This window comes from Heterodontus francisci, chromosome 1, assembly GCF_036365525.1.
Source record: "Heterodontus francisci isolate sHetFra1 chromosome 1, sHetFra1.hap1, whole genome shotgun sequence".
Classification (NCBI taxonomy): domain Eukaryota; kingdom Metazoa; phylum Chordata; class Chondrichthyes; order Heterodontiformes; family Heterodontidae; genus Heterodontus; species Heterodontus francisci.
The window spans coordinates 203,499,918-203,733,188 of record NC_090371.1 but is presented as its reverse complement, the minus strand read 5'-3'; the positions used below and the strand labels follow the sequence as shown (position 1 = coordinate 203,733,188).

The 233,271-nt window shown below is 45.0% G+C and overlaps 2 protein-coding genes across 3 annotated transcripts; both read left to right on the top strand.

The window, feature by feature from the left end:
• Positions 1-32,448: 32,448 nt before the first annotated feature.
• Positions 32,449-51,697, top strand: LOC137353886 (lecithin retinol acyltransferase-like). The gene is made up of 2 exons (XM_068020113.1): positions 32,449-32,972; positions 51,321-51,697. The coding sequence occupies exons 1-2, from the start codon at positions 32,517-32,519 to the stop codon at positions 51,471-51,473; spliced, it is 609 nt and encodes a 202-aa protein (XP_067876214.1). The 5' UTR covers positions 32,449-32,516; the 3' UTR covers positions 51,474-51,697.
• Positions 51,698-98,505: 46,808 nt separating this feature from the next.
• Positions 98,506-232,076, top strand: cfi (complement factor I). Of its 2 annotated transcripts, XM_068040486.1 has the most exons (13): positions 98,506-98,626; positions 101,028-101,108; positions 167,711-167,984; positions 170,259-170,415; positions 170,530-170,732; positions 172,682-172,798; positions 172,975-173,082; positions 192,674-192,703; positions 194,797-194,921; positions 197,233-197,336; positions 208,112-208,395; positions 218,212-218,313; positions 231,611-232,076. In XM_068040486.1, the coding sequence occupies exons 1-13, from the start codon at positions 98,564-98,566 to the stop codon at positions 231,826-231,828; spliced, it is 1,866 nt and encodes a 621-aa protein (XP_067896587.1). In that variant the 5' UTR covers positions 98,506-98,563; the 3' UTR covers positions 231,829-232,076. The 2 variants fall into 2 exon arrangements, with proteins under 2 accessions (XP_067896587.1, XP_067896597.1); XM_068040496.1 differs by lacking the exon at positions 101,028-101,108.
• The last annotated feature ends 1,195 nt before the right edge of the window (positions 232,077-233,271 follow it).

Below are 233,271 nucleotides of genomic sequence, written 5' to 3'. Positions count from 1 at the left end.
CACCCACTCTGTTTCAGTGTAAGTAGACTCTCTTTTTCTGTCTCAGTGTGAGTGGACGCTCCCTCTCTCTCTCTCTCTCTCTCTCTCTCTCTCAGAATGAGTGCACTCTGTCGATCTCTGTCTCTCTCCCTGTCTCAGTGTGAGTGGACTCTCTCTCTCTCTCTCTCTCTCTCTGTCTCAGTGTACTCTCACTCTCTCTCTGCCTGTCTTTCTGTGTGTGTCTCAGTGTACTCTCACTCTCTCTCTGCCTGTCTTTCTGTGTGTGTCTCAGTGTGAGTGGACTCTCTCACTCACTCTCTGTCTGTCTGTGTGAATGGACTCTCTCTGTCTCTGTGTTAGTGTAAGTGGACTCCCTTTCTCTGTGTGAGTGAAATCTTTCTCCGTCTCTGTGTCTCAGTGTGAATGGATTCTCTCTCTCTCAGTGTCAGTGTGAGTGGACTGACTCTTGCTTTCTCTGTCTCAGTGTGAATAAACTATCTCTCACTTTCTCTGTCTCAGTGTGAGTGGACTCTGTCTGTCTCTCTGTCTCTGTGAGTGAAATCATTCTCCCTCGGTCTCAGTGTGAGTGAATTCTCTCTTTCTCTGTCTGTGTGAGTGTACTCTCTCTCACTCTCTCTGCCTGTGTTTCTGTGTGTGTTTCAGCGTGAGTGGACTCCTTCTCTCCCTGACAGTGTGAGTGGACCATGACTCTGTCTCTCTCTCACTGTGAGCGGACTCTCTCTCTCTCTCTCTCCCAGTGTGAATGTACTCTCCTTCTCTCTCTCACTGGATCAGTGTGAGTGGCCTCTCCCTCTCTGTCTCAGTGTGAGTGTCCTCCCTCTCTTTCTCTCTCTCTCTCTCTCTCTCTCGGTGTGAGTGGGCTCTCCCTCTTCGTCCCTGTGCCTCAGAGTGAGTGGACTCTCTCCCTGTCTCAGTTGAGTGGACTCTTTCTCTCTCTCTGTGTGAGTGGACTCTCCCTCTTCGTCCCTGTGTCTCAGAGTGAGTGGACTCTCTCCCTGTCTCAGTGTGAGTGGACTCTCTCTCTCTCTCTCTCTCTGGCTCAGTGTGAGCGGACTTTCTCTATCTCTGTTTCAGTGTGAGTGGAATCTCTCTCCCTCTTGTCTGTGTGAGTGGACTGCCTCTCTGTCTCAGTGTGAGTGGACTCTCCCTCTGTCTCTATCTCTGTTTCAGTGTGAGCGGACTCTCTTTCTCGTTCTCTCTGTGTCTCTGTGAGTGGACTCTCTCTCTCTGTCTCTCTCTCTCTGTTTCAGTGTGAGTGGACTCTCTGTCTCGCTCTCTGTGGCTCTGTGAGAGTGGACTCTCTCTCTCACTCACTGTATCAGTGTGTGGATGCTCTATCTCTCTGTTTCAGTGTGGGTGGACTATCTGTCTCCCTCTCTCCCAGTGTGAATGTACTCTCCTTCTCTCTCTCTCTCTGTCTCAGTGTGAGTGGAACCTCTCTCTCTCTCTCTCTCTATCTCAATGTGAGTGCACTCTCCCCCTCTCTCTCTCTCTGTTTCAGTGTGAGCGGACTCTCTTTCTCGTTCTCTCTGTGTCTCAGTGTGAGTGGACTCTCTCTTTCTCATTTTCTCTGTGTCTCTGTGAGTGGACTCTCTCTCACTCTCTGTCTCAGTGTGAGTGGACTGTGTCTCTCTCTCTCTGTCTCAGTGTGAGTGCACTCTGTCTATCTCTCTCTCTCTCTCTTTCTCTCAGTGTGAGTGGACTCTCTCTCAATGTCTGTGTCAGTGAACTTTCTCTTTCTCACTCTCTCCCTCTCAGTGTGAGTGCGCACTGTCTATCTCTGTCTCTCTCTCTGTCTCAGTGTGAGTGGGCTCTCTCTTTTACTGTCCGTGTAAGTGGACTCTCTCCTTCGCTGTCTCAGTGTGAGTGAACTCTCTCTCTCTGTCTCAGTGTGAGTGGAATCTTTCTTTCACTGTCGCAGTGTGAGTGGACTCTCTCACTCTGTCGCAGTGTGAGTGGACTCTCTCTCCCTGTCTCAGTGTGAGTGGACTCTCTCACTCTGTCGCAGTGTGAGTGGACTCTCTCTCCCTGTCTCAGTGTGAGTGGACTCTCTCTCTCTCTCTCTCTCTGTCTCAGTGTACTCTCACTCTCTCTCTGCCTGTCTTTCTGTGTGTGTCTCAGTGTACTCTCACTCTCTCTCTGCCTGTCTTTCTGTGTGTGTCTCAGTGTGAGTGGACTCTCTCACTCACTCTCTGTCTGTGTGAATGGACTCTCTCTGTCTCTCTGTGTTAGTGTAAGTGGACTCCCTTTCTCTGTGTGAGTGAAATCTTTCTCCGTCTCTGTGTCTCAGTGTGAATGGATTCTCTCTCTCTCAGTGTCAGTGTGAGTGGACTGACTCTTGCTTTCTCTGTCTCAGTGTGAATAAACTATCTCTCACTTTCTCTGTCTCAGTGTGAGTGGACTCTGTCTGTCTCTCTGTCTCTGTGAGTGAAATCATTCTCCCTCTCGGTCTCAGTGTGAGTGAATTCTCTCTTTCTCTCTCTGCCTGTGTTTCTGTGTGTGTTTCAGCGTGAGTGGACTCCTTCTCTCCCTGACAGTGTGAGTGGACCATGACTCTGTCTCTCTCTCTCTCACTGTGAGCGGACTCTCTCTCTCTCTCTCTCTCTCCCAGTGTGAATGTACTCTCCTTCTCTCTCTCACTGTATCAGTGTGAGTGGCCTCTCCCTCTCTGTCTCAGTGTGAGTGTCCTCCCTCTCTTTCTCTCTCTCTCTCTCTCTCTCTCTCTCAGTGTGAGTGGACTCTCCCTCTTCGTCCCTGTGCCTCAGAGTGAGTGGACTCTCTCCCTGTCTCAGTTGAGTGGACTCTCTCTCTCTCTCTCTCTCTCTCTGTGTGAGTGGACTCTCCCTCTTCGTCCCTGTGTCTCAGAGTGAGTGGACTCTCTCCCTGTCTCAGTGTGAGTGGACTCTCTCTCTCTCTCTCTCTGGCTCAGTGTGAGCGGACTTTCTCTATCTCTGTTTCAGTGTGAGTGGAATCTCTCTCTCACCCACTCTGTTTCAGTGTAATTAGACTCTCTCTCCCTCTTGTCTGTGTGAGTGGACTGACTCTCTGTCTCAGTGTGAGTGGACTCTCCCTCTGTCTCTATCTCTGTTTCAGTGTGAGCGGACTCTCTTTCTCGTTCTCTCTGTGTCTCTGTGTGAGTGGACTCTCTCTCTCTCTCTCTCTCTCTCTCTCTCTGTGTCTCAGTGCGAGTGGACTCTTTCTTTCTTTCTCATTTTCTCTGTGTCTCTGAGTGGACTCTCTCTCACTCACTGTCTCAGTGTGTGGACGCTCTATCTCTCTGTTTCAGTGTGGGTGGACTCTCTGTCTCCCTCTCTCACTCTGTCTCACTGTGAGTGGACTCTCTCTCCCTCTCTCTCCCCCAATGTGAATGTACTCTCCTTCTCTCGCTCTCTCTCTGTGTGAGAGGTATCTCTCTCTCTCTCCCTGTCTCAGTGTGAGTGGACTCTCCCTTTCTCTCTGTTTCAGTGTGAGCGAACTCTCCTTCTCGTTCTCTCTGTGTCTCAGTGTGAGTGGACTCTCTCTTTCTCATTTTCTCTGTGTCTCTGTGAGTGGACTCTCTCTCACTCTCTGTCTCAGTGTGAGTGGACTGTCTCCCTCTCTCTCTGTCTCAGTGTGAGTGGACTGTGTCTCTCTCTCTCTGTCTCAGTGTGAGTGCACTCTGTCTATCTCTCTCTCTCTCTCTCTTTCTCTCAGTGTGAGTGGACTCTCTCTCTCTCAATGTCTGTGTCAGTGAACTTTCTCTTTCTCACTCTCTCCCTCTCAGTGTGAGTGCGCACTGTCTATCTCTGTCTCTCTCTCTGTCTCAGTGTGAGTGGGCTCTCTCTTTTACTGTCCGTGTAAGTGGACTCTCTCCTTCGCTGTCTCAGTGTGAGTGAACTCTCTCTCTCTGTCTCAGTGTGAGTGGAATCTTTCTTTCACTGTCGCAGTGTGAGTGGACTCTCTCACTCTGTCGCAGTGTGAATGGACTCTCTCACTCTGTCGCAGTGTGAGTGGACTCTCTCACTCTGTCGTAGTGTGAGTGGACTCTCTCACTCTGTCGCAGTGTGAGTGGACTCTCTCACTCTGTCGCAGTGTGAGTGGACTCTCTCACTCTGTCGCAGTGTGAGTGGACTCTCTCTCTGTCTCTGTTTCTGTGTCTGCCTCAGTGTGAGGACTCCCTCTCTCTCTCTCTCTCTGTCTCTGTGTGCATCTCAGTGTGAGTGAATTCTCTCTCTCTCTCTGTTTCAGTGTGAGTTGACTCTCTCTCTCTCTCAGTCTCAGTGTGAGAGGATTCTCTCTCTGTCTCAGTGTGAGGACGCCCTCTCCCTCTCACTGTCTCAGTGTGAGGGGACTCCCTATCTCACTCTCTGTCTCAGTATGAGTGGACCCTCTCTCTCTCTCTTTCTCAGTGTGAGTGGCCTCTCTCTCCCTTTCTCTCTCTCTCTCAGTGTGAGTGCACTCTGTCTGTCTGTGTGTCTCTCTCTCTCTCTCTGTCTGTCTTTCTGTGTGTGTCTCAGTGTACTCACTCTCTCTCTGCCTGTCTTTCTGTGTGTGTCTCAGTGTGAGTGGACTCTCTCACTCACTCTCTGTCTGTCTGTGTGAATGGACTCTCTCTGTCTCTCTGTGTTAGTGTAAGTGGACTCCCTTTCTCTGTGTGAGTGAAATCTTTCTCCGTCTCTGTGTCTGTGTGAATGGATTCTCTCTCTCTCTCAGTGTCAGTGTGAGTGGACTGACTCTTGCTTTCTCTGTCTCAGTGTGAATAAACTATCTCTCACTTTCTCTGTCTCCGTGTGAGTGGACTCTGTCTGTCTCTCTGTCTCTGTGAGTGAAATCTTTCTCCCTCTCGGTCTCAGTGTGAGTGAATTCTCTCTTTCTCTGTCTCAGTGTGAGTGTACTCTCTCTCACTCTCTCTGCCTGTGTTTCTGTGTGTGTTTCAGCGTGAGAGGACTCCTTCTCTCTCTCTCTCTCTCTCTCCCAGTGTGAATGTACTCTCCTTCTCTCTCTCACTGTCTCAGTGTGAGTGGCCTCTCCCTCTCTGTCTCTGTGTGAGTGGAATCTCTCTCTCTGAGTCTCAGTGTGAGTCTACTCTCTCTCTCTCTCTCTCAGTGTGAGTGGACTCTCCCTCTTCGGCCCTGTGTCTCAGAGTGAGTGGACTCTCTCCCTGTCTCAGTGTGAGTGGACTTTCTCTCTCTCTCTCTGGCTCTGTGTGAGTGGACTTTCTCTATCTCTGTTTCAGTGTGAGTGGAATCTCTCTCTCACCCACTCTGTTTCAGTGTAAGTAGACTCTCTCTTTTTCTGTCTCAGTGTGAGTGAATTCTCTCTCTCTCTCTCTCTCTCTCTCTCTCTCTCTCTCTCTCTCTCTCTCTCTCTCTCTCAGTGTGAGTGGACTTTCTCTATCTCTGTTTCAGTGTGAGTGGAATCTCTCTCTCACCCACGCGGTTTCAGTGTAAGTAGACTCTCTCTCCCTCTTGTCTCTGTGTGAGTGGACTGCCTCTCTCTCTCTCTCTCAGAATACGTGCACTCTGTCTATCTCTGTCTCTCTCTCTGTCTCAGTGTGAGTGGACTCTTTCTCTGTCTCAGTGTGAGTGGACTCTCCCTCTGTCTCTATCTCTGTTTCAGTGTGCGCGGACTCTCTTTCTCGTTCTCTCTGTGTCTCTGTGAGTGGACTCTCTCTCTCTCTGTTTCAGTGTGAGTGGACTCTCTGTCTCGCTCTCTGTGGCTCTGTGAGAGTGGACTCACTCTCTCTCTATCTCACTGTGAGTGGACTCTCTCTCTCTGTCTCAATGTGAGTGCACTCTCCCTCTCTCTCTCTCTCTCTCTCTCTCTCTCTGTTTCAGTGTGAGCGGACACTCTTTCTCGTTCTCTCTGTGTCTCTGTGTGAGTGGACTTTCTCTCTCTCTCTCTGTGTCTCAGTGTGAGTGGACTCTTTCTTTCTTTCTCATTTTCTCTGTGTCTCTGAGTGGACTCTCTCTCACTCACTGTCTCAGTGAGTGGACACTCTATCTCTCTGTTTCAGTGTAGGTGGACTCTCTGTCTCCCTCTCTCGCAGTGTGAATGTACTCACCTTCTCTCGCTCTCTGTATCAGTGTGAGTGGACTCTCCCTTTCTCTCTGTTTCAGTGTGAGTGGAATCTCTTTCTCGTTCTCTCTGTGTCTCAGTGTGAGTGGACTCTCTCTCACTCACTGTCTCAGTGTGAGTGGACTGTGTCTCTCTCTCTCTGTCTCAGTGTGAGTGGACTGTGTCTCTCTCTCTCTGTCTCAGTGTGAGTGCACTCTGTCTATCTATCTCTCTCTGTTTCTCTCTGAGTGGACTCTCTCTCTCTCAATGTCTGTGTCAGTGAACTTTCTCTTTCTCACTCTCCCTCTCAGTGTGAGTGTACACTGTCTATCTCTGTCTCTCTCTCTGTCTCAGTGTGAGTGGGCTCTCTCTTTTACTGTCTGTGCAAGTGGACTCTCTCCTTCGCTGTCTCAGTGTGAGTGAACTCTCCCACTCTGTCTCAGTGTGAGTGGAATCTTTCTTTCACTGTCGCAGTGTGAGTGGACTCTCTCACTCTGTCGCAGTGTGAGTGGACTCTCTCACTCTGTCGCAGTGTGAGTGGACTCTCTCACTCTGTCGCAGTGTGAGTGGACTCTCTCACTCTGTCGCAGTGTGAGTGGACTCTCTCTCTCTTTCTCTCTCTCTCTCTCTCTCTCTCTCTTTCTCTCTCTCTCTTTCTCTCTCTCTCTTTCTCTCTCTCTCTCTCTCTTTCTCTCTCTCTCTCTCTCTCAGTCTCAGTGTGAGTGGACTCTCCCTTTCTCTCTGTTTCAGTGTGAGCGGACTCTCTTTCTCGTTCTCTCTGTGTCTCAATGTGAGTGGACTCTCTCTCTCTCTCTCTCTCTCTCTGGCTCAGTGTGAGTGGACTTTCTCTATCTCTGTTTCAGTGTGAGTGGAATCTCTCTCTCACCCACTCTGTTTTAGTGTAAGTAGACTCTCTCTTTTTCTGTCTCAGTGTGAGTGGACGCTCCCTCTCTCTCTCTCTCTCTCTCAGAATGAGTGCACTCTGTCTATCTCTGTCTCTCTCCCTGTCTCAGTGTGAGTGGACTCTCTCTCTCTCTGGCTCAGTGTGAGTGGACTTTCTCTATCTCTGTTTCAGTGTGAGTGGAATCTCTCTCTCACCCACTCTGTTTCAGTGTAAGTAGACTCTCTCTCCCTCTTGTCTCTGTGTGAGTGGACTGCCTCTCTGTCTCAGTGTGAGTGGACTCTCCCTCTGTCTGTATCTCTGTTTCAGTGTGAGCGGACTCTCTCTCTCGTTCTCTCTGTGTCTCTGTGAGTGGACTCTCTTTCTCGTTCTCTCTGTGTCTCTGTGAGTGGACTCTCTCTGTCTCTCTCTCTCTGTTTCAGTGTGAGTGGACTCTCTGTCTCGCTCTCTGTGGCTCTGTGAGGGTGGACTCTCTCTCTCACTCACTGTATCAGTGTGTGGATGCTCTATCTCTCTGTTTCAGTGTGGGTGGACTATCTGTCTCCCTCTCTCCCAGTGTGAATGTACTCTCCTTCTCTCTCTCTCTCTGTCTCAGTGTGAGTGGAACCTCTCTCTGTGTCTCAATGTGAGTGCACTCTCCCTCTCTCTCTCTCTTTCAGTACGAGCGGACTCTCTTTCTCGTTCTCTGTGTCTCAGTGTGAGTGGAATCTCTCTCTCTCTCCCTGTCTCAGTGTGAGTGGACTCTCTCTCTCTCTCTTTCTCTCTCTCTCTCTCTCTCTCTCTCTCTCAGTCTCAGTGTGAGTGGACTCTCCCTTTCTCTCTGTTTGTGTGAGCGGACTCTCTTTCTCGTTCTCTGTTTCTCAGTGTGAGTGGACTCTCTCTTTCTCATTTTCTCTGTGTCTCTGTGAGTGGACTCTCTCTCACTCACTCTCAGTGTGAGTGGACTGTCTCCCTTTCTCTCTGTCTCAGTGTGAGTGGACTGTGTGTCTCTCTCTCTGTCTCAATGTGAGTGCACTCTGTCTATCTCTCTCTCTCTCTTTCTCTCAATGTGAGTGGACTCTCTCTCTCTCAATGTCTGTGTCAGTGAACTTTCTCCTTCTCACTCTCTCCCTCTCAGTGTGAGTGTGCACTGTCTATCTCTGTCTCTCTCTCTGTCTCAGTGTGAGTGGGCTCTCTCTTTTACTGTCTGTGGAAGTGGACTCTCTCCTTCGCTGTCTCAGTGTGAGTGAACTCTCTCTCTCTGTCTCAGTGTGAGTGGAATCTTTCTTTCACTGTCTCAGTGTGAGTGGACTCTCTCACTCTGTCGCAGTGTGAGTGGACTCTCTCACTCTGTCGTAGTGTGAGTGGACTCTCTCACTCTGTCGCAGTGTGAGTGGAATCTCTCACTTTGTCGCAGTGTGAGTGGACTCTCTCACTCTGTCGCAGTGTGAGTGGACTCTCTCACTCTGTCGCAGTGTGAGTGGACTCTCTCACTCTGTCGCAGTGTGAGTGGACTCTCTCACTCTGTCGCAGTGTGAGTGGACTCTCTCACTCTGTCGCAGTGTGAGTGGACTCTCTCACTCTGTCGCAGTGTGAGTGGACTCTCTCACTCTGTCGCAGTGTGAGTGGACTCTCTCACTCTGTCGCAGTGTGAGTGGACTCTCTCACTCTGTCGCAGTGTGAGTGGACTCTCTCACTCTGTCGCAGTGTGAGTGGACTCTCTCACTCTGTCGCAGTGTGAGTGGACTCTCTCACTCTGTCGCAGTGTGAGTGGACTCTCTCACTCTGTCGCAGTGTGAGTGGACTCTCTCTCTCTTTCTCTCTCTCTCTCTCTCTTTCTCTCTCTCTCTTTCTCTCTCTCTCTTTCTCTCTCTCTCTCTCTTTCTCTCTCTCTCTCTCTCTCTCAGTCTCAGTGTGAGTGGACTCTCCCTTTCTCTCTGTTTCAGTGTGAGCGGACTCTCTTTCTCGTTCTCTCTGTGTCTCAATGTGAGTGGACTCTCTCTCTCTCTCTCTCTCTCTCTGGCTCAGTGTGAGTGGACTTTCTCTATCTCTGTTTCAGTGTGAGTGGAATCTCTCTCTCACCCACTCTGTTTTAGTGTAAGTAGACTCTCTCTTTTTCTGTCTCAGTGTGAGTGGACGCTCCCTCTCTCTCTCTCTCTCTCTCAGAATGAGTGCACTCTGTCTATCTCTGTCTCTCTCCCTGTCTCAGTGTGAGTGGACTCTCCCTCTCACTGTCTCAGTGTGAGCGGACTTTCTCTATCTCTGTTTCAGTGTGAGTGGAATCTCTCTCTCACCCACTCTGTTTCAGTGTAAGTAGACTCTCTCTCCCTCTTGTCTCTGTGTGAGTGGACTGCCTCTCTGTCTCAGTGTGAGTGGACTCTCTCTCTCGTTCTCTCTGTGTCTCTGTGAGTGGACTCTCTCTCTCTCTCTCTCTCTCTCTGGCTCAGTGTGAGTGGACTTTCTCTATCTCTGTTTCAGTGTGAGTGGAATCTCTCTCTCACCCACTCTGTTTCAGTGTAAGTAGACTCTCTCTCCCTCTTGTCTCTGTGTGAGTGGACTGCCTCTCTGTCTCAGTGTGAGTGGACTCTCTCTCTCGTTCTCTCTGTGTCTCTGTGAGTGGACTCTCTTTCTCGTTCTCTCTGTGTCTCTGTGAGTGGACTCTCTCTCACTCACTGTCTCAGTGTGAGTGGACTGTCTCCCTCTCTCTCTGTCTCAGTGTGAGTGGACTGTGTCTCTCTCTCTCTGTCTCAGTGTGAGTGCACTCTGTCTATCTCTCTCTCTCTCTTTCTCTCAGTGTGAGTGGACTCTCTCTCTCTCAATGTCTGTGTCAGTGAACTTTCTCCTTCTCACTCTCTCCCTCTCAGTGTGAGTGTGCACTGTCTATCTCTGTCTCTCTCTCTGTCTCAGTGTGAGTGGGCTCTCTCTTTTACTGTCTGTGTAAGTGGACTCTCTCCTTCGCTGTCTCAGTGTGTGAACTCTCCCACTCTGTCGCAGTGTGAGTGGACTCTCTCTTTCACTGTCGCAGTGTGAGTGGACTCTCTCACTCTGTCGCAGTGTGAGTGGACTCTCTCACTCTGTCGCAGTGTGAGTGGACTCTCTCACTCTGTCGCAGTGTGAGTGGACTCTCTCACTCTGTCGCAGTGTGAGTGGACTCTCTCACTCTGTCGCAGTGTGAGTGGACTCTCTCACTCTGTCGCAGTGTGAGTGGACTCTCTCACTCTGTCGCAGTGTGAGTGGACTCTCTCACTCTGTCGCAGTGTGAGTGGACTCTCTCACTCTGTCGCAGTGTGAGTGGACTCTCTCACTCTGTCGCAGTGTGAGTGGACTCTCTCACTCTGTCGCAGTGTGAGTGGACTCTCTCACTCTGTCGCAGTGTGAGTGGACTCTCTCACTCTGTCGCAGTGTGAGTGGACTCTCTCACTCTGTCGCAGTGTGAGTGGACTCTCTCACTCTGTCGCAGTGTGAGTGGACTCTCACTCTGTCGCAGTGTGAGTGGATTCTCTCTCTGTCAGTGTGAGTGGACTGACTCTTGCTTTCTCTGTCTCAGTGTGAATAAACTATCTCTCACTTTCCCTGTCTCAGTGTTCGTGGACTCTGTCTGTCTCTCTGTCTCTCTGTGAGTGAAATCTTTCTCCCTCTCGGTCTCAGTGTGAGTGAATTCTCTCTTTCTCTGTCTCGGTGTGAGTGTACTCTCTCTCACTCTCTCTGCCTGTGTTTCTGTGTGTGTTTCAGCGTGAGCGGACTCCTTCTCTCTCTCCCTGACAGTGTGAGTGGACCATGACTCTGTCTCTCTCTCTCTCACTGTGAGTGGACTCTCTCTCTCTCTCTCTCTCCCCCAGTGTGAATGTACTCTCCTTCTCTCTCTCACTGTCTCAGTGTGAGTGGCCTCTCCCTCTCTGTCTCTGTGTGAGTGGAATCTCTCTCTCTCTCTCTCTCTCTGTGTCTCAGTGTGAGTGGACTCTTTCTTTCTTTCTCATTTTCTCTGTGTCTCTGAGTGGACTCTCTCTCACTCACTGTCTCAGTGTGTGGACGCTCTATCTCTCTGTTTCAGTGTGGGTGGACTCTGTCTCCCTCTCTCACTCTGTCTCACTGTGAGTGGACACTCTCTCTCTCTCTCTGCCAGTGCGAATGTACTCACCTTCTCTCGCTCTCTGTCTCAGTGTGAGTGGAATCTCTCTCTCTCCCTGTCTCAGTGTGAGTGGACTCTCTCTCTCTCTCTCCCTCTCCCTCTCCCTCTCCCTCTCCCTCTCCCTCTCCCTCTCCCTCTCTCTCAGTCTCAGTGTGAGTGGACTCTCCCTTTCTCTCTGTTTCAGTGTGAGCGGACTCTCTTTCTCGTTCTCTCTGTGTCTCAGTGTGAGTGGACTCTCTTTCTCACTCACTGTCTCAGTGTGAGTGGTCTGTCTCCCTCTCTCTCTGTCTCAGTGTGAGTGGACTGTGTGTCTCTCTGTCTCAGTGTGAGTGCACTCTGTCTATCTCTCTCTCTCTCTTTCTCTCAGTGTGAGTGGACTCTTCCTTTCTCTCTGTTTCAGTGTGAGCGGACTCTCTTTCTCGTTCTCTGTGTCTCAGTGTGAGTGGACTCTCTTTCTCACTCACTGTCTCAGTGTGAGTGGACTGTGTGTCTCTCTCTCTGTCTCAGTGTGAGTGGACTGTGTCTCTCTCTCTCTGTCTCAGTGTGAGTGCACTCTGTCTATCTCTCTCTCTCTCTTTCTCTCAGTGTGAGTGGACTCTCTCTCTCTCAATGTCTGTGTCAGTGAACTTTCTCTTTCTCACTCTCTCTCTCAGTGTGAGTGGACACTGTCTATCTCTGTCTCTCTCTCTGTCTCAGTGTGAGTGGGCTCTCTCTTTTACTGTCTGTGCAAGTGGACTCTCTCCTTCGCTGTCTCAGTGTGAGTGAACTCTCCCACTCTGTCTCAGTGTGAGTGGAATCTTTCTTTCACTGTCGCAGTGTGAGTGGACTCTCTCACTCTGTCGCAGTGTGAGTGGACTCTCTCACTCTGTCGCAGTGTGAGTGGACTCTCTCTCTCTTTCTCTCTCTCTCTTTCTCTCTCTCTCTTTCTCTCTCTCTCTTTCTCTCTCTCTCTCTTTCTCTCTCTCTCTTTCTCTCTCTCTCTTTCTCTCTCTCTCTCTCTCTCTCTCTCTCTCAGTCTCAGTGTGAGTGGACTCTCCCTTTCTCTCTGTTTCAGTGTGAGCGGACTCTCTTTCTCGTTCTCTCTGTGTCTCAATGTGAGTGGACTCTCTCTCTCTCTCTCTCTCTCTGGCTCAGTGTGAGTGGACTTTCTCTATCTCTGTTTCAGTGTGAGTGGAATCTCTCTCTCACCCACTCTGTTTTTGTGTAAGTAGACTCTCTCTTTTTCTGTCTCAGTGTGAGTGGACGCTCCCTCTCTCTCTCTCTCTCTCTCTCAGAATGAGTGCACTCTGTCTATCTCTGTCTCTCTCCCTGTCTCAGTGTGAGTGCACTCTGTCTATCTCTCTCTCTCTCTTTCTCTCAGTGTGAGTGGACTCTCTCTCCCTCAATGTCTGTGTCAGTGAACTTTCTCTTTCTCACTCTCTCTCCCTCTCAGTGTGAGTGTACACTGTCTATCTCTGTCTCTCTCTCTGTCTCAGTGTGAGTGGGCTCTCTTTTACTGTCTGTGTAAGTGGACTCTCTCCTTCGCTGTCTCAGTGTGAGTGAACTCTCTCACTCTGTCGCAGTGTGAGTGGACTCTCTCACTCTGTCGCAGTGTGAGTGGACTCTCTCACTCTGTCGCAGTGTGAGTGGACTCTCTCACTCTGTCGCAGTGTGAGTGGACTCTCTCACTCTGTCGCAGTGTGAGTGGACTCTCTCACTCTGTCGCAGTGTGAGTGGACTCTCTCACTCTGTCGCAGTGTGAGTGGACTCTCTCACTCTGTCGCAGTGTGAGTGGACTCTCTCACTCTGCCGCAGTGTGAGTGGACTCTCTCACTCTGCCGCAGTGTGAGTGGACTCTTTGTGTCTCTGTGTTAGGGTAAGTGGACTCCCTTTCTCTGTGTGAGTGAAATCTTTCTCCGTCTCTGTGTCTCAGTGTGAATGTATTCTCTCTCTGTCAGTGTGAGTGGACTGACTCTTGCTTTCTCTGTCTCAGTGTGAATAAACTATCTCTCACTTTCTCTGTCTCAGTGTGAGTGGACGCTCCCTCTCTCTCTCAGAATGAGTGCACTCTGTCTATCTCTGTCTCTCTCTCTGTCTCAGTGTGAGTGGACTCTCTGTCGCTCTCTCTCTCTGTCTCGGTGTGAGTAGACTCTCTATCTCTCCGTCTCTGTGAATGGACTCTATGTCTCTCTCTGTCTCAGTGTGAGTGGACCCTCTCTCTCTCTCTCTCTCTCTGTCTCGGTGTGAGTAGACTCTCTATCTCTCCGTCTCTGTGAATGGACTCTATGTCTCTCTCTGTCTCAGTGTGAGTGGACCCTCTCTCTCTCTCTGTCTCAGTGTGAGTGGACTCTCTATCTCTCTCTCTCTCTCTCTCTGTCTCGGTGTGAGTAGACTCTCTATCTCTCTGTCTCTGTGAATGGACTCTATGTCTCTCTCTGTCTCAGTGTGAGTGGACTTTCTCTCTCTCTCTGGCTCAGTGTGAGTGGAATCTCTCTCTCACCCACTCTGTTTCAGTGTAATTAGACTCTCTCTCCCTCTTGTCTCTGTGTGAGTGGACTGCCTCTCTCTCAGAATGAGTGCACTCTGTCTATCTCTGTCTCTCTCTCTGTCTCAGTGCGAGTGGACTCTCTCTCTGTCTCTATCTCTGTTTCAGTGTGAGCGGACTCTCTTTCTCGTTCTCTCTGTGGCTCTGTAAGTGGACTCTCTCTGTCTCTCTCTCTCTGTTTCAGTGTGAGTGGACTCTCTGTCTCGCTCTCTGTGGCTCTGTGAGAGTGGACTCTCTCTCTCACTCACTGTATCAGTGTGTGGATGCTCTATCTCTCTGTTTCAGTGTGGGTGGACTATCTGTCTCCCTCTCTCCCAGTGTGAATGTACTCTCCTTCTCTCTCTCTCTCTGTCTCAGTGTGAGTGGAATCTCTCTCTCTCTCTCTCTCTCTCTCTGTCTCAGTAAGTGGACTCACTCTCTCTCTATCTCACTGTGAGTGGACTCTCTCTCTCTGTCTCGATGTGAGTGCACTCTACCTCTCTCTCTCTCTCTGTTTCAGTGTGAGCGGACACTCTTTCTCCTTCTCTCTGTGTCTCTGTGTGAGTGGACTCTCTCTCTCTCTCTCTCTGTGTCTCATTGTGAGTGGACTCTTTCTTTCTTTCTCATTTTCTCTGTGTCTCTGAGTGGACTCTCTCTCACTCACTGTCTCAGTGTGTGGACGCTCTATCTTTCTGTTTCAGTGTGGGTGGACTCTCTGTCTCCCTCTCTCACTCTGTCTCACTGTGAGTGGACACTCTCTCTCTCTCTCTCTCTCCCAGTGTGAATGTACTCTCCTTCTCTCGCTCTCTGTCTCAGTGTGAGTGGAATCTCTCTCTCTCTCCCTGTCTCAGTGTGAGTGGACTCTCTCTCTCTCTCTCTCCCAGTGTGAATGTACTCTCCTTCTCTCGCTCTCTGTCTCATTGTGAGTGGACTCTCTCTCTCTGTCTCGATGTGAGTGCACTCTACCTCTCTCTCTCTCTGTTTCAGTGTGAGCGGACTCTCTTTCTCCTTCTCTCTGTGTCTCTGTGTGAGTGGACTCTTTCTTTCGTTCTCATTTTCTCTGTGTCTCTGAGTGGACTCTCACTCACTGTCTCAGTGTGTGGACGCTCTATCTCTCTGTTTCAGTGTGGGTGGACTCTCTGTCTCCCTCTCTCACTCTGTCTCACTGTGAGTGGACACTCTCTCTTTCTCTCTCTCTCTCTCCCAGTGTGAATGTACTCTCCTTCTCTCGCTCTCTGTCTCAGTGTGAGTGGAATCTCTCTCTTTCTCTCTCTCTCTCTCTCTCTCCCAGTGTGAATGTACTCTCCTTCTCTCGCACTGTTTCAGTGTGAGCGGACTCTCTTTCTCATTTTCTCTGTGTCTCTGTGAGTGGACTCTCTCTCACTCACTGTCTCAGTGTGAGTGGATTGTCTCCCTCTCTCTCACTCACTGTCTCAGTGTGAGTGGACTGTGTCTCTCTCTCTCTGTCTCAGTGTGAGTGGACTGTGTGTGTCTCTCTCTGTCTCAGTGTGAGTGCACTCTGTCTATCTCTCTCTCTCTCTCTTTCTCTCAGTGTGAGTGGACTCTCTCTCTCTCAATGTCTGTGTCAGTGAACTTTCTCTGTCTATCACTCTCTCTATCTCTGTCTCAGTGTGAGTGGACTCTCTATCTCTCTCTCTCTGTCTCAGTGTGAGTGGACTTTCTGTCTCAGTGTGAGTGGACTCTCGCTGTCTCAGTGTGAGTGGACTCTCTCATTCTGTCGGACTGTCTGTCTCAGTGTGAGTGGACTGTCTGTCTCAGAGTGAGTGGACTCTCTCTCTCTCCATGTCTCAGTGTGAGTGTATTCTCTCTCTGTCTGTCTCAGTGTGAGTGTATTCTCTCTGTCTCAGAGTGTATTCTCTATCTCTCTCTGTGTGAGTGGACTCTCTCTCTCTCTCTGTGTGAGTGCACTCTCTCTCTCTCCCTGTGTGAGTGCACTCTCTCTCTCTCCCTGTGTCTCAGAGTGAGTGCACTCTCTCTCTCTCCCTGTGTCTCAGAGTGAGTGGACTCTCTCTCTCTCTCTCTGTCTCAGTGAGTGGACTCTCTCTCTCTCCCTGTGTCTCAGTGTGAGTAACTTCTCTCTCTCTGCCTGTGTCTCAGTGTGAGTGTATTCTCTCTCTCTGCCTGTGTCTCAGTGTGAGTGTATTCTCTCTCTCTGCCTGTGTCTCAGTGTGAGTGGACTCTCTGTCTCAGTGTGAGTGGACTCTCTGTCTCAGTGTGAGTGGACTCTGTCTCAGTGTGAGTGGACTCTGTCTCAGTGTGAGTGGACTCTCTGTCTCAAATTGAGTGGACTCTCTGTCTCAGTGTGAGTGGACTCTCTGTCTCAGTGTGAGTAGACTCTCTCTTTCTGCCTCTGTCACAGTGTGAGTAGACTCTCTCTCTCTGCCTGTGTCTCAGTGTGAGTAGACTCTCTCTCTCTGCCTGTGTCTCAGTGTGAGTAGACTCTCTCTCTCTGCCTGTGTCTCAGTGTGAGTAGACTCTCTCTCTCTCCCTGTGTCTCAGTGTGAGTGTATTCTCTCTCTCTGCCTGTGTCTCAGTGTGAGTGTATTCTCTCTCCCTGCCTGTGTCTCAGTGTGAGTAGACTCTCTGTCTCAGTGAGTGGACTCCCTGTCTCAGTGTGAGTGGACTCCCTGTCTCAGTGTGAGTGGACTCTCTGTCTCAGAGTGAGTGGACTCTCTCTCTCTCTCTGTCTCAGAGTGAGTGGACTCTCTCTCTCTCTCTGTCTCAGTGTGAGTGGACTCTCTCTCTCTCCCTGTGTCTCAGTGTGAGTGGACTCTCTCTCTCTCCCTGTGTCTCAGTGTGAGTGGACTCTCTCTCTCTCCCTGTGTCTCAGTGTGAGTAGACTCTCTCTCTCTCCCTGTGTCTCAGTGTGAGTGCATTCTCTCTCTCTGCCTGTGTCTCAGTGTGAGTGTATTCTCTCTCTCTGCCTGTGTCTCAGTGTGAGTAGACTCTCTGTCTCAGTGAGTGGACTCCCTGTCTCAGTGTGAGTGGACTCTCTGTCTCAGAGTGAGTGGACTCTCTCTCTCTCTCTGTCTCAGTGTGTGTGGACTCTCTCTCTCTCCCTGTGTCTCAGTGTGAGTGTATTCTCTCTCTCTCCCTGTGTCTCAGTGTGAGTGGACTCTCTCTCTCTCCCTGTGTCTCAGTGTGAGTGTATTCTCTCTCTCTGCCTGTATCTCAGTGTGAGTGGACTCTCTCTCTCTCCCTGTGTCTCAGTGTGAGTGTATTCTCTCTCTCTCCCTGTGTCTCAGTGTGAGTGGACTCTCTGTCTCAGTGTGAGTGGACTCTCTCTCTCTGCCTGTGTCTCAGTGTGAGTGTATTCTCTCTCTCTGCCTGTGTCTCAGTGTGAGTGTATTCTCTCTCTCTGCCTCTGTCTCAGTGTGAGTGGACTCTCTGTCTCAGTGTGAGTGGACTCTCTCTCTCTCCGTGTCTCAGTGTGAGTGTATTCTCTCTCTCTGCCTGTGTCTCAGTGTGAGTGGACTCTCTGTCTCTGCCTGTGTCTCAGTGTGAGTGGACTCTCTGTCTTTCTCTCTCTCTCTCTCTCCCAGTGTGAATGTACTCTCCTTCTCTCGCACTCTGTTTCAGTGTGAGCGGACTCTCTTTCTCATTTTCTCTGTGTCTCTGTGAGTGGACTCTCTCTCACTCACTGTCTCAGTGTGAGTGGATTGTCTCCCTCTCTCTCACTCACTGTCTCAGTGTGAATGGACTGTGTGTCTCTCTCTCTGTCTCAGTGTGAGTGGACCGTGTGTCTCTCTCTCTGTCTCAGTGTGAGTGCACTCTGTCTATCTCTCTCTCTCTCTCTTTCTCTCAGTGTGAGTGGACTCTCTCTCTCTCAATGTCTGTGTCAGTGAACTTTCTCTGTCTATCACTCTCTCTATCTCTGTCTCAGTGTGAGTGGACTCTCTATCTCTCTCTCTCTGTCTCGGTGAGTAGACTCTCTATCTCTGTCTCTGTGAATGGACTCTATGTCTCTCTCTGTCTTAGTGTGAGTGGACCCTCTCTCTCTCTCTGTCTCAGTGTGAGTGGACTTTCTGTCTCAGTGTGAGTGGACTCTCTCATTCTGTCTGTCTCTCTGTATCAGTGTGAGTGGACTGTCTATCTCAGTGTGAGTGGACTGTCTGTCTCAGAGTGAGTGGACTCTCTCTCTCTCCATGTCTCAGTGTGAGTGTATTCTCTCTGTCTCAGTGTGAGTGGACTCTCTCTCTCTCCGTGTCTCAGTGTGAGTGTATTCTCTCTCTCTGCCTGTGTCTCAGTGTGAGTGTATTCTCTCTCTCTGCCTGTGTCTCAGTGTGAGTGGACTCTCTGTCTCTGCCTGTGTCTCAGTGTGAGTGGACTCTCTGTCTCAGTGTGAGTGGACTCTCTCTCTCTCCCTGTGTCTCAGTGTGAGTGTATTCTCTCTCTCTGCCTGTGTCTCAGTGTGAGTGGACTCTCTGTCTCAGTGTGAGTGGACTCTCTGTCTCAGTGTGAGTGGACTCTCTGTCTCAGTGTGAGTGGACTCCCTGTCTCAGTGTGAGTGGACTCCCTGTCTCAGTGTGAGTGGACTCCCTGTCTCAGTGTGAGTGGACTCCCTGTCTCAGTGTGAGTGGACTCCCTGTCTCAGTGTGAGTGGACTCTCTCTCTCTGCCTGTGTCTCAGTGTGAGTGTATTATCTCTCTCTCCCTGTGTCTCAGTGTGAGTGGACTCTCTCTCTCTCCCTGTGTCTCAGTGTGAGTGTATTCTCTCTCTCTGCCTGTATCTCAGTGTGAGTGGACTCTCTCTCTCTCCCTGTGTCTCAGTGTGAGTGTATTCTCTCTCTCTGCCTGTGTCTGTGTGAGTGGACTCTCTCTCTCTGCCTGTGTCTCAGTGTGAGTGTATTCTCTCTCTCTGCCTGTGTCTCAGTGTGAGTGTATTCTCTCTCTCTGCCTGTGTCTCAGTGTGAGTGGACTCTCTGTCTCAGTGTGAGTGGACTCTCTGTCTCAGTGTGAGTGGACTCTCTCTCTCTCCGTGTCTCAGTGTGAGTGTATTCTCTCTCTCTGCCTGTGTCTCAGTGTGAGTGTATTCTCTCTCTCTGCCTGTGTCTCAGTGTGAGTGTATTCTCTCTCTCTGCCTGTGTCTCAGTGTGAGTGGACTCTCTGTCTCAGTGTGAGTGGACTCTCTCTCCCTGTGTCTCAGTGTGAGTGGACTCTCTCATTCTGTCTGTCTCTCTGTCTCAGTGTGAGTGGACTGTCTATCTCAGTGTGAGTGGACTGTCTATCTCAGTGTGAGTGGACTGTCTGTCTCAGTGTGAGTGGACTGTCTGTCTCAGAGTGAGTGGACTCTCTCTCTCTCCATGTCTCAGTGTGAGTGTATTCTCTCTGTCTCAGTGTGAGTGGACTCTCTCTCTGTCTGTCTCAGTGTGAGTGTATTCTCTCTGTCTCAGAGTGTATTCTCTCTGTCTCAGAGTGTATTCTCTCTGTCTCAGAGTGTATTCTCTATCTCTCTCTCTGTGAGTGGACTCTCTCTCTCTCTCTGTGTGAGTGCACTCTCTCTCTCTCCCTGTGTGAGTGCACTCTCTCTCTCTCCCTGTGTCTCAGTGTGAGTAGACTCTCTCTCTCTCCCTGTGTCTCAGTGTGAGTGCATTCTCTCTCTCTGCCTGTGTCTCAGTGTGAGTGTATTCTCTCTCTCTGCCTGTGTCTCAGTGTGAGTGGACTCTCTGTCTCAGAGTGAGTGGACTCTCTCTCTCTCTCTGTCTCAGTGTGAGTGGACTCTCTCTCTCTCCCTGTGTCTCAGTGTGAGTGTATTCTCTCTCTCTCCCTGTGTCTCAGTGTGAGTGGACTCTCTCTCTCTCCCTGTGTCTCAGTGTGAGTGCATTCTCTCTCTCTGCCTGTGTCTCAGTGTGAGTGTATTCTCTCTCTCTGCCTGTGTCTCAGTGTGAGTAGACTCTCTGTCTCAGTGAGTGGACTCCCTGTCTCAGTGTGAGTGGACTCTGTCTCAGAGTGAGTGGACTCTCTCTCTCTCTCTGTCTCAGTGTGAGTGGACTCTCTCTCTCTCCCTGTGTCTCAGTGTGAGTGTATTCTCTCTCTCTCCCTGTGTCTCAGTGTGAGTGGACTCTCTCTCTCTCCCTGTGTCTCAGTGTGAGTGTATTCTCTCTCTCTGCCTGTATCTCAGTGTGAGTGGACTCTCTCTCTCTCCCTGTGTCTCAGTGTGTGTATTCTCTCTCTCTGCCTGTGTCTCAGTGTGAGTGGACTCTCTCTCTCTGCCTGTGTCTCAGTGTGAGTGTATTCTCTCTCTCTCCCTGTGTCTCAGTGTGAGTGGACTCTCTGTCTCAGTGTGAGTGGACTCTCTCTCTCTCCCTGTGTCTCAGTGTGAGTGTATTCTCTCTCTCTGCCTGTGTCTCAGTGTGAGTGGACTCTCTGTCTCAGTGTGAGTGGACTCTCTGTCTCAGTGTGAGTGGACTCCCTGTCTCAGTGTGAGTGGACTCCCTGTCTCAGTGTGAGTGGACTCCCTGTCTCAGTGTGAGTGGACTCCCTGTCTCAGTGTGAGTGGACTCCCTGTCTCAGTGTGAGTGGACTCCCTGTCTCAGTGTGAGTGGACTCTCTCTCTCTGCCTGTGTCTCAGTGTGAGTGTATTCTCTCTCTCTCCCTGTGTCTCAGTGTGAGTGGACTCTCTCTCTCTCCCTGTGTCTCAGTGTGAGTGTATTCTCTCTCTCTGCCTGTATCAGTGTGAGTGGACTCTCTCTCTCTCCCTGTGTCTCAGTGTGAGTGTATTCTCTCTCTCTGCCTGTGTCTCAGTGTGAGTGGACTCTCTCTCTCTGCCTGTGTCTCAGTGTGAGTGTATTCTCTCTCTCTGCCTGTGTCTCAGTGTGAGTGTATTCTCTCTCTCTGCCTGTGTCTCAGTGTGAGTGGACTCTCTGTCTCAGTGTGAGTGGACTCTCTCTCTCTCCGTGTCTCAGTGTGAGTGTATTCTCTCTCTCTGCCTGTGTCTCAGTGTGAGTGTATTCTCTCTCTCTGCCTGTGTCTCAGTGTGAGTGGACTCTCTGTCTCTGCCTGTGTCTCAGTGTGAGTGGACTCTCTGTCTCAGTGTGAGTGGACTCTCTCTCTCTCCCTGTGTCTCAGTGTGAGTGTATTCTCTCTCTCTGCCTGTGTCTCAGTGTGAGTGGACTCTCTGTCTCAGTGTGAGTGGACTCCCTGTCTCAGTGTGAGTGGACTCCCTGTCTCAGTGTGAGTGGACTCCCTGTCTCAGTGTGAGTGGACTCCCTGTCTCAGTGTGAGTGGACTCCCTGTCTCAGTGTGAGTGGACTCCCTGTCTCAGTGTGAGTGGACTCCCTGTCTCAGTGTGAGTGGACTCCCTGTCTCAGTGTGAGTGGACTCCCTGTCTCAGTGTGAGTGGACTCCCTGTCTCAGTGTGAGTGGACTCCCTGTCTCAGTGTGAGTGGACTCCCTGTCTCAGTGTGAGTGGACTCCCTGTCTCAGTGTGAGTGGACTCCCTGTCTCAGTGTGAGTGGACTCCCTGTCTCCGTGTGAGTGGACTCCCTGTCTCAGTGTGAGTGGACTCCCTGTCTCAGTGTGAGTGGACTCTCTCTCTCTGCCTGTGTCTCAGTGTGAGTGTATTCTCTGTCTCAGTGTGAGTGGACTCTCTCTCTCTCCCTGTGTCTCAGTGTGAGTGGACTCTCTCTCTCTCCCTGTGTCTCAGTGTGAGTGGACTCTCTCTCTCTCTCTGTCTCAGTGTGAGTGGACTCTCTGTCTCAGTGTGAGTGGACTCTCTGTCTCAGTGTGAGTGGACTCTCTGTCTCAGTGTGAGTGGACGCTCTCTCTCTCCCTGTGTCTCAGTGTGAGTGTATTCTCTCTCTCTGCCTGTGTCTCAGTGTGAGTGGACTCTCTGTCTCAGAGTGAGTGGACTCTCTCTCTGTCTCAGTGTGAGTGGACTCTCTCTCTCTCCCTGTGTCTCAGTGTGAGTGGACTCTCTCTCTCTCTGCCTGTGTCTCAGTGTGAGTGGACTCTCTCTCTCTCCCTGTGTCTCAGTGTGAGTGGACTCTCTCTGTCGCAGTGTGAGTGGACTCTCTCTCTCTCTCCCTGTGTCTCAGTGTGAGTGGACTCTCTCTGTCGCATTGTGAGTGGACTCTCTCTCTCTCCGTGTCTCAGTGTGAGTGGACTCTCTCTCTCTCCCTGTGTCTCAGTGTGAGTGGACTCTCTCTCTCTCCCTATGTCTCAGTGTGAGTGGACTCTCTCTCTCTCCCTGTGTCTCAGTGTGAGTGTATTCTCTCTCTCTGCCTGTGTCTCAGTGTGAGTGTATTCTCTCTCTCTGCCTGTGTCTCAGTGTGAGTGGACTCCCTGTCTCAGTGTGAGTGGACTCCCTGTCTCAGTGTGAGTGGACTCCCTGTCTCAGTGTGAGTGGACTCCCTGTCTCAGTGTGAGTGGACTCCCTGTCTCAGTGTGAGTGGACTCCCTGTCTCAGTGTGAGTGGACTCTCTCTCTCTGCCTGTGTCTCAGTGTGAGTGTATTCTCTCTCTCTCCCTGTGTCTCAGTGTGAGTGGACTCTCTCTCTCTCCCTGTGTCTCAGTGTGAGTGTATTCTCTCTCTCTGCCTGTATCAGTGTGAGTGGACTCTCTCTCTCTCCCTGTGTCTCAGTGTGAGTGTATTCTCTCTCTCTGCCTGTGTCTCAGTGTGAGTGGACTCTCTCTCTCTGCCTGTGTCTCAGTGTGAGTGTATTCTCTCTCTCTGCCTGTGTCTCAGTGTGAGTGTATTCTCTCTCTCTGCCTGTGTCTCAGTGTGAGTGGACTCTCTGTCTCAGTGTGAGTGGACTCTCTCTCTCTCCGTGTCTCAGTGTGAGTGTATTCTCTCTCTCTGCCTGTGTCTCAGTGTGAGTGTATTCTCTCTCTCTGCCTGTGTCTCAGTGTGAGTGGACTCTCTGTCTCTGCCTGTGTCTCAGTGTGAGTGGACTCTCTGTCTCAGTGTGAGTGGACTCTCTCTCTCTCCCTGTGTCTCAGTGTGAGTGTATTCTCTCTCTCTGCCTGTGTCTCAGTGTGAGTGGACTCTCTGTCTCAGTGTGAGTGGACTCCCTGTCTCAGTGTGAGTGGACTCCCTGTCTCAGTGTGAGTGGACTCCCTGTCTCAGTGTGAGTGGACTCCCTGTCTCAGTGTGAGTGGACTCCCTGTCTCAGTGTGAGTGGACTCCCTGTCTCAGTGTGAGTGGACTCCCTGTCTCAGTGTGAGTGGACTCCCTGTCTCAGTGTGAGTGGACTCCCTGTCTCAGTGTGAGTGGACTCCCTGTCTCAGTGTGAGTGGACTCCCTGTCTCAGTGTGAGTGGACTCCCTGTCTCAGTGTGAGTGGACTCCCTGTCTCCGTGTGAGTGGACTCCCTGTCTCAGTGTGAGTGGACTCCCTGTCTCAGTGTGAGTGGACTCTCTCTCTCTGCCTGTGTCTCAGTGTGAGTGTATTCTCTGTCTCAGTGTGAGTGGACTCTCTCTCTCTCCCTGTGTCTCAGTGTGAGTGGACTCTCTCTCTCTCCCTGTGTCTCAGTGTGAGTGGACTCTCTCTCTCTCTCTGTCTCAGTGTGAGTGGACTCTCTGTCTCAGTGTGAGTGGACTCTCTGTCTCAGTGTGAGTGGACTCTCTGTCTCAGTGTGAGTGGACGCTCTCTCTCTCCCTGTGTCTCAGTGTGAGTGTATTCTCTCTCTCTGCCTGTGTCTCAGTGTGAGTGGACTCTCTGTCTCAGAGTGAGTGGACTCTCTCTCTGTCTCAGTGTGAGTGGACTCTCTCTCTCTCCCTGTGTCTCAGTGTGAGTGGACTCTCTCTCTCTCTGCCTGTGTCTCAGTGTGAGTGGACTCTCTCTCTCTCCCTGTGTCTCAGTGTGAGTGGACTCTCTCTGTCGCAGTGTGAGTGGACTCTCTCTCTCTCTCCCTGTGTCTCAGTGTGAGTGGACTCTCTCTGTCGCATTGTGAGTGGACTCTCTCTCTCTCCGTGTCTCAGTGTGAGTGGACTCTCTCTCTCTCCCTGTGTCTCAGTGTGAGTGGACTCTCTCTCTCTCCCTATGTCTCAGTGTGAGTGGACTCTCTCTCTCTCCCTGTGTCTCAGTGTGAGTGTATTCTCTCTCTCTGCCTGTGTCTCAGTGTGAGTGTATTCTCTCTCTCTGCCTGTGTCTCAGTGTGAGTGGACTCTCTCTCTCTCTCCCTGTGTCTCAGTGTGAGTGGACTCTCTCTCTCTCCCTGTGTCTCAGTGTGTGGACTCTCTCTCTCTCTCCCTGTGTCTCAGTGTGAGTGTATTCTCTCTCTCTGCCTGTGTCTCAGTGTGAGTGGACTCTCTCTCTCTCTCCCTGTGTCTCAGTGTGAGTGGACTCTCTCTCTCTCCCTGTGTCTCAGTGTGAGTGGACTCTCTCTCTCTCTCCCTGTGTCTCAGTGTGAGTGGACTCTCTCTCTCTGCCTGTGTCTCAGTGTGAGTGGACTCTCTCCGTCGCAATGTGAGTGGACTCTCTCTCTCTCCGTGTCTCAGTGTGAGTGGACTCTCTCTCTCTCCCTGTGTCTCAGTGTGAGTGGACTCTCTCTCTCTCCCTGTGTCTCAGTGTGAGTGGACTCTCTCTCTCTCCCTGTGTCTCAGTGTGTGGACTCTCTCTCTCTCTCCCTGTGTCTCAGTGTGAGTTTATTCTCTCTCTCTGCCTGTGTCTCAGTGTGAGTGGACTCTCTCTCTCTCTCCCTGTGTCTCAGTGTGTGGACTCTCTCTCTCTCTCCCTGTGTCTCAGTGTGAGTGTATTCTCTCTCTCTGCCTGTGTCTCAGTGTGAGTGGACTCTCTCTCTCTCTCCCTGTGTCTCAGTGTGAGTGTATTCTCTCTCTCTGCCTGTGTCTCAGTGTGAGTGTATTCTCTCTCTCTGCCTGTGTCTCAGTGTGAGTGGACTCTCTCTCTCTCCCTGTGTCTCAGTGTGAGTGGACTCTCTCTCTCTCCCTGTGTCTCAGTGTGAGTGTATTCTCTCTCTCTGCCTGTGTCTCAGTGTGAGTGGACTCTCTCTCTCTCTCCCTGTGTCTCAGTGTGAGTGTATTCTCTCTCTCTGCCTGTGTCTCAGTGTGAGTGGACTCTCTCTCTCTCTCCCTGTGTCTCAGTGTGAGTGGACTCTCTCTCTCTCCCTGTGTCTCAGTGTGAGTGTATTCTCTCTCTCTGCCTGTGTCTCAGTGTGAGTGGACTCTCTCTCTCTCTCAACTGTGTCTCAGTGTGAGTGGACTCTCTCTCTCTCCCTGTGTCTCAGTGTGTGGACTCTCTCTCTCTCCCTGTGTCTCAGTGTGAGTGTATTCTCTCTCTCTGCCTGTGTCTCAGTGTGAGTGGACTCTCTCTCTCTCTCCCTGTGTCTCAGTGTGAGTGGACTCTCTCTCTCTCCCTGTGTCTCAGTGTGAGTGGACTCTCTCTCTCTGCCTGTGTCAGTGTGAGTGGACTCTCTCTCTCTCCCTGTGTCTCAGTGTGAGTGGACTCTCTCTCTCTCCCTGTGTCTCAGTGTGAGTGTATTCTCTCTCTCTGCCTGTGTCTCAGTGTGAGTGGACTCTCTCTCTCTCTCCCTGTGTCTCAGTGTGAGTGTATTCTCTCTCTCTGCCTGTGTCTCAGTGTGAGTGTATTCTCTCTCTCTGCCTGTGTCTCAGTGTGAGTGGACTCTCTGTCTCAGTGTGAGTGGACTCTCTCTCTCTCCGTGTCTCAGTGTGAGTGTATTCTCTCTCTCTGCCTGTGTCTCAGTGTGAGTGTATTCTCTCTCTCTGCCTGTGTCTCAGTGTGAGTGGACTCTCTGTCTCTGCCTGTGTCTCAGTGTGAGTGGACTCTCTGTCTCAGTGTGAGTGGACTCTCTCTCTCTCCCTGTGTCTCAGTGTGAGTGTATTCTCTCTCTCTGCCTGTGTCTCAGTGTGAGTGGACTCTCTGTCTCAGTGTGAGTGGACTCTCTGTCTCAGTGTGAGTGGACTCCCTGTCTCAGTGTGAGTGGACTCCCTGTCTCAGTGTGAGTGGACTCCCTGTCTCAGTGTGAGTGGACTCTCTCTCTCTGCCTGTGTCTCAGTGTGAGTGTATTCTCTCTCTCTCCCTGTGTCTCAGTGTGAGTGGACTCTCTCTCTCTCCCTGTGTCTCAGTGTGAGTGTATTCTCTCTCTCTGCCTGTATCTCAGTGTGAGTGGACTCTCTCTCTCTCCCTGTGTCTCAGTGTGAGTGTATTCTCTCTCTCTGCCTGTGTCTCAGTGTGAGTGGACTCTCTCTCTCTGCCTGTGTCTCAGTGTGAGTGTATTCTCTCTCTCTGCCTGTGTCTCAGTGTGAGTGTATTCTCTCTCTCTGCCTGTGTCTCAGTGTGAGTGGACTCTCTGTCTCAGTGTGAGTGGACTCTCTGTCTCAGTGTGAGTGGACTCTCTCTCTCTCCGTGTCTCAGTGTGAGTGTATTCTCTCTCTCTGCCTGTGTCTCAGTGTGAGTGTATTCTCTCTCTCTGCCTGTGTCTCAGTGTGAGTGGACTCTCTGTCTCTGCCTGTGTCTCAGTGTGAGTGGACTCTCTGTCTCAGTGTGAGTGGACTCTCTCTCCCTGTGTCTCAGTGTGAGTGTATTCTCTCTCTCTGCCTGTGTCTCAGTGTGAGTGGACTCTCTGTCTCAGTGTGAGTGGACTCTCTGTCTCAGTGTGAGTGGACTCTCTGTCTCAGTGTGAGTGGACTCCCTGTCTCAGTGTGAGTGGACTCCCTGTCTCAGTGTGAGTGGACTCTCTCTCTCTGCCTGTGTCTCAGTGTGAGTGTATTCTCTGTCTCAGTGTGAGTGGACTCACTCTCTCTCCCTGTGTCTCAGTGTGAGTGGACTCTCTCTCTCTCCCTGTGTCTCAGTGTGAGTGGACTCTCTCTCTCTGTCTCAGTGTGAGAAGACTCTCTGTCTCAGTGTGAGTGGACTCTCTGTCTCAGTGTGAGTGGACTCTCTCTCTCTCCCTGTGTCTCAGTGTGAGTGTATTCTCTCTCTCTGCCTGTGTCTCAGTGTGAGTGGACTCTCTGTCTCAGAGTGAGTGGACTCTCTCTCTGTCTCAGTGTGAGTGGACTCTCTCTCTCTCCCTGTGTCTCAGTGTGAGTGGACTCTCTCTCTCTCTCTGCCTGTGTCTCAGTGTGAGTGGACTCTCTCTCTCTCCCTGTGTCTCAGTGTGAGTGGACTCTCTCTGTCGCAGTGTGAGTGGACTCTCTCTCTCTCCCTGTGTCTCAGTGTGAGTGGACTCTCTCTCTCTCTCCCTGTGTCTCAGTGTGAGTGGACTCTCTCTGTCGCAGTGTGAGTGGACTCTCTCTCTCTCCGTGTCTCAGTGTGAGTGGACTCTCTCTCTCTCCCTGTGTCTCAGTGTGAGTGGACTCTCTCTCTCTCCCTATGTCTCAGTGTGAGTGGACTCTCTCTCTCTCCCTGTGTCTCAGTGTGAGTGTATTCTCTCTCTCTGCCTGTGTCTCAGTGTGAGTGTATTCTCTCTCTCTGCCTGTGTCTCAGTGTGAGTGGACTCTCTCTCTCTCCCTGTGTCTCAGTGTGAGTGGACTCTCTCTCTCTCCCTGTGTCTCAGTGTGAGTGGACTCTCTCTCTCTCCCTATGTCTCAGTGTGAGTGGACTCTCTCTCTCTCCCTGTGTCTCAGTGTGAGTGTATTCTCTCTCTCTGCCTGTGTCTCAGTGTGAGTGTATTCTCTCTCTCTGCCTGTGTCTCAGTGTGAGTGGACTCTCTCTCTCTCTCCCTGTGTCTCAGTGTGAGTGGACTCTCTCTCTCTCCCTGTGTCTCAGTGTGTGGACTCTCTCTCTCTCTCCCTGTGTCTCAGTGTGAGTGTATTCTCTCTCTCTGCCTGTGTCTCAGTGTGAGTGGACTCTCTCTCTCTCTCCCTGTGTCTCAGTGTGAGTGGACTCTCTCTCTCTCCCTGTGTCTCAGTGTGAGTGGACTCTCTCTCTCTCTCCCTGTGTCTCAGTGTGAGTGGACTCTCTCTCTCTGCCTGTGTCTCAGTGTGAGTGGACTCTCTCCGTCGCAATGTGAGTGGACTCTCTCTCTCTCCGTGTCTCAGTGTGAGTGGACTCTCTCTCTCTCCCTGTGTCTCAGTGTGAGTGGACTCTCTCTCTCTCCCTGTGTCTCAGTGTGAGTGGACTCTCTCTCTCTCCCTGTGTCTCAGTGTGTGGACTCTCTCTCTCTCTCCCTGTGTCTCAGTGTGAGTTTATTCTCTCTCTCTGCCTGTGTCTCAGTGTGAGTGGACTCTCTCTCTCTCTCCCTGTGTCTCAGTGTGTGGACTCTCTCTCTCTCTCCCTGTGTCTCAGTGTGAGTGTATTCTCTCTCTCTGCCTGTGTCTCAGTGTGAGTGGACTCTCTCTCTCTCTCCCTGTGTCTCAGTGTGAGTGTATTCTCTCTCTCTGCCTGTGTCTCAGTGTGAGTGTATTCTCTCTCTCTGCCTGTGTCTCAGTGTGAGTGTATTCTCTCTCTCTGCCTGTGTCTCAGTGTGAGTGGACTCTCTCTCTCTCTCCCTGTGTCTCAGTGTGAGTGTATTCTCTCTCTCTGCCTGTGTCTCAGTGTGAGTGTATTCTCTCTCTCTGCCTGTGTCTCAGTGTGAGTGGACTCTCTCTCTCTCCCTGTGTCTCAGTGTGAGTGGACTCTCTCTCTCTCCCTGTGTCTCAGTGTGAGTGTATTCTCTCTCTCTGCCTGTGTCTCAGTGTGAGTGGACTCTCTCTCTCTCTCCCTGTGTCTCAGTGTGAGTGTATTCTCTCTCTCTGCCTGTGTCTCAGTGTGAGTGGACTCTCTCTCTCTCTCCCTGTGTCTCAGTGTGAGTGGACTCTCTCTCTCTCCCTGTGTCTCAGTGTGAGTGTATTCTCTCTCTCTGCCTGTGTCTCAGTGTGAGTGGACTCTCTCTCTCTCTCCCTGTGTCTCAGTGTGAGTGCACTCTCTCTCTCTCCCTGTGTCTCAGTGTGTGGACTCTCTCTCTCTCCCTGTGTCTCAGTGTGAGTGTATTCTCTCTCTCTGCCTGTGTCTCAGTGTGAGTGGACTCTCTCTCTCTCTCCCTGTGTCTCAGTGTGAGTGGACTCTCTCTCTCTCCCTGTGTCTCAGTGTGAGTGGACTCTCTCTCTCTGCCTGTGTCAGTGTGAGTGGACTCTCTCTCTCTCCCTGTGTCTCAGTGTGAGTGGACTCTCTCTCTCTCCCTGTGTCTCAGTGTGAGTGTATTCTCTCTCTCTGCCTGTGTCTCAGTGTGAGTGGACTCTCTCTCTCTCTCCCTGTGTCTCAGTGTGAGTGTATTCTCTCTCTCTGCCTGTGTCTCAGTGTGAGTGTATTCTCTCTCTCTGCCTGTGTCTCAGTGTGAGTGGACTCTCTGTCTCAGTGTGAGTGGACTCTCTCTCTCTCCGTGTCTCAGTGTGAGTGTATTCTCTCTCTCTGCCTGTGTCTCAGTGTGAGTGTATTCTCTCTCTCTGCCTGTGTCTCAGTGTGAGTGGACTCTCTGTCTCTGCCTGTGTCTCAGTGTGAGTGGACTCTCTGTCTCAGTGTGAGTGGACTCTCTCTCTCTCCCTGTGTCTCAGTGTGAGTGTATTCTCTCTCTCTGCCTGTGTCTCAGTGTGAGTGGACTCTCTGTCTCAGTGTGAGTGGACTCTCTGTCTCAGTGTGAGTGGACTCCCTGTCTCAGTGTGAGTGGACTCCCTGTCTCAGTGTGAGTGGACTCCCTGTCTCAGTGTGAGTGGACTCTCTCTCTCTGCCTGTGTCTCAGTGTGAGTGTATTCTCTCTCTCTCCCTGTGTCTCAGTGTGAGTGGACTCTCTCTCTCTCCCTGTGTCTCAGTGTGAGTGTATTCTCTCTCTCTGCCTGTATCTCAGTGTGAGTGGACTCTCTCTCTCTCCCTGTGTCTCAGTGTGAGTGTATTCTCTCTCTCTGCCTGTGTCTCAGTGTGAGTGTATTCTCTCTCTCTGCCTGTGTCTCAGTGTGAGTGTATTCTCTCTCTCTGCCTGTGTCTCAGTGTGAGTGGACTCTCTGTCTCAGTGTGAGTGGACTCTCTGTCTCAGTGTGAGTGGACTCTCTCTCTCTCCGTGTCTCAGTGTGAGTGTATTCTCTCTCTCTGCCTGTGTCTCAGTGTGAGTGTATTCTCTCTCTCTGCCTGTGTCTCAGTGTGAGTGGACTCTCTGTCTCTGCCTGTGTCTCAGTGTGAGTGGACTCTCTGTCTCAGTGTGAGTGGACTCTCTCTCCCTGTGTCTCAGTGTGAGTGTATTCTCTCTCTCTGCCTGTGTCTCAGTGTGAGTGGACTCTCTGTCTCAGTGTGAGTGGACTCTCTGTCTCAGTGTGAGTGGACTCTCTGTCTCAGTGTGAGTGGACTCCCTGTCTCAGTGTGAGTGGACTCCCTGTCTCAGTGTGAGTGGACTCTCTCTCTCTGCCTGTGTCTCAGTGTGAGTGTATTCTCTGTCTCAGTGTGAGTGGACTCACTCTCTCTCCCTGTGTCTCAGTGTGAGTGGACTCTCTCTCTCTCCCTGTGTCTCAGTGTGAGTGGACTCTCTCTCTCTGTCTCAGTGTGAGAAGACTCTCTGTCTCAGTGTGAGTGGACTCTCTGTCTCAGTGTGAGTGGACTCTCTCTCTCTCCCTGTGTCTCAGTGTGAGTGTATTCTCTCTCTCTGCCTGTGTCTCAGTGTGAGTGGACTCTCTGTCTCAGAGTGAGTGGACTCTCTCTCTGTCTCAGTGTGAGTGGACTCTCTCTCTCTCCCTGTGTCTCAGTGTGAGTGGACTCTCTCTCTCTCTGCCTGTGTCTCAGTGTGAGTGGACTCTCTCTCTCTCCCTGTGTCTCAGTGTGAGTGGACTCTCTCTGTCGCAGTGTGAGTGGACTCTCTCTCTCTCCCTGTGTCTCAGTGTGAGTGGACTCTCTCTCTCTCTCCCTGTGTCTCAGTGTGAGTGGACTCTCTCTGTCGCAGTGTGAGTGGACTCTCTCTCTCTCCGTGTCTCAGTGTGAGTGGACTCTCTCTCTCTCCCTGTGTCTCAGTGTGAGTGGACTCTCTCTCTCTCCCTATGTCTCAGTGTGAGTGGACTCTCTCTCTCTCCCTGTGTCTCAGTGTGAGTGTATTCTCTCTCTCTGCCTGTGTCTCAGTGTGAGTGTATTCTCTCTCTCTGCCTGTGTCTCAGTGTGAGTGGACTCTCTCTCTCTCCCTGTGTCTCAGTGTGAGTGGACTCTCTCTCTCTCCCTGTGTCTCAGTGTGAGTGGACTCTCTCTCTCTGCCTGTGTCTCAGTGTGAGTGGACTCTCTCCGTCGCAATGTGAGTGGACTCTCTCTCTCTCCGTGTCTCAGTGTGAGTGGACTCTCTCTCTCTCCCTGTGTCTCAGTGTGAGTGGACTCTCTCTCTCTCCCTGTGTCTCAGTGTGAGTGGACTCTCTCTCTCTCCCTGTGTCTCAGTGTGAGTGTATTCTCTCTCTCTGCCTGTGTCTCAGTGTGAGTGTATTCTCTCTCTCTGCCTGTGTCTCAGTGTGAGTGGACTCTCTCTCTCTCCCTGTGTCTCAGTGTGAGTGGACTCTCTCTCTCTCCCTGTGTCTCAGTGTGAGTGTATTCTCTCTCTCTGCCTGTGTCTCAGTGTGAGTGGACTCTCTCTCTCTCTCCCTGTGTCTCAGTGTGAGTGTATTCTCTCTCTCTGCCTGTGTCTCAGTGTGAGTGGACTCTCTCTCTCTCTCCCTGTGTCTCAGTGTGAGTGGACTCGCTCTCTCTGCCTGTGTCTCAGTGTGAGTGTATTCTCTCTCTCTGCCTGTGTCTCAGTGTGAGTGGACTCTCTCTCTCTCTCCCTGTGTCTCAGTGTGAGTGGACTCTCTCTCTCTCCCTGTGTCTCAGTGTGAGTGGACTCTCTCTCTCTCCCTGTGTCTCAGTGTGAGTGGACTCTCTCTCTCTCTCCCTGTGTCTCAGTGTGAGTGTATTCTCTCTCTCTGCCTGTGTCTCAGTGTGAGTGGACTCTCTCTCTCTCTCCCTGTGTCTCAGTGTGAGTGGACTCTCTCTCTCTCCCTGTGTCTCAGTGTGAGTGGACTCTCTCTCTCTGCCTGTGTCTCAGTGTGAGTGGACTCTCTCTCTCTCCCTGTGTCTCAGTGTGAGTGGACTCTCTCTCTCTCTCCCTGTGTCTCAGTGTGAGTGTATTCTCTCTCTCTGCCTGTGTCTCAGTGTGAGTGGACTCTCTCTCTCTCTCCCTGTGTCTCAGTGTGAGTGTATTCTCTCTCTCTGCCTGTGTCTCAGTGTGAGTGGACTCTCTCTCTCTCTCCCTGTGTCTCAGTGTGAGTGGACTCTCTCTCTCTCCCTGTGTCTCAGTGTGAGTGGACTCTCTCTCTCTGCCTGTGTCTCAGTGTGAGTGGACTCTCTCTCTCTCCCTGTGTCTCAGTGTGAGTGGACTCTCTCTCTCTCCCTGTGTCTCAGTGTGAGTGTATTCTCTCTCTCTGCCTGTGTCTCAGTGTGAGTGGACTCTCTCTCTCTCTCCCTGTGTCTCAGTGTGAGTGTATTCTCTCTCTCTGCCTGTGTCTCAGTGTGAGTGTATTCTCTGTCTCAGTGTGAGTGGACTCTCTCTCTCTCCCTGTGTCTCAGTGTGAGTGGACTCTCTCTCTCTCCCTGTGTCTCAGTGTGAGTGGACTCTCTCTCTCTGCCTGTGTCTCAGTGTGAGTGGACTCTCTCTCTCTCTCCCTGTGTCTCAGTGTGAGTGTATTCTCTCTCTCTCCCTGTGTCTCAGTGTGAGTGTATTCTCTCTCTCTGCCTGTGTCTCAGTGTGAGTGGACTCTCTCTGTCGCAGTGAGTGGACTCTCTCTGTGAATGAAGTTTCCTGTCGCTCCGGGCACGCGCTCGGCTTTGCTCCTCCTGCAGTCGCCGAATGGAACTCTCGTCGCCACCAATGGCAGGGGCTGAAATCCCAGCAGCAGCCAATCAGACTTTGTGTTTTGGTGTGGCCACATGCGGGGTTGCGGGTATAAATAACGGGGCGCGGGGAGTTTGCAGATGGAGCTCAGACAGCGGGTGTGTGAAGAGTGGGTTTGAGGGACAATCAGCAATCAATAATAATAAATAATAACTATTTACTGCCAGAATGGCCTCTGAGTCAGACAGCAACGCAAATTACTGGCAGATAGCCTCGCTTAAAAGAGGCGATCTGCTGGAAGTGCCACGGACGCTTTTCACGCACTATGGTATTTATCTGGGAGATGCGAAGGTTGCTCACCTGATGCCCGACATCCTGCCCGTGTTTACCGATGACATGAAGCTCATTCGCGATGTGGTGACCAACCAGCGGCTCATTTTAGGCGTCATTTCCCGGAACGCGAGAATCAGAGTGGACTCGGTGGAAGATTTTGCCTACGGAGCCTGTATTATAGTGAACCACATGGACACAGTGTGCAAGAAGCCGGCACTTCCCAATGAAGAGGTTGCAAGGCGAGCAGAGAAGCTGGTGGGAAGCACAGAGTACAGCCTGTTGTGGAACAACTGTGAGCATTTTGTTACTTATTGTAGATATGGTACCGCAGTGAGCGTCCAGACTGACAAGGTAAAGTTCTCGTACATGCTTGTGATCTGACCTGTATCTTTAAGTTTCTAATATATAAAACGCATTTTCATTATATTGCGTACTCATTCTTGCAAAACTCTTTTTAGGTTCTATTCTAGGCTACTTATTTGGATCTGGATTCGTAGTTGGGTTTTAATTCAATTAAGATAATTTGCCTATCCATATAGGCTGTGGTTTGGGGGAAACCAATGCATTCTCAGCACAATAAATACAACTTTTCTCTTGTAAATATAATTCGTGTTTGGCAGATGCTTTAATTTGAATTGAACGAAACATGTACTCTTAAAATGGCTTCTGTAAATATCCTTGGCTGCTCCTAATGCCTCCGACACCCCGCTTTGGAGTCAGCGGAAACTTCAATATTGACCCCAAATGTCCATCATCAGACTGAGTGCCAGGACAGCACATTCTGCAAACTCCTTGTTTTCAACACGCTGAGACACGTTTCCTTTCAATAGGAAATTCTAAAGCTATTGGGGTCGAAATGGTAAGACAACTATGAAAATCAGCAGTATTTTTTAGGTAGGTCTGCAACACCGTGTTCCGTCCTTGTATCAATACACTATTCCAGGCCGTGCTAGAGCATAGATTTGTTTTTGTCCAGGTTCGTATTTCCAAAAGAGTAAGGGTAAATAATCGATTTCTAAAAGTAGGTTTACCACATGCACAATATTTTCTTTACGGGCCAGCATTGGTGATGGGAATTGACCATTTAAATGTCAAGAAAGTAATCGGTAATAGACTATTGATAGTTTGGCGAAAAGCATTTGATCTGCTTTGGTGCTTTTAATAAAAAAAAAAGCTGTCCCTGTCCGAAACTTGTAATGCGCCAGAAGGTCCCAAGCGCAAATTTGTTTTCTTCCCCCAAACTGCAACATTTTAAAAGAATTAAATAACATTTATTTTTCATATGACTTGTGTTTAATTTTCTCAGTACAGTGCAAATGCAAGGTATAGTAATGTATTGGATTTCGCTGTCTCTTGGTCTTTTTTAATTTCTCTTTTTGTAAGGTCTTTTTTTTTGTCTTTTTGAATAAAGCCTCAGTTCGTCTGCATCCTTTTGTGATATTCTTAAAGGAATAATGAGTATAAATTGGCTACATGACTATCGAGCTGGGAATGGTCCGAACAGGATGTTGCTATTGGTATCCATGTACCTTTTTTTTTTCTGGTCTCAGACCAAGCAATATTCTGGAGCACACGTTACTGGCATTTGGGCTCAAGTAGCAGAATCACAGGCTCTGAATTCAAGGACCACATCAAAATAATTGTAAGGGAGGCCTTCCGAAAAATCTGAGCCGCAATAGTCTATCAAACGCAAATTGTTTCCACACGGAAGCGAGCCATTTTTTAAAACCTGGTAATTTTATATTGTTACCTGGATAGTGCAGTATTGGAATTTAGTGACTTGTTGGATTTTACTACTGTTTAAGGTGTTTGATTATCACGGTCATTTTTTTAAACTTTTGGATTGTATTTGGCACTTCCATTTTACATTGCAATACTGTTTCGGCACCATCTCTTCCCGCAACAAGTCTGTTCACAGCTGCTTGGGCGTTCCCTTTGAACATTCCTATTTGGGAGAAAGACTTGTACTATTGCATGTGACATTTGCTCATCCCGGAGTCATGTCGGAGGAGATTTGCTTCTTTCCATCCATGAATCATGCGTCAGTGTGTGCCATTTCCTTAAACAGGACCTCCTTACAAGTTACACTACAGGGATGCCTTTGGATCTGGCACTAACCACAACACTACATCTCTAGTCGGGTCCTTCCAGGCCAAAATTGGATACAATTTTGGATCCGTCTTTGGACTAACTTATCAAACAAGTGACCAGAACTTTGTTTGCTGGATTAAAAACTCAGTGGAAAGGCAGCAACAGCACTTTATTAAAAAAAAAATCGGGTTGCAGTTACTAAACACACACAGCCTCATTGGTGCACATATGCCCACCCAGGCCCCTAACAATCTTATGGTTTAGGTTACAGGAAATGATACTATGTGGTGTTCCACAAGAACTGAGTCATGCAAGTTGATGCACAATATCCGAGAAACTGCTATAATTAATTCACTTTGTGGAATCCATTGTTTTTTTTCCCCATTATTTGAAAGAACAGATGGGATTGAGGATAGTTACTGGGTTGCTGGCCATTGACACCTTTTGAGGAAATCAATAGATTGATATGGAACACATCCTTTTCCTCTACCCAAATTCCAGTGGACCATGGTATTTGCATGCTGAAGCAGATGTACTGAGGGGTCTCCAAAGTTATTTGTCTGTCGCTTATTGCACAGTCATCACCTAAAAAGTAACAGCCCTGGGCCAAGAGAATAGTGTCCCTCCTGGGAGGAGGAAGACATCATCAAAGGTGATGTGTAGCTAGGGCAGCTCATGTCAAACATTGGGATGTTAACTTAAAGATGTAACTTAGCCATGTATTTTTAAATTCATTCGTGGGATGTGGGTGTTGCTGGCTAGGCCTGCAATTATTGCCTGTCCCCAATTGCCCTGAGAAGGTGGTGGTGAGCTGCCTTCTTGAACCACTGCAATCTTTGAGGTGTAGTTACACCAACAGTGCTGTTAGGAAGGGAATACCAGGATTTTGACCCAGTGACTGAAGGAACAGTGATATAGTTCCAAGTCAAGATGGTGTGTGCTGGTGGTTTTCCCATGCATTTGCTGCCCTTGTCCTTCTAGGCGGTAGAGGTCGCAGGTTTGGAAGGTGCTGTCGGAAGGAGCCTTGGTGAGTACACACTATGCCACTGTGCGTTGGTGGTGAAGAAAGTGAATGTTGAAGCAGGTGGATGAGGTACTAATCAAGTGGGCTGCTTTGTCCTGGATGGTGTCGAGCTTCTTGAGTGTTGGAGTTGCACCATTTCAGGCAAATGGAGAGTATTCCATCACACTCCTGACTTGTGCCTTGTAGATGGTAGACTGGTATTGGGGAGTCAGGAGGTGAATTACTTGCCACAGCATTAATAGTCTGACCTGCTCTTGTTGCCACAGCATTTATGTGGCTGGCCCAGTTCAGTTTTGGGTCAATGGTAACCCCCAGGATGTTAGTGGAGGATTCAGCAATGATCATGCCATTGAACATCAAGGGGAGATGGTTAGATTCCCTCTTGCTTGAGATGGTCATTGCCTGGCACTTGTGTGGCATGAATATTACTTGCCATTTATTAGCTGAAACCTGGATGTTGTCTAAGTCTTGCTGCATTTGAACACAGGCTACTTCAGTATCTGAGGAGTCGTGAACAGTGCTGAACGTTGTGTAATCATCAGCAAACATCCCCACTTCTGACCACCTGATGGAGGGAAGGTCATTGATAAAGCAGCTGAAGATGGTTGGGCCTAGGACACTACCCTGAGGAACTTCTGCAGTGAGTGATGTCCTGGGACTGAGATGATTGACCTCCAACAACCACAACCATCTTCCTTTGTGCTAGCTTTGACTCCAACCAGCAGAGGGTTTTCCTCCTGATTCCGATTGATTCCAGTTTTGCTAGGGCTCCTTGGTGCCAAACTTGGTCAAATACTGCCTTGATGTCAAGGGCAGTCGCTTTCACCTCACCTCTGGAGTTCAGTTCTTTTGTCCATGTTTGGACCAAGGCTGTAATGAAGTCAGGAGCTGAGTGATCACATCAGTGAGCAGGTTATTGCTGAGTAAGTGCCATTTGATAGCACTGTCGACAACACCTTCCATCACTTTGCTGATGATCGAGAGTAGACTGATGGGACGGTAATTGGCCGGGTTGGATTTGTCTTGCTTTTTGTGCACAGGACATACCTGTGCAATTTTCCACATTGCTGGGGAGATGCCAGTGTTGTAGCTCTACCGGAACACCTTGGGTAGGGGCACGGCCAGTTCTGGAGCACAAGTCTTCAGTACTATGGCCGGGATGTTGTTGGGGCCCGTAGCCTTTTCAGTATCCAGTGTCTTCAGCTGCTCTTGAGTGAATCGAATTGGCTGAAGACTGGCATCTGGGGACCTCGGGGAGGCCAAGATAGATAATCCACTCGGCACTTCTGCCTGAAGATGGATGCAAACGCTTCGGCCTTGTCTTTTGCACTAGTATACTGGGCTCCTCCATCGTTGAGGATGGGGATATTTGTGGAGCCTCCTCCTGTTTGTTCACACCACTGCCATTCATGAATGGATGTGGCAGGACTGCAGAGCTTTGATCTGATCCGTTGGTTGTGGGATCACTTAGCCTTGTCTATCGCATACTGTTTCTGCTGTTTGGCATGTAAGTAGTCCTGTGTTGTAGCTTCACCAGGCTGACCCCTCATTTTTAGCTATGCCTGGTGCTGCTCCTGGCATGCCCTTCCACACTGTTTGAACCAGGGTTGGTCCCCTCACTTGATGGTAAGTTTAGAGTGGGAGCTATGCCAGGTCATGAGGCTACAGATTGTGTTGGAATACAATTCTGCTGCTGCTGATGGCCCACAGATGCCCAGTTTTGAGTTGCTAGATCTGTTCATAATCTATCCCATTGAGCACAGTGGTAGTGCCACACAACACAATGGTGGGTATCCTTAATGTGAAGACCGGATTTTGTCCCCGCAAGTAGTGGTCATTCCTATCAATACTGTCATGGACAGATGCATCTGCAACAGGATTCTGAGGACTAAGTCAGGTAAGTGTTTTTTTCCCCTCTTTGTTCCCTCGCCACCTGCCGCAGACTCAGTCTAGCAGCTATGTCCTTTAGGACTCGGTCAGCAGTGGTGCTACCGAGCCAAGCTTGGTGATGGGCAGTGAAGTCTCCCACCCAGAGTACATTCTACACCCTTGCTACCCTCTGTTTCCTGCAATTGGTGTTCAACATGGAGAAGCACTGATTCATCGGTTGAGGGGGGGGGGGTGGGGAGGTGGTTTTGGTGGCTGTAGGTGGTATTCATCAGACCAAGTAAGGATGGCAGATTTTTTTCCCTAAAGGACTTTAGTAAACCAGATGGGTTTTTACAACGATTGACAATGGTATAATCATCACCATTAGATTAGCTTTTAGTTCCAGATTTATTAATTCAATTCAATATACCACGGTGGGATTTGAACCCATGTCCCCAGAGCATTAGCCTGGGCCTCTGATTACCACCACGCCACGGCCTCCCCTGTGCATGAAGAGTGATATCCTTCTGAGCAAGACTATGCAGACCTATGAATGCTGCCATCTACTGTAACCAACTGTATTTTACTACTATACAGAACCATCAACTCCTTCTGCTCCCGCCTTCTGTCTGAGGAAGTCTCCATTTAATTTTGGGTTAAATTTGGTCAATTTGGCAACCATAAAGTAATGGCTGCAAACTCTGATTTTAGCACGTGTGGCTAACTTTTTTTTTCTAATGGACCTGTTTCAGGGCTGTAATGCAGTAAGTACAGGAGGGATAACCTATTTATGTGGTGAAGCAGGAGACAATGCTATGCTTTGCATGTGACCTGACAATTGTGTAAGCCAGTCTAACATTGACTTGGTGTACACCTCAAACTTGACTACCCGTGCAATATTTTTGTTAAAATTGTTACTATATTGGCAAAAAATTTACTCTGAAATTCAGTAAAACTCCTGAAAATATTAGTTGTTTCTTGCTTGGAGGCAATTCACTTTTGTTCAGGAGTTTTCAGTGCGGGGTACTAAAAAAAAAAAAAAAAACCATTCTAGAAAGCCCTAAACAAATTGGCGAATGTACACTAATGAAGGCTAGGTATTACTCTACCTTTTACTAGTAACCGAAATGCATAGACCTAAACTAAAATTTTTGATGGTGTAATGAAGTGGCAATGCGATTTTTACAAACCTATTCACATTGCATCGTTACATTTTTTTTCTTCTCTAAGTGCTGCCCCTTGGCGACATCTGGAAAACACTGCATCAGTTTCCTTCAGTTGTTGGCTGACAACACCCAGCTCTACCTCACCACTGCCTGCCTCAAATCCTCCACAGGTCTCTTGAATCAGACTGCTTGTCCAACATCTAGCAAATATTCGGAAGACCAAAGCCACTGCCTTTGGTCCCACTACAAACTCAGTTTCCCAGCCACCAACTCCATCTCTCTCCCTGGCACCTGTCTGAGGCTGAACCAGACTGTTCATAACCTTGGTGTCATTTGACTCTTAGGTGAGCTTCCAACCATATTTGTGCCATCACTGTGACCACCTATTTACACCTCTAACATCACCTGCCTCCACCTGTGACTTTCCTCATTGGTTCCTGAAACCCTCATCCATTCCTTTTATTATCTCCAGACTTGAGTATTCCAGTACACTTCTGGCCAGCCTGCCATGTTCCACTGTTTGTAAACTTGAGTCCATCCAAAACTCTGCTGCCCATGCCCTTACTCATCACCCCATTGCTCACTAACCTACATTGGCTCTCGATTAAGCAATGCCTCTTTTAAAAAAAATTCTCATCTTTGTTTTCAAATTCATGGCTGTGCCTCTCCCTATCTCTACCCTCCTCCAGACTAAGATGCCCTGATATCTGCGCTGTGCTAATTCTGACCTGTTGAGCAGCCCTGATCCACGATTGGTGGCTATGCCTTCAGCTGCCTGGACGCTAAGCTCTGGAATTCCCTCCCTACACCTCTCTGATTCTCTACCTTTTCCTCCTTTAATGTGCTGCTTAAAACATAGATCTTTGACCAAACCTTTAGTCATCTGTCTAATGTCTCCTTACGTGGCTTGGTGTCAAATTTTGTTAACATTCCTGTGACGCACCCTGGGATGTTTTACTACGTTAAAGGCACTATGTTAATACAAGTTGTTTATTTACAATTCTTTCAACAGTAATATGACAGTAGAAACAAAACTCATTGGTAGATGGATATTTCCTTCAAATAATAGCTAAATAATCAACATGTTTTCAGTTGGTACTTATAACTAAAGAGTTTGCTTAATTGAATGTGAACAGGTTAATGACAATATTTAAATTAATGCAATGTAGCATGTCATCAGCAGCATATATTCCTTTTTTAATTGGACACTAATACTCAAAATGGTGGTTACGTTGTCCTAAATTGATGTGAAAACATTTTAAACTGAATTTCTGCAAAACCCAAAAGGGTGAATTCAAAATATGTACTTTTTTTATATTTAAGAAAAAATTCATTAATTTTTTTTTTAAATCCTTTTTTATGTCAGAAGGTTACATATTCTCAAGAGTTCATTTTAGGACTGCATTCAATAATACTTACTTTCACAATACCTACACGTAAAATAAATGATGGTCATAAATAGTTATACATTCGGATATGGGGTTCTTGATGGCCAGGCTAGGGTCATGCTTGGTCTGGGGTTTCTGTAATTAGTTTGATGTTTGGGGATATTGATAGGAGGAGAGGGGTGCATGGCACAGCCATGAATTTGAAAACTAGGATGAGTTGCTGCAAAGGTTACATGTCTCTGTTGTCATTGCGCATATTTGCATTTGTCTACTCAGCAGGTAGCCCTGGGGCTGGAGATATTATGGAAGTTTTCTTCAGATTTATAAAGTTTACAGTTACATTTTTGAGGGTGCTGATGACATCAAAGGAACTGATTTGGATTCCATTAGTATGAGGCGGTTGACCTAACAAAGCAAATCCGATTACAGAAGCATTCTGGCTTCGCACATTTGCTTTGACCCCCATTCTGTTGCTCAGTATCTTCAAGCTAGGTGCCCTGGTGACATAGTTGCTGAAACACTTGTAAGGTTCTTTAACTAGTCTTAGATTATAGAATCATAATGGCACAGAAGGAGGCCATTTGGCCCATCAAGTCCATGCAGGCTCTTTCTAGAGCAATCCCATTTTGCTGCTCTATCTCTGCAGCCCTGTAAGTTTATTTACCTCAAGTGCCCATTTGATTTCAAAAGGAAATTGTTCATTGGCTTCACTTCCACCACCCTTATAGGCAGTGAGCTCCAGGTCATTACCACACACTGCAGAAAACGTTCTTCTTCACATCTTCTGTACCTGTTTCTTTTTAAGGCAGTGATTCATGTGGAGGTATGACTTCACATCAACTGGAAACCCTTCAAAATTTCACCGAACTAATTACTTTTCAACTGTGACCTGATATAGTGACTGTCTGAATATCTTTCAACCACCTACTGCATCATAGCAGAGTTTGATGCTGTCGTGCATTTACACTTCTGGCAGAGGTGATGAGTGGGGAATGAAAGACGTTGCTGAGGGTCATCAAAACAACCTCGGTGTAATCAAACAAAACTGATGCTGGGAAAAGGAGACATTAAGAAGGGTGACCAGAAGCTTTATCAGAGAGAGGTGGGTTCTCAAGGTGAGTTTTGAAGGAAGAGAGGGAGGTGGGAGAGGTACAGCGGTTTAGAGAGGGACTTCGAGTGTGGGGCCTGGACAACTTAAGTTTCTGTAAGTAATATTTGAACTGAGCAATGGTGAAACGAGTCAGAATTCCCACAATTTCAGTATTAGTAATGGCAATCTTAGTCATGCTGCAGTAATTAAAAAGAGCATGTGATGTGGCAAGATGCTGCAAGTTAACTATTTCCCTTTCCATCCCAGTCGAGCCAGCATAAGTATGATTCATGGATCAGAATGTCATCTAGTGTTATAGCACAAATCTGACTGCAGAGAGATAAAGCAAACTCTCCTACAATAACCAGTTACAATATACAGGCTTTCTCTCTGGACCCAAACTCAGCTGCCTCCTGGATATAGCTTAATTTCCTTTTGGCTTATGTTTATACCCCACCTGTATCCTATTTGTTGAATTGGGCCCTCCTCCGCTCCATACCCGACTTGATACTCTGCTGATGACCTGCTCCCCAGCAGCAATCCCAAGCTCTAGTTCCTGGAGATGCCCATTGCTTCCCTTTACTCTACACGAGGCATCCTCCAGCACACCCATTTTAATTGTTGAGATGGGGAGTGATTTTTTTTTTCAAATCCACTCTGTCCAGGGGTACGGGGCAGGGGAGCTGTTTAAAATAGAGCGTATTTGACGATCTCCCGCTCCTTCTGTTATTGAACTGGTCACCATTTTAAACACTCACTGCATTTAGTTGGCCGAGGGGCATGTCGGAAGCAGGCATACGCAAAGATCCCTCTAATTTCTTTTTGCTGCGTGTGGCCTGCTTGTTGCACTGTGTTTAAGGTTTTAAAGGTCTTTAAGGTTTCCATGCAGCGTGCACCTTTATAGGCAATATCGGTTATGCACAGCTTTTTTTGGTCCCTTGCACTATAAATTCCAGATTGCTGCATGGCCACACTGTGCAGCTTGGAGGGAACATTGTGCAGGAGCCTCATAAATTTATGTTAATAGGGGTTCTCTTATGTCCAAAGCCTTGATTGCATTTAGCTGAGGCCTGAACAGGGAAACGATTCCAAACCCCACATCTATATCCCCTTGCTCTAGACCCTTCAATCACTGAAGACTGTGTCCATCCTGTTTTAATTTTAAAGACCCATAGGGATGGGTAATAAATACTGGCCTGGCCGGAGACGCCCATATCACCATAAACAAATAAAAAAAAACACTCCATGATCTCAGTTGCTCTTCCTTATTTTAACTTGTACTTCCTCACCAGGCAGCATCCTGGTGAATCCATGTTGTGCCCATTTTTTTCAATCTCAATATACTTTCAGTAGATTGTAGCCCAAAACTGTGAACAGTACTCCAACTGTGGTCTTGCTACGGTGTTCTTATGTATTTGTCACCATTGCATCTTAACTTTTCTAATTTATACCTCTCGCTGTAAAATCTGTAATTCATAATTTTTTTTCAAAACATAGCCTTGTACATCTTGGATACTATTAATTCCTTGTAAACACAAACCTCCCAATCCCTCTTCTTCCACAGCAGTGTTTTTCCCCATTCAAAGTATAATTAAAATTCTTGTCATTTATCACTCTCCCAAATCTCATGACTATTTTATTTCTTCTTGCTGAGATTTTCTCGTATTCGCATCTTTTTTTTTAGTATTCTGCGTCATTACTAGGCCTTTATGCTCTTTTATAAAGGTGGATGTATTATGAACCCTTTGTCACTTCTGGCAGTAAATGGTAGAAGTGGTAGGGACAAATCTGGAGCCGGCAGAAGAACGCCTGAAATTTGTATCATATTCTGCGTGAGTTATGTCGACTGCTTAGCATCATCTTTAGCTGAAAATCTAGACTACTGTTTAGTCAAGCCACTCACTGAAGGTTGTTACTTTGACATGACATGGCTTGGTTTCAGAGAACACTGGACTGTTTTGTATACAGAGCAGTGGCAAAGCTCAAACCATTCTTTGACCAGTGGAATAACTTGTATTAAATGCTTCAATATGGAACATTTAATTTCTATTAACATGTTTCTTTGAACTGTGGGTTTCTGTGTTTCACTGCTAGACTGAGAACTGAGTGTGTATCCCTCAGGGTAGAATTACCTGGCTGACATCCCAGTCATTATGCAAATGAGTTCATGGAATTTTACTTGCTTTTAGTGCTATATACATAAATATCATGCTACCTCATGGAAGCTTTCAGTCTATAGTATTTGTTTCTAATATGACAACAAACTTTGTTTGCATTTTTGACTTCGGCTCATAAAGAACCTTTTGATGAACAGTCTTGGTTTTCTGTTCCCATATCTCTGAAGGAAACCACATCTGTTTTTCTTTTTAAAAGAAAGACTTTCAGAACATTTTCTGTAATGTCAAAGGTTCAGGAAATCAATGAGTCAAATGGTAGATATTTTATCATAGAACCATAGAAAATTGCAGTTCAGAAGGAGGTTATTCGGCCCGTCATGCATGTGTTGGTTCTTTGAAAGAGCCACTTGTTGTCTATAAACCATGCAAGTTCCTTATCCTCCAGTATGTGTCCAACTCCCTTTTTAAAACTACTTATGGAATCCGCTTCAACCACTTTTTTGGGTACAGCATTCCAGATCCTGATAACTGACTAAAAACATTTATTTTCATCTCCCCTGTTTGAACCCATGACTTCTAGTTATTAATGCACTCTTGAAGAGGGATTTTTTTTCTCCTATATGCTCTATTAAAACCTCCTCTTGTAAACCTCTCTTAGGTCACCTCTTAACCTTCTCTGTCCTAACTTTACTAACCTAGCCTTGTCAGATCCTCATAAACTTCCTCTCTATCCTTTTATATCTTTCCTGAAATACAATGCCTAGAATTGTCCATAATACTCCAGCTGAAGCTTGGCCATTAATTTATAAAGTTCTAGCCTGATCTTTTTGCTTTTATGTTCTGTTCTTCTATTTATAAACTTGGTAATACAAATGCTTTTTAACCACTCTATCAACTTGGCATGCCACCTTTTTTTGTAGGATTTGTGTATGTGGACACACAGGTTTCTCTGCTCGTCTACACTTTTCAAAATCGTGCCATTTATGGTACACCGTCTTCTATTTGTCCCCTCAAAGTGCATCACTTCTCATATCTCAGCACTGAATTCCACTTGCCATGCACTGCCCATTTCATCATCCAAACTGTCTTCCTGAAGCTTATAACCTCATCATGATCTACTTTGCCAAGTTTAACCATTCAAAACCACATCGTGGCGAAAGTTAATACTATATTTGGAATGAAATGAAGCATGGTCAACAATTTTAAGTCTCAAACTGATTGCAACAGAATTTGTTTTGCATTTTATAATCATTTTTTTCTTTTTGCTACTGATGAGCATCTTTAACTGTACAGGTTTGAGCATTTCTCAGGACTTTCCTCTATATTCTGAAATGGGCAATTTCAGAATGTTAATATATTCTGAATGATGAGACCAGAATCAGAGAGGTTCTCCTGGTGAAGATTTATTCTAGTGCTGGTTTCAAAAGCAGCTCTGACCACAGAGCTTCAATGTAATCAAGGTAGCCCTAGTGCCTCCAGAGGTATAAGAGGCTCATTGTAGTCTGGTGGATTCTCCTTGTACTGCATATAGCACTTTTAGTTCTTGTTGGCTATGAATGAAATGATCTCTTGACCTAACTATACAGCCCCCAAAAAAGGAATTGTATAGAGATCTCTCAATATTGTAAAGTCCACAGTTGGAAACAGACTGACTGACTTTTCTGCCTAGTTGCTGGTGTAAAGATTTCTGTGGTTTGTTAATCGAATAATTATTCATAGCAGCTTATGTAAGTGCCAGCCTACTGGGGGATGGGGAAAATCTGGCCAGTGGATCAAACTTAAAGGGATGTGTGCACTTAAAGTGAAGTGTCTACATATGGGAACAAATATTATTTCAGCCTTTTATCAAATTTCAAGTATGTCCGGTGTTACCAAGGGGAAGAGAAAGAAGTGCCAAGAAAAAATGAAAACCCAATGTGAAGGCACAAAGCTGATTCTGTGGGCGAGTGAGGACGTGATGGAAAAATGGTCTTGTAATTGCATGTGGTGTATACATGGAGGGTTTCCCTACTTGGAACCCCAGAAGACCTTCCCAAGAAGACAGCAATGCAGGATGCTCAGCAGGAGGTGGCAGCTACGGTCAATACTGTACATTACCCAGGCGATTTGGGAATAGGCTTGGAAGAAGATTGCGCACTTGTGGAAGCTGCCAAATTGAGGCTCCCCAACAGTACCATTTACCAGTAGATGACCTAAATACACCATACCTCAATATTTTGTCTCAACCTGTTCCACATATGCTGTTTGCTTATGCCAAGCCTTCATTGCAAACATTTAGTCTTTCATTGCATCTCATACAATACCCATTCTTCAGTAGACCTGCAAGATGCAGTGTAAACCTGAATCTGGTTATGCATCTGTTTGTCACTAAACATGTACGCTACCATTTAGCATCTCAAGACTATTTCGTACTTCTGTACAAATGTACACACCCTGTCATTTCTAGCTTTTTTTTTTGTTTAAACTTATTTTCACCTCTTGCATCCTGCTCTCCTGAAGGCATAACTCCTTGCTGCAGTGCAGTGTTACCCACCTTTTTGGTTTTCTTGAAGTGGCTGTTGATTATATATGAGCCTTGATGGAGTGCCAACTGGCTACTCAACTGCAGGGCATCACTGCCAAGCTTAATCCTCTCCTCACCTCCTCACCTGATCCCATGGGCATCAGGAACACTTTCTCTCATTCACCCCAGCCCTCTACTATGGTCAATTGTAGCAGTCTCGTTGTGTAGATAATTTCATATACTGGGGATCAAACCTGGGATCTCTGGTCCACATAGTTCTCTTACTCACTGGATAAGCTTGCAGAGTTTTTGGGGGAGCCCATGTGCACCATTGGTTCAGCATCATCACTGGTGCTTAGAGCCACCAGAAATGACCTGTTGTGTGGTGTGTTGTAAAGTTACACGTGATTCATTATACTTCAGCTGTTTTTTTTTAAACTGCACCCTACCAGGAAAGGATTAGTTGCTATTGAATCCATTCGTTGAGATGTGTGTATAATTGGCTGATCTCGTACAACTGATGGAGATGGTCCTGCCCCACGGACATGGTAGTTTGTTGCCCAGGAGACACTAGCAGATAATTGCATGCAATTGGCTGCCATGGAGCTCCTGAATTTCTAGTGAATGGACTCTTCTATACCGTTCTATGGCTTCCACAACAGCTAGTTGCATTTACACAATTGTTCTGCTGATAAATGAAATGAACTCTTCCTGTGCTGGACCCTTTTGTCCCATTTTCATTAGTTGCCTTGATGCCAGTTTTCAGTAGTGTGTTTGGAATATTGAACAAGTTGATTCCTTTCCTGATTGTTTCAGACCTTCAGTGTTTGTTTAAAAAAAGTTAATTAATTTAGGATTACTTTTGGCTTTGTAGTTTGGTCTCGAGGGTAGTCTTTTTTGTGTGTGTCTGTGTGTGTCTGTGTACTAATAAACAGAGCTAAAAGTTGTCTTTAGGTTTTCATACTTTAAATGTTTGAGTGCTGAAATTAGGATGGGTGAGTTCTCTCTTTAACCACATCCTTGAGTAGCATTCAACTCTACAAACACTACATCTGCAAACTGTAAAATCGAGCAGGAGATACAAAGTTGCAACTCCATCAAATGATTTTATTTGGAAGATTTAAAGGAGATTCTTGAGTTTTAAAATAGCTGCATGCATAAAATATTAAGAATTAAATCTAAAACACACTCAAATCAAAATATTCCCAAATACTATCATTCAAACCCACTCCTGTGATGTGATGTCCAGAACATCACTGAAAATGTGCCAATTGCAAATGGGGAGTATGGTCATGAAAAGACCATAAACTATTGATAAATATTTGTCAATAGTTGTGTCCTCATATAGCAATGCTCCAATGTATGGCGCCACACTGTGGCTAAGGTGAGAGATTGCACAAGTGACTTCCTAAGGTCCCAATCTTGTCTAGGCCTTTGGGGGAAAAAAATTAGTTGCCAAATAATTTCAACCTGTTCTTGTGGATTTCTTGGACGAAAGAGTTTTTCTCCAGGTGGTCATGGCCTAACATATTTATACAATATCTTTTCAAAAGTAGATAGCATCATATTTATATTACTTGGTACATTTTTAAATATTAATCAGCCACTCAATATTTCACATTTGGGTTCCAAGTAGAGTGAAATGATTTTATAGCTGACATTGAGTTTCTTCTAAAGGTTTTGTCATAAAATGAGGTGAAACTGCACTGATATTTACATACGCATGCAGTAACTTGTCTATTTTTAATCTTTTTAATCCTGGTATTGTGTAATCTGACAGGATTAATTAATGACCTCAGTAAAGGCACTTCTAGGTAGCAGCGACCACAATATGATTGAATGTTACATCCAGTTTGAAAGAGAGAAGAGTGAATCTAAGACTAGTATTTTAAACTTAAATAAGGGCAACTATTTGGGCATGAAAGCTGAGCTAGCTGAAGTGAACAGGATTACTAGGCTAGGAGACAGATCAATAGAGAAGCAGTGGCAGACATTCAAGGGGATATTTCAGAATACTCAGAATTTATCTTTATATTCCTCCTATACTTATTCTAAGGCGAGGACCCACCATCCGTGATTAACTAAAGTTTAAAGAAAGGATCAAACTTGAGGAAAAGGCATATAATTGCGCAAAGGTCAGGATGATTGGTCAGAATATAAAGAACGGTAGAGAATGACTAAAAGCAGGAGAAAGAAATTGGAGTATGAGAGGAAGCTAGCTAGAAATGTAAAAACAGATAGCAAGAGTTTCCATGGGTATTTAAAAAGGAAAGGAGTAAGTAGTGAGTGTTGGTCCTCCAGCGTGAGAATGGGGAGTTGATAGTAAATAATAAGGAAATGGTGGATGAAATGAAAAAATATTTTGCTTCTGTCTGCACTATAACGGATACAAAAGCAGTCCAGTAATCGCTGTAAATCAGGAGGTGGAAGAAAGAGAGGAACTTGGTGAAATTACAATCACCAGGGAAGCGGTACTGACCAAACTGATGGAGCTGCAGGCTGACAAGACCCCAGATCCTGATGGGCTTCATCCTAGGTTCTTAAAAGAGGTGTCTAATGAGGTAGTAGATGTGTTGGTGGTAATTTTTCAAAATTCGTTAGACTTGGGAAAAGTTCCGGCAGACTGGAAAATAGCAAATATAACCTCTCTATTCAAGAAGTGGGGGGGAGGCAGGAAACAGCTAACTGTAGGCTAGTTAGCTTGACGTCTGTCGTGGGGAAGGTGTTGGAATCAGGGGCTATAGCTGGGCACTTAGGAAAAACTCAAGGTAATAGGAAATAGTCAACATGGTTTTGTGAAAGGGAGATCGTGTTTAACCATTTTATTTTGGAGTTCTTTGAAGGAATAACATGAGCCTTGGATAAAGGGGAGCATGTTGATGTACTGTAACTGGATTTCCAGAGGGCATTTGACAAGGTGACACATAAAAGGTTATTGTGCAAAGTAGGAGCTCATGGTGAAGGGGGTAACATATTAGCATAGATAGAAGATTGGCTGGCAGAAAACAGAGTATGCATAAATGGGCCCTTTTCTGATTGGCAGGATGTGACGAGTGGAGTCCTGCAGGGGTCTGTGCTGGGGCTTCAACCTTTTACAATTTATATCCATGACTTAGATGAGGGGAGCGATGGCATGGTATCTAAATTTGCAGATGACAAAGATAGGTAGGAAAGTATGTTGTGAAGAGAACATAAGGCGGTTGCAGACCAGTATAGATAGGTTGAGTGAGTGGGCAAAATTCTGGCAGATGAAGTATAATGTGGGAAAATGTGAAGTTGTTCACTTTGGCAGGAAGAATAAAAAAGCAGAGTATTATTTAAACGGAGAAGGACTGCAGAACTCTGAGGTGCAGAGGGATCTGGGTGTTTTAGTGCATGAGTCACAAAAAGTTTGTATACAGGTACAGCAGGTAATAAAGAAGGCTAATGGGATGAGGGTTGTGTGACTTTGGAACTCTGCCTCAGAAGGTGGTGGAAGCAGGGTCATTGAATAAATTAAGGCGGGGTAGATAGATTCTTTTAAGGCAAGGGAATCAAAGGTTATCTGGGTAGATGAGAGTGAAATTTGAGACACACAATGGGATGCTATCCTTTATTATGAGAGGAATTGAAAATAAAAGTAAGGATGTTATGCTTCAGCTATACAGGGCATTGGTGAGACCACATCTTGAAAACTGGGTGCAGTTTTGGTCTCCTTATTTAAAGGAGGATGTGAATGCTTTGGAGGCGGTTCAGAGGAGGTTTGTTAGATTGATACCTGGAATGAGCGAGTTGTCTTATGAGGAAAGGTTGAACAGACTGGGCTTGTTTTCACTGGAGTTTAGAAGAGTGAGGGGAGACTTGATTGAACTATACAAGATCTTGACCAGGTGAATGTGGAAAGAATGTTTCCTCTTGTGGGTGAGTCCAAAACTAGGGGGCACTGTTTTTAAAAATAGGGGTTGCCCTTTTAGGACAGAAATGAGAAATTTTTTGAGGGTTGTGTGACTTTGGAACTCTGCCTCAGAAGGTGGTGGAAGCAGGGTCATTGAATAAATTAAGGCGGGGTAGATAGATTCTTTTAAGGCAAGGGAATCAAAGGTTATCTGGGTAGATGAGAGTGAAATTTGAGACACACAAATCAGCCATGAGATGCTTGAGGGGCTGAATGGCCTACTTCTGCTCCTAATTCATATGTTCGTATATCCCATTGTTTCTTTGCAATGCTGCATGCCAATTTCACTTAACATCTTACCGCAGCTTACTCTTACTCCTCCTCATCTTTGTAAAATCAGCTCTATTCCAAACTGATGCCCTTGTTTTTATACCAATTTTTCCCTTTTCTATTTGAACTTTAAAATTGGTCACTATTTGAGATGTTCACCGCCTATATTTAATGTCTCTCCCCTTGTAAGCACACAAATGTGCTGCTTGAGGAAGGAGTCCTGCACACACACTTTAGAATTTTCATTCCTTTTGGGACAATCAATGAACTGCATCTAGAACTTTATTTCCTCTGTTTTGCTGTGGTAACTAAGTAATATGGTAGAGAGGATCTTCTCACAACAAACAGTGGCTAAATTTGTATGCAATTGTGTCTTTAGGCCTAGTCAAAGATATAAAATCAATGTTGCTTTGCCGTTTAATTAAAATGCAAGAAATTACTTTTGGACTGTATTCAGAGCTTCCTTGTCTTTCCTCTCGTTTGCTATAGCAACTTGAGGAGCCTAATCCAGGGCAGGCAGACTCTGTTCATGTCAGTGACTAAATTTGTAAGGGGTTTAGATACAACCACAGCATCAAACAACGGGTTTATAGAAAATGGTTGGGTTCGGTTTACCAAGTTTTAAAAGCAAAGAAAAATACAATTGTCAACAATGAAAAATATTCCAGTTATCACAGGAAAAAGGAGATTGTGCTAGTTAGTTTTTTATTTTGCTATTTTCAATTCTGAGGATTAGTGTTACTGGACATTCCATAAGGTCTCGTATAACTTGGCAGTGTCATATATAAAGACGATATGGTTAACGCAGATTAACTATTTTACAACAGAAGTGTATTTGAAAAAAATTTTTTTTTACAAGACTTCCTTGGCTGCTCCTAGATTCAAGCATGCAACCTATCTTTTAAATTGTAGGTTTTCAAACTAGGATCCCGAGACTGGAGTACTCCAAGGGGATCCCATTGGAAGGCTGGCGGTGTTAGTGACTTATTTTGCTGTATATTGAAAATAACAATAACACTTGCTCAACAGTAACACTTTATTCCCCATTTGGGTAGCTGCCATTATCCTGTGGAATTTAGTAGGGGAGGAGTCATATTCAAAAATGTTCTTGACCTTTTATTTTGTGCATGATTGCGTTTTTAAAAATTAATTTTGGTTGACCACCAAATTTTGTAAATCTGAGCCTAAACTGATACTGTCGTGCCACAATTGAATCTTGTAGTAACGTTACAATTTTTGTTTTACAGTTCTGTGAAGCAGTGAAGACTATAATCCGGGACCAGAGGAGTATTTTTGTCACTGCTGCGTTAGGGCTAGCTGGGATTTTTTGTCTTGGTTTTGGGCCCTCCACCACTCTCCCCACTGTCCTCATACCATTCTTCCTATGGATGGCTGGCTAATTTGCGCAGTGACCTCAAAATGCAATGTAAATATGTGTTATAGCTTATCAATTATGTACAAAGAGGAGGGATGCAATTTATTAATGTTTGTTTCAGTAAAATAGTTGGGCTTTTTGTGAGATGTAGCTCCATCAATACACAAAATAAAATTGTATTAGCTTATCATGTAAGCCTCTCTGACTTTTTTAAAATGGAAATGTTTGTACTGAATAGACTCCTAAAATCAAACTTTTTAATGTAACTTTCTTGATTCATAACACTATAGATGTGCTATGTTTGAAATCTTGAAAATTAAAAATTACATTGTTTTTTGCTAATTCACCTATAGTATTTTTACTTGCTTATGTTAACTGTTCAGTTTTGGCCAAACACACACTGCATATGTCCAAATGTATATTTTCTCACAGAACTTTGATAGTTGGGATTTTTTTTAATTGCCAACCATAGATATTGTGGTGTGGGTCCTAAACATGTACAGGTTAAGAAATAAAATGCTTCTTATTTTTAACTATGAGTAGATTTATTTTGTCTGCATGTTTTCACAAGCAAGTCCTCACTAAACATAATATCTTTCCAATTTCATCTCTTCTATATAGTTTTAAATTACATATATGAAGTAGTCTTCAATTCATAATTAAAATTCACATGTTTTGAACAGAGTAACTATTTTACTGGAAGAAGCAATGATGGTGAGCTAATCCTTGTGGGAAATGAGATGACTATCTGGTTTCTTTAGAACCTCTCTTTACTGAGCCTACACAACATACTGTACAGCAAAATGTGTAGGAGAACATGCCCCTTGGGTATGTTAAATTGGTCTGTGTTCAGCTACATTTTACACAAAGTGGCCAGTGTAGCATTTTTTTTTTAGACTCACCAGACTTTTCTTGCAAGTATCTTGGAAACTGTTGGCAATTGCTGGAAATAGTGTTACCAAATCAGTTAGGACTCTAATACATGTGTCTTAAATTAACTGCAAGTTGTGCATTGGAACTAGCTAATCTAATTGTTAGAAACATATGGCTTGTCTGGTTTGACTTATCGGAAGTACAATTCATTTGATTTTTAAGGGTGATTTCTCCAGGGCCAGTAGGAGAAAGATTGTTTCTAGTTAGCTTAATGCCCTGTAGAATAATGTCTAGGGAAATAGTTAAATAGAGTTGAAGTGCAATGTCACTCCACCTTTGGAGGCCTAGAAAGTGAACAATTGAAATTGTAGACTCTCGTTCCTACAGCTAGTAAATTGCTCCTGGAGCTTTTCTTTAATTTAAAAAAGCAAATTCTTTTTGTTTCCTTTCTGACTTTGTTTCCCTTCTTAATCCGATCTTTCTTTCTATCCAGTTTTATCTCCTAACTCATCCTATTTCTTCTGTCAATACGGTTTCTTTCTCTATTCTTAAATGTAATTGGTTAAGGGGATAGACTACTGGTTCTAACATTCACTAAGGTTCCAAACACACTTTTGAACTCTGTCAGCTTGTACTGCCAGCATTTTGCAGTGCAAAACTTGATCTGAAAGGTAAGTGGGTTTGGGGGGGGGGGGGGGGGGGGTGGGTGGTGGTGTTGGGGGGCTGGTGAGGAGAAGATCAATTCATAAGAAACTCTGCAAGATGCCTTCCTCCAGTAAATTCTGGATGAAGTGGTGCTGAACTTGAACTTATTTTGCTTTCATCTAGGAGATAACGTGACACACACCTACGCTCCCACACTGACTGTGGATAAGATTGCTTCAAGTAGTTATCCTTATTTAAAATGGGCCAAATGCCTTGAAGGATAAAGGATGACCTTCCTGAGACTGGGGCACTGTGGAAATACAACAGACATTTTAAGTCTGAACTACAGCCTTGGAACAGGTTGAGGGAATAAATAAATATTTGCCACTGTGCTGTTATGAGGAAGCATCCTGCCAAAGGAATGTTAAGACTGTCTTCACCTGGTAGTGAATTTTTATTAGAGGTGATAGTACTCTTACCATGAATGTAGAACTGTCAAGTGATGAGCAATCTAAACCAAGATGGACAAATTTTGACCTTTTTGATCATTCCAGGACATTGCAAGTTGTAAAAGTGCAATTAAATGGTTTATAGTTTAAATACAATATTTGTCCTTTCACCATCCGGTATTATGCCAGCTGGTGTAAATGTCTGTCTGAGTGATTATAAATGATGCTTATGCCAAACTGGAAGAGGTAGAATCAGGAAAGTTAAAGGGGTGGGGTGGTGACCTTGATTACATAAGCAATGCCATCCTTGTAGTCTAGGTTAGAGTTGCAAACTAGATATATTCCTGAAGATTTGAGGAAGTGACATTTGATCATGTGATGTCAGAAGCTGGTGCACACTATTAGAGAGAGCACCAACCCCTTTTGCAAACAGTCAAATTTAGGTAAACTGAAAATGTTATTTTGGAGATGTTAGACAAAGACAGTGGACGTAGGAAATGCAGGAGTTACTATACTTGTATTTCAGAAAGCTTTAGATAAGATTCAGTAATCAAAGTCGGGGACGAGGGATTAAAATGTGCAACATGGCTACTTGGTAGGAAACAGCAGATGTAAATGGGATCTCCCAGAAATAATTTTCAGGATCCAACTTTTAATATAAACCAGTGGCATAGGGCATTGGTATTCTAAGCAAATCTCAAGTGCACTGTTTATATTAAAACAGGAAGCAGAGCATAGCTTACTTCACAAAGTATCTGATCAGCCAGTCAGTGCCACTGCAGTAATCTTGACTTTTGTGACTGTGGGCATATGCACCAGTCTGTAAAGTGGACAGTTCTACATGCTGGGGTGTGAGGGGAAGAAAAGATGTGTTTGAGTCTGTGAACTTTAAGATTTCTTACTAAAATTAATATTTATTGAATCCAACAGAGATGCAAAACTCATCATGATGGAGACCTGTAATGCGCCACTACAATAGTTACTCAAACATTAATAATGTGATTGCTCAGTTGGCCATACTGTTGGTGGTGAAATGTAGAATGCTGGTAGTTCCTGGGGATCATCCCCATGTTGCAACTTTATTATTTCTGCCATGCTGTTCAGACTTGACGAAGAGTACAAGCCATGCAATTCACCCAGCTACTTTTGTACAACTTCAGTGCACAACTCTAAAAAGACACTGCCAGAATCTTGGGAACATTGTATTGCCCAATCTTCTTGGCCAAGGAAAGGTGCACTGCAAAAGAGGGAATTTAAGTTACTATTTTCCTGGAATAAGAATTCAAATTATATAATTCTTCATGATTGTTTGAGAAGAGCAGATTGGTCTTTGCTAAGACTTCCATTGTTTTCTCTTGGGTGGCTTTAGAACTTCAACAGTGTAAGTAGTGGAGCGGAGAGACCCAGTGAGACCAGGTGTAGAGATTAATTCATCCTGTATTTGCATAAACTAGCCACTGGGTGGTGCAACATTATCATTCCAGCTTAAAATGCTATATGAAGTTTTAGATCTACCACTTTTTTCCCAGTAACCAAAAAAATGCTAATGTCCAAAGTAAAGGTTTAAACAAAATAAAACATTGGAAGGATTGTTTTTCACTATAACCTGATTAAATTTATCCATTGAATTGTCTAGTATCTTTTCATTTCTTCATTGAAGTTTTAAAGGTGTCAGCCTTGGCTCTGAGTCGGAAGATCATGGGTTCAAACTCCATGGGCTGACCTTTACGAGCCCTCTGACGTGGGGGGTCATGGTGGCAGGCCCAGAAAATTTTTCTGGGAGAGGCCCACCTCGACCCCCAATGCTGAGAAGGCCCTGCCCCATTTTAAAATTAAAATTAATTTTAAAACCTGCAAATAGACTTACCTGGTCCCAATGGCCATCCCACACTGGTATTCCGGCCACTGGCCGGAACTCCCGTGCCTTCGGATGTGCAGGTGAACATCTGAGGCGTGGCACTGGTGAGGAGGGGGGAGCAGTGAAATTCTCAGGGCGGGGCGCGACTGGTGAAAAGTGATTCAAGTGGCTGAGGGGATGGTGGGAAGGGGTTGAAGGGCAAAGAATGCAAAGTTTGGGGTTGAAAGATCAAGACTGACAAAAATGTTTTTCTGGATGAGAGGGAAATAACTATATTGTTTCATCATCGCAAGGGGGAAGGGGGCTTTGATGTGTAATGAACTGATTTTATTCAAATAAAAGGTAATGGTGGCTTTAAAAATTCAAATGATCTGTTATGGCTTGAAGCCCTTTAAAAATAGCACCGGCGCCTATGCGATTGGACCGGGTGCCCTTGCCTGTGACGGCGTGGCGGCCCCGTCTATGTCATCAGGGGTGGCTGCACTGCCCCCGCCATTTAAATGAGGCCCTGTGTGAAATATCACGGGGGCTCAGCAGCAGTTGCTCCACATGGGCAGACCGCTGGCTTCAATGTGGCGGGACAGTAAAATCCAGCTCCATGACTCAAGCACCTAATTTTGGCTGACACTCCATTGCAATAGTGAGGGCGTGCTGCATTGGTGGAAATGTGGTCCTTCAGTTGAGATGCTAAAGTCCTGTCTGTCCTCATCAGTTATATGTAAAATATCCCAAAGCACAATTCAAACTGCTGGGGAGTTCCCTTGTTGTCCTGGTCAACATTTATCCCTCAACCAACATCACCAGGCATGAATGGCAGTGGCCAATTAAACAACTAATCAGAGGAGGAGCCTCCACAAACATCCCCATCCTCAATGATGGTGGAGCCTGGCAGTGCAAAAGACAAGGCTGAAGCATTTGTAACCAGCTTCAGCCAGAAGTGTTGAGTGGATGATCCATCTCCGCCTCCTCCTGAGGTCTCCAACATCATAGTTGCCAGTCTTCAGCCAATTCAATTTACACCATGTGATATCAAGAAATGGTTAAAGGCACTGGTTACATCAAAGGCTATGGGTCCTGACAAAATCCCACTTGTCATACTGAAGGCTTATGCTCCAGAACTAGCTGCACCCTTAGCCAAGTTGTTCCAGTATAGCTACAACACTGGCATCTACCTGACAATGTGGAAAATTGCTCAGGTACATCCTGTTCAAAAAAAGCAGGACAAATCCAATCTGCCCAATTAAAGCCCCAGCAGTTTACTGTCAATCATCAGCAAAGTATGGAAGGTGCGACAGTGCTATCAAGCAGCACCTAATCAGCAAGACTCTGCTCACCAATTCTCAGTTTGAGTTCCTCCAGGCCACTCAGCTCCAGTCTGAACATGGACTAAAGAACTGAATTCCAGAGGTGAGGTGAGAGTAATTGCCCTTGACATCAAAGCAGCATTTGATTGAGTGTGGTATCAAGGAACCTTAGCACAATTAAAGTCAATGGGAATCTAAGAAAAATCACCACTGGTTGGAGTCATACCGAGCACAAAGGGAGATAGTTGTGGTTGTTGGAGGTCAATCATCTCAGTCTCAGGACATCACTTCAGGAGTTCCTCAGGGTAGTGTCCTAGGCCCAACCATCTTCAGCTGCTTCATCAATGACCTTCCCTCCATCATAAGGTTAGAAGTGGGAATGTTCGCTGATGATTGCACAGTGTGAACCAGCCATATAAATACTGCGGCTACAAGTGCAGGTCAGAGGCTGGGAATTCTGTGACAAGTAACTCACCTCCTGACTCCCCAAAACCTGTCCACTATCAAGGCACAAGTCAGGAGTGTGATGGAATACTTTCCAATTGCCTGGATGAGTGCAGCTCCAACAACACTCAAGGAGCTTGACACCATCCAAAACAAAGCAGCCCACTTGATTGGCACCCCTCCACCACCTTCAACATTCATTCCCTCCACCACTGACAGACAGTGGCAGCAGTGTGTACCATCTACAAGATGCACTGCAGCTACTCTCCAAGGCTCCTTCAAAAGCATCTTCCAAACCCACGACCTCTATCAACTAGCAGACACATGGGAACACCACTACCTGCAAGTTCCCTCCAAGTCTCTCACCATCCTGACTTGAAACTATATCACCATTCCTTCACTGTCGCTGGGTCAAAATCCTGGGACTCCCTCTCTAACAGCACTGTGGGTGTACTTACACCAGGCGAACCAAAGTAGTTCAAGAACTGCTCACCACCACCTGCTCAATGGCAATTAGGGATGGGCAACAAACGCTGGCCTTGCCAGCGATGTTCATATCTCAAGAATGAATTAAAAAAACTAAAACAGTTCAGTTGGCCGTTCAAAATAAAAACAAAATTTTGAAAACATTCAGCATGGCGAGCACCTGTAGGGAGAGGGAGCTTGGGTTAACATTTCAGGTTGAGGACATACTGTCAAACCCCCATTGCTCAATTATCTTCTTGTGGTTTGTGAGAGAATGCTGGGTGCAAATTGGCTATTGTGTTTTCCTAAATTACGACAGTACCCACACTTTAAAAGTACTTCATTGGCCATAAATCACTTTTTTTTAACACGAAGGCCTTAGCCTCTCTTAGAAACCCATTTGAATATTTTTTTCCCACAGCTGTGGCTTTTAGATGGTTTATTTAGAGTAAATGCAATGCACCAAATTTAACTGACGGTACGGATGCATTCTGGAACATTTACTCATGGAATATTTTGTTTTAGTATCTAATAGTTTTTACTCAGCAGTTTTTCAAAATTATTTGAAGAACTAGAGGACAAACTTCAAAAGCTTTGTTCAGATAAAGCTTATATTGAATGCTTTCTTTAAGCAGAGACTTTTTTGTGTGTGAGAGTATGAAAACAGTGATGGTGTTCTGATAACACATCTGTTGTAGCTTTTGTTTTCTGTTCTGTAAATTTCAAATGGCATGTTAAGCTGCTGGGCGAGTTTTTACACAAGTTAAATTTTTGTAAAAGTTGCATTTTGAAGCCAATTAGTTATCTCACCAGTAGTTTGTTCACCGTTAGAAAAGATAAATGTTCTGAGATAGTTGCAAACACTTATGAGACTGAGAGACATGCAAATGAAGGGAGTGCCTTTTCTCATCCTAATTTGATTTTCTAAAAAAGAAAAGTTGAAACCAAACAAAGCCTGTCTGACAGAAACATATAGAAAGGAGAGCAGGAAGAAGTGAATCAATGGCCTCTTACCACCAAATATTGGGTGGCACAAATGAGATTGGGGAGAATGCAGGGACTGCTGAGGGTGAAGTGAATGATAGCAAATCTAGTGGAAGGAATGGATATAGGGGTTGAGTTGGCTTTTCAGAGCATTGAATATTAGAAATTTACAGCACAAAAGGCTACCATTCAACCCATTGTGATGGCTGTTTGAAAGAGATATCCAACTGCCCTGTAGCTGGAATGTGGAGATCAAAGGAAAGGGATGGAAATGTAATATAAGTGATGGGGAAGGGAATGGAACTGGAGCTTCAGAGGGCTACATTTTCTCCCCAACTCACCCTAAAAGCAACCTGCAGCTGTTGATGGCCCTTTACCTTGCCATACTATGCAATAAGAACTTACAAAATAAGCACAGGAGTAGGCCATATGGCCCCTTGAGTCTACTTCACCATTCAATAAGGTCATGCTGAACTTCTACATCAGCTACACTTTCCCACCCTATTCCCATATCCTTGGATTTCCTTAGTGCCCAAAAGTCTATCGATCTCAGTCCTGAATATACTCATCTGAGCATCCACACACCTCTGAGGTAGGCATGCTGGGGATGTGAAAGGCTGCCCAGCGATAGCTGCTGGCCTTTCTGTGTGGCGGGGAGTAGGGGCCATGGCAGTCAGGCACAAGAGTGCCCGATTGAGGGCCGCCCCCACCTCCCAACCCACCCCCGGGACCCAAGACGCCCGTCCCTCTCCCCCAAACGACCACTCTAGCCTCACCAGGGCCCACCTGACCACCATAAAGTTGACCAGAGGCAGGAGCAGGCGGGTAGGCTCCAGGAGCCTCCCGCTCAATTTTACACCGCCCCTATCCTCCCCCATGCCACCATCCGACCCGGCATAAAATTCAGCCCAATGTAAAATAAAGGGTACAATTCTAAAGGGTATGCAAGAACAGAGGGATCTGGGTAGATATGTTGTTATGATCCTGTATTTTTTTTTATTCCGGGAAGTATGCGGTGTGCCTTTAAGGCTGGAAAAGGATCAGTACTGCTTTAAGGCAGCAAGCTCCAGGGACTGAGTCAAAGAATGCATTCTCATTGCCGTAGGATACAGCCATTCGGAGAACAAGAACAAAGATACAATGTTGCCGATTGACGTTTGAAACTAGCTGAAAAGACTGGCTTTTGAGACACAGACAGACAACTGGACCAGCATGAATGAAACAGAGATCTCTGATAATTTAAACTGAAGGCAGGGAAGTTAGACTGTGGCAATCTTTTATCCCTCAAAAATTCTAAAGCCAAATTGATTCATTGAAAAGTATCTGCAAGTTGTTGATTGCTGAATTCATCGCTGGAGAAGAGCATCACTTTAACTTCTAAAAATAAACTACTGACTGTCCTACTGTTGAAGAACCTTTTTTTCCCCCATCGGGCGGCTGTGAGGACTTCAAGCAACCTTGGACTGTTCCATATTGGAAGATTCCACTTTGGCAGCAGCGTAAATCTGCAAGGACACTAATTTTTTCTATTTTAAATGTTGTTTATATCTTAGTAGCATTTAAGAATTTAGTTTTTCTAATTAAACTTAATTTGTTGATCAAAAGACACCTGGTTTGGTTAGCCTCATTCGAGGGTTGGTGGATGGTCAATTTGGCTGTGGTTTTCTTTAATTTGGAAAGGTTAAATTGATATGTTCGGTAATCTGTGGAGGGGTGGGACTGAATCAACAGTGCGTTTCTCCCACCACAATCGGAATCATATATTTTGATTGGGGCTTTGTCTTGAATGGTCAGTCGTAACAATGTGCATAAGTCATTGAATGTGGCAGGACAGGTTGAGAGAGCGGTTAATAAAGAATGCAGTATCCTCGGCTTTATTAATAGGGGCATAGAGTACAAGTGCAAGGAAGTTATGTTGAACTTTGTATAATACAGTAGTTCAGCCTCAGCCGGAGTATTGCATTCAGTTCTGGGCGCCGCACTTTAGGAAAGACATGAGGGTATTGGAAAGAGTACAGAAAAGATTAACAAGAATGGTTCCAGGGATGAAGAACTTCAGTTATGAAGATAGATTGAAGAAGTTAGGACCTTTTTCCTTGGAGAAGAGAAGGCTGAGAGGTGATTTGATAGAGGTATTCAAAATCATGTGGGGTCTGGACAGAGTGGATAGAGAGAAACTGTTCCCACTCATGAAAGGATCATTAAGGAGAGGGCACAGATTTAAAGTATTTGTTAAGAGAAGTAAAAGTGACATGAGGAAAAACTTTTTTACGGAGTGAGTGGTTAATTCTGGAAGATCAAAACCAATACATCCACTATCTCTGCAGCCACCGTTTTTAAAATGCTAGTGTAGGCCATCAGGTCCAGGGGATTTGTTGGCTTTTAGTCCCATTAATTTTGCCCATATTTTTTCTTTACTAATATTAATTACTTTAAATTCCTCACTCTTATTAGACCCTTGGTTCCCCACAATTTCCAGTATGTTCTTTGAAGACAGATGCAAGATATTTGTTTAACAATGCCATGCCACTTCCCACCTGAAAGGGAAGAAAACAAAAAAAAAGAAGTGAATCATAAGAGGATAGAAAAGCAAAAAGCAGAGATAAGGGGAGAGAAGCAACAGAAAGAGGGACAGAAGTTAACTAGGGGATAGAAAGTGTAAAACAGCAGCAGAAAAATAATAGACAGATAAGAAGGTTATTCTCTGACTTACTTGAGGTTAGTTTGATTAGTGAATTGGTAACTTGTTTTACACCATTCAAAATGTTCATTTGTATTGCCAATTCATTATCGACCATTTTATACTATTGCACAGTTGCTACCCACCACCCCCTACCACCAACCCCCCCCCCCCCCCCCTCATACCACATGTAAACTACAGCAGTTTGGCTAGTATATTTCTATTTTTTAATTCATTCACAGGATGTGGGCATCACTGGCAAGACCAGCGTTTATTGCCCATCTACAATTACCCTTGAGAAGGTGGTGGTGAGCTGCCTTCTTGAAAGCTGCAGTCCATGTGGGGTAGGTACAGTCACAGTTCTGTTCGGAAGCGAGTTCCAGGATTTTGACCCAGCGACAGTGAAGGAACGGCGATATAGTTCCAAGTCAGGATGGTGTGTGACTTTGAGAGGAACTTGCAGGTGGTGGTGTTCCCATGCATCTGCTGCCATTATCTTTCTAGGCAGTAGAGGTCACAGGTTTGGAGGGTGCTGTTCAAGAAGCTTTGGTGAGTTCCTGCAGTGCATCTTGTGGATGATACACAATGTTACTAAGAAGATCTTGCAAGAGATCATGGCCCTACTTTCCAACCTTCAAATTCCGTTTGGTGGCACTGATCCCTCAAAAATGAGCTCTAATATGAAAGTGTCACTGTCGCTCAAAGGATTTTACCTGACACCTTCTCAACGTATATACCTAACCAACTTTGGTGCTGATTTCTACTTTAAGCTGAATTACACTCATTACATCCTCTCATCACAGTTAAAATTTTCTGCATTTAAATAGCTCTTTAGCTGCTCAAAAAGCATTAAAGCCTCCCTACCTGTCTATTTTTCCCCATCTACTCTACCCAAATCACACTGATGGCAGCATAGCCTTCATCTCCGAGTCACACCTTGGCCTCTCCTACTCCTTCAGCATCTTCTCCTTTGAGAATCTCACCCTCTTCCTTTCACCTTCCATTCATATCCTTGGCACTTACTGTTCTCTCAAACCCCATGTCAATTTTTGGCCTAACGTTCTCCACTTTGATGCTTGATGACATTGCAAATGGTTTCTTTTCCTTTAGCATTTCCTTTCAAAAATGCCATTATCCTCAAAAACCTACCCTTGACCTTACCAAATTTGTCAAATACTGCCCATTCTCAACCTCTCTTTTTTCTCCAAGTTCCTCGAATGTGCAATCACCTCCCTGTTCCATGCACACCTTTCCTAAAATGGTCTATTTGAATCCCTCCAGTCCAGCTTCCAGTGATTTCCCAATCTTTACCTCAATTCCTCTAATCCCTCACTTTTGAATTCATGCCTATGCTTTGTTATTCTCACTCTCCATATAAATCCTTGCATTCATATTCTTCACCACCCTGTCGATCGCAACACCTCATGTTGTCTCCCTGTACTTATGGTCTTGATCTCCGATAAGACTACATCTGAGTACTTCCTTTTCTCCCTTACTATCCACAACCCCCTACCTTCCATCAGTTCCACTACATTCATCTTCATCCCTTGGATAATCTCTTCCTCAGATCCCCTACGACTTCATTTTCAAATACCCTGCCAGTTACTTTGACAGGTCTATTGCTATCCAGCTTAGCCAATGCCTTACCTTTACAATGCTTTTGTTCCCAGAAAAATAATCACTGTCGCGCATTCCTATTGCTACCTTTGGAACAGCCTCCATCTTCACTCCCTCAAGTCAGAGAGATACAAACTCAAGTGCACTTTTTGCATAACTGTCCTAGCTATCCATTGTTGGATCTGGGTTGATCACATCAAACATTACTGTATTGCATCCCCTTCCACTAAAACTGCCCACTATTCCAGGATCAACCCCAAGGACAAGAATAGACCCAGGCTTGTTTTCTACGTGACTACCCAACTCCTTAAATCATTCTTCCCCACACCTTCCATCTTCACTTCAAGCATCAAATGTGAGGAGCTCATGGATCTTTTTGTCACCAAGATCAAGACCATTTGTGCAGCTGGCTTCATTGCATCCTGGCCTTCCTTTCATCCCCAGGACCTACTTCTCCTGACTCCCACCTACTCTAGTCCTGAATGCTTTTTTCCCTATAGATTCTCCCCACCTTTTCCCTGACCTCTCGAAGCTAATCTTAACTATGAGTCCCACCACTCACCCTCTCAATCACTTTTCCATTCAACCTCTGATCACTGAGCTCCCCTTCCTGACCTCTGTTCTAGCTGACATAGTAAATGGTTCCCTTTCCTTAGGCACTGTCCTTCTTCCTCCGATCCTCAAAAGATCCATTCATGACCTCGCCATCCTTGCCAACTACAATCCATCCCCATCCTTATTTTTCTCTCCAATTACTTGATATGTAACATTCTTGTTTCTTGCAGGGCTCTCCTATTTAAGACACTCCAGTCGAGCTTCCACACTTCACATTAGCACCAAAAATGTCTTAACCGAAGTCACAAGCAATAATTTCTGTGAGCATGAATTTGCATTATTTTTCCTTGTCTTTTTTGGCCTCTCTGCAGCCTTAAGCATGATTAACCACCTGTATGTGTATAACGAAAATCATTATTGGACAAAAAATAATGAAAAGAACAAGTTCTTTCCTGGAATAACACTTCCACATGTATATATATCTTGAATTTTGTGTACAATTTGCATACACACAGTATCAAACTACACTACTTCAAGTATTTCAACATACTATTTAATGACCTTTTATTCAACAAAACAAAATAATAAAACAAAGTACTTAACCTCTCTTGGAATGGAAAGTAGGCTTATTCTTCCAATTTCCCAATTCCTCTTTAACTTCTTCTTTCCTCCTTCCTGCATATTCTCAATTAACCTGGTTTCTTTCTCTTTCCATCTGGGTATTTTCTCCCATTTCCATTTCCATCAGCTTGAGTCTGCTCTCTCAACATCTCAGACTGTGTCAAAGCTGAACTTTGACTTTAACTACCAATTCCACTTACTGGTTGGGACTGTGGCATTGACTGATTAGTCTTAATCAAAGCCCCTGTCTCAATTTGCTCTAATGGTGGATTCTGTGATACCAGCAAACTTTCAGTTTCTTTGTGAATTTCCCTTTCTTCCTGGCTACCACTTTGGACTGAATAGGAATTTGGAATATAGGAGGGTTATCATGCTCTCCTTTCATCGGATTCCCTCATTCAAGAAAATGATCTACATGACACCTATGGAGCCTCTCTCTAGATATGTGAATGCACCTAGTCTCCTTGCAACAACTCCAAACACATACTTCTCCTTATCAGCTCAGGCGGTTTTACAACATGACCTTCTGACCAGCACTGAACTCTCTAGGTTTCATGCCTGGTCTATCATGACTCATCTTCACATTGTCTTGCTTTTCTCTTACTTTACTATTGATGTCAGGCTTAAGCAAACTAAACGTTGTCCTAGGAACGTGTTTAAACACTAACTCATAAGGTGAACAACCTGTTGTAGACTGTAGGGTTATTCTGTAAGAAAACAGAATATTGTCTAGCCTGTGCCAAAGAGAAACATGGAAATTACTGCCTAGCTTGTCACCTAGCAAATACTTCTCCAATTTGGACACTTCTTTCTGCAGCACCATTTGATGCTGGATGATATGGTGGTGTTTGACTCCATTCTTACTCAGAAATATTTCAAACTCTTCTGACGTAAACTATGGACCATTATTTGACATCAACACTTCTGGCAACCCATAAATTGGAAAGCAATTTCTCAAAGCCTCAACAGTTTTGGTACTTGTGGTATTGGGCATAGACTCAACAATTATCCACTTGCTATAGGTATCGACCAAAACTAAATACTCTTTCCCTTCCACTTCAAAGAAATCAACATGTACTTGTTCCCCATGGTTTCCTTGTGTTTAACCATAGAATAAAAAGAACTTTGGGTGGATCATTTCTCATTCGAAGACACACTTCACAACTTTTCACCAACTCGGCAATATCTCTACTTGTGGATACCAAAAATAGTTTCTCGTTACTGTTTTCATATGGACTATCCCTGTGTGCTCTTGATGTAGTTCCTCTAACAATCTCTCTCTAAATTTTGGAGGAATGATGACTCTTAAACCCCAAAGGAGATAGCCTTGATCTGCAGTCAGTTCACTTCTACACGTGCAATACTCCTGTAGTTTCTCATCATCAAACTGTTTAGGCCAGCCATTCATGACATAATTTAGCACTTTACTGAGCATCACATCCCTTTGACTTTCTTCATTAACTTCTGTGGCAGTCACTGGCATGTCATTTATGTAGATTAAGTAACTCACAAGTAACTCAGTGGCTAAGAATGAATCAGTCCTCACAAGCATTCTTGAAAGAACGTCTGTTTGCATAAGTATGATCTGCTGCCGTTAAAGTTAAAACATGAGATATGAACTCCCCAGACCAATTTAAAGAATTACATGACAAGATTTCACATTTTGGGACATTTACTATAACAACTGAAGTAACAATCAATGTTTGTAAGTAGCTAATACACTAAGGGCTGAATTTTAAGAGCCCACCACCTCTCCCGGCAGCAGGTGAACAAATGGCCCGCCGTTGAGCCTCTGCGATCTACCATGCGGCGGCTCATTTAAATACCTGGGTTGACCAGCTCTCCCCAGTCACATGGAGGGGGCAGGCTGACCAATGCTGGCAGTGGTGTCAACTGCCTGTGCGCAGGCGCTAGTGCTATTTTTAAAGGGCAGCCAGCTCTGCCGGTAAATTTAAATTTTTAAAGTCATACCCCCACCCTACTATTGCAATAAAAATTCGATTGCCCCTTTCCCACCCCCCAATACCAATAACATTAAATATTTGCCCTTCCCCCCAAACACTTACCTTTGAAATATGACCTTCCCCCCCCCATACTGTACAAAGTTTAAAGTTCACCCCTTCCCACCATCCCATACACTCATCACGATTATTTGACCCCATCCCCCACCCCGACACTAAAAATCTTAACTCCCGCTCCCTCCCCACCAGTGTCACGCCTGCTTTCCCCAGATGGGGAATTGAAGATGCAGGAATGCCAGCCACCGCTCTGAAGATCGCGGTGGGCCTGGAAGATTCAAGGTAAGTGCATGTTAATGTATTCATTTTATTCATTTACATATTTAGATGCAGGTCCCATCGCCCACTGGCAGGGGTGCTGCTACGGAGCCTTGCCACTGCAAGGAGGATGGGGCCTGGCCCTCCCAGCGTCAGGCTCTGCAGCGGGCCTCTGCCAGAACAATCTTCCAGCACCCCCTGCCACGGAGCCCAACATCGGGAGCTCGGTAAAATCCAGCCCTAAATTACAGAGAAAGGTATTTCCCTTTAACTTATTAAAACACTTGAAAACCTCACACTACATTTATACATTGCAACAGTCTCCTCATTGACATGATATCTTTGCAGTTAAAAGTCCCAAACTTTTCCCAGTTGCAATGGATTGCATCTCACAGTCCTTCTCAAAGTTAATCTCCTCTTCGCACACTTCTTCTGAGAACCTTTGACCTGGACTTCCGTGAATAAGGCAATCTCTAGTGAACCTGTTGGCCTTTTTTTCCCTCTGCCAACCTCCACTTTCAAATTAGGTTCAAGTCTTAGCAGCCTTTCACTGTATCAGTGTTCTGAGAGCAGATGTTTTCTCTCTCTCTCTTCTGAGGCTGCCATTACTGGTATTTGTGTCTTCTGGTTTTCCTTACAGCCTCGAGACATGTCATGCTTGACAAATCTACTGGAATTTTTTGAGGATGTAACTAGTAGAATAGATAAGGGTGAACCAGTGGATGTGGTGTATTTGGACTTTCAGAAAACTTTCGATAAGGTCCCACATAAGAGATTAGCGTGCAAATTTAAAGCACACGGGTTTGGCGGTAAGGTGGATAGAGAACTGGTTGGCAGACAGGAACCAAAGAGTAGGAATAAACGGGTCTTTTTCCAAGTGGCAGGCTGTGACTAGTGGGGTACTGCAGGGATCAGTGCTAGAACCCCAGCTATTCACAATATATATTAATGATATAGATGAGGGAATTAAATGTAATATATCCAAGTTTGCACACGACACAAAGCTGGTTGGGCGTGTGAGCTGTGAGGAGGATGCAGAGAAGCTCCAGTGTGATTTGGACAGGTTGAGTGAGTGGGCAAATACATGGCAGATGCAGTATAATGTGGAAAAAAGTGAGGTTATCCACTTTGGTGGCAAAAACAGAAAGGCAGATTATTATCTGAATGGTAATAGATTGGGAAAGGGGAGGTGCAGCGAGATCTGGGTGTCCTTTTGCACCAGTCGCTGAAAGTAAGCATGCAGGTGCAGCAGGCAGTTAAGAAGGCAAATGGTATGTTGGCCTTCATAGCGAGAGGATTCGAATACAGGAGCAAGGATGTCTTGCTGCAATTATACAAGGCTTTGGTGAGACCACATCTGGAGTATTGTGTGCAGTTTTGGTCTCCTTATCTGAGGAAGGATGTTCTTGCTATGGAGGGAGTGCAGCAAAGGTTCACCAGACTGATTCCTAGGATGGCAGGACTGACGTATGAAGAGTGATTGGGTCGATTAGGCTTGTATTCGCTAGAGTTTAGAAGAATGAGAGGGGATCTCATAGAAACCTACAAAATCCTAACGGGACTGGACAAACTAGATACAGGTAAAATGTTCCCAATGGTGGGGGAGTCCAGGACAAGAGGTCACAGTCTAAGGATAAGGGGTAAGCCATTCAGGACTGAGATGAGGAGGGATTTCTTCACCCAGAGAATGGTGAACCAGTGGAATTCTCTACCACGGAAAGCAGTTGAGGCCAATCATTAAATATCTTCAAGAAAGAGTAAGATATAGTTCTTAGGGCTAAAGGAATCAAGGGATATGGGGAGAAAGCGGGGACAGGGTACTGAGTTTGGACGATCAGCCATGATCGTATTGAATGGCGGTGCAGGCTCGAAGGGCCGAATGGCCTACTCCTGCTCCTATTTTCGATGTTTCTATGTTTCTATGAAAGCCTGTTGAATTTATCCAGGATGAAAAGTCAATAGTCAGTTGTCTTTTCCAATTATGCAGAGCCCCATGTCTGGCCACAGCAGAACCACCCGGGCCTTCCTTTGTTTCCAGGTGTTAAAAAATTCAACTCGAGTTTGTACCTTCAGAGCCCCTGCCTCCCTGTTTACGATCTGAGAGTCAAATTCATTGTTCTTCAAGTGTTACAACCTTGCAATCTGCTTTCAAAAGGGGCTTTGATCTGGGTTCCTTGTTTGTATGGTAACCAGGATCCCTGTATTGTCTCTAGGTAGAGTTGGTGTGAGGTCACATGTGTCTTCCGAATACTTCTTACACTACATTAAAAATCGCAGTTTTAAAAAACATAATCATACTACAAAGTCCAACGTTCATAAAAATAGGTTATCAAAATCAACACCTACCTCTGAAGCTGTGCTGCTGCTAGGGTTGGTACCCCCTTCTCTTAACTAAGTATGATCATAAGGGCTTGGTGGTCAGTTAACAAAGTGAATTTTCTACCCTTCAGGTACTTGTGAAACTTTGTAATACCAGATATGATGGCTAACACCTCTTTCTCAACTTGTGAGTAATTTTGCTCTGATTTTATTAATGTACATGAAACATATGCTACAGGTCTCTCCACACCATCTTCCATTATGTGAGATAACACCGCACCTAAAGCTTGTGGTGAGGCATCACACGCTAAAACCAGTTGTTTCTTGAAATCATAGTGAGCCAAAACAGTATCACTAGTCAGTACTTTATTCACTTCTTCAAATGCTTTCTAGCACTCCACAGACCACTCCCAAGTGATTCAATTTTTGAGCAGTTCATACAGTGGGGCAACTGTGTTAGCTAAGTCAGGAATGAACTTAGAATAATAGACAACAATCCCAATGAATGTTCTAAGTTATTCTTTGTTCTCTGGTCTCTTTGCTTTCAAAATCCCCTCAACCTTCTCCTGCTTTGGGTGGATACCTTCGCCATTTATTTGGTGACCCAAGTATGTTACACTTGACACTATGAAGCAACACTTGTGCTTTTTTGCTATGATACCATACTCTTGAAGTCGAACTAGGACTTTGTTCAACTTTACAATGTGCTCTTCCTCTGTCTTACTGCTAATTAAATGTCCTCTAAGAAGCAACACTCTTCCTTCATTCCACTTAGTACCTGTTCCATGATTCTGTGGAAAACTGCGGGAGCAGCAGATGCCCCAAATGGTAACCTTTCATATTGTACAACGTTGTGTATGTATGAATGGATGAATGGTAAGCAATTCCTTGCTCTTGTCAGTTAATTCTAATTGCATGTAGAAATTTGACAGATCCATCTTACTGAACACCTTCCTGTTGGCTAAATTAGAAAACAAATCTTTACTAGTAGGCTGTAAGTATCGTTTTCAGTCACCTTATTTACTATTTACTTGTAATCTCCGCAAATCCGGACAGACCCATCTGCTTTTTTAACAACCACAATGGGTGCAACTAATTCACTGCTCTTGACCTTCTTAATTGCCCCTGTTCTTTCTAATCTATCCAACTCTTCACTTACTGCTTCCAACTGGGTATAAGGGACTGGCCTTGCCTTGCAAAATGTTGGCTGTACATTGTCATTTATCTTGACTTCAGCCTTGTGACGCCTAATTTTATCATTTGGTCCTCCTTGCTCAAAAACAACTTTGTGCTCTCTTAGCACTTTGTCAATGTCAGCTGTACTTTTACCAATCCCTACCGTAAATAACTCAGCCCAGTTTAACCGCATCTTCTTGAGCCAATTCCTTCCCACCAGGGAGACTATGTTCCCTGAAACTACTACCATTAGCAAGTAATAGGATGCATCATCATATGCCACCCTAACACTAACTTGACCTACCACTGGGTTACTGTTATTGGGATAACTAGTCAGTTTCACACCAATTTTGTGTAAGGGAATGTGACTTAGGGGTTTCTTATACTCTCCTTCCAGGATAACAGATGCTGCTGCAGTTGTATCAATGATGAAAATAAGTTGTGAATCTTCTACTTTCTTTTCTACTGTGACACTGGAATTATATCTTCAGTTCTATTACTCTCATCTTCCCTGTGTTGTTTTTGTTGCTCTCAGACAGAATACAACTCTTGATCTCCCTGCTTAATGACATCAACTTCTGTTTCCATAGCTATCATATAAGCATTTGAGGACTTCCAGGTTCCCAAACTAGTTTTTGATCTACCCCAACTTCGACCTGGTGCTTGACTGTGACCTGGATCATTACTGTTTCCTCGATTCCTGCATGCTGTCTGGATATGACTGACTTTCCCACAGTCATAGCACTTTGACTGGAAATGGAAACATTGAGGTGGTTTGTGGCTACCATGGCAAACATAACATCAGAACTTCTGAATCTGAGACTGTGGACTTTGCTGCTGTGGCCCGTGGACCTTGCCTGCCAGCTTGGAAAAGAACTATCTTGCAACTATCTCTTTCTGCTGTTTCCAATGCTGTGGCCTCATTGCAGGCCTCCCTTCATGTCAGCTTATTTCCGTTACTCAGCTGCTTGGCATGTATTTTATTGTTCAAGTTTCCTATAAAACTGTCTCTAAGGTTTATCTCTAATTTCGTGCCATACCTCAGTGGTGGGAGAGTGTCTTTAGCTCAAGAATCTTGTGTCTTTAGCTCAAGAGTCTTTAGCTACAGACTCACTTGACAACTGTTTCCTTTGATGGAATGCGACTCTCAGTGTCATTTCATTCTTAGCCGTGCCATAATAGGAGTCCAGAATCTCAGTTATTGCGGTGTATCTCATAGGACTGGGGTCCATCAACCCAACACTGGTTAGACACAGCATCAAAGGTACCTGGTCCCATCATGTTGAGGAAAACATTACCTTAATTTTTTTATTTGCTTTTATCCAAGTGTTAAGCCTTTGTTCATAATTACTCCAGTGCTCTTTGTCAGAGTTGAATTTCCCCATTGACCCCAAATAAGCTTTTTATACTATTGTTCCATTCAACTACAAACACCACACAGTCTAAATTTGCATCTGCTCACAGTTCATATCCCCTGTGGTACAAAAATTCTCGATAGCCTCCACACTATGTACTGTATGCTGACTCACTGAGCTGTGCAGGAATGTGATGGGCACATGAAGCAATCTTTCTAAACTGCTCAAACATCCTCAAATTTAACATCAGGAGCTCCACAAAGTGTCACAATGTTCTCCAGTCCTTGATTATTCCAATGGAACATTAAAAAAGATCCATCCCTTTCTCATTGCCATCTTTCTGTAGTGTTTGGACTGGGAATAATTCAAGCGGAGACTCTACTTAATCAGCCATGTCGTCTCCCCTTCCTTTTTATATCACTTCTCCTGACAGAGAGAGCAGCATTACAATATGATCATCTCTTACCATTTATTACATCTAGCTCTGTGGGACTGCATGCACATGGTTCCAGTCCAACCTATCTGAACATAGGCAAGGCAAGTTCAGCAATGGCTTTCTTTCCTCATCCAACATTTTACTCAACCCCAAATTGTCTCTGTGCTGTCTGGCCCCTTGTCTAATATCCAGATTGAATGGGCTGGATCTTTCGCAGACTGGGTTTGCTGCAGCAGGACTTAAAGATGCGATATAAATACAAGGTACTGTTGTCTTTATTGCACTGTGTTATTGGCTACTACTGTTTTTCTGTCACTGACAATATGCAATTCATGTGAACCTCACATTTAAAAGATACAAGCTCACCAGAGTTCCAGGGCAGTTCATAATTTATAAAAGAATGGGCTGGATTTTGTGTAGGAGGCAGGGCTCCTGGCACCAGGCCAAAAAGGTGGGAGAAACCCCACTTTGGCCTTTTCATGCCCCCCCCCCCCCCAGAGCGATCTTCCATTGTTCTTTTGTCTAAGTGTCCCGCGCCGGGATCCCCGTCCCTTTAAAGACGGGAATCCCGCCTTCTCTGATTGGCCTGCAGTTGAGCAGTATCGGCCGTGCCACTGGGAGCAGTGGCCACTGCTGGCACTGCAGAGGCCTCGGAACCAGGCCTAGCACTAGAACCTCGGACCTCAGGTCATGCAGTGCAGGGGAAGGGAGGTCCAAGGGGGTAAAGTGGTTCCCAGTAGGGTTCCTCCATGGGCACAAATTGCCCATATAGGAGGAACTCCCCCACTCCAACAGGCCCACAGGGAGTGCACCTCGCGTTAAAAGGCACGCTCCCCACATGTTGGAGGCACCCTGCTTCCGCCACTGGTACGATCCCAGCGGTGGCGGGAAGATGCCTTTAATTGGCCATTAATAGGCAACTTAAGGGCCTCAATTGGCCTGTGGGCTGGAAGGCCATCATCGACCTATCCCGCCTCTGGTAAGATCGCTGGGCGACAGGGAGGCAACAGGTCCTCCGCCCCCCACTACCTGTTGCGAATCTCTGGGTCCACCCGCCTCCGACCCCACCTCGGGGGGGGGGCATAAAATCCAGCCCAATGGTTCTAAAAATCTGTGGGAAGTGGGTGCCTGCCTTCATAATGAAACGCAATGCACCTGCATATACCCTCCACCACCAGCCTTGCCAACATTAACATGGTGACAGGGAGCTCCATGATTTAAATATCTTCAGTGTGCTAAAAGCATATGTGGAAAGTCCCTTTTCCAAATCCACCTGCATCCCACCCACCCCCAACCCACAACCCCACTACCATCATTGAAGAGTTTTGAGAGTCTTCTAAAGGCTGTGGGAATCTGTGTCCCCCTCTCAGATTAAACACTGGGGGTAACTTTCACCAGCAGTAGCAGGTTGCTGCCTCTTGAAGTCAATGGAATGGGATATCAGGTGGGTTGGATAATGGGCGGGCGATTCGTTACCGCCAGCTAACCACCCTGCAGTTAAAGTTAAATCTACCCTTAGGCGTCCTTGCAGTGCTCCTACAAAGGGGGCCATTTAAAATATTGAAAAAAAACCTGGTTGCTCAAATCTTCAGTCCCCACGTGCACTAGTGGGGCATCCCTATACCGGATCCCTCTGGGCTGCAGGAATTCCCCAAATAGGCAGCCCCCATTGTTCCCCTTTTGACAATGGTCTTATAAGAGGCAGGTAGAGCTTCATCTCCCTCACTGCCATCCCAGGAAGTCCACTGCTATCTGGAGGCCCAGTATTACAGGTTCCTGGCCTGGTTTCCAGTTGATCTGGCACACTCCTGTCAGTTTTATCAGAAAAACTATGGATTTTTGAGTCTAACATGCTTTTCTCCTTTTTGAACAATAAGAGGAATGCCAGAGTCCTAGTGACAGAAATAAATGTTGCACTATAACAGACTTTATTATATTAAAAAAAAACAAGAAGTGCTGAAAAATACTCAGCAGGTCTGGCAGCATCTGTGGAGAGAGAAGCAAAGTTATCGTTTCAGGTCAGTGACCTTTCATCAGAACTGGCAAAGGTTAGAAATGTAATAGGTTTTAAGCACATAAAGTGGGGCTGGGGCAAAAGAGAACAAAAGGGAAGGTGTTGATAGGACGTAAGGTCACAGAATAACTAACAAGGAGGTCTTGGGGCAAAAAGACAAAGCGTTAGTGCAGTGAGGGTGTTAAATGACAGAATAATGAAAGCACTAGCCAAAAGCACAAACATGAAAAAAAAAACAATGGGCAGGCACATGGTAAAAAAAAAAAATGAATGATGAAACAAACTAAAATAAAATGAAATAAAATTTTAAAATGAAAAGTAAAACTAAAAATAAAAAAAATGGCGGGGGACAGTCATGCTCTGAAATTATTGAACTCAATGTTCAGGTTGTTCCTCGAGCTTGCGTTGATGTTCACTGGTACACTGCAGCAATCCCAAGACAGGAATGTGGGCATGAGAGCTGCTTAACACCACACCCACCCACCCCCCATTCTCATAAAAGTGAGAACTTTGGATATTTCTGTGTAGGCCTATCTTAGTGACCACTTTTTGCGAAAAAGGGGAAGGAAATGATACTTACACAGTGGAATCTGGAATAATAACTATGTTAGCAGTGAGCAAACCGGAATTCCGGGGTTCCAAAGAAGGGTCACTGACCCGAAACGTTAACTCTGCTTCTCTTTCCACAGATGCTGCCAGACCTCCTGAGTGGTTCCAGCATTTCTTGTTTTTATTTCAGATTTCCAGCATCCGCAGTATTTTGCTTTTACTCTGATATTGTAAGTTGGTTTTGATTAACTCAGACTGAGAGCAAGCCTAAGCACTTGGAGACAGGAATGGAGGCAGGGTGTGGCAAATAAAATGACAAGGGACATCGTATCCAATGTTGTCCTGACCTCATCATTTTGTCCGGGGTGGGGAAGGCAGAGGACAGCCTTTCCACCCCAGGCTAACTAATGGCCACTTAAGGGCCTCTTCCCGCCTTCACTCCAATTTTTGGAAGATAGTGGGGCCCACTGCCACGTGGAGATGCTGCCAAGTGAGACCTGGCAGCCTCCTGCTGGGGAAATCAATGGCCCCCAGAGAGCCCCCCGGGTCAATGGCCGTGCCCCCTCGAAGACACCCCTACCTTCACTAACACCACAACCCTGAGCCCCGTTGCTGGGGCTTGCCTGACTGGCCACAAAAAACACAACTCCACTCACCTTACTCCTGGGGTCTCCTCCATCTTCTCCACCACAGGCCTCCTGCAGTATTGGCAGTGGCCACTGTTCCCAATGGTGATGCTGATACTGCAGAGCTGCTGACCCTCTGATTAGCTGGCAGCTCTGGAGACGGAAGCTCATCCCTTAAAGGGGCAGCGTCCCCAACGGTGGGTAGTTAATTGGCTGCCTGCCATTAAATTGCAATGGGGGTTGATGGAGGGCCAGCGTGGGTTCTCCCCACCTACCAGCCCACTGCCGAGACCCCTGTCACCGGAATAAAATTCGGCCCATATAGTCAGAAAAAATAATCAGTATACTAGTGGAGTGAAAATATGATTTTCCTTGCTGGCAATTGGACCCCAGATTTTCCCCATCTCAGTCAAAAGAGCAAGAATAGATCATCAGTCACTGCCTTTTTGACATAGTATTAATTGGATATATGAACCAATGGTCACATTTGAGACAGGCTGAAGTAATACATAACCCAATAAAAAACAGGGTTCCAAAAGTCACACCTAATTCCTAATCTTATTTAGCAAAAATGACAGACATGTTTATGTTTTCAACCTTCTACTGAGAAATATGTAGCTATGATCCAAGTCCTCCAAAATTAGAATACATTTACACTGCGGTTACTAATCTAAGGTCAGTAGCTACAGTTCATGTTCCAGCCATTGCTTAGACTCTACCTGTCTGAAACTTAATTTTCCTGTTTAGGATAGAATTATAAGGCCTGAATAATTGGCATGCACAGAGCTCTCTCCCAACAGTTAGAAATTTAAGGCCTAGAAATTTGTTCACTCTGACCTGCCAGCATACATAGGCTGCAGGGAATAATCCTGTGCCGGAATGGGTAAGCTCCTGGCACATTCAATATTGACCCTTGAGCATCAATATCATCAAAGTTGCAAGCTGTGGACACCAAATGGACATCCCCAGGCAGGCCACCTGGGAAAAGGCTTTGCAGATTGTGCTGCTGCATTATTGGGCACTCAGGTAAGTCTTTAAAGGCAGCTGGGAGAGGGGCAGCTGGAAAGAGTTGGGGAGTGGAAAGGGGGCCGATGGGCAATGGGGAACAACAAGAAGGATGTTTATAGGGAAGGACGGTGGCAGTGATTGGAAGGGAGGATGATAGTGGCAATTGGAGTGAGGGCAAGTATTGGCTGGTAGCAGCCCAAGGTTTCAATGTGAGGTTGGTAGGATCACCCCTGCTCCTCCTGCTACATATTCAGGTAAATATTAACAAACTTACCTTTTAGGTTGCGGCCTGCAACAGTCCCTTTAATGCCAGCTACTTTATGGCAAACCAATTTTGCAGAATGGTATTCAAATAGGCATGTGGCCCCTAATTTTATATGCATGAGGTTACCATGTTAATGGCATTACCAATATAGCAGGCAGAACCTTTCTGGCTCAGAATGAGTGTGCACTTCCTGCCTATCATATTGGAGGCTTAGACATCTTGTTAGGGCCCAAAAGTGAGCGTGGCATCATTCACTTTCTAGGCCTAAATGTTTAGAAAACAGCAAAAGAAAAATCTTTGCTCTGTAAACATTTTAATTGAGATAAGGTAGGTTTAAAAAATGAACTCTGTGGAGCGAATTCTACTGGCTTCCCCCTGCCCTGGTACCTGAAATGTGCTAAGGTTGTCCAGGCCCATGAGCACCGGAATTTCCTTTCCTAGGCCGGGGCACCAGCCGTGCAGGCCTAGCAAGATCTAGCCAGAGGGGAAGGAAATTAGGGCTCCAGCTATAGTCGTGGCCACCAGCATGAAGCCGGCATGACTGCTGTTGGCAGTCTACTACACCCTGGGTGAAAAGTCAGAATATTTACCACTTTAGTTTATTTCTCATCCTTCAGTTACTTTATATCATTTCACCTTTGAGATCTTTCAAAGGCCCCAGCCCCTGCATTGCTTACTTTTTACCTGCATGTTGCAAATATATTTATATCAATGAGTACCATTTGTTTTTATTTTTCTAGCCATCTTAACCTCATTTTCTATTTGAACTCTGCTGACCAATTTCTTAATCTACTTTGCCTTGGTTTTATATTTGTCTTGGTTCACCATGTCTTCTGTAATTTTGCACTTACCAAACTTTCAGTTGGAACCTGCAAACAATGGTGTAAATTTCTTATACATTATGGGAAGCCCCATTATACAAAATGAAAACTCAGATTAAAGTTTTTGAAAATATTTTTTACAAGCTGAATAATAATGGTGGACTTTAAAATCCCAAAGTTCACTTCTGGTAAATACTGATAATTGCATGTCCAACATTTGTAAAGGTTTTCATTTATTTAATATTGCATGCAGGAAGCATTTTGTTTATACAGTGTCCATAAGCCATCACCAATATAAACTAGAATAGGAAATGGAGTACATTGTCACATCAATGACCTTTCCTCCATCATAAGGTCAGAACTGGGGATGTTTGCTGATGATTGCACAATGTTCAGCACCACTTGTGACTCCTCAGATAATGAAGCAGCCCGTGTCCTGATGCAGCAAGACCTGGACAACATCCAGGTTTGGGCTGATACATGGCAACTAACTTTTGTGCCACACAAGTGCCAGGCAATGACCATCTCAAGCAAGAGAGAATCTAACCATCTCCCCTTGACAGTCAATGGCATTACCATCGCTGAATCCCCCACTATCAGTATCCTGGGATGTTACCATTGACCAGAAACTGAACTGGAGCAGCCACATAAATATTGTGGCTACAAGAGCAGGTCAGAAGCTGGAAATTCTGCGGCAAGTAACTCACCTCCTGTCTCCCCACTGCCTGTCCACCATCTGCAAGGCACAAGTCAGGAGTGTGATGGAATACTCTCCACTTGCCTGGATGGGTGCAGCTCCAACAACACTCAAGAAGCTCAACACCATCCAGGATAAAGCAGCCCGCTTGATTGGCACCCCATCCACCACCTTCAACATTCACTCCCTTTACCACCGATGCACAGTGGCAGCAGTGTGTAACATATACAAGATGCACTGCAGCACCTCACCAAGGCTCCTTCAACAGCACCTTCCAAAACCACAACATCTACCACCTAGAAGGACAAGGACAGCAGATGCATGGGAACACCACCAGCTGCAAGTTCCCCTCCAAGCCATACACCATCCTGACTGGGAACTATATCGCCGTTCCTTCACTGTAACTGGGTCAAAATCCTGGAACACCCACCCTAACAGCACTATGGGTGTACCTGCATCCTCAGGATTGCAGCAGCTCAAGAAGGCAGCTCACCACCACCTTCTCAAGGGCAATTAGGGATGGGCAACAAACGTTGGCCAAGCCAGCGATGCCCACAAGCCATGAACAAATAAAAAAAAAACAAGTGTGGCATTTATGTTCTCTTGTTTATCCAGTGTTCACATGCCCTTGACAAATGTGGACAAAACTAGCAAAGCAAATACTGAAATAGAGATGAGTTAATCATTAGTAATATTTCTTTGCAATACCTGATGATATCCTGGGTACATAATGCACACAATAAAAAGGGTTGAATCCATCAGTAAAACTAAATTAATCAATTTCAAACAATTTCATGAAAGAAACATTCATTTTTCATATTTCTACATTTAACAAATTATCAGTTAATTCTTTTGAGATGCCCTTATGGAGGTGGTTAATGGGATTCTACTTGAGGTACACTTATCCTCTGTGTTCTACAGCACTCCTTTAGTGAGCCATTTTCAACTGCTGGCTGCCTGGTCCTTGTCTGAAAATGGGCAATTGACAGTTGCAAATTGTGCAAGGGGTGGGGAGGAGGTGGGGAGGGGGCTTTCCACTTTGCCGTCCCATTGCTGCCCAAGGTCCACTTGATGCAATATTCAGGCAGGTGTATGAATGGACAAGCAGCCGCCCACCAGTTTCTTGCAGGAAAAATAAAGAACTTGCATTTATATAGCGCTTTTCACAACCTCAGGGCGTCTCAAAGCACTTTACAGCCAATGAAATACTTTGTGTAGGTGGTGTAGTGTTGTAATGTTGGAAACATGGCAGTCAAATGGTGCACAGCAGGATCCCATAAACAGAAATGAGATAAATGACCAGCTGCTTCAATATGCAAACTCAGGGAAATTAGGACTCTAGGCCAGTTGTAGGACTCTGATTTCAATTTTCAAGTGTAATTGGGTGGAGCAGATGCCATGCACACTCCATCCATTTGTACTAGGCATTAAGCGGCCTAACCAACAATCCTTAAAGGGACCACCTGTGGTTACTCAAGAAAATGCCCAAATGTGTTTGGGAGAGGTTCTGAGAGTCAGGAGGAATAAGAATGCTCCTCCTGCTGTGCACCATGTAAGCCCACCTTTGAGATCACCTTCTCTCCAGTCCTGATCTGCTGGCCAGTTCAAGGTGGGGGCTGGCTGATTTCATGCTTTCCCATAACCAGCGATATCAAATGGCTGGCAAGTTGCAAGTTGCCCCATGTAGGTCCTTCCACCATGTTAAACATTTTGTTTCTCAAAATGGAGACGTGTGACCCGTGGTGTTCCACAGGGATCCGTGCTGGGACCATTGTTGTTTGTGATATACATAAATGATTTAGAGGAAAGTATAGGTGGTCTGATTAGCAAGTTTGCAGACGACACTAAGATTGGTGGAGTAGCAGATAGTGAAGGGGACTGTCAGAGAATACAGCAGAATATAGATAGACTGGAGAGTTGGGTAGAGAAATGGCAGATGGAGTTCAATCAGGGCAAATGCGAGGTGATGCATTTTGGAAGATCCAATTCAAGAGTGAACTATACAATAAATGGAAAGGTCCTGGGGAAAATTGATGTACAGAGAGATTTGGGTGTTCAGGTCCATTGTTCCCTGAAGGTGGCAACGCAGGTCAATAGAGTGGTCAAGAAGGCATACGGCATGCTTTCCTTCATCGGACGGGGTATTGAGTACAAGAATTGGCAGGTCATGTTACAGTTGTATAGGACTTTGGTTCAGCCACATTTGGAATACTGCGTGCACTTCTGGTCGCCACATTACCAAAAGGATGTGGATGCTTTGGAGAGGGTGCAGAGGAGGTTCACCAGGATGTTGCCTGGTATGGAGGGCGCTAGCTATGAAGAGAGGTTGAGTAGATTAGGATTATTTTCATTAGAAAGACAGAGGTTGAGGGGGGACCTGATTGAGGTGTACAAAATCATGAGAGGTATAGACAGGGTGGATAGCAAGAAGCTTTTTCCCAGAGTGGGGGATTCAATTACAAGGCGAGACGAGTTCAAAGTGAAAGGGGGAAAGTTTAGGGGGGATATGCGTGGAAAGTTCTTTACGCAGAGGGTGGTGGGTGCCTGGAACGCGTTGCCAGCGGAGGTGGTAGATGCGGGCACGATAGCGTCTTTTAAGATGTATCTAGACAGATACATGAATGGGCAGGAAGTAAAGAGATACAGACCCTTAGAAAATAGGCGACAGGTTTAGATAGAGGATTTGGATCGGCGTAGGCTTGGAGGGCCGAAGGGCCTGTTCCTGTGCTGTAATTTTCTTTGTTCTTTGTTCTCTTTGTTCTTTGTTAAAGGCAGATATATATTCTAATATACAATCACACGAAGATGGGGGACAGAAAAAGACCAGTCTGCCCCACACAGTCGTAAACATCATGATTCACAACAAACCCACCCAGCTGAGGCCATGTAATCTCCACACAGAGGCAAAAAAAACGAGGGAAAAATTTAGAAAAGTCCTCTGCCTCCCTTAGATCCTCAAAACTAGTCAAAGAGACCCCATTGAACATACAGCTCTGACCATGTAGAAGTATGAGGAAGAGAATGCGGAAGCAATCTTAGTTGCACAATAGGCTTCACTTGGGTACATTCATTAATATCAGTGCCATGATGAATAACTTTATTACAATGAAGCCGTTTGTCTTGGCCACCTGCTTAGTTTCATGTAGTTTTTAATGCCCCATTGCACATTGAGCATCAAGAGCTGAATGGATGAGAAGTCAAAGAATGTGATGGGTTTGCAGTGTTAGAGTGGGAGAGGTAGCAGCTTGGGTTTTCTGGAGGTCAGAAGATCTGTATATTGGGATGTGGTTCTGATTGCAGCCACAGGGGTCCAGGTGTCAATAGTGCAGTGCTGAGTGCCCTTCAATCAGGTGAATCTTGCCTGGATGAGGGCATTGTGGGCTTCCCTGGCATGTAGGTCAATGGGCACTGTCATCAGCGGGACATTTGGATGGGCATGCTCCACTGGCTGAGTGTCATCTTCCTCCTCCTCCTCTGAGGAAGCTGAGTGGTCAGCACCATCCCCTGTCACCAGTTCCACTCCTCTATGTACTGCCAAGTTGTGCAGAGTGCAACATACTGAGACTATTACTGAGACCCTTGAAGGGCCATATTGGGGCACTCCCAGACTGGTCAAGGCATTGGAACCAAATTTTCAGCAAACCAATGGCCTGCTCAGTTGTCGCCCTGGTCGTCAAATGGTTACGGTTGTGTCTCTTGTGTGCCTCTGTGGTGCAGTTCCTCACTGGTGTCATTCACCATGTCTTCAGCGGATACACCTTACCACCCAGGAGTCATCCACGGAAGCTGTCTGGTGGCCTGAAGAACTGAGGCATCTGAGACTGCCTCAGTGTGAATGCATGATGGCAGCTACCTGGAAACGTACGCACACTTGCAGGATCCTCTTGTGGTGGTCGCATACCAGTTGCATGCTGAAGGAGTGGAATTCCTTCCTGTTGACAAATGCACCTAACTGGTTTGATGGAGCCTTGATGGCCACGCCCGGTACCTGAGGGAATCCTGCCAGGGTGGCAAAGCCGACAGCCCTCTGAGCCTGACTGGCAGCATCTGTTTTGAACCTGATTCCCTTACATACAAGGCATCTATCACCTATGTGATGCATTATGGGCAGCAGAATATGAAATCCTGCTGCAACAGACCCTTGGAATGATCCAGATGCAAAGAAATTCAGTGCCACTACGGTCAAGGGGTGTTCACCCACTCCTTCTGCCCTTAGATCCTCCTACAAAGGCCACAGAGGTCAGCAACCACTAGCTGTGAGAGCCGCAGCCTTCAGAGGCACTGCTGCTCTGAGAGTTCCAGGAAGCCTGTCGACCCCATGATGAGGGTAGTGCCTTCTTTTTTCCCCTGGCCTTCAGCCAACACCTCTGCTGCATTCAGCTGTATGTGTGTGCATTGTAACAACAGTTGCTGCTCCTCCTCCCATTGCTGGCTCTCCCCCTGTGGCTGCTGAGATGAATAATGTTTAATCTCCCTCTCAGTTATGCATCTCAGAATAGGTGGACCCTATGTCCCTGCGCAAGCTCAAACACAAAAGGGTCTGTAGCCCCATTGAGTTATCAAGAAGCTTCAGCAATTTCTTCACCCCGAACACTATCAGTAACAGCAGTCTCAATGAACTCCTCCTGTAACGGCAAACCTCTGCCTACAGCTTACCTCAGGCTTTTTCTCCCTTTATAGTACTGAATGCATGTATATAGATGTTCTGGAAAGTGCTCACTCAATCAGCGTTTGGTCTCCCCAGTATAAAGCAGACCACATTGTGAGGAGCGAATACAGTACACCAAATTGAAAGAAGTACACGTAAATCGCTGTTTCACCTGGAAGGAGTGTTTGGGACCCTGGACAGTGGGAAAGAGATAAAAGGGCAGGTGTTGCATCTCCTGCACTTTCACGGGGAAGGTGCAGTGGGAAGGGGAGTGAGTGTTGGGGGTGATTGAGAAGTGGACCAGGGTGTTGAGGCGGGAACAGTCCATTTGGAATGCTGAAAGTGAGGAAGAGGAAGATATATTTCGTGGTGGCATCACGCTGGAGGTGACAGAAAGGGTGCAGGATGATCCATTGAATGTGGAGGCTGGTGGGGTGGAAGATGAGGACAAGGGAAGCCCTAACATGGTTCTGGGAGGGAGGAGACGAGATTAGATTAGATTAGAGATACAGCACTGAAACAGGCCCTTCGGCCCACCGAGTCTGTGCCGACCATCAACCACCCATTTATACTAATCCTACACTAATCCCATATTCCTACCAAACATCCCCACCTGTCCCTATATTTCCCTACCACCTACCTATACTAGTGACAATTTATAATGGCCAATTTACCTATCAACCTGCAAGTCTTTTTGGCTTGTGGGAGGAAACCGGAGCACCCGGAGGAAACCCACGCAGACACAGGGAGAACTTGCAAACTCCACACAGGCAGTACCCACAATCGAACCCGGGTCCCTGGAGCTGTGAGGCTGCAGTGCTAACCACTGCGCCACTGTGCCGCCCAAAGTGAGGGAAGAAGTGCAGGAAATGCGATAGTCATTTTAACTGGGAGGAGGGGTAGGCGGAGTGCATACCATTACAAAAATTAGGTGGAATACCAAGTATCATGTGATCTCCATCCCAGCCAGAACTGATCCAACTCTCTTCTGAAGATATGCAGTGAATCAGCAGTCATTGCACGAGCCAGCAACTTGTTCCATAGGTCTACCATCCTCCAGCAAAAGGTGAATCACCTGACATCTAACAGAGTTCTGCAGTAAATTAGATGCACAACCCTGGTGCTCCCTAACTTATCGGATTGAAATAATCTTTCAACATGAATCGTTATTTTAAATACCTCCATTGGATTGGCCTGGAGTCCGCACATCTCTGCAGTAAATAGACCCTGTCAACCATGGTGAAGGGAACTCCTCGGGTGAGGAAAAAGGAAGCATATTGGAAGCTCTGGTATGGAAGGTGGCACCACCAGAACAGATGCAACAGAAGCGGAGAAATTTGGAGAATGCCATATTTGCTTTTGTTGTCACTTCAAGACATTTGTTGTGAACCTCAAGAGAATTATATATGATAACACTAAGATCTTTTACCTTCTGTGAAGCTTCAGAGGTTGAGGCTTGTGAACGAGATGTTCATTTTGAGGGGCTGTCATAAACAGCACAGTGGCGCAGTGGTGAGCACCGCAGCCTCACAGCTCCAGCGACCCGGGTTCAATTCTGGGTACTGCCTGTGTGGAGTTTACAAGTTCTCCCTGTGTCTGCGTGGGTTTCCTCCGGGTGCTCCGGTTTCCTCCCACAAGCCAAAAGACTTGCAGGTTGATAGGTAAATTGGCCATTATAAATTGCCCCTAGTACAGGTAGGTGGTAGGGAAATATAGGGACAGGTGGGGATGTGGTAGGAATATGGAATTAGTGTAGGATCAGTATAAATGGGTGGTTGATGGTCGGCATGGACTCGGTGGGCCAAAGGGCCTGTTTCAGTGCTGTATATCTAAACTAAACTAAACTAAACTAAACTTCTCAGTACACTTCAGCTCTGTATCTTGTAGCATATCAACATACCTGATGTTAGTCCTGCACATGTGGATAATGCCACATTTATCGACGTTAAATACCATTTGCTAAATGCGTGGACATTCACTGTTGCATCATGATCGGCTTGCAGCAGTTTATTTTCATCCACGGTCCTAATGCACACAAAGAGAGGCTGCTGAGGCCAGGCGGGGCCGATGGTAGGTGAAGCTGATGAGGCAGGGTAAGGCAGGTGTGAGCAAGGATGCTGGGCTGCTGCGTCAGGTGGGTTCGGAGGAAACGAGATTGCCAAGGCTGGGCAAGGCCGGGGGTGAGCATAGCTGTTGAGGCCGAGTGGGGCTGGAAGAAGCAAAGCTGCTGAGGCCGGGTGAGACCGGGGTGAGTGAGATCACTGAAGATGGATGAGACTGGGGAGGCTGGGGTTATGTGAAGCTGCTGAGGTCAGGCAAGGTCGGGATGAGCAAAGCCGCCTACCATTACATCATGTACAATTGCCATGTGTTGTTTGAACTCACATGTAGCATTGCGACTTACATCCCAAACTTGCCCGTTTGGATACCAACAAGAAATGACCTGCATTTGGGGCTGAAGCAGTCTCAATTTGGGTGGAGAGGGAAACGAGAAGGTATGAAAGAGCGGGTGAAAAGGAAAGGACAACATTTATCAACAAGAGATAACCCGAATTCAGGGCCAAGACGGTCTCAATTTAGGCAGAGAGGAAAATGAGAAAGTGTGTGACAGCGAGGTGGATTTCTTGAGGTGGGATCGGAGGTCGGAGGTGGGAGGGCATGGAGAATCGTGATGAGTGGCGGCAGGGCGAAGGGCCCCATGCCAAGCGATCTTACCGAGGGCAGGATAGGCTGACAACGGTCTTCCCACCCAGAGGCCAATTGAGACCCTTAAGTGGCCTATTAATGGCCAATTAAGGGCCTCTTCCTGCTGGCACTGGGATCTTATCAGTGACGGGGAGGGCACCTTGTAAAACAATGCACCCTCCCTGTGGGCTTGGGGGTGGGGGTCAGTCCTCCATGGGTAATCTATGGCTCATGTAGGAACCCTGCCAGGGACCACTTCACCCCCTAGAACCACCCTTCCCTCTGGACCGCCCCTCTGGGGCGGCACAGTGGCGCAGTGGTTAGCACCGCAGCCTCATAGCACCAGCGACCTGGGTTCAATTCTGGGTACTGCCTGTGTGGAGTTTGCAAGTTCTCCCTGTGTCTGCGTGTGTTTCCTCCGGGTGCTCCGGTTTCCCCCCACATGCCAAAGACTTGTTGGTTGATAGGTTAATTGGCCATTATAAATTGCCCCTAGTATAGGTAGGTGGTAGGGAAATATAGGGACAGGTGGGGATGTGGTAGGAATATGGAATTAGTATAGGATTAGTATAAATGGGTGGTTGATGGTCGGCACAGACTCGTTGGGCCGAAGGGCCTGTTTCAGTGCTGTATCTCCAAAAAAAACCATCCCCTCATCCCCACTCTATTTCGCCATGCTAGATCTGCAACTGCTACAAATATATCTTGAGGAGGGGGCATATTTATGTATTTGTGTTACAGACAGGTGGGAAATGGTGTGTGTGACTTGCATTTTTCACCTCTCGACTTCTTCCTCATTAAATATCGGCACTATTTGTGAGTGTTACAAAACATCAAAGTTTGATCCGAATTGGAGTTAATATTTGAGTTGCTTTTGGCATTCCCAACTTGTGCTTGCAGCCAGTCTAACTCCAACTACCTCGTCTCTCTTTCCCTTTGCATCTGCATCTCTTCTTTTTCCTTTTGAAACTGCATCATTTTTGAAATTGCTATTCTGCTTTTCATGTTTCCAATTGAAGTCTAACTAGGGTTACCTTTTCAGTTTCAGATTCCATGCCCATTTCTTCTGATTCTGGGGCAACTTTAAAATGACTAGCTAGATTCTTAATGATCTCAGGTTTCCTGGCTTTCTGTCTGAAAGTTACTCCCATCTGGGAAGCTACAGTCTTCAATACTTAATAGATTTAATGCAACCCTGATACTCCTCCCTGCTCTACAAATGCTTTGGCGTTGAAGGTGGCCATGTGTTTTAGCACTGTAAAGAAGAAAACAATATGAGAAAACCAGCTTATTTAATGTTTGCAGTATTAGGGATTAATTTTCCACCCATCTCCAAATTGCTCATTCAGGCTAATATTTCAAAATCCTGACTCAAGAGTCCCCAATCTGTTATGGACTGGGGGGAAATGGTGTGGGTTCATTCCACTTTTCACCTCTCAACTGATCGCAGATAGTTTTTTAAAAATTGTGTTTCAATCCCTGATTGTTTTAACTATCAAATAAGCAGACAAACAATAGGTTTTCTCATAGTTTTTTTTTAAGAAAGGTAACTATTTATTAAAACAATATCCGAAAATGTTCTCAACCATACCCACTCACTTAGGCACACACACATGCACACACAGAAGAAAAGATAAAGATTAGAGGATTGTTGTAAAAAGAGTTCACTTTGAAACCTTCTTGGTTTTCTGGAAGGAATTTTTAACCACGTTACAGGTCTGATATTCCTTGTCTTGGTTCACTGAAGTATTGCGGTTTGTTTTAAGACTCAGTTAAAATCAATGGACAAACTTTCCAGGATGGGGAGTTTTCAAGGGACCCTTTGGAATCTCTGCCTTGGTGGTTTAAAGCTGTGCAGACAGGGTCTTATTCTTGACTGGAGTGGATGTCTCAGCTTCCTCGCTGGCTGGCTTTCTTGCTCTCTCTCAGAGAAATCTACTCTTATCAGGCTGGGTTTCAGTCAGGTGAAAATAGATGCTGTCCACTGGTGTGTCCATTCAATGCCTTTGGATGTGGGACCAGTGTTACTCAATGGGGTTGGAATGTGGCTTATCTTGATAAAGTGGTGTTATTTCCCACCTATTATCTTCGCTTTGCATCCAGAGTCGCCCTGTTTGCGAAGGTCTTTGTCAGCCCAATGCTTGAAGGTAGCATTCAATGGCCTGTTTGACATTTTAATGTCTTCCCTAGAACTAGTCCAGAGGTGATGATGAGTTTAGTCTTCAAAAGTCATGATGTATTTTGCAGTACAGGATGGGGCAGCTGACTTCTTACTCCATCTTGTCTGCAGCAAAATGTGTACATTTTTTGAAGTTTAATTCATTTTTACAGTTCATAATTGCTGCAGTTCACTTTAGTTCATAGCTGTTCATTTTGGGAGTGTGACAGTGAATAACCATTGGTGCCAGAATTTTCAGGTTAAGAAACGTATTTGCCTTGCTAACATTGAATGACTGCATGGCTTTTAGACCCTTCTCTTTGCCCTGTGAATTCAATCAATTAAGCATCATTCTGATATATATTTCACTGGATGCTAGTACAGAGGAGGCAGCAGGAGTTGTTTATGAAACAGTCCAAGAAATGGTTGCTCCTTCCCCAGATTCACTGAAGATCATCCTAGGTGATATTAATCACTGTGACTTGGCTTTGAGGGACATTCTCCATAACCAGATTAGGTGTGTTGATGAACCAACTCGTGGGGACAATATACTGGATCAATGTTTTTGCTCCACTCCTGCCTCTTATAAGTCTCTGATTTGACCAGGAATTGGAGATTCAGATCATAATATTGTGCATATCCTCCCTAAATATCAACAAAAACTGAAAACTCTAAAACCTGTCAGCAAAGTGGTTAATGTTTGGGATAATGTGGTCATTCAAGATATGCAAACTTGCTTTGACAACACGAATTGGCTTATTTTTATGGAAGGCAATGACATAGATGGGACCACCGGTATTATAAATGATTATATTGGGCTGGATTTTACGCCGGGCGGACGGGAGTTGGCCACCGACGTAAAAGTCAGCGGCAAATCTGCTTCTGCACAGCCCGGGAATCCGACCCGCATTTCACAGCTCCCTGGGTTTAATTGGTCCGAGGTGGGACTTCCACCCACCTGAGGGAGGAAGTCCTGCCTCACTGAGCTGCTGGCCAATCATCGGGCAGGCAGCTCTTAGTCCCAGCAGCGTCACTGGGAGTGGTGGCCACTGCTGCGACTGCAGTCCTTCTAAGGACGTGGAGCCAAGAGTGCAGGTAAGTTTGGTTTGCCTCACTGGGGAGATTGGTTGTGTCCTGGCGAGGCAAGGGTGGTCGTTTGGGGGGAAGGGGGGGTCTCGGGTCCTGGGTGTGGATGGGGAAGCGGGGGTGGCTCTCAATCGGGCATCCTGTGCCCGATTGTCAGGGCCACCTCCTCCTCATTGCCGGTGCACTGAAAGGCCAGCAGGTTTCACTGGGCGGCCTTTCACATCTCCCAGACGCCTGTTTGCCACGGGTAAAATCCCCATGGAGGCGGGTGAAGGCCGTTAAGTGGCCACTTAAGGGCCTTGATTGGCCTGGAGCAGGCGGCCCGTTTCTCGCTGCCCCCCACCTGGCCCACGTAAAGTGGGGTGGAGGCGGGAGCGGGTATGGAAGGCCTCCTGGAGCTTCCCGCTCAATTTTACACCAACACCCGCCACCATCCAGCTCACTGGGGTGGCGTAAAATTCCGGCCATTATCTTTTGTGAACAGCTTCATGTCCAAACTAAAACAATTTCGATCTATCCAATGAGAAACCTTGGATTACAAAGGACTTTAAAGTAATAATGAAGGAAAGACAATTTGCATTGAGTGTTGGGGACCAAGACAAACTTGATGAACTAAAATTTAAAGTAAGAAAGGAAATTCAGAATGTGTGAAATGTGTATAGAGACAATTTGCAAAATCACTTTTGGACAAATAATCCCAGAGATATATGGAAGTGTATGCATAAAATGACAGGCTTCAAATTGGAAAAGAGAAATGAACCCCTTTTGTCCGCAAACAATCCTCATGATGTTGGGAGTGAATTAAATGAATTTTTTAGCCAGTTTGAAATGATGAATTTGAGGAACATTTTATTTTTTTTTAATTAGAGATACAGCACTGAAACAGGCCCTTCGGCCCACCGAGTCTGTGCCGACCAACAACCACCCATTTATACTAACCCTACAGTAATCCCATATTCCCTATCACCTACCTACACTAGGGGCAATTTACAATGGCCAATTTACCTATCAACCTGCAAGTCTTTGGCTGTGGGAGGAAACTGGAGCACCCGGCGAAAACCCACGCAGACACAGGGAGAACTTGCAAACATGTGATTTGGCAGCAGGCTTCACTTTGTGAATTAGAAGGATCTGGTGTTATTATTAACAAATTGGAGGTAGAGAAGCAATTCAAGCGAGTGAATCCATGGAAAGCATGCGGCCTAGATCAGATCAGCAGAAAAATTCTTAAGGAATAGGCTCATCAGTTGGCAATTCCTCTCTCTGATCTTTCAGAAATTGTTTGATATGCGTACTATTCCTTGCTGTTGGAAATCAGCCATCATTGTTCCAGTTGCTAAGAAGTTGTGGCCTGTTAAGCTGAATGATTTCCGACCAGTTGCTCTTACATAGATAATCATTAAATGTTTTGAGAGCATTGTGTCAAAGCGTCTTTTAGATCCTCTTGTTCCACATATTGATCAGTTACAGTTTGCTTATCAACCTCACAGGTCAGTGGACGACGCTGTTCTGACCTTGGTCTATTTGATCCTACAGAACACAGATATATTAGGCAACTATGCTTGCACCACCTTTGTTGATTTCCCTTCAGTTTTTAATACCATGCAACCATTCAAGCTTATTGAGAAACCAGAAAACCTTGATGTTATTCCTACTCTCCTAAGTTAAATTAGTGATTTTCTTCACAAGAGGACCCAAAGGGTATTAGTATCCAGGATTTACTCGGAGCCTATGTTAATAAATACTGGATCTTCTCAGGGCTGTGTACTTTCACCTCTGCTTTTCATATCCTACATGAATGATTGTTGATCAGAACATGACTACATAATGATCCTGAAGTATGCTGATGATACGGTACTTGTGGTCCTCATCAGGAATAACAAAGTAAACAATCGGAACTTGGGGGAGAGGTTCGTAAAATGCTGCGATGATAATTCTCTTAAATTAAATGAAAACAAGATGAAAGAACTAGTTATAGACTTTAGGAAAAAAACAGTTATCGATATTGTTCCCATGACGATTCATGATGTGAATATTGAAATAGTCACCAGTTGTACGTATTTAGGTATCAAAGTAAATGATAACTTGAATTGGAGGGAAGAGCGTAGCGATATGATGGTCAAGGGACATACATGATCATACCACCTCAGAAAGTTAAAATCCTTTCAAATCGATCCCACAGTCATTAAACTCTTCCATATGGCTGCAGTTGAGAGTGCTATCCTTTTTGGATGTCTCTCCTGGTACTGTTGTCCTAGAAATGGTGATTCTTTAAGAATACAGAGATTGTTGAACCAGGTAGGAAGGGTATTTGATGAGCAATCTTGCTTGACGAAATCTGCTCTCGAAGAATTTTGACAAAAGAGTGTTATGAACAGTGAGAATCACCCCTTGTCTCTGTATTACTGTTGAATGCATTCAGGGAAAAGGCTACAATCCCTGAGATGCAGGCCAAATTGGTTCTTGAACTCATTCGTGCCTTTCTCTGTAAGAACTTTTAACAGGAGCCTGATGAATGGGTGAGGATACGCATACATGATGGGTCTCATTAATTGATTATTTTAATGTACTGGAATTCGTTTTTAACTTTTTAACTAATCAAGTTAGACTTTTCGTGATAAGGTAATTTTCTTTCTTTTTATTGTTATTATTCATATGTGATATTAATGAATGAGCAATGTACCCAAAATGAATTTCCATATGAACAATAAACTGAAATTGAAGTGAAGTTGAAGGAAGACTGGATTCCTGATCTGCTTTATTTGCAGCCAGTTTTCTTTTCTATTTTTATCGATTTTTTCCCCTATTTTCTCATGTTTTTGTGGTATAGACCTCTGTGTCTTTTGCCCTCCATTTTTTGTACATTCTTTTGCCCATTTTATTTCTCTGCATCATCTCACTGATGATATTTTAAATCATCTATCAGCATTCCAGTAAGCAGTTTGCAGCATATTTAACCCATTACCTCCTGTTCAGAGAGTACTAAATGGCTGTTTGTTTTCAATCTTTAGTTCTGATGAATGCTAAACACCTGAAATATAAACCATTAACCATCTTTTCTCTTTACAGATATTGATTGATCTACTGTTTATTTCCAGTATATGAGGTTTTTCCTTTTTATATTTCTCTGCCCCTCATTTTGAAATAAATAGATTAACATCTGCAGTAAAATATTAGACAGATAGATATCATATGACGTGTTATCAGCAACAGTAATTTATTACCTTTATTTCTCTTTTGACCCTGTCAAAGTGCTTTAGGCTTTGTATTGGAAATAAAAAAGCACATTGCACACAGCAATCAATAAAAAAAAATAAAGTGCATCAAAATTTCGGCTTCAGGAACCAGGCAGGTGGGCAGTAAAAGCCGATCAGGTGACTTCCCGCCAATGTCCTGCACGAGTCCAGCTGTCTTCTATTTTCACCTGCTCTTCTGATCAGGTGGCAAAGGCCCCCGCTTGAAGCCGGCAGAGTCCTTCTTTAAACGTGTAAATTGAAGCCCAAAGACACCATCAAGCCCCAATTATGATTTAAACTCCTCCCCCAGTGAGGAAGCTGTATGTTTTTTTTTTGCCATGTAAAGTGTGAAGAGACTGCAGATCATCCAGGTAAGCTGTATCCTTTCCTTGTGGGGCCTTTGCTTAAGCCTTCCTGTGCCAGACTCCCCTCTTCCATACCAGAAAGCAACCCCCTCCCCCACCTCAGTCTTCACACTTACACTGAAAAGTCACCTGTATTTCCGCTGGCCGATAGACCCTTTCCTCCCTCTTCCTACCTGTTCTGGATGGGAAGTCATGGAGCGGCTCATTAATTAGGCCCACCAGTTAAAACTGGCATGGTTTTACTCTGCCACGGATGGGCAGGCATCCAACTGCAATCAGTGGTTTCTCAGTGGAAACCTGCTGGTAGTTAAAATGACCTCTGTTGTTTCAGTAAAGGAAAGCTGCATGTTGTACTGTGATTTGGGTCTAAGAGATTGTCTGCAGTCTGGTGTCTGCCATCTATAAATACTCCTATTAATTATTAAGGTCAATCCTCACATTTCTCCCATGGACATTGACCACGCTAATACAGGTTTTATAGGCTTTCCTGGGCTACCACACCATAGATGTGTAGACAACTAGGAAAGAGCTTTCAAAGTTATAATACAACCAGTTCAACAGTCCTCATTACATACCATAGAATTATACAGCACAGAAAGAGGCCATTCAGCCCATAATGATTTTAAAAGAGCTACTCAATTGGTCCCACTCTCCTGCTCTATCGCCACAGCTCTGCAAAATTTCTTCTTTACAAAGGTACCACAATAGTAAGTTGCAGTAAAATCTAATTCTGGGAGTCTCACTGTCACTTTATATCCTGGAGGGTCATCAACCCGACCTTCAACCTGAGAAGAGGCTGGCTGCAGGGTCTATCGGCCAGTGAAAATTCAGGTGACTGGCTGCGAGACTGAAGGTCCCTTCCTCAGAGTGGACATCCGGCTGGCAACTAGGGTTGTCCTGGAATTAAAGATTAATCTCCTGACAGTGCTGTGAGCAGCTCAGAAGAAGAATCATAGAGCTACGAACAAAATTGTTTATTAGTTCTAAAAATATTGGAGATTGGGGGAAAATGCCCGTTTGACTGGGTGGGGTGCGAGGAGACGGAAGGTCATGTGATGAAACCTCCATGAATACATGCAAGCAGAGTTGGTCCCAGAACGCTTCTTCCTGTCACATGAACCTGTTTAACACCAGCCTGTACCTGCTGTAGGTATCGGTACATCATTATCCCTCCCATCCCTCACCCCACCCCACTTCAAGGAATCCCGGGTAAACCATAGGTAATGTGAAGAATCCAGTGCCCTGGAATCACAGGTCTCCATTGCTTTTAATTGTGTTTTGCAGCTAGGGAATGAGCACAGGAAGAATGGGGAGGGAAAAGCAATGGAGAGATCGAAGAGGAGACAGATAGCCAAAAACTGACTGAAAACTCCAATATGGAGAGAGGCACTGATGTGGAAGATAAAATCTTTCCCACACAAAGTAAGCAAGCTGAAAACATTCGTAATTATAAAACTGCTTTCATCACTTCTGTCAGCCAGGGGTTGAAATTATCTGCAAGGCACTGAAGGGAATAAATTGGACAGCCGCAGAAAACGGGCACGGGGATTGCAATGCATGATTGCCCTGCGCCCGTTCAACATAATGCAAGTAGCATGCCGTCTTCATGCTGCCTGCTCATTATCATGATTGCTGTGTGCAGCCAATGTTAACTGCACTGTTCACTGGCAGGGAACCAAAAAGTACTACTTGCTAGCACTACTTAAAGCTAGCCTCTGTGTGCTTATATTCAGCCTGCACCTCTAAAAGGGAAGATGCATTGTGGCTGCTGGAGATGCTGACATCATGTGGAATATTGTTATGCAATAAAGAACAATGGCTGACCATGGGAGAGAGTGGACATCAAGGTTTTCCGATGCTGCACTGGAGATCTTAGTGGAAGAGCTGAAAAGGAGGAGGTTGGCATCCTTCCATCTATGAAAGATGATGGACATGTAGCAAACAATCTAAGTGTCCTCTTTTGGTGCACCTTTGTTGATGGCTGTGAAGGCCAATGCTTGAGAGGCAGGTTTTGCCACAAGTGACACTGTGAGTGGTTGTTTTTGATGTTGGCGCCTGTTGCCAAGCTGCTGTAGCAACTGGTCGTCGTGGTAGTGCACACCAGTCGACAGGATGTGGTGCCATTTCCCTCTTTCATCAGCTAGTGACTCCCAAATCCAATAATCGACATTTAGGGCCTTCATGTCACGCTTGCAAGCATCCTTGAAGCAGAGCTTTGGGTGCCCCACTGGTTGTCTGGCCTCGGTTACCTCACCATATAGAAGGTCCTTGCGTATGCGACTGTCTTCCATCCTGTGGAGCTTTCCTATCCACCGAAGCTGCCTCTGCCTGATCAGTGTCACACACTTGGGAGCTCTGCCTTTGAGAGGGCTGCCACATTTGTGATTTTGTCCTGCCAGAGATGTCCTGTATCCACAGGGGGAGCAACAGATCCTCCAGTCGCATGGTGAGAAGGCAGTGGGAGCAGATGGCTGTGGAGGTTAATGCCAAGAGTGCAGTCCTAAGGACCTGGATACAGTTCTACAAGGAGACTAATGACCTCACTTGAGTGGTTAAGGTCAATAAGTTCATCTTCAAATGTCACATTTCATCAACTGCATTACGAGCTTCAGTCACTACTTAATGCACCACACCCCCATCACTCACCTACCAACAATCTCTATCAATCAGGCCTCATACCTAATGTACATATGCTACACCACACCCTCACATGCTTAGCACTGCCGCAAGCCTCACACCCACATCTTGGACACACTACCAACAGTTCAATCACGACAGCCACATGACCCAAACACATTGCACACTTCCCTCTCCCAAGAAAAGGTGGCAGCAGGCACTAGCAAAGGGGGAGAGGCATGCCTGCATGCTTTAACCCACATGGAGGCGACAGTGCTGACCTTTATCGGAAAGGCCATTGCTGAGGCTGTAGCCAGCAGTGAGACGACAGCATTCTCAAACCAAATCCTTCTTCTCACATCACACTTCCACCTCATCCTACATTCTCTTCTGATTTACAAGCTTCAGATGGTGTAAGCATGCATCTCTTACTTTCCCCTTTCCCTCGCCACAACCCTACCCTTCTCCCTTTTTCCTTTCAGATACCCAAGAACTACAATCTGAGCAGGCAGTGGAGGAAAAACAAGACAGTGATGATGAAGACACACCATCACTTGCTTTTACACTCGCAGCCACCAGATCAGATACTGAAACTGCACATATTTTGGAGGATAGGATAAAGGCGAGATCAGCACATGGTGAGACATCAGGCACAAGTGTACAGGAGCCAGGGAGAAAGAGGGTAATGAGTCTTTGAAACTCACTTCCTCAAAAGGCAGTGGAAACAGAGTCTTTGAATATTTTTAAGGCAGAAGTAGATAGATTTGTGATAAGCAAGGGAGTGAAAGGTTATTGGGGGTAGGCGGGAATGTGGAGTTGAGGTTACAATCAGATCAGCCATGATCACCTTGAATGGCAGAGCAGGCTCGAGGGGCCGAGTGGCCTACTCCTGCTCCTAATTCATATTTTTTTATGCTAATAGCGCAGGTGCCAGATTGCTGGAGAGTGAGTTCACACACTAGTTCTGATGAAGAGATCTCCGATGAGGGCTTTAATGGGCCTGGCTACAGAAGAATACTGATGGGCGTATGTAACCAAATATGTAGTGCACAGCAATGCCTGGCAGAAAGACTGCTCTCGATGCCAAGGAGCATGGAGGTGCCCAGCACCAACTTGGCAAAGAGCTTTGTGCAGAGCTTGGAGTCCATCATTTCCAACATAGAATAGGTGCTCACCTCCATCAGCACACCCATGGAGCCAACCATGATGTAATGGCTCATGGCTGATATTGCAGCTTCCATTGCAGCACATACAACTTCAATCAAAGATCTGGGGCATGATGTCTGGGCCCTGGCAGGGGCGGGAACGGAGGTGGACGGGACCTGAAAATACTGGCGCCAGCCAGCATGCCAGTTTCCTGAGGCCATTTCCAGCACTGGCAATTTTAGGGGATGTAGGATCGGAGCTGGCAGTGCTACCCACCCCCACTCAATGGGTAGCCGATTAGGCTCATTAAGAGCCTTGTTAAATGCAATTAAAGGAGAACGCCTGGTGCTTTCTAGTCGGCCTCCAGTTTCCCACACCAATGGGGCTTAGTTTAGGTGCCGGAGGCCTTCCCTGCTTGTCTGGGTATGAAAACAGCCACAGCGCACCTTTAGTGCAGCCTCCCTCCCACTCCTCCCACCACCCCACAGCGGTGGCCTGGCTGCAAAAACCATTTTTAATTGCAGTTTTAAAAAAGTTGGTGAGCGGGCTCCTCCATGTTGAAGCACTCTCTGTTATTTATCTGCCATCACAGCCTGATGCTCCTCTCAAGCTGGAAGGCCTCTGATGCCCTCAGCTTTGCGATCCCGCCCACCACCCTTAATTGGACAGGGAGCCTCTCTCCATGCCAATTAAGGGAATGCCTCTGTGAAAATCCTATTGAGTGATTCCCTCCCCCATCCCCCGGCTGGATTCAGGATCCGGAAACAGTTCCATCTTCTGTTTCTTGCCCACCTAGGGAAAATCCAGCCCTTGGGTTCTGCAGTGGAAGTTCAGACTGCTGCCAACAGAGGCTACTAGGATATCACAGTAGTCCAGCAATGTGCTCTCCAACAGATCAGTAGGATTGCTGAGGCTCTGTCCTGGGAGAGTGGCAGTGACTTCATGGAGTACGAACCAGCTGACCTCTTTCAGGCTGACAGCACTTGTTCTCTGACCCATGCCACTCAGCCAGTGACCTTGCTGTTGCCTGTCAGCCAGCCCAGACTGTCGAGGTGGTGCAGTCCGCAGCCAGTTCTTCTAGGCCTAGAACTGTTTGACGTCATCCTCCAAAGCCATCTGCAATCTCCTTCACTGAAAGTCAACAACCTTCCCCTGCAGTTGCAGCTTGGCTGGTGGTAGCACCACAGAGGAGCACTGGGATAGGCAAAGGCACATGAAAGATAGGCACCAAGGAAATGCACAAGGGTGATGAGTTTATTTTTGTATGTGCAATGGAATGATTTACTTTATAAATTTGGATTTGGATGTACATTTTGCTTTGGCTTTTATCTTTTGTGCCATGAGAAAGAGGATGATGTGCTGGTCGGTGATAGAGGAAAGGTAAGGAATGTGGGGCTGTTGGTGAAGGGGGAGGTGCGGGTGAGGTTACTGGTATTGCTCATGAATTATTTGACTATGTACAGCCAGGTGCAGAAAGGCTGTTGCAACTTTCCTTCCTCTTCCTCCTTTTCCGCTTCCTCCTCCTCCTCCTACTCCTCAGTTGCTCGCCATTATAGCTGGTGGCAAGGACTGCTCCTTCATGGTAGTGAGGTTGTGCAACATGCAGTATACCACCACAAATCTTGAGATCCGCTCAGCCAAGTACTTCAGGATTCTTCCACAGCAGTCCAGGCAGTGGAATCGCTAATGGTCTGTTCTATCGCATTTCTTGTGGCAGCATCATTCTAATTGTATGCATGTTACGCACATGTGCGCGAGTTGTGAACTGGTGTCATCAGCCATGTTGCCAGCTGAAAGCCCTTGTCACCAGCAGCCACCGTTTGGTTTGCCATGATTGTTGAAATACAACTGGCACAGTGGACTGCTGCAGAATGAAGGCATCATTACTACTGCCAGGATACCGGGCATTGGCCTGCATGAATCATTGCCTATGGTCACACACCAGTTGGACATTAAGGGAGGGGAATTCCATTCCATTTCAGGATATGGCGGAACTGACATGTGGCACCCGCAAAGGAATGTGTGCGCAGTCAGTAACTCCCTGCACCGTCCCAGCAAACCCTCATGCTCACTCTGCCTGCTTCTCTCTGGCCAGAAGGAATGAAGTTATCTCTCTCTGAATAAAGAGCCTCAGTAAACTCCCTGATGCATGAGTGCACTACAAACTGTGAGATGTTGCTAATATTTCCAACACTTGCCTGAAAAGATCTGACACATACGTTCACAGCTGCGATTACCTTCACAGCCACTGACAATGTAGCCCTTGTCCTGTTCTTAGGTTGGAGTTATGGCTTCAGGAGTTGGCAGATTTCAGTGCTAACCTCCTTGGTGAAACTCGATATCTCAAAAATTGGCTATCGCTGAGGTTCAGGTAGGAGAATTTCTTCCTGAACGCCCTGGTCTCCTGCTGACAGCCCCCCTCCATCTTCGAGCAGCTTGCCCTGTTCTATGTCACCTCTGCTCATTCTACCAGACATGCTCAATTTCAAAAGGAAGACCTACTTGCGCAGCCAAGTCTGGGAGAAACTAGTTTGTGCAGAAGTCTCGAAATCAACAAAACGTCCTTCAGCACTTGTCATTCCACTCCCTACAGACTTTTGAAACAACTCCAGAAAGCACCAAAAACATGTTGGATTCTAGCAAGAGCCAAAAGAAATCAACCAGCAGTTAACCTGTAAGGAATTGAAGAACATTGATCGGGGGTGGTCCTTCCTGCTGCTTAAAGTACATCCAGATGTGTGCGATTAAGAAAGGGCATCAGTGGGCAAAATGGAAGCCCTGATGTCAAATCAGTATTGTACACTGGTTAACACCATGATCTTTTTGTCCTGCATACTGCCAATGGACATTAAATACACGTACTCTAATGCCTGCACTAAGCTGGCATTCGGGGTGCTCAGCATCAGAAGTGTGTGCGCATGCTGCAAATGCCATTTTGGAATGCTAAGGGCACTTGTAGCACCCAAAACACAGGAATTATCGAGCCCAATTTTACCCATAAGGATCTGATCTAATAGCTGACTGCCTTATGCAATGTCTGGTTGAAAATTAATTCTCAGCCATTGATTTGTCAGAGCAGAGTGGAAGCTATTATTTCCCAATAGAGTTTGAGGAGCACTCACGATAGTCAGTTTTACCATGACTCTCTCAGCGCCTTTGCTGTTTTTAGCGTGCCTCATGGTTACTGCAGATGAACAAAAGGTAATAACTTTTATTAGACATACAGTTCAGCACTGAAACAAAATAACAAATACTGCATGATCAAATGTTTTGAGGATTTCTCTGAAATGTATGCTGTTAGGGTGCTCTGGTGATCCTGAGTTTGTGCGCTGCCTGGTGTGGTATTGAGTGATTCAGACGTGGAAGGTCCCAGTTCAGTCCTTTGCTGAGTTAGCAGGTGGGATGGGTCGGAGGGACAAAAATTGATCTCGGTTTCTCTCTGTTGGAGATGAGACCCCTGCTGGAAGGTGACACTTGTGAGGACAGGAGTGAATTATGCTGTGGTGTCCACATGGTTGGATGAAAATAGGATCTGGCTCAGCTGCAGTGCTCTCGCTGTCAAATAGCCTGTCAATGATCACCCGGCTGGGCTTGCACACAAAGAATAGAGTATCAAAGGTTGCCGGCACCAAAAGAATTGAACGCCATGGCTTCTTGCAGCTTCTGGTTTAATTCCTGATCTGCTCCTTGTTTTTTTTGTCTCTATCTTTCTCCACATTTTGTTGTGTGGACTTCTCCAGTGTATCTTTTTCTTCCATTCGTTGCGTATACCTTTGTCTGTTGTATAATATCTGCACCATCTCAGTCTTCTGTTCAGCAGTTAGAAGGATATGCTGATAGGGTTAGATAAAATCAGACAGGAGGAAGCTTGTGTGAAGCAAAACCAGCAGCTTAGGCCAGTTGGGACAAAATGGCTTGTTTCTATACAAAGTTTACAGGTCATTGAACCCATTAACTGTCTCTCAGGGATTGTTTTATCTGTTGCTCTCATCTTCCATTTTTCTCTCTATTTTTCCAACCTTATTAAATATCTGGTTATCTTTCTGTCCTCAGTACTGATAAAAGATACACACCCAAAACATTCTAACCCCAGCGCTAGTCAGCACTTTGAGGAGAGGTGATCCTCACTGATTTGGGATAAATTTGTATATAGATGTTATCCTCTACTTATTCTTGCCTGCCAGTTACAGAATTGGAAGATGACAAGATTTGCTTTGTGAACGGCATATTTTGACATCTGATCCCTCTTAAGTGTGGATTGTGTATACTGTTCATCTTAGTGTAAGCTGTTGTTTTGTTCGTTCACTGCTCCCAGGTATTACAGTTGGCACAATACGCTTTATGTCCATGTTCTGCAATGCTACGCTGAAAACATAACCTTGGAGGGTGAAATTCCCATTTTCATGAATTTTCATAAAAATGTAGATGAGTGCAAAGTAGTGATACGCTGCATTTTACTCATTTACTTTGTCATTAAACTAAGAAAAGATGTGAGTTCAATTCTCCAATGTTTTCCCAAAAACTAGAAACTGCACTGAAGAGAAGTCTTCAAAGGATATCCTTAGTAGGGGAGCAGTTCAGAACAAAATGTAACTGATTTTTCTCTGATAGATTCTGTAATAGTTTGCCCTAAGCCTTGTTTGTCTGATTGTGCCTTGGGCAGCAGCAAGTTCTACCTTACCCTCACCAACTTCCACTGGACAAAAATACAAGTTCCAGCAGAATGCATTTAGATATCTGATGTGGCCAGATTTCTCAGTCATATAAGCAGTATGTACAGAGGGAAACTCGTGAGACTCAGTTGAGCTTTGGCTTTTGAATGAGAGGCTTGTGCTCACGCAGTTGAAAGACCAAAATGCTGTGATTGTGGGCCTTTCCCCATGGGAAATGGTCTGTATGGCTGGAAAAAACTGACAGCCTATAGCATCATTGCTACCAGTCATTTATCCTTGCCATTGATGATGCTGTGATTTTGACAGTGCAGAGAAAGATCAGCTCCTGACCTATGTCTATATGATGCTGGAGGCATCACAGTAAAAGTCAGGGCTATCTCTGGCACCAGCAGTGTAGTACAAATGACAGATTTTACACAATTGCAGCTTCAACTCGAGAATGATTTTCATGGACTTTGAACCATTTATGTGACATGCATGTTGTACAACTCATTTCCTATTAAACCCAGCCTAATCCCATGAAGTGCATGTAACCTATTGTATAGGGAACTTCTCCAGATCATGCAATCTTTTCCTTATATAAATACCAATCATTTCCTGTGTACACAGCTGAGATTGCATCACATAGGTATGGAAATGATTAACCTGTTAAAATATTAATTCTAAAATATCCATGAACATGAAATTTAACAAAAAAGCTGGAAAATGATAGTGGGGGGGGGGGGGTGGGGGGAGGTGCTGAATTTTAACCCCCAAGGATGGGGGAGGTGAGGGAAGCAGGTGGGATGAGGGTTGAAAATTTCAAAATGGGAATCCCCACTCCAGCCCATCTCCGATGTGTCCATGTTTTAAAAGAGGAGGGCGAGATGGGTCGTTCATTTAAAATATTTGAATGAGGCTGCGTGCCTAAGATTTTATCTCCGTTCCAGATTAAAGACTGGCTGGCTGGTTTTCCCAGCACTCAGGAAACTCAGCAGCTGAAGGGAGATGAGAATGGCTGGTTGGAACAGGTGAGTGCTTTTCCAGCATGGCTTGTCGGCCAAGAGGAGCAGGCGTGCTTTCCCCCTCCCCAGCCCACAAAGAAAACCTGCTTTCAACCCCGTGATCAGAATTCCCACCTCCCGCAAATTAACCTCCCGATGAGCACTACTCCCTCCCGGATAACTGTCTACCCCTGCATCCTTACTCCCCCACCACCCCTAGTGCCTCTCAATCAGGCAGGCTTTAGTCAGGAGACATATTCAAAAAAATTTAAAGGGGCTCTGCTGTTATATTTGGGTTTGCGAACATGCAGCTAATTATCACTGGCAGCATGCAGAACAGGCAGATCATGTTGTCAAACAGTGTGCAAAGCTGATTATAAGCCAACACTGCCATTTTCAAACTCCGAGCTCCAGCCTACACCCTCTCTTAATATTAAACAGCCAAACACAACATTAAATGCTATTACAGGGCGGCACAGTGGCGCAGTGGTTAGCACCGCAGCCTCACAGCTCCAGCGACCCGGGTTCAATTCTGGGTACTGCCTGTGTGGAGTTTGCAAGTTCTCCCTGTGTCTGCGTGGGTTTTCTTCGGGTGCTCCGGTTTCCTCCCACAGCCAAAAGACTTGCAGGTTGGTAGGTAAATTGGCCATTATAAATTTCCCCTAGTATAGGTAGCTGGTAGGGAAATATAGGGACAGGTGGGGATGTGGTAGGAATATGGAATTAGTGTAGGATTAGTATAAATGGGTGGTTGATGGTCGGCACAGACTCGGTGGGCCGAAGGGCCTGTTTCAGTGCTGTATCTCTAAACTAAACTAAAGTGATCATGAACTACTTACAGGTGAGTTGCTGAATTATTTCTTCTGGCTGCTACTGCAAATATACATCTTCTTGGAGCTTTCCTATACTTACCTAAAGTTGCATTAGTTGACAGGGATTGGTCTGGCTGGTGCTGAAGTACTTTTCTGGTCATTTGAAGGCTTTTTCTGAAAGCAGTTGCTTTCAGAAATGGTGACCTAGTCGTCTTTCCTCTTGGAATTGAGCATGACTGGGACAATGAAAGAAGGCCATGCAAAGCAGAACAAGCTGGTAGAAAAGGGAGGAGGAGAGGGAGAAGGGGGCTCAGCAGGAGGCCATTTCGGCAGAGGGTCTTTATGGGACAATTCTTTTACCTGAATTTCAGTGAGGGCCAATGCATGAGACATCTTCTAAATAGGTTGTGCTAAAATCTGCCAACTGTTGCAGTCACAAATGCAATTTCAAAGCAGAGCAAGAACCACATTGTTTGTGGCTGCGTCTGTGGCTCAGCGCTTTTATGTGTCTGGCTCCTCCTAGGCTGCTGCTGAAAATATAAGCAATATCTTGCATTTTGCAGTGACCTGCTGCATAAGAGAGGTCACTGTCTCTGCAGAAAGAGACAGCGTCATCTCATTCTCTCTTGCCAGAGACAAGCAGGCAGAGTGATCATGAGGATTTGCCTGGATTGCAGGGCGCCATTGACTGCATACACATTGCCTTGCATGTGGCTCATGTGGACTCAGCCATTTTCATAAACTGAGAGGGTTTCCACACACTCAGGCTGAGTTTCATCTGGCCAGCAGGAGAGGGGTTGGAGGCATGGGGGGAGCTGAAAAATCGCTCGGAAACCCAATGTTGTGACATTGGTTCCGGACTTTGTCAGTGGCAGGAAAGAGCCAAGATGGGGTTGCCACTATGATGCAGCAGGACAGCAATTTGAATCGCTGAGCAGGTACTTAATATGCATTTGTATGGACCTCACTCTGATTTTTATGAAGGGTTTTGAATTTACTCAATGGCGCAAGGGGATCGCATGCCTTCTCATCCCCACCCAGTTAAAGGTGGCGGTACGGAGGCAAGGCCTCAGTGCCACCCTGGGAAAGCAGGCAAGGGAAGCATTGGATGAATGCAGGGAGGGGAATGAGGAGAATGGTGGCCATTGCCCAACAGTGGTGCAGCCCTCAAGGAAAGAGTGGGCGCAGAGAGGTTGCAGCCGTCATGGCAAGGGTGGGCTTTTGTTTATTCATTTATGGGATGTGGGCATCACTGGCCAGGCCAGCAATTATTGCCCATCCCTAATTGCCCTTGAGAAGATTGTGGTGAGCTGCCTTCTTGAACCGCTGCAGTCCATTTGGGGTAGGTATACCCACAGTGCTGTTAGGAAGGGAGTTCCAGGATTTTGACCCAGCAACAGTGAAGGAACGGCGATATAGTTCCAAATCAGGATGGTGTGTGACTTGGAGGGGAACTTGCAGGTAGTGGTGTTCCCATGTATTTGCTGCCCTTGTCCTTCTTGTTGGCAGAAGTCGCGGGTTTGGAAGGTGCTGTCTAAGGAGCCTTGGTGCATTGCTGCAGTTCATCTTGTAGATGGTACACACTGCTGCCACTGGGCGTCGGCGATGGAGGGAGTGAATACTTGTAGATGGGGTGCCAATCAAGTGGGCTGCTTTGTCCTGGATGGTGTCGAGCTTCTTGAGTGTTGTTGGAGCTGCACCCATCCAGGCAAGTGGAGAGTATTCCATCACACTTCTGACTTGTGCCTTGTAGATGGTGGACAGGCATTGGGGAGTCAGGAGGTGAGTTACTCGCCTCAGGATTCCTAGCCTCTGAAATAAAAACAAGAAATGCTGGAACCACTCAGCAGGTCTGGCAGCATCTGTGGAAAGAGAAGCAGAGTTAACGTTTCGGGTCAGTGACTCTTCATCGGAACTGCCGCTGACCTGGTCTTGTAGCCACGGTATTTATATGGCTACTCCAGTTCAGTTTCTGGTCAATGGTAGCCCCTAGGATGTTGATAGTGGGGATTCAGTGATGGTAATGCCGTTGAATGTCAAGGGAAGATGGTTAGATTCTCTCTTGTTGGAGATGGTCATTGCCTGGCACTTTGTCTCGAGTGGTGGACTCTCTAAAAGGGTGGGTACTGAGTGGCATTAACCCATGTTCAGAGGGAATGGCAAGGGGAAGGTTCCAAATGCAAGGTCCTGTCTCCAGGGACAGTGTACAGGAGGGGGAGTGACTAGCTGGAATGAGTGTTATGCACCCAGTCTTTGTAGATCCTGCGCAGCGCAGCAGTGACTCAAAGGGAGACAGGGCCAGGCGGTGGCTGGGCAAGCAGGTGAAGATCGACTAGGGGAGTGACAGCAACCAGCCGTGCAAAGAAGGGCCTATCTGTGGCAGAGTGTGTACTGGACCCACCTCAACTATCTCCAAATGTCCAACAGCAGTGTCAGTGAAGACTACGGCTCTACAGAGAGGCTGTCATTGGCTTATGCACCATGTTGCAGAAGGAGCAATGACTTTGGGCTTCGGTAGACCTCCAATGCCTGTAGGCCTGAAGATCATTATGGCACTCCACTTTTACACCTCTGGATCGTTCCAGGGATCCACTGGGGACTTCTGTGGGGTCTCCCAGGCAGCATTCCACTGCTGCATCAAACAAGTGACCAATACCCTACTCAAGAGGGCTGGCAACTAATGAGTGCTACTGGTCCGACCCTGACAGTCAGGTTGAGAGGGCCATCACCTTCAGAGCAATCGCTGGATACCCCCCAGGTGCAAGGTGTGATAGATTGCACACATGTGGCCAACAAGGCTCCCATGGAGTAGCCAGCAGCCTTCATCAACGGGCAGGGTTTCCATTCCACCAATGTACTGTGCTATGAGTACTTCCTTTTTTTTGTTAAATTTTCAGAATTGGTGTTTAAACGGAAAAGGAGTCCATGGACGTTTCTGTTTACAAGGGTTACTGAGAGGTCTGGATTGTAAACCGTTAGTGGAAGGCACCTGTTTTCAGATAAATATCCTGCAGGGAGCTTGTTCTTTTGACTTGGAGAAGATGTTTACAGAGAAGTGACCGGTCAAGATTTATAGAGGTCACAAGGCTTGACTTCTGGATTGTTTTTGGTTTCACTTTGAATTGTTATAAAGGTCAGTTGGGATGAATAGTGGTTTGAAAAGGAGTAAAAGAATCAATTTGCCAAGAAGAACAAACCGCCCCAACTCAGTCTGATCTAGTAGTTTGGAAAAAGCCTGCCAGTTTTCCATCTCTCGAGAAGCTGTGAAACAAGTGTAAGAAGAAGACTGAAACTGTTGCCGCATTTCTGCTGTAAGGTCTGTCTGAAACCTCTGTTGCTGCATTCCCTGGAAAGCCTACCCAAACTGATCTTCAATGTCGCCTGAGAAGAACTATTCTAGGAAGATCCCAGTGACAGCCGTCTATATGCATTTGGATGCCAAACCAAAACAAAGGACATCTTTCCATATCTTTTTTTTGCTTCAAGAATTAGCAAGTATTTAGCCCAAGTTTTTTAAAATAGAGCTCTAAAATGAAAATCTCTTTATTTTTACGCTTAACCGTTGTATGTGTGTGTGAGAGGGGCTAAAATGAAGAGAGAACTTTTATGTTTCAATCTGTACATTAATGCTTTCCTTCATTACTGGTTAAAACTTATTTTATAATAAACTGATAATTTTGTTGTTTGTTAAGGAAACCTGGTTGGTATGTTTTATTTTGGGGAAAAATAGTCTATGATTGACCATATTGCTAAGTGGGGAAAAAATTAAATATATGTTGTGACCCATGGAGAAGTTGAACTAAAATAAACAGTGCACTCCTCCCACCTCAGTCGTAACAACTGTTGTTTGATCTCCTTAAGAGTGATGCCTGTTTTAGAACTCAGCATGCCATTGAGCTAAGTATCAGGATGCAGCCATGTTACTAGAAGCCATGTTCTCTGCACTGTAACACTCTGGACAAAGGTTCTGTATATGGTTTGCACTGTATTCTATATACTAGTATAGCTGTTAATAAACCTTTTAGAGATCTTCAAGGAACTGGAATCCATGTACCTCATTGTGTTGTTTAAGAGAACACAAAGAACACATGACATAGTGGCAGTTGTGGTGAAAAGACAACATAAAAGCTTGAACACCACTGGTAAAACAGCAAACAAAATTTTAATGCAGTACAGACAATAGAAGAGAAAATTTGAAGCAACAAGTGAAGAAACTTTAAAACAAGGACCTGAAAAAAGTAAAATGAAGCTACATACCTTAGAAAGCTGAGAATCATAAAACGGAAGCATGGCTGAGGGTCAAGCAATCAGGTGAGTCATTGTGCTGACAATCAAGAAATCCCAGTTTAAAAAAAAAACACCTTTTCAGAGTTAAGAAAATTCATTCTGGTGTGAGCCAGAGAAAAAAAAGGGAAAACCCTGAAAAGTGTGCAAACTAAAAAATAAACAAAGTCCAATAGTGAAAAAGCACAGGAAATCCCGAACACTGCAGGGTCTCCATTAAAGCAGTAAAGCTGAAAAAAACATTAAACCAGTCAAGCGTGAAGAACATAAATAAACTCTAGCAAAAAAAAAGCAAAGGGTAAAACCCTTGAACTGCCTATCAAACAGCTGTGTAAACATACAAGCTGAAGTGCTGGAAGCAAAATAAACAGAGAATCACTGTCAAGCACCTGTTACACTACATCAAAGCAGCTAGTCTAAAAAAGAATTTCTTAAAGGGCGAACAATGCAGAGTTAATAGAACAAGTTCTAAAATCAGTTTCAAACCACAAGTAGAAAAGTCAAAATAAGTACAGTGCCGAAGGCACACACAGAGCTGAACAAATGTAAATATAGAGCAGAAAGCAAAAGAACAGCAGAAAGATGGAGATTAAATTTCCCAGAATGAACTGGAAGGTCATTGATATTCGATCCAAGTTCAAACTTTTTAAATAAAGAATGCAGTTATGTTTCACAGACCAAGCAGTTGTAGAACCAGAGAAGCAGGCTGTGAAAATACTGATAGCAGTTGGAAATGAGGGATTATACAGAATCAATTCCTGTGGCTTATCTGAAGAGGACTAGAAAGATCTTGAGAAGATATGGAAAGTGCTACAAGATCGGTTTCAGGTGAGAGTAAATTTTCGAATTCATTGCCTGGAATTGATGTCCTACAGGCAACAGTGCAGGAATCAATAGATCAATTCATCAGTAGATGCTGCAATAAGGGCAACGAATGCAATTTTTCAGAAACTGAGCTGTTGGAGCGAAGAATGGAGCTGGTGATTGTCTCAACAACTATTGAAGAATTTCAAAAAGATCTCTTGGGAAAAAGAAAGGTCACATCATGATACACTTCTTGAAGATGGGAGGAAATATGAAGCCATTGTAGCTGGACAACAGCACCTGCAAACACTATACAATAACCAGGTCACAAAAAGCAAGCAAGCTGTGTGGTAAGTGTGGTTTGTCCCACTCACTACAAAGTTGTGCTGCATTTTAAGACCTGTGCAAGGCATGTGGTGCAAAAGGACACTGGGCCCACCTATGCAAGAAATCTGTCTCCAAAGATGCAGCCAAAAGTCACAATAGGACACAAACAAACAGAAGACAGGCACAGCAATAGGGCAACAGCAGCAAGGAGAGTGCAGAGGCCTGCGTAAATGTAAGCCGATACACAAAGTCCACAGCGAAATAGACCTGAGACAAGGCTCAGAGTGGGGCAATTCTCAGTCAGAAGACAAGCAGGCATTTAACATTGTGAACCTGACACATTGTGTTGATGAAGTTATACAACTGGAAACTTTTGCTACTATTAATATCATGTACCCAAAGAAAGTTGGCAAACACACACTCAGGACTAAGACTGAACGGAGCTAGTGCAAATATCCTACCAGTCTGAATCCTGAAGCTTATGTACTGAAGTCGTTGGAAATGAATGAGACAACTGTCAATGGCAAAGTTAACTGCATACAATGGGTCACCCATCCTTTGCAGTGGTACACTAACAATGCAATACAGCTATGGAAAGTCGGCATGGTAGACATGAACAGACCAGCAGTGGCAATACTACCAGCGTGTAAAGACCTCAACATTGTTACTATCCACAAGGTCACCAAGGTACCCATTACAGCAGAAGAGACCAAGGGTACCCGCATTGAATCAGTCCATGACCAACAACAAATGTATCGAACAAGTTCGACGCCATAGGAGATTTCAAAAGTGATGCCTTACTGCACCTCAGAGAGGATGCAATTCCATCAGTCGACCTTCCCAGAAAGTGCAGTGTGCACATGCAAGAAAAGCTTAAGCGCGAGTTGGATGACATGGAACACAATGGCATCATCCGTCATGTGCATCATCACACAGACTGGTGCAGCTCAATCACGTAGGTACTGAAGAAGGATGGAGCAATCAGGATGTGTCTAGCTCCGAGGCATCTAAACCTCTCCCTAAAGAGATGCCCCACAAGATTCCAACACTAGAGGAATTGAATCCTAAGTTCACAGGAGCCAGATTCTTCTCCAAGTTGGATGCTAAACATGGATATTGGTCGGTACGCCTAGCTAAGGAATCTCAGAAAGTCACCACCTTCAGAATATCGTTTGGAAGATATTGCTTCCAGAGACTACTCCTCAGTTTATCTGTCAGTTAAGATCTGTTTCAGCAGCAAATGGACAGAATTATAGAAAATGTGCCTGGATGTATATGCATTTCTGATGGCTTTGCCCATTACTGCAATATCAAAGAAGAGCATGATTGAAATCTTCATTCACTGATGGCAGTAGCTCATCGTGAAGGGCTCATTTTTAACATCAAGAAGTGCCAGGTGAATGCAAGTCAGATCAATTTCTTTGGCTCCATCTATTCAGGTTGTGGAATCCATCCTGTCCCAGGCAAAGTGGAAGATGTAAGACATATGCCTACCACACAAGACAAAGAAGACCTCCAGAGACGTCTTGGATTTTTCAACTCTTAATAGAGCTCTTTAAGAAAGACATACTTATGGCAGGAGGACCATCAGTATATGTTTGAGTCTCAAACAAGTAGTGTCAGCAGAAACCTGCACTTGCAGTACTATGATCCAAGGAAGATGACAATCCTGGAAGTTGACGCCTCGCAAAAAGGGCTAGGAGCGTGCATCCTGCAGGATGGCAAACCAATTGCATTCGGATCCAAAAGTTTATCCTCAACACAATCCAATTACTAAAACATCGAGCATGAAACACTTGCTTTGGTCTTTGGGAACACAAGGTTCCACACCTACCTGTTCGGTAAGCAGTTCACTGTGGAAACTGACCACAAACCTTTGCAGATGATCTGGCGCAAAGCATTGACAAACACATCACCTCGACTACAGCGGTGTACAGGGGTACAACTTCGATGTTTGCTAAAACCAGGTACCAAAATGGTTATCTCAGATATACTGAGCAGGTTGCCAAACCTGAACAAGAATGGAGAAGATCCACTGGATCTAGAAGTGGACAGCATGGACATCAAGCTGGAAGGTGTGCTCAAAATCGATTTCCTGCATTTTGGTCAGCACAAATGTGACCAAATACAATCAGGGACAGCCAATGACCCACAACTGAAGACACTGTGGAGAGTCATCATACAAGATTGGCCTGATACACCTTCATCAAAAGGAAGGACTTCCAGTCCATCAATGGACAACTGGTCTGCGATCACCAAAAGCACTTCCTGTAGGTGTGTGCCTGCTTCCTGGAAAGTAGCTACGACGCCTACATACTTCTGTCCCAGGTGCCATAGCTTCTCTGATGACATCCCCCACTGCCCCCACCGTCGCTCGCCTTCAGGGGTGGATTCTTGGGAGTAAGGCGTACCCGTTGAAGACATGGCTACTCATGCTTGTGAGGAACCCTCGTACTGCAGTCGAGGGAAGGTACAACAGTTGCCATGGCTTCACCAGGGCGACCATTAAGCAGGCCATTAGGCTGCTGAAGATGAGATTCAAGTGCCTCAATCAATCTGGTGCAGTATGCCCCAGTGAGGGTCTTGTGTATCGTGATGGTCAGCTGTGGAGACCTTGCACGCAGAGGACATGATTGATTGCCACTCCTCAACTGATGAGGAGGATGTGGAGGAGGGTGATCAGCAGGCAGCGCAGGATGATGAAGCCCTTTTACCAGAGGCGAGGGCCATTGAGAGATGTGCAATGGAGGCTCGGGACAATCCCAGACACACCTGGTTCGTGCCACCATGATTCCCATTCCAAGTGAACTCAATACTCACCTCACTGTATTCCGCGTCTCAACTCTTTCATATCTTACTGCCGTGGCTTGCGCCCAGTCTCACCAGGTGCACTCGCAGACCTGAGAAGGTGCCCATAGGCAGTTTGTTTGTGCATTGGCAGCTCATTGAGGGAGCAAGCATGAAGATGGCATCTGACAGGGCAGCAGGAAAAGTATGAGAGATTCTTAACAATGAAAGTGACCACTTATTTAAATGTTCACAATACGCAACAACAAGACCAAGTTTCACACACCCGTGAAACTCCAAGCCCATCTAGGTGCCCTTCTTTACATGCTCCTGTAAGCTTCCACGAAGTGCTTCCCCTGAGCCGGTAGCTGAGGTGAAGATAGGCTGCTGAAAATGCTGTCCCATGGCCGAGGATGACTTTGGCAGGTGTCCTCTGGCTGCCTGAGGCCTGGAAGGCCCGGGCTAGCTGTGGGGCTCCTAGCACGGGTGTAGGACCCCCCTCAGTCATCGTATCAGCTGGAGCTGAGGAGCTGCTGCCCACACTCAGAGTGCCCTGAGCCTCTCCTCCCTTTTCAAGGTTCACTTGAACCTCTCTGCTGATCAGAGAAGGACAAAGAACTGGAGAGGATACCAGGTGACTCGTCCCCTTCTCGCATTGCCACTGCCGTGTTGAAATACAAGAAATAGGAGCAGGTGTAGACCATATGGCCCCTCAAAACTGCTCCACCATTCAATATGATCATGGCTGATCTTTGGTTTTCAACTCCAGTTTCCCACCCGCTCCCCATATCCTTTGATTCCCTGAGAGGCCAAATATCTAACTATTCCAGCCTTAAATATATTCAACGATTGTGCATCCAGAACCTTCTGGGATAGAAAACTCCAAACATTCACAACGCTTTGAGTAAATAGATTTCTCTTCATCTCAGTCCCAAATGATCGGTCGCTCATCCTGAGACTGTCCCCTAGTGTTTTAGATTCCCCAACCAGTGGAAACAATCTCTCAGACCCTATCCAGCCCCTTCAGAATCCTGTTTCAATAAGATCACCTCTCATTCTTCTAGGCTCCAGAGAATATAGGCCCAATATACTCAACCTTTCATCATAGGATTGCCCTCTCATCCCAGGGACCAATCTAGTGAACATTTGCTGTACCGTCTCCAATGAAAGTATATCTTTCTTAAATATGGGGACAAAACTGCACACTATACTCCAGATGTGGTACCACCAAAGCCTTGTACAATTATAGTAAACCTTCTTTATTCCTGTGCTCCAATCCACTTGCAATGAAGGCCAACATAACATTTTCTTCCTAATTGCTTGCTGTACCTGCATGCTAACTTTCTGCATTCCTTGTATGGGCACACCCAAGTTTCTCTGAAAATCAACATTTACATCAACATTTCACAAAATATTCTGCTTTTCTACTCTTACAACCAAAGTTAATAACTTCACACTTCCCCACATTATACTCCATCTGCCATCTTGTTGCCCACTCACTTAACCTGTCTATATCTCTTTGCAGTCTCTCTGTGTCCTCACCATAGCTTACCTTTCTACCTAGCTTTGTAGCGTCAGCAAACTTAGATACATTACTCTCTGTCTCTTCATCTAAGTCATTAATATAGATTGTAATTGGCTGTGGCCCCAGCACTGATCCTTGCGGCACTCCACTAGTTACAGCCTGCCAACTTGAAAATGTCCCATTTATTCCCACTCTGTTTCCTGTCCACTAACCAATCCTCTATCCATGCTAATATATTACTCCCAACACCACGAGCCCTTATCTTGCCTATTTGCCTATTAACCTTTTATGTGGCACCTTTTTGAATGCCTTTTTCGAAATCCAGGTAGAACTACATCTACTGGTTCCCCTTTATCTATCCTACTAGTTACATCATCAAAAACACTAATAAATTTGTCAAATACAATCTCCCTTTCGGAAAGCCATGTTGACTTGTTCCAATCATACTATGCTTTGATAGGTGCATTGTTAAGATTTCCTAATAATACATTCCAGTATTTACCCAATGACTGATATGAGGCTAACTGGCCTGTAGTTCACTGTTTTCTCTCTCCCTCCTTGCTTGAAAAGTGGTTTTACATTTGTTAACTTCCAATTGGATGGGTCTGTTCCCAAATCTGAGGAATTTTTGAAAATCATGGCAACGCATTCATCATCTCTGCAGCATTTTCTTTTAGAACACTAGGATGTAGGCCATTAGGTCCCAGGAATTGTTTGATTCTAGTCCCTGAGGTTTCTCCAATACTTTTTCTCTGCTGATATTAATTACCTTAATTTCCTCATTTTTTTTTAGCCCCGAGGTTACCCTCTATTTCTGGTATGCAACTTGCGTCTTCTACAGTGAAGGCAATCACAAAGTATTTGTTCAATGCCTCTGCCAATTCCTCATTCCCCGTGATAATTTCTCCTCTCTCTGCTTCTAAGGGACCAACATTTACTTTAGCTACTCTCTTCCTTTTTGTATACTATAAAATCTCTTACAATCTGTTTTGATATTTCTGGTTAGTTTACTCATATTCTATTTTTTCCCTCTTTATCAACTTTTTGGTGGCCCTTTGTTGGCTTCTAAAACATTCCCAATCTTCAATCTTGCTACTGTTCTTTGCAACATTATAAGCCTCTTTTTTAAATCAAGTACGATCCTTAGCTTCTTGAGTGAGCCATGGATATGTATTTCTTGCTGAGTTTTCGATTTTCAATGGAATATAGTTTTATTGAACATATTAAATTGTTTCTTTAATTGTTTATTTACCGCCATACCTTTTAGTCTGTTTACCCAATCAACCTTAGCCAGTTCTCCCCTCATACTTATGTAACTGACTTTATTTAAGTTTAAAATTCTTATTTGTGATTAGAGCAGGTAACTTTCAAACTTAACATGGAATTCAATGGTATTATGATCACTATTTCCCAGCAGATCTTTTACTATGACATTACTAATTAACTCTGCCTCATTACACAATACTAGATCTAAAATAGCTTTATCCCCAGTTCCACAGTGTAGTACTCCAGGAAACAGTCATCAAAACATTCTACAACTCATCTTCTAGACCACCCTTCCCAATTTGATTGTCCCAGTCTATATAAAGATTAAAGTTCCCCACAATTTTTACATTGCCTTTGGTACAAGCTCCAATAATTTCTTGTTTAATTCTCTGTCTAATGGTATAACTACTGTTAGGAGGCCTATAAACTACTACCACCAGTATTTACTGACTCTTGCTATTCCTAATTTCCACTGCTATTGATTCCATTTCACTGTTCTTCTGAGCCTAGATCCATTCTCACTAATGTCCTTATGTCATCTTTTACTATCAGAGCTACCTCTCCTCCTCTGCCATTCTGTCTGTCTTTTTGAAATGTTGTGTATGCTGGAATATTTATTTCCCAACCTTGGTCACCTTGTAACCATGTCTCTGTAATGGCAATTAAATCTAAACCATTTACCTCTATTTGTGCCACTAGTTCATCTATCTTATTGCAGATTGTTACAACCAGGTGAGAGGGGTCCAGGGGTTCCCTCACAGCCTATGCCTGGTTTACCCGTAACAGGGTTTAATTTTTAAAAATATGTGTTTTAGCTCCCCCTTAGTGAATTCTTGTTCATCGCTTTTCAATTGTAAGGCAAAGAAATCAATTCAGACAGGTTTTCTTAGATTTTAAACAAGAAAGATAGAAGTTTATTAATCTTAAATCTCTAATCCGGTTACCAACTACAAATATACAACACAACCATGCTAGCATGCATACCTGATAAATACACACGCAGATAGAGGCAGAAAAAGTAGAAGGAATAAAGGGGAAATGTTTGAGGCAATATCTGGTAGTTACATTTCTTTAAGTTCAATGTGGAGTCTTTGGTTGCCAGTCAGCCTGCTGTTTGTTGGGGCCCAGTTCACACATCGACTTGTTGCGATGTCAGAGTCTTTTCTCTTTTGAGGTTAACGTGTCTTCCGTGGGTCCAGTGGCTTGGGGAGGAAGCCAGAGAGAGAGAGAGGCTTCCTTGTTCCAGGTTCCAGTTCAAACAGCCTTCTGTCTTTCTCTGTGGCACAATTCAAAAAACCCCAGGTTGCCTAGCACATTAGTCATGTGACTAGCTGGTTTGACCACTTCTATTTGTGGATTCAGTCATCTTAACAGTCATTCTGGATTGTGAACTTCCTCACCTTCAATATCTGGTGATCACAGTCCATTTTGGATTAAGTGGACCAGGGAATAGTCCTTTTGTCTCTCCGAGCACTGTCTGTTAGTATGCAAATGTTTTTCCAGCCACTGCTGATCTGTTTAACAAGTCATTTCCTTGCTCCAGCAACAGTTTAAAATCAATGTTCATATGACAAAATGAATATGCCTCATTCTTGGCAGCTGGAGGTCTGCATGACACCTCCACACCCAACGGAATGAAATGCGATTTTTAAAAAGATTATTTCATTAAAAGGGACTTCTTTCTTTTCTTTTGGGCCTCCTTATCTCGAGAGACAATGGATACGCGCCTGGAGGTGGTCAGTGGTTTGTGAAGCAGCGCCTGGAGTGGCTATAAAGGCCAATTCTGGAGTGACAGGCTCTTCCACAGGTGCTGCAGAGAAATTTGTTTGTTGGGGCTGTTGCACAGTTGGCTCTCCCCTTGCGCCTCTGTCTTTTTTCCTGCCAACTACTAAGTCTCTTCGACTCGCCACAATTTAGCCCTGTCTTTATGGCTGCCCGCCAGCTCTGGCGAATGCTGGCAACTGACTCCCACGACTTGTGATCAATGTCACACGATTTCATGTCGCGTTTGCAGACGTCTTTATAACGGAGACATGGACGGCCGGTGGGTCTGATACCAGTGGCGAGCTCGCTGTACAATGTGTCTTTGGGGATCCTGCCATCTTCCATGCGGCTCACATGGCCAAGCCATCTCAAGCGCCGCTGACTCAGTAGTGTGTATAAGCTGGGGGTGTTGGCCGCTTCAAGGACTTCTGTGTTGGAGATATAGTCCTGCCACCTGATGCCAAGTATTCTCCGAAGGCAGCGAAGATGGAATGAATTGAGACGTCGCTCTTGGCTGGCATACGTTGTCCAGGCCTCGCTGCCGTAGAGCAAGGTACTGAGGACACAGGCCTGATACACTCGGACTTTTGTGTTCCGTGTCAGTGCGCCATTTTCCCACACTCTCTTGGCCAGTCTGGACATAGCAGTGGAAGCCTTACCCATGCGCTTGTTGATTTCTGCATCTAGAGACAGGTTACTGGTGATAGTTGAGCCTAGGTAGGTGAACTCTTGAACCACTTCCAGAGCGTGGTCGCCAATATTGATGGATGGAGCATTTCTGACATCCTGCCCCATGATGTTCGTTTTCTTGAGGCTGATGGTTAGGCCAAATTCATTGCAGGCAGACGCAAACCTGTCGATGAGACTCTGCAGGCATTCTTCAGTGTGAGATGTTAAAGCAGCATCGTCAGCAAAGAGGAGTTCTCTGATGAGGACTTTCCGTACTTTGGACTTCGCTCTCAGACGGGCAAGGTTGAACAACCTGCCCCCTGATCTTGTGTGGAGGAAAATTCCTTCTTCAGAGGATTTGAACGCATGTGAAAGCAGCAGGGAGAAGAAAATCCCAAAAAGTGTGGGTGCGAGAACACAGCCCTGTTTCACACCACTCAGGATAGGAAAGGGCTCTGATGAGGAGCCACCATGTTGAATTGTGCCTTTCATATTGTCATGGAATGAGGTGATGATACTTAGTAGCTTTGGTGGACATCCGATCTTTTCTAGTAGTCTGAAGAGTCCACGTCTGCTGACGAGGTCAGGGACCTAAAAGGGACTAGAGAGAAGATAAGAAAAGGAACACACACATGCATCTCTCTCATTCATTCAGAACCTGAACAATTGTTACAACCTGTCTTTTCTCAGTGGCCGTGCTGCTTTAAACGGCCCTGTCTGGCATCCCAATAAGCATGCAATTTTTGATACAGTTTTTTCAGGTTGCACATTTGCATAATTGCCTAAGGGGGCTTTGTTCTTGTTGAGGTCTGCAGCAGGTTGGGGGGTGGGGGCGTGGAGATTAGATTTAAATAGCCCTAAATTGGGATTCAGTTCGGGGCAACGGCAGTGGGCAGTTCCACTCTGAACTTTCTTTCAGTGCCTTGATGAGTCATGCAAAGGTTTTTCACCTCAGGGGATGGTTGGTTCCCTTTATTCCTGACTGTGGAGAGGATTCTTTGCTAATCTTCCCTGTGTCCTCTGGGACACTCCTGCTTGCGGGTATTTGTCCAGATTCGGCTGCACTCCCCTGCAGCACTTCGACTAGGTGAGGCAGCACCCTCAGAGTTTCTCTGCCCTATTGAGGACCTGCTTTGTCCCTGCAGGTGCCTGTAAATGCTGTTAGCAACTCTGGTGGGGTGCTTCTAGTATCTTAATTTACATAGGAGGATGAGGGTTCTAATTTTTCAAACATTTTGGGATTGGCTGACCCTGGGATTTTCATCCGGGGTTCTTCCTGGTGTCCCTTTAACCTGCCCTCTTGGTCCCTTTTTCCCCGTTCCTTTCTAACCTGTTACCAGCCTGATGCCTCCCTTTTGTTCTCAGCAGGGGTCCCTTACAGTTGACCAGCCCTCTGCTGGACAGTCCTCCAAACACTGGTACAGGACTTAGGGGTGCAGATTTCACTGTAGATTGGGGTTTCCCCTCAACCTGACACATGTGGCAACGCTTACAGTACTCCACCACATCTTTGTGGGGTTTTGGCCAGTCAAACTGCTGCCTTATGCGGGCTTTGGTTTATCATGTACAACCACTGTAATCTTATGGGCCATTCTCACTATTTCTCCCCTGTACGTTTGTGCCACCACTAACTGGTGAACCACTGTCCACTCCTTGCTCTCAGGTCTGTGAGGAGAACTCCATTTCCTCATCAGTACCTCATTCTTTAAATAGTAGCAATCAGGAGCTCCCTCTGCTTCACTTTCAGACAGGGCAGCCTGTGCTAACTCAATACTGGATCAGCTCGCTGAGCCTCAGTTAGGGAAGATTTATTTAACTCATCGCTTGGGTCTTCTAACTTTCCAAAGTCCCAGACAGACAGATCTCATGGTCATCTGCCTACATTGTAAATTCAGTCTCCTCTGGAGGAGCTGGTATGATCATGGCCTGATTCACTACACATTTAGGGAAACTGCAGGGGTCCATCTCCTGCCACTGCCTTGTTTCTCTGACCTCCTGCGGTCTCTCTTTCACTACTGGGGAAGCTACCACCTTCGACCCCTCCAGATCATTATCTAGAAGCAGGTTAACCCCGTCCACAGGCAAACTAGGGACAATTCCTACGGTCACTGATCCCGAGTCTAAGTCGCACTCCAAGTAAAGGTACAGGCATATGCTGCCCTTCAATACGATTCACCACCATTCTGGAGTTTACTGCACTCTCTGGGGGAAAGATCAGGCCTTTTTCCAAGAAAAGGGATCTATGGGCTTGCTTGCCCCACTCGAGGGGTATGGGGTAACTCTCCCTTCAGACACAAAACCCTGATAACCTTCAGGAATCCTATTAAATTTTCCTGCACTTGCAGCATTAAGTTTCCTGGGTCTCACTGTTACTGCAGTTAGAGCCACAGTTTGTTCTGCTGTGCTTTCCATTAGGGTCACTGTCTTCACTGAGTGGGTGTGCCCTGATCAACCCTCTAGGTTTTCCCTTTAGTTTCCAGCAATCAGCTTTTAAATGCCTGCTTTTTTACAATGGAAGCACACAGGTCTCCGCGTCTCACTCCTACTTACAGCACCTTCCTTTTTGACTGGAAGAGGGCCCCCTGTGTTCCCTGCTTTTCCTTCCCTCCCAGGACAGCTTAGGCTTCTATCACCTTTCCCACATTTTGTCCTTTTCGGACTTGTGGGGGTGATTAGGAAAGGTTTTCTCTGGGAAACAGACTTATAAATGAGAGCAAACTCATCGACCAGGTCTGCGGCCTGTCGGGCTCTATGAGCCTTCTGTTCCTCTACATGTGTCTTTATGGAGAGTGGGAGAGAGTTTTTAAATTCCTCTAGCAGAATTACTTCTCTGAGATTCTCATCGCTGAGCTGTACTTTAAGAGCTCTTAGTCAGTTGCTTATTTCTCTCAAAATCCAAGTAAGTTTGATCAGCTTGCTTCTTGAGGATTCTAAATTTTTGGCGATACGCTTCCGGTACTAACTCATATCCCCGAGGTTAGCATTTTTTGTCAGTTCATAATTTGATGAACTCTGATCTGGCAGCATGGAATAAACCTCATGGGCTTTTCCGGTTAATTTACCCTGTTACAACAGAGTCCAGGCCTCAGCTGGCCATTTTAAGTACCTTGCCTGTTTTTCAAAAGATACAAAAAACACTTCCATGTCTCCCTCAATAAATTTTGGGATCAGTGGGAAAGTTTTAACAATTCTGTACCCAGCACTGAATTATGCTCCTCTATATTGGCCATGCTTACACTGGGGTTACTCTATCGCCCCATAGTAAACTCAAGCCACTTCTGCTCTCTCCCTTCGCATTTTTTCTGGAAGGTTCTTTCTCTTTCTCTCTCCTCTCTTGCTTTCTCTCTCTCCATTCTCTTTTTCTTCACATTCTTTCTGGAAGTCTCTATTTTCTCTCACTCCTCTGTTATGATCCTGTAGTTTTTTTTCTTTTCTGGGAAGTTTGCGGTGTACCTTTAAGGCTGGAAAAGGATCAGTCCTACTTTAAAGCAGCAAGCTCTAGAGTCAAAGAATGCATTCTCGTTGCCGTAGGATACAGCCATTCGGAGAACAAGGACAAAGATACAATGTTGTCAATTGACATTTGAAGCTCACTGACAAACTGGCTTTGAGACACAGTTAACCAGCATGAACGTAACAGAGATCTCTAATAATTTAAACTGAAGGAAGGGAAGTTAGACTGTGACAATCTTTTATCCATCAAAAATTCTAAAGCCAAATTGATTCATTAAAAAGTGTTTGCAAGTTGTTAATTGCTGAATTCGTCGCTGGAGAAGAGCATCACTTCAACTGCTGAACTAGACAATGGACTATTCTACAGCTGAAGAACCTTTTTTTCCCTCATCGGACGACTGTGAGGACTTCAAGCAACTTGGACTGTTCCACGTTGGAAGATTCTACCTCAAGAGGAGCGTGAATCTGCAAGGACACTAATTTTTTCTATTTTCAATGTTGTTTATATCTTAGTAGTGTTTAAGAATTTAGTTTTTCTAATTAAACACTTAATTTGTTGATTTAAAGACACCTGGTTTGATTAGCTTCATTCAGGGGTTAATGGATGGTACAATTTGGCTGGGTCTTTAATTTGGAAGGTTTAAAATTATATGTTAGGCGATCTGTGGAGGCACGGGACTCAATCAACAGTGCGTTCCTCCCACCACAATCAGAATCATATATTTTGATTGGGGCTTTGTCTTGAGCGGTCGGTCGTAACATATTAATTGGGGGCTCGCTTGCGGTTGATGATGATGATGATGATGATAATGACGGGCAATACGAGGAACAAGAAGGTAGTAGGTCCAAGAGTGATGCAGTGGTATTGGCTAGGATTCAGTTAGAAATGAAAAACTTGAAGTGGGAAAAGAATTAAGAAAACTTAAATTGGAAAAAGAGGAAAGGGAAAAAGAAAAAGCAATAGCAATAAGAAAACTTGAATTGGAGGAAAGGGAAAAAGAGTGAGCATTTCAGAGAGAAAGTGAAAGAGACAAGAGGGAATTTAGGCTAAAAGAGATGGAACTAAGACAAAAGGGTCAGGAAGAATTTAAATTTAGATCAGGACCCAGCGAGAAGTTGTTTAAATTTATACAGGCTCTTCCTAAGTTCGAGAAAAGGGACATAGAGGCATTTTTCATATCTTTTGAAAAAATAGCCAAACCGATGAAATGGCCAAAAGAAAGCTACACACTGCTTATTGAGGGCAGGCTGGTAGGCAGAGCTCACAAAACTTATGCCATGCTTCCTGAAGCGGCTTCTGCAGATTATGAGATGGCAAAAAACTCTATTCTCACTGCAAATGAGTTAGTCCCTGAAACTTACTGTCAGTAGTTTAGGAACTTATGGAGATTGGCTGGGCAGACATACTTAGAATTTGAGAGGGGGAAGCAAATTACTTTTGACCGTTGGATATGGCCATTAAATATAGAAACCACATATGAGAACCATCGAGAATTGATTCTCTTAGAAGAGTTTAAAAACTCCATGCCTTCAGTATTGAGAACTCATATAGATAACCTGAAAGTTTTGGAAGCTAGGCACGCAGGAGAAATTACTGATGATTTTGAGCTTGTGAATAAGCCAACCGATTTTGTCCGTCACCCCCATAAACCCGAGAAGGATAGAAAGTGGGAGAGTGAAAGGAAGGCAAGTAGCCGGGGACAAGAAGGAACAGTTGGGAATGCCCCTGGATCACCTCCTCAGGTCAGAAGTGAAGGTGCTGAGGGTAGAAGTGTGGTTCGCAAGCCAAAGTGTTATCATTGCAACAAAATGGGTCATTCAGAGTGCCAGAAATTGTGGGGTAGACCCATTGGACTTGTTGGGGAATGCAAAACTAGTGCAGAGGAAAAGACTGACTGAAAGTATAGCAGACCAGGCTATAGCTTTAACGACAGCTGTGAAACCAGATACTAAAACTAAAAGGAGTGTAGAGGTTAAGAATAAAATACCTGAGGGTTATAATGAATTTCTGTCAAAGGGGAGAGTAGCTCCATATCCTGTGAGGCAGGAAAACCTATCATTATACTCAGGCACACAGGAGCAACCCACACACACTTGCTGGGGAAAGATATAATGTTTCCACCAGAGAGCGCCTTGAACGCTGAAGTTTTAGTTATTGGAATTGGCAGGGAGAATATAAAGTATGCCTAGAGAGTGACTTAATATCTGGGATAGTAACTGTACGTGTTGTCCACAGTTTACCAGTAATAGGAATTGATCTACTCCTAGGAAATGATTTGGCTGAAACAAAAGTATTAGTTTCTCCTATAGTTGCAGAGGAACCAAGTGAAACTAAGGAAATGGAGCAATTACAGGAACAAATTCTGGGAATATTTTCTGTGCGTGTAGTCACTCAAGCAATGGCTAAACAAGATCTATTGTCGGAAGTAAAATGGGCACCACAAATAGATGGCCAAGTATCTGAAACCTTAATTGGGGATTTAGATGATCCAAATGAGATGTTTAACAGATCATCGATCATTGAAGCACAGCAAACTGATTCAGAGATATACCGAAGAGCACACACAGCTCTGTCAGAAGCTGAGGCAAAGGGAATTCCAGAAGGCTATTATACGGCAAACAGGGTTTTGAGGAGGAAATGGAGACCACCTCATAGACCTGCAGATGAAGACTGGACAGTTGTTGAACAGATAGTGATACCACCTAAATATAGACAAGGATTATCAAGGTTAGCACATGACATTTCTTTTGCAGGACATAGAGGAATTCAGAAGACCCAATCACGCATAAGCCAACATTATTATTGGCCAGGTCTTACGAAGGATGTGAGACAATTTTGTAGGACATGCCATACCTGTCAAAAGGTGGGAAAACCACAACCTACATTAAAACCAGGGGATGAAGTCTTAGTGTTGTTACCATTACGGGGAGAACCAGTGAAAGCACGGTTCAGTGGCCCATATAGAATGATCAAAAGGGTAAAGTAGATTATTTGATTGACACCCCTGATCTCCAGAAGAAGAACTGGTTGTGTCACATTAATATGCTCAAACAATATTACTGCTGGGAGGAGGATAATCCAGTCTAGGTATGTCAGGTAATCAGAACTGTGGAGAAGGAAAAGGATAGTGAGGATTAAGCAGAAACAGGCCTAGGAAATTCTCAGATTGAACCTCTAATTGTCAGATTAGTGAATACAGAATGGTTAGGAAAATTAGACAATATGCTTTTACACTTAAGGGCAAAACAGCGTGAAGTTCTAACCAGGGTTTTCACAACATTTCAAAATGTTTGCAGGGATAAGCCAGGATGCACAACCTTAACCACACATGATGAGCTTATAGGGGGAACCATTCCTTTAAAACAACCTTGCCGCTTAGGTGCAGACAGACAGGCCCAAGTGGAAGCAGAGGTACAATGCATGCTGAAGTGCAGCTTAGTTGGACCTAGTCAGGACTGCTGTAATTCGCAGATGGTCTTGATGCCTAAACCTGGTGGGTCAGCTCAAACTTGCAGAGACTATAGAAAAGTTACTGTGGTAAAGAAGGCAGACTGCTACCTAAATTCTCATTTAAAGGACTGTATGGACAGAGTGGGCAACACAAAGTGTCTTAAAGAGACAGATGTGTTGGAGGGATATTGTAAAATTCCTTTGACACCCCAGGGTAAGAAAAAGTCAGTTTCTGTTACACCAGACAGGGTTTCCAGTGTCAACTGATGCCACATAGGTTAAGGGGTACTCGAGAAACTTCTCAGAGAATAGTGAACCCAGTAGTGGTCAGTGCTCCTAGCTGTGCAGTTCACCCAGTTGAGGTGATGGACAATAGGAAGGAAAACACAAAACAACTGGAAGACAATCCTTGGAAATTTTAAATAGGTTAATTGAGACACCTTTTTTTGCAAATGTGAAGCCGAAAATGTTCTGGTGGAACTTGTTGCTGTAATCTTACCATTTTAGAGAAATTGTACATCTGCAAATGTTGGAAAAAAATGTGTTAGCATTTTTTTCAATTTGTATTTTTTACCCATTGTAATGAAACGCATTTCAGGAATGGCGTTTCATTCCGCCAGGGGCAGAGGTGTTATGATCCCGTAGTTTTTTTTTCTTTCCCGGGAAGTATGCAGTGTGCCTTTTAAGGCTGGAAAAGGATCAGTACTGATCAGTACTGCAGCAAGCTCCAGGGACTGAGTCAAAGAATTCATTCTCATTGCCATAGGATACAGCCAGCTTCAAATGTACATTCTCATTGTCATAGGATACAGCCATTTGGAGAACAAGGACAAAGCTGCAATGTTGCCGATTGACGTTTGATACTAGCTGAAAAACTGGCTTTTGAGACACAGTTAACTGACACAGACATACAGCTGGACCAGTATGAATGGAACAGAGATCTCTAATAATTTAAACTGAAGGAAGGGAAGTTAGACTGTGACAATATCTTATCCCTCAAAAATTCTAAAGCCAAATTGATTCATTAAAAAGTGTCTGCAAGTTATTAATTGCTGAATTCATCGCTGGAGAAGAAAAGCATCACTTCAACTGCTGAACTAGAGTACGGACTGTTCTACTGTTAAAGAACCTTTTTTCCCCCATCGGACGGCTGTGAGGGCTTCAAGCAACCTTTGACTGTTCTACGTTGGAACATTCCACTTTGGCAGGAGCGTGAATCTGCAAGACTCTAATTTTTTCTATTTTAAATGTTGTTTATATTTTAGTAGTGTTTAAGAATTCAGTTTTTCTAATTAAACAGTTAATTTGTTGATCTAAAGACACCTGGTTTGGTTAGCCTCGTTCAGGATGGTACAATTTGGCTGGGTCTTTCTTTAATGTGGAAAGTTTAAAATGATATGTTAGGCGATCTGTGGAGGCACGGGACTGAATCAACAGTGCCTTTCTCCCATCACAATCAGAATCATATATTTTGATTGGGTCTTTGTCTTGAGCGGTTAGTCGTCATAACTGTCTCTCTCTTTTTCCTATCTTTCTCTTTTTCTCATTCTTCAAATTCAAGTTTCCTTTGTTCCAAATGTATCTTTGTTTGCAGTACCCTGTCAATGTCTACTTCTAACCCTGTTTCTGCTTCCTCAGATTCAATGGAAAAATGGTTGGCCATTAGCCTTAGGAGTTCAGACTTCCTAGCCTTGCCATATACAGTGATCCCACACTGCTCAGCCATTTTCCTCAACCCCTCCCTAGACAGTGCTTTTAACTCATCCCAATTACTTCACCTTGGCTTGGGGAGTTACTGGTTTCAGTGGTAGATTTGTTAGTATTCTAGCACACACGACCACAAGAAAACCTGTATTGAAATCTTTTCTCTTTTTGATTGGGATCAATTTGACTTCCCACTTCCAATTTCTCGTTTGTCTGTGGGCCAAGTCCTGGAAGAGCCCCCAACTTTCTGTTACGACCAGGTGAGAGGGGTCTAGGGGTTCCCTCTCAGCCTTTGCCTGGTTTAACCGTAACAGGGTTTAATTTTTTTTTTAAACACCGTGTTTAGCTCCCCCTTAGTGAATCCTTGTTCACCGCTTTCCAATTGTAAGGTAAAGAAATCAATTCAGACAGGTTTTCTTAGATTTTAAACAAGAAAGATAGAAGTTTATTAATCTTAAATCTCTAATCCGGTTACTGACTACGAATATGCAATGCGACCACGCTAACGTGCATACGCAATAAACACACACGCAGATAGAGACAGAAAAAGTCGAAGGAATAAAAGGGAAAGGTTTGAGACAATATCTGGTAGTTACAGTCCTTTAAGTTCAATGTAGAGTCTTTGGTTGCCGGTCAGTCCTGATGTTCTTTGGGGCCCAGTTCGCGCTTCAACTTGTTGCAATGTCAGAGTCTTTTTTCTTTTGAGGTTTACCTGTCTTCTGTGGGTCCGGTGGCTTGTGGAGAAAGCGAGAGAGAAGCTTCCTTGTTCCAGGTTTCAGTTCAAACAGCCTCTGTCTTTCTTTGTGGCACAATTCAAAAAACCTCAGGTTGCCCAGCAGGTTAGTCATGTGACTAGCTGGTTTGACCATTTCTGTTTGTGGATTCAGCCATCTTAGCAGTCATCCTGGAATGTGAGCTTTGTCACCTTCAAGGTCTGATGATCACAGTCCATTTTGGGTTAAGTGGACCACAGAATAGTCCTTTTGTCTCTCCAAGCACTGTCTGTTTGTATGTAAATGTTTTTCCAGCCACTGCTGATCTGTTTGACACGTCATTTCCTTGCTTCAATTTAAAATCAATGTTCATATGACAAAATTAATATGCCTTATTCTTGGCAGCTGGGTGACACAGATGCTTCGCATTTTCCAATAAAGAACCTTTAATTTCAATTTTTTACCACTATTCCCTGCATTGACATTATTCACTGATGCACAATTACTGTTAAACTCTCTGTCCTTCTTGTCTCACTCTGCCTGTCTTTGCCCACATCGCTACACTGTTTCACCTGAACCCTCCCCCAAGTCCATTAGTTTAAAGCCCTGTCCACAGCCCTAGATATACAATTGGCTAGGACATTGGTTCCAACGCAGTTTAAGTGGAGCCCATCTGAATGGAATAGTTCTCTCTTCCCTGAGTACTGATGCCAGTGCCCCACGAATCGAAAACCCTTCTTCCCACTCCACACTTTGAGCCACGCATTTAATTCTCTAATCTGCTTGACCCTATGCCAATTGGTGCATGGCCCAGGTAACAATCCAGAGATGACTACCTTTGATGTTCTGCATTTTAATTTGGATCCTAAATCCTCAAACTCCCTCAGCGGAACATCATTGCCGGTTCTACCTATGTCCTTGGTTCCCACATGGACCACAATAACTGGATCCACCCCCTCCCACTCCAAGTTCGTCTCCAGCCATAAGGAGATGCCTTTAATCCTGGTACCAAGCAGGCAACACGACTTTCGGAGCTCCCGGTCATGGCTGCAGAGGGCAGTATCTATCCCCCTGACTATACTGTCTCCTATCACAAGCACGTTCCTTTATACTCCCCCACTTTAATGACATCCTGCACCATGGCGCCATCATCAGTTCACTCATCCACTCTGCAGTCCTTCTGCTCATTACACAGGTAGCAAGTACCTCATACCGGTTGATCAAAGTCAGGGGCTGAGGCTCCTTCTTTGCTAGATGCTGGTTCCCAAACCTGCCTGATTTGCAATCACACCCTCCTGTTCTGAGCACTGACCAATTCTAAAGTTCTGCCTAACCAAAGGGGTGTGACTGCCTGCTGGAACAAAGTAGTCAGGTAAATCTCTCCCTCCCTAATGCCCTACAATGTCTGCAACTCAGACTCCAACCCAGCAACTCTGAGCCAAAGATGCTCAAGCTGTGGACACTTACTGCAGATATGGTTGTCTGGGTTTGCAGGGCACTCCACAGATTCCCACATGTTGCAGTCACGGCACATTATCATCCCTGCCATTTTTGTCTAACCTTATTTATTTAAGTAGTCAATTAGTTATTAATTTATACAGCTAAAATAATAGAAAGTTACTGTCTCCAAGCTAGGAGAGAAAGGAAGAAGACTCACCAGCTGCTGGAGGCTGAAAAAAGTGGAAAAAGGAACACCTCTTGCCCCCTCTGCACCGAATTCCCACATGTACCAAATTCCCAACATAACACTCGGTCTACATACATTAGGTGTAGTCTTCACCGCGTACTATGCAAGTCTCCGTGCATCTCTGGGATCTGGCTCTCCTGGAGGATTGCCAACTTCCTGATGGAGGAACTCATGCTCAGACGTCCGAGACGTCGCAGCATTCATGGAATGGATGGACTCCTCTGTCATCCGCGCATGACTGTGCATTGCCACTAGCAGCTCTACCAGATGTTCCCTTACCTCTCTCTGCAACTCCAGTACATCCTGTGCTGCTCACACTAGAGGCTCATCATCAGCAGGGGGCTCAGCATAGGCCAGGCCTCCCACAGTTCTCCGACTGTCAGTGACCTCACCAGTAACGGTCTCTGCCAGCTGCTGTGGCACACGTGTGACCCTGCATCTAAGCTTGAGCTCATCTGTGCTGGTGGAAGGTGCATGAGAACGGTATGATGGTGCACCCTCTGAGGATTCTTCCTCCTTGTCCTCAGAGGAAACAGGATTTCAATGGCAACAGGAGATGATCTTCCCTCCAAAGTGCCACAACCTGCATGAGAAAACACAAACATTTAGGGGTTTTTCCCATAGCAACCACATTGACATTGTTCTCCAGAAGGGCAGCGGTGGGCACATAAACACAATGCCTCCTCACTCTCTTGGGTGGACAGTCCAGTCTCTTCGTCTGCTATGGAACTGCCACCCTGGGAGCCTGCTAATTCCAGGATTTCCTCCTCTGCCAGGGTCAGTCCTCAGATGTCCGGAATCCCACCTCCAAGCTTCGCCCTTTCCCTAGTGTTTTGGGCCATTTTCTCCTGTGAGCAGAAAGAGGCACACAGTTAGTCTTCCCACTGAGACCAGCAGGACATTTGTTCTGTTGGCAGCCCTTCGGCCCCCGATGGGGGCTCCCAAATGCCGTCTCCTCCTCATGTTCGCTCTCAAGGAACATGGGGGGTGGCAAGATTGGTCAAGTGGGAGGGTGTCTTCCTGCCGTCCATTGGAAAGATGACCTCCTGCCTTTCCTTTACAGCCTGGAGGAGAATCCGCAGGGAGGCATCGCTGAACTGTGGGACCACCCAGTGTCTTCCGCCTAACATGGTCCTCTTGGCTCCCAGTCAGCTCCTGCCCTTATGAGGTCTTGGTCAGCAGTACAGGGTCTCCAGCCAGGGGGAGCAGCAGCACAGGGTCTACAGTCAGTAGCACAAAGGCAAACCCACATCAAACTTACCAAGTGAAACAAGAGTTCCAGCAGGACAAGCAGTGCCAGATGCCAGTGCCTGCATTCGTCTGTGCTGAGAGTGCCATCGGTGCCCCTTTCCTCCAATGGGACGGGCCCCTCGCCTCCTGCATTCAAATAGGCCGGCCACCGCAGATCGTGGTCAGTCAACCACACATGTGCTGCCTCCAGAACTCGTGACAGGCTGATAAAAACTGAACCCTCAGCATGAAGCTGGTATGCGACCATAGGCAGCACATAATGCAGGTCAATACCCGATATCCTGGCAGTTGTCACGATTCATTCATTTTTGTGGCAGTCCTTTGTGCCAACTGTATTTGAACCACTACGATAAGACAAAGGCTGGCTACTGGGCAACAAGGATTATCCATGCGTGACATGGCTCATGGCTCCAATTCAGAACCCATAGATATATGTTCAGAAGGCATACAACGACAGCTGTGCTGCTACAGGGAACATTATAGAGCAGATCATCAGTTTTCTCAAACAATGTTTCTGCTGCTTGGATGGCTCTGGAGAAGCCCTGCAGTTCTCGACTGAGATTTGTCAGTCAAGATTTGTCATGGTATGCTACATGTTGCACGACCTGGCCAATGTGAGGGAATAGCCTCAGACGAGAAGCTATAGGACGAGGAGGAAGATAAGGAGCAGGAAGTGGAGAAGGAGGAGCTGGAGGAACAGGAAGAAAAAGGGAGGCTGCAGTCTAGACAACAATACCAGTAACCTCAACCACACCTCCCCGTCCATCAACAGTCCCACACTCCTTACCAAGGCAGCTTGACTCTGATTGGTCAAGGAAATTGCCCTGACCATCACAATGTCCTCTTTCTCACACTGTGCAAGTATTTTAGAGGATAGGATAGAGGTGGGATCTGCACTTGGTGAAACGCTGGGCACAAATGCACAGGAGCCAAGGCAGAGGGAAAAAGATAGTGCAGCTGCTAGCTTGCCAGAGGATGAAGTCATACACTAGTTCTTCTGCAGAGGAATAAGATGAAGACTTTGATGAGTCAGGCTAAAGAAAAAACTGATAGGTGTACACATCCAAATGCTTAGTGCACAGGATAGGCTGCCAGAAAACCTGCGCCCAATGTCAAGGAACATGGAGGAGTCCGGCACCAAATTGGCACCGGAATTTGTGCAGAGCTTGGAGCTCATCCTTTCTAACATGGTAGTCACCTTCATCAGCATACCATGATACAGTGGCTGTTGGACAATGTCACAGCTTTCATTGTAACACAAGCAGCTTCCACCAAAATTCTGAATTCTGCAGTGGAAGCTCAGCCTGCTGCCATCATGACTCTGGATACCAGTGTTCAAAAGGTCTTCCAAGGGATCACAGCAGTCCAGCAATCTGTCCTCCAACAGTTTACTAGAATTAGTCGTTTGGTCGTACAGAACTTGAGAATTGCTGAAAATAGAGACATGTTGTTGAAGCTTTTCGTCTTGCACTCATCAGGACAATACGCAAGAATAACCAATGTAAAGGAAAACAACAACTTATACTGCATGAGAAGAGAGTGCTAACTGGTTAGCCAGTGAACGCTGATTGGTAGAGGCATTGTCATGGAGAATGCACCAGTTTACAGTGACTGACAATTAACTGCCAAGCTTTGTTTGAAATTTAAAACAGGCAGCTTGATTCTGATTGGTCAAGGAAATTGCCCTGAGGAATGAACCAGCGAATGGTTGTCACTTATTTTGTTCAGCTGAAACAGGCACAATATGTGTACATGTTCTTTCTGTCTGCAAAGAACAGGGCCCTGTGTATTAACACAACAAAAACAAGAAATGCTGGAATCACTCAGCAGGTCTGGCAGCATCTGTGGAAAGAGAAGCAGAGTTAACGTTTCGGGTCAGTGACCCTTCTTCGGAACTATAGCCCTGTGTATTAATATATGTAGCTACCAGTACACGCAAATGTGCCACATTGCGAACCTACTGACAATCATAAATTGGTTGTCAGCATAATTCTTAGCACACTGTGGATTATTTAGCAAATGTTGTCCAATCGTGGAATCACACTGGTTGGACACTGTGTTTTGAGTTTTGCAAGCACGGGCTGGTTGGGTACGGCCTGTACCTTACAACTTGCGAAAAATTCAGCACCTATCTCTGTCCATTAGATCTTCTTTTTTTCTTTTGGGCCTCCTTATCTCGAGAGACAATGGATACGCGCCTGGAGGTGGTCAGTGGTTTGTGAAGCAGCGCCTGGAGTGGCTATAAAGGCCAATTCTGGAGTGACAGGCTCTTCCACAGGTGCTGCAGAGAAATTTGTTTGTTGGGGCTGTTGCACAGTTGGCTCTCCCCTTGCGCCTCTGTCTTTTTTCCCGCCAACTACTAAGTCTCTTCGACTCGCCACAATTTAGCCCTGTCTTTATGGCTGCCCGCCAGCTCTGGCGAATGCTGGCAACTGACTCCCACGACTTGTGATCAATGTCACACGATTTCATGTCGCGTTTGCAGACGTCTTTATAACGGAGACATGGACGGCCGGTGGGTCTGATACCAGTGGCGAGCTCGCTGTACAATGTGTCTTTGGGGATCCTGCCATCTTCCATGCGGCTCACATGGCCAAGCCATCTCAAGCGCCGCTGACTCAGTAGTGTGTATAAGCTGGGGGTGTTGGCCGCTTCAAGGACTTCTGTGTTGGAGATATAGTCCTGCCACCTGATGCCAAGTATTCTCCGAAGGCAGCGAAGATGGAATGAATTGAGACGTCGCTCTTGGCTGGCATACGTTGTCCAGGCCTCGCTGCCGTAGAGCAAGGTACTGAGGACACAGGCCTGATACACTCGGACTTTTGTGTTCCGTGTCAGTGCGCCATTTTCCCACACTCTCTTGGCCAGTCTGGACATAGCAGTGGAAGCCTTACCCATGCGCTTGTTGATTTCTGCATCTAGAGACAGGTTACTGGTGATAGTTGAGCCTAGGTAGGTGAACTCTTGAACCACTTCCAGAGCGTGGTCGCCAATATTAATGGATGGAGCATTTCTGACATCCTGCCCCATGATGTTCGTTTTCTTGAGGCTGATGGTTAGGCCAAATTCATTGCAGGCAGACGCAAACCTGTCGATGAGACTCTGCAGGCATTCTTCAGTGTGAGATGTTAAAGCAGCATCGTCAGCAAAGAGGAGTTCTCTGATGAGGACTTTCCGTACTTTGGACTTCGCTCTTAGACGGGCAAGGTTGAACAACCTGCCCCCTGATCTTGTGTGGAGGAAAATTCCTTCTTCAGAGGATTTGAACGCATGTGAAAGCAGCAGGGAGAAGAAAATCCCAAAAAGTGTGGGTGCGAGAACACAGCCCTGTTTCACACCACTCAGGATAGGAAAGGGCTCTGATGAGGAGCCACCATGTTGAATTGTGCCTTTCATATTGTCATGGAATGAGGTGATGATACTTAGTAGCTTTGGTGGACATCCGATCTTTTCTAGTAGTCTGAAGAGACCACGTCTGCTGACGAGGTCAAAGGCTTTGGTGAGATCAATGAAAGCAATGTAGAGGGGCATCTGTTGTTCACGGCATTTCTCCTGTATCTGACGAAGGGAGAACAGCATGTCAATAGTCGATCTCTCTGCACGAAAGCCACACTGTGCCTCAGGGTAGACGCGCTCGGCCAGCTTCTGGAGCCTGTTCAGAGCGACTCGAGCAAAGACTTTCCCCACTATGCTGAGCAGGGAGATTCCACGGTAGTTGTTGCAGTCACCGCGGTCACCTTTGTTTTTATAGAGGGTGATGATATTGGCATCGCGCATGTCCTGGGGTACTGCTCCCTCGTCCCAGCACAGGCATAGCAGTTCATGTAGTGCTGAGAGTATAGCAGGCTTGGCACTCTTGATTATTTCAGGGGTAATGCTGTCCTTCCCAGGGGCTTTACCGCTGGCTAGGGAATCAATGGCATCACTGAGTTCCGATTTGGTTGGCTGTATGTCCAGCTCATCCATGACTGGTAGAGGCTGGGCTGCATTGAGGGCAGTCTCAGTGACAGCATTCTCCCTGGAGTACAGTTCTAGGTAGTGCTCAACCCAGCGGTCCATCTGTTTGCGTTGGTCAGTGATTATGTCCCCCGATTTAGATTTGAGGGGGGTGATCTTCTTGATGGTTGGCCCAAGAGCTCTCTTCATGCCATCATACATTCCTCTGATGTTTCCGGTGTCTGAGGCCAGCTGAATATGACTGCATAGGTGTTGCCAGTAGTCGTTTGCGCAACGCCTAGCTGTTCTTTGTGCAGTACTTCTGGCTGCTTTAAGTGCTGCGGATGTTAAATCGCTGGGGGCTTTCTTGTAGTTCAAAAGTGCAATGCGCTTAGCGGCTATGACAGGTTCCAGCTCTTCATTATGAGATTGAAACCAGTCTGCATTTCTCTTCGCACTTTTGCCGTAGGTGGTCAAAGCTGACTCATAGATGGTGTCTCTGATGTGGGCCCACTTGGTCTCAGCATCCCCTGTGGGAGTGTTTTGAAGGGCTGTTACAAGTGAATTTAGAAATTTTTGTAATTAAGCCCTTTTAAGCTCTGATATCCTACTGATGAATCAGCACTGTAACCCTTCCAAGGTCAATATATCTTACCTGAAGACAGTACTCCAGATAGGGTCTGTCCAAGGCTCTGTACATCTGAAGCATTATTTCATTTTTGAATTAAAATCCCTTTGAGATTTTTTTTAGCCTTTTTTAATGATTTTTTTTTAAAAATAGAGCACCCCTGTGTGTATATGTGTGTGCACACATAAGTGAGATGTTCTGATAACACATCTGTTTTACCTTTGTTTTATGTTCTCGAAACTTCAGAAAGTGAGACAGAGAGAGAGGGAAGCCCAGCGGGAGAAAAACTGTCTTCCTTTATGTAATGCTACTTAGATTTTTCAAAAACAAATCTGTTGAATTTTCAGGCTGATTATCTCCAGTTGCCTATTCCCTCTTTCTTTTGGGCCTCCTTATCTCGAGAGACAATGGATACGCGCCTGGAGGTGGTCAGTGGTTTGTGAAGCAGCGCCTGGAGTGGCTATAAAGGCCAATTCTGGAGTGACAGGCTCTTCCACAGGTGCTGCAGAGAAATTTGTTTGTTGGGACTGTTGCACAGTTGGCTCTCCCCTTGCGCCTCTGTCTTTTTTCCTGCCAACTACTAAGTCTCTTCGACTCGCCACAATTTAGCCCTGTCTTTATGGCTGCCCGCCAGCTCTGGCGAATGCTGGCAACTGACTCCCACGACTTGTGATCAATGTCACACGATTTCATGTCGCGTTTGCAGACGTCTTTATAACGGAGACATGGACGGCCGGTGGGTCTGATACCAGTGGCGAGCTCGCTGTACAATGTGTCTTTGGGGATCCTGCCATCTTCCATGCGGCTCACATGGCCAAGCCATCTCAAGCGCCGCTGACTCAGTAGTGTGTATAAGCTGGGGATGTTGGCCGCTTCAAGGACTTCTGTGTTGGAGATATAGTCCTGCCACCTGATGCCAAGTATTCTCCGAAGGCAGCGAAGATGGAATGAATTGAGACGTCGCTCTTGGCTGGCATACGTTGTCCAGGCCTCGCTGCCGTAGAGCAAGGTACTGAGGACACAGGCCTGATACACTCGGACTTTTGTGTTCCGTGTCAGTGCGCCATTTTCCCACACTCTCTTGGCCAGTCTGAACATAGCAGTGGAAGCCTTACCCATGCGCTTGTTGATTTCTGCATCTAGAGACAGGTTACTGGTGATAGTTGAGCCTAGGTAGGTGAACTCTTGAACCACTTCCAGAGCGTGGTCGCCAATATTGATGGATGGAGCATTTCTGACATCCTGCCCCATGATGTTCGTTTTCTTGAGGCTGATGGTTAGGCCAAATTCATTGCAGGCAGACGCAAACCTGTCGATGAGACTCTGCAGGCATTCTTCAGTGTGAGATGTTAAAGCAGCATCGTCAGCAAAGAGGAGTTCTCTGATGAGGACTTTCCGTACTTTGGACTTCGCTCTTAGACGGGCAAGGTTGAACAACCTGCCCCCTGATCTTGTGTGGAGGAAAATTCCTTCTTCAGAGGATTTGAACGCATGTGAAAGCAGCAGGGAGAAGAAAATCCCAAAAAGTGTGGGTGCGAGAACACAGCCCTGTTTCACACCACTCAGGATAGGAAAGGGCTCTGATGAGGAGCCACCATGTTGAATTGTGCCTTTCATATTGTCATGGAATGAGGTGATGATACTTAGTAGCTTTGGTGGACATCCGATCTTTTCTAGTAGTCTGAAGAGACCACGTCTGCTGACGAGGTCAAAGGCTTTGGTGAGATCAATGAAAGCAATGTAGAGGGGCATCTGTTGTTCACGGCATTTCTCCTGTATCTGACGAAGGGAGAACAGCATGTCAATAGTCGATCTCTCTGCACGAAAGCCACACTGTGCCTCAGGGTAGACGCGCTCGGCCAGCTTCTGGAGCCTGTTCAGAGCGACTCGAGCAAAGACTTTCCCCACTATGCTGAGCAGGGAGATTCCACGGTAGTTGTTGCAGTCACCGCGGTCACCTTTGTTTTTATAGAGGGTGATGATGTTGGCATCGCGCATGTCCTGGGGTACTGCTCCCTCGTCCCAGCACAGGCATAGCAGTTCATGTAGTGCTGAGAGTATAGCAGGCTTGGAATTTCAAGGCCTCAGACAGGAATTGGGTGAGCCATTGACAAGGTTATAACCAGACTGAAAAATGCATCCAGAAAATGTAAATTTCAGGACATAGATGAAAAGCTGATAGATCAACTAATTTGGGGCTCTGCACACCCAGAATTACAAAAAGCTCTGATTTGGAAGGACAAGCTCACAATTGCACAGGTGTAGGCACTACTAGAGCACATGAAGCCAAAGCAGACAGATGAAGACACTGACTATCCAAATGGCTTTGTGTAGCTGGTAGTCATGATCTTTTCCGACTACACCATACATATAGCCAAGACAAAGGAGCAGTGTTGATGCAGTGAAACAACAACAAAAGAATGCACACCAGACAGAGAGAAAGACTTTGCAGGATAATCAAAGCAAAATACTGCAGATGCTGGAAATCTGAAACAAAAACAAAAACAAAAAGTGCTGGAAAAACTCAGCAGGTCTGGTAGCATCTGTGGAGAGAGAAGCAAAGTTAATGTTTCAGGTCTGTGACTTTTCATCAGAACTCATCAAGACTTTGCAGGAGTTGTGGATGAATCCACATATAGAAGGAAATGTCCCACATATGGATCAACGTGCAGAGCTTGGGTAAACGTCAATCACTGGGAAGAGATGTGCAGAGCAAAGGAAGAAGGTGTTAGATGAATCACCAAAGACAAAGCAAGAGGATGAATGAATAAGAAAAGAACCAAAACATCCATACCCTGGAAGATGGCAATGAGTTTGAGAACATGATAGACATAGGAACCATTCAACTACATGAAATGTCCGGATGCGACAGTTCCCAGAGAAAAAAAATTCACACGGCCATTCAGATCAGGAAGAGGGTGAGAAATAAGCTCACAGCAATAAATCTGAAGGTGAAGATTGATACTGGAGCGCAGAGTAACATCACCTCACTCAAACTATGCCAGAAGATCTTTCCTGAAAATTTGGAAGAAAGTGGTTATCCAAGGGAAGATGCTCTGAAACCAAACAATGTCATGATAACCAGCATATGGGGGAACTGAGATTCGACAGCTGGTAACAACACAAATCAGAGGGACACACAAAAGGAAAAGATGTTAACTGTATGATCTACGTCGCTGAAACAGATGGTCCTGCCATCCTGCAGTTAAACAGTTGCAAAGAGCTGCAGATTATCTCAGTAATCCATGAGGTGAAGGAGGCGACGTTGAGGGAAGATAGTACACCCATTAAAAAGCACCCTCCGATCAGAAGCAAAGGCGATCTGGTACAAACACAGAGTACTTTTATGAGACAGTTGGTGCTTTGAAGATTTTGAGTGTCACATCACTATTGACCCAGCGATGAAACCAGTGATTCAGCCCTCACGTAAAGTACCAATAGAACTAAAAGAAAAGCTTGAAAGAGTGCTCCCAAGAGCTGGAAGAAAAGAAGGTGATCATCAGAGTCACAGAGCCTACAGACTGGGTAAATTCCATCGTGGTGAGACAGAAGGCAAATGGACAGCTAAGAGTTTGCCTGAATCCCAAAGATCTTAATCAAGCAATAAAAATGAATCACTACCCTATTCCAACACTGGATGAGATCACACCAGCACTGGCAGGGGCAAAAGTTTTCAGCAAGCTTGTTGCCAGAAATGGCTACTGGAACGTGAAGCTTGATGAGGAATCCTCGCGGTTGACAACATTCAACACACCCTTTGGATGGTACAAATTCTTGTGACTACCTTTTGATCTTAAGTGTGTTAACGTGTTCCAGCAGAAAGTAGACAAGATATACCGAAGATGTAAAGGAGCAGTCGGCATAGCTGATGATATCCAGATGTATGGTGTAGATGGAAAAGATCATGACTACCATCTACACAAAGCCATGGTTAGAACCAGGAAAGCTGGGATCAAGCTAAATGCAAACAAATGCATTGTGAAAGTGACAGAATGCCAGTTTTTAGGAATGGTGTACACACCTGATGGAGTCAAGCTGAGGCCTGAAAGAATCACAGCTATCACTGGAAGCCCCAAGAGATAAGAGTTGAGAAGTTTCCTTGGCTTGGTCCAATACATGAGCTCCTTCTTACCACATATGTCAGAAGACATAGCAAACCTGCGGGAGCTGATGAAAGAAGATGTAGAGTACCAGTGGTCAGAGTCACATGGCAGGAGTTTCAACAAACTCAAAAAAGCTAGGATGCAAAAGAACTGGGGGCAGCTCTGGTACAAGAGGGAAAGCCAATAGCATTCGCATCCAAAGCTCTAACATCAGCTGAGACCAGCTATACTAACATAGAAAGAGAGCTTTTGGTAGTCGTGTACGGATGTGAGAAGTTCCACACGTATATCTAAGGGAGAAAATTCATAGTGAAGAGTGATCACTGGAGTAGATCTACAAGAAAAATCTATGTAAAGCACCAGCAAGACTGCAAAGATCACTCTTGAGGCTTCAGAGTTATAATTTCACTCTGAAACACAAGACAGGAAGAGAAATGGTGCTGGCAGATACCCTATCTCAGTTGTCACCACAAGAGAAACAGAAGATGGAAGATCTAGGTATAAAGATTCATCACCGAGTGAACATAACACCACCGAAACTGAGTCAAATTAGAGATGAGACCAGCAAAGCTGAGGAGTTACAGATGATCCAGGGATGGCCTGACAAGATACAGCAAACACAGCCAACAATGCAGCATCTATCAGAAATGACATGGTGTTCTGCTAGCTGGATCCAGAATAATCATACCCAAAACAATGCAGGACGACCTACTCCAGAAGATACATGAAGGCCACATGGGAATGGAGAAGTACAGGCTCAGAGCCAGATCAGCTGTGTACTGGATAGGCATATACAAAGACATTAAAAATATGGTGACCACATGCACTATATGCCAGAAGTATCGAAACACACAGCAGAAAGAGAAGGTGATCCCTACTGAAGCACCACCCAGACATGACATACTGTAGGAGCCAATTTGTTCACACACTATCAAGAATGGTATCTCATAGTCGCAGACTACTACTCAAAGTCCCCTTTTATCTGGAAGGTGAAAGACTTGAGAGCTACATCAATTATTTCAGCAGTATGAGTTATGTTCGCTGAGCAAGAGATTCCTGAAAGATTAATGAATGACAATGGCACCCAATTCACATTCAGAGAATTTAAGGAATTAGCTGAACATTATAGGTTCAACACCATCACCTCATCACCACATTACCCACAGACGGTCAAAAGAACCCTTGCAAAATGTTGAGAGACAAAGGAAGCCCCAAAACATGACTAAGTGGCACTTCAATCCACACCTCTCAAAACTGACATGAAATCACCTGCAGAGCTGTTGAATGGAAGAAAGTATAAGACAACTCTGCCAAGCAAGATACATCCTCCAACTGACCAGGAGGAAGTAAGACAACTTATTGAAGCACAGATAAGAGGAGGTCAACACTTCAACAAGCATGCTAAATCCCTACCTGAGCTGTTGAAAGGACAAGCTGTACATGTACAGGATCCAATCATGAAACCCTGGATCCCAGCAAAGATTGTTGGTGGAGCTGAGGTCAGACATCATTGAGACTGAAACCGGTAAGCAAATGAGAAGAAACAGAGTCCATTTTTGGCATACACCTGAGCTGGAAAAACAGAAAAGATCAACAACTAAACCGGAAACATCACTATCCAGCGAGACAACATTAACGTCACCAGCAACTAACACAACGTTAGCAATACCAGGAGCAACACGCACAACATCACCTGTGCAGCGTGCCAACTCACCACTGACAGCAATGAATGCCAAGTCTACAAAATGGAGGCACAACATCTTTCCACCTAAGTGATACTAGGAATAATATTTCTAGGAAAGAAAACAAGCTATAAAAGACTCTAAAAGGGGTTCAGTTTATTTCTAAAAGTCGATTGCTAATCTTCTTTAGTTTAGAAAAAAAGTTAATGATTGGAACAATTATATCGATATAGAGGCATTGTGTGTTTTTTAAAGAAAGAGGGATGTTATATATTGTTATATTATTCATAAAGAACTATGAACTAATTAGCTAGGATCTAATTGCTACACGTAAGTTATTCCAGGGTGCCACATTCATGTGACGTATAACACTACACAGGTCTAGGCAGTTCCTAGAAAGGAGCAAGTAGAGCTGTATTAAAAAACAAAGAGTTCCAGCCTTTCCAAGTCTAAAGTGATTATTTCTAACTTACAGGAACCAAAAGACATAACACCTCCCCTTTAAGAGGCTTTAAATAGCTCCAACCCCTAATGATATTGGACTCCTGGTGGTGCCTGCAGCCAATGAACAGTGTGGGTTGAAATCAGCAAACAGCATGAATTTGACATGTCACAATGAATGGACATGGGTTAATCGCGCATTGTGAATCCTGCATTCATTTCAGGCATTATCTAATTTCAACCCCATATAGCACAAATGCAAGGAAGTTACGCTAAACTTTTAAAAATCACTAGGGGTACGACCAGGTGAGAAAGGTGTCTGGGGCTATTTTACTGCCTTCATCTGGTCTTATTGTAACAAGTTTTAATTTTTAAACACACTGTGTTTTGAGCTCCCCCTTGGTGAATTTCCAATTATAAGGCAAAGAAATGAGCATTAACAGGCTTAGGTTTAAAGAAGAAAAGTTAAATTTTATTAAAACTTAAACTTAAATTCTAATTTGGTTAATGCCTACGGATACACACCGTGCCCCATGTTAGCATATACGCACATGCAAATAGGGACAGAAAAGAGCAGGAGAAAAATAAATGGAGAGGCTTGAGGCAATGTCAAAAGAGTTTCTTGTTTACCGTGCTTCGAGCTCACTGTAGTCCTTTTGCAAGTAGCCTTTCTTTTCGTTGGGGCCCAGTATTCTTCTTAAACCTTGTTCTCTGTAGGAGACTTTTCTCTCTTGGGGTTCATTTGTCTTCAATGGTTTACGAAGCTGGTGAGAGCGAGATGAGAGTAGGCAGGAGAGAGGTCTTTTCAGTCCAAAAGCAAACAGCCTTCTGAGAGAGTTTTAGCAATCTTGTACCTAGCCCTGAATTCTGCTCCTCCGTATTGGCCATGCTTTCACTAGGGTTACTCTGTCGCCCCCTAAATAACTCAAGCTGCTTCAGCTCTCTCTCTTCAGATTCTTTCTGGAATATTCTTTCTCTCTCTCTTTCCTGCCTTTTATTCTCTTCCCGTTCCTTCTGGAAGGCTCTCTCTTTCTTCCTCTCCTGCCTCTCTCTCTCTCTTTTCCCTCTCTCTCTCTCTCTTTCTTCTAATTCAAGTTTCCTTTGTTCCATTGTAACTTTGCTAGCAGTACCCTGTCTGGGTCTACTTCTGCATCTTCAGATTCAAGGGAAAAATGTTGGGACACTAACCTTCGGAGTTCAGACTTCCTAGCCTTGCCATGTACAGTGATCCCACACTGCTCAGCCATTTTTCTCAACTCCTCCATAGACAGTGCTTTTAACTTATCCCAAGTTACTTCAACCTGGCTTGGAGAGCTACTAGTTTCAGTTGCAGACATGTTAGTATTCAATCACACACAACCACAAGAAAACCTGTATTAATCTTGCTCTTTTCTTTTTTGATTGGGAACAATTTGGCTTCCCACTTCCAATTTCTCACGTTCGTCTGTGGGTAAAATTCCGGACGCTAGCAATCAAATTTCTGTTACAACCAGGTGAGAAAGGTGTCCAGGGGTCTTTTACTGTCTTCATCTGGTCTAATTGTAACAGGGTTTAATTTTAAACACACAGTGCTTTGAGCTTCCCTTTTGTGAATCCTTGTTCACAGCTTTCCAATTATAAGGCAAATAAATGAGCACACCAGGTTTTCTTAAGTTTAAAAAAGAAAAGTGAAATTTATTAAGCCTTAAACTTGAACTCTGATTCGGTTAATGCCTACGGATACACGGCCACGGCCTATGCGAACAAGCATTCGCAATACGCACATGCAAATAGAGACATAAAAGAGCAGGAGAAAAATAAAATGGAAAGGTTAGGGGTGGCACAGTGGTGCAGTGGTTCGCACCACAGCCTCACAGCTCCAGCAACCAGGGTTCAGTTCTGAGTACTGCCTGTGCAGAGTTTGCAAGTTCTTCCTGTGACTGTGTGGGTTTCCACTGGGTGTTCCAGTTTCCTCCCACAGCCAAAGACTTGCAGGTTGATAAGTAAATTGGCCATTGTAAATTGCCCCTAGTGTAGGTAGGAGAATGGTGGGGATCTGGTAGGGAATATGGGGTTAATGTAGGATTAGTATAAATGGGTGGTTGTTGGTCAGCACAGACTCGGTGTGCCGAAGGGCCTGTTTCAGTGCTGTATCTCTAAATAAAAATAAACTAAATAAATATCAGAAGAGGGTTTCGTGTTGCTGCTTCTGTGTTTCCAGATCACCATAGAGTCTTTGATTGTAGATAGCTTACTTTTCCTTGGGGCCCAGTATTATTCTTAAACCTTGTCCACGTAGGAGACTTTTCTCTCTTTGAGCTTACGTGTCTTCAATGGTTCTTCAGTTCCGTGGGAAAGAGATCGGAGCAGACAGGTGAGAGGTGTTCACCATCCAGGAGCAAACAGCCATCTGAGTTTTAATCCTGTGGCAAGTTCAAATTCAAAAGACTCCAACATTCAGCCAGTCACGTGACTAAACTGGTCTGACCAGGTCTGTTTGTATATTGGGCGATCTTAGTAATTAACCTGGAATGCTTCAATGTCTGGTAATCAAAAGTCCATTGTGGATTAAATTGGTGCAGGGAATAGCCCCTTTGTCCTTTGAAGTACTGTCTGTTGATATGCTTATGTCTCTCTCCAGCCAAAGTCACCAATTGTTTTTTAAAGCAAGTTCTTTCTTCACCATCAGCAGTTTAAAATCAATGTTCATGTGGCAAAATTAGTTTTCCTAATTCTTGGCAGGTGGGGACTTGCCTGACACTGGTTAGGCCTCAGCTGGAGCATTGTGTCAGTTCTGGGCCCCACACTTTGGGAAGGATGGGAAGGCTTTACAGAGGGTGCAGAGAGATTTACTTGAATGGTTCTAGGGATGAAGGACTTCAGTTATGTGGAGAGACTGAGGAAGCTGTGATTGTTCTCATTAGAGCGGAGAAGGTTAAGAGGAGATTTGATAGAGGTGTTCAAAATCACGAAGGGTGTTTTGATATGGTAAATAAGCGGAACTGTTTCCCGTGACAGAGGGTTGGTAACCAGATTTAGGGTGATTAGTTTAAGAACCAGAAGCAATGGGAGGAAACATCTTTTACTCAGCAACATGTGATTTGGAACACATTGCCTGAAATGGTGGTAGAAGCAGTTCAATAGTAACTTTCAGAAGGGAATTGGATAATACAGGGCTATTGGGGAAGAACCGGGTTGGGATGGGAGGTGGTGGTGGGTGGCTCAAATAATGATCCGGTACAGGCACAATGGACAGAATGGCCTCCTTCTGTGTTGCATTATTCTATGATTTTATGATTTTATTATCAAGTTGATCTTTGTTGGGAATGGGCCACTTTCCATTTTGGCCACCCACTGTTATCACCAAGCATTCTTAGGGTCAGGTATAATATGGTTAGATGTAAAACAAAGTTCTCTCATCTCTACCCCAATGTTGTACATTGACAGAGCATCCATTTCTATTTCCCCTACCAGTTATCCAGTGGCATCTTTAGCACTCAATTGGCAACCTCATTCAATCAGTGTTGAATTAGGGACTCCTGCCCACGAGAAGCTGAATTTGTTCCATTCGACTGGCCTAGATTTGAATCCAGTTCCATAATATTTTTAATACGTATATTGTGCATGAATTAAGTCATGTCCTATCACTGGGTTTAAAAAAAGTTTTTTGAATGGGTGCTACAGTTAATGCTTAACACAAAGAAGAATACTTAGCCCAGCAGAACCGCACAAGGGCTTTTTGAAGTCCTCATTTTCAAGTTTGCTCTGATGCAAATGTAGGGGGTAATTTTATGAATTCACACTGCCAGCAGGAAGAGTTGCATGCAGAAACCCTCATTAGCAGGTAGCACCAAGTAGAAATCCGGGCATGGACTGCCTGCAATTTTCTTACGATTAAAATAAATGATTAGAAAATCATGGGCAGTGCACACCCAAATTTCTGACAGGTGCTGCCAGACAGTAAAACTCAATTGCAGCATGTACCCTACAGTCTGCATCATATTGATGATGCTAATTAAGAGCCCCATATGGATTTGTTGTCAGTGCGACAGAAATTGCATCTGCCAAATGAAAACATATTAATTTCGTCATATGGGACACTGCTTGAAACCTTTTTACTGGACGTTGCAAATAAAGCAGAACTGAATAGCTGAAAACATGGTTGCACATTTGCTTTCAGAGAGGACAGGGGCTGGCTGAGAGGCAAGAATGGAGAGACAATGGGGGTGCTCCTTGATTCAATTAGCAAGATTGGTCTGGACAATAGTGGTGATTAACATCCTTTGACTTTGTAAGAGCCAGAACTCCACCCCCCACCAAGTGTGTCTGGAAAGCTTTGAAGTCCAACATACCTCCAAGAAGCTGCTGTTTTAAACAAAGAGATGGTCACATGACCTATCCGCTGGCCAGACTGGGGCTTTTTGAATTGTGCCTCGCAGAAAGGAAACAGACTGCAACTGGACTAGCAGAAGAAAAGTCTCTCTCTCTCTCTCTGTCTCCCTCTCCAGCAAAGTCCCAGGGAACCCATGGTGGCAGCTTAAGCTTCAAGACTACAGACAGAGTCCCTCTTCAGCCTTCTGGTATCAGAGAAGCAAGCCTGGAATTGTGCACCTGGCCCCAGCGAGCACTCCAAGACCTTCACTTCAATCAAGGACACTACCGCAAGGACACTAAGAACTGTATCTGTATTCCATTTATTACAAACTCTACTTCAACCTCTCCCCCCAATTCTTTCTCCCCCTCTGTATCTATTTGTGTGTGTGTGTGCCTCTTGTATGTATGCAAGTGTGGTTGTGTCATGTATTTTAGTAATTTTAACCTGGTTAGAATGATAAGACTAATAAACTTACATATTTCTTGTTTAAACCTAAGAAACGCTGTCTGATTGATTAATTTGCAATTGTAATGAGAGTGTAGTGAGTAAGGGCTCACTGAGGTGGTAAGCTAAAAATCACTGTATTTAAAAAGATAAACCCTGTTATGGCCAAACCAGTAAAGGGGTGAGAGGGGAGCCTGAGACCCCTTCCTCACCTGGTCATAAAATCAGATGTCAACATGGGAGAGTCCAGATGAAATCTCTTATATGTTAAGCTGTTTGGAGAAGGTTGACAAAAGTATTGAATATCCACCCTATGCATACAAACCTTTACAAATCTCCAATAGTGTGACATATTTCAGATACTGTGACAAGCACAGTGGCCGAGAATTTCCTTGGAGCTGCTATCCTAATAAATCAATTTTAATGAATTTCTAAACACTTAAGTAAATAATCAGAAAAATCAATAGTTTATCGCAAACCTCTCTTAAAAGCAACAAAAAACCTTTCTTTAACATGTCTTTAGCAGCACTCTCATTTCATTCTGCTTTTTTAGTAAATTTCTGATGAACAAGATTTGCAATGAAGTTATTGCTCACAAACCTTGTATTACATAGACTTAGGCCCTTATTAATATGAACACTAAAAGAGAGACAGGGTGAAAATTCCACATCATAAATTAATTTGGTGGGTACGAAATGAAGAACTGTGAAACTGGGCCTCCTAAACCGAACTGACACCTGCCAGTTTCGAGTTGGTGTAGTTTGCCCACCAGTTCCATTTTTTTTTTCAAATTTCCTGCCATGTTTCTGAAAGTATTTGAGGTTTGTGCTGCAATAACAGCAACAGCTTTTCAATATCTCATTTAGGTGGCTTTTTTGCATGTGACCCTAGATGGTGAGTGCTAGTAGATTATTCAATTATGGAACTTTCGGTGCTAAGCCCAACTCTGTCCTCATGTGATCAATGTGCACCACATATCACTTTCCAACAGGGATCACTGGATAGTGATTGTTATACTCGAAAAAGCCAAGTGGTAAAGGAAAAAACTGGAGCCATTGTTTACACACTTTTATAATCATTTATTTACAGAGATACTAATGGCAAATATGTACCTCTTCATCCACCAGTTTCAGTCAGTTCATATTTACAAGAACAGAAGATAATCCCTGATTAATACTCACTGCTTGTAATAATTAAATGCAATTAAAATAGAATTAAGAGATTCCCTTTTCTCTTTTTAAATAAAAATTAAGGATTACGGGTTGGACTTTTTGCCCCTGCCAGGGGTGGAAATGGAGGCAGGTGGGTATGGAATTCCGCACCACCAGCCAGCGTGCCACCTACAAGTGGCAGGTAGCCAGTTGAACTGCTTCAGGACCTATTAATGCCTGAAATTGGAAACCGGCTGGGGTGGTGCAGCTACCTGGAGTAGCCTCCCGGTGACAGATCGGGTGCGGGGTACCAGTGCTGTAGGCAGGCTTAGAGGCCCTCCCTGCTTGCCTGTGTTCAGCAGGAGTTACAGGCCACCCAGTGAAGATGTTACCCACCCACACCCTGCACAATGGTGGCCCTGGCTGCAAAGGCCCATTTTAATCATATTTTTGAAAAAGTTAGAGGGCGCTTCCATTTTTGGGGCTGCTTTTCCACTTACTTGCCATGGCATCCTACTGCTGCTTTCAAGCTCAAGAGCCTCCTATTGGCCCTCCAGCTTTGAGAGCCCATCTGCCATCCTTAATTGGATGGCGAGCCTCCTTTCTGGCTGTTAATTGGCCAATTTGGTGAAAATCACAGCTGAGCAACTGTTTCCCACACAATGCAGGCTTCTGATTCCCTTTAGAGCCTGAAAGAGGAGTTCTGAATCCCACAGGGGAAAATCCTCCCCTATTTGCACAACCAAAATTTCAAAACAAATTAAGTCAGAGACCTCCATATTCTGTACAAAGTATTATATGACAAGATGCCCTCCTCTAGAGTTAATCTGTTAAATGTGTACCAATTGTTTAATTATATGCAGATGCAGGATATTAATTGGGATCTTGCTTGAGCACTTGTAAGCAGTGAGCAGCACTGAAACTGAGGAGCTACATGTTTGTAATTCTTTTATTCTGTACAATAAATGTGAAACGGAGTAAAGTTAGGCTCCAGCATCACCCTTCCACAACAGGCTTTCTGGAATTTGACATGATAGCAGAGGATGTTTGCCTAATGCTGAAGATTGGAAACAAGAATTTTTTTTATACATAGAAAAGCAAAATCTCACAGGCTATTGTGGAAAATATGGCAGAAAGCAAGTGTAAACTGTCAGGGTATGATTACCCTCTGATGTTCTCCGAGTCTGAACCATATGACCAGTGGAAGAATGAAGTGAATATGTGGACACGGGTTACATCCCTACCAAAGAGGAAACAAGGTATGGCCTTGACATTGTCACTTCCTACCAAAAATAACATCAGAAGTAAAGTGTTTTGTGAACTGGATGCTCGTCAGTTGGATTCTGATGAAGGGTAGGATCTTCTGTTAGAATTCTTGGATGACCTATCAGAATCATAAAAAGATTAAGACACAGAAAGAGGCCACTTGGCCCATCGTGTCTCTGCAGCCACAAAATGATCCATCTATTCTAATCCCACCTTCCAGCATTTGATCCATAGCCCTGCAGATTACAGCACTTGAGTTGCATATCCAGACTGCTTTGAAAGAGTTCAGTGTTTCTGCCTCAACTATCCTTTCAGGCAGTGAGTTCCAGACCTCCACCACCCTCTGGGTGAAAAAGATTTTCCTCATTTTCCCTCTAATTTTTCTACCAATCACTTTAAATCTATGCCCCCCTATCACTGACTTCTCTGCTAAGGTAAATAGACCCTTCACGTTCACTCTATCCAGGCCCCTCAAAATTTTGGACATTTCTATCAGATCTCCCCTCAGCCTTTTCTGTTCCAAGGAGAACAATCCCAGCCTATCCACTCTTTCCTCATAGCTGCAGTTTTCCAGTCCTGGCAACATCCATGTAAATCTCCTCTGTACCCTCTCTAGTGCAATTATATCCTTTCTGTAATGAGGTGACCAGAACTGCACACAGTACTCAAGGTGTGGCCTAAGAAATGAGTTATACAGTTCCAGCATAACCTCCCTACTCTTGTATTCTATACCTGGGCTAAAAAAGGAAAGGATTCCATATGCCTTCTTAACCACCTTACCGACCTGTCCTGCTACCTTCAGGGATCTGTGGACATTCAGTCCAAGGTCCCTCACTTCCTCTACACTTCTCAGTATTTTCCCATTAATCATGTATTCCTTTGCCTTGTTTGACCTCCCCAAATGCATCATCTCACACTTCTCCAAGTTGAATTCCATTTGCCACTTCTCTGCCCATCTGATCAGACCATCAGTATCTTCCTGCAGCTACAGCTATCCTCCTTGCTATCTACCACATGGCCAATCTTTGTGTTGTCTGCAAACTTCTTGATCATGCCCCCTACATTTATGTCCAAATCGTTAATATACCACAAAAAGCAGGGGACTCAGTACTGAGACTTGGAAACAGCCCTCCAGTCGCTGAAACACCTGAGAACAATTACCCTTTGTTTTCTGCCACTGAGCCAATCTTTTATCCACCTTTCTGCAATTTCCTGGATCCCATGGGATTTTATTTTTTTAACCAGTCTGCCATGTGCCTGTCAAAAACCTTGCTAAAATCCATGTAGACCACATCAACTGCACTAGCCTCATCTTTCTTCCTTCTTAATTCTTCAAAAAATTCAATCAAGTTAGTCAAATAAGATCTTCCTTTAGCATATCCATGCTGACTATCCATGATTAATCTGTGCCTTTCTAAGTGACAGTTTATCCTGCCTCTCTGAATAGATTCCAATAATTTGCCCACTACTGAGATTAGACTGACTGGCCTGTAACTATTCCGTCTATCCGTCGCTCCCTTTTTAAACTGAGGTACAATGTTGGCAGTTCTCCAATCCTCTGGCAGCACACCTGTATCCAGTGAGGACTGGAAAATGATGGTCAGACCCTCTGCTATTTCCTCTCTTGTTTCTTTTAATAGCCTAGGGTACATTTCATCTGGCCCTGGTGATTTATCCACTTTCAAGGATGTTAATCCCATTAATACTTCCTCTCTCCTCATGTTTATCATGTGCAATACTTCTCGCTCTTCCTCCTTAACTATAATATCTGCATCATCCCCCTCTGTTGTGATGACAGACACAAAGTATTCATTAAGAACCATACCAATATCTTCCACCTCTACACATAGGTTACCTTTTTGGTCTTTTCTGGGCCCTACTCTCTCCTTAGTTATCCTCTTACTCAATGTATTGATAAAACATATTTGGGTGCACCTTGATTTTGCTTGCCAATATTCTTTCATGCCCTCTCTTTGCTTTCCTAATTTCCTTTTTGATTTCACTCCTCCACTTTGTATACTCCTCTCGGCTTTCTGTAGTATTGAGTTCTCAGTGTCGGATGTAAGCTTTCCTTTTCTACCTTATCTTACCCTGTAGGCTCCTTGACATCCATTTAAAAAAAATCACAGCTCTAGATTTGGCCATCTCACCCTTTTTCTTTGTGGAAACATGTTTACTCTGAACCCCTTGAATCTCCCCTTTGAATGTCTCCCACTGTTCTGACACTGATTTACCTTCAAGTAGCTGTTTCCCGTCCACCTTTGCCAAATCACTCCTCAGTTTAGTGAAATTGGCCTTGCCTCAATTGAGAGCTCTAACTCCTGTTCTTTCTCTGTCCTTTTCCATAATTATGTTAAAACTAACTGAATTATGATCAGTACCACCAAAATGCTCTCCCACTGCCACCCCTTCCACCTGCCCATCTTCATTTCCTAAAACAAGGTTTAAAGCTGCACCCTCTCTTGTTGGACTTGCTACATACTGAGCAAAAAGTTCTCTTGAATGCACCTCAAGAATTCTGCTCCCACAATTCCTTTCACACTATAACTATCCCAGTTAATATTGGGGTAGTTGAAATTCCCTACTATTACTGCCCTATTGTTCTTCCACTTCTCAGAGATTTGCCTACATATCTGCTCTTCTATCTCCCTCTGACTGTTTGGGGGTCTATAGTCCACTCCCAGCAGTGTGATTGCCCCTTTTTTGTTCCTTAGCTCAATCCATATGGCCTCGTTTGATGAACCTTCCAACATATCATCCCTCCTCACAGCTGTAATAGTTTCCTTGACTAAAATTACCAGTCCCCCTCCTTTCTTACTCCCTTCCCTATTTTGTCTGAAAGCCCTGTAACCAGGAACGTTGAGCTGCCATTCCTGTCCCTTCTTAAGCCATGTTTGTGTAATAGCTATGATATCATACTGCCTCGTGTCTATCTGTGCCCTCAGCTCATCTGCTTTATTTGCTATACTCCTTGCATTGAAATAGATACCCTTGAGCACTGCCAAACTCTTTTTTAATTTTCTAACCTTTGCTTCCTCTATCTTCCAGACTCATCTATTAATTTTCCGCCTTCCATTTTCATTTCTGATTTTGTCCCAACTGAGTCTACCCTCAGGCCCTCATCCCCCTGCCAAACTAGTTTAAACCCTCCCCAACAGTACTAGTAAAACGTCTCGCAAGGAACTCAGTCCTGGCTCTGTTCAGGTGCAACCCATCCGGCCTGTAAAGGTTCCATCTCTCCTAGAGCTGGTCCCAATGTCCCAGGAATCTGAAATCTTTCCTCCTGCACCATCTTTCCAGCCACGCATTCATCTGTCTTATCCTTCTATTTCTATCCTCAATTGCGTGTGGCACTGGGAGCAATCCGGAGATTACTACTTTTGAGGTCCTGCTTGCTAATTTCTTCCCCAACTCCCTAAATTCTGACTGCAGGACCACATCCCTCTTTCTACCTATGTCATTGGTTCCGATGTGGACCACGACTGCTGGCTGTTCACCCTCCCCCTTCAGGATGCTCTGCAGCAGCTTAGTGACATCCTTGATCCTGGCACCAGGGAGGCAACACACCATCCTGGATTCATGTCTGCAACCATGGAAATGCCTGTCTGTTCCCCTGACTATTGAATCATCTGTCACTATGGCTCTTCCTGTCTTCCCTGTACTCCACTGTGCAGCTGAGCCACCCATGGCTCCTGTCCCCAGGTGAAGCATCACTTGTCACCATTTTCAGAACTGAATATGTGTTGGAGAGTGAGATGCACTCTTGCACTATCTGCCTGATTCTTTTTGGTGGTCACCCATTCCCCCTCTCCCTGCATAAGCTGTGGGGTGACAACATCTATAAATGTGCTATCCACATAGCTCTCATCCTCATGAATGTACCGCAGTGTCGCCAGCTGCTGCTCAAGCTCCAAAATCCGGAGCTCTAGCTGTTTCACTTGACGACACTTCCTGCACAAATGGTTCTCCAGGATACAGGAAGCATTCTGGAGCTCCCACATAGCACAGGAGGTGCACTCCCATGGTTGAACCAACCCTGCCATACCTTTATTTATTAGTTGACCCTTTTCTACTGCTATTGAATGCATATGAGGCATGGTCAGACTTTGATAGATTCCAGAAGGCAGATGGTTATTCAATGGAGAAATATATCATGTACTTTAACAGACTGTATAGAAGATTGAAGAAATTCAATTTGGAGATCCCTAGTTCAATGCTGGCATTTAAAATGTTAGATTGTGCTAGGGTTTTGCATATGGAGAGGCTCCTGGTTCTAACTAGGGTTTGGTTCTTGGAAAAGGACTCCCTGTTTGATCAGATGTCTGCTGCCTTAAAGAAATTCCTCAGGAAACAGTAATTTCCTGCAGCCCTGGTAGAACAAACAGGGAATTCTGCAGTGACACAAAGAACAGAGGATTCAATGTTTACTGGATTTTGAAATGGTCCAGATGCTAGACAGGGGCATAAGTACAATGTAAGAGTTAAAGACAGGCAGAATGAGGATGAAAGCACCTTTAGCAGGTCTGACTATTACAGCAGAATACAGAATTGGAACAGCAATCATAGGCAAATGAATCCCAGGAATGCCATGAACAGTTAATAGGTGCTTCAGATGTGACTCAAAGTATAATTATGAAATGAACTGCCCAAAGTGGAGAGGCAGATTCCTCAAAATAGCACAAGACAGTGAGAATTCTGAGGCAGAAGAGGAAGTTAATGATGATTCTGAATTAATTGTACTAGTCACAAGGAGTTTTAGTCCTGTGATGAATGTGTTAGTTGCAGATTCATTCATCTGTGCTGTATTAGATAGTGCTTGCACATCAACAGTATGTGGAACTGATTGAATCCAGATAACAATGTAACCAATCAGTAGTGAAGATCAACGCAAGATTAAGGAGTATAAAAGTACTAACATCTTTAGGTTTGGCGATGACAATACATTGAAGTCACTGAAGAGGGTAGTAAGTCCATGTAAAGTAGCTGTTATTAGTACTGTTGTAGTCTCTAGTGAGATACTTTTATTGTTAACTAAACCTTCAATGAAAATGACACAAATGAAACTTGATATGGAGCATGATAAGGCAATTGTTTTTGGAAAGTCAGTGAATTTGCAGTTTACCCAGTCAGGGCATTATTGCATCCCCTTAACAAAACCTGATGTTTCTAGTCAGAGTGTTACAAATGTATTAATGGCATCAGGTGTTAAGAATCAGAGAGATAAAAAGCAAATTGTCTTAAAGATACATAGACAATTTGTTCACCCTTCTTGTACAGAGATTAAAAACCCTGCCAAAGGATGCACGTGTGATTGATGAAGAGTATATGAGGATAATAGAAGAAATAAGTGAGAAGAGTGAAATCTGTAAAAATTATCAGAGGACACCTTCACAACATATTGTAAGCTTTCCATTGTCACGTGACTTTATTGGGTTAGTTGTCATGGATTTAAAGGTATGGGACAAAGACAAGAATATTTTCATTCTACATTTTATAGACCTAGCAACTACAATAGTAAATAGCAAGGACAAAAGGGGGATTACAGATAAAATCATGGAGAAATGGATAGGGACTGGACCTGGGGCACCAGCTAAGTTTCTGACTGATAATGAAGGGAATTTGCCAAAGACAAGTTCAGAGACATGTGTGAAAACATGATCATTATGATTATGAATACTGTAGCTGAAAGTCCTTTCAGTAATGCATGTTGACAACTGCCCTGGCATGGGCAGTTCATGCAAAGAATTCACTTCAGATGATTGGAGAATATAGTCCCTATCATACGGTCTACAGGCAGAATCCCAAACTGTACTGTGCGACAGTCCTCTTGCTCTAGAAGGTACGATAATTAATTCTTTTTTTTCTGCACATTTGAATGCTTTACATGCAGGGAGACGGACTTTCATCAAGGCTGTGCTCTCTGAGAAAATTTGGAGAGTTCTGGGGCATCATATAACGCCATCTGAGGCCAAATTTAATTCAGGGGATTTGGTGTATTATCAAAGAGAGGGTTATCAGGATTGAAAGGGCCCTGATCGCAAGACAGTAGTTATCAAGTATGGAAATCAAACTGTTAAGGTTAATTCTCACGATTAAGCGGGGTTGTTTACAAAATCTGAGCAGTTGATAGAGTGAAACAAAACACCTTGTACCTCAAATACTCATGTGTTTTGTGATGAAGGTCCTGAGGAACAGTAAACGGTAGATCAAGGATTGAATAGTAATGTGAGCGATCATGATGCTCAGCAAAGAGCTATTGCATACAAAGACTAATTGGCCCGCATAAATACTCAGGTGAAATAAATTCCGGAGGGGTCCAATAATGGAGGGATGCAACAATTGTGGGATATGCAGGAAAATCTACTGGCAAGTGAAAATATTGGTTGAATGTTCAAGATGATGGCCAAGAAGCAGAATGGGCTGAAAGTGTGGAGAGTAAGAAAGCGCAGTGCAAGTTCTAATAGTGGGTCTGGAATTGACTCTTGTGTAGGGAAGCGATCACATACTGGAGAAAGAGCCTCCGATAATGTACAGGGGAGATCTTCTTGCAGGAGTCCTGAAAGACATCAAATTCCTAATGGGCCCCCCATTTTACTTTTATTTTTAGTTATTTTTTCTTTTTCATTTTTTTGTGTTTATTTTATTTTGTTTTATCTTAGTTTGTTCAGTTTGCCTACCCATTGTTTTTTTTCATGTTTGTACTTGCGACTGTTCAGTTTTCAGTCCGTTAACACCCTATCTGTACTAATACTCTGTCTTTCAACACACCATTAACATATTGTTTGCCTTTGCTACATGACCTTCTGGTCGGTTATTCTCAGTGACCTTGTCCTATCTACACCTTCTCCTTTGTTTTCTCTTGCCCCACCCCTGCTTTACTTGCTTATAATCTTTCACATTTCTAATATTTGCCAGTTCTGAAGAAGGGTCACTGACCTGAAACGTTAACTCTGCTTCTCTCTCCACAGATGCTGCCAAACCTGCTGAGTATTTCCAGCATTTCTTGTTCTTGTTTTTATTTCAAAGTCTTAATATAGGTTGCAGTTTGAACTGATTCCACAATGAAAGGAAGACTAAAGAGCAGTCTCAGAACAGAACTAGAAGCAGAAGTCCTCATGACTGTGACATTTTAGTGGTTGCCAATAAACTTGAGAATAAACTAATAAGAGAAGCAAAACATAAGGAACTAGAGAGTTGGAGAGAGTTTGGAAGTTATTTTGAGGTACCAGCTAGGGGAATGCCAGCCATGTCACAAAAATGGATTTGTACTGAAAAAGTCCTTCCAAATGGGACTTACAAGGCTAACGCGAGGCTTATTGTGAGGGGTTTTGAAGAGTGACTGGATGATATCGATGTTAGAGTGGATTCTCCCACAGCTGGAAAAGTAATCTTGAATATCTTCTTAGCTCTTTTGGCCATATATTCATGGGAGTGTAGACCCATTGAATTGAACTGAATGACCATATCTGGAGTACTGTGTACAGTATTGGTCTCCTTATTTAAGGAAGGATGTAAATGCATTGTAAGCAGTTCAGAAAAGGTTTAAGAGACTAATATGTGAAATGGATGGGCTGTCTTATGAGGAAAGGTTGTACAGGCTAGGCTTGTATCTGCTGGAGTTTAGAAGTGTAAGAGGCAACTTGATTGAAACATATAAGATCCTGAGGGGTCTTGACAGGGTGGATGTGGAAAGGATGTTTCATCTTGTGGGAGAATCTAGAACTAGGGTTTACTATTTAAAAATAAGCGGTCATTTAAGACAGAGATGAGGAGAATTTTTTTCTCTCAGAAGGTTGTGAGTCTTTGGAACTCACTTCCTCAAAAGGTGGTGGAAGCAGAGTCTTTGAATATTTTTAAGGCAGAAATAGACAGATTCTTGATAAACAAGGGGTGGCAAGAATGTGGAGTAATCAGTTCAGCTATGAACTTATTGAATGGCAGAGCAGGCTCGAGGGGCCGAGTGGCCTACTCCTGCTCTGAATTTTTATGTTCGTATGTTCATATCCATTGACATAAAAGCTGCATTTCTGCAGGGTGATACTTTTCAGAGAGAAGTGCTTCTGAAACCACCTGAAGAGGCAGCAGATGCACAAGGAAAACTATGGAAACTGAACAAATGTGTCTATGGCCTGAATGATGCTTCTAGTGTGTGGTATTTCTCAGCGAGTTCTGTTTTGTTGAAAATTGGTTGCGTTCAACTAAAAGCAAATACTGCAATGTTTTATTGGTATCATCAAGGGAAACTTTCAGGCATCTTCATGATGCACATTGATGAACTCTTATGTGGTGGTACTGCAGATTTTGAGAAATATGTTATTAATAAGATTAGGGCAGAATTTAAGATTGGGAGTCAGGCTTGTGGAGCCTTTAAATATATTAGTTTAGATATAAAGCAGACTAAGTCTGGAATATTTACATCAACAATCCTATTTAGAGAGTGTTACTCCCATCCGGGTCAATCGTTTCGTAATACTGCTGATGGGTGAAAATAAATATAATAAACAATTGATACACAATTAACAGATTAACAGATTTCCTTCTTTCCTTTATAATAAAACTTAGATTAACATGCTGAAACAACATTTCAAAATAAATTCCATATTATGTACAATGTATTAACATGATCAAAGAACATTTCAAAATAAATTCCATATGAGGTACAAAGTATTACATTGCAAGATGCCCCTCCTCTAGCACCCCTAACAATTTCTTTGTACTAGCATTTCTTTTTGTGAAACAAACAATCAATCAGACAGCTGATGACTTGCATCTAAAATCCTAATGGCCATTGTGAAATATGGCAGAAAGCAAGTGTAAATTGTGGGATACGATTACCCTCCAATGTTCTCAGAGTCTGTAATATTTGGCCAGTGGAAGAATGAAGTGGATAAGTAGACACAGGCTACAACCCCAGCAGAGAGAAAACAAGGTGTGGCCTTGGCATTGTTGCTTCCTACAAGAAGTGAAATCAGAAGTAAAGTTCTATCATTCTATGATTCTATTTTTTGAAAGAACAGTTTATGGGTGCTTCAGGTGTGACTCAAAATATAATTATGTAGTGAACTGCCCAAAGAAAGGAGGCAGGTTCCTCAAAATGACACATCACAGAAAGAATTTTTAGGAGGAGAATGAAGTTAATGATGAATCCAAACAAATTGTACTGGTCGCAAAGAGTTTTAGTCCTGTGATGAATGTGTTAGCCGTGGACTCCATTACCTGTGCCATAGTAGATAGTACTTGTACTTCAATAGTATATAAGACAGATTCATCAAATGTTATCTCAATTCACTAAGTAATGAGGATTGACACAAGGTGAAGGAATATATAAGTACTACTTGCTTGAGGTTTGATGATTTAGAATTAAAAATATGTATAACATTGTGATGCAGATAACTGATTTAGTTAGGGTTTGGAATAGGTAGAGGATTAGAGTACTGCTGTCAGTTGCACTTCACTGGGAATTGCTTAAGTTTAATTTCACTGGAAACGAAACTAGTAAAAGGAGGCACCTTAGAGAATTCAATAGCCTGATAGGTAGTTAGAAGAGTTAGAGTGGATGGTTGGCCTTATGAACAGCTCTATACATAAATAATGATAAGAAGCAAATATGAGCAATGAAGCCCCTGAAAGTATGCTTGAAATCCGGAGATGGGATGTTTTGAGGGAGTTGTGAAATTAATCAGGGGGAAAAGCACAAGAAGAGATAAGGAAAGCTGTCCTCAGCATGCTGTAAGGACATGGGCTAGAGAGATCCATAAAAGGTGGGAGATAACATAAGGATGGGCTTTTACTCCATGGGTTTAACAAAGAACTCAACATACTATTGCACACTTTATATTCAGAAGAGGTTTTACATGACACTTAATTCCTGTTAATATAACACCCAAGTCCACCATGAGAAACATAGAAACATAGAAAAATAGGAGCAGGAGTCAGCCATTCGACCCTTCGCGCCTGCTCTGCCATTCAATACGATCATGGTTGATCATCCAAACTCAGTAACCTGTTCCCGCTTTCTCCCCATATCCCTTGATCCCATTAGCCCAAAGAACTCTATCTAACTCTTTCTTGAATATGTTTAATGATTTGGCCTCAACTGCTTTCCGTGGTCGAGTATTCCACAGGTTCACCACTCTCTGGGTGAAGAAATCTCTCCTCATCTCAGTCCTAAATCATTTACCCCTTATCCTTAGACTGTGACCCCTGGTCCTGGACTTCCCTGCCATCAGGAACATCCTTCCTGAATCTACTCTGTCCAGTCCTGTTAGAATTTTGTAGATTTCTGTGAGATCCCCTCTCATTCTTCTAAACTCTAGCGAATACAAGCCTAATCGACCCAATCACTCTTCATACGTCAGTCCTGCCATCCCAGGGATCAGTCTGGTGAACCTTTGCTGCACTCCCTCCATAGCAAGAACATCCTTCCTCAAATAAGGGACCAAAACTGCACATAATACTCCAGATGTGGTCTCACCAAGGCCTTGTATAATTGCAGCAAGACATCCTTGCTCCTGTGCTCGAATCCTCTTGCTAAGGAAGCCAACATACCATTTGCCTTCTTAACTGCCTGCTGCACCTGCATGCTTACTTTCAGCAACTAGTGCACAAGGACACCCAGGTCTCGCTGCACCTCCCCGTTTCCCAATCTATCGCCGTTCAGATAATAATCTGTCTTTCTGTTTTTGCTACCAAAGTGGATAACCTCACATTTATCCACATTATACTGCATCTGCCATGTATTTGCCCACTCATTCAACCTGTCCAAATCACACTGGAGCTTCTCTGCATCCTCCTCACAGCTCACACATCCACCCAGCTTTGTGTCATCTGCAAATTTGGATATATTACATTTAATTATTTAATTCCCTGATCTATATCATTCATATATATTGTGACTAACTGGGGTCCTAGCACTGATCCCTGTGGTAACCCACTAGTCACTGCCTGCTACTCAGAAAAAGACCCGTTTATTCCTACTTTTTGTTTCCTGTCTGCCAATCAGTTCGCTATCCATGTCAATACCTTACCCCCAATCCCATGTGCTTTAATTTTGCACGCTAATCCCTCATGTGGGATCTTATCGAAAGCCTTCTGAAAGTCCAAATACACCACATCCACTGGTTCTCCCTTATCTATTCTACTCAATTAAGCTTCACAATTGCTCAGTCTCTGCTTTAGATTTATCATCATCTTTCTGTGATGACCTAGCATGATTAACCGGGATGGGAGTAACACTCTTTAAATAGAATTGTTAATTTAAAGTTATTCCAGTCTTAGTCTGATTAATATCTAAATCATTATATTTAAAGGCCCCACAAGCCTGACTGCCAATCTTAAATTCTGCCCTAATCTTATATTTCTCAAAATCCACAGTAACACCCCATAAGAAATCATCAACATGCATCATGAAGATGCCTGCAAGTTTCCCTTTACGATACGAACAAAACATTGTGTGATCTGCTTTTCGTTGAACACAATCAATTTTCAACAAAACAGATCTCACCGAGAAATACCACACCCTGGAAGCATCATTAAGGCCATAGACGCATTTGTTCAGTCTCCATAGTTTTCTTTCTGCATCTGCTGCCTCTTCAGGTGGTTTCAGATACACATCATCATTGGCAAATACCCCTCCATTATCAGTCAGAAACTTAGCTGATGCCCCAAGTCCACTCCCTATTCATTTCTCCATGTTTTTATCTATAATCACCCTTTTGTCCTTGCTATTTATTATTGTAGAAAGACTAAATCTAGTTGCTAAGTCTATAAAATGTAGAATGAAAATATTCTTGTTTTTGTCCCATACCTTTAAATCCATGGCAATTACCTTGTTAAAGTCATGTGCCAATGGAAAGCTTACAATAGGACGTGATGGTGTCCTCTGGTACGTTTACTGAGTTCACACTTTTCACTAATCTGTTCTATTATCCTCATATACTCTTCATCAATCACACTTGCAACCTTTGGCAGGGTTTTAAATCTCTGACAAGAAGGATAAACAAATTGGCTGTGTATCTTTAAGACAGTTTGTTTTTTATCCCTCTGATTCTTACCACCTGATGTTATTAATACTTTTCTAACACTCTGATCGGAAACAATAGGGCCCTGACTGGGTTAACTGAAAATCCACTGAGTTTCCAAAAACAATTGCCTTATCATGCTCCATATCAAGTTTCATTTGTGTCATTTTCATTGAAGGCTTACTCAACAATAAAGATATCTCACTAGAGACTACATCAGTACTAATGAAGTGGCTTACTCTAGCTACTTTACGTGGAATTACTACTCTCTTCAGTGACAATGTATTGTCATCGCCAAACCTAAAGCTGGTAGTACTTTTATACTCCTTAATCTTGCGCCAATCCTCACTACTGACTGGTTGCAGTGTTATCTGGATTCAGTCAGTTCCACATTCTGTCAAATTTTAAGCACTATCTATTGCAGCACAGTTGAATGAATCCGCAACTATCACATTCATCACAGGTCTAAAACTCCTAGTGACAAGTACAATTCATTCAGAATAATCATTATTCTCTTCTGCCTCAGAGTTTGCGGTTTCATGTTATTTCGAGGACTCTGCCTCTCTGCTTTGGGCATTTCATTGCATAATGATACTTTGAGTCACATCTGAAGCACCTATTAACTATTCCTTGGGCATTCTTGCGATTGATTCACTTACGATTGCTGTTCCAAGTCTGTCTTCTGCTGTAATAGTCAGACCTGCTAGAAGTGCTTTCATCCTCATTCCTGCTGTCTATACCTCTACCATTGTGCTTATGCCTGTGTCTAGCACCTGGACCATTTTGAAATCCAGTAAACATTGAATCCTCTGTTCTTTGTGTCACTGCAAAATGCCCTGTTTGTTCTACCAGGGCTGCAGGAAATAAATGACTGTTTCCCCAGAAAGTTCTTCTCAGCAGCAGAATGTTTGTTTTTCCAAGAACCAAACCTCAGTTAGAACCAGGAGCCTATCCATATGCAACACCCTAGTACAATCTAACAATTTAAATGCTAGCACTGAACCAGGGATCTCCAAATTGACTTTCCTAAATCTTCTCTACAGTCTGTTAAAGTACATGATATATTCTTCCATTGAATAACCATTTGTTTTCCGAAATCTATCAAAGTCTGACCATGCCTCATGTGCATACAATAGTTCATCTTTCTTCTAAATTTCATCCAAGAATTCTAACAGAAGATCCAACCCTTCATCAGAATCCAACTGATGAGCATCCAGTTCACAAAACACTGATTTTACTTTTGGTAGGAAGTGACAACGTCAAGGCCATACCTTGTTTCCTCTTTGGTACGGATGTAACCCGTGTCCACATATCCACTTCATTCTTCCACTGATCATATGGTTCAGACTCAGAACATCAGAGGGTAATCATAGCCTGACAATTTACACTTGCTTTCTGCCATATTTTCCACAATAGCCTGTGAGATTTTGATTTTCTATGTATAAAAATATTTTCCTAGTTTCCAACCTTCAATATGAGGCAACCATCCTCTGCTACCATGTCGAATTCCAGAAAGCTTGTTGTGGAAGGGTGATGCTGGAGCCTATCTTTACTCAGTTTCACATTTATTGTATAGAATAAAAGGATTACAAACATTCTCATTCAAAAACCTCCCTCAGTCTCAGTGCTGCTCACTGCTTACAAGTGCTCAAGTAAGATCCCAATTAACAACCTCCACCTGCATATAAATAAACAATTGATACACATTTAACAGATTAATACCTTTTTCATATAAGAGATACTCAACAGCACAGGTATCTCAGTAGAGACTATATCAGTACTATTTTCCATGGAAATACAACTCTTTTTAGTGACCTCAATGTGTTGTCATCATTGTTACAAACTTAATTTATGTAGTATTGTTGTTATCAATTAAACCTAATCAATCAGCCAATTTGTTGATACTTCAATTAAGCAGGATCGACTGCAACCAATATGGTGAATATGTTGAGTTTAATCTGAATTAAGATGGAATATAATGCACTGGTTATACAATGAAAACATGTGACTATGACAAGCAGCAAGTACTGATCCATGTCAGGCAGGATGGCTGGCATGTGTGAACAGCTCTTCCCTTTCTCTTCTTTCTCTTTTCTTCTCAGTTCCATGCTTCTTCTCAAAGTCTCACCAAACTACCCCAGATTGTTAGACCGAAGTCAGCATGGATCTACTCTCGGGAGTTCCTCTCCACCACCTGCTGCATTCTCCTTTACACCCTTCTTACCTTCCAGGAGCAAAGCGGAGAGGAGCGGACCTGCAGGGAGAACGCCGAGCGAGAGAAGAGGCTAAATTGAGCCCGAGGATCGAGGCCCAGTCACTTACCTTCCGGAAGCGGAGTGGAGAGGAGCGGGCCTGCGGGGAGAATGGCAAGCGAGAGAAGAGGATAAATTGAGCCCAAGGATCGAGGCCCAGTCATTTACCTTCCAGAAGCAGAGTGGAGAGGAGCGGGCCAGCGGAGAGAACACTGAGCGAGAGAAGAGGATAAATTGAGCCCGAGGATCGAGGCCCAGTCATTTACCTCCGGAAGCAGAGTGGAGAGGAGCGGGCCGGCGGAGAGAACACTGAGTGAGAGAAGAGGATAAATTGAGCCCGAGGATCGAGGCCCAATTATTTACCTCCAGAAGCAGAGTGGAGAGGAGCGGGCCAGCGGAGAGAACACTGAGTGAGAGACGAGGATAAATTGAGCCCGAGGATCGAGGCCCAATTATTTACCTCCGGAAGCAGAGTGGAGAGGAGCGGGCCAGCGGAGAGAACACTGAGTGAGAGAAGAGGATAAATTGAGCCCGAGGATCGAGGCCCAATTATTTACCTCCGGAAGCACAGTGGAGAGGAGCGGGCCAGCGGAGAGAACACTGAGTGAGAGAAGAGGATAAATTGAGCCCGAGGATCGAGGCCCAATTATTTACCTCCGGAAGCACAGTGGAGAGGAGCGGGCCAGCGGAGAGAACACTGAGTGAGAGAAGAGGATAAATTGAGCCCGAGGATCGAGGCCCAATTATTTACCTCCGGAAGCACAGTGGAGAGGAGCGGGCCAGCGGAGAGAACACTGAGTGAGAGAAGAGGATAAATTGAGCCCGAGGATCGAGGCCCAATTATTTACCTCCGGAAGCACAGTGGAGAGGAGCGGGCCAGCGGAGAGAACACTGAGTGAGAGAAGAGGATAAATTGAGCCCGAGGATCGAGGCCCAATTATTTACCTCCGGAAGCACAGTGGAGAGGAGCGGGCCAGCGGAGAGAACACTGAGTGAGAGAAGAGGATAAATTGAGCCCGAGGATCGAGGCCCAATTATTTACCTCCGGAAGCACAGTGGAGAGGAGTCCAGGCGTGCCGGGGTTTTGAACAAAAGTCAACAGTGACATCACAGGAAAGCTGCAAGCTGATTGGTTGGTGAGTAACAGCTGTTAGAGCCTGGAAATAGCTTAAAAAATAAGGGGAAAGTTATTTTTTTAAACCTGCCGTATAAGTGATAAGGTTAGTACTACTAAAGTGTGTTTTTTTTAATTAGTGTAATTTATTAAGTACTTTAGATTGTAGTGGGTAGTGTTTGGAGTAGAACACGGCCCCTAGCATAATTAGTATTTTTTGATTAAAGGGAGTAACTAAATAATCTAGAGGTAAGTCATGGCAGGAGAGCTTGCACCCGTGATATGATCCTCCTGCGCTATGTGGGAAATCAGGGACGCTTCCAGTGTCACTGATGACCATGTGTGCAGGAAGTGTATCCATCTGCAGCTACTGGCTTCTTGCATTATGGAGCTGGAGCTACGGGTGGATTCACTGAGGAGCATCCGCGATGCTGAGGATGTCGTGGATAGCACATTTTGCGAGGTGGTCACACCACAGGTAATGGCTGCACAGGCAGAAAAGGGATGGGTGACCACCAGGCAGAGTAGTAGGTGCAGACAGGTAGTGCAGGAGTCCCCTGTGGCCATCCCCCTCTCAAACAGATATATCACTTTGAATACTGTCGGTGGGGTGGGGGGGGGTGCTCCCAGGGGAAAGCAGCAAATGCCCAGTTTGTGGCACTACAGATGTCTCTGCTGCTCAGCAGGGAGTGAAAAAGACTGGGAGAGCCATAATGATAGGAGATTCAGTTGTAAAGAAAACAGACAGGCGTTTCTGTGGCTGCAAACAAGACTCCAAGATGGTATGTTTCCTCCCTGGTGCTAGGGTCGAGGATGTCTCGGAGCAGCTGTAGGACATTCTGAAGTGGGAGGGTGAACAGCCAGTGGTCGTGATACATGTCAGTACCAATGACATAGTAGAAGGAGGGATGAGGTCCTGCAAGATGAATTTAAGGAGTTAGGAGCTAAATTATAAAGCAGGACCTCAAAGGTAGTAATCTCAGGATTACTTCCTGTGCCACATGTTAGTGAGTATAGGAACAGAAGAATAGACCAGATGAATGTGTGGCTGGAGAAATAGTGCAGGAGGGAGGGGTTTAGATTACTGGACATCGGGACCAGTTCTGGGGAAGGTGGGACCTGTACAAGCAGGACAGGTTACACCCAGGCAGCACCGGAACCGATGTCCTCACAGGGGCGTTTGCTGGTGCTGTTGGGGAGGATTTAAACTAGAATGGCAGGGGGATGGGAACCTGAGAAGGGAGACTGAGGAGGAGGAAACAAGGATAGAAACGAAAGACAGGAAACAAAAAGACAAAAGTGGAAGGCATAGAAATCAAGGGCAAGAAACAAATAGAGCCATAGTGCGAAATAATGCTAAGATGACTAAGAATGTTAAGAAGACAAGCCTAAAGGCATTGTGTCTCAATGCGTGGAGTATTCGCAATAAGGTAGGCGAATTAACCGCACAAATAGATGTAAATGGATACGATATAGTTGCGATTATGGAGACATGGCTGCAGGGTGTCCAAGGATGTGAACTGAACATCCAGGGGTATTCAATATTTAGGAAGGACAAGCAAAAAGGGAAAAGAGGTGGAGTAGCATTGTTAGGAAAGGAGGAAATCAATACAATAGTGAGGAAAGATATTAGCTCAGAGAATCCTGATGTGGAATCTGTATGGGTAGAGCTTAGAAATGCCAAGGGGCAGAAAAAGTTGGTGGGGGTTATATATAGACCCCCAAGCAGCAGTGGTGATGTAGACAATGGCATTAAACAGGAAATTAGAGACGCATGCAATAAGGGTGCAACTGTAATTATGGGTGAATTTAATCTACATATAGATTGGGCAAACAGAACTAGCAATAATACTGCAGAGGAGGAATTCCTGGAGTGCGTATGTGATGGGTTTTTGGACCAATACGTTGAGGAACCAACTAGAGAACATGCCATCCTAGACTGGGTATTGTGTAATGAGAAAGGATTCGTTAACAATCTTGCTGTGCGGGTCCCTTGGGGAAGAGCAACCATAACATGATAGAATTCTTCATTAAGATGGAGAGTGAGAGAGTTGATTCCGAGACTAGAGTCCTGAATCTAAATAAAGGAAACTATGAAGGTATGAGGCGCGAGTTGGCTATGATAGATTGGGAAACGTTATTTAAAGGGTTGATAGTGGATTGGCAATGGCTAGCATTTAAAGAGCGCATGGATGAATTACAACAATTGTTCATTCCTGTCTGGCGCAAAAATAAAACAGGAAGGGTGGCTCAACCATGGCTTACAAAAGAAATTAGGGATATTATTAGATCCAAGGAGGAGAAATATAAAATGGCCAGAACAAGCAGTAAACCTGAGGATTGGGAGCAGTTTAGAATTCAGCAGAGGAGGACAAAGGGATCGTTTAAGAAGGGGAAAATAGAGTATGAGAGTAAGCTTGCAGAGAACATAAAAACTGACTGTAAAATCTTCTATAGATTTGCGAAGAGTAAAAGATTAGTGAAGACAAATGTGGGTCCCTTACAGTCAGATTGGGCAAACCAAATTAGCAATAATACTGTAATGGAGGAATTCCTGGAGTGCGTACGTGAAGGTTTTTTGGACCAATACATTGAGGAACCAACTAGAGAACAGGCCATCCTAGACTGGGTATTGTGTAATAAGAAAGGAATAGTTAGCAATGTATAATGGGGAACAAAGAAATGGCAGACCAATTACATTTTTTTTTATTCATTCATGGGATGTGGGCATCGCTGGCCAGGCCAGCATTTATTGCCCATCCCTAATTGCCCTTCAGAAGGTGGTGATGAGCTGCCTTCTTGAATAGCTGCAGTCCATGTGGGGTAGATACACCCACCGTGCTGTTAGGAAGGGAGTTCCAGGATTTTGACCCAACAACGGTGAAGGAACGGCGATATAGTTCCAAGTCAGGATGGTGTGTCACCTGGAGGGGAACTTGCAGGTGGTGGTGTTCCCATGCATTTGCATTAAATCCATGCATTAAATACATACTTTGATTCTGTCTTCAAAAAGGAGGACACAAATTGCCTCCCAGAAATGTTGGGGAACATAGGGTCCAGTGAGAAGGAGGAACTGTATGAAATCAGTATTAGTAGGGAAATGGTGTTAGGGAAATTGGTGGGATTGAAGGTCGATAAATCCCCAGGGCTTGATAATCTACATCCGAGAGTACTTAAGGAAATGGCCCTAGAAATAGTAGATGCATCGCTGGTCATTTTTCAAAATTCTATAGACTCTAGAACAGTTCCAACAGATTGAAGGGTAGCTAATGTAACCCCACTGTTTAAAAAAGGAGGTAGAGAGAAAACAGGGAATTATAGACCGGTTAGCCTGACGTCAGTAGTGGGGAAAATGCCAGAGTCCATTATAAAAGATGTAATAGCAGAGCACTTGGAAAACAATGACATGATTGGACAAATCCAACATGGATTTACAAAAGGGAAATCATGCTTGACAAATCTACTGGAATTTTTTGAGGATGTAACGAGTAGAATAGAAAAGGGAGAACCAGTGGATGTGGTGTATTTGAACGTTCGGAAGGCTTTCGATAAGGTCCCACATAAGAGATTAGCGTGCAAATTTAAAGCAGATGGGATTGGGGGTAAGGTACTGACATGGATAGCGAACTGATTGGCAGACAGGAAACAAAAAGTAGGAATAAACAGGTCTTTTTCTGAGTAGCAGGCAGTGACTAGTGGGCTCCAACAGGGATTAGTGCTAGGACCCCAGTTAGTCACAATATGTATCAATGATATAGATCAGGGAATTAAATAATTAAATGTAATATATCCAAGTTTGCAGATGACACAAAGCTGGGTGGATGTGTGAGCTGTGAGGAGGATGCAGAGAAGCTCCAGTGTGATTTGGACAGGTGGAGTGAGTGGGCAAATACATGGCAGATGCAGTATAATGTGGATAAATGTGAGATTATCCACTTTGGTAGCAAAAACAGAAAGACAGATTATTATCTGAACGGCGATAGATTGGGAAAGGGGGAGGTGCAGTGAAACCTGGGTGTCCTTGTGCACTAGTTGCTGAAAGTAAGCATGCAGGTGCAGCAGGCAGTTAAGAAGGCAAATGGTATGTTTGCTTCCTTAGCGAGAGGATTCGAGTACAGGAGCAAAGAGGTCTTGCTACAATTATACAAGGCTTTGGTGAGACCACATCTGGAGTATTGTGTGTAGTTTTGGTCTCCTTATCTGAGGAAGGATGTTCTTGCTATGGAGGGAGTGCAGCAAAGGTTCACCAGACTGATTCCTGGGATGGCAGGATTGACATATGAAGAGTGATTGGGTCGATTAGGCTTGTATTCGCTAGAGTTTAGAAGAATGAGAGGGGATCTCATAGAAACCACAATAATATAATATGACTGGACAGAGTAGATGCAGGAAGGATGTTCCTGATGGCAGGGAAGTCCAGGACCAGGGGTCACAGTCTAAGGATAAGGGGTAAACGATTTAGGACTGAGATGAGGAGAGATTTCTTCACCCAGAGAGTGATGAACCTGTGGAATACTCTACCACAGAAAGCAGTTGAGGCCAAATCATTAAATATCTTCAAGAAAGAGTTAGATATAGTTCTTAGGGCTAATGGGATCAAGGGATACGGGGAGAAAGCGGGAACAGGTTACTGAGTTTGGATGATCAGCCATGATCGTATTGAATGGTGGAGCAGGCTCGAAGGGCTGAATGGCCGACGCCTGCTCCTATTTTTCTATGTTTCTATGTTTCTCAGGGTGGACTTGGGTGTTATATTAACAGGAATTAAGTGTCATGTAAAACTTCTTCTGAATATAAAGTGTGCAATAGTATGTTGAGTTCTTTGTTAAACCCATGGAGTAAAAGCCCATCCTTACGTTATTTATTTATTTTATTTAGAGATACAGCACTGAAACAGGCCCTTCGGCCCACCGAGTCTGTGCCGACCATCAACCACCCATTTATACTAATCCTATATTAATCCCGTCACTCTCTCACATCCCTACCTTCCCCTACTACCTACCTATACTAGGGGCAATTTATAATGGCCAATTTACCTATCAACCTGCAAGTCTTTGGCTGTGGGAGGAAACCGGAGCACCCGGCGAAAACCCACGCGGTCACAGGGAGAACTTGCAAACTCCGCACAGGCAGTACCCAGAATTGAACCCGGATCACTGGAGCTGTGAGGCTGTGGTGCTAACCACTGCGCCACTGTGCCACCCCACCTTTTATGGAAATCTCTAGCCCATGTCCTTACAGCATGCTGAGGACAGCTTTCCTTATCTCTTCTTGTGCTCTTCCCCCGTGATTAATTTCACAACTCCCTTAAAACATCCCATCTCTGGATATCAAGCCTACTTTCAGGGGCTTCATTGCTCATATTTGCTTCTTATCATTATTTATGTATCGAGCTGTTCATAAGGTCAACCATCCACTCTAACGCTTCTAACTACTTATCAGACTATTGAACAATAGCATGATTCTCTAAGGTGCCTCCTTTTACTAGTTTCGTTTCCAGTGAAATTAAACTTAAGCAATTCCCAGTGAAGTGCAACTGACAGCAGTACTCTAATCCTCTACCTATTCCAAACTCTAACTAAATCAATTATCTGCATCACAATGTTATACATATTTTAAATTTCTAAATCATCAAACCTCAAGCAAGTAGTACTTGTATATTCCTTCACCTTGTGTCAATCCTCACTACTTAGTGAATTGAGATAACATTTGACCAATCTGTCTTATATACTATTGAAGTACAAGTACTATCTAGTATGGCACAGGTAATGGAGTCCCAGGCTAACACATTCATCACATGAGTGAAACTCTTTGCGAGCAGTATAATTTGTTTGGATTCATCATTAACTTCATCCTCTTCCTCAGAATTCTCTCTGTGATATGTCATTTTGAGGAACCTGTCTCCTTTCTTTGGGCAGTTCACTGCATAATGATATTTTGAGTCACACCTGAAGCACCTATAACCTGTTCTTTCACAAAATAGAATTATAGAACTTTACTTCTGATTTCACTTCTTGCAGGAAGCAACAATGCCAAGGCCACACCTTGTTTTCTCTCTGCTAGGGATGTAGCCTGTATCCACATATCCACTTCATTCTTCCACTGGCCAAATGTTCCAGACTCTGAGAACATTAGAGGGTAATCATATCCCAACAATTTATACTTGCTTTCTGCCATATTTCACAATGGCCACTAGGATTTTATTTTCTGGCTGAAAGTCTTTTTTCTTAGTTTTCAACTTTGACCTTTAGTCAACCATTCTCTGATACAATGTTATACTCCAGAAAGCCAAGTGGTGAAGGATAGAACTGGAGCCAATCTTTACACACTTTTATAAACATTTATTGACAGAGATACACATTACAAAAATACACCTCCTCACCCAACAACCACAGTTTAAGTTTGTTCCTATTTATAGGAATGGAAGTGAATCCCAGTTAAAACCCACCTTGACGATAATCAACTCACTCAACACAGACTAGGTATCAAATCTGGGACTCCTCCAATTAGTTTGGTAAACGACTTTGTCAAAAAGTCAATATTTGGATGCTTTCTGACAGCAGGGCAGAAGAAAATTAGCCCTATTGTGTCAGCCAATATATGAAGACTGAGCAAGGTAACAAAGGGCAGCCAGCAGCCTTGCATTTGTAACCAGCAGGTCAGCACCTTCGGGAGGAAAGTAGAGAAGATTGCTAAGAAAAACTGTATTAATACTAAATTTCTACCTCTAATATATCACAGATTTCAAATTCTTCAAGTGTGCACCTTCAGAGACTGTCTGAAGATTGCTTAGTCAATAATTTCACCTACAAATCATGCCAGAAAATCTTCTGCCAGCCCTGGGAAAAGTGTGTTCGCGGAAAGTGTGTGTGCAAGCTGCCATATCAGTGTCCAAAGATTGGGCCGGAAGTCTGCTCAAAGAACAATAAAACGTTTAAGTCATACTGCCAGCTGAAAAGCATTGAATGTTATCAAGACTGGGAAAGGTTCTCGCACTTTGGGATGTGCTCATTGGGTGAGAATGCAAAAATTATTGTAATGAAATGTTTTCTACTATCACAATTTGAATAGGAAGATTCATCCAATCTACTTCAAGCCTGGTGTCAGGTGGGCACACTCCTCAGTGAGTTCAGTGAGGTATATGGTATATATATATATATTTGTGTGTATATATATATATTTTATTGGCTGGATACGAAGTGCTGTCAGTTAGTTATTTAGAGTTTAGCAATTGCTACCCAATCTATATTTAAAATGGGGGTAGAGCAGTCTTTCCCTTTGTGTTTCATTTATTGGGTCCAATTTTAATTCCTGTTTGCAGAGAGAATTAAGCAGTAGCACTGTAAAAATCGGAGCTCAGCACTTACTGCCCTCTTACTGGCAATGTCTGCACTGTCAGCGGGGTCCTTAAATTGGGTTGTGTATTTCCGACAAGTGCCTCATTCGCCCATGCAAATCATTAAAAGGGCACCAATGCCATTTCCCGGTAAATTTGGGCACAGCAGCCTAACCACTGCAGGTCACTCTAAAAATGCTGCAGGTTAGTTCCTGTAACAATTTTTTGTGGCAGCAAGAGTAGCACAAATGCAATATCTTGGCCACAAGAATAATCTTTCCCGTTCCTCCGTAGCTGACTCCCCGCGATTGCCTGGCCCCTTCAACCCCAAATTAAATTCTGCTTTGCGGAGGAACCACTCGAGTTCTCAATCCCTCCCAATAGGGGGACTGCTTGACCACATTCCTCAAACATGTGGGAAGCTCGCTGAGTGGTAGTGAAACCTGATTAGGGTTCCAATCCCTCCAGCATTGCTCTAGAAGCTCCAGGAATTGAAGATTAATGTCCTTCAAATTTTTGCAAGCAATCCAGGAGAAAAATCATAGGGACATTAAAAGAATTATAAGTTTTATTGAAGCATTTTGAACACTTTAATTTATTAGTTGTACAAATATTGAAGCTAGGGTTAAAAGATCTTTTACTTAGCATTGCAGTTGGATGTGGGAGGCCATGTGATGAAACCTTTAGGAATACAAACAACTAAAGATGGTAACTCTAAAACTTAACTGTGAAAATTGATCGGGCCTCTCACCGGTGACATCAGGTAGGCAGCAGATGCACTCCACTGATAGCTATCCCACCCAAAAACCGGCTCCATTATGTTTCCAGAATACTAGATGCTCAGCTAATAAGGGCCAAAACCTGATCCTGTCCTCATCTGATGTGCATGCAAATGCACATTTCAATGGAGACCACTAAATATGAGGGATGAGAACCCAGGTTGATTTTATTCTCTGTCTCTAACCCAGGGATGCTGCAATCAATTCACACCGGCCCAGCAAAAATCAGCTTGTTCAACACAAACCAAGTCACGCTGAGGAAGGACAAATTTGGGAAATGGGCCACCTCTCATTTCAGACACCCAAGGGTAGAAATTGGACTTTGTTACACCAATTTTACCAGTGTAAACCACATGAAACAAGGCACAGTTTTGGGGACCAAGGCCCTGTGCCCCAAGGACGCCTGTAAAACATCCAACACAAAATTGAGATGGGCCATTTTTAATGCAGCTCCCTAAAACAGGTGATATGTTTCTCAAATATGTAAATGAAGTCTCAATGCCTGCTTTAGGTGTGCTCACAGAAATGTGATTGCAATGAGAGGAGCAGGCATTGGATTTCACTCTGGATTCTTAAGCAGCTGCCGCAGGCACCAACTAAAGGAAAGGTTAAAAAATGTTTTTAAATGAAACATTTGGTTTTTTTAAAAGTTGGAATGTAAATAAAACATTCTTGTTGATCCAGGAGGAGCAGGAGTGTTTCCCCAACTCCACAATCGTCACGATTGCACCACTCCCCACCCCTCCCTCCAACCTCCTCGTCCCTCCCTCCAGCCTCCCCACCTTCCAACATTTAACTTCAGGCTGCTGCAGGTGAGGCAAGAAGTCTGACATTAGTGCTTCTCAATTGCGCGAGCTGCCTGTGGAGGCATGACAGACCGACAAATGGACAGCTCTGATTTGATACAAATACAGAATAAAATCCCTATATTCCAACCCAACTTCCGCAGAGCTCCCTCTGCTGCACCAGTGCAACATTTTCCATTCCCTACATCAGCCATTTGAGTGCCCATCCGAATGAGATAGCTAATCTCCCATCAATCTGGGTTAGAGATGAACCAAGGAGTTAAAAGGTCACTTTCTAACTGAATCACTCTCAATAATGATTTGCATGGTGTCCGCATACATAAATATATTTGTGAACATATATATTGAATCTACCTTTTTAATTTTAGGACAATCGACTGTTTCTTTGGATACTGTTAATGCATCACAAGGAATTATTTGGTTCAGTTTCAATCGCACACTACAAAAATTGCCTGTATGCATGAAGCAGAAGAGTTGGACAATGCATGAGGCAAACGTAGTCTGCAGACAGCTCAACTTTAACTTGTAAGAAATTATCTTTAATTTTCTGAATTTGAAACAATTCAAAGCATACTTGTGAGTATTCTGTCTTTTAAAGATATTTTATCTGCTGCTTCACACCTCTTTTTCTTTTGCCAGAGGAGCAGAGAAAGTTTTAACTGCAGCAGATTTTAGAGGACAGAGGAGTGCTACTTCTTGGGTGATCTGGACTAACAGCACTCGCTGCAGAGGGTTTGAGAAGAGCCTATCAGAATGTTTCCACCTCACAGACATTGGAAGCCTACAGGAGGGGTGCAGAAAAGCAATGATTGCCGCAGTTAAATGTTATGATTATCCTACAGGTTTTTATTTTCTTTTATTATATTAGGCTTCATTTATAGAAGCAACATGGGATGGGGTGGTGTAGGGTGTGATGGGTGAGGTGGTGGGGTGGTGTAGGGTATTTCTGTACAGCCTGGGTGTGAATTATCACCTGGCTCGAGTGTAGGGAGCAAACCTGGGTGGAAATGGTTACTTGTCTGATTTTCCTTCTGTTAATTCAAATGAAGGGAAAACCAGATGAGTTCTTTCACTGAGTGTGATCTTCCCTGCCACATTATCCACTCTGTAATCTCTCGATGCAAAATAGTTAACGCCCTCACAGTCCAGACAAAAATCTACCTCGTGGTTTGTTCAGAGAGTTGGGTAAACCAGACCAAAACAGTTGTTCCAAACAAAATGAACTAAATTAATACATATTGCCTCAGGCACAGGTGACACTAGTATCAGCCTGTCCTGACACTTCTTTATCTAACTGATGCTAGCTCCTATAAATATCGACAAATCAGAACAAGTCAAATGCATCTGGAATCACTCTACTCTCTGATAACATAATGCACATAATGGGCTGGATTTAGTGCACCCCCTACCCGGAGACGGGTTAGGAGGCAGTGCGGGGGGCGGGGGGGCGGAGCCCATAGAATTGCAGCAGGGGGGCGTCAGAGTGCCTGTCACCTTCCTGTGACACTGCAAGTAAGTTGGGTGTGGGAAAGGTCTATGGCAGCATTCCCAACCAGGAGCCAATTGAGGCCCTTAAGAGCCCTATGAATAGCCACTTGAGGGCCTCGTCCCACCGTTGCTGGAATTAAGCCGGTGGCGGGGGTGGGAGGGGAGGGAGGGCTCCGCCACGTGGGGAAGTCTCCCAGTAAAATGAGGCAACCTCCCTATAGGCTTGGGGGGGAGGGGTGGGGGCTGCCCTCCTCCCTGAGCAATCTGTGGCCCACAGAGGGCCCCTGGCGGGAAACAATCCACCTCCCCCAACACCCACTGCCGCACACATCACCCATCCTCCCCCCTTATCGCTAGGGCCTGCTGGACTGGCCCCGATAGCCCCACCTCACTTGCTTGAGATCTGGGTCTCCAGCACTGGGCCTGGACCCAGGCTTCCTGTATTACTGGCAGTGGCCACCACTCCCAGTGGTGCTGCCGATACTACTAAGCTGCCGGCCCTCTGGCTAGCCGGCAGCTCTTGGAGACAGGATCCCCGTCCTTAAGGACGGGGAGCCCAGCGCCAGGCAGTTAATTGCCCAAACGCTGTTAAATGGTGCCAGGGGTGGGGCTCCAAATGGCCGAGGAAAGATTCCCACCATCTTTTCGGCACGGCACCATGAGCCCCGGCGACTCAACTAAAAGCAGCTGAATGTCAGGAGTCTGCAGTTCCATCTATACCCAGCAATCTGCAGTTTGATTTTAAATAGCTCAAGGGAAGCAGTCTCATTTGTGGGTTTTTTTTGGGACAGGTATCACTGTAAAGGCTGGTCATGTTTTCACATGCCATCCACACACACATCTTTTCCAGCAGGGTAACTGAATAGCAATCAGAGGAGTAGCCCATTGACTTCTCCCCTCCCTAATCCTATGGTGGTGAGGCCAGTTGCAGAATTGCACGTAACAATGTGGTGTTTTATTGCAGTTTAATGATAAACAGAATGCTTGGTGGCAATAATATAGCTGTTGTACTTTTATCAACCAGGGCTTTGACTCCAGTTGGTGCTCAGTTGTGCATGTCATCAATAAAATTGAATCCGGTGCATCAGTTTGCAATAGATTACAATGATGCAAATCAAGTCCCAAATATACATGGAGCTTCAGCTTCACACACAACTTGTTTCGTGTGCTATGTAATCATCATTATCCAGTTACCCAATCAGTCAACTGAAAAATGTTGTTGGATTGTGCAGCCATTGTATTTAGTTTAGCTTTCTTTATACTTTGCTTCACTAAAATTGTTTTTGTTCTTATTGTTTGTTAGAGATGAACTGCACCAATGATGAATTTAAATGTGTAAATGGCAAATGTATTCCACTGAAGGATCTTTGCAATGGCATTGATGACTGTGCTGACTTAAGTGATGAGTCGTGCTGTAAAGGTAACCAAAAGGGTCAGACCTTGTTCTGTTTTGGAGCTGTCTCTGGAGGTTTGAGTGAGACTAGTACTCTGCACATGTTCCTGGCTTAGCAGCACTTTTAGTTCATTTAAAGATATCAAATGGTGACTGAATATCATTGCATCAAACTTACTACATTTTTTCTATTGTTAAAACAGAATGCACAAAATCGTTCCATTGCAAGTCAGACGTATGTATTCCAAATTTTTCTATCTGTGACGGTGAAGATGACTGTTTGGATGGAAGTGATGAGAGTAACTGTAGTGGTAAGAAATAATCTTCGCAGATTAATGCATCCTTCAACTATTGATGTAAATGTGTTTGATAGAAATATGAACTCAAAGCTTCTTCCACATTTATTATCCAGGCTATCACTCACATGGACTGGGAATCACCCACTTCAGTTTAAAATTGTTTAAAAAGGACCTCACTGCTTTAGTGGGTAAAGGCACTGACTAGAGTGATACTGAGCCATACAATTACAAATATCCCACATTCAGCCTCTGGTCCGTGCTATGTTAAGGTCATCTCAGCTATTGCAGCAGTAAGGGATAAAATTTTCAGCCGGGGTTCCTACTCTGGATGCTTAGTCTGTGACCGGTGTGCATAGACATCAGGCAGAGTTGACTGTTATACTCTCTTACAGAAGAGTAAGCTGGCAACATCGCTGCTAAATCTTGCATATGTAGAGTAGCCATTGGCTGAGATGCTGGAGGGCTGTCAACACCTGTGGAACTGTACATCAGCAGCAGTCATTGCAGAAAACTCGATGAAAGCTATAACATATTTTGACTGTAGTGAACTTCCTTGGGCGTTTTCCCTCTCGACCATTGTAACCTCGGGAGAAGCACTGGATAAATGATGTAAACACTATTATGCCCTTTAGTTGAGGTTTCCGTTGAACTTCCACCAAAATTAAGGCAGCCAAACAGGAGAAAGGCGGAGGAAATTCAGTCCCTTAACTCACTCAAGAAATAAATGCCATTCCAGGTGTAAATTTACAATCAGTATCACCAATTTGATCATAATCTCAACCCCTGATGTTGACAGTTCCATACGATAAAGCGTGTAACTTGGGCAGTTATCTATTCAACCAAAAAAAGCAGAACCCTTTGTTACTTCAGAAGACTTGCTGGACAGAAGAACACCATCTAGTTGGTTGGTTACTTTCAGTCCGTTTATCCTGGGTTTCTGAGTCCAAGTCAATAAATTAGAAGCAGTAAGGTCCTAACATTGATTTTGGGGAACCCCTCACTACTTCCTTTTCACATAATGTATGGCTTCAACAATTATTTTTTCCTGCCCTTCAGCCAAATATCTATAGCCCAAGATTTATCCTGACTGCCCAGGGCTTTGAGCCTAACTAAAAGCATGTCGTGTGGAACTTCTTCAAATGTCTTTGCAAGTCCATGTCCAACACCCACTTGGGGTGTTACTTCATCAAAGAAGTTAAGGAGGTTGGTCAGGCAGGATCTTTGCCTTCTGACTCCACGTTGACTGCTAATAGTTGAATTATCTTGTACAGAAAATCTCTGAATTTGCACAGGGTGTGATCCCAACAGTTCTACTGGATTTGTGTCTGTGGTTGCCCTCCAGCACCAACCATGCAAAGGTATGCAGGGTCAGTGGGAGAGCTACTATGGGAGCAGGCCCGACAGTCCACATAAGCAGTCAACTTTAGTGCCTGCTGCTATCTGGCAGGGGGTGGCCAAGAAATAATTTTTTAATCTCACTGGAGTGTACCTTACTCCTTGGCAGCTTGGTGTTGCCTGGTGAAGTGCCATATGGTGGACAGGTGCTGGCCTATCATGCCCTGCTGTCCTGAGAGATGGCAGTATCACACAACAGTAACACATGGGTGGTTTGACCCTTATCATCCTCTTCACAACAATTTCCTCCCCTTGTGCCCTCCCTGTTGCTGTGGTAGATTTGCAGGAAAGGGGAGTAGATGGTAAGAATGAATCAGCAGCACAGCCTTGGGCATAAGAAGATAGAGAAGGGGGTTGGATGGTTGTCCCTATGTGATGCTTCACAAGGATGTGCCATTGCAGGTGCTCTGTCAGCAACCTGGCACTGGAAAGATGATGTTGACCTCACCATCTCCCCTGGCAGGAACTCAGTGCCTCCTCATGAACTTCATGGCCTAGTCCTCAAAGTGATAATGAGTTTAAAGGTGGAGATACTCCTGTCATGGCCTTCCTTTGGTTGGCATTGTGCATCAATTTGTCCTCCAAAGTGATAGTATGGGGGGTATCTGTATGTTCAAACCCCAATTCCATAGATCCTTCCAACATGTGGTATCATCGATCTGTTCGACCTCTTCTTCCAGCGCCTTAGTTTGTTGTTATAATGTATAAATCACCCTATGTACCTGCTGTAACCCCTCACGAATGCCTGTGAGGTGTGTGGGCTGTGGTGGGATAGAGTATGAGAACTGTCTCAAGTACTGTGTGAGGCTTTCTTTTATGCTCTCGGTGACCTGCAGGTTGACTGTTTCTTGTCTATATATTTCCACCAGCTCTACCTTGCCCACCCTCACTGGTACCTGTGGATGTAGACACACCATGTGATTAGTTATTGGACAAGATCAGTTGTGTATTCTCGTTGTGTCATAGTCAGACAATATCTCCCTTTTCCCACATATGCAACGTGGGTCAGTTCCATTACTTCCCATATAGCTTCCATTATACAATTGACTGTTGTGTTAAATTCACATTTAGCCTCTTCAGTTATACATATTGGACGTGGATACACCACAGCAGAGGCTCCTATACTACATCTATCTAAAGTAGTACCTATCATTTCCCCCTCTATTTCTACAGCGTATCACAGTATTCTATGATATCTTACGTAATAATCTTCCCTTATTACCCCAATGTTCTCTACTTTGTATAAGGTTTTACTGTGTATTGATTCTGGTTTTAACTGGGATTGCCAAGAGCACTCCTATCAATCAGCTGTTATTGACAATACATTTCTCATCAGTTTTATACACACATGTTAAACCTCTGAGCTGGCAACCAGTCAGGTCCTGGTTCTGGTGATGGCACAAGCTAGATAAATGGATGCTTGATATCTACAGGAGAACTTCACCCTTGTGGAGCTGTCTTAAGCTCTCCTGAGTCTGTTCAAGCACTCAAGATCCATAAGTGCTGCAGACATCATTCCTAACCGCATCCTCTGAGATGTTATGCCCCTCGCCAGTTAGTTCATTAATGGTCCATACGTAACTCTCAAGTACTACAACCAAATCCTGAACTGTCCATGTCAGGGTTTGACCTGCACCAAGCTGTCTGCTCTGGATCAATTATCCCTGTCTGAGGATTATTTATTTATTTTATTTATTTATAGGTACAGCACTGAAACAGGCTTAAAAAACACAAAGAATCAATTGTGGCTCTGCCCCTGAGCCCAATGGGTTAATTTGTCCAATTACATGTCAATTTAGAAATTTAAAATTTAATAATGTCCAAGCTGCAGCAGGTTAATTTCTTTGCTTGTCTCCAGGGGGCGCAGCCAAACATTCTCAGATGCGTCACTTTACGTAACTTTTAGAAAAAACTTTCCCGATTGAAAAGGAACGAAGCTCCATTTTAAACTGCTTTTTTCCAATTCTTTTGGTATCCTTAGGGTTTAAAACAACAAAATCTTTAGTAACATTATCACCTTCAAAGGAAAGCATTCTCCATTAGGGAAGACAGCATTTTAGATTAAACTCCAATTGTTTCCAAACTTTTAGCATCTTTTGTAATTAAAGACTCCCTGAACTTGACAAAATAAACTTGAAAGTTTATTGTGGCCACCACAATGTAACAGGTTAGTTAACCTTAATAGTATAAACTTAATTGAACAGAATAGCACGTGCATTTTTTTAAGAAAAGGTACATTATGTCATTTTTTTTTCTTTCTTCAGGTGTCTTTTCAAATGACTGTAACAAAACCCAAAAATGAAAGAAAAGTTATTTAACATTCTTAAAACAAAGAAGTTTAACACCAGCTTCTTACACAAACTTTAAATAGTCCTATCTTTCCCATATCTCCTTTGTTGGTTCTTCTCTCCCTGAAAGCAATATCCAATTCCTGACATTCACTACTGAAAAACAGTCAATAACATATGTCCTAAACTTAAACTGCAAAAAAAAGAACAGATTTTAACCTTTGGTCCAATTAAAGCAATGTTTTAAAACTACAAATTTGATTTCTGTCAGACATCCTCAGACGTTCAAGGCTGAAGCTTATCTCTTAGAAAATTGTTCATTGCCTTTTCAAGTTGCAAAACCAACCTTTAAAATAAAAATAAAACTTTGATTTAAAATATAATTCAATTTTATATCCCATTCCTGTGTGCACAATCTTAAATTGAAATGAACACACTCAACAGTCACTTTCACATTTATTCAATTCCAGACTGAGAAACTTGATTCCTGTAATGGGTTATGAATTCAAAGTACCAAAATCTGTGTTAAATTCCCTGTCCCGATCCTAAGGAACACACACTAGGTTCAACTAGTTCGCGCCCAAAACGTGACTCAAGGTTCCCACAAAAATATATGTATAAAAATAGAACAAGTAACAGAGTCATGCTTTCAGCATTAAAGCTGGGCAACAAAGGGTTAACGACTCAGCTCCACAGTACACATTCATGCAGGCTTGAACAAAGACACAGTAACTTGTTTGTACTCACTTGAAATTTCACTAAAAACATAGTCTTTTTATGTTGCTCTGTCATGCGGGCCCCAGTCGGAAAACATTTCCAAACTCAACTTCTTATCTGACATTTTGCTAGCTTCCTGACGTCACCCAGCGCGGTCCCTTATCCCCCTTTGTCTCTCCGGACCAGCGCGGCTTCACGTTTGGTATACCTTACGGTAAGCGGTTCTGACCACTGCGCAGCTTCGGACTTACTGTCCCGCCAGCGTGGTTCTGCCTCCTTACCCGGCACCTCCCGTCCTGAGTCCTCCTTCAGATTCTTTGAATACTCGACCAGACCTTCACTCGGGTAAGCTTATTGCCCTAACTATGGGTGGTAAATAAATATACTCACCCATTTGCAGTGCCGCTCTGATGGTACGATGCAAGTATCCTTCCGACTACACCAAACTGTTGTGGGACAACTCAATCACCATACGAGGAGACTCAGGAACAGGTTGTGTAATCGTTTATTCAAGCATACGCAGGGAGAGATACCACCTCGGGTATTCCGGGTAATACTCTAACTTTCCATTCAGGAGCACGAACTTATATACCATTCTTATCATACAATGTGTTCAAACAATGGATGATTGATTACACATTCCAATGAACACACATCCTCAGCCTTATCAATACACATACCAGATGGCTCCATCCTGAGCTTATTATCTCTTTGTTTCCCATTACCCCGACATTCCACGGAAACAGTTGCCTTGAGGCCCTGGCTCCAACCTTCGCTCCCTAATCTTGTCCTTTACCCTAGCAGCATGTTTGTTTCTTTTCTCAACCTGACTGTTAAATTCTGCTGAGATGCTTTTCTAAAACCCAACTTGTTTCTTTTTAACCCCTTCATAAGTAATGTGTGCCAAATGGCATGAAGGAGGTGAAGTACAAGATCAAGGGTATGAGACTGTTGATGTGCAGGAAGGGGTTTTAGGGTTATGCACACCCAACTAATTGCTGTGAAGTGAGCTGCGTGGCCATGGTGCAAGATCCTGATTTGGAACCTCTTCAACCAGAAAGCATTGTGAAGGATTAGTTGCGGAAGTGTTGCTTTAAGAGGGTGAAGTGTGTTTTGGTGCTCAGTGTGGACAAAAAGGAAAAGCTTCAGTGTGGTACCTTGCCTGTCCTGCTGAAGGTGTGGCATTGCTCTGCAGTCCTGGGGTGAGGCAGTTGGCATTGAATGCCAATTACACCTCCATCCTGATGACCAAGGAATAATTCTGGGAGACCTGGTGGCACCCACACCCAGGGCTCTGTTCATCCTGCCTTCAATGCCTTCCAAGAGGATGTAGAGATCTGAAGCAGTGAAATTCTTCTTCACTGGCCTAGTGCCATGTTCTGCTGCCTTCCAGCCACAGATGGTGACTGCGAGGTAATAATTCTGTATGTGCAGGAAAATATTGCCAAGGCGTGTGGTGAAGTTATGTGAGAGTTAAGTGAAAAAGCCAAGTACTGTTGTTCTCTAATATCGGAACAGCATAGACTGAACAGTCATTTTAAAAACTAAAAAATAATTTTTTAAAAAATGTAGACATTTTATCTTTATTCATTCTTGGGATGTGGGCGTCGCTGGTAAGTCCAGTATTTATTGCCCCATCTCTCACATACACTTCCTATCTCTTCATAGAGTGAACAATTTCCATCTTTATGCTGACCTGGAGATCTACAGCATACCAACAGTAATAACTTTAAATTTTTCATCTTTAAGATGTCACATTTTAAAAAAATTATTTTAAGTTTAAGATATTTCAGCTGCTATCTAAATCCCATGTGTATGTCCCAATCAGTTATTTCTTGCTCTGTAAAGTTTAATCGAAAGTAAAGGATAACCAGTGTGTTTTACTTCCTGGTTTGCTGTCTCTGAGAATTTTTCAATGTAATTGGCTGCCTACTCTGCTTGATGACATCAGTGTTGCTCTAATTGGAGGTGATGAGCTGCCTTCTTGAGCTGCTGCAGTCCATTTGGTGTAAGTACACCCACAGTGCTGTTGGGAGGGAGTTCCAGGATTTTGACCCAATGACATTGAAGGAATGGCGATATAGTTCCAAGTCAGGATGGTGTGTGGCTTGGAGGGGAACCTGCAGATGGTGGTACTTCCATGCATCTGCTACCCTTGTCCATATAGGTGGTAGAGGTTATGGGTTTGGAAGGTATTGCCGAAGGAGTCTTGGCAAATTATTGCTGTGCATCTTGTAGATGGGACACACTGCGACCACTATGCACCGGCAGTGGAGGGAATGAATATTTAAGGTGGTGGATGGGGTGTCGAGCTTCTTGAGGGTTATTGGAGCTGCATTCTTCCAGGTAAGTGGAGAGTATTCCATCACACTCCTGAATTGTGTCCTGTAGATGGTATACAGGCTTTGGGGGAATCAGGAGGTGAGTTACTAGCCACAGAATTCCCAGCCTCTGACTTGCACCTCTAACCACAGTATTCATATGGTTAAGTTTCTGGTCAATGTAAACCCCCAGGATGTTGATAGTGGGGGATTCAACGATGGTAATGCCATTGAATGTTAAGGGGAGATGGTTAGATTCTCTCTTATTGGAGATGGTCATTGCCTGGCACTTGTGTGGTGTGAATGTTACTTGCCACTGATTAGCCCAAGCTGAATGTTGTCCAGATCTTGCTACATATTGGCACGGACAGCTTCAGTATCTGAGGAGTTGCAAATGGTACTGAACACTGCGCACTCATGAATGAATATCCCCTCTTCTGACCTTATAATGGAGTGAAGGGCATTGATGAAGTGGCTGAAGATGATTGGGCCTAGGACATTGCTCTGAGGAGCTTCTGAAGTGATGTCATAGGGCTCAGATGATTGGCCCCCAACAACCATAATCATCTTCCTTTCTCCAAACTGTGGAGAATTTACCCTTATTCCCATTGACTTTAATTTTGTTAGGGCTCCTTGGTGTCACTCTCAATCAAATGCTGCCCTGAAGTCAAAGGCAGTCACTCTCAACTCACGTCTTGAATTCAGCTCTTTTGTTCATGTTTGGACCAAGGCTGTAATAAGGTCTGGAGCTGACCTGGTAGAACCCAAACTGAGCATCATGATGGAAAAAGTTGACATTCCACCAATATAAAATTAGTTTTTGAAGGCCAGAAAGGATTTTCAGCAGTAATTCGGAACTCAGTACGTTGTTGAAAAGTCAGTTACATTTCATTCAACAAAGTGCAACTTCTTCGAGGGTTTTACAGCAAGACTAATAGAGTAAAAGGGCAAGTTCTTGTCAGTTCAGTAATTTCTTATTGACTGTAGTCTGAGGATATTTCAGCAGTGTACCCTATGGAGAAGCATAGAATCATTGAAAACAACTTCTGGTTTTCCCTGTTTTACTGTGCATGTGCAGACTCCAAAACTTGGGGCTTCATTTTCAATTGCTCAAGGGGGGTGAGTGCTGGTGTGGGCATGCATTGAAGATCGATTTCCCGGAAGGCGTCACTGAGTCTGACACCTCCAGAACATGACACGATTTTCAAAGGGAGGGTGGGACAGGGGAGCTGGAAATCTGCATGCCTCCAATTAAGTGGTTCTTGAGCTCATTGCTGAGCTCTTTAAAAGGCTTCAGAGGAGCAGTTTGAAAGTTTCAATTAGGAAGCAAGGGGAAAACACAGTGCCTCAGACACGTCAGGGTGCAGCTGTCATGAACACAGCAGGCAGCCATGAGGGCTAATGGATGCACTGGTCAACAAAGTTAAGAAGCAGCAGTCATGAAAATGTGCAGGTCGAAGGATGATTTTTTAATCCACCAGCTGGAAACCTGAATATTAAAATGTTGGAGACAAACCACTCAAACCTTGCAAGCTTTGAAATCTGTCTGCTGACTGTGCTTACTTACCAAAGCCTGACAGGGGGAGCTATTGAGAGTTTAGAACCTTCCAGAAAGAACAGACAGGAATCTCCCTCAAAGGAATTCAGCCACATTGCTGTTTCCTGGAGAACTACTGAATCAGCATCCAGGTCTTCAAACCAGAAGCCTCAGGACACCAAATTCAACTTGAAGCCAGCAGACTTCCCAACCTCCACAGACTTCTTTTATTTCTCTGGTCTCTAATTCGACCAATCTACCCTTCCTCACTCTGTAACCTATTTGTGTTTGTGTGTGTGTGTGTGTGAAAGTTGGAGTGTATTTTATTATTTTTACTTAGATCAGTTTATGTACAATATTTTTTTTCTTTGGCCTCACTATCTCGAGAGACAATGGGTAAGCGCCTGGAGGTGGTCAGTGGTGTGTGGAGCAGTGCCTGGAGTGGCTATAAAGGGCAATTCTAGAGTGACAGGCTCTTCCACAGGTGCTGCAGAAAAATTTGTTTGTCGGGGCTGTTACACAGTTGGCTCTCCCCTTGCACCTCTGTCTTTTTTCCTGCCAACTACTAAGTCTCTTCGACTCGCCACACTTTAGCCCCGCCTTTATGGCTGCCCGCCAGCTCTGGGGAACACTGGCAACTGACTCCCACGACTTGTGATCAATGTCACAGGATTTCATGTCGCGTTTGCAGACGTCTTTAAAGCGGAGACATGGACGGCCGGTGGGTCTGATACCAGTGGCGAGCTCGCTGTACAATGTGTCTTTGGGGATCCTGCCATCTTCCATGCGGCTCACATGGCCAAGCCATCTCAAGCGCCGCTGACTCAGTAGTGTGTATAAGCTGGGGATGTTGGCCGCCTCGAGGACTTCTGTGTTGGAGATACGATCCTGCCACCTGATGCCAAGTATTCTCCGGAGGCAGCGAAGATGGAATGAATTGAGACGTCGCTCTTGGCTGACATACGTTGTCCAGGCTTCGCTGCCATAGAGCAAGGTACTGAGGACACAGGCTTGATACACTCGGACTTTTGTGTTCCGTGTCAGTGCGCCATTTTCCCACACTCTCTTGGCCAGTCTGGACATAGCAGTGGAAGCCTTTCCCATGCGCTTGTTGATTTCTGCATCTCGAGACAGATTACTGGTGATAGTTGATAGTTCATAAGTACAATAAACATCAGAAATTTAAGATAAAAAACATCTAACGAGACAGTGCCGTCCCATTCAATCCTATGGTCTCTTAACTCCAATAAACCCGATTAAAAATTCAGGTGCACCACAACCTTCATTCGTTTGAGTTCATTTGATAAAACATCCAGGAATTCACACGTTGAATTAAGGCGTTACTTATACAGTTGATTTCATGACCCATTTAAAGTGCCGTTAGCCCGATCAGAATGTGTAAGTATATAAATATAAATAATAACCATATGAACAATCTTAACATTTCTGCTTCACGCTGCTCGTCTTGCTCATATCAGTTTCATCAGCGGGTGCAGAGAACTTCTTTCTTTGTTAAACCCGAGAAAACCTGTTAAATTGGCTTTTTTTTATGGTCATAGCATATAAACAGTTAAAAACTCACTGAATTGGCAAGTATATCCACTTCAGAAAGAAATAAATCTGTTGCGGTCAAACAAGCAGAGGGAAAATAGGGGAGCCCTTTGATCCCTCCTTACCTGATCGCAACCAAGCGCATAATGCTCAGCTGCTCAACCAGTGTCACAGAGTTGGCATTGCTGGAGCTGAGGGGCTTGCATTTGTGAGCATTGAGTGGTAGGACTTTTGAGAGGGACATGAGGCTGCTGACAGCAGAAGTCCTGGTGAATGTACGAGCACCAGCTGAGGGCATTGAGCTGACATTGGACAGAGTTGCAAGGAGGTGCTTCAGCAGATGCATCCTCCTGGTCAGGAGGAGGCCAGAGGAGCACAGTGAGGGGCTGCAAGGAGCAGAAGGCACTACCCAAGAGTCAGCTACCTGCAAATGACAGAGCGCCAGTGCCGTAGGAGGCTGCATCTATCCAGGGAGGTGGTGTTGAACATTTGTGGTGTGATCCTCAATGACCTGATTTCTTGCGACCCCCCCTCCCCCTCACATATGGCAGTCTTCTACCTGCAGCCATCAAGGTCACCGTCACCCTGAATTTTTATGCATCCGGGTGGCTCCAAGGGCCACCTGTGGACCTGGGTGACATCTCGCAGTCGGCAACTCATCACACCATCGAGGAAGTCACAGATACCCTATTCCGGAGGGTGGGGTACTACCCATTTTAAGACCGATGGGCATTGGGCTTTGCCACCATCAATGGTTTCCCTCAGGTGTAGGGGTTCATTTATTTATTAATTATTCAGAGATACAGCACTGAAACAGGCCGTCCAGCCCACCTAGTCTGTGCCGGCCATCAATCACCCATTTATACTAATCCTATTACCCTCTTACATCCCCACTTTCCCTCAATGCCCTCAATGCCCCTACCACCTTCCTACACTAGGGGCAATTTACAACGGCCAATTTACCTATCAACCTGCAAGTCTTTGGCTGTGGGAGGAAACTGGAGCACCCGGCGAAAACCCACGCGGTCACAGGGAGAACTTGCAAACTCCGCACAGGCAGTACCCAGAACTGAACCCGGGTCGCTGGGGCTGTGAGGCTGCGGTGCTAACCACTGCGCCACTGTGCCGCCCATTGATTATACCCACATATCCATCAAGGCACTGACAGACCAGCCAGTCAGATTCCTCAACAGAAATGGCTTCCACTCACTGAACGTCCAGCTGGTCTGTGACCACAGGAAACAAATCTTGCAGGTCTGCGCTCAGTTCCCATCCAGCTGTCATGATTCCTTTATCATTCGGGAGTCCCAGGTGCCGCACCTTCAGGCCAACATCCCAAATCCGTGGGTGGCTTTTAGGGGATAAGGGTGAAGGTGGCTCCTGATGCCCATCTGGCACCCAGACATGGATACCGAGAAGTATTACAACCAGAGCCATCTCCTAATACGAAGCTGTGTTGGACATTGGCATCTTCAAGAGGTGCTTCCGTTGCCTTGACCACTCGGTGCTCGGAGGAGGACAGAAAGGAAGAAGAAGAGGAATAGAAGGATGAATGGGGTGTTCCAGAGGTGTCTGGTGCCCAGGCATTGTAGGATGGCCTCTGAGGCCATCCCAGGCCTCACAAAGGTTGGCAGGCTGGCATGGACACAAGGAGCATGCTGTTCACCAATGTTTCACTTGAGCACCTCTCAGCTCTTATGACAGATGATTCTGTAACTTACCTACCATCAGAGAGAGAAATCATCCATAAAGGACACACACATGAAGAATCCCATTGCCATCCAAAATCATCGAGAATTGGGTCTCCACCACCAACCTTATCCCACATCACAGACCATGACACCACAGCAAGCCCAGGCCCCCTCAGCCACACCCACCCCTCCTAAACTCCATTTCCCTATTGACATCTAGCAGTAATAACACACAAGTCTGATTGAAAGCATAAGCAATTATTTTTATAGGAAAATTCAATGAAAAGACAAATTGAGTAAACATCACCCAGGTGACCCATAAAGTGCAAATAACAACGTGCACCTTGCATTCCCGTCCATTTCTACGGGGTGCTCCCCTATGGCTGAGGAAGAGGTAGAGGCAGCCTGCTCCCTTGTCTTCCACAGCCATATAAACAAAACCATCTGGAAATGCTGCAAATCCAGTGCCAACATACTTTATTATTGAAAATGTGATGTGTCTCTTAACCTAGTTTCTGCCGCTGCTTCCTCTTCTTGAGACTCTGTGTGTGTTGTGCTGTTTTACCTATTACTACACTTCTTTTTTGCTGCTCTCTGTGAGGTGGCAGCTGCAGGTCTATGAGAGGCTCCTTCACTCTACCTCTGTGAGCACTGGGCTGAGATGGTCCAGATTCAGACTGCATTTTCAGTCAATCATAGCAGGAGAATGATGTGGATATTTTATCATTAGGAGGGACAGTAACATCATTCATTGTCAGCTCAAGCCTGTCTAAGTTCCTGGACTTTCATGTAAATGTGCCCACTAATCTGAAGGCAAATCGACCCCATGACATCAATGATATTATTAAAATCCCTGTACTGGCTTCATGTAATGATTTGATTGGCAACACCTTCCGAGGAGGTTTATCCCAAGGCCTATATAGCTACATGAGACATGCAAAGATTGGTACAGGAGCCTCTGCCATGGGGACTCCACTGCAGTGGTTTCTGGAGTTGCCTTAACAACAAAAGCAATGGTACATTTTGGTCGGAAGATAAGAAGGTGACGTACTGCTTGGATAATAAGCATTTGAATGGGGTACAGAAATAAAAGAAATAAAAGGGTTCAGATACACAAATCACTAGATGTAGTGAAAGAGGACAATAAGGTCATAAAAAGCAAACCAAGCACCGGGGTTCATTTCCAGAGAGATACAACTGAAAATCAGAGCAGTTATGTTAACTTGCATTGCACCTTGGTTAGACCATATTTGGAGTACTGAGCACAGTTCTGTTCTCTATATTATCTAAAGGATAGAAAAGGTGCAAAAAGATTCAGAAGGATGATACCAGAACTGAGACAATATACTTTTCGGGAAAAACTGAACAGACTAGGGCACGTTTCACTATAAAAGAGAAGGCTGAGAGGTGACTTGATAGAGATCTTTAAGAAAATGAAAGGTTTAGGTAAGGTAGACGTAGAGAAAATGTTACCACTTCTGTGGCAATCAAAAACTAGAGGTCATCAATATAAGATAATCACTAATAAACCCAATAGGGAATTCAGGAGAAACTTCTTTACCTAAAAAGTGGTTTGAATGTGAAACACGCTACCACAAGGAACAGTTGAGGCAAATAATATTGATGCATTTAAGGGGAAGCTAGATAAGTGCAGGAGGGTGAAAGGAATAGAGGGATATATGGATAAGATTAGATGAAATAGGGTGGAAGGAGCCCAGTGTGGTCCAGAAACACTGGTATAGACCAGTTGGACATTTCAGAGGAGTATTATCAGACAAAATTTGACAGCAAAGACCTGGTCAATAAAGTAAGTTTTAAGGAGCGTCTTATTGTAGAAGAGAGAGATAGAGAAGCGCAGAGATTTAGGGAGGTGGGACAATGGAAATCAAGGATGCACAGATTCCAGAACTGGCCACCGCAGAGTTACCAGTACATTGTAGGGTTGGAGGAGATTACAGAAATATATTTCAAAGATGTAATTCGAGGTCTGTACAGTTTCTATTCCATTCAACATATTTCTCCAAACCATTACTATTCTCTCAAAACATGAGATAGGAACATTGGAACATAGGAGCAGGAGTAGGTCATTCAGTCTGTCAAGCCTGCTCTGCCATTCAATTAGATCATGGCTGATCATCAGCCTCAGCGCCACTTTCCCACACTATCCCCATATCCCTTGATGTCATTGGTATCCAGATATCTATCGATTTCTGTCTTGAACATGCTCAATGACTGAGCTTCCACAACCCTCTGGGGTAGAGAATTCCAAAGATTCACCACCCTCTGAGTGAAGAAATTCCTCCTCATCTCAGTCTTAAATGGCCTACCCATTATTCTGAGACTGTGTCCCCTGGTTCTAGACTCACCAGCCAGAGGAAACACTCTATCTACATCCATCCTGTCACGCCCTGTAAGAATTTTGTAAGTTTCAATGAGATCGCCCCTCATTCTTTGGGCTGAATTTTACACCGCCCCAGCGGGTTGGATGGTGGTGTGGGGTGGCATAAAATTGAGCGGGAGACTCCAGGAGGCCCTCCTGCCCCATACTGTACTGTTCTTTGTTCTTTCCGGAAGTGCAGAAGGTTTTAGTTTAGGCAGGCATCAAGATCGGCGCAGGCTTGGAGGGCCGAATGGCCTGTTCCTGTGCTGTACTGTTCTTTGTTCTTTGTTTGTTCTTTGTTCTTTCTTCTTTTGTTCATACCTGCCTCCGGCCAACTTTACGGCGGTTGGGCGCGGAAGTGGGGGAGGGAACAGCCTGCCCACCTGAGGCCAATCAAGGCCACTTAAAGGCTCTCGCCCGCCTCCACGGGTATTTTACCTGCGGCAAGCAGGCATGCTGGGGACATGAAAGGCAGCTCAGCGATAGCTGCCAGCCTTTCCGCGCGCCAGGGAGGTGGATGCCATGGCAGTCGGGCACAGGGTGCCCGATTGAGGGCCGCCCCCACCTCCCCAACTCACCCCAGGACCCAAGACACCCCCCCCACAATTTCCCCCCAAGTGACCACTTTTGCTTTGCCAGGGCACACCCGATTCCCTCAACGAGGCATTGAAAACCTACCCTTGGATCCCGGTTCCACGGCATCCTCCTCGGTCGGCTGGGCCGCAGTCCCAGCAGTGGCCACCACTCCCGGTGGCGCTGCTGGGACTAAGAGCTGCCAGCCCGCTAATTGGCCGGCAGCTCACTGAGGTAGGACCTCCTCCCTCAGGCAGGTGAAAGTCCCACTTCGGGACAATTAAACCCGGGGACCCATAAAATGCGCGTCGGGTCCCCGGACTAGGCCGAAGCGGGTTCGCCACTGACTTTTACGTCTGTGGCGAATTCCCGTCCGCCGGTGGCAAAATCCATCCCTTTGAAACTCTAGAGAATACAGGCCCAGTTTCCTCAATCTCTCCTCATAAGACAATTCCGCCATTCCAGGGGTTAGCCTGGTGATCCTCTGTTGCACTCCCTCTAGTATATACTTCCTTAGATAAAACTGTACATATCTGGGCATACCTCTAATACTTTGATAAACACATCAACACATTGATGCTTGTAGACATGTTGATCTAATTTCTTTCAAGTATTTACAGTAACTCATACGATGACCAACTTTGGAGTCTTCCATTCATGTAATTTCTTTTTAGTGGTATCTAAATATATTAATTAATTGAGTGAGACCAGCGGTGTTTAAAAAGAGCAGCGAAAGCGCGCCTGAGTTTTGAAAAAAAATGCCAACAGTGACATCACAGGAGAGCTGCAAGGTGATTGTCTGGTGAGTAGAGCTGTTAGAATATCTTTAAAAAATAAGCGGTAAGTTGTTTTTTGTTGAAAATAAAACCTCTTGTGATAAGTTGAATACTACTAAAGTGTTTTTTTTAAGGCCTTTAGGTTGAAGTGAGTAGAACAAGGCCCCTAGTATAATTAGTATTTTTTAATTAAGGGAGTAACTAATTAACCTAAGGGTAAGTCATGACAGGAGAGCTCAGCCCCGTGATATGCTCCTCCTGCGCTATGTGGGAAATCAGGGACGCTTCCAGTGTCCCTGATGTCCATGTGTGCAGGAAGTGTATCCATCTGCAGCTACTGGCTACCCGCATTACGGAGCTGGAGCTGCGGGTGGATTCACTGTGGAGCATCCGCGATGCTGAGGAAGTCATGGATAGCACATTTAGTGAGGTGGTCACACCGCAGGTAATGGCTGCACAGGCAGAAAAGAGATGGGTGACCACCAGATGGAGCAGTAGGCGCAGGCAGGTAGTGCAAGAGTCCCCTGTGGCCATCCCCCTCTCAAACAGATATACCACTTTAGATACTGTTGGGGGGGGATGAACCCCCAGGGGAAAGCAGCGACAGCCAAGTTCATGGCACCAGGGAGGTCTCTGCTGCACAGCAGGGGAGGAAAAGGGTTGGAAGAGCTATAGTGATAGGGGATTCTATCGTAAGGGGTGCAGATAGGCGTTTCTGTGGCCGCAAATGAGACTCCAGGATGGTATGTTGCCTCCCTGGTGCTCGGGTCAAGGATGTCTCGGAGCAGCCGCAGGACATTCTGAAAGGGGAGGGTGAGCAGCCAGAGGTCGTGGTCCATATTGGTACTAACGACATCGGCAGGAAGAGAGATGAGGTCCTGCAAAGTGAATATAGGGAGTTAGGCAGAAGGTTAAAAAGCAGGACCTCCAGGGTTGTAATCTCAAGAATACTCCCTGTGCCACATGCTAGTGAGGGTAGGAATAGGAGGATTAGGCAAATGAATGCGTGGCTGAAGAGCTGGTGTAGGCAGGAGAGCTTCATCTACTTGGATCATTGGGATCTCTTCTGGTGCAGAGGTGACCTGTACAAGAAGGACGGGTTGCATCTAATCTGGAAGGGGACCAAGATCCTTGCGAGGAGGTTTGCTAACACTACTCGGGAGAGTTTAAACTAGTCTTGGAGGGGTGTGGGACCCAAAATAGTAGTCTCTCAGATGAGATAGTTGAGGCAAATGTAGAGGTTAAAGCAAGCAAGTCCCGTAGGCAAGCCAGGCAGGGGCAGGACAGGGAGCATGGAAGGTCTGGTAGGCTAAACTGCATTTATTTAATGCAAGAAGCCTCACAGGTAAGGCAGATGAACTCAGAGCATGGATCGGTACATGGGATTGTGATATTATAGCTATTACGGAAACGTGGTTGAGGGATGGGCAGGACTGGCAGCTCAATGTTCTGGAGTACCGATCTTTCCGCCGTGACAGAGGTGGAGGTAAGAGAGGAGGGGGAGTTGCACTATTGATTAGGGAGGACATCACGGCAGTACTTGGAGAGGATATCCCGGGGGGAATGTCCAGCGAGGCATATGGGTAGAACTTAGCAATAAGAAAGGGATGATCACTTTGATGGGATTATACTATAGGCCCCCCAATAGTCAGAGGGAAGTGGAGGAGCATATATGTAGGGAAATCACAGATAGATGTAGGAATTATAGGGTTGTGATAGCAGGTGATTTTAATTTCCCTAATATTGACTGGGACTGCCTTAGTGCTAATGGATCAGATGGGGAAGAATTTGTTAAGAGTGTCCAGGATAGTTTTCTGAAGCAGTATGTGGATAGCCCTACTAGAGAAGGGGCTACACTCGACCTCCTCTTAGGAAATGAGGATGGGCAGGTGGTTGATGTGTCAGTGGGGGAGCACTTTGAGACCAGTGACCATAACTCTATTAGCTTCCAGATAGTTATGGAAAAGGATAGGACTGGTCCTCAGGTTGAAGTCCTAAATTGGGGAAAGGCTAATTTCGATGGCATCAGACAGGAACTCTCAAAAGTTGAATGGGAGAGGCTGTTTACAGGTAAAGGGACGTCTGGCAAGTGGGAGGCTTTTAAAAGTGAGATAGGAAGAGTTCAGGGCCGGTATGTTCCTGTTAGATGGAAGGGCAAGGCTGGCAAGTTTAGGGAACCTTGGTTGACGAGGGATATTGAGGGTCTGGTCAGGACAAAGAAGGAGGCATAGGTCAGGTATAGGCAGCTCGGATCGAGTGAGTTCCTCGAGGAGTATAGGGGATGTAGGACTACACTGAAGGAAATTAGGAGGGCGAAAAGGGGCCATGAGATTTCCCTGGCAGATAAGATAAAGGAGAATCCTAAAAGATTCCATAAGTATATTAAGAGTAAAAGGGTAGCAAGGGAGAGAGTAGGTCCCCTTAAGGATCAGTGAGGCAATCCACGTGTGGAGCCACGGGAAATGGGCGAGGTCTTAAATGAATATTTCTCATCCGTGTTTACCGTGGAGAAGGTCATGGAAGCTAGTGAATTCAAGGAAGGGAACAGCGATATCCTGGAGCATATCAATATTACAAAGGAGGAGGTGTTGGAGGTTTTGAAGTACATTAAGGTGGATAAATCCCCAGGGCCTGACCAGGTCTATCCTCGGATGCTATGGGAAGCAAGGGAAGAGATTGCTGGGGCCCTGGCAGAGATTTTTGTATCATCATTAGCCACGGGTGAGGTACCAGAAGACCGGAGGATAGCTAATTTTGTGCCTTTATTTAAGAAGTGCAGCAGGGATAAGCCAGGAAACTACAGGCCTTACAACTGTGGTGGGAAAGTTATTGGAAGGGATTCTGAGAGACAGGATTTATATGCATTTGGAAAGGCATGGTCTGATTGGGGATAGTCAGCAATGGCTTTGTGCGTGGGAAATCATGTGTCACGAATTTAATTGAGTTTTTCGAGGAGGTGACCAAAAGGATTGACGAGGGCAGGGCGATGGACGTTGTCTACATGGACTTTAGCAAGGCCTTTGACAAGGTCCCGCATGGTAGGCTGGTCCAGAAGGTTCGAACACATGGGATCCAGGGTGAGCTAGCAAATTGGATACAAAATTGGCTTGGTGATACGAGGCAGAGGGTGGTAGTGGAGGGTTATTTTTCAGATTGGAGGCCAGTGACCAGTGGTGTGCTGCAGGGATCGGTGCTGGGCCCTATGTTGTTTGTTATATATATTAATGACTTGGATGTGAATATAAGGGGCATGATTAGTAAGTTTTCAGATGACACCAAAATTGGTGGTATAGTGGACAGTGAAGAAGGTTGTCTAAGGTTACAACAGGATAAAGATCAACTGGGAAAGTGGGCAAGGGAGTGGCAAATGGAATTTAACGCAGATAAGTGTGAAGTTTTGGGAAGTTAAACCAGGGCAGGACAGAGACAGTGAATGGCAGGGCCCTGGGGAGTGTTCTTGAGCAGAGACCTTGGGGTGCAAGTACATAATTCCCTGAAAGTGGCAACACATGTGGACAGGGTGGTGAAGAAGGCGTATGACATGTTTGCCTTCATCGGCCGAGGCATTGAGTACAAGAGTTGGGACGTCATGTTACAGTTGTACATAATGTAGGTTAGGTTGCACTTGAAGTACTGTGTGCAGTTCTGGTCGCTGCACTACAGGAAAGATGTGATTAAGCTAGAGAGGGTGCAGAAAAGATTCACAAGGATGTTGCCTGGTTTGGAGGGCTCGAGTTATAAAGAGATATTGGATAGGCTGGGTCTGTTTTCCCTGGAGCGAAGGAGGCTGAGAGGGGACATGATAGAGGTATATAAAATTATGAGAGGCATAGATAGGGTAGATAGCCAGAGTCTGTTTCCCATAGTAGAGGTGACTAAAACTAGAGGGCATAGATTTAAGGTGAGAGGGAGGAGGTTTAAAGGGGATCAAAGGGGTAAATTTTTCACACACAGAATAGTGGGTATCTGGAATGAGCTGCCTGAAGAGGTGGAGGAGGCAGGAACAGTAGCAACATTTAAGAGGCATCTGGACAGGTACTTGAATAAGCAAGGCATAGAGGTATATGGAATTAATGCAGGCAGGTGGGATTAGTATAGATAGGCATTGTGGTTGGCATGGAAGCGGTGGGCCGAAGGGCCTGTTTCTATGCTGTACGGCTCTATGACTCTATAATTAGCCAAGATTGAATCAACTGAAAATGTAATTCCAACATATCCATCTTTTTAGGAATTGGTATGTACTGCAGTCATTGTGCTTGTGTATTTATTTTTTGGTGGCTGTTATAAATCCCTGAAGTAATGGTGTTAATAACATTAAATGGTAATGGTTGTCATTATGATTAATTGACTTCTTGTGCCTTTGTTTTTATATAGAAATGACTCCAATCACAGATTATCATACAGGTAAGTGTAGATAGTGGTTTTTTCCCCCAGTAAATATGTGAAGTCTTTGTTTCTTCCGAAATAATTTTCAATTGCATTTTCAATTTACGTGATTACAATTCAGACAGCACCTTGAGACCAAAATGGACTCTGATAATAATCTTCTCAGCCAAACACATTGCGCTGGATTTTATGGAGTCCTCAACATTGGGATCTGTGGCATGGAAGGCCCGAAGATGGCCCCCGATGAAGCCTGCCTGGACCTCGATGCCGGCAGGGCCCGGCCCGATCCTCCAGGTGGCGGTGAGGCACTGTGGCGGATCCCCCGCCGCTGGGCAACAGGACCTGAATTAACATATGCAAATGAATAAAATTAATAAATTAACATACACTTACCTGGGATCTTACGGGCCTGCTGCGATCTTCAGTCACCCCTGTGCCTTTGGGTCCCCGCCCGGGGAAACGAGGCACAACACTGGTCGGGAGGGGGAAGGAGGTAAGTTTATCAGTGCGGGTGGGTTGGCGAATGGGGACAGGGTCAAATTAACATTATGGGTGTTGGGGATGGTGGGAAGGGTTGCAGTTTAAACTTTGTATAGTTTGTGGGGAGATGGGCAAATAATTAATTTAATTGTTATGGGGGTGTAGTGGGAGAGGGGCAAAATAAATGTATTCATTTAATTTTATGTCATGTATCTTTAAAAATTTAAGCAACGCCGGCAGGGCTAACAGCCCTTTAAAAATGGCGTTAGTGCCTGCTCCCTCCATGGAATGGGGGTGTGGCCCACCCCAGTTATTTAAATGAACTGCTGCGAGATCGGCAGCGAGCTTATAAAATCCAGCCCATTATCTGGTGCAGAATTGGTGACATAAACAAGATAGGGCACAGGATAGACTGTTAGTTTATGCTGTTCATTTATCACAGATAGCATTATTTTAAAATTTCCAAAATATACTTTATTCCTATTGCTACAATTGGTCTCCGCATACCTCAGCAAGGGAGGAAGAAAACAGCTAGGTTTCCCACTCTTGATCATTCTTTAGTGATCCTGGCTGCATAAAGTGAATGGATGTGCATTGATGCTAGGTGAGGAATAGATTTCGCTCCCCATAGTTGAATAGCTTAATGGTGCTGACTCACTAGACTTACAGATGAAGAATGGTGGCTTTTGGTAGGTACCAGAGAGTAATTGGCATCTATCCCACTGCACCACGTGAGTTACGGTTATTAACAGAGGATGGGAGAAATTGTGAGAGAGGCAATTAAAGAAGAAACAAAAGGCTTCAGCTTCTTCTCTGGTATGTTACTGTCAGAGAAACTATAGGGGTGCCCACTGATTGGTTGGTTAATAAATGAAGGACAACTGTAATCATGTAAATCGAAAATAAAGATGAATATTATTTCAGAAGTGCTGCTGATGAAGTGCTTGTTTGCAGTGAAACACAGATCCTGTTTGCACTGGTCTCTGTAGCTCTGCTGGACTTCATTGTATGATAGAGACCAGGAGAACAAATGTGTGGCCTTATCCCAGTGGCAGAACCATAGACGCTCATTTCTGCTGTTCTACAATATCACCAGTTCATGTACCCTGGGGTTGTTTACACTGTAGACAGCAATGGTTTTGCTCCCTGCCCGCAGAGGCAGAGGGTGACTGACAATACAAGCAAACAGCTGTTGCAAGTTCTCAGTCCACCTGCCTAGGTCAGCAACATTTCGCTGACATTGATTGCCTGTGTGGAGCTTCCTCCATGTACATGGAAAATGTGCAACTTGTATAAGAGAGGAACTAATTTGGCTTTCCAGTAACTGCATATAGATGTATCTTGTGTGCAGGTAGTTAATTTTCAGTTCCCAAGTTTTCCCCACAAACAAATCAGTGTACAATTCAACACAATAGAAATTAAATGCGAATTGGGGGAGATGTAAAATGGGCTCTGATTTGCTATTGCCTGTTATACACTCTTGCACAAAGTCTATATTATCCCCATTGTTTTGAGGGTCTGTGACCAATTTACATATCCCAGTGCTTGAAAATAATGGACTGTGTAGACTGGCTTGAATTTGGTATATTACAGGGCTGATAAACACAATGTGCACTTAACATTACCTTTAGAAAGAAGCCTGCTCAAGTCATCGCTTGCTAAAATATCCTGTGGGATTTCAAACGTTACCAGAGACACAAGTAATAGCACCTTGAAGAGATCTAAAAGGCTTGTGGGAGGTATTGAGGCTTTACAGGTAAGTTAATGATTCTCATTTCATTGCATTTAACTGTCTTTTTTTAAAGATATGGGGTAGAATTTGACTTTGTGCAATAGCGTAAAATGAGTAATAATGAGTCGGCAACTGCTTTGCATCTCTCCCGATTGTTATGAACGCTGGAACTTGTAACATGATTGTGTCTTATTGATTGTAATTTTTAAATAAAGTGACTCCTGACAACGCAGAGCATGAGCAGAGCGATCGCAGACGTCATCAATGTGTGCGAACATTTTCCAGCCTGCCAGTGTGAATGCGCGCATATGATGTCACCACGCAATGCATCACCATCCCTCAAAAGCTGTCTCCATCCTCACCGGTTTCCATTCTCCCTCCCTCAGCCACTCACTCCCCGCTACCCCCACTCAGCTACTCGCTCCCGCCCCACTGGCCGCTTTACCCCTGGGCCACTCACTCCAGGCCTCCACGCTTTCCCCCTCTCAGCCATTTGCTCCTGCCCTCGACGCTTTCTCCCTCCCCCCTCCTCCCCACTGGCCGCTTCCACCACCCCTTTCAGCCGCTCATTCCAGACCTCGCCACTACTCCCCCCCCGCCCCCCTCACCCTCCCCTGGGCCAATCATACCCCGCTTCTCGCTTCCCCCCCCGCGAGCTTGCTCTCCTGCCGCTCGCTCCCCGCTTCCCCACCCACTCCCTCCAGACACTAGCTGGAGCTAGCTTCTGGAGGGATGGGGAAAGCGCGGAGCAAGCGAGCGAGTTGCCAGTGAGCAGGGTGGGGGGGGGGAAGCAGTGCGAGGTCTGGAGAGAACGGCTGAAGGGGGGGAAGCAGGGAGCAAGTGGCTAAGGGAAAGCAACGCGGACCAGCGAGCGAGCGGTGAGAAGACAGATGCAGGAGGGTGCGATAAAGAGAAATGCAATGGCAGGAGGGAGCGGGAGACTATTGGAGTGGAATGGAGGCAGCGATGGCAGCCATTGAGGAGATTTTCGGGTTGAATTTGTTTTTGTGATAAATTCAGCAGCGCCATCTTTAATCCTGGCAGCTGCCTGAAAGTCGCAGAGGGTGATGTTTCAGTGGAAGAGGCTGCATTTGTGCATGTGCTAGTACTGCGCCACCTAGTGGTTGCGTTGTCAGCAAACGCAACCATTTTTTAAAGTTCAAGATGGAATCCAGGAGGTCAGCTGACCTCACCTCCACTCTGCAAAAGGTTACCAGGACAACAGAGGGAACAGATCAAATACTGTTTTCTGAAGGACAGAGACTACAGCACTAACACCTGAAGAGGTATGGGTTTTGTCCTCCCAGAGTTTGATTGCCCTTTTTAAAATTAAATTCCAACTGCCAAGATGGTATTTGAACTCACGCTTTCTGGATTACTAGTCCAGTAATATAACCACAACCACTTATGACTGAGGATGAGGAGAATACTGCCTATGACCTCTGAGAGGTGAGACCCAGAACTCACATGAAAAGGAGGATGCTTGAGGAATGTCTGAGCTCAGACTCCAAAAATGTGTGATAACTGACAGATATGACTCTTGAGTTCTCCTTTGCTTTAACATCAGGGAAGCTTTGCCTTCATTACAGGCCCCAATGGCACAGGTGACAGATACATTGAAATTTGCATACAAGAAACAGCAGGGGCCAATCAGTGCCTCCATCTCCAAGGAAACACAGACAGTAGCTTAGGGCAAGAATAGTCAGCATAACACTACTGCCATCTCTCAATACAGCAGCTCATGTCGGGCCTCTGGCCTTCCTTCTCAGAGCAACTGCACCAGTGAAAAATGGGAGGTGACATCACATTGCCCAGGAGCAAGCTATAGAAATCCATCAGCCAGCAGGCCCCCGCCAGGAACGAGCTGCCATGAGAGGAAAGCCATCATTCCTATGATGTTTTGCGGAGCATAAGCAGCCAGCCACCTTGGTTGCATCGAGGAAAAACACTAGAACAAGTGAAAGAAAGGCACATGTAGCTACGCAGGGGAAGCACTGTCTTAGAAAAGAGTAAGTTGGCTTGTGTTCACTTTCTGTGCATCCATTGCTCTTTGGAAAGAATTTCTGCAGGTATTGTCCACATCTCCCACTTTAATTTGGGTGTGAGATTGGCAGAATTCTGGGAGAAATTAGCATAATTGGAAGATTGGGAGATCTGTATGGAAATTCATGTCTGAAATGTCTATGCTTGCTTGAGAATTGTCTATTTTGTACAGATGTTGTCTATTCTTTGAAACACAGCCTAATTTGAACAATGGGTGTATTTTATATCTTTCATTCCCCAGATTTGCTGTATGAATACAAACTAATTGTGTTAAAATATTCTATCTCCAAAGGGTGAATTTCCTTGGCAAATTGCAGTTTATGAAGGTACAAAGTTGAACTGTGGGGGAATCTTCATTGGTGGTTGCTGGATTCTGACAGCTGCACATTGTTTAAGGTAGGAAACTCTGCACTTGCTGGACAATTATTAACTCCACATAAAGTACACAATGAAATGATCCAGTAGGATTCAGTAGGATCTCAGATTTATGCTCTTTCACTGCACTTTTTATTGCTTTTTATACATTTCCTGTCATAGGGTGACTGTAATCCTGTGCAATATTCCATCTGTGGCCCAACTAAGTTCAACATTATTTCCTTGCTTTTGTGCCATTTGTCTCTAGATACAAAACCAAGGATTCCTATGGCCTTTTTAATGTCTGTATTTACTTGTGCATCTGCCTTTAAATGACCACTGTATCGTACAGCAAGGTATTTCTGTTCCATACTCCATTTAAAATCTTACCACTTAAAGTAAGATAGACATTTACAGCACAGAAGGAAACCATTTGGCATATAATACTGGGTTTTTGCAAGAGGAATCCAAAACCTATCTCACAACCCCACTCTCTTCTCATAGCCTTGTGTCTTATGCTACTTCAAATATTTATCCAATTTTCCCTTAAAAGATGCAATGATTTTTGCCCTTGATCACTCTATGATTTGCTCCAAGAACCCTGTGTAAAACAAAAATTCTTGAAACCTCCCTCCTCATTCTCTTGGTGCCAATTTTAAAATGATACCAACTCTTCACTGATTCCCCAACCAGATAAAAGGCCTTTCCTATTTATTGCATTAAAACCCTTCATTGTTTTAAAAACCTCTATTAAATCTGTCTTTATTCTTCTTTGCTCTAGTGAAAAGAATCCCTGCATCTCAAGTCTCTCCTCACAACTATTATTTCCCATCTCTGGCATGATCCTGGTAAATCTACAGTGTGCATTCTCTACAGCTTTAATGTCCTTTCCATAACAGGGCACAGAATGTACTCAGCACTCTAACTCTATGGTCTAACTAATCCTTTTCACACATTTATCAATGCTTCTTTACTCTTGCATTCTATGCCTGCATTTATAAAATCCAAAATGCTACTGGCTTTCTCATGACTTTATTTCCCTGCTCTCTCACTTTCACAGATTTATGTATTTGAACCCCTTGGTCTTTTTGTAGGTCCTCACAAATATAAAGGTTGAGTTTCTTATACTCAAAATCAAATCATCTATCTAAATATGTGTGTGAGTCTGTGTCTGTGTGTGTGTGGAGTTCAAAAGTGGAGATATATTAATCCTTGGAGTGTACCACATCCAATCCTCCTCGAATCTAAACAACACCAGTTTATTCCAACGTTTTGGAGTTAAAATTGGTGTACACTGTGCCTATTTTCAGGTAAGAAATGGGAGCAACATGGCCAAATGTAGCAGTGGGAGTTTTTGGCCCAATTTGCAGAGGACCTGGTACAATCAGCTAGCAAGCTAATTTCCAGCCATTCTGGTGGACCTATGCCAAAGTTAGAGTGCAGTCCACTGAAATACCCATGGACATTTAGTCCCCACATCTGTCCAGTCTAATTTACATCTGTTTACTCTTATCCTTTACTTTCTGCTTTCCAAACAGCTATTTGGTTGCATTCCCATTAATTCCATATGCCATTAACATTGCCTTAATTTTGCACCTTATCAAATGATTTTTGAAAATCCATATAACCACATCCACTGCTTTTCGATTAACGTATCTTCCCAGTTATTTCTTGAAAGAACTCTACAACAATAACTTTCATTTATAAAGCACCTTTAAGCGTAACAAAACATTCCATGGTGCTTAACAAGAGCGATACCAATCAAAACATTTTTGACACCGAGTCTCAGAATGTAATATCAGGACATATTATTCATATAAGGTTGGTCAAGTACAGCCTGTATTTTAGGAATCTCTGCTAATTGCTCGTGATTAGTTCATTTATTCGTTATTTCCCTCAGAATTCTCGGATTTCTTTTTATTCGTTCAGGGGATGTGGGCATAACTGGCTATGCCAGCATTTATTGCCCATCCCTAATTGCCCTTGAGAAGGTGGTGGTGAGCTGCCTTCTTGAACTGCTGCAGTCTTTGGGGAGTAGATACACCAACAGTGGTGTTAGGAAGAGAACCCCAGGATTTTGACCCAGCAACAGTGAGTGAGCAGCAATATAGTTCCAAGTCAGGATGGTGTATGGCTTGGACGGAAACTTGCAGGCGGTGGTGATTCCATGCATCTGCTGCCCTTGGCCTTCTAGGTGGTAGAGATCGCGGGTTTGGAAGGTGCTGTCGAAGGAGCCTTGGTGAGTTGCTGCGATGCATCTTGTAGATGGTACACACTGCTGCCACTGTGCATCAGTGATGGGGGGAGTTTTGGTTGTGGATGAGGAGCCAGTCAAGTGGGCTGCTTTGTCCTGGATGGTGTTGAGCTTCTTGAGTGTTGTTGGAGCTGCATCCATCCAGGCAAGTGGAGAGTATTCCATCACACTTCTGACTTGTGCTTTGTAGATGGTGGACAGGCTTTGGGGTGACAGGAGGTGAGTTACTCACCGCAGAATTCCCAGCCTCTGACCTGCTCTTGTTGCCACAACATTTATGTAGCTGGTCGAGTTCAGTTTCTGGTCAATGGTGACCCCATCAGGATGTTGATAGTGGGGGATTCAGTGATGGTAATGCCATTGAATGTCAAGGGGAGATGGTTAAATTCTCTCTTGTTTGAGATAGTCATTGTCTGGCACTTGTGTGGCACAAATATTACTTGCCACTTATCAGCCCAAGCCTGGATATTGTCTAGGTCTTGCTGCATTTCTACACGGACTGCTTCAGTATCTGAGGAGTCGTGAATGGTGCTGAACATTGTGCAATCATCATCAGCAAACATCCTCACCTCTGACCTTATGATGGAGGCAAGGTCATTGATGAAGCAGCTGAAGATGGTTGGGGTTAGGACTCTACTCTGAGGAACTCCTGCAATGATGTCCTGGGACTGAGATGATTGGCCTCCAACAACCACAAACATCTTCCATTGTGCTAGGTATGACTCAAACCAGCGGAGAGTTTTCCCCCTGATTCGCATTGACTCCAGTTTTGCTAGGGCTCCTTGATGCCATATTCAGTCAAATGCTACCATAACGTCAAGGGCAGTCATTCTCACCTCACCTCACCTCTGGAGTTCAGCTGTTTGGTCCATGTTTGGATCAAGGCTGTAATGAGCTGGTGGCCCTGGCAGAACCCAAACTGAGCATCAGTGAGCAGTTTATTGCCGAGCAAGTGCTGCTTGATAGCACTGTCGATGACCCCTTCCATCACTTTGCTGATGATCAGGAGTAGACCGAAAAGGCAATAATTTTTCGGGTCGGATTTGTCCTGCTTTCTGTGCACAGAACATACCTGGGAAATTTTCCAAAGTGCTGGGTAGATGCCAGTTTTGTAGCAGTACTGGAACAGCTTGGCTCGGGGCGTGGCTAGTTCCGGAGCACAAGTCTTCGGTACTATTGCTGGCATGTTGTCAGGGCCCATTGACTTTGCAATATCCAGTGACTTCAGCCATTTCTTGATGTCACGTGGAGTGAATCAGATTGGCTGAAGACTAGCTTCGGTGATGCTGGGGCCTCAGAAAAAGGCCAAGATGGCTCATTTACTCGGCACGTCTGGCTGAAGATGGTTGCAAATGCTTCAGCCTTGTCTTTTGCACTGATGTGCTGGGCTCCCCCATTGTTGAGGATGGACCTCCTATCAGTTTCTTTTTTTTTAGAGATACAGCACTAAAACAGGCCCTTCGTCCCACCGAGTCTGTGCTGACCGTTAACCACCCATTTATACTAATCCGACACTAATCCCATATTCCTACCACATCCTCACCTGTCCCTATATTCCCCTACCACCTACCTATACTAGGGGCAATTTATAATGGCCAATTTACCTACCAACCTGCAAGTCTTTTGGCTGTGGGAGGAAACCGGAGCACCCGGAGGAAACCCACGCAGACACAGGGAGAACTTGCAAACTCCACACAGGCAGTACCCAGAATTGAACCCAGGTCGCTGGAGCTGTGAGGCTGCGGTGCTAACCACTGCGCCACTGTGCCACCACCATTCGCGACTGGATGTACCAGGACTGCAGAGCTTAGATCTGTTTCGTTGGGTGTGGGATCGCTGTCTATTGCACGTTCCTCCTGCTATTTGGAATGCAAGTAGTCTGGTATTGTAGCTTCACCAGGCTGACACCTCTTTTTGAGGTATGCCTGGTGCTGCTCCTGGCATGCCCTCCTGCACTCTTCATTGAACCAGGGTTGGTCCCCCGGCTTCATGATAATGGTAGAGTGGGGATTTGCCAGGTTACTGATTGTGGTTGAATGCAATTCTGCTGCTGCTGGTGGCCCACAGTGCCTCACGGATGTAAATTATTATGTCTTATTGATTTCTCGACCTTAAGTTTGAAAATTTATATTAGTAAAATATTTCTTTGAATAATAAGATCCATTAATAGTTCTACACCCACCTCTTGCAGTTCTACAAACTAAATGTTTACTTCCTTTACAAAAGTTGAAGCAAAGGCATAGAATTTAGATAGCGTCAGCCTGCTGGCGTGAACGAAGCACAGGTAATGGCCCCTTGGCCTAAACAGGCCTCATTTAAATTAGAGCAGTGAACTGCAAGAGTGCAAGTGCCTGCTGCATGTCACCAAGCAGCTCACCAGTGAAGATAGGCCCTGGGGAGGCAATGACAAAGGGTCTGCGCAGAGGTTGGCAACAGTAATCAGGACTGCAGTGGAACTGAGAGGAGTACTCTGGCGAAAGTTTCCTTACTTCACATGCAGGGGAGAATGTTTTAAGAAACTTACCTTTTTAGTAGCGGTTTACAGAGTCCTTTTGAGGCTGCATGTAGACCGGGTTATCCTGAATGCGACAAGCCTGTCAACGCTGCATGCAGAGCAGTCCAGTTTCAGGAAGGGGTCCTAAAACAGGTGGTAAGCTTCTCATCAACATATGCAAGGGGCCTGATGACTGTTTTAGGCAACCGCTAAGGATACAGTCAGATGTATTTCAGGCATCTTTGGGGCATGGGGCATAGTCTGACAAAATTAGCCCATATTACACCTATTTTCTGCTTGGAAAATGGGTGCAATTGGTCCAATTTTTAGGCCAAAATACTTACCTGGTATCTATACATAACAAGTACATGGCACTAATGCTGTCCTCTCCTCAGATTTCCACAATCCCAAAGCCTTCAACTCCCTCTGTCCTGCACAAATCAACAATTGCTTCCTAATAGGGAGTGAGTTGCTTAACATCTAAGGACCCATCACCTATAGAATCATAGACCGAGATTTTATGAGGGGGTGAGCCTTCCTCCACCGGCCCTGGAAGTCAGAACCCTATTTTGCGTGGCATCATGTAATTAGTTGCCTGCAGTCATGGATTCTGCCAGTCTGAAGCAGGATGTCTCACCTCCAAGAGCTGCCGGCCAATTAGAGGGCCTCCCAGCCTGCATAGAGGTTACCAGGTTTAACTGGGTGGCCTCCCATGTGGCAAAGTACCCATCTACTATTGGTAAAATAGCAGCAGTAATGGGAAGAGGCAATTAAGTCACCACAATTGACCACTTAAGGGCCTCAATTAGCCTAAAGGCAGGCGAGCCGCCTGCCACCTCCCGCACCACTGGTAAAATACCAGTGGGGCAGGTAGGCGAAGGGCACGGCACCCTCCGACATCCCAACTGATTTTACTCCCCTCCCAGCCCATTCCTGCCATAGCATTCCAGCCATAGAATCATAGAATGGTGACAGCACAGAAGGAGGCCATTCAGCCCATCATGTCTGTGCCAGCTCTCTGTAAGACCAACTCTGCTAGTTCCACTTCCCTGCCTTTTCTGCATAGCCATACCTATTTTTCTCTTCAGATACTTATCCAGTTCCTTCTTGGAAGCCATGATTGAATTGGCCTCCACCACACTCTCAGGCAGTGAATTCCCGATCTTAACCACTCGCTGCGTAAAAACGTTTTTCTCATGTCGTTGCTTCTTTTGCTATTCACCTTAAATCGGTGTCCTCTGGTTCTCAACCCTTGCGACAGTGGGAACGGTTTCTCTCTATTTACTCTGTCCAGTCCCCTCATGATTTTGAATATCTCTTTCAAATTTCCTCTCAACCTTATCTTTCCTAAAGAGAACAGCCCCAGCTTCGCCACCCTATCTACTGAAGTCTCTCATTCCCAGAAGCATTCTTGTAAATCTTATTTGCACTGTCTCCAATGCCTTCATATCCTTCCTAAAATGTGGTCCAGAATTGGACACAATATTCCAGTTGTGGTCAAATCAATATTTTATGAAGGTGCATCATAACTTCCTTGCTTTTGTATCCTATGCCTCTACTTATAAAGCCCAGGATCCTGTATGCCTTATTAACTGCTTTCTCCACCTGCCCTGCCACCTTCAACGATTTGTGCACATATACTCCCAGGCCCCTCTGCTCCTGTACCCCGTTTAGAATTGTACCCTTTAATTTATATTTTCTTTCCTTGTTCTTTCTACCAAAATGTATCACTTCACACTTTTCTGCATTAAATTTTGTGTGCCTGTGTTCACCCATTCCACCAGCCTGACTATGTTGTCTTGAAGTCTATCACTATCCTCCTCACAGTTCACAATACTTCCAAGTTTTGTGTCATTTACAAAATTTGAAATTGGGTCCTGCACATACAAGTATAGATCATGAAAAGCAATGGTCCTAATACCAATCCCTGGGAACCCCGCTATATACCTTCCTCCAGTCCGAAAAACAACATTCATCACTACTCTCTGATGTTGCTCAGCCAACGTCATATCCATGCTGCCACTGTCCTTTTTATTCCATGCGCTTCAACTTTGCTGACAGACTCTTATGTAGGGGCTTTTGGAAGTCCATGTTTTTTTTATTCATTCGTGGCATGTGAGTATCGCTGGCAAGGCTAGCAATTATTGCCCATCCCTAATTGCCCTTGAGAAGGTGGTGGTGAGCTACCCTCTTGAACCACTGCAGTCCATGTGGGTTAGATAAACCTACAGTGCTGTTAGGAAGGGAATTCCAGGATTTTGACCCAGCGACAGTGAAGGAATGGCGATATAGTTCCAAGTCAGGATGGTGTGTGACTTGGAGGGGAACTTGCAGGTGCTGATGTTCCCATGCATCTGCTGCCCTTGTCCTTCTAGGGGGTAGAGATTGCGTGTTTGGAAGGTGCTGTCTAAGGAGCCTTGGTGAGCTGCTGCAGAGCATCTTGTAGATGGTACAAGCTGCTGCAACTGTGCGTCGGTGGTGGAAGAAGTGAATGTTTGTGAATGGGGTGCCATTCTGCTTTGTCCTGGATGGTGTCGAGCTTCTTGAGTGTTTTTGGAGCTGCACTCATCCAGGCAAATGGAGAGTATTCCATCACACTTCTGACTTGTGCCTTGTAGATGGTGGACAGGCTTTGGGGAGTCAGGAGATGAGTTACTCACCGCAGGATTCCTAGCCTCTGACCTGCTCTTGTAGCCACGGTATTTATATGGCTACTGCAGTTCAGTTTCTGGTCAATGGTTACCCCCCAGAATGTTGATAGTGAGGGATTCAGGGATTGTAATGCCATTGAATGTCAAGGGGAGATGGTTAGATCCTCTCTTGTTGGAGATGTTTATTGCCTGGCACTTGTGTGGCGCGAATGTTACTTGCCACTTATCAGCCCAAGCCTGGACATCCCCACTTCTGACCTTATGATTGAAGGAAGGTCATTGATGTAGCAGCTGAAGATGGTTGGGCCTAGGACACTACCCTGAGGAACTCCTGCAGTGATGTCCTGGGGCTCAGATGATTGACCTCCAACAACCCTAACCATCCTCCTTTGCGCGAGGTACAACTAGGTTTTCCATCCTGATTCCCATTGACTCCAGTTTTGCTAGGGCTCTTTGATGCTATGCTTGGTCAAATGCTGCCTTGATGTCAAGGGCAGTCACTCTGACCTCGCCTCTTGTATTCAGTTCTTTTGTCCATGTTTGAACGAAGGCTGTAATGATGTCAGGAGCTGAGTGGCCCTGGCAGAACCCAAACTGAGGATCACTGAGCAGGTTATTGCTAAGCAAGTGTTGCTTGATAGCACTGTTGATGACACCTTCCATCACTTTGCTGATGATCGAGAGTAGGCTGATGGGGCAGTAATTGGCCATGTTGGACTTGTCCTGCTTTTTGTGTACAGGACACACCTGGGCAATTTTCCACCTTGCCGGGTAGATGCCAGTGTTGTAGCTGTACTGGAACAGCAAGGCTAGGGGCATGGCAAGTTCTGGAGCACAGGTTGTCAGTACTATTGCCGGAATGTAGTCAGGGCCCATAGCCTTTGCACTATCCAGCTCCTTCAGTCATTTCTTGATATCATGTGGAGTGAATCGAATTGGCTGAAGACTGGCATCTGTGATGCTGGGGACTTCAGGAGGAGGCTGAGATGGATTATCAACTTGGCACATCTTGCTGAAGATTGTTATAAATGCTTTAGCCTTATCTTTTGCATTGATGTGCTGGGGATGTTTGTGGAGCCCCTCCTCCAGTTAGTTTAATTGTCCACCACCATTCATGACTGGATGTGGCAGGACTACAGAGCTTAGATCTGATCTGTTGGATATGGGATCGCTTAGCTCTGTCTATCGCATACTGCTTACTCTGATTAGTACGCAAGTAGTCCTGTATTGAAGCTTCAGCAGGTTGACACTTCATTTTGAGGTATGCCTAGTGCTGCTCCTGGTATGCCCTCCTGCACTCTTCATTGAACTAGGGTTGGGCCCCTGGCTTGATGGTAATGGTAGAGTAGAGGATGTGCCAGGCCATGAGGTTACAGATTGTGGTTGAGTACAATTCTGCTGCTGCTGATGGCCCACAGTGCCTCATGGATGCCCAGTTTTGCATTGCTAGATCTGTTCAAAATCTTTCCCATTCAGCATGGTGGTAGTGCCATACAGCACGATGGACGGTATCCTCAATGTGAAGGCGGGACGTTGTCTCCACAAGGACTGTCATGGACAGATGCATCTGTGGCAGGAAGATTGGTGAGGACAAAGTCAAGTATGTTTTTCCCTCTTGTTGGTTCCCTCACCACCTGCGGCATACCCAGTCTAGCAGCTATGTCCTTTAGGGTTTGGCCAGCTTGGTCAGTAGTGGTGCTATCGAGCCACTCTTGGTGATGGACATTGAAGTCCCCCACCCAGAGTACAGCCCTTGCCACCCTCAGTGCTTCCTCCAAGTGCTGTTCAACATGGAGGAGTACTGACTCATCAGCTGAGGGGCGGCAGTAGGCGGTAATCAGCAGGAGGTTTCCTTGCCCATGTTTGACCTGATGCCATGAGATTTCATGGGGTCCAGAGTCAATGTTGAGGACTCCCAGGACAACTCCCTCTCGACTAGATACTACTGTGCCGCCACCTCTGCTGGATCTGTCCTGCCGGTGGGACAGGACATAACTTGGAATGGTGATGGCAGTGTCTGGGATATTGTCTGTAAGGTATGATTCCGTGAGTATGACTATATCAGGCTGTTGCTTGACTAGTCTGTGGGACACCTCTCCCAACTTTGGCACAACCCCCCAGATGTTAATAAGGAGGACTTTGCAGGATCGATAGGGTTGGGTTTGCCGTTGTTGTTTCTGGTGCCTAGGTCGATGCTGGGTGATCTGTCCGGTTTCATTCATTGCTGACTTCATAGCAATTAGATACAACTGAATGGCTTGTTAGGCCATTTCAGAGGGTACATAAGAGTCAACCACATTGCTGTGGGTCTGGAGTCACATGTAGGCTAGACAGGTAAGGACAGCAGATTTCATTCCCTAAAAGACATTGGTGAACCAGATGGGTTTTTATAACAATCGACAATGGTTTCATGGCCATCATTAGACTAGCATTTTTTTTTAAATTCCAGTTTTGTACACCACCATGCCTGCCAATCTTTGATTCCAATTTACCTGGAGCAGATCCGTTCTCACCCCTTTGAAATTCGCCCTTCCCCAATTAGTTATTTTTATTCTGGATAGCTTTTTGTCCTTTTCCATTGCTAAGCTAAATATTATGATCTCTGTCCCTAAATATTCCCCGACTGACACTTGTCCCATCTTATTCCCTAGAACCAGATCCAGCAATGCCCCTTTCCTCGTAGGACCGGAAACATACTGATGTAGAAAATTCTCCCTTTCCATGTTATTGACATCCTGTTATGTGCAAGATTTGCTTTTAAACATAAGACAGTGGGAACTGAGAAACAATAATTTGGCCATAGAAAATCTGTCTTTCAAAATACTCCGACTCCCATACATTATCTTTTCCCATAACAACATGTTTATTGTTCTATTGTTACACTCACCAGCTTTTTCCCAATTGGTATTTTCTCTAAATATTGTGTCTGCCATAGCTGGATTAATGAAATTTTCAACATTTATACCAGTTAATTGGTTTGTTAGCTGCTTGAGAAGTATGAAGGGATCATAATCGCAAGTGCAATGTGATTGCCACTAATGGAATCTGGAATTTATGGGACTATGGGGGAGAAATTCATTCATGTAGCGCCGGTTCTAGCAGTGCTACGAGACTTACGTCAGTTCCCCAGGGGGCAGACAGCGCCACGGGCTGCTACCTGCATGACCCGCACACCGTTCTCCATTTATATCATTGATGAACGCCATGCGGGCGGCACTGTCTAACCTGGGGAATCAATGTTTAAGTCTCACTACATGAACAAATTTCTCCCCACATGCCTTTCGCCAAGATTTGTCAATGAAAATAAGCTATGCCCCAAATATCATTTATTTTTACATCATTGTTACTATAATATCTGAAAAAATTTGCAATACATTGCAGAAATTATTTGTATTCATTTCTTTTGTCCATATTCAAGGCCTTATCGATTGTCCGACTATCTAGTGAGAATTGCAAAGCACAACAAAAGAGCTATTACATCTCATGAAGAAATTTTACCAGTAAATAAAATCATTGTTCATCATGACTACAATGCTAGAACGTACCAGAATGACATTGCCTTAATAAAAGTGGTTCACGTTTTCAAAGACAAGGAATGTATTCCACTGAGTTATGACGTCCGACCTGTTTGCGTCCCCTGGTCTGAGGATCTATTTAGACCCGACAAGAAATGCATAGTATCTGGTTGGGGTCGAGCAGAAGGTAAACTTACTATTACAGAGATATTTGTTAAGAGCATTACATTCTCTCTGAAGATTTTACTTCTACAGTGAACTTTGTAACAGTATAATTGCTTTCTACTAGAAAGTTACAATTCTGATTTGAAAAAGTAACTCACTTATGTTTTTGAAGTTCTAGTTTTTGGGGTTCTTTTGCCCTCTTTTCAAGTCCTTGCAGCAATTACCCTCTCACTGACCTCAAAATTTGCATCAGTTAGGCTTTTTATCCTGCGTGAGATGGGATAAGATAAACATGGCTCCAATGCTTGTTGGTTGACTTTCAGTTTAAACTTTAGGTGTTGCTCAAATCACATACAAGCAAGAGTAATTGAAGCTTTTGAGGACATTTTACCAGTACAGAAAAAAATCATTATCCATCATAATTACAATCTTAAAACATTGAAACACAGAAACATGGAAAATAGGAGCAGGAGTAGGCCATTCGGCTCTTCAGGCCTGCTCCGCCATTCAAAAAAGATCATGGCTGATCACCTAATTCAGTACCCTGTTCCTGCTTTCGCCCCATATCCCTTTGGCATTAAGATTCAGTAAACTGTTCCCACTCTCTCCCCATATCCCTTTGGCATTAAGAAAAATATCTATCTCCTTCTTGAATATATTTAATGACTTGGCCTCCACTGCCTTCTGCGGTAAAGAATTCCACAGGTTCACCACCCTCTGAGCGAAGAAATTTCTCCTCATCTCGGTTCTAAATGGCATACCCTGTATTCTGAAACTGTAACCCCTGGTTCTGGGCCCCCTGTCATCGGGAACATCCTCCCAGCAGCTAGCCTATCTAGTCCTGTTAGAATTTTATAGGTTTCTATGAGATCCCCTCTCATTCTTCAAAACTCTAGTGAATATAGGCCTAGTCGACCCAATCTCTCCTCATACGTCAATCCTGCCATCCCAGGAATCAGCCTAGTATATCTTCTTTGCACTCCCTCCATGGCAAGAACATCCTTCCTCAGATAAGGAGAACAAAACTGCACACAATACTCCAGATGTGGTCCCACCAGGCCCTGTATAACTGTAGTAAGACATCCTTGCTTCTGTACTCAAATCCTCTTGCAATGAAAGCCAACATACCATTCGCCTTCTAAACTGCTTGCTGTGCCTGAATTCTTGCTTTCAGCGACTGGTGTACAATGACACCCAGGTCTCGTTGCACCTCCCCCTTTCCCAATCTATCACCATTCAAATAATCTGCCTTTCTGTTTTTACAACCAAAGTGGATAACCTCACATTTATCCACATTATACTGCATCTGCCATGCATTTGCCCACTCACCCAACTTGTCCAAATCTCATTGGAGTCTCCTTGCATCCTCCTCAGAGCTCACATTCGCCCCCAGCTTTGTGTCATCTGCAAACTTGGAAATGTTACATTTAGTTCCCTCACCCAAGTCATGAAAATATATTGTGAATAGCTGGGGCCCAGGCACTGATCCCTGCTGTACCCCACGAGTCACTGCCTGCCACCCAGAGAAAGACTTTCTGTTTCCTGTCTGTCAACCAATTTTCAATCCACGCCAGTATATTACCCGTAATCCCATGTGCTTTAATTTTCCACAGTAACCTCTGATGTGGGACCTGATCAAAAGCCTTCTGAAAGCTTGCAGGAGAAAAGTTAATTTCATTCAAAGATAGCATTTCACTGACATTAAACAGCAGACGTAGGTTTATGATTTTGGGCTAATCGGATTCCATGTACCTTTCCCCAGTATGTCCTTTTCTCCTCCACTACCCTTTGCCTTTTTTTAATCCCATCCAGCACACACAGGGCTGGATTTTATAGGGCCCCCCAGAGACGGGGTTGGAGGCGGGGGGGTGGCACAGGGGTTGCCCATAGAAGAATTGTAAAGGGTGGTGGGGTGGAGGGCTCATCACCTCCCTCTCACCAAATGATTTTGCGGGGGGCGGAATAGGCCTACGATGGCCTTCCAGCCCAGCCGCCAATTGAGGCTCTCAAATGGCCTATAACAGCTACTTTAGGGCCTCTTCCAGCTGCTGCTGGGATCTACCCAGCGGCGGTGGTTGGGTGGGGGGGGGGGTGCCTCCCCCATGCAGGGAGGGCACCTCGTAAAACGAGGCACACTTCCTGTGGGCTTGGGGGGGGGGGGGGGGGGTCCCTCCTCCAAGGGCAATCTCTGGCCCACGAAGGACCCCTGCCAGCAAAACCTACAATTCCATGGACTCCCCGCCCCCTGGACACTTCACGACCATGCTTCTACCCCCTCGCCAGGGCCTTCCGGACTGGCCCTGGCAATCTCACTTCACTTATCTGAGATCCGGGGCTCCAGCACTGGGCCTGGGTCCAAGGTATTTGCAGTACCAGCAGTGGCCATGGCTCCAGGTGGCACTGCTGATACTGCTGAGCTGCCTACCCTGTGATTGGCTGGCAGCTCTTGGAATCGGATCCCCGTCTTTAAAGGAATGGGGATCCCAGCACGGATGCATGAAAAGGCCAGGGCGGGGCTCCCCCTGGTATTTGGCCCAGCACTGGGAGCCCTGTCTCCTCCACAAAATCCAGCCTACGCACTCAAACATACATAAGCACGTACACAAACTCACACACACATAAATACTCAAATACACACAAACACATGCGAATACACACACACACACGTCTTTGCCTCACATTTATACATTCATATATATGTACACACTAACACCTGCAAGTACACACATTCTGACACATACATATTCCTGTCAGATACACACACACCCCAACATGAACACACGCACACAGCCTCCTGAAGCTATTTTCACAGAGACAGAAAGTCACAGACAAATAGGATAATGTCCACTGTATTAGTTTTTACCCCTCTCTCCCAAAGCACTGGCTTTTGCTATCTAACATATGAACTCTCTGCAGAAGCCCCTACATGAAAAGAAATGCAGCTAGCTTCCAGGATTACAGTTTTTTTAAAATTCATTCATGGGATGCGGGCATCACTGGCCAGGCCAGCATTTTATTGCCCATCCCTAATTGCCCTTGAGAAGGTGGTGGTGAGCTGCCCTCTTGAACCGCTGCAGTCCATGTGGGTTAGATAAACCTACAGTGCTGTTAGGAAGGGAGTTCCAGGATTTTGACCCAGTGACAGTAAAGGAATGGCAATAAAGTTCCAAGTCAGGATGGTGTGTGACTTGGAGGGGAACATGCAGGTGCTGATGTTCCCATGCATCAGCTGCTATTGTCCTTCTAGGGGGTAGAGATCGCAGGCTTGGAAGGTGCTGTCTAAGGAGCCTTGGTGAGTTGCTGCAGTGCATTTTGTAGATGGTACAAGCTGCTGCTACTGTGCGTCGGTGGTGGAAGGAGTGAATGTTTGTGAATGGGGTGTCATTCTGCTTTGTCCTGGATGGTATCGAGCTTCTTGAGTGTTGTTGGAGCTGCACCCATTCTGGCAAGTGGAGAGTATTCCATCACACTCCTGACTTGTGCCTTGTAGATGGTGGACAGGCTTTGGGGAGTCAGGAGGTGAGTTACTCACCGCAGGATTCCTAGCCTCTGACTGCTCTTGTAGCCACGGTATTTATATGCAGTTCAGTTTCTGGTCAATGATAGCACCTAGGATGTTGATAGTGGGGGGATTCAGCGATGGTAATGCCATTGAATGTCAAGGGGAGATGGTTAGATTCTGTCTTGTCGGAGATGGTCATTGCCTGGCACTTGTGTGGCGCGAATGTTACTTGCCACTTATCAGCCCAAGCCTGGATATTGTCCAGGTCTTGCTGCATTTCTACACGGACTGCTTCAGTATCTGAGGAGTCATGAATGGTGCTGAACATTGTGCAATCATCAGCGAATATCCCCACTTCTGACCTTATGATGGAGGGAAGGTCATTGATGAAGCAGCTGAAGATGGTAGGACCTAGGACACTACCCTGAGGAACTCCTGCAATGATGTCCTGGAGCTCAGATGATTGACCTCCAACAACCACAACTATTTTCCTTTGTGCTAATTATGACTGCAGCCAGCAGAGGGTTTTCCACCCTGATTCCCATTGACCTCAGTTTTGCTAGGGCTCCTTGATGCCATACTCGGTCAAATGCTGCCTTGATGTCAACGGCAATCACTCTCACCTCACGTCTTGAATTCAGCTCTTTTGTCCATGTTTGAATCAAGGCTGTAATGAGGTCAGGAGCTGAGTGGCCCTGGCGGAACCCAAACTGAGGATCACTGAGCAGGTTATTGCTAAGCAAGTGCCGCTTGATGGTACTGTTGATGACAACTTCCATTACTTTACTGATGATTGAGAGTAGGCTGATGGGGAGGTAATTGGCTGGGTTGGACTTGTCCTGCTTTTTGTGTACAGGACATACCTGGGCAATTTTCCACATTGCCGGGTAGATGCCAGTGTTGTAGCTGTACTGGAACAGCTTGGCTAGGAGAGCAGCATGTTCTAGAGCACAGGTCTTCAGTACTATTGCCGGAATATTGTCAGGACCCATAGCCTTTGCAGTATCCAGTGCCTTCAGGCGTTTCTTGATATCACACGGAGTGAATTGAATTGGCTGAAGTCTGGCATCTGTGATGCTGGGGACTTCAGGAGGAAGCCAAGATGGATCATCAACTTGGCACTTCTGGCTCTCCTCCAGTTACTTGTTTAATTGTCCGCCACCATTAATGGTTGGATGTGGCAAGACTGCAGAGCTTCGATCTGATCTGTTGGTTATGGGATCATTTAGCTCTGTCTATCGCATGCTGTTTACACAGTTTGGCACGCAGATAGTCCTGTGTTGTAGCTTCACCAGGTTGACACCTCATTTTGAGGTATGCCTGGTGCTGCTCCCCGCATGCCCTCCTGCACTCTTCATTGAACCAGTGGCTTGATGGTAATGGTAGAATGGGGGATATGCCGGGCCATGAGGTTACAAATTGTGGTTGAGTACAATTCTGCTGCTGCTGATGGCCCACAGCGCCTCATGGATGCCCAGTTTTGCATTGCTGGATCTATTCAAAATCTATCCCATTTAGCACGGTGGTAGTGCCACACAACACGACGGAGGGTATCCTCAATGTGAAGGCGGGCCTTCGTCTCCACAATGACTGTACGGTGTTCACTCCTACCAATACTGTCATGGACAGATGCATCTGCGGCAGGAAGATTGGTGAGGGCGAGGTCAAGTATGTTTTCCCCTCTTGTTGGTTCCCTCACCACCTGCCGCATACCCAATCTCGCAGCTATGTCCTTTAGGACTCGGCCAGCTCGGTCAGTAGTGGTGCTACCGAGCCACTCTTGGTGATGGACATTGAAGTCTCCCACCCAGAGTACATTCTGTGCCCTCGCCACCCTCAGTGCTTCCTCCAAGTGCTGTTCAACATGGAGGAGTACTGAGTCATCAGCTGAGGGATGGCAGTAGGTGGTAATCAGCAGGAGGTTTCCTTGTCCATGTTTGATCTGATGCCATGAGGCTTCATGGGGTCCAGAGTCGATGTTGAGGACTCCCAGGGCAACTCCCTCCCTACTGTAGACCACTGTGCCGCCACCTCTGCTGGGTCTGTCCTGCCGGTGGGACAGGACATACCCGAGGATGGTGATGGCAGTGTCTGGGACATTGTTTGTCAGGTATGATTCCGTGAGTATGACCATGTCAGGCTGTTGCTTGACTAGTCTGTGGGACAGCTCTCCCAACTTTGACACAAGCCCCCAAATGTTAGTAAGGAGGACTTTGCAGGGTCGACGGGGCTGGGTTTGCCGCTGTCGTTTCCGGTGCCTCGGTCGATTCCGGGTGGTCCATCCAGTTTCATTCGTTTTTATTGACGTCGTAGCGGTTAGTTACAATTGAGTGGCTTGCTAGACCATTTCAGAGGGCATGTAAGAGTTAACCGCATTGCTGTGGGTCTGGGGTCACATGTAGGCCAGACCAGGTAAGGACAGCAGATTTCCTTCCCTACAGGACAGGTTGGAATCTTAACCCCCCCACCCCTGCACCCCAAAACGGATATGTTTGGGTCGGGTAGGATGTTAAAATGTCAAAAATCTCAAACGAAACCCAACCTGCCTCAAACCCTGCCACTTCCAGTTTTGACAGATGGGCTACCAATCCGCTCCCTGGAGTAAATATTTTAATGGAGTTACGTGCCCCAACAACAACATAACAACTTGCATTTATATAGCAGCTTTAATAATTTCCTCCTTCTTACCATCCTAATCTTCCACCTACCCTTCCAATCAATCCCCCGGCCTTTCCGATCTCCCTACCTGGCCTCTCCTATCTGTACCTCCCTCGAGCCTCTGATCTCCCTCTTGTCAACCTCCAAACTTCCTACCTCTCTCCAACTCCAGCCCTCAATCCTCCCCTTCCAGCCTCCGATCTACCTCCACCTTGGTCCTTTCTGATTTCTGCCTCCCTCCTTTCCACTTCCCGGCTGCGGCCTTGTGCCGAATGCCTACCCACTCGACAAGTCTCTCAATCTGGATGCCCGTGGCCAGGAAACAGAAATAAAATATGTTAATTGGGTCCTGCCATGAAATTTGACAGGAGCTAAAGGAAACCCATTCTTCCAAGTTTCCCGAATGCAAAATAGCAACCCTTCCCGGCGCCCCCCCTACCCCGCCCCCACCCCCCCACAGCTCACTCCTTGCCCCCCCATAAATATCGGGGCCACTGTGTTCCACAAACCTTGAGTCAACATCCTAAGAAGCCACAGATAAACAGACTAGCAGGATCGGGCTCAGATATGCACTTTGTCAAAATGAGCAACAACCAGTGGGCATTGATGCTTCCAAGTACAAGAGCAGCAGATTTTTATATTGTGTTCAGAATGGGAAATAAAAATAACTAAATTATGACAATCTCAGTCTTTCTAACAGCTCATTTAGAGTCATCGAGTCATAGAGTTATACAGCACAGAAATAGGCCCTTCAGCCCATTGTGTCAGCGCCAGCCATCAAGCACCTATTTCTATTCTCGTCCCATTTTCCAGCACTTGGCCTTGTATGCTAGGCGTTTCAAGTGCTCATCTAAATACTTCTTAAATGTTGTGAGGGTTCCTGCCTCTATCACCCCTTCAGACAGTGTGTTCCAGATTCCAACCGCCCTCTGGGTAAAACATTTTTTCCTCAAATCCCCTCTAAACCTCCTGCACCTTACCTTAAATCTATGCCCCCTGGTTATTGACACCTCCGCTAAAGGAAAAAGTTTCTTCCTAGCTACCCTATCTATGCCCCTCATAATTTTGCATACCTCAATCAGGTCCCCCCTCAGCCTTCTCTGCTCAAAGGAAAACAACCCTAGCCTATCCAGTCTCTCTTCATAACTGAAATGTTCCAGCCCAGGAAATATCCTGGTGAATCTCCTCTGCATCCTCTCCAGTGCAATCACATCCTTCCTGTAGTGTGGTGACCAGAACTGTACACAGTACTCCAGCTGTGGCCTAACTAGCGTTTTATACAGCTCCATCATAACCTTCCTGCTCTTACATTCTATGCCTCGGCTAATAAAGGCAAGTATCCCATATGATTTCCTAACCAAATTATCTACCTGTGCTGCTGCCTTCAGTGATCTATGGACAAGTACACCAAGGTCCCTCTGACCCTCTGTAGTTCCTAGGGTCCTACCATCCATTGTATATTCCCTTGCCTTGTTAGTCCTCCCAAAATGCATCACCTCACACCTCTCAGGATTAAATTCCATTTGCCACTGCTCCGCCCATCTTACCAGCCCATCTATATCATTCTGTAATCTAAGGCTTTCCTCCTCCCTAATTACAACACCACCAATTTTCATGTCATCTGAGGACTTACTGATCATACCTCCTATATTCACGTCTAAATCATTAATGTACACTACAAACAGCAAGGGTCCCAGCACCGATCCCTGCGGTACACCACTGGCCACAGGCTTCCAATCGCAAAAACAACCCCCACCCATCACCCTCTGCCTCCTGCCACTAAGCCAATTTTGGATCTAATGTGCCAAATTGCCCTGGATCCCATGGGTTCTCACCTTCTTAACCAATCTCCCATGCGACCTTATCAAAAACCTTACAGAAGTCCATGTAGACTACATCAACTGCTTTCTCCTCATCTACACACCTAGTCACCTCCTTGAAAAATTCAATTAAGTTTGTTAGACATGATCTCCCCCTGACAAAGCCATGCTGACTATCCTTGGTTAATCCCTGCCTCTCCAAGTGGAGATTAATCCTGTCCCTCAGAATTTTTCCGATGGTTTCCCTACCACTGATGTTAGACTCACTGGCCAGTAATTACCTGGTTTATCCCTGCTTCGCTTCTTGAATAATGGTACCGCATTCTCTGTCCTCCAGTCCTCTGGCACCTCTCCAGTGGCCAGGGAGGATTTGAAAATTTGTGTCAGAGCCCCTGCAATCTCTTCCCTTGCCTCACATAACACAGCAGCCCAGCAGCACATTTAGGGTGGCACAGTGGTTAGCATTACAGCCCTCACAGCTCCAGCAAACCAGGTTTGGGTACTGCCTGTGTGGAGTTTGCAAGTTCTCCCTGTGATCATGTGGGTTTCTACCAGGTGTTCCAGTTTCCTCCCACAACGAAAGACTTGCAGATTGATAGGTAAATTGGCCATTGTAAATTGCCTCTAGTGTAGGAAGGAGAATTGTGGGGATGTGGTCTGGGATTAATGTAGGATTAGTATAAATGGGTGGTTGATGGTCAGCACAGACTCAGTGGCCCAAAGGGCCTGTTTCAGTGTTGTATCTCTCTATGACAACAACAACAAAATCTTGCATTTATATAGCATTTTTAACATAGTAAAACATCTCCAGGTACTTTACAGGAATGATTATCAAACAAAATTTGACACCTAGTCACATAAAGAAATATTCAGACAGGTAACCAAAAGCTTGGTGAAAGTGGTAGGTTTTAAGGAACTTTTTAAAGAAAGATCGAAAGGTAGTGAGGCAGGTTTAGGGAGGGAATTCCAGAATTTCGGGTTTAGGCCGTGAACTCAATGCTGCAAATGGTGAAGTGAAGAAAATCGAGTGGTGGGGAGCATGGGTGCAGAATTAGAGAAGTGCAGATATCTTGGAGAGATAGAGGACAGGAGGAGATTACAGAGATAAGGAGGGGCAAGGCCATGGAGGGATTTGTAAACAAGGATGTTAAGTTTTAAAATCGAGGCATTTAGCAGAATGGGAGCCAATGTAGGTTAGTGAACACAGGGTTGGTGGAAAAACGGGTGCAAGTTAGGATACAGACAACAGAGTTTTGGATGAGTTCAAGTTTATGGATGGTATAAAGCAGGAAGCCAGCCAGGAGAGCATTGAAATAATCAAGTCTAGGGGTAGAAAGACATGGATGAGGGTTTCAGTAGCAGATGAGCTGAGGCAGGAGTTATCGAGGTCGAAGCAGGCAGTCTTGAGTTAGAGGATATGGAGTCAGAAGCTCAGCTCAGGGTCAAACAGAATGCTAAGGTCACAATTGGTCTAATTCAGCCTCGCCCAGTGGTCAGGGAGAGGGATTCTATCATCAAGAGAACAAAGAAGTGATCTATTGCTAAACTTCTACTAACATTATTTTGTATCTAACCTCTATAAGTTCCTGAAAATTGGAGGACTGACCATTGTGGGATTGTGGGAAATCCTAAAAATTTTATGCGTATCTGTAAGAGTCTGAATTGCACATAAAATTAACAAAACTGATTGCATGATTCTTGAAAATTCTACAAAGCCCATTTTAAATGGAATTGCTAATGTACAGGTTTCTAGCTGGGAGAATAGTTTATCTGCTTAGCTGCACAAATGACAGTATTAAATAGCTGATGTTACATTAATGCGTGCTGCAGTCGCTTACTTGCATTATTGTATTTATAGATGATACTAAAGTAAACATTCTACGCTGGGCTGAGCTTAACATTATTGGAAACTGTTCAAGGATTTACAAATCTGCTTTTTTTGAAGGAATGGAATGTGCAGGTAAGGTTAAAACTTTGCTCTCAATCATGAAAATCTGATCCTCCTTTTATAAACGTAAAGGGTTCAACAATCCACAAGCTTTTTTCACAAATCCTGGGGCAATAGTGGGCCAGATGGTAACAGATTTGGGGTGGGATCTGGATCTGCTGTGTTTCCACCTCATTGATGTATGCCAGGAATTTTGCTGAGAATGCGGTCGGGTGCTCCTTGTGAGTGCCCTCTTCAGCAATAATGTCACTGGGGGGATGACATCATCTGTTGGAATCCCCACTGCCTTCATTGTACAGCAGCACAAAATAGGTGTAAGTTACATGTCAGGACCACATCTTGACTGCAGTACAGCCCACAGTATTGGAAAGGCCTGTTTCCTTATAGCAGTAAATCACAAAATCATCAACTGTCAGAAAGATACTGGCCTGTTTTGAAATGGGCCATTTTTCTTTTTTCAAGGGAGCACCTTTGTACTGCCCTCTTGGTTCTCTGCCCAAGTGACTACCTCCTCACCCAATTCGAAATTTCTCCTACAGCAGCTCATGGGTACCCTAGCTATGCCACTACTGAAGCCAGGCCTCTACATACTTTATCATAGAAATCATAGAAAGGTTACAGCACAGGAGGAGACCATTCATTGTGTCTGTGCCAGCTCTCTGCAACAGCAGCCCAGCTAGTCCCACTCCCCTGCCCTTTCCCTGACGCCCTGCAAATTTTTTCTCTTCAGATAATTATCCAATTCCCCTTTGAAAGCCAAGATTAAATCTGCCTCCACCAGGCAGTGCATTCCAGATCCTAACCACACGTTACGTAAAAAAGTTTTTTCTCAAGTCGACTTTAGTTCTTTTCCCATTCACCTTAAATCGGGGGGTGTCCTCTGTTTCTCTACCTTTCTGCCAATGGCAACAGTTTCTTTCTATCTACAGTGCTCAGACCCCTCATGATTTTTAACACTTTGGGGCGGCACAGTGGCGCAGTGGTTAGCACCGCCGCCTCACAGCTCCAGCGACCCACGTTCGGTTCTGGGTACTGCCTGTGCGGAGTTTGCAAGTTCTCCCTGTGACCGCGTGGGTTTCTGCCGGGTGCTCCAGTTTCCTCCCACAGCCAAAGACTTGCAGGTTGATAGGTAAATTGGCCATTGTAAATTGCCCCTAGTGTAGGTAGGTGGTGGGAGAATGGTGGGGATGTGGTAGGGAATATGGGATTAATGTAGGGTTAGTATAAATGTTTGGTTGTTGGTCAGCACAGACTCGGTGGGCCGAAGGGCCTGTTTCAGTGCTGTATCTCTCTATGACTCTATGACTTCCATCACTTCTCCTCTCAATCTTCTCTGCTGTAAGGAGCACAAACCCAGCTTCTCCAAACGATCCACATAAAGTCCCTCATCTCTGGAATAATTCTCCTAAATCTTTAATGCACCATCTCTAAAGTTGTCACATCTTTCCTAAAGTGTGGTGCCCAAAATTGGATACAATGGGTGGAGTCTTCTGCCCTTAGGCTGTGAGTGTGAGTCAGGACCATTTCCAGGTCCCAACCCCTCTCTGGCTGACAGGGGGCCCAGCTAGGAGATCTTCACGGAGGCGGCCAATTAAGAGGGCCTGCTGCCTTGGAAGGACGGTAGCTTCACCGGCAGAGGTGGGCACTGCCTCTGCAGGTTGGGGACCGTGAGAGAGCCTGCATCTTGAGGCGTCCTCTGAAGTGATATTAAATTCAATTAAATAAGCAGTCACCACAGCTGCAAGGCCACCCTGTGGGGGTGGGAATACCCCGCTGATGGCCGAGGCTCTGTTATGGGGTTAAAACAAGCGGCATTGAGGCTCTCCAGGCCAGCCACCAGCAAGTCACTGCCAGGCAGCTGCCTGGTTTGACCCTCAGGGGGTGCGCTTCTGCTGCCAGGCCCAATCCGAACACAAATGAGCACTTAATACGGCAAATAGACTACCTTGTGCTGCCAGGCGGTTCGCCTCTGCAAGTACTGACCTGCCTCTGGGAACGCATTGTGCCACTGACCCGATGTGTATTTCTCAGAAATTCCTCTCAGTCCCACCTTGAAGCCTAACCCCGTGAGACCTGGAAGACTCTAACCCATACTCCAGTTGAGGCTGAACAAGTGTTTTATCAAGGTTTACCATAACTTCCTTGCTTTTATACTTTATTCCACTATTTATAAAGCCCAGGATCCCATATGCCTTATTAATCACTTTCTCAACCTGTCCTGTCACCTTCAACGATTTGTGCACATATACCGCAAGATCCCTTTTCTCCTGCATCTCCTTTAGAATTGTATCCTTTAATTTATATTGCCTCTCCTTATTCTTCCTTCCAAAATGTATCACTTCACACTCCTCCGCATTAAATTTCATCTGCCACATGTCCGCCCATTCCACTACGTATTCTTGAAGTGTATAATTATCCTCCTCACAATACTTCCAAGTTTTATGCCATCTGCATATTTTGAAATTGTGCCCTGTACACCCAAACATGATCAAGAAAAGCAGTGGTATCGACATCTGGGGAACCCCACTGTATGCCTTCCTCCAGTCTGAAAAACAATTGTTCACCACTGCTGTCTGTTTTCTGTGACTCAGCCAACTTCGTATCCATGCAAAACTTCCTGTCTCTGAAATTCAGATGGGGTCTGGAACATAAGGTGACAATGCTGCTGAACTCCAGTTAAAGCTGCAGAATGGAATTTGTGTATTTTCGAGTCAACACAGCTGTTCATTAGAATAGAAGTTATCTTCTGTAGCCATAATAATAAAAGCAAACAGTGGTCAAAAATGCATGCAGTGACCATAAACACCTTAGTATATGTATGAATTACCTGGAAAGGTTCATTTATTTCAACAGAATGTTCCACACCATGGTAACACCAGGGTCTCCGTTTTGCAATTTCCCTCATGCCAAGTTCCTAACCTCAGCACGAAGTTGTCGAGGAAAGGGAAGGTTGTTTCCCTTAGAAAGGGAAGTAACTTGAAGGGGTATTATTCTTCTTCATCAATATAGGTTAGATCTGAATCAGGATTAATTCTGATGGTGCACAGCAAGACCCAATCACTTGCACTATTAGAATCAACCAATCGCTTAATCTTTTGTGATGTTATTGGTTGTAGAAAGATTTTAGCCAGGATGACTGGAGCAACCCTTTATTATTCTTCAAACACTGCCATTTCTGATTTCTGATTTACATATGCTGGATTTTGAGCAGTTACAGGGTGAGATGATTAGAGAAATTAAGGCAGCAAAGCATTACATTACAACACCACCTTTAACCACACAATTTGCAATTTTGTACTAGAAACGAGGTCAATGGCCTGAAAGCCCTGCCTAGATACTGGCTCTTATATTTAAATGGGATGCTGAAGTCCAACGTTGGATTTCCTAATATTTGTGCTCTGACTTCCCAATACAAAACAATGGTTAAGAATGCTAATATGTAGGAGGCATTCAATGTTGCTAGGTAACTACCAACAGATAGAAGTTGATTTAAAGGTATGCTTCATGGGAATGTTGAATTGCTATAACTTTGCTGTTGAATAACCATTTTCATTTCTTTTGCTCGTGCTTCATCAAGAAGCTTGCTGCTCCATTAATCTTTTTGTCTTGTGTTCCACTTTTTAACCTCACAGAGGGGGTAATGAACTTTCCATTAGCAATACCCCTCTATCTGTGTTTCCTGACCGAAGAGGAGGAGAATGAAGAGCAGGAATGCAGCATATTTGTGATCATTGGGAAGTGCAATAGGTATTTAGTCCCAACCCACAGGTTCCCTTTTACCCACATATATAGACCAACATGGTTGTATTTCCAATTCTGTTACACCACATGCTGGCCCCAGACCTAGAGCTCATATCCACCTAAGTATCACCTGTCTGTAATACACAGCATCCCTTGCAAGTTCATTGCTGCAGAGTAATTGTAAGCTGTCTCTCGAGACATTTGCAAGTACAGTAGCCTAATGACTATGCAGTGATGTATAAGCAAGTCACAGATGGCTTGTTTGTAGAGATGGCCAGTATATATGCTTTTTTGTGGGTATTTATCATCAGAATACCAGGGTCTTGCACTTCCACCACATGGCAAGATTTCAAAAAGTGTAAGCTTGTACCCATGTGGCTATACATATGACCCTTTCTCATAATACAGTCAACTTCACAAACAAAAAAGAGCTCCAGTCACTGAGGGCTCAATTTAGTAAGACTGTCATGGGTCCTGGCGACAGACCTGGAAGTAGGCACAGTTCCTGCTAGTTAGATGGGCAACTGGCCCACCACAATCACATGGCGGACGGCCACTTTACATAATGGAGGCGTGGGACCTGACCAATCACACAGCAATAGCGGGATGTGAAGCAGCGGATCATATTTAAATCCCTACCAGGCCAGTTTGCATTGCTGCCTTGGACTCATTTGCTGCTAGCTCTTCACAACTGAGACCCATGTTGCAGTGACTCTGGACGCCCCCACCCCCCGACAACCCCAGAGGCGGACCCCGCAGGATGGCAGAGGTAAGACACAGGAAGGCCCCATAGTTCAGTGATGCCTCCCTCCAGATTCTCCTCCAGGCTGCAAGGGAAAGGCAGGAGGTCCTCTTCCCTAGCAATGGCAAGAGGAGGTCCTCCCGCCTAACCAAGCAAGCCTGGATGGAGATTGCAGAGGAGGTCAGCAGCTTTGGGCTCACCCCCCTGAACATGGGTCCAGTTCTGCAAGAGGGTCAATGACCTCCTTTGTTCTGCCAAAGTGATTGCTCCATAACTCCCTCCTTTTTAGGTATTGCAGGTGGCAACGCAGGAGGAAGCCAGCGATGGGGGGGGGGGGGGGCGGGGGGAGTGGGGGGTGGCACTACAAATGTGCTGGCAGAGGGGATTAGACGTCACCTCATCCTGATAGATGCATGGCTGCATCTCGGCCACAGGCCGCCTTCTTTGACAGCTCACCCCCATTAACTCCCCTTAGAGTGGACAGGAGCATGAACCATATAGGAAAGCCCACTAGCGGATGAGGGGCTGATGGTAGCAGAACTGGCATGTTAATCTCTCTGCAAAGTATTTCTATCTCCCTCTTTCCACTTGCAGGACATGAGGGCCCATAACAGGAAGGAGGCAGCCCAAATGGTGGAGGCATTTCAGATCTTCAGCCTCTCTCCACAGCACATGAGGAGGCACTAGAATTGTTGGGGACCCAAGGCGGCTGCTGCATATCAGATGGAGAGACTGGAGTCTCCACAAAAGAGAGTGAGGATTGGCTTCCATCAACATACAGTTCACTTCTGGAGACCCACATCACGCATGGTTGGCATGATGAGATCTGCACAGCCTAACCCACATGTTTGTGTTCTCTCATGTAGGTCAGCATCCGCAGGAGACTCAGGCAGAAGGGGGGCAGTCGTCCACCTCTGAGGGGGAGCAGCATGTCAGAGGATGCACCATCACATAATTCTCCTGCCCCTTCCAGCAGTGCAGATAATTTCACCTTGTTGGGTTTCCGCTCAGCTGTAGAATCAGGGTCACAAGCTGATGAGAGCACCGCACACTCACCTGAGCAGCTGGCAGAGGCTGAGACAGCCGAGGCCTCTGACAGTTGGAGGACTGTGGGTGGCCAGGCCCATGCTGAGCTCCAGACTGATGACTAGCCTTTGTTGTTGACAGCACAGGGCATGCTGGAGTTGCAGAGAGAGGTAAAGCAACATCTGGCAGAAATGCCAGAGGCCGTGCGCAGCCATGAGCAGAGGATGGAGAAGTCCATCTATGCCACGAGTGCTATCTCAGGCATGCGAGCGCATGGCTTCCTCCATTGAAAGGTTGGAGACCCTCATGGAGAGCCAGATGTGCGCAGACCTGCACACCATCACCTTGGTCATGAGCTCAATGCAGCAGTGGCAAGGAGAGAAAAGGACGAGGTGCATGGAGTCTTGTTCAGCTCCTCATCCTTCTCTGGTCAGCAGGGAGGTTCAAGTGAGCCTTGAAAGGGAGGAGGAGAGGCTGACCACATCTGGGGGCTCCTCTCAGGGCGCTGTGAATGTGGACAGCGGCTCCTCAGCCACTTGCCCGCGAGCCTGAGGAGAATCCTGCACCAGTGCAGGAAACCCTGAGGCAGCCGGGGCCCTCCAGGCCTCAGGCAGCCAGAGGATAACTGCTGGAGTCATCTCAGGCCAAGGGGCAGCTTGATCAGCAGCCTGTCTTCAGCCCAGCTGCTGGCAATGGGTTCACACTTTGTCTCCCTCTGCTCAACAGTTCAGGGCTTCCTCCTCATATGGGGTGGATGGCTGAAGGCTTGGGGAAACCGCAGTGGCTGGTTTATGGTGTTAGTTGTGGGTCATTGTGTGGACTGTTTGAGGGTCTTCTTTGCCATTATTTGATCCAATATAGGGGTTAGTAATCATCTCTTAATGGGAGTGATTACAGTTGCAGGACAGGAGAGCAATCAAATATTATGAGCTGAATTTTCCCATGGACGTCAGGGCCACGACGTCTGAATCATATGTGGGCCTTGAGCCTACGCATGGCCTTATTGACCCCACCGCAGAAACATTAGATGAGGCCGCCCCCACGTTCGCCGTCCTATTAAGGATGGCAGGCGGCACAGTGACAGGGGAGGCCCAATGAGAGGGCCTGCAGTACTGGCTGGCCAGCCCACCGGGCGAAGTGGGTGCTGCTGAGTGAGGGAGGTAGGTGAGTGTAAGGGTGCCTCACAATGGAGACACTCTCAGATGTCTGCTGAACATAGTTTAAAAAAAGATGGCCCAGAGGTGTTAGGGTCATCAGTCCCTCCACAGGAATGATTGTGGCCGCGGTTGCAGCTCCGTTATTGTTTGTTTGAGAGGAGGCTCCGATGGCCCTCCAACCTGCTGCCTGGAAGCTGTCTCCATGCAGTTATATGGGCACCTGACTCAGCAGGGGCCTATCCGAGGCCAGGAAAGTTCTGTCAGCTTCAGATAATGCTCCTTGATTGGGGCTTTAACTGGAGATATTGGCTGTCTGCCTCCATTAAGGGGGCTGCCCATTCTCGTGGCAGCCTACCTTGGGAAAGTTGGCCAGCATCAGGGATCTGTCCCGACGGGGTTTCCCACGACTTTCCCAACTCCACTGCCTCCACACCTGTCTCCATGGGACTGGGAAAATGCAACCCCAGGTGAGTCTTTCACTGCGTCCTTTCATGTTAAGCTGTGTTTGAAGATACATTTGCAGAGGACGGAAGTGGTGTAAACAGTATTATGGTACCATGTGTACTTTGATAAAAGTTGTCAATGGTGCTCAACACAGTAAGGCTAAGTTGAGTGGAAATAGGAAACATGTTTAGCACAGTGAAGTGTCACAGGTGTGACTGCCTTGGCTGCCCTGTATGAAGTCATTGAACTTCTTCCAGCACTGAACTGTTGTGTGTGGACTGATAGAGATAACACTCACTGCCATGGAAGTGCTTGAGTGTTTGGATAGGTTGCCTTAATTTATGTAAATTTTCCTGGTTCCCCAGGCACTGAGAAAGCATATAATGGGTAGTTAGTTACATGTAGAGTTTCATAAAGTCTACAGCATAGAAACAGTCCATTCAGCCCTACTTGGCTCTGCCAACATTTATGCTCCTCACGAGCCTCCTCCCACCCCTCTTCATCTAACCCTATCTGCATAATGTCCTTTAGGGAAGGAAATCTGCTGTCCTTACCTGGTCTGGCCTACATGTGACTGCAGACCCATAGCAATGTGGTTGACTCTTAACTGTCCTCTGAAATGGCCTAGCAAGCCACTCAGTTCAAGGGCAATTAGGGATGGGCAACAAATGCTGGACTTGCCAGCAATGCCCATATCCCATGAAAGAATTTTTAAAAATTCTTCTATTCCTTTCTCTCATGTGTTTAATCTAGCTTTCTTTCATGCATCTACGCTATTTGCCTCAACTATTCCTTGTGGTAGCGAGTTCCACATTCTTACCATTTGCTGGGTAAAGAAGTTTCTCCTGAATTCCCAATTGGATTTATTCATGATTACCTTACATTTATGTTAGTTAGTTAGAATCTCCTATGCCTAGTAGCACATGAGGTAATCCACTTATTCCACTTCTGTCTGTCCAGAGCAAGATATTTGATTTCAATTAGAGTATCAGCTTATCTTACATCCAGCAGATTGTGATTCTCCATAGCTGGTGTTTATATTTACAAGTTTGTCACAGATATATCTTATCTCTGGGTCCTTTCTGTAATGAAAGGTATTTTAAGATGGACAGATCGTTAACCTGAATCACAATTTCCTATTAGCAGGACTAGTCGACTGCCTTTAGTTTAACTGCTACCTTTTGTGCTGTTTGGCTTGAGTGGCCCTACAAGGAGTATACTACCAATAACATAGCTCTTAGGGTGATAGGAGCATGCAAGATTTCCTACCATATTAAACCACTATGCCTAGGGAAGGTATGATAGGCAAGGAGGTGAATGAAGCTGTATGAGTGGTAGAGAATGTATATTGGCACCAGAGGCTAGATTTCTCCTGGCCAGCCTTGTGATGTCATTGAATTTCTTCCAGCAATATACAGCATTTCATTGGATGATGGAGGTTGCACTGGCAGCCTCTGCCATCTCCCTCCAATCAGCCTGCACCACTCCCCTATGGGGCCTCCTGTCCTCATTGCCCATCTGGTGGTCCCTCTGACCCTCACTTCTGCCAGCAGCACCTCCACTGACTCATCAAATAATCTGGTGGCCCTTCCAGCTGCCGACACACAGAGACTAATGTGATTTCACCCAATGCTGCTGAGAAGAGATGTTGCCCTGCAGTGCACCTGAACTGTATCTCCTTCCCACCCAATAGTATTAAGACAATGAAGGGCAATTTTCTGGCCTCTAAATCACTGGGCACATCTAATGAAGGTTTTGGGAGGAAATGTCTATGGATTAGCCGTCATTTCACATTGGTGGATTTTAAGACACTCCGCCACAAAGCCAAGAACAGGAGAAGAGTTCAGGTCCATTGGCCCTAAATTCCATCATTTCGATCCCTAGAACTGCCAATCTAATTTATGCCACTGTAAAATAGAAGTAATTTAGAACAGGAACTGGGGAAGGCTGTTGCTGGAATCGTAAAGGTGAATTATTGTATTTCATTGTGCTGTTAGGTAGAGGCTCAAAATCTTTCTTTGGATTGATCTTTTGGCAACATTTTTGGTGCTCTTTATTTTGGAGTCTCTTGCTTCATTGAGTTTAGCTATCCAACATCTGTAATAATGAGGATATACAAATAGTTTAAATATACACTTCAGAACATTTTGTTTTTAAAAGTCAAGGTTCCATGAGGAACTCAAGTCTGCACACATTATTTTGTGTTCCAGTACAACTTTATGTTTCCAACAGAAAAATCATGAACATTGTAACAATATTTCTCTCACGAACAATCATGTAAGACTCTGGGACGTTTATGACTGAGAAGTCAATTAGACTCATCACTGGGCACTTGTGACGTTGATCTTTCTGCCGTCATATTCCAACACTTCTTCAAAGTACCACCTGGGGCTTGGGGTCTGAGAATAGAATGCTGCTGTATATAACTATGCACCTTTTCGGACAGACCAAAAGTAGCCCACATCAGAGGGCCCCTGACTCCCAGTTTGGATCATAATAGACTGCTTCTCTGGGCATGCAATTTCCATAGCCTTGGCCTACTGGCTTCTTTACACCCATGTAGGCATCCTAGGAGACTGAGCAGAGAACTCTCTGCTGCTGCTGTCCTGAGGGAAGGCAGAATCCCTTGAGCCATGTGTTGCTCACCAACTAGGCATGGGATCAGGATGTTGGCTGCCACTGATCAGCAGGAAAACAGATATTTGAAATGCTGCCTGGAGATCCCTGTATTTGGTAGATATTGCTCTCTCTGTTCTCTTCATTCTGACACCCAAGTCCTGAATGCTACGTGCACTTTTCCTGCAATTTGGAGATAATGACTTTTCTCCAGGCCTCTGTTCTGTGTCATGTAAGCAGGGATTTCTGCAGCTATCACTTGCTCCTGAGTGCACAGCATTGTTGAGTAGCCATCTCTGATGTTGTCATAAAGACTAGTGCTGGATTCTGGCATCAGTCCTGCTATCCGCTCTATATTTTTGCAGAGGCGTTTCCATACCTATATACAAGTTCGATGCTCTGCCAACATCTGTCTTTTCATGGCAGGATCCCTCGGAACATTGTCTCTAAATGCTCTTCAGCTGAGGGATAACGTTTTCTTACCTTCTGATCAAGAACATCCTTCTCCACTTCCATGACATGTTCTTCTGGTTTCCCTGTGTATTTTGCAGCATCCAGAGACCACTCCTCATCTATATCTCCCTGATTAACCCTATCTGGTCTAGTGAGTGATGGTGTGGCTGAATTTCTATTGGTTGGCCATACTGCTGAAGGCCCTACCATTGAACCCGTATTTCTCTCTGCTTCTTCCCTACTTCCAGCTCTGATGGAGAGGAAAAAGCCAAGAAATACAATAAGCCCCATGCTAGCAGGTGCTTCCTAACTGCTCTGCTCATTTAACAAAATGAGTGTCAGAAAACAGACTTTTTAAAATATTTGAACATTAGCACTTGTTCTGTACAAACCAACCATGGGTGCAGGACCTCTCTTTTCGCTATCAACTCAGCTGATAGTTTGTAGATGCTGGAACAATTGAAATGGTCAACACTGGGATCGATAGGTTATTGTTAGCTCAGGGGTTCAAGGAATATGGAGCGAAACTGTGCATGGGGAGTACAAGTACAGATCAGATATGATCTGATTGAATGGTAGACCATGCTCAGGGTTGAATGGCCAACTCCTGCTCCTATGAAACATCCATTTAAGGCTGGGAGCTGAAGTATCTAGGTCCTGGTAGAGTTTCTGAATGTTCCATCCCTCTCCCTGGCAACAGTCTGAGATTAAACCAGTCTGTTCGTAACCTTGGTGTCACATTTGACCCCGAGATAAGCTTCTGACCTCATATTCTTGGCATCACTAAGACTGCCTATTTCTACCTCCAACTTCATTGCCCAACTTTGCCCCTGTGTCAGGTCATCTGCTGCTGAAACCCTCATTCATGTCTTCATTACCTCTAGATTTGACTATTCCAATGCACCCCTGGCTGTTATCCCACATTATACTCTCCATAAATTTGAGATCATCCATAACTCTGCTGCTCGTGTCTTAACTCGCATCAGGTACCACTCCCCTATCAGTCCTGTGCTCGCTGACCAACACTGGCTCCCAGTCGAGCAATGTCTTGATTTTAAAATTCTCATCCTTGTTTTCAAATCCCTCCATGACCTCACCCCGCCCTATTTCTGTAATCTCCTCCAGCCCCACAACCCTTCAAGATATCTGTGCTCCTCCAATTCTGGCTTCTTGTGCAGCTCTGATTTTAATCGCTTCACCATTGGTGGCCGTGCCTTCAGTCACCTAGGCCCTAATCTCTGGAATACCCTCCCTACGCCTCTTCACATCTCCACCTCGCTTTCCTCCTTTAAGACACTCCTTAAAACCTACCTCTTTGACTTAGCTTTTGGTCACCTGACCCAATATCATAGGAACTTTGGAACAGGAGTAGGCCATTCAGCCCCTCGAGCCTGTCCCACCATTCAATGAGATCATGGCTGATCCGCGGCCTAACTCCATATACCTGCCTGAACCACTCAGCAGGTCTTGCAGCATCTGTGGAAAGAGAAGCAGAGTTAACGTTTCGGGTCAGTGACCCTTCTTCGGAACCTCGGGTCACTGACCCGAAACGTTAACTCTGCTTCTCTTTCCACAGATGCTGCCAGACCTGCTGAGTGGTTCCAGCATTTCTTGTTTTTATTTCAGATTTCCAGCATCCGCAGTATTTTGCTTTTATCCATATACCTGCCTTTGGCCCATATCCCTTAATATCTTTGCTTAACAAAAATCTATCTCAGATTTAAAATTAACAACTGTTTTAGCTTCAACTGCTGTTTGTGGGAGCAAGTTCCAAACCTCTACCACCCTTAGCGTGAAGAAGTGCTTCCTAACATCTCTCCTGAATGGTCTGGTCCTAATTTTTAGTCTATACCCCCTAGTTTTAGAATCTCCAACTAGTGGAAATAGTTTATCTTTCTCTAGCCTGTCTTTTCCTGTTAATATTTTGAAGGCTTCAATCAGATCACCCCTTAACCTTCCAAATTCTAGCGAAAACAGGCCTAATTTGTGTAATCTCTCTTCATAACTTAACCCCTGTAGTCCAGGTATCATTCTTGTAAACCTACATCGCACTCCCTCCAATGCCAATATATCCTTCCTAAGATGTGGTGCCCAGAACTGCTCACAGTATTCCATCTGGGGTCTAACCAGGGTTTTGGACAGCTGCAGCATAACCTCTGTGTCTTTATACTCTAATCCTCTAGATATAAAGGCTAGCATTCCATTAGCCTTTTTGATTATTTTCTGCACTTGCTCGTGGCATTTTAAAGATCTATGCACCTGAACCCCAAGTCTCTTTGGACATCCACTGTACTTAATCTCTTCCCATTTAGAAAGTACCCTGCTCTGGATAATCTCACACTTGCCCGCATTGAAATCCATCTGCCACCCTTTCACCCTTCTTAAAAATTGGAGTGACATGTGCAACTTTCCAATCCAGAAGGACCACTCCTGAATCTAGGGAACTCTGAAAGACGATAGTTAGAGCATCTACAATGTGCTCCCCTACTTCCTTTAACACCCTCGGATGGAAACCGTCAGGTCCTGGCGATTTCTCACTCTTTAGTTCCATTAATTTCCTTGTTACTGATGTTTGACTTACGTTAATTGTATTAAGTCCCTGTCCCCTATCGGCTATTAATTTTTTCGGGACTTCCGGCAAGTTATCCTCCTTTTCAACTGTAAATACTGAGGCAAAGTAATTGTTCAACATGTCTGCCATTTCCCCATTATCAATGACAATATCTCCAGTTTCAGCTTTTAGTGGGCCTACATTGCTCTTGACCATCCGTTTTCCCTTTATGTAACTATAAAATTTCTTCTTATTAATTTTGATGTCCCTTGCAAGTTTCCTTTCATAATCTCTTTTAGTAGCTCTTATAAGCTGCTTTGTGACCCTTTGCTGGTTTTTGTATCGATCCCATTCGGCCGGATCATCTTTTGTGGCTCAGTGTCATATTTTGCTTTATAATGCTTCTGTGAAGCGCTTTGGGATGTTTTATTATGTTAAAGGTGCTATATAACTATAAGTTGTTGTTTTCATTATTTTTCAGAAATAATCAGCTGAATGAAGGCAAATTTGTGTTTATATCAGTGATTCATTTAAATTTGAAGATCTTTACCTAATGTTCATACTTTTTCTCTTGACCAGGAAAACTTGATGGAACAGTTGATTCTTGCAAAGGTGATTCTGGGGGTCCATTAGTCTGCTCTGATGAAAGAAATGAAGCCTACGTGTGGGGTGTAGTTAGCTGGGGTGAACGGTGTGGAGCATCTGGATATCCTGGTGTGTACACAAAGGTGGCTCATTACTTTGATTGGTTAGTCGGCCACGTTGGTAGGGCTCTTATTAGCAAATACAATGTCTGAATGTTTAAAGTCTTCTTCATTTGTACCAAAATATAAATTTGTTGCAACAAATGTAAACTTTACATTCACGTTTCCATTAGACAGGTTTTAAAAATAACATAATTACATTTAATATACAAAGGCAATTACAATCCTGTATTATCAGGTAGAAAGTAGTAAACAACAGTGATGAGAAACAGATTCAAACACTGATGTGTTACTTTATAACCTTTAGTACTAAGAATAAAGATATATTATATGACATCAAATCAGCATTGCGTCATTTATTCCACAAAAAATGCCAATATTATCATGTTTTCAATATTTCCAATATTATGAGTTACGGAAGGAGAAACATCACCAGATTGAGACAAAGCCAAAGGTTTCCACTCAGAAACCCATGTGAGGGTTCCATAAAAGATCACTAGGTTGAACCAAGATAAAGATGAACTAGCAAGAAACATTCTGCCTCTTCCATCTGCAGCATGTTACAAGTGTTTGCTACCAATGATGACTGATGGGCCGGGTCTTGAATCTGTACAAGTGGGGAATGTATAGCCTAGTCATGGTTAACATCTTCAAAGTCTGTTTTCCAAGGGTTAGCAGTTTATGTTGGCTTTCATGTTCACCTAAGCAGTGTTAATGCCAGGTATCATATCCCAGTATATGTTTAACACAATAGTAAATACTTACTGCTTATGGACTTAAAGCGCTGGTCTAATCAACTGTTAAGGAATGGATCCAAATAACCTAAGCATGGTACTATTTTGCAGTATTATTATGCATAAACCTAACTTGTGCCAGGTGTCAGCAGTTACCACCGCTTACTAGTGACTAGTTTTTGCTCATTGACTAGCTTAACCTGCTGCCGCCTCAAATTGAGACTTGGTGGAGATGATAAGAGTGCAGTAAGTTTAATAAAAACAAGAAAATGCTGGAAATGCTCCTGCATCAAATCCTATCTGAAGACATGTACGCATTTTTGTTTTAAAACACTCACTCAGACTTATAGTTTGTTTTTACCCGTGAATTACAAGAGATCAAATTGATAGCTCACTTAACAAGTTGTTAGGCTTAATGGGGTTTGTTTATTTGTACCCACAATTACAAATTTAAAATGGGCACAGATTTAAAATGATTACAGAAAAATTTACAGAAATTATTACAGATTTAACAGGTTAAGAGAGAAAAAATAAAATAATAATAAAAATCTACTTCGTTACTCTACTCCCAGCAAATAAATCTTCACCAATATCTGGCATCAGCATGTTCAAATATGTTTCCAGTAACTAGTCATATAATCACCAAAGGAATTATCTATAACCCTGGTGCAGCTATACCACTTAGAGTGTCATAGAGTGATTTACGGCACAGAAGGAGACCATTTCGCTCATCGAGTGCATGTTGACTCTTCATGGAGCTATGGAGTCAGTCCCACTCTCCTGCTTGATATACGTAGCCCTG

Coding starts and splice junctions, on each gene's coding strand:
- LOC137353886 (XM_068020113.1), top strand. CDS start 32,517: ATGGCCTCTGAGTCAGACAGCAACGCAAATTACTGGCAGATAGCCTCG. Junction 32,973..51,320: donor TGAGCGTCCAGACTGACAAG/GTAAAGTTCTCG, acceptor TTTGTTTTACAG/TTCTGTGAAGCAGTGAAGAC.
- cfi (XM_068040486.1), top strand. CDS start 98,564: ATGACTCTCTCAGCGCCTTTGCTGTTTTTAGCGTGCCTCATGGTTACT. Junction 167,985..170,258: donor CTTTGGGATGTGCTCATTGG/GTGAGAATGCAA, acceptor TTTTAATTTTAG/GACAATCGACTGTTTCTTTG. Junction 194,922..197,232: donor GAGGTATTGAGGCTTTACAG/GTAAGTTAATGA, acceptor CTATCTCCAAAG/GGTGAATTTCCTTGGCAAAT.